Genomic DNA, 254,096 nt, shown 5'->3' on the forward strand with positions numbered 1-254,096 from the left:
CCTGGAATCTCAAAGGATCCATTCGCCTTCGAGAGCAACCATTTTAATAGAGTGTTTGTTTAGTGAATCATTTGGGAATAAAGTCCATTCTGCATGTTTGTGGTTTAACTATTATAGAGCCAGAGCCTGGGACATAATGTTTTTGCCGCAATTCTGCTTTTTGATCTCATCCCCACATGAAAGCAATGGATGCTCTGTCTCAAGGAGGAGGGATACAAAGCTAAAGAACAGAGCACCACATCGGAAGCACACTCTTAGGGGAATTATAGAATCAAAGAGTTGGAAGAGACCTCATGGGCCATCCAGTCCAAACCCCTGCCAAGAAGCAGGAATATTGCATTCAAATCACCCCTGACAGATGGCCATCCAGCCTCTGCTTAAAAGCTTCCAAAGAAGGAGCCTCCACCACTCTCCGGGGCAGAGAGTTCCACTGCTGAACGGCTCTCACAGTCAGGAAGTTCTTCCTCATGTTCAGATGGAATCTCCTCTCTTGTAGTTTGAAGCCATTGTTCCGCCTCCTAGTCTCCAGGGAAGCAGAAAACAAGCTTGCTCCCTCCTCCCTGTGGCTTCCTCTAACATGGCTATCATATCTCCTCTCAGCCTTCTCTTCTTCAGGCTAAACATGCCCAGCTCCTTAAGCCGCTCCTCATAGGGCTTGTTCTCCAGACCCTTGATCATTTTAGTCACTCTCCTCTGGACATGAATACATGCATTTACTCCTTTAAAAGTCTGACAAGGCAGAAATCTTCTCAGGAGTCTTTTGTAGTTTTCCTTCACTATTTCACTTGTTCCAGATCTGCTACTACAAACTCATAAGGAGCTGTGAGTGTTTGTTAAGAAGCACCTGTCATAAAACATATTCATTTACCTTTCTAACAGTTTTGTTGTTTATCTTTTTGCATGTCCAGTTAGATCAGTGTTTCTCAACTTGGGGGTTGGGACCCCTGGGTGGGTTGCAAAGGGGCATCAAAAGGGTCACCAAAGACCATCAGAAAACACAGTATTTTCTGTTGATCATGGGCGTTCTCTGTGGGAAGTTTGGCCAAATTCTATCATTGGTGGCAAACATTCAATGCCAATTTTTGACATACAAACATATACAGACATACACAAAGGCTATTTAACTTTTTTTTCTGGCCGCCAGGGGAGCTGGCGCTTTCATCGTCCATCTGCGACACTAATGAAGCACTTCCGCATTCCCCGCATGCTTCCCCACTGGAATGCTTTGCTGGAGTCTTCTTTATAGCCTCATAAATCAGTTGATTTAGCCTCCCCACACTTTAAGGTGGTACCTAATTTTCCTACTTGACAAATGCAACAATGATAGGTCTGGACTAAACTTGGCACAAATACTCAATATTCAGAATGATCTTTGATTGTAGGTGAACTATAAATCCCAGCAACTTCAATGCCCAAATGTCAAGGTCTATTCTCCCCCAAACTCCAACAGTGTTCACATTTGGGCATATTGAGACGTTCAGACAGGTACACTGGGCCGGAGCCGTATAGGGTTTTATAGGTCAAGACCAGCATTTTGAATTCTGCTCAGAAATGGATTGGCAGCCAGTGGAGCTGACATAGCAGAGGGGTGGTATGCTCCCTGTATGACGCTCCGGTGATGTAACAAGAGTGTTGTGATGGCGCGAGTGGCACCACCTATGTGTAGAACTGTTAGTTGCAAGATTTAAACTGTTGTATCATGCTTAATCCTGCCTTTTTACCCTGCTTATGTATAGTTGGATGGATTGGTTACTTATAGCTGTCAATCGGTATTGTTTGACTCTTCCTGGAGGAGGGGAGTGCTTCCCTTTTCATTCTGCCATCAGAGTGTCTATCGGATGGACGTGAGTAAGAGACTTGGTTCTAAAAGACCCTGCTTAAATTACCTCTCAGCACCAGTTCTGAGGTTTTTTACCCTTGAGACTTATGCTTCATGTTCAGACCAACCTGAACGACGTTGGAAGTCTCAAGCGCCTTCAAACCGGTTTTTTTGGCACCAGAGGAAGATCCTGAGTCTTCAAACATAGGCCATTTGAACTGGGGTTGTGGTTTGCTCCGGCATTCACAGCCATTGAGGAAAGAGGACCAAGAAGAGAAAAGTAGGTATATAGTATATGTAATGGAAAGAGGAAACAAGAAAAGCTTCTCAGCTACAAACTCCTTGGACTTCAGAGACTGTAAAGTATATTTCCTTTATCCCTGCTGAAACATCAAGCTTATGCCTGAGAAAGATAATTCATTGTGAACAATAAATACCATTTCGAGTTATCTGTTGTGTTTTGGTCTTTGGGAATTCCAGTTTCCTATAGGAGGGCAAGAAGCAATCCCCTGGGGAAAGATGCCACGTCCATGCCTCTCTCATTAAGAGTTATAGCCCCCAGTCACGACGGCACAAGTGTGGATCACTATAGTAGCAAAATGACAGTAGCAAAATGACAGTAACGAAGTAGCAATGAAAATAATGTTATGGTTGCGGGCAGGCCCGTAGCCAGGATTTCGTTTCGGGGGGGGGGGCTAAATTATTTTCAGGGGGGTTTCGGGAGGGCTGAGTATCGGGGGGGGGGGGCTGAGTCTGAGTGAAAGAGGGTCTACCCTAGCAAACCTTTTGTATCATTACCCCAATACCCCCATGCATATGGGATATATTGAGTATGGTGATCAGATCATGATATGAATAAACATAACAGTTTAAATAATGCACCAGTAAGGCTTTCGCGAACCACCATGAGAATTTCGGGGGGGGGGGGGGCTGAAGCCCCTCAAGCCCCCCCCCCCCCAGCTACATGCCTGGTTGAGGGTCATCACAACATGAGGAACTGTATTAAGGGGTCGCGGCATTAGGAAAGTTGAGGACCACTGAGTTAGATCTATTATTTATCTTTGAATAAGAGCTGGTACCTTTACTGCCTTATTTTTCTATGATCCTGCAGAGGAATCGGGTTGTATTGAACCTGTGGTATCATGTTAACTCCCATGGCAACAGCCAATGATGTCACAAATGCTGCGTTGTGAGACATGGCCAGCATTACTTTTGAAAAGGTTGAGGTTGAGGATCACTGGAAAGTCCTCAAGGCAGCTGATTTCAGTGTCCCTGGCCCAGTTCCATACACTAATTTCCCTTTTTGAATGCTCCGCATGCCAACCTTATGCTAAAGTTTGCTTCCTGATGACATCAAGCCTGCTTGCTCTCGGCTTAAGATTGTAACTTTTTCTTCTATTGTCTTCATTCTTTCCTGCCTGCCACACACACACCTTTTAAATCAAAACAGCGGGGCTAAACTCTTTGTGTTGAAACTCCAGCATGTCTTGGAATTTTTGGCTTTGACCCCAGGCTTACGGAACTTATAAAATATTGGGCAAAGGATGTGGTCAAGCCCTCAGAAAGTTAAGAAAAGGAGAACAAAGCACCATCATTAAACAAAATGCCAGTGTGCTTAGTTAGGCATCTCATATTATTAAATCTTTCTGGTAGCAACTGGTGTTCTGCATTTAAGCTACCTCCTGTGCCCACAGAGATGTACCAGGAGCTCCAATTTTGTTTGCTTTGCATTGAATGTTTGTTTGCAGTCCTAGGTTTCAGGGACTCTGCAGATAGGTGGCTTCTTTTGGTTGCAGTTATAGGGCAAGCCACCTGTCCATCATCATTAAATTTTGGTCCCGCCCCTTGCTCAGGGCAATTGGGAAGGGAGCCATTTTTTAGTTAGTCTCAACAAGGAAAGCTATGTACAGGACGTGTGTAAAGCTTCCCCTGTACAAAAGCTTCAACCTTTAAGAATTTCCAGGGTTACAGAAATTCCAACAGAAACAGAAGGAAAAGAGTCTCCAAAGATTTTCCAGGGAAACAGCCCTAAAGATCAAATAACTCCAGCTGAAGAGACTACAGGCCTTGCTGGTAGGTCCACTCGGTGCTTTGAGACGCAGTTCAACCCGGTAGTGGTGACCACATCAGTTAGGTTTAAGTTTACAGTCAGCCTGGGAGAAGTTAAAAAGGGGATTTTCCTTTAAAGTAAAGAAGAAGTTATTGAAGATAGTTGCCTGTCCTTCGTGGGCAAGATTAGGAATTCACCAGTTACCTAAAAGCTTTGAATTATTTGCTTAACTTTACTGAAGACAAGAGAAGTTTCTGTTTGATTGTTCATTCATTAATAAAAGACTTTGTTGTACTTCCCAAGCCATCTAAAGATTGTTTGTGGTGGAAACCTCTGAGAACTTCTCTTTGGGCAAAGGTTGCACGTCCTGTTTTAAAGACAACTATTTACAGGCCCAACGCGCGACAGAACAATACTATTAGAATAGCCAGAAAAGAGTCTGGAACTTGACCCACCGTGGCTGCAAGTCCCAGACACATGTCTCTCTGAGCATGTGCCACTGAATTCAGTGGAGTTTACTGCTGATATTTGTATTGTATACGGGAGCATCAAGGTCCAGGACAATCGTTTCCAAAACTAGCAGCCAAGGAAGACTCTACCATACTACTCATACATTAGTATGTTTCCTTCTTTCTGCCAAATTAATTCATTTTTACCTGACGTGTTGTTTGAACACTCCATGTAAATGTGTGGGAGCTCACGCTTTTTGCGAGCTGTCTGGATGTGCCCATAGAAACATTAGGAAAAACTTCCTGACTGTGAGAGCCGTTCACCAGTGGAACTCTCTGCCCTGGAGTGTGGTGGAGGCTCCTTCTTTGGAAGCTTTTAAGCAGAGGCTGGATGGCCATCTGTCAGGGGTGATTTGAATGCAATATTCCTGCTTCTTGGCAGGGGGTTGGACTGGATGGCCCATGAGGTCTCTTCCAACTCTTTGATTCTTTGATTCTATGATTCTATGACTCATATCATCTAGTTCAATGCAGTTCAGTCTGCATTATATGAGTCTACAGTGATAATTATAACTATATAACAACAAACGATATAACAACAACAACAACACTGTGCTGGTACATCTGTACCAGGAGCTCCAACTTTATTTTCTTTCTATCAAGTGTTTACATGCATTCCAAAGTTTCAGGGATTCTGCAAAAGGGTGACTTCCTTTGGTTTGCAATCATAGGGCAAACCACATATCATTGTTAAGTTTGGATCTGCCCCTTCTCCCAGGGAGATGGGAAGGGAAGAGGGGGCCATTTTTAGTTAGTCTTAGTGAGGAAAGCTAAGTTAGAGGACGTGGACAAGCTTCACCTGTACAAAAGCTTCATTTCTTAAGACCATCCAGGGAAACCGAAGTCCAGGAAATTCCAGGGACATTCCAGGGGAAAACAGTCCCAAGGCTCTGGCAGAGAGCTCACAGCCTCTCAGCCTTACAGCATCTGAGGGAAACAGCCCTAAAGTCTCTAAGAAATTCCGGAGGGAAAACAGCTTTACAGATCCAGAGAACTCCAGCTGGAGAATGCCTTTAGACCATGGCCATATAGCCCGAAAAAACCTACAACAACCCAGTGATTCCGGCCATCAAAGCCTTCGACAATACATTCATCTGTGTTCATATTTGGGCATATGGAATATTCGTGCCAAGTTTGGCCCAGATCCATCATTGTTTGAGTCCACAGTGCTCTCTGGATGTAAGTGAAGTACAACTCCCAAACTCAAAGTCAATGGCCACCAAACTCTTCTAGTGTTTTCTGCTAGTCATGGGAGTTCTGTGTGCCACATTTGGTTCAATTCCATCATTGGTGGAGTTCAGAATGCTCTTTGATTGTAGGTGAACTATAAATCCTAGTAACTGCAACTCCCAAATGTCAAGGTCTATTTCCCCCAAACTCCATCTGTGTTCCTATTTGGGCATATGGAATATTCATGCCAAGTTTGGCCCAGATCCATCATTGTTTGAGTCCACAGTGCTCTCTGTATGTAGGTGAACTAAAACTCCCAATCTCAAGGTCAATACCTACCAAACTTTTCTAGTGTTTTCTGCTAGTCATGGGAGTTCTGTGTGCCACGTTTGGTTCAATTCCATCATTGGTGGAGTTCAGAATGCTCTTTGATTGTAGGTGAACTATAAATCCCAGCAACTACAACTCCCAAATGACAAAATCAATTTTTTGAGTGATGGTCACTCCTTTGGTTAGTAGGTATCTTGTGGCCAAATTTGGCAGCAATTCATCCAGTGATTTTTGAGTTATGTTAATCCCAAAAACAACATTATTTTTTTGTGTAATTTTTATTGAGAGTATTGCCTTAGAGATACATCAAGAGGGTGTTAATCGTTGACATATCTGTCATTATTATAAAATAGAGGATGAGGGGGTGATGGTTAGGGGAGGCAAATATATGCCAGGACGGAAATAATAGAAAAAGAAAAGAAAGGGGGGGGGAAACGACTGTAGGGGAGAGAGGGGGTTGTGTGGGAATTGGAAAGTGAGACGGGGAGTGTTAGTACTCTTACAATCTGAGAGAAAACTGGATTAAAATGATGTTCCAGTGGTACATTACACCAAGCAAATTAGCAAAATATTACAAAAATGTATCCGAAGACTGCTGGAAATGCCAGGTAAAGAAAGGCACCTTTTTCCATCTTTGGTGGAACTGCGAGAAAGTTAAAAAAAATTGGACAGAGATTCATGGAATAATAAATAAAATACTAGATTTAAGAAAAGAGATGATGGCCGAGTTTTATTTACTGGGAATATTGGACTTCAAAATTGAAAAGAATAAAGATAAGCTCTTTTTCCATATGGCAACTGCGGCAAGACTAGTATTAGCCAGAAAGTGGAAAAATAAAGAAATACCAACGGTAGAAGATTGGAAATTAAAATTGATGGACCTAATGAAGTCCGTGACATTGTTCAGGAGGTGGCAACAAAGTACGTCCCAAAGAAAAAGAAAACGAAGAAGGCAAAATGGTTGTCTGTGGAGACACTGGAAGTAGCCCAAGAAAGGAGGAAAGCAAAAGGAAACAGTGATAAAGGGAGATATGCCCAGTTAAATGCGCAATTCCAGAGGTTAGCCAGAAGAGACAAGGAACTATTTTTAAATAAGCAATGCAAGGAAGTGAAAGAAGACAGCAGAATAGGAAGGACAAGAGACCTCTTCCAGAAAATTAGAAACATTGGAGGTAAATTTCAGGCAAAAATTGGTATGATAAGAAACAAAGATGGCAGGGACCTAACAGAAGCTGAAGAGATCAAGAGAAGGTGGCGAGACTATACAGAAGATCTGTATAGGAAGGATAATAATATCGAGGATAGTTTTGACGGTGTGTGGTGAATGAATTAGAACCAGACATCCTGAGGAGTGAGGTTGAATGGGCCTTAAAAAGCATTGCTAACAACAAGGCAGCAGGAGACGACGGGATCCCAGCTGAACTGTTTAAAATCTTAAAAGATGATGCTGTCAAGGCGATGCATGCCATATGCCAGCAAATATGGAAAACACAAGAATGGCCATCAGACTGGAAAAAATCAACTTATATCCCCATACCAAAAAAGGGAAATGCGAAAGACTGCTCAAACTTCCGTACAGTGGCCCTTATTTCTCATGCCAGTAAGGTAATGCTCAAGATCCTGCAAGGAAGACTCCAGCAATACATGGAGAGAGAGTTGCCAGATGTTCATGCTAGGTTTAGAAAAGGCAGGGAAACGAGAGACCAGATTGCCAATATCCGCTGGATAATGGAGAAAGTCAGGGAGTTTCAGAAAAACATCTATTTCTGCTTCATTGACTATTCTAAAGCCTTTGACTGTGTGGATCATAATAAATTGTGGCAAGTTCTTGGTGGGATGGGCATCCCAAGCCACCTTGTCTCTCTCCTGAGGAATCTGTACAAGGACCAAGTAGCAACAGTAAGAACTGACCATGGAATAACAGACTGGTTCAAGATTGGGCAAGGCTGCATACTCTCACCCAACCTTTTTAACTTGTATGCAGAACACATCATGCGAGGATGTGCGGGGCTTGATGAATGCAAAGCTGGGGTGAAAATTGCTGGAAGAAACATTAACAACCTCAGATATGCAGATGACACCACTCTGATGGCCAAAAGCAAGGAGGAGCTGAGGAGCCTTCTAATCAAGGTGAAAGAAGAAAGCGCAAAAGCTGGGTTGCAGCTAAACATAAAAAAAACCAAGATTATGGCAACAAGAATGATTGACAACTGGAAAATAGAGGGAGAAAATGTGGAGGCCATGACAGACTTTGTATTTCTAGGTGCAAAGATTACTGCAGATGCAGACAGTGGCCAGGAAATCAGAAGACGCTTACTTCTTGGGAGGAGAGCAATGTCCAGTCTTAATAAAATAGTAAAGAGTAGAGACATCAGACTGGCAACAAAGATCCGCCTAGTCAAAGCCATGGTATTCCCTGGAGTAACCTACGGATGTGAGAGCTGGACCTTAGGGAAGGCTGAGTGAAGGAAGATCGATGCTTTTGAGCTGTGGTGTTGGAGGAAAGTCCTGAGAGTGCCTTGGACTGCGAGAAGATCCAACCAGTCCATCCTCCAGGAAATAAAGCCTGACTGCTCACTGGAGGGAAGGATACTAGAGACAAAGTTGAAGTACTTTGGCCACATCATGAGGAGACAGCAAAGCCTAGAGAAGACAATTATGCTGGGGAAAGTGGAAGGCAAAAGGAAGAGGGGCCGACCAAGGGTGAGATGGATGGATGGCATCCTTGAAGTGACTTGACTGACCTTGAAGGAGCTGGGGGTGGTGACGGCCGACAGGGAGCTCTGGCGTGGGCTGGTCCATGAGGTCACGAAGAGTCGGAGATGACTGAACGAATGAACAACAACAACAATGAATATGGATTCATTGACACAATATATGAGATCGAAGCAGATGACTGGGACAAGCAAGACCGACTGGTCTTCAATCAAGAGATACCTAGAAATTAACCAACCATAGATACAGAAGAGTCGAGACAAGAAGACAGCTTTAGTAGAAGACAAAATCAATACTAACAATGCTATAAAGGGCATAATCAGTATACAAACAACATTATATTTTTATTTATATAGATGATACTTTGTGCCAAGCCTATGAGCTATTCCGCTGCAAAAAGCAAATTCTTATGAAAGCAAATTCTTTCAAAAGGCAGGGCAGTTTTAGAAACTGTCATCAATGCAGTTGAGAGACTGTAGTTTGGTGAAAATCATCCTGAATGAGCACATATTTGGATTGTGCGTCTTTAGATTTTAGCCAAGGTCTCTGCCACAAACACTCTAGTGTTGCACCCGTTTGAACAAATCTCGTCTATAGCGTCTTTAGGCATTAAGCCCATGTACTGTAAAGTTTGACACACATGACTTGGTGCAATGTTGAATAAGACAGAGACTGAGCACCGGTATCATTGAACAAGTACAGCAACAGTTCATGTAACCGGTTATAAACCTATTCCAGCAAGAGTGCAATAAAAGTAGCTGGCAAATACTTAGAAGATAAATCCACTCTTAGGACTAAGGATCCATTTCTGGGGCTTTGTATAGAGAAGAAGAGGCTAAATATAACTACTAATTTATTCACAGATGAATAATTCAGCCAGTTTGGCTAACACCCATGCTGAGATTGCTTACAGCTTCCTCTCTGTTTCTAACACAGTCTGTCAGCTATAATGCATGGATGAATCACTAGGACACCTCTCCCCACCGCTCCCTGGTAAATGCCAAGGGACAGATCCTCAGCAGTCACGGATTGTTACAGATTTCTATATCTCACACTAGACAATAGTGATCTTTCAATTCTCAGATTTATTTGGTAGAGCAGGATTACAATAACACTGCAGGCAAAATCTTTCAAATTCTCCATTGTATATATGACACAAGCCACACAGATTTCATACAAGTGAAAGACTTTTCCATTGTAATTTTTAAATGAACCTCATTTCAATCAAATATAATAAAATTAATTTAGTTTTGGAATGCATAAGTGTGAATAGGGTTTGCAAAGTATAAATGCATCATATTCTCGCTTTGATTTCAAAAATCTCAAGCTCCTATCACAGCATACATCCAGTCAGTATATAAATCAAGCACATTAACTTAAAATGGGTTAACAGCATAATACAGGGTGCAGCAGCATAACTTCCTTTTTTCAAAACTTAATAAAACCCATTGTATGAATCAGATTTTTTATATAATGTAGGCACATACCTAAAGTTTTGTTTTACGTAGTTTTGAAGATCAAATTAGGTAGATAACGTCCCCTGTGCTGGTACAGCTGTTCCAGAAGCTCCCACTTTATTTGCCTTGTACCAAATGTTTGCTTGCAGTCCAAGGCTTGGGATTCTGCAGCAGGGTGGCTTCCTGTTAAAGTTTGCAGTTATAGGGCAGGCCACCTGTCCATCATCATCAGAGGCGGCCCTAGGTAATTTTCAACGGTAAGCAAAAGGTATTTTGGTGCCCCCCCCCCCTCAACCAATCATTGATATATATTTTCTGTTTGTCGTGGGAGTTCTGTGTGCCATATTTGGTTCAATTCCATCATTGGTGGAGTTCAGAATGCTCTTTGATTGTAGGTGAACTATACATCCCAGTAACTACACTTGCCACACTTGCTCCCTTGCCTGGCCCGCTTTGGGTCCGGAGGCGTACCTGAAGTGTGCACCAAAAGTCACCTCTTCTCCTGACTTTCTCCTCAGCCATTGGGACCAAGAGAGAGAGAGAGAGGTGGAGATGCCCATGTTTCCTGAAGGTAGGTGCAAAAACAAAGGAGGGAGCGGAGGTGGGAGATACCTCCAGCCGGAGGGGCTCTCTCTCTCTCTCTCTCTCTCTCTCTCTTGGTCAAGTAAGCGGTCGAGGGGCATTTACAGAGGCGCCTTTGCACCCCTGGCAAAAAAAGTGTTCTGCGACCGCTTACTTTGCGTAATGGATGAGCCACCACTGATAATCATTAGGTTCCTTAGTTCCGCCCCCCTTTGGGTTTTGAGAAGGGAAGGGAGCCATTTTCAGTCAGTCACACACAAGGAAGCTAGTCTATAGGACGCAGACCAGCTCGTCCCGTAGGAAAAGCTTCATTCCTCAAGATCATCCAGGGACCATCAGGTGATCATCTGGGGATCATTCAGGGAAATAGAAACAGAAGGAAAAGATCCCAAAGGCTCTGGCTGAGAGCTCACAGCCTCTCAGCCTCACAGCACCAGAGGGGAAAACAGCCCTGAAGTTCCCACAGGACAGCATTACAGAACCACGGAATTCCAGATGAAATGTCTTCAAGCGTTGACTGGTAGGTTTACTCAATGTCCAGACGCATTTGGGATCAGTAGTAAGACCCAGACCAGCGAGGCCCAGATGATAGACAGCCTGGGAGAGATTATAAAGGGTTCCTCCTCATGCTGAGAAAGTACAGTTAATCCAAGTCAATGCCAGTCTCTTAAAGACTAGAATAAGAAAGCCTTGAAGTGTTGTTTGAAGATTTGTTATTTGTTCCTTAATAAAGACTTTGTTGTACCATTAAAGACTCTAAAGACCATCACTTCAGGAAATCCCTAAGAATCTCTCTTTGAGGCACCCTGGCTTCCCACTGGGTTTAAAGTATATGTGTCAGGTATACCGCTGGGTCTTAGAATGAAACACACACTCACAAGAACAGGTCCTGGAATTGTGGTTTATTCAATCCACACAGTACAACAGCAAAGAGAGAACTGAGGTTTCCCTCCAGGATTCTCCCAATCCCCCCTCCTGGCCTCGCTCCCCCCTTCCCCCTTGGCTTATCACAGTTTAGACTACAATTCCTTTCCCACAGCTTCAAAGTGAAAGCTTGGCCCCAGATGGCCCTACTATAAACTAATCTATCATGGCTACTCCCCCTACTGACAGGACAGTGTCAGGAAGAAGACTTCGTGGAATCTCTTGGAAGCATGAAGGCACATCCTGACATATCTCCCCCCCTCGGAAGATGGCCCCCGTCTGAAAGAAAAAGAGAGAGACATGAGACACAATATCAAGGCTTAGGCTTCAGGGGGAAGGTAGAGTGGAACTTTTTTGCAAGGCGCGGAGCGTTGACATGCTCATGTAACACCCACTCCGGATGGATGGCCTTAGAGGACCACTGAACTAAGTAATATAACTTCCCCCGTGTCCGTTTAGAGTCCAAAATGCCTTTGATCTCAAAATGAGTATGGGCCCCCACCATGATGGGGACCGGCTGGGAATCGGCCTCAGACCATCTAGGAGAGGGGCACGCGGGCTTCAGTAAGCTCAGTGGAAGACCGGGTGGACCCTCCTCCAAGTGTGGGGTAGTTTCAGCCGCACTGTGACCGGGTTGACGACTTCCTGGACGGGGAAGGGCCCTATATATAAAGCGGACAATTTACGGGACGGTTGCGTGGACCTCAAATACTTGGTGGACAAGTAGACTAGGTCTCCCACTTTGAGCTGGGGCTGCAGCGACCTCTTCTTGTCAGCGAACTTTTTATAGTCCATCTTGGCCTTGTCCAAAGTCTCTCTAACTATAGGCCAAGCCGCTGCAATTGACTTCCCCCATTCATCCGGGGAGGCCTCTCCCGGTCCGGGGGGGTGTTAGACCAGGGAAAGGGGGAAAGTCCCTACCCCCCACAACTTTAAAGGGCGAAGATCCTGTGGACGCATGTTCACTATTGTTGTAACTGTACTCAGCGAAGTCTAACAAGGAAGCCCAGTTGTCTTGTTGATAAGTGGAATAGCATCTCAGGAACTGTTGCAGGGTTTTTTGGACTCTCTCAGTGGCCCCATCAGTCTCTGGGTGGAACGCTGTACTTAGCGCCCGCTCAGTCCCCAGCATGGACAGAAAGGACTTCCAAAATTTGGAGGTGAACTGTGTGCCCCTGTCACTTATGATCCGGCGTGGGCAGCCGTGTAGCCGGAACACGTGGTGAAGGAACAGCTTCGCTAGCTCAGGGGCCGAGGGAAGCCGCTTCAGGGCCACAAAGTGGGCCTGTTTGGAAAACAGATCAATCACAGTCCAAATAGTATTGTATCCATGGCTGTCTGGCAGTTCTACTACAAAGTCCATGGCAATCTCTGACCAGGGCTGTGAGGGGTTGGCTACTGACTGTAACAGTCCCGTGGGTTTTCCCACCTTCTGCTTGTTTTTTGCGCAGGTTGGACATTCCTGAGTATAGTCTTTTATGTCCTTGCGCATAGCGGGCCACCAGAACTGGCGGGCCAACAGCTTGAGGGTTTTGGTGAACCCAAAGTGGCCTGCCAGTAGCGAGTCGTGGCCTCCTTTAATTATGTCCCTTCGCAAGGAGGCTGGCACATAATATTTGGTCCCATAAGCCCAGAGCCCCCCCACTTGAGTCAGGTCCCCTTTGTGCTCTCGTAACCACTCATCTTTTTCAGCCACTTCTCTCAACCTCTGTAACATTTCGGCTGGCTGGCTGGGGGGTGGCGGACTGTCTTTGAGATTGGCCCGGGTCTGTACTACCAATCCCATTTGCTGTTTATTAAAGATCGTTCCTGACTCTGTGGGGGATGAGTAGTCTGCCTCTGGCATTCGCGAGAGGGCGTCTGCCACCTGGTTCGTCTTTCCTGGGACAAACTTGAGGCGGAAATTGAACCGCTGGAAGAACTGGACCCATCTGAGATGTTTGGCGTTAAGTCTCTGTGGGGTTTGCAGGGCCTGTAAGTTTTTGTGGTCAGTCCACACCTCAAAAGGGATTTGGGTGCCTTCAAGGAAATGCCGCCAGTGTGCCAGTGCTGCACGCACTGCGAAGGATTCCTTTTCCCAGACATGCCAGCGCTTTTCAGTCTCTGAGAATTTTTTTGATAAATAAGCGCATGGTTGAGTCGGCCCTCATCGTCAGCTTGTAAGAGCACCGCCCTGTAAGCTGCCTCCGAGGCGTCGCATTGCACTACAAAAGGTTTGGCTGGCTGGACATGTGTTAGGATGGGCTGGCTTGTGAATTTTGCTTTCAGGACCTCAAAAGCCTTTTGGCACTCAGGTGTCCATTCCAGTCTAGCCCCCGGGGTTTTTGCCCTTTTTGTTTCTCCCTTCCCTTTCGTTTTTAACAACTCAGTGAGGGGCAGCGCCACCTCGGCGAAGTCTTTAATGAATTGCCGGTAAAAGTTGGCAAATCCCAGGAACCCTTGCAGCTGCTTCCGGGTGCGGGGAGGTTCCCATGCTAGCACATCCTGTATCTTAGCTGGGTCCATGGCCAGCCCCTCTGTGGATATGCGAAAGCCCAGATAAGTGAGTTCGGTTTGGTGAAACTCGCACTTAGAGAGCTTAGCAAAAAGCTGGTTCTCCCTCAGGATTTGGAGCACTTTTTGCGTAGTTTTTATGTGCTGATCCAAGGAGTCCGAGTATATCAATAAATCATCCAGGTAAATCAGCAGCCCATCATATAGCATCTCCCGGAAAATGTCATTAATGAATTGTTGGAACACCTTTGGGGCTCCTTTTAAACCAAAGGGAGTTACAGCCCACTGGAACTGCCCGTAACAACAATTAAAGGCCGTCTTCCAACAGTCTTCATCCCTCACCCTCAGGCGGTAAAACGCCTCTCTGATGTCCAATTTTGTAAAGATTTTGGCTTTGCCCAGTTGTGCCAAAATGTCCGACATGAGGGGGAGGGGGTACTGGTTGGCAGTGCATATGGCATTTAGCCCCCTATAGTCCACACACAGCCTCAGCGATCCGTCTGCCTTGGGCCTAAAAAGCACTGGAGCGGCCACTGGCGAAGTGGATGGCACTATGAATCCCCTTTCCAGGTTTTTATCTAGGAATTCTCTTAAGGCTTTTCTCTCCGGTTCAGACATTGCGTATAGCTTTGGGCTGGGCAGTTTAACATTGGGTTCGAATTCAATGGCACAGTCTGTTTTCCTATGGGGGGGGGTAGCTGATCACATTCCGTCTCGCTAAAAACGTCAGCCCATTCTCGATAAGCCTCTGGGATGTCAATTTCTGGTCCCTCCGGAGCTGCCTCTGCCTGTGCTCCTTGTGCCTGCACGGGGAGGGGTGTCTGGTTGAGCCCCTCAGGCCTGTACTCCCCATCCGTGAAGGAAATCACTCCCTCAGCCCAGTTGATCTGAGGATTTTGCCATCTCAGCCATGGGATCCCCAGTATGACTGGCTGGTGGGCCATGGGGGATATTACAAACTGCAAAGTCTCTCAGTGAGTCCCCATTTCAAGGTGTAAATAGTCTGTTTTTTCCATTACTGGGCCCCCGTGGGCCGCTGTCCCATCCAGCTGGGAGAAAATAACCGGTGTCTTTAATGCCTGGGGCTTAACTCCCAGTTTGGCTGCCAGGGAGGGGGTGATTAGGCACCTGGTGCACCCACAGTCCAGCATGGCTTCAGTTTTTATTCTCAATCCTGATTTGGGGTTGATCAGGACCACAGTCATTTTAAGCACATCACAATTTAACTTTTTTAACTCACCGCCTGACGTCTTCATGATCTTCCTGTTGGCGGTGCTTCTTACAGCCTCAGTTCTCTCTTTATGTCAGGTATACCGCTGGGTCTTAGAATGAAACACACACTCACAAGAACAGGTCCTGGAATTGCGGTTTATTCAATCCACACAGTACAACAGCAAAGAGAGAACTGAGGTTTCCCGCCAGGATTCTCCCAATCCCCCCTCCTGGCCTCGCTCCCCCCTTCCCCCTTGGCTTATCACAGTTTAGACTACAATTCCTTTCCCACAGCTTCAAAGTGAAAGCTTGGCCCCAGATGGCCCTACTATAAACTAATCTATCATGGCTACTCCCCCTACTGACAGGACAGTGTCAGGAAGAAGACTTCGTGGAATCTCTTGGAAGCATGAAGGCACATCCTGACAATATGTCCTATAGAATAAAGACAATTTGTTCAGACCCAGTGCGCGACAGAACATCGCCCATTCTCCATTTTCCATACACTGAGTAAACCGATTTCTGGTGTTTGTCATGATTCTTGCCAGCATAGCAGGCGTTATGTTGGCAATTTCTTCCTGGATGTTGGTCTTCAAATCTTGTAGAATCCTTGGATGGTTCACATAAACACGGGATTTAAAAAAACTCCATAGAAAAAAATCACAAGGGGCCAAATCTGGAGAGTGGGCCGGCCACTCCAAATCCCCCCCCCCCAATAGAGATGAGGCAATCTGGGAAGTGTTCCCTCAAAACAGCCATTGATGCTTTTGAAGTGTGTGCAGTTGCACCATCTTGTTGGAACCAAATGTTCCCTAAGTCCAACCCATCTAGCCGTGGGGAAGAAAAATCCTGTAAAATGTTTACATACTGGTCCGAATTCACTGTTACTGAGACTTCATTTTCCTCAAAGAACCGGCAACCAATAATTTCGAACAGCTTTTCCAGTTGTTTCTCTTCAATCCTGCTGTCTCCTGGGATTGCAACATCGACGATCCATACTTTGTGTTTTAACACAACCGTGAGGTCAGGAGTATTGTGCTGTCTGAATTATTATTATTATTATTATTATTATTATTATTATTATTATTATTATGTTTGAACAGGAAAAATACAAGCACTGGTCTGTTTGAATCCAAGGAGACTATTAGATCATTCTCTCTTCCAAACATTTTATTCAGTCAGTCCAAACATTTTTGTAATTAGCAGTTCGAAGTCGTGACTCAGGGTGAGCTCCTGACTGTCAGCTGTAACTTCTGCCAACCTAGCAGTTTGAAAGCATGCAATGCGAGTAGAACAATAGGTACTGCCTCAACGGGAAGGTAAAAGAATGCCCCATGCTATTGTTTAATCACAATGATGAGCAACAGGGAGGAATGACATATTAGAGGTAATGTTCCAAGATGTACTGTAAAGTTCCAAACTAAAACTCAGAACTCAGAACTCAGAGAGAGAGGGGGGGGGGGGCAGAAGTGTGAGAGAATTTCCTGACTGTGAGAGCCATTCAGCAGTGGAACTTTCTGCCCCGGAGTGTGGTGGAGGCTCCTTCTTTGGAAGCTTTTAAACAGAGGCTGGATGGCCATCTGTCAGGGGTGATTTGAATGCAACATTCCTGCTTCTTGGCAGGGGGTTGGACTGGATGGCCCATGAGGTCTCTTCCAACTCTTTGATTCTATGATTCTATGATTCTATGAATTGACCGTCTGTAGAGACGTTACCCAGGGGACACCTGGATGTTACCATCCTGTGGGAGGTTTGTCTCATGTCCCCGCATAGGAAGCTGGGACTGACAGATAGAAGCTCATCCCATCTCATGAATTCGAACCACCAACCTTCAGGTCAGCAGTTCAGCTGACACAAGGATTTAACCAATTGTACCACATATGCTTCCACAAATTCATTCAGATCTCAGTCCCCACAGCACCCCCCCCCCCAATAAATTCAAGTGTCAAGTCTCGTTCAACACACTTCCATCTCTACAGACCACAAAGAACAAATCAAGTCATTAATAACAAGCACATGACAAAGACTTAGGGCCAATTATATTTTTCCTCAATTAAAACAGATTCTGAATTTCCCATTTTGGTCAATGGAACAAATCTTTGGATTTCTGATTTTAATTTTAATTTGATTTGGATATGAAATCCAGTGACCTCTGAATATGTCTGTGTCCAGTCAGTTTTATTTAAAATCATCAAATTATCATATGCACAAAATATTTTGGTGGGTGCACAAGCATTTGGGTGTGCACATGCATGGCGGTATTTGTCCACTCTCTCTCATTCTTTCAAATATGCTTTCATTCAGGGTTTTCACCCACTCTATCCCTTTCCTGAAAGCTGCACTCCAACTGTTTAAGTTACTTTAGATTTGATCTTCCATTGAACCAGGATGCTAGTTTTGCCATTTGCACTTTGATAGATTTTGCAAATAGAAAAGAATATGTAAAAGCTATCCAACATCTTTCATGAAGGTTTACAAAAGTTTCCTATATGTTTTAGATATTTTTTTCCACTATAGAAACTTTAGCATTTTAATGCAAAAATGCTCTTTGCTCACTTGCTGTGGAATAGAAATATATTTTCAGAGGCATAGAAAAATCATTTTTCCAAGTTTGATTATCAGGAAGTTTCTCTGAAATCAGGTGTAATGGGATGAACAGAAAATAATGATGGGGACTTTAGAGTATAAAATAAAATGAAATATAGGGAAGTGAAAAATTACTCATACGTACTGTAAAATTTGACTACATATATTAGTCATACATTATGCAATTCAAGAACTTCAAGTCTCTTCTTCAAGTGGAATATGTATTTTGAGGCTGGAATAGACAATCAGTGAAATATACTAGTATATTATTAGTTTTGAAAGAAGAACGTATTGATAGGAAACTTTTTGATATCAAAAAGGTGGCAGTACAACTTCTAAAACTATTCCTGTTGGTGGGGGGAGGGGGATGACTCACAGGAGATGCTGATTGACCAATTGTAAATGGATAAGCCCACGAGAATGGCAGTGAGAATGGTGTTATCATCCATATGTGGAGAGGGTCAAACTGATCAGCGAGTGTATGAGAGGAAACAACAAAATATCCAAAGGTCCATAGGTCTCTAACTTTGGGGGGGGGGGGGCAAGCCTCTGGAGCTTATGGTGGCCTCCCAATTCCAGGGGTTTCTGGATGATATGGTATAAAGAGCTGAGTAAAGTAGAGTAAGATTTTTAATTTATGGACAGGGAAATGTATATAAAATAATCCCAATGCTGTTCAGCCAAAATTATAACGCTCATAAAAGGAAGAGGGAGTATGGTTGCTGAACCAACTGTATATTTAAAAGTTAGGAACTGGGAACAACTGGAACTGAGAGACTTAAAATGCTTCTTCAAATGAAATCCTCTGCCACGATTTCAATAATAATCAGGCTGACGTAATATTGAGAGTTTGTTCTGTAACACACACTGTGCCACTGTAGTTTCTTAAAGGTTGTTGTGAAGCTGACTTTATTAATTCTTTGACCACAAAGGTATTCACACTGAGGCTGATATAAGTTGATAAAAATAACAAGAACATTTATTGAATGTCATAGGGAGGAGGGGGCAAACTTGTTTTCTGCCCTGGAGACTAGAACGTGGAACAATGGCTTCAAACTACAAGAAAGAAGATTCCATCTGAACATTAGGAAGAACATTAGGAACTCTGTGCCCTGGAGTGTGGTGGAGGCTCCTTCTTTGGAGACTTTTAAAGAGAGGTTGGATGGCCATCTGTCAGGGGTGCTTTGAATTTGATTTTCCTGCTTTTTGGCAGGGAGCTGGACTGGATGCAGGGGCGGCCCGTCCATTACGCGAAATAAGTGGTCACAGAACACTTTTTTTTTGCTAGGGGCGCTGAGGTGCCTCTGTAAATGCCCCTCGACCGCCACTTGAGGAGCGCCCCCTCAGCTCACAACAGCCCTAGCAGTCCGGGGGGAGCCTCGGCTTTCTTGCCTTGCTGCTGGGCGATCCTCTTCCCAAAGGGGCTGGGCCCTTGAGTCTCACCTAGCCCCTCTCGTTCCTGCTCCACCTGGCCACCGGGTGCACGAGCAGAGCCACCGCTCAATCGTTCTCCGTGTTCGATCCCTTCCCCATGACTGGCTCCCTTTCCCGATCCCCGGCGCTCCCCCTGCCTCCTCTCCTCTCCCCAATCCATGGGTGGGCCAAGGGGCGGAGCCGCCGTGCCTGGCCCGCTTAGGGTCCGGAGGCGTGTCTGAAGACCCCAGCGTGCGCACCATAAGTCGCCTCTTCTCCTGACTTTCTCTTCAGCCATTGGGACCAAGAGAGAGAGCCCCTCCGGCTGGAGGTATCTCCCACCTCCGCTCCCTCCTTTGTTTTTGCGGCTACCTTCAGGAAAGTCAGGAGAAGAGGTGACTTTTGGTGCACACGCTGGGGTCTTCAGACACGCCTCCAGACCCAAAGCAGGCCAGGCAAGGGAGCAAGTGCGGCAAGTGTAGTTACTGGGATGTATAGTTCACCTACAATCAAAGAGCATTCTGAACTCCACCAATGATGAAATTGAACCAAATATGGCACACAGAACTCTCATGACGAACAGAAAATATATATCAATGATTGGTTGGGGGGGGGGCGCCAAAATACTGTTTGCTTACAGTTGAAAATTACCTAGGGCCGCCTCTGACTGGATGGCCCATGAGGTCTCTTCCAACTCTATGATTCCATGATTGGGCTCTCAGGGAAGAAACCAGCAAGTATTTTCAAAATCCATTTAGATTATCTCTAAACTTTACTATTTCTGCAGCTTTGTAATTCATTTAATATGTAGCAGCTGGTACGTCCTTGGCACGGTAGCCTTTCAGAAATGGCTGAATCAAACTGTTCTCAGAACCCATGCCATCATAATAATTGGAAGGTACTCTAAGAGTCATCTAGTACAGCTCCCTGCCAGCATAGGAAGCTAAAGCAAACACAAGAGTAACCATGCCATCAAAGCCCACAACAAAGGAAATGGCAACACTTTCTGATGTAATCTATTCAACTGTCAAACAACTCTTTCGGTGAGAGAAGTCTTTCTAAAATCTCTACTCTTGTAATTTTACTCTTTTGGTTTGTGTCCTATCCTTAGGAATCGAAAACAATCAAACAAACAAACCAAGCTTGTTCCACCTTCACCTGATAGACCTCCAGAAATTGCTACCACATTATATTTTTGTCTTCTCCTCTCCAGGGTATAGACACATCCATCTGTCTCAATCTGTACTAGAACAGGCTTGTGTACATAGAATTTTACAATGGCAGTGACATAATGGGGACTTCCTAAAGAGATAAGCCACTACTAGCAGTCCAGAAGCTCTACAAAATTTTTATATAGACTCACTAAGTTCTGATTAGGAAAACTCTGAGACTGAGCATGAATCAGATGATAATTAAACCCAGCATTGTAAGCAAATAAGAAGTGCAAATATTATATTGGACAAGAGTACAAGCAGTAGTTGCCATACAGGCTGTTGTACCTACATTGTGTGTCTACTTATGGAACATATCTCAGAGCAGAAGAGTTAATTGCACTTTAAGAGCTTGCTGCTGATTTAAAAAGAATACTATGCTATGACTCTATGAAGAACTAAAGCCGAAAGAGAGCAAACAGCATCCATCCATGAAATGAAAGTATCTCCAGTGTCATCCTAGCGCATGTGCACACTGGGGCCCCCACGAACATAGGGGTTCCATGCTAATCTATGCACAGACCAGAATTTAACACTAATTTTCCGATCACCCACCTCAACATCCAAATCTCTTGATAGAAAGAGAAAATTATGACTTGTAGTGAATAGTTGGCATGTCTGAATTTGCAAGAGAAATTTTACCGTTTTATTGATTGCAATGTTATGAAAGCAAAATATTATTTATTTATTTATTTATTTATTTATTGCATTTATATGCCGCCCTTCTCACCCTGAAAGGGACTCAGGGCGGAGCACAACATATAAACAGCAAACATTCAATGCCGAAACATATTATACCATACACATACAAAAGCATTAAAATCACATATCTCGACGTTAAAATCCACTAGTTAAAACTGTCTCAACAACCATATCAATTTTGGTTGGCATACTAAGGCTTCCTATCGCTATCTCATTGCACAGTCCCAAAGGCTCGGTCCCACAGCCATGTTTTTATCATCCTTCTAAAGGGCAAGAGGGAGGGGGCTGACCTGATCTCATTAGGAAGGGAGTTCCATAGCCGAGGGGCAATTACTGAGAAGGCCCTGTCTCTCGTCCCCACCAAACGCATCTGTGATGGTGGTGGGACCGAGAGCAGGGCCTGCCCAGAAGATCTTAATCTCCGTGGTGGTTCATAGGGGGAGATGCGTTCGGACAGGTAAATTGGGCCAGGGCCGTTTAGGGCTTTATAGACCAAAGCCAGCACTTTGAATTGTGCCCGGTAGCAAACTGGCAGCCAGTGGAGCTGCCGTAAGATGGGAGCAATGAGTCCAGGAGGACTCCCAAGCTGCGAACCTGTGCCTTCAAGGGGAGTGTAATCCCATCCAGCACAGGCTGTAACCCTATACCCTGTTCGGCCTTGCAACTGACCAGGAGAACCTCTGTCTTGTCTGGATTCAACTTCAGTTTGCTTGCCCTCATCCAGACCATCACAGCGGTTCAGGACTTGGACAACCTCCTTAGCATCTGGTGGAAATATTGTAACATTTTCAAAGGTAGGCTATTTACAGATGGTGACAATAATTGTTGACAATGTGCATTTTCATTATCAGAAGCAGAGCCTCCGCTGTTTGTGTATTCAGAGCATCCAATGTGTGTGGTGAAGGGTTAGAGTAGAGCTTTCCAAGCTTTGTGCTGTGACACATTAGCATGTTGACTGCAGTTTGCAGTCAACACGCTAAGTTGTGTTGCATGAACGTAACAAGACATCACTGAGTCAAATAAGCAATAAATCTCTCTCTCTCACACACACACACACATATATAGTATCAATGATATGTTTTCATGAGATATGTTGTACTCATTTGGCCTCAATTTTTGAGCCACATTTTATAAGATCTGGTTTTAGAATTAAACCAATTCCAAGAACTGTTGCTATTTCTTGTAGTTTCTTCTTAGACCAGATGGTGGAACTCTTGTCTGTTTTATTTATTTATTTATTTATTTTGGCCTTGCCACATGTGTAGACAACCATTACTATAATTCTCAGTGGATTTTCCCCATAAGATCTGGGGGCGGGGGGGGGGGGTGACAGTTTGGATTGTGATTCAATAAAATATCAAAGATACAATACAGAAAATAAGAGTCAAAATACATGTTTGGCAGCACCACCATCAAATATTTGTTTGAGTTTACTAAAGCCTTGCATTGGATGAGCATAAACAATTTAGGGGTGAGAGAAAGGGAGGAGGTGCAATTAGTATTATGATGGATGGCGAGCAGCCCTCTAGATGATGCTAGATTGCAACTCCCATCACCTTAAGCCAACATGACCTCTGGTGATGTCACAAGAAATTCAGTGTGCAGATTTGATAAATGTGAATTTAAAATGATGTGTGGGAATGAATGGAAGAATGAAAGGATGTATGGAGTTAATAATTTTGGAAACACCAGTAAAAGACCCAGGCCTGCAATGACTAATTACCTGTTTGCTGGACTTGCTAATGAGAAACCCTGATAAGAACTGGGACAGTGATAAAGGAAATGTTTACAACTTTCCTTATGTTAAGAAGGAAGTCAACAAAAGATTGTTGACCAATCAAGAAGATCAACATCTGGCCAGGAAACTGAGATGGAGCCAGGATTCAAGATGTCTATCATTAACTTACAACTTTGGGACTACATCAACAGAATATTCCTATAAAAGACTCAATCTAATAATGCTCAAAGTGTGGCAGTCCTGAGGAGTCTGTCCACCCGCTGTGCTCTGCTCCATGGGAAGGAGAGAGATAGTGTACCTAAGGATAGTGGCAGATTTGCAAGGGAGCAATCTGGTCACTTTGGGGCTTCTTTCTCAAGGGAAGAGGAAGAAGCGTGCTTTTGGAGTCTTCGATTTTGTGCCGGGAGTCAGGTTTTGCTGTATGGAAAACAGAGATCTGGTCCTTGGCATTGTTCTTAGGGAAAGGATGCATTTTGGTGTTTTGAAATTATGAAGTTATGGAAGTTTTGGAACTATACGTTGGCAGGTTGCAGGAAAGCGGGGTCTGGCCTAACAAGTGCTTCTCCAAGGAGCGAGAAAATGATATTGTAATATTTGGATGCAGGTGGATGAATGCGTGTACATGTGTGTGAATGTTGAGTGAAAATGTAATTCCCCTTTGTTTGTTTGTTAACCAATGTAATTTTAAATCCAATGTAGTTGCATAGAATCTGTATGTCTGTATGTCCAAAGTCATTCTTTGTCTAAATGTTTTTCTGTAATCTGATATACCTTCTCACACTGGAAATTGCAATAAAAAGAACCTATGCTTCAAAGTTATTGAAAAGTCATTCATGACAGTGAGGCACACTGAGAAAATAACAATAATAATAATAATAATAATAATAATAATAATAATAATCCTGTATTTATACCCCGCTAACATCTCCCGAAGGGACTCGGTGCGGCTTACAAGAGGCCAGAGGCCCAACACATCAATAAAACAACAACAAATACAACAATAAATAAACTCATAAAAGAAGCAATAAACATTAAAACAATAGCAATAAACATTAGACAATAACACCATGACACATTTAAAACTAAGGCCGGGCCAAATGTAATGATTAAAATTTTAAAATGCTGAACATGACAGGTGAGATGGATAGGTTTTTGGAGATAAGTGCGGTGTGCAGACAATCTTAATCTCTAGTAAAGTGCAATTGGGACATGATGCTAGGAGTTTCCTATTCTGGGAAAGCACACTGGAACAACCACATCTTCAAGCTCTTCCTAAAGACTGCCAATGTTGGGGCTTGTCTGATGTCCTTCGGGAGAACACTGCTGCCTACAACAGCCATGTTTTCTTTGTCTTTGCACAAGACAGTTGAATAATACTTTGCAAATCAGATGTATCCTCCTCCATTGTTTCAGGCTGGTGCCACTGGGTAGATAACACAGGTTCAACACAGGTGTATCCACAACTCTAAAACAACATTCATTAATGCTGTCATGCTTGTGTGCTTTTTACTTTGTTTTTTTTCAGTGTCTGATACATATTTATTTATTTATTCATTTATTTACTGTATTTGTAGACCACCTTTCTCAGCCCGTAGACAAACTAGCATGGGCGAATCTGACATCTGTCATCCCACACCTACATAAGATGTCCATTTCTACGAACATCGGGCGCTCTGAAGACAATTGCTCCCTGACTCCAGAATTACCAGTTTCCAAACATTTTTGAAATAGTTTACATATGGAGTTCCATGGGGCAACTGGCAGAAGTAGCTTTTCATCCTATGGTGGGCTTTGTGGCACTCCGTCTCTAAACTGTTTTAAAATGTGTAGAAATTCTGTTTGATGACATTCCGATCACCCCCCAGTTGACATCATGGCACATGACGAAGAACAGATAGAATCCATTGACCACTGTGACATGAGTCGGGGGAAGAGACTGCCATCCTGTGTCCCAGGCCACTTGAGTCCAGGAAATACTGGATGGTAGTAAGGATAATGACAAGCAGTTCTGTTTGGGAACTGGGTCTATGTTCTTTTGACTCAGCCAAGAAAACCTCCTTATATCAGCCGTAAGGTGTACTGTACTGCTTGATGGCTACAAAACCACCCCCACTTTAATAGGCTATTGACTTCAGCCTGAGTCTACTATAAAACAGAGTTCACCCTCAGATGTCAGAATCAGGTCAGAAAGCATAGTCATGAATTTGTAAGGCCTGGCCAGGACTGCTGCTCCCCTTCTCAACACTGCACCGACAACACTGCACCGCACCCGGCTGGCTTCTGACCTGAAGGTAGGTGCGTTGTCTTCCAAGTAGCCTTTCACCATAGTTAGGAAGAAGTCTAGTTCCTCGGCTTCCCCTCCGAATTCTATTCTCAACTCCTCCCTTCTCTGTTGGAGGATTAGCGGTTGTACCTCTCGGGTGTCTGCATACGTTGGCCTTCCCTGGAGCCCTTGCCACTCCGGGGGCAATCCTCATGGCCCTGTGCCATGCCCAACTCCAGCCAGGGGCACCAGGGGTGTAGTTTGGTGGGCGAGTGCAGCTCCCCGCGGTCTCTCCCCTTCCTCATCGCTTTCCGCCCCTTGCCTCCAGCTCGTTTAGGTTTTGGGACGTGTCCCGGGTCCCTGGTCGCTCCTTCCGCTTGCACTCCACAGCAACTCCACCAGGGGGGCCAAGCTCTCCATCACTCTCGACATGACTGCGAGGGTGGTCTCCATGGCTGCCACTTTCCCTTCCAGATACTCCATTCTCTGGGCGGAGGGGAATTCCAGGTTGCTGCTTCCCCTCACAACATCCACCGGTCCTTTTGCTCGTCTCTGGGTTACCCCATTGGGTCGGGCGTAGGCGGTAGATGATGCCAAAGCCGTCACTCTTCCGAGCTCTGCTTCTGTCTCCTCGAAGGGGGATCCCTGCTCACCCCCTTCCGCTCCGAGGATGGAATTCTCCTCCTCCTGCAAAACCTCGTCTTCATCCACAGTAGCACCTCACCGCGAATGCAAGATAGTGTGATGAATCTCGGCTTAACTGTCAGCTCACAGCAACCGTTCCCAATGAAGACACGGGACTCCAATCCGTTATCAAAGAGAATCTTTACTGCAGGATACATGGACACATGAAAAGCCGAGATTGACCAGCAGCCGCTGGTCACCCCTTATATACACTCCCCCTCGTTTGAAGGTACAATTCCCGCCGAGTGAAAAACCCGCCAAACCGTTGCCTTCCAAGGTGAACAGCTGCAGAGTTTATTATTTATTTATTTATTTATCTATTTACTGTGCTTATAGACCGCTGTTCTCAGCCCAGGGGCGACTCACAGCGGTGTACAACATAGAGAGAATAAGGTGCAATTTACAAAAACATAATCCAACAGCAACCCAGCAATATCAATATCAGTTCTTATCAAAGTTTTACGTCAGGACCCTAGTTTTCAGCGCCAAAACTGAGGGCCTGGAAACTGGCTCCTGACACTGCTGAGTGAGGTTTTTGAAGGTCTCTCATTCATATGATCCCCATGAGTCAAAGCCAAAAACAAATAACAATAAACAGCAATAAATAAGTAAATAAATCCCAAGAAATCTAGCATTCTCATGTCTGAGAATATATAATGAAGAACCTAAATAATTTGAAGGTTTTTCTAAAAGATTGCTGTGGCCACTGTCAAAGAAGTAAGTAGTAAACAAACTATTGTTATAACTACTATGAAGATACTGATCCCCAGAGAAAGTCGCTAATGCTTGTCCACCAAAATCAATTAAGCAAAGTTGTAACAAGTTGATTTTCATAAAATTAAAGCACCGTTAGCTTTCTGTTCATCGTGGGAAAGTCTACTAGTAATGTCTTAAATAAACATTTGTATTGTTTCCATGAGCATGTCACAATTGGGCTTAGCAAAATAAAAATAACTTTGTCTACAAACTATTTCTTAGAATCGTTGTTTTTGTACACATTTGAATTTGAAAGAATTATATCCAATTGGGATGTGCCTTTAGTCTGCAATGGTGCCCAGCGTGTGTGTGCACATCTGATAGCAACAGCATATAATATATAGTCGCATCCATGGAAGCAAGAAAAAGACTAGATCTTTATTTTAATTAAATAGTTAAGAGTCTGGGACACTTGATAATAAATTATATGACATGTAGAATGTATTTGCTGTAAGCTGTTTAAATGTTTACCAATGGGCTAGTGTTCTGTTTGTTTGCAAAGAAATCTGATTAATTATTTTGCTACCAAATGTTCTCCGCAGCACATACTTTGCTCTCAAAATTAGATGTTGTAAAAATACATTAGGAATTCCTAAGTCAATATTGACCTAAGTCTTCTGCCACAGGTTTTAGGCAAATATATGCACAGCCACTCTATGTCTAATCCATGTGCACATAATTAGCCATTTTTATGAATTTTCAGTTTACATATAATAATTACTTTTATTGTACTTTTGACCACCTTTGAAAGTGCAAATAAAAGTACAAAGGTAGATAGAAATGCATTTCTTTTATTTCCAATGAAATGAATGGGGGACCAGAATGTTGTTATTGTGGGGGCCTATTTGATGTGAGAAAATACAAAAAATTTAACTCCCTGTAGAAAAGTGAGTTATAGCCAGATGGGGCAGCCTAATGGTCAGAGACTAGTGTTTGCTGGGCTGCAATAAGTCAGCAAGAATTCTAACTGTGCTGTACTCCAAATACTTATCTTAAATATAGTTCAAATTTTCCATCTTTTCTTTGTACACCATCCCAGCCCATGCAGAGCAAGGCTTGGAAGACTACTCATAACATCTATGGCAATGGTTCTCAACCTTCCTAATGCCGTGACCCCTTAATACAGTCCCTCATGTTGTGGTGACCCCCAACCATAACATTGTTTTTGTTGCTACTTCATAACAGTTATTTTACTACTGTTATAAATCATAATGTAAATATTAGATATGCAATATCGAGGAGAAGATGGGGCAATGCTGACAGGGGATAGGGAAAAGGCAGAACTACTTAATGCCTTCTTTGCCTCGGTCTTCTCACAAAAAGAGAGTCCTCAACCTCAGCAAGATGGAGTGGATGAGGGATTGGAGGACATCCAACCCCAAATTGGGAAGGAAGTCGTCCAGGAATACCTGGCCGCTCTTAATGAGTTCAAGTCCCCAGGGCCAGATCAACTACACCCCAGAGTATTGAAGGAACTAGCGGAAGTCATTTCGGAACCATTGGCAACCATCTTTGAGAGTTCTTGGAGAACGGGAGAAGTTCCAGCAGATTGGAGGAGGGCCAATGTGGTCCCAATCTTCAAGAAGGGAAAAAAGGACGACCCAAACAACTACCGTCCGGTCAGCCTCACATCAATACCGGGCAAGATTCTGGAAAAGATTGTTAAGGAAGCGGTCTGCAAACACTTAGAAACAAATGCAGTCATCGCTAATAGTCAACATGGATTTATCAAAAACAAGTCATGCCAGACTAATCTGATCTCTTTCTTCGATAGAGCTACAAGCTGGGTAGATGCGGGGAATGCCGTGGATGTAGCCTACCTGGATTTCAGTAAGGCCTTCGACAAGGTCCCCCATGACCTTCTGGCAAGGAAACTAGTCCAATGTGGGCTAGGCAAAACTACGGTGAGGTGGATCTGTAATTGGTTAAATGGACGAACACAGAGTGCTCACTAATGCTTCCTCTTCATCCTGGAAAGAAGTGACAAGTGGAATGCCGCAGGGTTCCGTCCTGGGCCCGGTCCTGTTCAACATCTTTATTAATGACTTAGATGAAGGGCTAGAAGGCATGATCATCAAGTTTGCAGGCAACACCAAATTGGGAGGGATAGCCAATAGTCCAGAGGACAGGAGCAGGATTCAAAACGATCTTGACAGATTAGAGAGATGGGCCAAAACTAACAAAATGAAGTTCAACAGGGACAAATGCAAGATACTCCACTTTGGCAGAAAAAATGAAATGCAAAGATACAGAATGGGTGACACCTGGCTCGAGAGCAGTACGTGTGAAAAAGATCTTGGAGTCCTTGTGGACAACAAGTTAAACATGAGCCAACAATGTGATGTGGCGGCAAAAAAAAGCCAATGGGATTTTGGCCTGCATCAATAGGAGCATAGTGTCTAGATCTAAGGAAGTAATGCTACCCCTCTATTCTGCTTTGGTTAACCACATCTGGAATATTGTGTCCAGTTCTGGGCACCACAATTCAAGAGAGATATTGACAAGCTGGAATGTGTCCAGAGGAGGGCGACTAAAATGATCAAGGGTCTGGAGAACAAGCCCTATGAGGAGCGGCTTAGGGAACTGGGCATGTTTATCCTGAAGAAGAGAAGGCTGAGAGGAGATATGATAGCCATGTATAAATATGTGAGAGGAAGCACAGGGAGGAGGGAGCAAGCTTGTTTTCTGCTTCCTTGGAGACTAGGACGTGGAACAATTGCTTCAAACTACAAGAGAGGAGATTCCATCTGAACATTAGGAAGAACTTCCTGACTGTGAGAGCCATTCAGCAGTGGAACTCTCTGCCCCGGAGTGTGGTGGAGGCTCCTCCTTTGGAAGCTTTTAAGCAGAGGCTGGATGGCCATTTGTCAGGGGTGATTTGAATGCAATATTCCTGCTTCTTGGCAGGGGGTTAGACTGGATGGCCCATGAGGTCTCTTTCAACTCTTTGATTCTATGATTCTATGTATTTTCATTCACTGGATCAAACTGGGCACAAATACCCCACAAATAGTGGGGTTGGGGAGGACTGATTTTGTCATTTGGGAGTTGTAGTTGCTCGGATTTATAGTTCACCTATAATCAAAGAGCATTCTGAACTCCACCAACGTTGGATTTGAACCTAATTTGCCACACTGAACTCCCATGATCAACAGAAAACACTGGAAGGGTTTGGTGGGCATTAACCTTGAGTTTGGGAGTTGTAGTTCACCTATATCCAGAGAGCACTGTGGACTCACGCAATGGTGGATCTGGACCAAACTTGGCACAAATACTCAATATGTGCAAATGTGAACACTGGTGGAGTCTGGGGAAAATAGACCTTGACTTTTGGGAGTTGTAGTTGCTGGGATTTATAGTTCACTACAATCAAAGAACATTCTGAACTCCACCAACGATAGAATTGGCTCAAGCTTCCCACATGGAATCCCCTAGACCATCAGAAAATACTGTGTTTTCTGATGGTCTTTGGCGATCCCTCTAACACCCCTTCGCGACCCCCTCAGGGGTCCCGACCCCCAGGTTGAGAAACACTGATCTATGGGTTTTAAAACAAAAATAATAAGCCTTGGATGCAAGAACTGGTAGTTGGTGCATAGATTTAAGAAATGTTAAGCCCAGTATAATAGATATACCATTAATATTGTTATAGCTCATGCCGCGTGTCACCCATTATAACGAAATACTATATATATCCCACAGCTGGACACCACTGTAAAAGATTATATGTACTTACTTACTTACTTAGGCGATCCCTCGTTGGACGAGTAAGATGGTCTTCCATGATGGGTTTCCTTGTGGATTCATAGGTGGCTGTGGAGCCCTATTCTTGACTTGCATCTTCTCCCACAGTGAAGGCATTGGTTTCCAGATGGAAGACGGTCCCGGTCAGGATTGGCTTGACGCGACTTCCTCCTGGCACATTTCTCTCTTTCACCCTCCACTCGTGCCTCCTCGAATTCTGCAGCACTGCTGGTCACAGCTGACCTCCAGCTGGAGCGCTCAAGGGCCAGGGCTTCCCAGTTCTCAGTGTCTATGCCAAAGATTATATGTAATATCACACCACTGGCATGAGGCTGGAGGTTTATTAGTATTATGGCTGGGCAGGATGGATCTTCCCCCAAAGATTTGCCTTTTCCTCAAAAATCCCACCCCTGTGCCTCCAATATGGTAGCGGGATGATGTTAGATATGTGCATTGGTAGAGTGAACACTGTTTGTCTTTAAGCTTCTTTTGAATTAATGCTGCCACCAACCTAAGTAGTTTTAGGATTTAAAAATTAGTATTTGAGGTAAGCTTTTCCCACTCCTGCCAACACTGCTTTTTCCTTGTCTCCCAAATGGACTGTTTGTTAGGAAGCTTTTCTGTAGTAACCAGATGTTAAAAATAGTGGAACTATCACAAAGCTTGTTTATGGAAAGATGTACAATAGAGACCTTTTTGAAAGTTAAATAGAAAATGATTTATTTATGAAAACAGTCAACAAACTACTTCTGAGAGGTACAAAAAGCTTGACTTGTTACAAAAGTACTTCAGCTTGATGGTTGCTTGAATAAGTTTCTTCACTCAGTTACAGTCAGAGCTAATCAAACAGATCTAGCTGCTAGTAACAAAAATCCCTCACTCTACTTCAGAGAAATAGAAATGAGTTCCGACTAACCTATCCTAGGTAGTCCCCTGAGTTATTAGCTAACTCTTCCCTAGAGTTCTTCCTGCTACCTAACTCAGGCTAGAGAGCTAATCTCTTGTGCCAACTCCCACAAGAAATCAGGTTGCTGTCTGAACTTTCTCCAGGGAAGTCATGCTCCCTGCTCTATTCTGCCTTGGTTAGACCACACCTGGAATAATGTGTCCAATTCTAGGCACCACAATTGAAGAGAGATGCTGGAATGTGTCCAGAGGAGGATGACTAAAATGATCAAGGTTCTGGAGAACAAACACTATGAGGAGCGGCTTAAAGAACTAGACATGCTTAGTCTGAAGAAGAGAAGGCTGAGAGGAGACATGATAGCCATATATAAATACGTGAAAGGAAGTCATAAGAAGGAGGTTGCACGCTTGTTTTCTGCTGCTCTGGAGACTAGGACGCGGAACACTGGCCGTTCAGCAGTGGAACTCTCTGCCCCGGAGTGTGGTGGAGGCTCCTTCTTTGGAAGCTTTTAAACAGAGGCTGAATGGTCATCTATTGAGGTGCTTTGAATGCAATTTTTCCTGCTTCTTGGCAGGAGGATGGACTGGATGGCCCATGAGGTCTCTTCCAACTCTATGTTTCTTGGGATGTTACTGTAACACCTGGTTTGCATCATAATGCCGAGTTGTTCAAACTTAACCCTAGTATATATTCCTCTTAAGGGTAACGGAAGTGGGATAAATGTATTGTCGAAGGCTTTCATGGCTGGAATCACTAGGTTCTTGTGGGTTTTTTCGGGCTATAGAGCCATGTTCTAGAGGCATTTCTCCTGACGTTTCGCCTGCATCTATGGTAAGCATCCTCAGAGGTGTGAGGTCTGTTGGAATTAGGACAATGGGTTTATATATCTGGGATAGTCAGATAGTGTTCTAAATGAATATTCCTTCTGTGGGAAGGTAAAAACCTTGTGGCAGAAGACCTACCTATGTGTGCTAGGTCCAGTTGAGTATAGCTATCTCAGGTTCGTTGTATGAGCACTTGTTTTGCCTTAGGCCCTAGATTGTTGAGAAATTTTAAAGGCAGGCCAATTTTAGCCAACTCATTATTTGGAGCCACTATCCATGATGAGGATAAAAGAGTGGGTAACTGTACAAAATAAGAAGGTATTGACAAAAGAGGGTCACGATCTTAGAGCAGGGTGGCACACGTACCTCTGGTATGAAAGAAAAAATATAGAAAAGAATTTTGGGAACCATTTTATACGTTCCGCCTTGCTGAAAACACGGGATAAATATAAACAAATAATACATAAGAAAACTCCCCTTTGGCTCTCCCCACTGGAAGTGTGCCAAAGGAGAGAGCTAGGATGTTCTGTCTTCAGAGATACCCTGAAGATAGAACATAAGGAACTTAAATTGAAAACACAAGAAGAACTAAGTAAGGTATTTTTCAATATGTCCTGGTTTCAATGTTACCAAATCAAAGATTATTATTAAAAAGACTGTGTTTTAGGCTATGAGGAGTCTTCGATGTGGCAAAAGTTTTTTGGGAGCAGGAAAAAGATAATTACAAGTTACTTACTTAGGCAATCCCTCGTTTTCCAAGGAGGATTGTCTTCCAGTGTTCTTGTGGGTCCGTATGTGGCTGTGGAGCCCTATTCTTGCTCTGCATCTTCTTCCGCAGTGAGGGCATTGGTTTCCAGGTGGAAGGCGGTCTCAGTCGGGGTTGGCTTGACGCACCTTCCTCTTGGCACGCTTCTCCCTTTCGCCCTCCATTTGTGCCTCTTCAAATTCTGCAGCACTGCTGGTCACAGCTGACCTCCAGCTGGAGCGGTCAAGGGCCAGGGCTTCCCAGTTCTCAGTGTCTATGCTAGAGTTTTTAAGGTTGGTTTTGAGCCCATCTTTAAATCTCTTTTCCTGTCCACCAACATTCAGTTTTCCGTTCTTGAGTTCGGAGTAGAGGAACTGCTTTGGGAGACGGTGGCCGGACATCCGGACAACGTGGCCGGATCAGCAGAGTTGATGGCGGAGGACCATTGCTTCAATGCTGGTGGTCTTTGCTTCTTCCAGCACGCTGACGTTTGTCCGCCTGACTTCCCAAGACATTTGCAGGATTTTCCAGAGGCAGCGCTGATGGAATCGTTCTAGGAGTTGCATGTGACGTCTGTAGACAGTCCACGTCTCACAGGCATATAGCAGGGTTGGGAGAACAATAGCTCTATAAACAAGCACCTTGATATCCCTATGGATGTCCCGGTCCTCAAACACTCTCTGCTTAATTCGGAAAAATGCTGCGCTCGCAGAGCTCAGGCGGTGTTGTAGTTCGGTGTCGATGTTGACTTTTGTGGAGAGGTGGCTGCCAAGGTAGTGGAAATGATCAACATTTTCTAATGTTACACCATTAAGCTGTATCACTGGCACTGGAGAGGGGTTGGCTGGTGTCTGCTGGAACAGCACCTTGGTTTTTTCAATGTTCAATCACAGGCCGAGCTTCTCGTATGCTTCTGCAAAGGTGTTTAGAGTGGCTTGTAGATCTTCTTCTCAATGCGCACAGATGACATTGTCATCAGCATACTGGAGTTCTATAACAGATGTTTATAACTTGGTTTTGGCTTTCAGTCTGCTGAGGTTGAATAGCTTGCCATGTGTCTGATAGATGATTTCCACTCCAGTGGGGAGCTTCCCATCAACAAGGTGAAGTATCATAGTGATGAAGATGGAGAATAAAGTTGGGGCAATAACACATCCCTGTTTGACACCGGATTCCACCTTAAATGGTTCACTTTGGGAGCCATTGCTGACCAAAATTGTTGCCATCATGTCATCATGGAGGAGCCGCAGGATGTTCACAAATTTGTTAGGGCACAAGAATCTACAAGTAATTACTGGAATGGAGTATGGATTGCAAAAGGATAATAAAACATATGCTTTCCCCCTCCACCATTGGAGTCAAGAGAACATGGAAGTAATAGGTTGAATATGTAGTATGTTGATAGGTTAAATATGTAACATGTTGATAATACCCCCTCTCTATTTATTTAGGAATTTACTTATGAAACTACGATACAGATAAGATCACCACAGATTATTAGGGGAGGTTTAAACCTGTGTCGGTGTGCATATATTTTTTTTACAGTTAATCAAACTGCTTCCAATATTATTTAAAGAGCTAAATCATAGTCAAGTAAAACACCATTTCAGATGTGACTGTGTAGTTCAGTTTTCCCCATGACAACTGATTTTGTAAAGCAACATTGCTTTTTTGAGAAGTGGTCCATATTTCAATTTCTACAACATTAGCTACAACAAACATGAGTAAATTAATATTGATTTTCTGTTTGACATGCACTTTTTGCCAGAGCGTTTTGTGACAGGACTATGTAAATGGCTATTTTAGATGCCTATTTTTTTCTCTTTGAATGTGTTGGTACCCACTTACAACTTAAAAGGCATACATTCGATGAGGCTTCTATTCTGTACACAATTGTTGGAAGAATGCTGCACTGAAACTAATATGTTTAACTATATGGCTTGGGTGCCTATTTTTGATTAGGGATGGAGAATAATTATAATTTTGGGGATCCAGATTCATTAGGAGAAAGGGTTATTATGCCTGTTCTCAAATTTCTCTCTTTGGCATTGGCAATTTAAGCAGGGACAACAGTGAGGGAACATGCGGCACATATTCAGAGATAATGCTTTGTCCAGTTCATCATTATTTTAAAGAGGTCAATATCACCCACACCATCAAAGGTGTATTTTCTTGTTCTTCCTCTAATCTGAAATGTGCTGTTTTATGACAGCAATGCCCTATCTATTTGTTTTACTTATTTACAATATTTATATTCCGCCCTTCTCACCCCGCAGGGGACTCAGGGCAGATTACAATGTACACATACATATTTATTTATTTATTTGCTAGCCATCCCCTGCCACACGTTGCTGTGGCCCACATGGGGGTTCTGTGTGGGAGGTTTGGCCCAATTCTATTGTTGGTGGTGTTCAGAATGCTTTGTGATTGTAGGTGAACTATAAATCCCAGCAACTACAACTCCCAAATGTCAAGATTCTATTTTCCCCAAAGCCCACCAAAGTTCACATTTGGTTATATTGAGTATTCTTGTAGAGTTTGGTCCAGATCCATCATTGTTTGAGTCCACAGTGATCTTTAGATGTAGGTGAACTACAACTCCAAAACCAAAGGACTATAAATCCCAGCAACTACAACTCCGAAATGTCAAGATTCTATTTTCCCCAAACTCTACCAGTGTTCACATTTGGACATATTGAGTATTCGTGTAGATTTTTTCGGGCTATATGGCCATGTTCTAGAGGCATTTCTCCTGACGTTTCGCCTGCATCTATGGCAAGCATCCTCAGAGGTGAGGTCTGTTGGAACAGTTCCAACAGACCTCACCTCTGAGGATGCTTGCCATAGATGCAGGCGAAACATCAGAAGAAATGCCTCTAGAACATGGCCATATAGCTCGAAAAAACCCTCAAGAACTTCGTGGTTCCAGCCATGAAAGCCTTCGACAATACGTTATTCGCGTAGAGTTTGGTCCAGATCCATCATTGTTTGAGTCCACAGTGATCTTTAGATGTAGGTGAACTACAACTCCAAAACCAAAGGACACTGCCCACCAAACCCTTCCAGTATTTTCTGTTGGTTATGGGAGTTCTGTGTGCCAAGTTTGGTTCAATTCCATCGTTGGTGAGGTTGAGAATGATCTTTGATCGTAGGTGAACTATAAATCCCAGCAACTACAACTCCCAAATGACGAAATCATTTTTTTTTTTGAGTGAAGGACATACATTGGGTTGTTAGGTGTCTTGTGTCCAAATTTGGTGTCAATTCAGCCAGTGGTTTCTGAGTTCTGTTAATCCCACAAATGAACATAACATTTTTATTTATTTAAGATTTATTTACTATACTTCTATACCGCCATTCTCAGACCAAGGGCGACTCACGCGGTTTACAAAACGGCACAATTCGATGCCCACAGCAATACAAAGATAATTAAACATTAAAAACATTTAACATAGATAAAAATCATTACAAATAACATTAATAAAATATAATAAATGTAGCAACCATTCAATGCCATACACTTACAAGATGTATAGATAGACCCTCAGAGGCTATTTAACAATCCAGCTTTTTCATGAGGGTATTCTGGCCACCAGGGGAGCTGTTGCTTCACCATCCGTTTGTGACACTGATTAATCATAGAATCATAGAATCAAAGAGTTGGAAGAGACCTCATGGGCCATCCAGTCCAACCCCCTGACAAGAAGCAGGAATATTACATTCAAAGCACCCCCACTGGACAGTAGTTGTTTGGGTCATCCTTTTTTCCCTTCTTGAAGTACTTCCTCATTTTTGCATGCTTGCTGGAGATGTTTATGGCCTCATAAATTAGTTAAATTAGCCTCCCCACATAAGTGGTACCTTAATTTCCTACTTGACAGATGCAACTGTCTTTCGGGCTGCAAAGGTCAACAACAAGCTACACAAATTGGTCGGAAGCTCACTCCGACCCGGGCTGGCTTCGAACTCATGACCTTTTGGTCAGAAGTGATCTTAATGCAGTTGACTCCCAGCCAGCTGTGCCACAATCCCGGTGCTATCTACACTCTACATTGGATCTACATTGGACAGTCTCTATGCAAGAGACACAGATCTAAACATTAGAAATTGCAGTAAAATTGTAATTTAGAATTCACCAGTTGTAAATGGATTTTACTTTAATAGTTTTTGTTATGGTAAATCCTTGCAGGACACAAGTATATGAGTGAAGAAAAACCTTATTGTTTGTAATTATCTTGTTCAGCTGACTAAGGAGGTCAAGCAGCAATCATGTGCCACAACCAAGGGGCTATAATTGTTTGAGGTTTTTGAATACAGTGTGGTGAGTGCTGGTTTTCTGGTGAGCTGCTGCTGGAGTTCTGTTTCACCAGTGTGGAGTACCAGCAGGAGATGCTGATGCGGGAAATGACTATTTACTTCAATTTGTTTTGATTTCCCATTTGCTGCTTAGAAGATGCTTTATTTTATGCATATTACAAAGACTGTGTAAATCTTCTGTAAAAAGTCTTGGTGTCTTATTGGACCCTCTGCTCACAATGGAGGCCCAGGTCTCTGCTGTGAGCAGATCTGTGTTTTCCATCTGTGTCAGGCTAGGCGACTGGCTCCCTACCTATCTAGGAACAACCTGGCTACGGTGATCAAGGCGACGGTCATCTCGAGGCTTGACTACTGTAACGCCCTCTACATTGGCCTTCCTTTGTCAGTGATCCGGAAACTGAAGCTGGTGCAAAATGCGGCGGCTCGTCTTCTCGCCGGGGTGCCGGCGCCGTGTCGTATCACCCCAATTCTACAACAGCTGCACTGGCTACCGATTGAGTACCAGATTACTTTCAAGGTGCTGGTACTAACCTTTAAGGCCTTATATGGTCTGGGGCCGGCGTATCTGAGGGCCCGCTTATCCCCCTACCAACCCCAGAGATTACTTCGATCCGAAGACCAAAATTTGCTTGAAGTCCCCAACATCCGGACTTATCATCTGTCCTTTACTAGGCAGAGAGCCTTCTCGATTGTGGCCCCTTATTTATGGAATGCCTTGCCAGTTGAAACCTGATCTATCCGAGACCTACTTGCTTTTCGGAAAGCCTGTAAAATCTTTCTCTTCCGACAAGCTTTTGAGGGGTGAATAACTTGGGACTATGTCTGTTCTTGTTTTTATTGTATTTTAGAATCATAGAATCAAAGAGTTGGAAGAGACCTCATGGGCCATCCAGTCCAACCTCCTGCCAAGAAGCAGGAATATTGCATTCAAATCACCCCTGACAAATGGCCATCCAGCCTCTGCTTAAAAGCTTCCAAAGAAGGAGCCTCCACCACACTCCGGGGCAGAGAGTTCCACTGCTGAACGGCTCTCACAGTCAGGAAGTTCTTCCTAATGTTCAGATGGAATCTCCTCTCTTGTAGTTTGAAGCCATTGTTCCGCGTCCTAGTCTCCAAGGAAGCAGAAAACAAGCTTGCTCCCTCCTCCCTGTGGCTTCCTCTCACATATTTATACATGGCTATCATATCTCCTCTCAGCCTTCTCTTCTTCAGGCTAAACATGCCCAGCTCCTTAAGCCGCTCCTCATCGGGCTTGTTCTCCAGACCCTTGATCATTTTAGTCGCCCTCCTCTGGACACATTCCAGCTTGTCAATATCTCTCTTGAATTGTGGTGCCCAGAATTGGACACAATATTCCCAAACCAAAGCAGAATAGAGGGGTAGCATCACTTCCTTAGATCTAGACACTATGCTCCTATTGATGCAGGCCAAAATCCCATTGGCTTTTTTTGCCGCCACATCACATTGTTGGCTTATGTTTAACTTGTTGTCCACGAGGACTCCAAGATCTTTTTCACACGTACTGCTCTCGAGCCAGGCGTCACCCATTCTGTATCTTTGCATTTCATTTTTTCTGCCAAAGTGGAGTATCTTGCATTTGTCCCTGTTGAACTTCATTTTGTTAGTTTCGGCCCATCTCTCTAATCTTTCAAGATCGTTTTGAATTCTGCTCCTGTCCTCTGGACTATTGGCTATCCCTCCCAATTTGGTGTCGTCTGCAAACTTGATGATCCTGCCTTCTAGCCCTTCATCTAAGTCATTAATAAAGATGTTGAACAGGACTGGGCCCAGGACGGAACCCTGCGGCACTCCACTTGTCACTTCTTTCTAAGATGAAGAGGAAGCATTAGTGAGCACTCTCTGTGTTCGTCCACTTAACCAATTACAGATCCACCTCACCGTAGTTTTGCCTAGCCCACATTGGACTAGTTTCCTTGCCAGAAGGTCATGGGGGACCTTGTCGAAGGCCTTACTGAAATCCAGGTACGCTACATCCACGGCATTCTCCGCATCTACCCAGCTTGTAGCCCTATCGAAGAATTTTAAATTTAATTGTATTGTTTTTGTCTACTGCTGTAAACCGCTCCGAGCCAAATTGGGAGTAGCGGTATTCAAGTCAAATAAATAAATAAATACATACATAAATAAAATATATTGCACTGCTGATTTTTATGTGCAGCATTGCCAATTTTGTTTCATCTCTGCAAATTAAGAGAGTAAAGATTTTCTGTTTACCTTTGACTATTGGTCTGAGACTATTTTGTGTCTGGGTTTTTTGGGCGTTAGGACAATGGAATAAAACTAGCGTTGCGTAACAGTTTTCAGTTATGGGCAATAATTTTCAGGGCTGTTTTCTCGGGATTTTTTAATTATTATTCATAGGGGAAATATGTTCTAACAATAAATCAAAACAAAGGAGTTTTGGGAAAGCAATTGCAAGAGGATTATTTCCATTGAACTCATGTATCTTCTCTAAATGCAATGCCTTGAATTAGGGGGCCACACTCATACAAAGCATGCCAATCCTTTTCAGACCTCCACCCTTTATGTTCCGTCTCCCAGGAGCCTGATTTGCATTACCTTACAGTTGCTTGAAGTTGCTTCCCCTTGCATTTTTCCCAGGAATGCTGCAGCTTTGCAGAGCCCTAAAAGTTAAACAGGATCAGAGTCTACAAAGCCAGTCTGCAGGCCTCCTTTGCAGCTATTGGTTCAGAAAGGGATCTCTTTGGGTCTAGGGACCGCCTTTTCTCCCAGGGAAGAGATCTCCATTTTGGAATCTCCCCTGCCTTTTTAGTTTAGAGAAGGAGCTTCAGATGTGCTGGTGGTTAGTCAGGGTAGTTCTGGGAAAATCATTGTGAGTACGATTGAGATTGAGATATAGAAAAGCTTATTAAGATATTAACATATTGAATATTGAGATATTAAGACTATTGAGATAGATTGAGATACTATAGATAAATATTGAGTAATATTGAGTGAGATTGAGTCATAGAGAGATAAATTTAGTATTGAGATATTGAGCATTACTTCATCTCCAAAGCTAACCTTGAACTATAGATAGGGGAAAAACCTGCTTTTTTCTGGACCATAGCAGCTCAGGGTTAGGGTGAAAGATTCCAGAATCTTATCTGCCATTTTGGGGAAAGGTTGCCTTGAGAGGAAAGGAAGAAAGATCATCTCTATTGCTTCACCAATTGACTGTTCTGTTTGTAACTTTGATGAACTGTGCCAAGTCTGCAAGGACTTTGAAGAATAAATATTAGGCTTGGGTGGTTTTGTTCGTTAATTTCGTAATTCGTTATTAATTCGTATTTAAATTAGCTTACGATCCAATATTGAGCCATGCAAGAATTGTGTGAGGAGTAATAAAGATTCGAAACAATTTTTTCAATTTATTTCGTAATTATTTCGTAATTATTTCGTAATTATTTCGTAATTATTTCGTAATTATTTCGTAATTATTTTTGCATGTCTGGTGCAAGTTTTATAGTTGTTGTTTGTTTTATCACACCAACAGTCAAGAACAGAGGGAGAGGGAAGCTTCAGAAGTTCCTTCTGTCCTATTTGGAGGTTTTTTTAGCATATTGCACAATCTCGTCCGCCATTAACGAATCAATTCGTAATTTTACGAAATTTTGTAAATTTTGAAATTTTTTAAAGGAAAATTTCGGAATTATTTAAAAAAAAACGAAACGCAAGGGCCCCCTAAAAACAAAACGAGTTTAGAACCAAATTTTTCCGTGGTTATCCAAGCCTAATAAATATCCCTTTTTTGATGTTCAAAACCTTTAATGGCCTCATTTGCTGAATATCTCAAACTGCTAAAGAAAGACACTCGCAGTTCACTCAGACATAGAGAGCAGCACATCTTAGTTTTATTTATTATTTATTATTTATTTATTTACTTTACTTGTATACCGCAGTTTCTCAGCCTAACCGGCGACTCAACGCGGTTTACAACAAAGATAAAATCAATCACGATATACAATTTAAAACCACAAGAGCACAATATACAATATTACACAACAATAACAACGCAATGCATCTCATAACTCATGTCATTTCGTAAGAGCCTAAAGACATGGCTATTTGAGAAGGCATTTAACTGAGTGTACATCAACTGGTAATGACAACTGGAACGGAATATGGATTACGAGTTTGGTTATGATTCTACGATAAGACGGAGCGGATTATTTTAGTGTAATTATATTAGTGTGTATTAGTGATATGTTGATTTTTCGTCGTGCTTTATTGTAAACTGTCTTTTATATGTTGTACACCGCCGTGAGTCGCCCTAGGGCTGAGAACGGTGGTCAACAAATGCAGCAAATAAATAAATAACTAGAGTTGTGATCCAAATTCGTCGTCCATATTTCCATTCCTGTAATCGTCACATTCGTGTGTGTAACGGCACACTTTATAAAGTTGATGTTTTATAAGCTCAGAGGAAAACATGCGAGTTTTGCTTTCTCTAGTCTGAAATTTGTGCAGTGTTGTTGATGCCTCTCTTTGTACAGCTGGACTTGTTTTCTATATGAAAACCCAGCTTGACACATAAACGCTTGTTTGGATTTTCCCCTGGGGTCTAAGTCCATCTTTTCACATAGCAGTGCATTAAATAATATGTTTGAGCAGTCGTGTCTTTAACTTTTAGCAATCCTGCGTGTAATATTGTCCCATTTTATTGCCAAATAGTTAAATTCCTCACTCTATGTAATTTTGTGCTTTCAGTACAGTTTATCAGAAGCTATTAATGAACTACCATTAAGGCTGCATGGCTGCAGAGTGGAGCAGATGAAAGCTGCTGTGGGGGCCCTGATTACAGACATTAAAATGGTGTGTATTGGCTTACTGCCGCTTCCCAGCAGGAAACCTTACTCGTAATTCCTTTGCATCTAGTCCCAGCAGGAGAAGATTGACAGGATTGAAGACCATGTCAACAGTGCTGCTGTGAATGTTGAAGAGGGAACCAAAAACTTGGGGAAGGTAGGGCTCTGCTCCTGCTGGCGAATCAATGGCACTCTGCCTCCCAGCAATCTTCTGTATTAACCCCATTGATCTGCCCATCTTTACTGTGAAGGAACCAGCAATTAAGGAAATAAGGAAGAAATGACACATAGGTAGGAGGGGGAGAGGGGAGGGGGAGAAATCAATCGTTCTCATAATGTTCTGTCACATCCAAACTGCCAGAAAAGAACTTCTCTTGCTAAAGCCTCATTATACAGATGCTCTGTTGCTGCTTTTAATGGAACATCAGCAAAAACCAAGCAAAGGGTTAAATAATTGTCTCTCCGTGAAATGAAAGTGTGACAATGGCACACGTAGAGATCAAAACCCCAATAGTCAATAAGGAGCTGGCTGCAATCCTAACATATTTACATGGAAGAAAGTCCCACTGGAAACAGGAGACGCTACTTCCAAGGAAATGAGATTGAGAGCAGTACGTAAGTATCTCTTTTTGTATCCTCTCCCCTTCTTAGTTCAAACACCAGGAAAATACAATTAGCACATTTGCTGTAGAAAAGCCTCACTAGAGTTGCCATTTCCAACCATTTTACCTTCTGCTCAGGAGCCAGAGAAAGGTTGCAAATATATATATATATATATATATATATATATATATATATATATATAATTTTAAACTAGCCGTCCCCTGCCACGCATTACTGTGGCCCACATGGAGGTTCTGTGTGGGAGGTTTGGCCCAATTCTATCGTTGGTGGGGTTCAGAATGCTCTGTGATTGTAGGTGAACTATAAATCCCAGCAACTACAACTCCCAAATGTCAAGATTCTATTTTCCCCAAACTCCACCAGTGTTCACATTTGGGCATATTGAGTATTCGTGTAGAGTTTGGTCCAGATCCATCATTGTTTGAGTCCACAATGATCTCTGGATGTAGGTGAACTACAACTCCAAAACGAAAGGACATTGCCCACCAAACCCTTCCAGTATTTTCTGTTGGTCATGGGAGAATTGTGTGCCAAGTTTGGTTCAATTCCATCGTTGGTGGGGTTCAGAATGCTCTTTGATTGTAGGTGAACTATAAATCCCAGCCACTACAACTCCCAATTGACAAAATCAATTTTTTGAGTGAAGGACATACATTGGGTTGTTAGGTGTCTTGTGTCCTAATTTGGTGTCAATTCCTCCAGTGGTTTTTGAGTTCTGTTAATCCCACAAACTAACATTACATTTTTATTTATATAGATTTAAATGGGTGGTTACTTAAAATTATGTGATACAATGAGGAATAGGAACATTTGGCAGACATATTAATAATATCAACCCTTGCTTGGTGAATCAAACCTTGACATATCAAACCTTACTTGATGAATGCAAGGCTGGGGTGAAAATTGCTGGAAGAAACATTAACAACCTTAGATATGCAGATGACACCACTTTGATGGCCAAAAGCGAGGAGAAGCTGAGGAGCCTTCTAATCAAGGTGAAAGAAGAAAGCGCAAAATAATAATAATAATAATAATAATAATAATAATAATAATAACACTTTATTTGTACCCCGCTACCATCTCCCCAAGGGACTCAGTGCGGCTTACATGAGGTTGAGCCCAAACACAACAGTACAAGCAATAATAACAACAATACAAGCAATTAAAACACGTAGACAATAAGATAAACAACATTATCAATAAAACAACACATAATTAAAAACAGTGGTAAGGCCAAATGTTAAGTTAAAATTGGAAATAATGCTGAGACATGAACGGAAGGTGATACTGGTGTTTGTGGAAGGGCATACGAGCATACGACTTAAAGAAATGTAAAGTGCTTTGGAAGACAAAGTGCTATGGGGTCATTATTCCAGGAAGGCATACTGGAACAGCCACGTCTTCAAGCTCCTCCTGAAGACTGCCAAAGTTGGAGCCTGCCTGATGTCTTTAGGAGTTCCAGAGTCTGGGAGCCACCACCGAAAAGGCCCTCTCTCTCGTCCCCACCAATCGTGCCTGTGATGCTGGTGGTATCGAGAGCAGGGCCTCCCTGGATGATCGAAGGGATCGTGTGGGTTCATATACAGAGATGCGATCACGCATCTCTGGTGTTGTGACTCAGCTGGTGTTGTGACTCAGCTGGAACCACAGAGTGCCTCTGATCCACAGAGTGCCTCTGATGAGGACAATGGGATTCAGGTTGACAATCTGGTTCAAAATGTCCCTGTTATAGTCAATGAAGAACAGGTTGTGGAAGTTCAGTTTCCCACAGCAAGAAATGATACTGAAACTAGCCAGATGCAGGTGCAAATTGACTCAGAGAAGGAGGACAGTTCTCAGCCTGATAATGAGCAGGAAGGCAAACTGGATAACACTAACGAACAGATTGACCTTGACGAAACGGGAAACTTAGATCGTGCTGACCGTTTGGAATTCAGAGTTCGAAGGAGTGTGAGAATAGCTAAGAAGGAGGAGGCCAGAGGCCAAAGAAACGCCTTCATGTTTTGCAAAGGGTATTAAGCTGTGTGTTTGGGACCAAACCTTTGTCAGAGCAACTTTTTGTTTAAAAAGAAGCTTGCATTTTGCTTGTCTGGATTATCTTACAGTTCTTGTGTTCATGGTCTCAGGACTCAGTCATGTTCTCATGGGTTTTTGCTTTGCTGGTGCCCTTTTGGATCTTGCTTCAGAATGTTTTATATTGATCTTTTAGAACATTACTTTTGCTTTTAAGAACTTTTTATCTTTTACTTTTTACTGTCTGTGTGCAGTTTGGTGTTTTCAGCAAGGTGAACCTATTCTGAGGTGCGACAGCTGGGTTGCAGCTAAACATAAAAAAACCAAGGTTATGGCAACAAGAATGATTGACAACTGGGAAATAGAGGAATAAAACGTGGAGGCCGTGACAGACTTTGTATTTTTAGGTGCAAAGATTACTGCAGACACAGACTGCAGCCAGGAAATCAGGAGACACTTACTTCTTGAGAGTAGAGCAATGTCCAATCTCAATAAAATAATGAAGAGTAGAGACATCACACTGGCAATGAAGATCTGCATAGTTAAAGCAATGGTATTTCCCATATTCACCTACGGATGTGAGAGCTGGACCTTAGGGAAGGCTGAGCGAAGGAAGATAGATGCTTTTGAACTGTGATACTTCTACTCATTTCCCAAGACCGCTGCCACCCTCATCCAATGACCGATCAAGGCCAAACTTGGCACATAGAGCCCCCTTGGCCCACTCTACTTCCTGGTGCTATTTGGAGGAGGATGGACCATGGACAATGGGACTTGCAGTACCTTTACAACTTCCTGACACCACTGTGAGCCACAGAAATAACTAAGAAATAACTGAGCGAAGGAAGATAGATGCTTTTGAACTGTGGTACCTCGACTCATTTCCCAAGACCGCTGCCACCCTCATCCAATGACCAATCAAGACCAAACTTGGCACACAGAATCCCCTTGGCCCACTCTACTTCCTGGTGCTATTTGGAGGAGGATGGACCATGGACGATGGGACTTGCAGTACCTTTACAACTTCCTGACACCACTGTGAGCCACAGAAATAACTGAGAAAGACCAATTGGCACACAATGCCTTTCTCAAATAGCCCAGGTCCCCAAGCTAGAGTGTGGATAGATAGATAGATAGATAGATAGATAGATAGATAGATAGATAGATGATAGATAGATAGATAGACAGATAGATAGTATATGTTATATACTTTCTCTCTCTCTCTCTCTCTCTCTCATATATATATATATATAGTATATGTTAGTATAGTGATTGTTTTAACTAGTGATAATTGCTGATGTTAAATTGTAAATTGTATATTGTACTTTGTGAATTGTTGGGCATCGAATTGTGCCTGTTTTTGTAAGCCGCCCTTAGTCCCCCCTAGGGGGTTGAGAAGGACAGGGTAGAAGCACTCCAAATAAATAATAATAAATAAATATATCACCGGGGAGCACCCGGTGGCGCAGTGGGTTAAAGCAGTGAGCTTCTGAACTTGTTCACTGAAAGATCGCAGGTTCACATCCGGGGAGCAGTGTGAGCACCCACTGTCAGCCCCAGCTTCTGCCAACCTAGCAGTTCGAAAACATGCAAATGTGAGTAGATCAATAGGTACCGCTCCAGCGGGAAGGTAACAGCGCTCCATGCAGTCATGCCAGCCATATGACCTAGGAAGTGTCTACAGACAACTCCGGCTCTTCGGCTTAGAAATGGAGATGAGTACCACACCACAGAGTCAGACACAACTGGAATTAATGTCAGGGGAAAACCTTTACCTTTATCTTACTAGTATATGTTACTGCTTTGACTTGCTTTCTTCCGGTCAAGAGGGGTTCCTAAACTAGAGCTGCAGAACATGTGGCTTTTAAATATGTTGTTCTACTAAAGACCCCATCATTCCAGGTTGGCTGGAACTGATGGGGGATGAAGCTAAACCACATTTGAAGCACAATAATATGCTTCTCTATTGAAGTGTACACAAATGGGATACCCTTAAAAGTATGAGCAACAGTAAAGCGTTATAATAATAACTTAATTTTTTTACCCCGCCTCTATCTCCCCAAAGGGACTCAGGGCGGCTTACATATGACACAAAGTGCTTAAAAACAATGCATAAAGTAAACACACAGTACAATACAAAAGGCAAAACCAATACAGACAAAACACGTGTCAGTTATCAGAAGGTTGGAAGGTGCTGGGCTGGATCCAAAAGTTCCATAAAGACAAAGGCATTTGCTACATAAACAATATCAGGAAATCAACATTTTATTGACGGATTGATTGTATTTAGTTCCCCTCTTCTTTGGTATCTCCCAGAAAAAGTCTCTTCTGGATGAACTGGGGGGGGGGGGCTTGTCAGGAGAAAAAAAGGAGAATCAGATTCACACACACATGCCTATGTTTGTTTGTAGCAGCTTCTGCAAATATACTCAGATGAAACGGAAAGCTTAGAAATGGCAAAAGTAACAAAATCAAATCTCTGTTGATTTGAATTCAGATTTGGTTATGATTAACTTTAAGTCTTATTATTTTCAGTGCCTTAAGCTTGATTAAGGTAGTATTCAACCAGCCCCATTTTTTTCCTTCTCCTTGGCCCAGCCCGTTCCAAATAGTCCAGGCCCCTTATTGAAATCTTGGCCCCTGGCAGCTTAACCAACACAAAGAAAAGAGCGGAACTGGTTTTAAATTGATTTTAATGTATATGTTGTGTTAACAGTTTATTTTTTTACCCTGCCTCTATCTATTTTATATTGTATGTTTTTGTATTATTTTGCATATGTGAAAACCGCTCTGAGTCCCCTAGGGGAGATAGGGCAGTATACAAATAAAGTTTTATTATTATTACAACCGAAGAAACTTTGTAAGTTATAGATACAATTTGTTTAAACTTTGTTTACAATTCTGTTTCAAACTAGTAGGCCTGGGTAACAACGGAAAAATTTGTTTCTAAAATCGATTTGTTTTTTGGGGGTTTTTGCGTTTCGTTATTTAAAATAATTACAAAATTTTCCTTTAAAAAAGTTCGATATTTACGAAATTTCGTAAATGTGAAAAAATTTACAAAACAATAACGAATTGATTTCCGAAACAATAACGAATCGATTCGTTAATGGCGGACGCGACCGCGCAATACGCTAAAAAACCTCCAAATGGGACAGGGGGAACTTCTGAAGCTTAATTAAACCAAAAACAACTATAAAAACCCTTAGAAAAGCAAAAACAACTATAAAACTTGCCCCAGACATGCGGAAATAATAACGAAACGACCTCAAAACGATAACGAAATGAATACAATAACGAAATACAAAACATTTACGAAACGATTTAAAAATTCGTTTTTTTTAAAAATTGCTCCAGACTGGTTCGTTATCGTTTTGTAATTGAAAAATTAACGAATTTTTTAACAAATTACGAATTAACGAAATGAAACCGCCCAGCCCTACAAACTAGCTGTACCCGCCACGCGTTGCTGTGGCCAACCTTGCCTCTCTCTTTATCTCCTTCCTTTCCTCTTTTTCTTTCCCTTTCTATTTATTTTCTTCTTTCTTCCATCTCTACCTGTTTCTTTCCTCCATTTCTTTGCTCTTTGGTTACATCCTTAGTTCCCTGTCTTTTTCCTTTCACTTTTTTATTTCCTTCTCTCCTTCCTTGCTTCTCTACCTTTCTTTCTTTCCTTCCTTCTTTCCCTCCCTTCTTCTCTCCTTCCCCGCCTTCATTCCTTCCCTCTTTCCCTCCTTCTCTCCTTACTTTTGACTGTCCCTTCCAACTCCATTCTGTAAGTCTATTTAATTTGTATTATGTAGTAATATCTAATCGTAACATATTATATAGTAATCTATATAACAATATATAAAATATTGTATTTATATCTTACATAGAAAAAAGGAAAGGAAGAAGGATGGAAGGAAAAAGGAAGGGAGGGAGGGGAGGATGGAACGAAGGGAAGGGAAGGAAGAAGGGAAGGAAGGAAGGAAGGAAGGAAGGAAGGAAGGAAGGAAGGAAGGAAGGAAGGAAAGGTAGGAGGGGGATGAAGAAAGCAGGGAGGGAAGGAAATGAAGAAAGGGAAAGAAGGAGGAAAGGAAAGGAGGGAGGGAGGGAGGAAAGGAAGGAAAGGAAGAAGGGACAGGAAGGAAGGGAAGAAGGGAAAGAAGAAAAGGAAAGGAAGGAAAGAGGGAGGGACAGGAAGGAAAGGGGGGAAGGAAAGGAAGGGGAAGGAAGAAAGAAAACAAAGGGAGGAAAGAAGGGAAGGGAGGGAGAGAAGGAGTGGAGTGTGGCAGAGGCAGCTACCTCCCCGTTTGGATGTTAATAGAAGAGAGAGAGAGAGAGAAATGTGTTGCCGGAGATAGCCAAACAGGTCAAACAGTCTCTCTCCCCTCTTCCCTCCCTCCCTCCTGCCTGCTGCTTCTACCAGGGCATCTTGGAGGAAGAGGAGGCGATGAAAGGGAGGGGGAAAAGCCAAGAGGGAAAAGGCTGCTGCTTCTTCTGGTGAGGAAGGGACCTGAGGAGCCCATCCACCATCCACCATCCTCTTTTTCCTCACTCTCATGGTGCCCACTCTCGCTTGTGTGTATGTGTGCATGTGTGCGGCCGTGCACGCGTGCCTGGCTTCTAAGGCTTTAATGGCACGAGGAGGAGGAGGGGGCGTGGCCATGGGTCTCTTTGCGGACATGCAGTTTAGAAGTCCTTTCTGCTTTATGTTTTCATGTTTTTTTGAGTGGAGAACATACATTGGGTTGTTAGGGACATCGTGTCCAAATTTGGTGTCAATTGCCCCAGTGGTTTCTGAGTTCTGTGAATAGCACAAACGAACATTGCATTTTTATTTATATAGATAAATATTGCCAAGCTTAATGATGGGGAAAATACATCAGTGCAGGCACATGCTCCTAAAAAGAATCCCTCCCAAATACAGGTTGGCAGCTTGCCTGTAGCAGGTGCACTCCTAGGTGTAATGAGAGGCATTGAACTCCTTAAGGTACCAAAGTGGCAGTGCATCTTCCCTTTATGGTTGATTATGCATCTGATGGCTGAATGTGTTATTCTCCAAAGCAGATGGAAAGCAAGAACAATTGCATTGCTTTATTAGTGTAGTGCCATGTAAGGTGTGCTTAGACCAGGGAACCTGTGGCCCTTCAAGCGTTTATGAACATCTCTCAGTTTTAGCTAGGCTGAGAGGTGCTGATTGGTATTGGAGACTGAGCTCAATAATACATGAAAGGTTCGGGTTCCCCCAGCTCTTTTGCAACCTCTGTTTTGTGATTCTTCTATTGAGCAGTCATTCGGCTGATGGATTAGCCATCAATCATGCCAAGCAGTCACTCTAATGTGTAAGTACACCTACAAACTGTGAGCCAGTGGGAGAAAATGATGCATCTTAAATGCATTCACTGGTCCTCTTCAGGCATTCTCTTGAAGGCATGAGGGTTTCCGAACATGATCACAATTGCTGACCTTGCCTCCTGTGTCCCGAGCTTCTTAGATCCTGACTTTGGTTGGGTGGTGAGGTCTGAGCAGTTTTTCTACTCGTGTTTGTTTGAATATGAGTAGAATGCTCTACACCAGTGGTTCTCAACCTTTCTAATGCCGCGACCCCTTAATACAGTTCCTCATGTTGTGGTGACCCCCACCAGAACCCTAACATTATGAATCACCATGTAAATAATGATCTACAGGATGTACTTTCATTCACTGGAGCAAATTTGGTACAAATACGCGGTATGCCCAAATTTGAATACTGGTGGGGTTGGCGGGGGGATTGATTTTGCCATTTGAGAGTTGTAGTTGCTGGGATTTATAGTTAACCTGTAAACAAAGAGCATTCTGAACCCCACCAACAATGGAATTGAACTAAAGTTGGCACAGAGAACTCCCATGATCAACAGAAAATACTGGAAGGGTTTGGTGGGCATTGACCTTGAGTTTGGGAGTTGTAGTTCACCTACAACCAGAGAGCATTGTGGGCTCAAACAATGATGGACCTGGACCAAACTTGGCATGGATACTCAATATGCCCAAATGTGAACACTGATGGGGTTTGGGGAAAATAGACTTTGACATTTGGGAGTTGTAGATACTGGGATTTATAGTTCACCTACAATCAAGGAGTGTTCTGAACCCCACCAATAATAGTATTAGGCCAAACTTCCCACACAGAACCCCCATGACCAACAGAAAATACTGTGTTTTCTGATGGTCTTTGGCGACCCCCCTGACACCCCTTCGCGACCCCCTCAGGGGTCCCGACCCCCAGGTTGAGAAACACTGCTCTACACCCTTCAGGTGTTTAGGACTCCAACTCCCAGAAGGAGATACCTGTGTGTGTATCCAGTGATCTACCTACCTACCTATCTATCTATCTATCTATCTATCTGTCTGTCTGTCTATCTATGTAATCTTCCTTACCGGGATTGTGGCGCAGCTGGCTGAGTGTCAGCTGCATTAAGATCACTCTAACCAAAAAGGTCATGAGTTCGAAGCCAGCCCGGGTTGGAGTGGGTTTCCAACCAATTGTGTGTAGCCTGTTGTCGACCATTGCAACCCGAAAGACAGTTGCATCTGTCAAGTAGGAAAATAAGGTACCACCTTAAAGTGTGGGGAGGCTAAATTAACTGATTTATGAGGCCATAAAGAAGACTCCAGCAAAGCATTCCAGTGGGGAAGCATGCGGGGAATGCGGAAGTGCTTCATCAGCGTCGCAGATGGACGATGAAAGCGACAGCTCCCATGGCGGCGAGAAAAAGTTAAATAGCCTCTGTGTATGTCTGTATATGTTTGTATGTCAAAAATTGGCATTGAATGTTTGCCATATTTGTGTACACTGTAATCCGCCCTGAGTCCCCCAAGCTCCTTCTATTTTTTATCAGTTTTTATACTAATTTATGCAATGCTTTTGATACAAAATAAAATCTGCCATTCCATAGACAAAGGGTTTATGGATCTCAAGGTTTGTGGAATAATTTTAACATCTTAAATATATTAAAATGTTCTATACAAAGTTGACGTTGGATTTTTTTTCTTTTGTAAAAACATAGCATACTTTGGGCAGTTTTATACTTCGGGGTAAACTTGAAAAAAAGATAACTGGATCCAAACAGGATTAGAATGGCTTGTGTAGTGGGCATAGTGTCCCGAAAATGTTATACATTTAAAGGCTAATAGTAATTGTGGTGAATATTTGAAGGTTAAGTAAATGCTACATTAAAGAATAAATATTAAAATGATTCAGAGTAACAAATTCCATGTTAAACTACAATAGAATCATAGAATCATAGAATCAAAGAGTTGGAAGAGACCTCATGGGTCATCCAGTCCAACCCCCTGCCAAGAAGCAGGAATATTGCATTCAAATCACCCCTGACAGATAGCCATCCAGCCTCTGTTTAAAAGCTTCCAAAGAAGGAGCCTCCACCACACTGTCCAGAGAGTTCCACTGCTGAACAGCTCTCACAGTCAGGAAGTTCTTCCTCATGTTCAGATGGAATCTCCTTTCTTGTAGTTTGAAGCCATTGCTCTGCGTCCTAGTCTCCAAAGAAGCAGAAAACAAGCTTGCTCCCTCCTCCCTGTGGCTTCCTCTCACATATTTATACATGGCTATCATATCTCATCCTTCTCTTATTCAGGCTAAACATGCCCAGCTCCTTAAGCCGCTTCTCATAGGGCTTGTTCTCCAGACCCTTGATCATTTTAGTCGCCCTCCTCAATGATATGTAAGATGTTGAAATTGTAATTCTCTTGTAATTTCATGCTTCTCTACCATTGGTATTTTTAACTCTGTTGGGGTTATATAATTTTTGGGGGGAAATACTGCACCCGCACCCCCATTGTAAGCTGTTATGGGTGCATACACTGGGGGAAGGGGCCATCCTGTATCTAGATTGGGAGTTCCCAAACTAATTCGTGTTTTTTTTTTCAAACTCTAGTCCAGACCCCCAACAGTCTGAGGAACCGGGAACCAGCCCTCGAATTCAAATCAAATCAAATAATTTATTTCGGTCATTGACCAGCACAGGAAATAGAGTCACATTTTCATACAAACTTGGTACATTAAAAATATAAATATAACTACTAAAGCACAATATGGGTGAGGGAGCAGAAGGGGAAACAGGATAAAAACATACAATGCCCAGATCCATCACCAAATTGCAGATTCAGGGAAGATTACTGGACACACAGTTGACTTTGGGACTAGTCATTCCCTGACGGATTTTGTATGCTGCTGCATATGATGGCAGGGAGCCCCCGCCAACGATTGTCCTGCACTGCAGTGGAGAGTTCCGCAGTTCCTGGTTGTCACAATTGGAAGAAACTGATGAAATGTGCCCCAGCAGGCAGCTCAATAATAAGACTGCACTTAGCCTTTCTTTGCTTTCCCCTCTCCCTACCTTGTAACAAGCCCTAATAAAGGTACTTGAGATTTGCAACTCTAAAACTTTCCCGCTTGATACTTTGTGTCCTTTCCTTGCCTGAACCTTCTCTTAGCATGAAGTAAACCTTTTTCCAGGCTCCGGAGAGCCGTGAGCCTGGTGGGGGGCACCTACTGCCCCCCTCCCAGACCCCGGATCTGCGTTCGTCAAAATCGCAGATACCGAAACCGCCATTTTGGACCCCAGTAACCACTAAAACAGTAATATGGCGGATTGACGCCATTCTAATTTTGTATTTTTTCTGCTATTAATTCTAAGACTAACTGCCATCTCGCTTTCCTCATTTTGGACTCCTGCGCACGGGGATAATCATTTTGTTTAAAGCATTATTATCTGACAGCGAACAGCTGATTGTCAAAACTCTGCCGGCTCGGCGAAAGCAGCCTGTTTTCCTTTGCTGCCACTCGTTCCTGCTCGGCCCCGCCATCAGGGGCTTGCTGTGGGCACACATAGGAGGTCCCGGAGAACCCCGGCCCCAGCGCGGAAGATCTAGTTTGCCAAGGGCCGGACAATGGATTCTGTTGCTTCCTGACCCAGCGCACATAACTGGGTTCCTGTTTCCTTTTTTGTGACTCTCTGACTTATGCACTGGACTATTTATCATATCCATGACCACGAACTCTCTATTGGTGCCTGACTTGAGATACTGACAGCCTCCGTTTCCGCGGATCCTTTCCAAAGTTTATGAAGCCTCCAGTTTGTGCCATAATAAAGATCAAATATTGTAATAAACTCTATGGGGTGGGATGGGGTTCCCCTTATGAACTATGTATAAGAAAATGTCATATATGTAACCCTTATGGATTCCCCTTGTACCCTTGCCCTCTCGACCCTTGCCCCATAAAAGATGTGACCTGAAGATTACTGTATTGCCTTGGGGAGAGGCTCCTTTGTTCTCCCCAAACCCTCCCTGATTGACTCACCAGCATGGAACAATACTGTTGATTCCCAACCCTAGCCCTCGGAGCATGTCCAGCAAGGGGAGGGGGTCAACAGAAACCTGGAAGAAAGGACTGATTAAATCACACAAAGACAACGTTGATCCACCTTTTGAGGTCCGTTGTCTGGTCAAATATTCTCTTCCTCAAAGCCATAAAAAAAACCCCGGAAAACTTGTTTGCCAGGATCACACCTTGCCGGCCTGAGACAAAGGCTTGCTGGCAACTCCTAATTCCATCATTTCCCCCCTCCATTGTTCACGGCTGTACCGCCTCCTCTCTCCTGATTTGTCCATCTTGCAAGGCGAGCGGAGGGCGCTCATTGGCCCCCTAGAGGCGAAGAAATGCGCTGATTGGTCCTGAGCAGGGGCGGGCTGCCCAGCCTCCTCCCAGCTGTTCCAGCATCAGCCAATCAGCATGAAGCCGGCCGGCAAGGGGCGGGCGGGAATTTTGAAAGTTTCCTTTGTATTTTTACTATAAATATGTCTGTATTCTTTGTACTGGTATGCTTGTGGTGGAATGATCCCTGCAATGCATCTGATTTCAGCTGAATCACAAATAAACTTCGGTTGCTGGAAACTTCTTCCACCTTGATGAGGCATTATTAATTGAAATATTTTGAGATTGGCTTCGCTGGCCTCACCAAGGGATCCGGGGCCCCCTTTTGGCGCGGTCCTCGGGTTCCTCTCTCTTGAGGAGACCCCACTAAAAGCAGCTCGATATCACATAGAACTTTGCAACATTGTAGGTTGTAGCTGAATTAGTATCTGCAAGTAGCAGGGAGGTATAAAATTGTCCTGAATGGCCTGGGTGCTTGTATATCAGGGCCCTCGACTTAAAATATTGGAGGTCCCCTGATCTAGGTGATTAAAACTCACGAGTTGTGATTCAAAGCATTGCATCAGTTGCAGATATTTTAAGCAGACTGCCACAGCCTGTGCTGGACAGGGTTACACTCCCCTTGAAGGCACAGGTTCACAGCTTGGGAGTTCTCCTGGACTCATCGCTAAGCCTGGAGTCCCAGGTTACAGTGGTGGCCAGGGGAGCTTTCGCACGACTAAAACTCGTGCGCCAGTTGCGCCCGTACCTTGAGAAGTCAGATTTGGCCACGGTGGTCCACGCTCTCATTACATCAAGGATAGACTACTGCAATGCGCTCTACATGGGGTTGCCTTTGAAGACTGCTTGGAAGCTTCAAATAGTCCAACGAGAGGCAGCCAGGTTAATAACTGGGGCGGCATACAGGGAGCACAAAACTCCCATGTTACGCCAGCTCCACTGGCTGTCAGTTTCCTACTGGGCACAATTCAAAGTGCTGATTTTGACCTATAAAGCCCTAAACGGCCCCGGCCCAATTTACCTGTCTGAACGCATCTCCCCCTATGAACCATCACAGAAATTTTTATAACTGTATTCTTCCAGATCCAGGACAAACTAGGAGATCCACTGTGGCTTTCCTTTTAATCCCCCCCATAACAGACACATACACACACTGACTATGTGAAAAGTAATTGTAGTCCTATAAATGCCCCTTTGGGATTTTGGAAACATCTGGAGAAGAACTGCTGCATGACAAGATTCCCTTGCTCTAATATTACATGGAGACGATGACTATAAACAGATTGTAGTGGTCTATGCAGGCTGTGGCAATCTTGCTAATTTTGTGCTAATTGTATTATTCAGCACCACAGACCTCAGCTGGATGCAATACCACAATAAGTGGAAAGGAATTCAATTGACCTCTATTATACAGGTAAGGCCTGATCCTTCTTGTGATATCTTCTGTCATGATAATCTATAATCCTCCTACATACTAAGCCAAGTTTTTGTCTATAGAAGGTACTTGCAAGATTTTATGCAGAAGCAGGTACTCGCTTGAGAAAAATACTTCAAAGCCAAAATCATTATTCTTCCTCACATTTTTATAGAAGAATCCCAAATTAGTAAATTTATTTCACTCTTTGCAGTTGGTGTTGTCTGCTAACACCACAGATTGAAGCTGATCTAGTTATTGTTTTCCCCATTTTGTATAAGATGACATGACGTGCTAATTCCTCAATATACATAAAATGCTACACATTTCTATTGCCAAGCAATAAACAGTAACAAAGTACATGGAAGAAAACTGCATACTGTTTTAGTTTTGTATTCCAACACAGCTAGTGCTTATATCATATTCTTAGAATTGCTTAGTTGTAATATATAATGTGGATTTTTTAAAAAATAGATACAATTCCTGAAAGGAAAAAGTAATGGGGCAAACCAGCAGACAGCCTATCCCAGCTGCTTGAGACTGTGTTGGAGTGGTCCTTGAGGTTCCCCAGATGTATCGTGTTGGGGGATTTCAACGTCCACGCTGATGCAGACTCTTGTTCATTAGCAGCTATGGACCTAGTGTCTACCATGGAGACACTAGGACTCTCGCTTTGTAGTACTGGGCCCACGCATTGGGCGGGACACACACTAGATTTCATTTTCAGCGCAGGAATTCAAGTGACCCAAGCCTCCACGATTGAGGTTCCATGGTCAGATCACTGCGCCCTGAGAGTCCGGTTGGAGCATGCTTACCCACCCTGCAAGGGAGCCGAGCCAATTTGGGCTCGCCCAAGGAGACTTATGGAACCCAGTAGGTTCCGGAATGCTCTGAGGGATCTGGAGCCTGCCAGCAACTCGATCGATGTGCAGGTGGACACATGGAACATTAGGCTATCCAATTCACTCGACGAGATCACCCCTAGACGCCCCCTCCAACCCCACCGAAATTGGTCTCTTTGGTTCACTGAGGAACTTCGACTGATGGAAGTGGGAAAAGAGACGGCTAGAGGGCATGTGGCGAGAACTCCGTGACAAAGCATCGAGATCAACTTATGAGGCATTTAGGGAGTCCTATGAGCATGCTATCACCGAGGCAAAGCGAGTATATTATGCTTCTTTGATAGCGTCTGCTAGCTCATGCCTGGCAAAATTGTTCAAAATAATTCGATCTCTAACGACGGTTCCTACCATCCAAAAAAGTGGTGTTCAGGCCCCTTTAGCCGAGGTTTTTCAGAGCTATTTTGCAGACAAGATCTCACTACTTCGCCGGGATCTCCCCGCCACAATTGATACCATGAGAGAACTTGAGACTCCGTGGCCACTTGCTGGGCCCGTCCTCGACCGGTTCATCCCGACAGAGGCTGTCGATAGGCTTATAGCTGCAGCTAGACCGACCACTTGCTCCCTCGATCTGTGTCCCTCTTGGTTGATGAAATCCTGATTGGAGGGATTACGTGACCCTCTTTTGAAGATTATAAACAGCTCCCTTGAGCAAGGAGTTTTTCCAGAGGGTTTAATAGAGGCGGTGGTTTCTCCCCTGCTGAAGAAATCAGACTTAGATTGTTCGGTTCCCTCCAGTTACCGCCCAGTTTCTAATCTCTTGTTCCTGGGCAAGGTGATTGAGAGGGCAGCAGCGGAGCAGTTGCAGCAATTCCTAGATGACACAGCCGGACTTGATCCCTTCCAGTCCAGCTTCCGTGCGGGGCATGGGAGAGACTGTGCTGGTCTCCATCACGGATCACCTTTGATGCCAGCTTGACCAGGGCAGGTCAGCACTGCTTGTGTTATTGGATCTCACAGCAGCATTTGACACATTCAACCACAATCTTTTGACCCAGCGCCTTGCTGCTGTTGGAGTCAGGGAGACAGCTTTAAACTGGTTGTCCTCCTTTCTTCACAACCGTGGACAGCGAGTGGAGAGGGGAGGCCTGGTCTCCGAGAGGTCCCCTCTATCTTGTGGGGTTCCTCAGGGGGCCATTCTCTCCCCTCTGTTGTTTAACATCTATATGCGACCACTTGCTCAGCTGGTTCGAGATTTTGGGCTTGAGTGTTATCAGTATGCCGATGACACTCAGCTGGTGCTGAAGATGGAAGGCCGACCGGACTCTGTACCCGATTGTTTCCATCAGTGCCTGGAGGCCGTTACTGGATGGCTGTGTGCCAGCTGGTTGAGGGTGAATCCAGCAAAGACAGAGATCGTATGGCTGGGTCGACCGGGCAGTGGGGATATCCAGGTGTCTACCCTGGATGGCGAGGCACTACGCCCGTCATCATTGGTAAAGTGTCTGGGAGTCCTTTTGGTGACGATGGAGGCCCAGGTCTCCGCCGTTAGCAGAACCGCCTTTTTTCATCTGGGGTAAACTGTGGCTTGCAGATTTCATGTAGCTGAACAGTGATATTTCTATTCCCCCCAGGTGCCCCAAATATGGGGGGAAATTCGCATAAGCTTTTTTCAAAGCAGACATCAATTCAGAAGTTAGAGGGCACAGGCAATTTTATTCTTAACAGGGGAAAAAGTTGCATGTTTATATGTGTGTGTGGTATAGAATGTGAAGGCCTTCAAATCCATTGCAATGTGATCCCAGATCTATCCCCTGCACTTCTGGATTAATTATCGGCAAAGAGTATTCAGGTAGCATCTTCTATTCTAGTTATTTTCACTGCCTTAAAGTGCCAGAGGAGCTGGAATTGAAAAAATAATTTGCAACTTTCAACATTTTCTAAATATTTGCAGTTTGTTGTAATTGTAAAGTGATGAAATAAGATTTCAAATCTAACATTCAGTTTGTAACACGTTATAGTGAAGAAGCATTTCTACTTGCAGTGTTTCCCATTGTTAAGGAGTAAGAAAATCTGTAGTTATCGCAAGCTTCTTTTAAAACTTCCCTTTGAAAGTTCATCCTAATATCATATTTTAGACTTTCTGATTCAAAGTAGCTATCTTATGGTTGGTTTCTCATGTTCAGTTGGTACTGTCACCACTGCTTCCGTTTTCCTTATGATACACACTATAAAGGATGGCAGCTGAATTCATGAGTGATGCCAGAACATTGATGTGATTTTTTTCTTTTTAAATACAAGGGGTATTTTTTAAGTAAGGCCCGTTTTGTTGTAGACACTAGTAGTTCGCACGCATACCGCATCGAGCGCGTGCTTCGTGTACTCGGGAACAACTGTGCTCAGTTTCCGCTCTGTAGCGAACCTGTACGGTTCTGTTCTGTGCTTTAAAAATGTTTAAGACTATCAACTCACCCTCCGCATGTGAGGTTTGCTCAGTGATACGGTTTTTGTCTGTAAGGAACCTGCCTGCTGCAGAAATTCATCGACAGATTTGTGAAGTGTATGATGATACTGTTATGAGTGAAAGCAAAGTGCGTAAGTGGGTACGACAATTCAAAGATGGCCGTGACAACGTCCATGATGAGGACCGCTCCGATCGCCCTTCTTTGAATACAGACGATTTGGTGGCTTCAGTTGAAGCGAGGATTCGTGAGAACAGGCGCTTCACAATAACAGGTCTCTCAAACAAATTTCCTGACGTGTCGAGATCAGTGCTTTACAACATTGTTTCTAAACACCTAAAGTTTAGGAAACTGTGCTCCCACTGGGTCCCAAAACGCCTAACAGAGGACCACAAAAACCAAAGATTTGAGTGTGCAATGAAGTTCTTGACTCGTTATCACGAAGAAGGTGACAGCTTCTTGAGTCAGATCGTAACTGGAGATGAAACATGGGTTTCGCATATCACGCCCAAATCGAAACAACAAAGCATGGAATGGAGACACACACACTCGCCTGTAAAGGTGAAGGCGAAACAGACTCTGTCCCAGCGCAAAATCATAGCGTCGGTGTTTTGGGATAGGCATGGTGTTTTGCTGGTCAACTTCATGCAACGAAGAACCACTATCAATGCAGAAGCATACTGCCAAACCCTGAGAAAGCTATGCAGAGCGATTCAAAACAAAAGACACGGCATGCTGACAAAGGGAATTGTCCTTCTCAATAACAATGCAAGACCTCACACTGCAGGTCAGACCCGCAATATATTGGACAGTTTTGGCTGAGAAGTTTTAGACCACCCACCCTTCAGTCCTGATCTTGCGCCGAGCGACTACCATCTGTTCCTCCACCTCAAACAATACCTCAGTGGCAACCGTTACAATGACGACGACGTGAAAACGGCAGTGAACTCTTGGTTATCAGAGCAGGCAGCAAGTTTTTATGAAGAGGGTGTTTTAAAATTGGTTCAGAGGTATGATAAATGTTTGAACAAACTTGGCAACTATGTCGAAAAATAGAGTGAAGTATGTACTTTCTGAAAACAAATTTACTTTTTTGAAATAAACTTTCGTTGTGTACTTATGTTCCAACGGACCTTACTTAAAAAATACCCCTCGTACATGGTTGTAACTAAGTAAAGTGCCACCACACAAATTCTGTAAAATTGTAATTTATTTCCTTCCAAGCTATCTTATGGTTGGTTTCTCATGTTCAGTTGGTTCTGTCACCACTGCTTGTTTTCCTTATGATACCACACTATAAAGGATGGCAGCTGAATTCATATGAGTGATGCCAGAACATTGATCTGATTTTTTTAAAAAAAAAAATACATGGTTGTACTAAGTAAAGTGCCACCACACAAATTCTGTAAAATTGTAATTTATTCCCTTCCAAGAATCTAGAATATCCCTTCAATAACAAATTAACAGAATGTTTTTCATGTGGAGGAGAAATATAAGGCAGTCGTACTACCAGATGACACCAGTGGAAACCCAGATGTTCTGTTTAATGCGATAGTGCAAGTTAACAGCAAGTTGCTAGAAATGACAACACCTTCATTTGGATTAGAAAAGTTTTACAGAACAATCTGCAGCAATAAGAACTTTGAAAAGATGCTGTCCAAAATGGCCCACACATATTTACAAACCCCAGAGAGCAAAGAAAAAAAACCACAGAATATGAAAATATAGGTTTCCTATTTCCACCCCACAGGAGTCACTGCTGCTGTTTGAAAGGCTTTGTGAGATGGTTTCAAGTTTTCAGAGTTCATCTTTTTCTCGCAATAAGGTGTACCTATGTTCACTGGGTGCTAGTTTCTGGAATGAACTCTCTGGTGGGCTGCTTACTATATCTTGAAATGGCTGAAAATAAGAAAAGAAATATTAAATGTACAAGATAATAATTGGAATTCCGTTGGTAACATCCACATGCACAACTTGCTGTTACGTGTGCATGGCATCTTTTTTGGAAGAGGCCCAAGAGGTTAATCAGTACACCCTTGCCCACTATGCATTCCCCCTCCACCGGGCATCTATCAACTCCTGCAAATACTTGGATGCAGAGCATCAGAAGAAATGTCAGAAGAAATACAGCTGAGACAAATTGTAGCTTGTACTACATGGCTGCCTCTCTCTTCCCCTCTTCCTCTTTTGCCCATTAAATAGCCATAGCAGTGCCTCGTGAGTCTTGACATATACAAGAAGAGGAAGAGGGAGAGAAGTGAGTGCGTAGCATTAATATTCCACACACATCATGCTGGATTAGCCAATGATTACTACCACATTACACTAAATTTAGGACACATACCCCCCGGCACAAAATTGAGGCTCATAAAAGGGGGTGCGCATTCTAGAATTAAGCCTTCCCAATCTGCTCTCTACAATTTCCTTTCATGTTGCCACCTCTTCCTCTTCCCACTGCTGTCCTGGGCACACTGCCCTCTACCGGGTGTGTTTTGAAGGGAGAAAATCATAAGAAGGTGGGTCTCAGAGAGCGCCAGAGCTGCATGGTCCCTACTTCTCTCTCTATATATATATCTTCTTATCTTACCTGGTGGCATTGATAATGGAGGTCAGCAGCAAGGGAGACCGGGGGGAGAACAATGGAGAGCTGCTGCCGCCATCTCACACTCCTGGCACATAGGGCTTCCTCCCTCCATCTCCCCACTCCCTCACCACTGACCTCCACACACAGACTAAGAGGGGCCATGCAACTCCTTTGCTCTCTGACTTGCTGCTGTCTTGTGATCCCCTTCCTTCAAAACAAACCTAGGCGAGGGCAGCGAATTTGGTGGAAGGAGAAGGAGGGGGCACCTCCCAAGTAGTGCTTGGGAGGTGGAGGTAGCATGAAGGGCAAGTTGGGAAGGCTTTCCAGGGACTGGCTAGGACACTTGGGCAGCCAGATAAGGAAAGTTGGAGTTGGGACTAAACTTTTTTTGGGCCAAATAAAATGGGTGCGTCTTGCAATGGAAAATTCATTTTTTCAAAAATCAGAGCTCAAAAAAGGGCAGCGTCCTAAAATCGATTGTGCCCTATATCCAGTTTAATAGTATTATTAGGGGGAGACTCATCTAGTGGCCAGAGTGGCCAGAGAAGCAGGCATCTGCAATGTATATTGTTAGTTTAAGATTTACACACAATTTACATGAGATTTTAAAAATACCAAAAAGCACTATATAAATGTTAAATATTATCGTGACTACAAATGCGCTATTGGGCACTATCCAAAAGTCTTAATAAAGAGTTCTTCTGAAATTATTCTGAGGGAAATGTATCTACTTATATTTTCAACAAACAGAGAATCCAGAGGGGAAAATATTAATCATGTTTTTAAGGAACGCTTTAAAATATCAGAGGCATGTAAGATCCTGACAGTTTCTGATCAAACAAAATGAGCTGACATTAACTGGATTAATTGGAAAAAAAAGTATTGAAAAGTGCTTGTCTGCAACAGGGCTGAGATGATTATTTTTCTGTTAGTGTTGATTATTAAAATTTAAAAACAGTACTTTATCTTATCTTATTATTACAAGACTAACAAGTTTATTTTTTACTATTATTATTTAGCACACTTTTTGTTCCTGTGTTATAAATATCATTTCCTAATTGGTTCAATCATAAAAACAGGGGGAAATTTTATTAAACTGTAAAACCTTTGTTTTTGCGGGACATCCTGCAGCAAATTTTTTAATGAATATCTCATTGAGTCTCAACCAATTCAACATAGTTTGTAGCAGCCACAAAATCAAAGCTTCTGGAGTATAACAACTACTTTCAAAGTAAGTACCACACAGTTAAACAAAAAATAACACTTTCAAAGCAAGAACAGAAAATGCTTCAAACTTTGTTACATCAAACTAGTCATCAAACTAGTTTTTAAAAAAAGAAATGATTTGGCAACCTTATTACTTGGTAATAGAGTTTCCTGTAACAACCAAGGAGCAGCATTTTACTAGTAATGCAGTTACTTCCAAACTACATTTGGAAGTACTGTATATACTCGAGTATAAGCCTAGTTTTTCAGTCCTTTTTTTAGGCTGAAAAAGTATCCCCCAGCTTATACTTGAGTCAGTGTTATTTATTATTTTACTTTTTGTTGTTGTTATTATTATTACATTTATTATATTATTGTTGTTATTATTACATTTTTTATTTTACTCTATTTATTATTGTTATTGTTACATTTATTATTTTACTGTATTTTTATTATTACATTTATTATTTTACTCGATTATTACTGTTATTACATTCCATTATTTTACTCTATTATTATTATTATTACTGTTATTATTATTTTACTCTATTTATTATTATTGGAGGACATGTAAGCATATCTACACTAAAGAAGGTTAGAATAATGGTTTAATCAGAGTTGGAGAGTCTTATCTTGAATTACAGTTTTATGTAAATATTCAAAAACATTTAACCTACCGATGCCTAAATTAATATAATTTTATTGGTATCTATTTTTATTTTGAAACTGACCAATAGCTGCTGCATTTCCCACCCTCGGCTTATATTCGAGTCAATCCATTTTCCCAGTTTTTTGTGGTAAAATTAGGTGCCTCGGCTTATATTCGGGTCGGCTTATACTCGAGTATATACAGTAACCACAACAACACCAATTCATCTCACCTAATTAAATTTCACTTTGATATGCGAAAACTCAAGATCCCCTTATTTTTACAGCAAAATCTGCATCTGGGCAATATTGTTTTTTAACCACCAGTGCAGACTCACATCCTGAACTAATCATTCTCATCCTGCAAGATCTAACTTAAGTGTGAACTGAAAGCTCAGATTCACTAGAAAACTGCAAGAGTCTAGTTCAGGGGTCCTCAAACTTTTTAAACGGAGGGCCACATCACAGTCCCTCAAACTGTTGGAAGGCCGGATTATAATTTGAAAAAAATATGAATGAATTCCTATGCACACTGTACATATCTTATTTGTAATCCAAAAAACCACTTTAAAACAACACAATAATTAAAATGAAGAACAATTTTAACAAATATAAACTTATTAGTATTTCAATAGGAAGTGTGGCTCTGCTTTTGGCTGATGAGATAGGATTATTGTTGTTGTTGTGTGCTTTCAAGTCATTTCAGACTTAGGTTGACCCTGACCGAGGGCCAGGTAAATGACCCTGGAGGCCCGTATCAGGCCCCCTGGCCTTAGTTTGAGAACCTCTGGTCTAGTCTCATCCAGTTTTATTGTGTTTAGTGTATTGTGCCTGTTGTTTATTTTGCTTTATTCTGTTTTTAATTGTTTGATTTGCTTAGATTGTATTGTTGTGTTGTGTGTTGAGGCCTCGGCCTGTGTAAGCCGCATCAAATCGTTCGGGAGATGCTAGCGGGGTACAAATAAATTTTAATAATAAAATAATAATAATAGAGAAGCACAGAGGTTCATTTCTTCTTACCTGACCAGGTGCTATATCAGTTGGATCTGGACCATGGTGAAATTCCCTGTGCAGTTTCCCCGAATGCAAATCAAGTACAAATTGCTTTAGTTTGCCATGAACCCTGAAACAAGAATGGCACAAATTGAAGTATTGAAACTGATTTGAGTCTGAAGTCAAATACAAAAGAATGGGCATTTTAAACATCCTTAAGCTTTTTCTTTGAACCTTCATATTTTCCTTTCTACGATGAAAGCAACTTACAAACCACTGGAATACAGGTTTAAGAGCCTGCTTAAAAGCTGTCAAAAAGGGGACCAATGAATGCCTCTCTAAAAGCTTCTCACCACTGGAGCCCCCGGTGGCGCAGTGGGTTAAACCCCTGTGCCAGCAGGACTGAAGACTAACAGGTCGCAGGTTTGAATCTGGGGAGAGGCAGATGAGCTCCCTCTATCAGCTCCAGCTCCTCATGCAGGGACATGAGAGAAGCCTCCCAGAAGGATGATAAAAACATCAAATCATCCAGGCGTCCCCTGGGCAATGTCCTTGCAGACGGCCAATTCTCTCACAACAGAAGTGACTTGCAGTTTCTCAAGCCACTCCTGACATGACAAAACAAAAACAAAAAAACAAAACAAAACAGCAGCATCTGCTGGAGAAATTATGAGGATGGCCTTCCAACTAGGTACAAATCATGTGGAATTCAAAGATCTTTTCAAACCATACTGCTATTGTTCTACCTTTAGTCCTTCTATCTAGTTGGTCTCACTCTCCTAGTAATTTTTATCTTTCCAAGTATTTCATACTTATATTTTTTTCTCATTTGCTTTTTCAATTTCCCCCCTCTAATAAGGCACGGGGGGTTTAAGAGTTAATGTGGAATCACAGGAAACCTAGTATTTCTCCATCCTTTAGGACACAAACCAACACACACCCCAAATAAACAGAAAGAGATGGCATTTAACATAGTTGTCCTTGAATACTATTGTATTAAAAACTCATAATTACTCCAATTCGAAACAAAATGTAAGCTCAATATACTTGGCGTGCACTAACCATACTTCACAATTTCCAGATATTTTTAAAAGACAATAATACAGAGTAGGGAGCAGAAGTGAGCCCTGGGGTTGGCTACCCTATCTTTTTTTTCCCCTTCTTATGATCGGCTAAGGGCACAGCAAGCATTTTTTTCTGTTCATTAATTCCCACAGAGCGAGGCTACCCAATAACTTCATTGTCTGTTTCTTCCAAGCCCCCTGCTCACCACAATACAGTAGAGACCAGCAGGTGCCAAGTGCACAGTTCAGAAATACAAATGACTGTCAGGTAGCTGTATTGACAAAAATGCCTTTGAAAGCTTCTCCTGTGCTGGAGTAATTGCACAAACACCAGAGATGAACACCAAAGGGATATCAATTTAAATTTCTTCTGAGGACATTTACTGTTCCTCCACGCCAAACACTGCTGGATTACAGCAGGCAGTGCTGTGTGTCTGGGAACTGCCACAAATCTTAAGGTAAGTGTCTCAACTACTACTGAATGCAAATTAAAACCAAAGGTATCCAAAACACTCTATCTTAGCACGGTGTTACGACAATCTTCTGACAACAAATGAACCCCCGCCAAAAATGCACCCTGCATGTGTTCAGTCTCTATTCTAACAAATGTAAAATAAGCATGTTAAAGGGAGAGGCCATGATAACACGGAAGCAAGTATTACTGACATATTATATGCTGCTCTGTAATATATGTCACAGTAAACTCCAGAACAGCAGTCGTGAACATGCTAAATATTTATGATTTATTGTACCAATATTTTGTACTGGCCGTCCCCTGCCACGCGTTGCTGTGGCCCACATGGGGGTTCTGTGTGGGAGGTTTGGCCCAATTCTATCATTGGTGGAATTCAGAATGCTCTGTGATTGTAGGTGAACTATAAATCCCAGCAACTACAACTCCCAAATGTCAAGATTCTATTTTCCCCAAACTCTACCAGTGTTCACATTTGGACATATTGAGTATTCGTGTAGAGTTTGGTCCAGATCCATCATTGTTTGAGTCCACAGTAATCTCAGGATGTTGGTGAACTACAACTCCAAAACCAAAGGACACTGCCCACCAAACCCTTCCAGTATTTTCTGTTGGTCATGGGAGTTCTGTGTGCCAAGTTTGATTCAATTCCATCACTGGTGGGGTTCAGAATGCTCTTTGATTGTAGGTGAACTATAAATCCTAGCAACTACAACTCCCAAATGACAAAATCAATTTTTTGAGTGAAGGACATATATTGGGTTGTTAGGTGTATTGTGTCCAAATTTGGTGCCAATTTGTCCAGTGGTTTTTGAGTTCTGTTAATCCCACAAACGAACATTGTATTTTTATTTATATAGATTTCTTTTAAGGACCTCCCTTACATAAGGATTGCTCTGTATCTAACCATGTAGTTTCAAACCATTTCCTGGAGTAAAATATAGCTATCTACAATTCATAATAATGATTAATATTTTCAAACAATAATTCACGAGATGTATGATAAATTATTCGCACCACATTGCAACTTCTTTTATTTTGATAAACTCTGAAAGCTATGGGCTAGGCTGATTTTGCCACAATAAATCACATACCTGCATTGCTCCATTTTCTAATTCAATTGTACAATATTATAACTGTAATTATAATAAAACTCTGTTGGGCTTATGCTCAGAATTAGGATAAACACTACCATGATAAAAGGCTAGTCAAGTAATTATGATAATGGCTATGTCCCACATTTTATTTACATGTGATGCTGTGGATTGTTAAGTCCTGGATGTGTACTAGCCCTGGTTATTATGGAGGCTGGGTAATGAAAATTAATCCTGCAGAGTATCTGTACTACTTTGTAGTTCATTTGGATAATTTCTATCAACACGCCTTAAATTTGCAGCCAGGCCTTTTACTATTGTGGGCTTCTAAACATGGGACTTATTAGTTTGTTTCCCTCTTTTCTCCTTTTAAAATCATCTGAAATAAAACCCTTCCATTTAGATAAAAGACAAGAAAGAAGAGTTTTGGTTTTTAGCAAAGTCAGTCTACAGGAGTCCAACCCAAAACTCTTCTTTCTTGTGTTTTATCTAACTAGAAGGGTTTTATTTTATTTTATTATTATTATTTGCAGCATTACTTTTGAAAAGATGTTGAAGGAGGCTTGAAGAAAAATAGACTTTCAGTATTGGGAGCTACTTGCAAACCTGATTGTTGAGCAAGGAATGTTCTATAACCAACATGGAAATTTAGTGAGCTACATCCAGAGGAACAGAGCAATCTCTGCTCTGATAAATTCAAGATTTGAGATTCTGAGAGGGAAAAAAAGCATGCTACTTGCTCTGGCTCAGTGACTGAGATGCAATGAAATATAATACTGCTTTAAACATAGAAGGAAGCTGTGTGGGATTGTTGATGAAACACAACTCCCATCAGCCATCACCACTAGTGACATCTCTGGGTGATGGGAGTCGCAGCCCATCATCCGCTGGGGAAATAGTTTTCTCAAGAAATAGTTTTCTAAGATCTACAGAGACACTCACTTGAACACCTCAGCAAGCGAGAGTCCAAAAGTGGCAGGCTCAAACCCAGAACCTCAACCAATAGCTGATACCAGATGAGAGACTCTCCCCTAGGCACACAGAGGACTGGGCGACTTGGAAGGCGCTGAACAGACTGCGCTCTGGCACCACGAGATGCAGAGCCAACCTTAAGAAATGGGGCTACAAAGTGGAATCCACGACATGCGAGTGTGGAGAAGAGCAAACCACTGACCACCTGCTGCAATGCAACCTGAGTCCTGCTACATGCACAATGGAGGACCTTCTTGCAGCAACACCAGAGGCACTCCAAGTGGCCAGATACTGGTCAAAGGACATTTAATCAACTACCAAACTTGCAAACTTTGTGTTTTTTTATCTGTTTGTTTTGTTCTGTTAGAAATGTAATACAATGGTCTGGTTGCTCTTGACACGATAAATAAATAAATAAAATCCGCTGGGGAGTCACATGCGTCCCCTTCATTATCTCCCTCCATGACTCTATGTCTCTTTAGATTACTATCATGTAGCACTCCAAGGATGAAAAGCAGTCACCAAACCAAATGAAGCGTTCATTGAAAAAATGTCTGCCACTTGTTTTACAACTTACATAAAGCAATAATATAGTTCATTCTCCACATACATACAACTATCCTTTCTCTTATTTTTAAAGGCTAGATGACAAATATATAAAGAAAAGTGTACTCACGCCAAATCACTGACGTCTGAGAAGACATACATGTGTTTAAAACTGTCAATAGCAATAACAGGACAGTCTGCTGGAGTCTTTTGAATGTGGAGGAGTGGATGTCTAAACTTATCACAATCAGCATGTAAAAAGTTGATGGTACCTTGAAATTCAAAAAGAAGTTTTAGGATACAAAGGTAAGTCACAAACACTATAAAAATCTTTGCCAGGAATATCATGGCTATAAACATGTAAGGGCATTGCATTCTAACATCCTAGAAAATATAAAATAAATATTTTTTGTAAGACCACTTTCTTAATTAACTTAATGTTAATCAATAAGTGTAATCAATTTTCTACACTAGCAGAATTTAAATGTAGCAGAAACAACAGTAACAATATAGATAATGCGCATAAAATGTCTACACACAGTTCTACAGTATTATGTTGGCAAACATGGAAATTAACTTGTAATATGTTTGCAGTACAGCGTTCCCTCACTTATTGTGGGGGTTCCATTCCAGGACCACCCACTATAAGTGAAAATCCATTAAGTGAAAATCCAGTATTTTATACATTATAAAATAATGTATAAATTTTAATATTTATACATTATTTTATGTATTTCATATACGAGGGGTATTTTTTAAGTAAGGTCCATTTTGTTGTAGACACTAGTAGTTCGTGCGCATACTGCAACGAGTGTGTGCGTCATGTACCGGCATGCCTCGGGAACAACTGTGCTCAGTTTCCGCTCTGTAGCTAACTTGTACGGTTCTGTTCTGTGCTTTAAAAATGTTTAAGACTATCAACTCACCCGCCGCATGTGAGGTTCGCTCAGTGATACGGTTTTTGTCAGAAAGGAACCTGCCGCTCCGGTCACCCTTCTTTGATTACAGATGATTTAGTGGCTTCAGTTGAAGCGAGGATTCGTGAAGAGCGCATTTTAAAATTGGTTCAGAGGTATGATAAGTGTTTGAACAAACTTGGCAACTATGTCGAAAAATAGAGTGAAGTATGTACTTTCTGAAAATAAATTTACTTTTTTGAAATAAACTTTCGTTGTGTACTTATGTTCAAAAGGACCTTACTTAAAAAATACCCCTCGTATTTTTTCTTACCCGTGCTTCCTTAACTTCCTCCCATCCCATCCCAAGGGCGCCTGCCTGCCTCCCTGGCCTCCGGAGCCACACAGGCAGCAGCAGGCCAGGGAGGCAGGCCTTCCCCGCTACACCGCAGGCCGACACATTTCCGGGGTCCCTGGCCTCCACTGGATGTAAATATTTAATATTTTTATTAATATTTTCAAAAATCCACGAAACAGCGAGTCCGCTAAAAGTGAACCGCAAAGTAGCGAGGGAACACTGTATACACTTTTTCAGCCAAGGGTTCAAGAAAAACCTAACAAACAATAATTGTGCCTACACAAGAAACATGCTTGAACTTATTCTCCATTTGAGTGAGGAGAAAACATGTTCCATCACTAACATTATTATGATCTTTCACTTTATTGACAAACAGCTGTTTGGTCATACATCTGAATTACTTTCCTTACCATCACTGCCCTACCACATCCACTATCTAAGAAGCAAGTCAAATCAAAGAAGTCCAACCCTTCATTCAATGTGTGAACTTCAGCTGGAACAGACCTGCATAACGTATGTCCTGCGGGCTGCTTGTAGACTACCAAGGGGTTTGAAGCAGCCCTCAAAAAATGTAGAGGATGTAAAAGAAAGTACAGAAGAAGCAAGTGCTTTGTCCATGTATAACATGTGCCTGATATTACCCACTGCTAACCTACTTAACCCGCCTTCCACTAGTCCAGTGGTTCCCAACCATTTTTTTTTACCAGGACCCACTTTGACCAAGGTCCACTTGACCAGGGACCACTTTGACCGGGGACCACTTTCCAACATTAGTACCAAAAGGGGTGGGGCTGGTCATCTCTGTGGATAGGAGTGGAAATAAAATAAATAAAATAAAATAAATAGCTAAAGAGGAAGGAGGTTTGCAAACCAGATTTTTTGCAAACCAGTATTTAAAAACTCTAAAATTACAACAGCAAAACAGCAGAGAGGAAACAACCAGGCACATCTTAACACCTCTCAACAAAAGATTTTCCCAGGCTCAGCCAGGCCTTCAAATGCTAATGAAGGTGGTCAGTTGAAACATTCACACCTAGCTCCAGCAGAGAAGAGCTCTTTGCCCCACCCCAGCCATTCCACAGATATATAAACCCATTGTCCTAATTCCAACAGACCTCACTACCTCTGAGGATGCTTGCCATAGATGCAGGTGAAACGTCAGGAGAAATGCCTCTAGAACATGGCCCTATAGCCTGAAAAAACCCACAAGAACCTACAGATTTTTGTTCTTGCAGCCCACTGCTAGGCTGCGGCCCACAGATTGGAAACCACTGCTAGTCACTACCGTGCCCATCATGTAACTTGGCAGGTGGGTTGTCACTGTGCACGCTCTCCTGTTTGGTGACTTGCGACAACCAAATAGCATCAGTGTCTCTCTAGTCTGGAAACAAAAGTCACTGTATCTTTTTGTCGTGGTTCCAGTCATCACTGGCATGGAACAGAGACAAAGTGAATGCAGCCACATGTCAATGCAACTGACATTTGCAGCACAATGAGCTGCAACTATTTGCTAGTTAATAGAGTTTTGTTCTTAGTTTCTGAAGATTGTAATGTACACAAAGTCAATTGACCTTAACATGAAAGGCAACACCAACCTTTTTCACTTATTAACTGCCGTGCAACTTCCTGCTGGAACTTTTCTAAACTCTCAGTGTCATCTTTCATGTGAAAGAGTATAAGAAAAGGAAGGCCTTCTTCTGCCAGTTCCTATGTAAAAAGAGGAGATTTTTTTCAGTTTTCCTAATAGATTTTATTAACAGACAACTTTTGCTATCTTTTCATATAGTTCTAAACTGGAAGTCAAACAATTATTGCATGACTTGTCACCGTTAAAGCTGCTTCTAAACTATAGAATTAGTGTAATTTCACACAACTTTAATTGTCATGACTCAATGCTATGGAATCATGGGAGTTGCCAAACAGTGTTGTTGTTTCCCAAATGACAACTCTCGGGGTTCTGTAGCATTGAGTCATGACTGCTAAATCTGCATTACTTCTACAGTGCAGATGCACCCATAGTTACCACTTATCAGAACCAAGTAACATTTTACTTGCTAAAATAGTTTCCCATGTTTATTCAGAGAAGCAAACCCACCTCTACCTCCCCAAAACAAAACACAATTTGAAGCTCTACCCGAATGTAACACACAAACTGCTTAATACAACCATCTAGCTGATACCTTTGTTTTTAATATCTGAGAAGTAGGAAAATTGAAAACCTTAGGATTTGTAACAAACTGGACAGTATATTATTAAGACAGAAAGTTTCATGCAGTTCAAGTGACAATTTTCATCTGAAACACTAAATCAGGAATAGAAAAGGTTTGGTCTGTGGGCCACGTGTGGTTCCTCAGGAGTGTTTTGTAAACTCTACAGCAAAAATAAAGTAAAATAAAATAATATAATTAAATCTTCTTTGCTTCCAGATGACCTCTGGGAGCATTTTTGTGACCAGAAAGTAATGTCTGGATATCTTCCCTTTTGCTAACAAAATTATTATGGGCTTAAAATGGCCCCAAAGAGAAACGCATCATCATCATCATATTTAATTAGTTATTAATCGCCCTCCATCCGAGAATGCTCTAGGCGATTTACAGCTAAATTGTAAAAGATAAAATACATACATACAGAATTTAAAAATTAACAGAGATCGAATGCTCTAGTATAAAGCCAGGTCATAAGTGCTAGAGTAAAAGGCCCTAAGTCACGCATGGCTCTCATATAGGGCGGCAAGGAATTCCATAAGGCAGGGGCAGAAATAGAAAAAGCCCTGTGTCTGGTACTTTCCAAGTGCACTTCTCTAGGAACTGGTATATAGAGTAAGTTGCATTGGGCTGGTCGTTGCAACCTCCAATGATGGCAGAAGGAAACACATGGTCAAAAAGCTTGCACAGTCTGTAGATGGTATTTGAAGGCAAAAACCTGCTTTTATTTATTTATAGCCCCAGAGGCTTGGGGGGGGGGGGTAGGGGGAGCACCTGTTCTTCTTTACTGTTTCAAGTAGACAAATAAAGTAGTAATTATAATATAAGAGGAAGGACTCTTTCTCTTCTCCCATCCTGCCATACCGCATCTACATTCCTTTTGAGTACTTTATTAGAAAAAATTAGTCAGAAATGAAAAACAATCTCTAGAGTTATCTTTCACTGGTCCAGATTTCCAGCAGGGAGACATACTGGACTTTCTTAGAGTTGTATGGATACAGGAAGAGAGTCTGAAAAAATGTTGCTAAGAAAAATGCCTATTTGGAATGACCTGTTAAGTAAATAAGAGCACAGAATAGTAAGAGCAGTTACAAAACTTTACACACAGTTATAATGATAAGTGGTGGTTTCTAAGGCTTAGAGTCTGACTGTGTTGTGGGAAAAGTACACGGAAAATTAATCATGAAGTCCAAAGGAGGCCAAAGTACCTCGCATCTTTCACATAGCAAAAGGCAAATTCAACACAGTTAACACATGCTGCAATTAATATGCAGTTTAATATTGTTGCAGTAAGTATTCAGTTTTATTTTTCTTATTAGGCAAATGTTGCTCAACAAAAATTGCCATGACAGCATTTCCCAAAGGAGTAAAATGATTTCTATCATTTGCATGTTGTAATGCAGTCATAATTGCATTTATCACTACTAGGAATGAACTTGTCTGTGCTTTTCCTGTACAAACAATTCCGTCTGGACCAGAGAAGTGTTCGGATTGGGAGGCGGGGGAAGGGAGGGAAAGGGGGAGTGCCCCTCCCTTCCCTGAGTGTCCCTTATTTTTACCTTCAATTCTTGGCAACCTTTTCTGTCAGAAGTACATTTCTAGTTATTTCTATGCATGATTTTGAATTGAAAATCAAGCAGCGAATCAATATTGTGTTGGAATGGGAGGGAAAAAATTTGTCCATAGACATGGTGCAGTTACTTCCTCCTCCTCTTATTTAAGAAAATCACTAGACATTTCAGCTAATTTAGTTTTAAATGTGTCGTGGTGTTATTTATTGTTCTAATGTTTATTGTTATTGCTTTAATGTTTATTGTTTTGCTTTATGAGTTTTATTGTTGTATTTGTTATGCTGTTGTTTTATTGAGGGCCTTGGCCTTTTGTAAGCCGCACCGAATCCTTCGGGAGATATTAGCGGGGTATAAATAATAATAATAATAATAATAATAATAATAATAATAATAATAATACGCTGAGATAGACAAACTGACAGTATTGATTAAGGAGAAATCCTTGACAAAATTCAAGAAAGAAAGCCTGGGATATATTTACTACTTTTACACAATAAAGATGGAGACAATTCCTGGTTTTCGGATATAGAAAATTGTTATGAAAAGTGAAAGGCAGAAATAAAGTGATATTTAAAGGGACAAACAAATAAAAAAATTAAAATCAACAGGCAATGAGCAGGAGGTTTATAGATCAATTAAGTATATGTTTGTATAGAATGTGTGTATGTTGTAGATAAAGGTGTGTTCGTTACTGTTGTATGTAATGAAAATTGCTTTTTAATTATAGTTTTAATTTCATTTTCCACCGTTGTATTTTATAAGTATGTTTTTTCTTTGTATGTTTGAATAAAAATCATTTTTTTAAAAAACAACAAAGAAATATCACTAGACATTTAACAACCTGTTTTCAGTGACCCGCATGCATTAGATTTGATAAGAATTAACATTTAAACATGAAAATGAAGAAAAATGGAAGAATCAGGCACCTACTTCTCCATTCTCAAATGTAATTTCACGAACAAGAGGAACACATTTGTCTTGAGTCCATGCATAAGCCAAGTCAAAATTTGTCATTGAACCCAAGTAAACCATATCGGGAGCGTTTTCCTGTTAAAAAGAAATTTTCAAATTATCCATAAACAAACACAAAGGAAGAGTTTGTTGCACTTAAATACAACCAAGAGCCAGGTCAAACATTAGTTCTGTAACAGGATCTCACAGAACCCTGTGTCTAGCAGATTAAATTACAATGACTCCTATATTCTCCTTCAGCAGTCAATGGCACTGAGAAAGGAGCATGAAAACTCAAAACAGGTGGCTGCTGTAATATATGGTGACAAAGCCTAGACATGATAGCAGGAAAAGCTCTCACTGGAGAGTATTATTCTTGTACCTGCAGGATTCGTATCTGCAGTTTCACCTAACCACAGTTGACAAAATATGTCCTTTCTAGAAATTTTCTAGGTCCTCCAGGCGATTCCATTGTATGCTTCTGATGGTAGTTAACAGAGCTGTCATGGAGGACCTAGCATCCAAGATGACTCTATGATAACTTCTGGAAGTAGTTGCTAATTTCAATACTGCTTGGAATTACTCAAGGTTTCCTGTTTCAGCAGTAAATGTAGGAACATTTTCCACTGTAGACATAGGACCATACTATATATCTGCATCTTCTTCTGCAGTGAGGGCATTTGTTTCCAGGTGGAAGGCGGTCTCGGTCGGGGTTGGCTTGACGCGCCTTCCTCTTGCCACGCCTTTCCCTTTCGCCCTCCATTCGTGTCTCTTCAAATTCTGCAGCACTGCTGGTCACAGCTGACCTCCAGCTGGAGCGGTCAAGGGCCAGGGCTTCCCAGTTCTCAGTGTCTATGCCAGAGTTTTTAAGGTTGGCTTTGAGCCCATCTTTAAATCTCTTTTACTGTCCATCAACATTCCGTTTTCCATTCTTGAGTTCGGAGTAGAGCAACTGCTTTGGGAGACGGTGGTCGGACATCTGGACAACGTGGCCGGTCCAGCGGAGTTGGTGGCGGAGGACCATCGCTTCAATGCTGGTGGTCTTTGCTTCTTCCAGCATGCTGACGTTTGTCCGCCTGTCTTCCCAAGAGATTTGCAGGATTTTCCGGAGGCAGTGCTGATGGAATCGTTCCAGGAGTTGCATATGACGTCTGTAGACAGTCCACGTCTCAAAGGCATATAGCAGGGTTGGGAGGACAATAACTCTATAGACAAGCACCTTGGTATCCCTACAGATGTCCCGGTCCTCAAACACTCTCTGCTTCATTTGGAAAAATGCTGCGCTTGCAGAGCTCAGGCGGTGTTGTATTTCGGTGTCGATGTTGACTTTTGTGGAGAGGTGGCTGCCAAGGTAGCGGAAATGATCAACATTTTTTAATGTTGCACCATTAAGCTGTATCACTGGAATTGGAGAAGGGTTGGCTGGTGTCTGCTGGAACAGCACCTTGGTTTTTTCAATGTTCAATGACAGGCCGAGCTTCTCGTATGCTTCTGCAAAGGTACAGAGCAAGAAGAGGGCTCCACAGCCACATATGGACCCACAAGAATATTGGAAGACAATCCTCCTTGGAAAACGAGGGATCGCCTAAGTAAGTAAAAGTACTATATATGTGTTCTGTTATATCATTTGATGTCACCACAGGTTTAGTCCAAAGGTAATATTAATGCAGCTGTGCCAAAATACAATATCAAAGTTTTGAATCCAAAATATGGCAAGTCTTAGCAGGCATTTAGTAAAGCTTATTAGTTCTGCAACACAACCATTTTGAATGTTTTAAAACAATTAAATAAAAGGAATGTCCTAAGGATCTTTGAGATAAAATATGAGTGGTACAATGGTGTTTTATAGTAGCACAAAATTTCACAATACATAACACACCAAAGTTCACCACTTATTCAAGCCACCTCTCTTTCTTGATTAGAGATTCTATAATTCATGCATAATCTATTATGCTGGGGAGTGCTTTTTTTTTTTTTTTGCAATTTGACTGCTAAATCCATATAGCACCAAGGGTGGTATCCAATTAGCCCTTCTGCCAATGGAATGGCTTTTGACAGTAGAAGAGGGCCAGAACCAGTTTCTCCCTTCAACTCTCCGCATGCTGTTTCCGACTGCCCCAGAGGGTTGGGAAGCTCTTCTTTGTCAGGTGGACAAAGAAACTGCAAGGAGGAAAGAGGGGAAATAATACCATAGCACAGGAATAAGTCCATTCATGCAACCCTGAATTTAACCTCAAGATTCTACACTGACTGTTTAATGTGCACATTGCTGAGATGTAAACATCCTTAGTGATGGAAAACATGATTTTTATGTAGAAAGTCCCAGTTTCAATCCCCAATATCTCCATTCTATCTGGGAACAGACAGTCATCCTTTTGGTATTGCCAATCGCTAGGATTATTAATAAAAACAAGCATTGTGTACTGCCTTGAGATCAGTGCTAGAGATTTTAAATTTTCACTCAGCCATGGAACCCACTGATGACTTTGCATAAGTCATATTCTCTGAGCATCAGGTGAAGGTAATAGCAAGCTTCCTCTTAACAAATCTTATCAGGAATACCCGTGATAGAGCTGCCATTAGCCAGAATCAACACGGAGGGACATAACAAAAGATTATGAAGCCATAAGTACCCTCAAGGATTTGAGGCAGCAACTGCTGTAAGCCGTCCTAGGTCCCCCTCCAGGGGTGAGAAGGACGGGGCACAAATGCCCTAAATAAATAAATAAAATGTCAAATAAGGAAAAAAGATATTTCAACTTACCCCAGGTGGCTTGTAGATTATGTTGTCTCCACTAAATCGCTCTGCTTTAGATACAGACCTAAGGCAGATATGTGGCATTTAAGATTATGTAGCTCACTTAGAAAAAACATAGTAAAACAGTCTCCTCTGCAAATGATGCTGTTATTTTCCCGTTACTATATGAGTGAGTGTGATGATGATATAACTGAAGGTTTATTTATTTATTTATTTATTTATTTATTTAGGGCTTTTATATCCCGTCCTATCTCAACCTCCGCAGAGGGACTCAGGACGGCTAACAAATTGTCACCCCATGGCGCCCACATCAAAAACATCGATACACAATTTAACGGCAATATAATAACAATATAAAACAGTATAAACAGTATAAAAACAGTATAAAAACAATCAATCAGCGGCCACCGGTTTAAATCCTCATCCAAGGGGCAGTCCATCAGTTCTATATAAGTCAACCCAACAGCTATTCAGCCTAATCTACAAAGGCCTGATCCCATAGCCAGGATTTTACTTGTTTCCAGAAGGTCAATAGGGATGCAGCGGATCTAATTTCACTCGGGAGGGAATTCCATAGCAAGGGGGGCCAACTCAGAAAAGGCCCTGTGTCTTGTCCCCACCAGACACAATTGCAACAATGGGGAAACAATGAGCAGGGTCTCCCCAGATGATTTTAGGGCCCTAGGTGGATCGTAGCAGGAGATACGTTCGGACAAGTAAAATGGGCCAGAACCATTCAGGGCTTTATAGGTCAAAGCCAGCACTTAGAATTGTGCTCGGAAGCTGATAGGCAGCCAGTGGAGCTGGCGTAACGAGGGCGTTGTGCGCTCCCTGCACTCCCTGTAAATATGAGGGAAATGTCTCTAGGCACAGGCTTTATAGGCAAGTAGTCCTGCATAATATTTTACAGCCCAGATAATAAGATTTCTCAGGAAAAGGTATCTGAAACAAGACATTATGTAAATCATATATTCATAAATGTCAAATCCATTGATCAAAAGTTGATATCTGGTAGTTAATACATCAACTTATAACATACCTCACAGGATTTTTGTAATGTTAAGGGGGGAAAAATCTTACCCAAAGGCAGCAAGGAAGACACAGTCGTCATGCAAAATATTTGCTACTCTTTCAAATATCCTGTAGTTATCAGAGTCCTTTTGTTCAAAATATCCAATAATGTTTCTTTTGCTGCGCTGTAACACAAAACAAAATAAAGCACTGAGCTGTTGAAAAAAAATAACAAGCCATTTCAATTTATACTACAGCCCTTGAGATATTGAAAAGCACAAGGCATATCTCAGCTAACTACCGTATATACTCGAGTATAAGCCGACCCGAATATAAGCTGAGGCACCTAATTTTACCACAAAAAACTGGGAAACCTTACTAACTTGAGTATAAGCCGAGGGTGAGAAATGCAGCCGCTACTCGTCAATCTGACAGATGGCCACCCAGTCTTTTTGTCATTCCCTCCCCCCCCCCCCCTGTGGAGCATGAGTTTTCCTCAGCAGTGGCAGAGGAGGGGGGAGCCCCTGCGGCAGGCTTTTCCGCAGGCTTGCTCTCCTTCTTCCTTGTCCCATGCGCGGCCGCGGTAGCGGGAGCAGCGGCGGGAGGAAGCAGAAAAGCCACGCATGGGGCGAAGGGAAAGTGCGCACCGCTCCCCTTCCTCTCTTGTCGCGCGTGCACCTTCTTCAGCGGCGGAGGCAGGAAAGACGCGTGAGGGAGAAGGTAAAGGTGCGCGCCTTTCTCTCCTCCTATGCCCTGTGCGCGCCTTTACCACCGCTGCTGAGGAAGGCTCACACGGGGCATGGGAGGAGAGAAAGGCATGCACCTTTCCCTTCTCCCTCGCGAGTCTTTCCTGCCTCTGCCGCCGAAGAAGGTGCACTTCTAGTCTGTCCAACTGTAATTCTATGACAGTAAAGCTCTTTTTACAAAATCTTTTTGTACTGTTCTTTCTGCCTTATCCTCTGTCAAGCAGAACTTTTCAGCAGCATTGTTATTGGGAGGATGGTGAAGGATGGTTGAAAAAAATAGATATTTGGTAACAGTATTTCTGTAGTAAACAATGCAATAAAGCTTGAGCTGGAAAAGAATGGGATTCTACTCCAGGTGATTCTACTGCAACTGGATGCATGTGCCTATAGAAGGCAATGTAAACAATAGCTGCCTCCAGAATCTCTGATATCAATAGCGAGAAAAAGGAAGAGCAGATAGGTCTGCCTGCAGCATGTTTTAAAAAGCATAGATTACCAAAATGGTAATCATAAGAAAAGTGGACGCTGGTGAAAGAAAAAAAATATCTCTGGAGATATTTGGAATAAACTTTTAAGTGGTCTTTAAAAGTGTGTTTGTTCACTTTTGCAAGGCTTACATATACATTTCGTATATGCATATCGTTCAGCTCTCCTTTTTTGTGATATAGTATTCTTCCCCTACTATTTCCATATTACTCCTACTCCAGTACCATTTTTGGTTGATGCAACAGTACCCTAGAACACATTTACTTCAATACCTGGGGTATTCAATTTTTAAAAAATGAAGTATCTGAAGATACAGAGGAATAGGCATTATATTTACACACTCAATTTTACAGTGCTACAATTTTTGTGAACGTTTTCTTTTTGTTGCAATATCAGATGCAAATATGAAGGATCACTTACACTAATAAGAAATGTCATAAGTGGACAATATACATTTCAATAATATGCATAGCCATTTCAACATACCACAAATACATGCACACAGAGGGAGACTCACATCAAGAGAGTTAATTTCTTCCAAGTTTAGCACTTCTTGAATGGGATTACTTTTCTGTTGTCGGATGTAATCTGCTATTGCTGTCACTGATCTCTGGCCCCGATATTCCCTCTTCATCATCATTCCATTTCGGAACAATTTTAGGGTTGGATATTTGCTTATTCTGTACCTTTGAGCAATATCAGCTGAAAAGCAATTTGAAAGCATTTGAAAGATAGGAAAACTGAAGTGTCTATCATTAGCAATCATTCCACATAAACATATATGTGCCATTTAAGATTATGTAGCTCACTTAGAAAATACATAGTAAAACAGTCTCCTCTGCAAATTATGCTATTATTTTCCCATTACTATATGGGGCGAGGGAGGAGGGGAAAGTGCACGCCGCTCCCCTTAGTGAGATGTTTGGTATCATTCTCCTTAGTCCATATATTAAACAATATCTCCATGGAAGTAAATGAAGTTGTTCTTGTAATCCCATGTGTTTATTGAATATGGGTCTAGCAGAATCCTAAATAATGTATCTATACATTTTTTTTTCATTTTAAACCCCATATATCATTCTGCATAACTATACTGGTGTATTATAAATAGATCTTAGTACAATGTTGTGTTTTTGATGTGTAACCATTATCAAATACATTATTGGGTCTAGCCACAATGTTAATATTAGAAACTAGGTTCTTGTGGGTTTTTTCGGGCTATAGAGCCATGTTCTAGAGGCATTTCTCCTGACGTTTCGCCTGCATCTATGGCAAGCATCCTCAGAGGTGTGAGGTCATAGATGCTTGCCATAGATGCAGGCGAAACGTCAGGAGAATGCCTCTAGAACATGGCTCTATAGCCCGAAAAAACCCACAAGAACCTAGTGATTCCAGCCATGAAAGCCTTCGACAATACATTAATATTAGAAACATTTTTTCTAAGTGTACCAAAATGACAGTTACCAAATACAGCATTATGTGCTCCAAAAGTTAGGTGTCAAACCCCTGATCAGAAGTACAGGCAGAGAATCTCACTGCTTCTGGCTATTTCACAAATGAGAACATTCTAAATAGTCACACTTTTAATAACATACTTGTCTTCACTTCAAGAACCTTGTGCTACTACTGTAATTGGTTTTTGACTGGAGTAATTTACCACTTTAGTTTATTGGAAAAATTAGCTTCATTAGTGGGTAATCATCAACATTTTTAAATTGCTGACATTCCTAAATTGCTGACATTCCTAATTTCATCTGTCTCACATTTTCTTTAAAGCTTCTCTTAGGCAGCAATAACTATTTTAAGGTCTCTCAAGTCAGTAACTATGCTTCAAAGAGATGTATCAAACAGGTTAAACTAAACATAATGAAAAGAACAAAATTATATCTAAGACATAAGATATCATTTTCCTCTGCTGGAATGTGTCCAGAGGAGGGTGAATAAAATGACCAAAGGTCAGGAGAACAAGCCCTAAGAAAAGCGACTTCAAAAGCTGGGCTTAGCCTTCAGAAGAGAAGGCTGAGAGGAGACATGATGGCCATATATAAATATGTGAGAGGAAGTCACAGGGAGGACGCAGGCCCATAGCCAGGATTTCGATTGGGGGGGGGGAGGCTGAGTTTGTTTCGGGTGGGGGGGCTGAGTCCCCAATACCCCCATGCATATGGGATATATTGAGTATGGTGATCAGATCATGATATGAATAAACATAACAGTTTAAATAATGAGCCAGTAAGGCCTTTTAGCAAACCACCATGAGAATTTCGGGGGAGGGGGGCTGAAGCCCCTCAAGCCCCCCCCCCCCCCCGGCTACATGCCTGGGGAGGAGGGAGCAAGCTTGTTGTCTGCTGCCCTAGAGAATAGGATGCAAAACAATAGCTTCAAGCTGCAGGAAAGGAGATTCCACCTGAACATTAGGAAGAACTCCCTCATTGTGAGAGCTGTTCAGCAGTGGAACTCTCTGCCCTGGAGTGTGGTGGAGTCTCCTTCTTTGGAGGCTTTTAAACAGACACTGAATGGCCATCTGTTTGAGGTGTGATTTTCCTGCTCCTTGGCAGGGGGTTGGATTGGATGGCCCACCATGTCTCTTCCAACTCTATGATTCTATGACAGTTAAAGAACAGCTTATATCATTTTCCTGTGCTAGGTATATGACACAAGACAAGAGACAGCTAGGGTAAAGGTAAAGAGAGAGAGAGATGAAACAAAAACAACTTAATATGTTGTATAGATGAGAAAAAAAAGAAACAAACACAGCTTGTCTTGAAAGATCTCACTGTATATACTGATAAAGCCTTTTTGAAGACAATAATTTTATCTGACCAGTGTGATCATTTGTGTTTTAATATTTGATTTTATGCTGCTGTGTTGCTTATTGATATTGGTTTTGCATTTTATGTAATTTACTTCCTGATTTTCTGTTGTGTTTTCGTGTTTATATTGTGTTTATTGTATTGATGGGTGTGGCCTTATGTAAGCCGCCCCGAGTCCCCTTGGGGGAGATGGAGGCGGGATATAAATAGAGTTTATTATTGGTATTATTATTATTATTAATAATAATAATAATAATAATAATAATACTTCCAAGAGTCTGGAGCCTTGATTTCAGTATTCATTTTAAGTCAATAGAGAGTTTACGGTACAGTACAGTATGGGGTACAGTATTAGTGAGACCAATTTTTAGCAGTAACTTTCAAGCAACCAGAAACTAGATTTATCTAGCATCTACCAATCTCCATGGGTGCTGGTTAACTGATAGTATACTGTACTTGGGTAAAATGTTATAATAGCTTTTAATCTATAATAGGAATGTTTACTGGATTAGAAGAGTTTTGCAAGGAAGTGCCAGATCAATGTCGAGGCACTAAACATAACCACAAATGACCACAGATCTGTATAACTGCCGGATTTTGTCTCCTTATGGAAAATCTTGATTGCTGGTATTACCAAACAATAGGATAACCTGGGGCATGTGAGGGTAAACCAAGCATAATTTTGTCAAGGAAATCCACATAGGAAAATTTGCTCAAAACTCCTAATGTTATATCCAGGTACAAGCTGCAACATTCCCCATGATAAAATGTGCAGAAATTTAGCTGTATTCTAGTAGGCAGTTCAACATTACATTTTCCCACAAAATATATCACATTCACAAACTATATGGAAACACCAAAAATGAGGTCCAATATTGGTAAAGAATAGTCAGTAGTCGGTAGGAGTACATAAACACTGTGTACTTCTCTTTCACAAAATATAAAAAATGCAAGGACATGAAATGCTGTTTGAATTCATTCACAAATCAAATAGAGAACATTTTAAATAGTTTCATTAAACCCTGACACTTGATACAACTAGAGCTAACACAATCAGAACTACTTTAATATACTTTTAAAATTGAAAATATAGAAAAGCAAACAGAGCAAAGTTATGGCTGTTTTATTCATCAATATATGTTATAGTTCATGCTTAAAATATTCTTAGACATTCCCATTCATATCAAAATTGCTGCTCTTTGAAACAGATAGAGCTGCCACATTGAAGAATGACAATTGGATTTACAGAGAAAGAAGCAAAATCAGGGAGTAAAGAGGTGAGGGTACGTTTTGAGCTATACTGTATATTCAGTCTGAAATCCAGTAAACCCCTCTATATATGTGCATGAGCTTCCATATGCCTAGAGCATTTTGTTTATTTTAATGTTAATATTTAATGTTGTATTTTATTAATATCCTTCCTTTCTAACAAAGTGGCACTCAAGGCACTCAGCAATAATCCAACATAAATTATTTTTTTTACGAGAATCATTATTAAGATTTTATTTTTAACAAGACATTTTATGAAACCACACAAAAGATACAATTACCAATTAAAAACAACAATTAACGATACAGACAACTGTCAGAACCCCTTTAGGCCATCTTACCTACCTGAATAAAATATATATTTGCCTGCCAGTGGAAGGACAGTAGAAAGTATAATAAGTAGCAGAACCTGAAAGAGGCCACCAAGAAATTTTTCTCATGTCGCTTAAGAAGTGCCTCAATGTTGATGAGAGCAATAAAACCCTCTATTGAAGATACTAAAATCTACACAGGCTTATATAGAAGAAAGTAGTTTCCCAAATAACTTGCTTTCAAGAAATACAGAGCTTTATATGTCACAAATATTTGAGTAACTGTTTTTCTTTCATTCTAAGACTCACATTTTCCCCATAGAAATGGGGTACATCTTAGAATTAAGAGTATATATAAAGTATTTTTTCCTGTTGGTAATATTGTGTGCAGGAGCCCCTGGTGGCACAGCAGGTTAAATCGCTGAGCCCCTGAACTTGGGGACCAAATGGTCAGCGGTTCAAATCTGGGGAGCAGGGTGAGCTCCCGCTGTTAGCCCCAGCTTCTGCTAACCTAGCAGTTCAAAAACATGCAAATGTGAGTTATTATTATTGCTATTATTAATAATAATAACAAAAATACAGACGTCAATATTTTTCAGGGAGACTAATTGTCCCCACTGATTTTCATCATTGTCATGATCCCTCTGTCAACAATCTTACAAAAAAACAAACCTCGGCTATCAAATCTCACAAAATTTCACATCTGCTGTACATGGATGACCTGCAGTTGTATGGGAAAACCAAAACTGAAATCCAGTCTCCGACTAACACTGTCCGAATCTTTAGCACTGATATCAACATGGAGTTTTGTTTGAACAAATGTTCGACAGTGGCACTGAACATGGCTTCCCTTTATTCTAATTCTTTATCCTACGTTCCTTTGGGAAATCTTTTTCCATTATTATTGGTATTGTGACCAAATTCTTATTAATTAGTTGAGCTTTATGCTTTCTCCATATTTCCATTATATTTCAAATAACAATTGGCCTCCTCTATAACATATTCTTATCAACAGTGGCCGGAGAATAATTCCCTCCATAATCATCCACACCTGTATAATTGGTGCGTGCGTCCTGTGCAATTGGTGACAGCGGGTGGGATCTTTAAAGTTAAAATCCCTATACCCTGCCTTTTGTTGGGTTTGCACCTGTACAATTGGCTAGCGTCCTCTACAATTGGCTCCACACGTCTACAGGGCTAACAGTGGGACCTCACCCCACTCCCCGGACTTGAACTGCCGACCTTCAAGTTCAACAAGTTCAGAGTCAGACATAACTAGACTTAATGTCAAGGGGAAATCTTTACTTTACTAATATAATGTGCGTCTTAGAATCAAAGACGGATGGCTTGCCTAGAAAAAGACGGGTAGCTAAGCTTCTCTAAAAAGGGATCCACATGATCCCTGTAACAAGACTATGGCTGCAGCATTCTGAACAGTTTCCCAAAGCATCCCCAAACAGAACTTACATTATTCCAAATAAAATTTAACTATAGCATGTATCATCATGGTCAAATCTAACAGTAATTCCAAGTGTGGCACACGAGTTTTCCCTTTGAAAATTCCCTCTTGATCACAGTCATTGCCTGGGTATCAGAGCCTGGAGTTCACTTGAACTACAACCTCGGAACTATAAAGATAATGTAAGAATAAATCCCATCCCAATACCAGAAAAAAAGAGCAAAACAATTTAGAAACAAAGGAGAGAGATAATTTGATGTTCTCAACATGCCAACACTTCACTCTCAGCCCGCAAACATGGCAAAACCAGTGCTAATTCCATTTAACTGTCAAGATCAAGACATCAAAGTAGGAACTTTCAGGAGGTAACCTCTGCATGGTGGGGACTGATTTGTATGGTCCACTACAAAATACAGTTTAATCCAGGCTGTTTTCTGATACTTCTGATGGCATTTCCAGTAGTTTTAACAGACTGCTTGTAAAATGAAAGTATTCTATGGTATAGATTCAACTGCTCTTAAATATCCCCAAACCATGCTATAAAACTAGGTACAGGCAGTCCCCAAGTTATGAACAAGATAGGTTCCGTAGGTTTGTTCTTAAACTGAATGTGTATGTAAGTCAGAACAGGTACATTTTAAAAATATATATGGTGTATTTTAGCTTTGGATAGCATAGGGAAGTTAACACCCCTGCGGAGTTTGTTTTGCTGTCTGTGACCCTACTCAGAAGATTTCGCCTTACTTTCCCTCCCTGTGATAATTGGATTTTGAAAAAAAAATGGTTTGTTGTGGAAACAAGGATTGGTGACACCTTTCCCTGTGCTAATTCTTTCAGGGGTGAATTTCCCTTCCTAGCGATAGATTTCTCACACTTCCTGTTGGCTCATTCCTGTTCTTAACTATGAGTCATTTGTAAGTTGGCTGTAAGAAGTGTATTTGATATGGGTTGTTGTAGGTTTTTTCGGCTATATGGCCATGTTCTAGAGGCATTCGCTCCTGATGTTTCGCCGGCATCTATGGCAAGCATCCTCAGAGGTAGTGAAGTCTGTTGGAACTGGAAAAAAGGGTTTATATATCTGTGGAATGACCGGGGTGGGACCAAGGACTCTTGTCTGCTGGAGCTAGGTGTGAATGTTTCAACTGACCATCTTGATTAGCATTTGATGGCCTGACCGTGCCTGGTGCACTTTTTCATTGAGAGGTGATTAGATGTCTCAGATTGTTTCTTCTCTATTGTTTTGCTGTTGTAATTTTAGAGTTTTTTTTAATACTGGTAGTCTGATTTTGTTCATTTTCATGGTTTCCTCCTTTCTGTTGAAATTGTCCACATGCTTGTGGATTTCAATGGCTTCTCTGTGTAGTCTGACATGGCCTTCGACAATACATATTTGATATCATGGAAAAGTACAACTGATTCGTTACCTAATGTATCAAAAAAAAGATTTTTCTTGCAGACTTCAGTTTCAATTTTGGGGAAAAATCAGAAGGAATTATCTACCTCACAACTAGGTTTTAAAATACCTTCCTTCAATAGGAAACAATGTACATATTAAAACCTTCCTCTTTTTTTAAAGAAAAGTATAACCACTTTATCAGTATTACTTCCCTTGGTCAAATATCATTGCTCTAAAGACACTTTGATACTTTAATTTGTTCAGCTATATTTAAAACAGTAACATAAAATAAAGTATTCATAAAATGAATTACTCACAGTGCTGATCACAATCTACTCTGGCAAATACAACTTGATTCTTATTTGGAAAGTCTTCATTAATAACATTAGAAGCTTCCTCAAAAATAGGATGCAGCATTTGACTGAATCGACACCTGTTGAAAGGGAAAACATCAAGTAAGCAGAATTTACTAAAAAAAGAACTAGTTGAAAACAAAAACTCACTCTATGCAGGTGATGTATTAGGTACAATAAAATTCTACAACATGTGAGAAAACAGATTTCTCTGTGGAAGAAAGTAAAGAATGAGCTAGGTTGGGCATATGTGAATGCAAGGTAAAAATAATTATTAAGTTTCCCCCTTCAGTGAGGAGCAGGAGAGGAGCCCCAAGAAGTATACAGATCTTTGGAGTCTTTAATCTTGTAGAATGAGATATCATTTGGCAATATGAACAAAGTATAGTGAATGGTTTTATACCAGAATTTGAGAAAATGCATCTGAAATATAATTTTCAATATATTATATCTTGTGTTGTTGTTTTTTCTACAATTTTAAAGGGTTAAAAACAACAAGTTACACTAAAAAAAAGTTACACGAGAGTAAGAGTCTTCTCCATGGCTGGCCCACACCTCTGGAACTCCCTTGTTAAGGAGTTAAAGATAGCTCCCTTCCTCCCCGTCTTCAAGAAACAGCTGAAGATGTACCTTTGCTCACTGGCTTATAAGGAGGAGGAGGAGGAGGATTACTGGTTGGTTATACTACCATTATACCACTGAATAATAACTACCATCCATATCCATGCCCTGTTCGCCCCACCAGCTCAATAGATATCTTGAGCAATTAAAAATCTATTTGCTCCCAAAGAACTGGGAAATTGATGCCTTTGCTCAATGTTTGATGTTTTGTCTTAAGTCTAATATAACAAGTTGCAGTTTTTTAAATTTTACTTTTAGTTGTTAAGTCATAAATTGTTTTTATATGTTGGGTTGCTAAATTTCGTTACTATGGGTGTATTGTTGTTGTGTTTGGGCAATAAATGTTGGCCTTTTCTGTTTGAAATCCACCTTAAGTCCCTCCTGGGAGATAGGACAGAATATAAACAAAGTTTTATTATTTATTTATGACGTTTATATGCCGCCCTTCTCACGCCAAAGGGGACTCAGAGCGGCTTACAAGTAAAATGAAAATACAATATATTATATTATTACCATTATTAAGTACAATATTAATATTATATATTATTATATTGTACTATAACATTATACTGTAATATTATTAGTAATATTACATGTAATAAAATATATAATTATAATATCATAATATTATTAGTATTTATTTATTTACCTTACTTATATACCGCTGTTCTCAGCCCGAAGGCGACTCACAGCGGTTCACAACAAATACAAACAGCAAAAATTCAGTGCTACAGTGTAGAAACAGTAACAACCTAATAATTAATAAACAGTTACTACAATACCCATTCACTGTCGTCTCGTCATCAAAAACATGTTCCAGATTCGTCATCCATTGTTCCATTCCAGTGTTCATTAACCAATCATTGCACTAATTATTCGAACGCCTGCTCAAACAGCCAGGTCTTCACTTTTTTGCGGAATACCATTAGAGATAGTGCTAGTCTAATGTCGGTAGGAAGGGTGTTCCACAGCCGAGGAGCCACCACCGAGAAGGCCCTATCTCTCGTCCCCGCCAGCCGAGTCTGAGAAGCAGGCGGGATCGAGAGCAGGGTCTCCCCGGAAGATCTCAAAGTCCTGGTAAGCATAGTGCAGGAGACAAGATGGAACTGCCTTCCTGGCCCCTCTCTTCACTCTGATTTCAGAGCAGCAATTGGTGCTGGGGGGGGGGGGGGCTCCCAACTGATGACACTCGAGGCAAGATGGAACTGTCTTCATGGCCCCTCTCTTCACTTTATTATTATTATTATTATTATTATTATTATTATTATTATTACTACTACTACTACTACAATGGATTAGTTTGAAAAAGTATAAGCACTTACCAATCAGCATAAAAATTCACTAAAGCAACATCTGCATTGTCTGAAGGGGGGAAAAAGAAAAAAAATTGTTTTGACAGCACAAAGCCAAGCAAGGAATATATAGGCAACAAAATCAGTGCAGGTAAAAAAAAAAGAAGAGGGAGCAACTATCTTGACAGTACAGCTTTAAAAAAGGCAAGAGAGAAGATTTGGGCCTGTCACAATTCATAAAGATTTACCCAAACTGGTTTACTAAGTTAGCTTTTCTCTCTATTTATCTTCATTCTAAAAAGGCTTTCCGTGTTATCATAATTAAGATGTCACTCAGTCAGTTTTTTCTGCAGCACATTGATCTGTGCAGATAAGGCACTCAGCAGTGTTTTTCACTGGTCGGTGCAAATACCATTCATTGAAGGGTGAATGCTCTTGAAATGCAGAAGTCTGATCAATGATCAGTGAAAGTCTTTAAATAACAGCATGCCTAATGCAATGGGTCCACTTGGCCCAAATGTTCTTCTATTGTTATTGAGCTAATCCACTTATTTGTGGACACTATGCTACTTTCCCAGTATTCTCCTTTTCAGCATGTCGCTGCAATTTCTTCAGCTGCTACAAAGACTAAGAGACTTAATTACTTAGATATTTTTTAAACTTTATTCCTTTTCATTTTGTAAAGACATCTTGGACCCCAGTTTTACAAAAGGATAGGACAAACAATAAAAAATAAAATGAAATACAGCTGAACCAGGACTCCTTAGTACAAATCCCATCTCAGCCACAGACTTAATCAAGTGGTTTGGCTAATATAGAAGAAAAACTGGGGCCCTTCATGTCATATTAAACCTCAATCCACATCATCTTCAGTCAGCATGGATATTAGCTAGAGGTGAAGGGAACTGTAACACAAGATCAAAGGGCCCATCTCCCTGCTAGACTGATAACAGTTTAAAAGAACTACCCAGCGATACTGGACCCCTTGATTTAATAGTAACTTTATAGTTATTAGGCCTGAGATCACGGACACAAAACACTTCAAGTGCTCTAGAAGCAATCTTATTGCCACACCCTTTGTAACACAGATATTTTTACTTTCATCTTCTTTTGCAAGCACCAAGACAGTACTAAGATCTTTGCGCATTGCACTATCACCACTTCACTTTGAGATATTAGATGCAAATATATGCATAATAAAATTAAGTTTTGAATTAATATGCTTTCTCTCTTCTCCCTCCAAACTAACAATGGGTTTAATACAGATTAATTTGCACTTTAGACTCATAATCAATTATACAAGTTTGTCATAATAATCAATGTATTCATCCTTCAGTTTACTGATGCTAAAACAAAACTTAATAAAATGCTTTTAGTTTGGAATCTACGTTATGAAAGGTTCCCTCATCTTCTCCAAGAATGACTTGAGTTCCAAATATAGCTGAGCTCAATTTTAAGTATGGCATGGGTACCTTCGAATTATTCAAAAGAATGTATTCTAAAATAAATTCTTTATTTTAAGACTACTTTTGATTCTCAAAGTCAAGTTAAAACCAACCTCAGAATGCATGTAATAAACTACTTGAAGAGATCATGTCCTTGAGTACTTACTTAATATATCATCTATGTTTCCACTGTCAAGGCTTGTTATTTCACTTCTTGCTGGATTAAAGAACCAAGACACCTGTAAAAGGGCAAACATCAGAGTATGTGTGGGGGAAAAACTTCTTACAAACTGGTCTGGAAGATACCATGTATAAGGGAGATGTAATCTTTGAGTGCTCACTGTTCAGGCGTTTGCAACCCCCTGGACCAGGGGTCCTCAAACTATGGCCCAGGGGCCGGATAAGGCCCTCCAAGGTCATTTACTCGACCCTCATTCAGGGTCAATCTAAGTCTGAAACAATTTGAAAGCACACAACAACAATTCTATCTCATCAGCCAAAAGCAAGCCCACAGTTCCCATTGAAATACTAATAAGTTTATATTTGTTAAAATTGTTCTTCATTTTAATTATTATATTGTTTTTAAGTGTTTTTGCACTACAAATAAGATATGTGCAGTGTGCATAGGAATTCATTCATGCTTTTTTTCAAATTATAATCCGGCCCTCCAACAGTTTGAGGGGCTGTGACCTGGCCCTCTGTTTAAAATGTTTGAGGACCCCTGCCCTGGACTCATCCACTGAATGCCTTTTAACTAGGCAAAGATCATTCTTGCCCAAAACGGGCAAGAGTCAAACCAACATGGGGTGAGATGAACTTAATCACCAACTACTGCTCTGGCCAGAGCAAAGAGATGGGAGCAGGGGACACTTCCACCTTGTTTCCTGCCTATATCATCAGTTGGGAGGCCCTTCCCCCCTGTGGCACCAATGGCTGCTCTGGCCAGAGTGAAGACAGAGGGGAGCAGAAGACATTTCCATCTTGTCTTTACTAATAATATAATATAGTATAATGTATATACATATAATATTTATAATATTATAATGTAATACAATATAATACTAGTAATAATATTATAATATTATAATTACAATTATATATTTACATTACATGTAATATTACTAACAATATTACAATATAATGATATAGTGCAATATATAATATATAATATATTGTACTATGCTAATAATATAATATATTGTATGAAAATATATATTGTGAGCTGCTCTGAGTCCGCTTCGGGGTGAGAAGGGTGACATATAAATGCTGCAAATAAATAAATAAATCCACATTTTCAGCCACAACAGAAAATACTGTTTTCTGGTGGTCTTTGGTGACCCCTCTGACCCCCCTCGTGACTCCCCCTGGGATCCCGACCCCCAGGTTGAGAAATGTTAATACATTCTAAGTATCTTCAAGGAATTGACCATACAGTAGAACTATCTTTCTCAACGTAAGGGTGTAACTCAGAATTTTTGGTATATGGCTGGCTCTTTTAGCATGCCAACATAAAACTTATTCCGAATGGAACTACAGGCAGTCCACAAGTTACAGACATTCGACTTACAAATAACTCATAGTTAAGAACAGGGGTTATAATGTGCATCAATGGAATAGAGTCATAACAATGATAATTTTGTATAAGAAACCCTCCCTGTTCTAACAACCCACACTTTTTGCGTTCTTTCTTTGCAACATATCAGATAACTGCAAAGGTGCAACTAATGAATAAAAACTTCTTATGACAAGGACAGGGTAAGACAACAGGAAGTGAGAGAAATCTACTCCTAGTAAAGGGAATTCACTCCTGAAAGTGTTATCATGGGGAAAGGTGTCTCAACTGTATCTTTATCACCGATCCTTGTTTCCACAAGTCAATTTTTTCAAAATCCAATTATCAGAGGAAAAAACTGTGGTGTTAACACTTCCCTATGCTATCCAAAACTAAAATATACAGTATATATTTTTGGCTGGAGTTACACTTAAAAATGTACCTGTTCTGACTTACATACTCAACTTAAGAACAAACCTACAGAACCTATCTTGTTTGTAACTTGGTGACTGCCTGCACATCAGATGATTTCACTGGAGAGTTTCCTTTTAGTTCTTTATTTGGGAGATAAATGAATTAAAATTTAGACAGTGCTTGAACTTCAACTTCATTGCTTAATTATTAACAAAAAAGCTTTTAATACATGAAAATTTGGAATACTATCAGTTATGTTGATAATCTATTTTACCATTTTAGCTCTCAGAATGAAGCAAATCTTGAATGTAAACAAACAATGATTTTATGTATAAATGTAGGTACAGGTTTAAAACAATGCTATCAATACAGAAGCATGAACCTTTTGTGCAGAAAATAATTCCACCAGACAGTAATTATACGGTTTTAAAACTACATCAGCTTTAAATGTCAGCCAGAGGTAATCCCTGAGGTGCCCACATACTTGCTGAGCTATCTTCACTAATTAAAGGATCATTAGTAAGAAAGAACCCTATGCTGCTTCCCTCTGTACCACATACTGTCATAAATACCTTGGGGTAAAACAAAACATCCTTCTTTTACTCATTTAGCATGAGATCTCAAATAAATTAACTGAAAACCTTTAAGAAAAAAACACTAAAAATAGAAGCTTCTTATGATTTTTCAGGATTTAATGTTAGCTCACAATAAACAACAAAACAACTGAAAATAAATGAAGTATAGAACGTGTTGGGAGCATACTATAAAACGGTTTGTTACTGATAATAATCATGTATTTAAAATTCAAGAACTGAAAGCAAAGTGGCCACCTTCTCGTATGGTGTATCCCAGGTATGGGTAAACCCAGGCCAGGGGGCCGGATGCGGCCCCTTGGGCTCTTTTCTCAAGCCTCCTCCTTTCTTTTACCATCCTGATGTATCCTTTGGTAATTGTCACACAGCAGCCAAATGAATTATTCTTAATTACTTACTGAAAATATTTAAATTTTTCAAATATAAACTTCTCTTTCCACCAATACTTTCACCTCTTCTCAAACTTCTTTTGATCTCAGGCCATCAATGCATAGTCAAGATTCTTTTTCTAGTACTACAATATTCACAATAATTTTTAAAAAAAGGATTAGACATTTAAGATAAGTGTTTAAATAATATTCTTCCATTTCAATTAATAGCTATGTATGGGATTAAAACTATACTATGGAGGCATCTGTTTTGACATATTTTTTGTGTATTTACGTTGACTCTCATAATTTAAAACAAATAAGATCTCAGAAAGTCCATGACAAAAATCAGCGATGTAAAGGCATTCTGCTCCTGCAATAATCTCAGCTATTTAAAATTACCCTTTTCAATAATATTTTTTCCCATGAAAATGGTGGAAATATTAGGACTGAGTGATATACTTTTTAAAATAAGTTTTATGAACTCAAAATGCCAACATAAATATGCATTATTATGTAAGAACATCTATATAATTGATAACAATCCCTTTACATGCCATTTTTAAAAATCAAGTTGGGAGTACTATGATTTTTAGCTTCAAATATATTTTATTGATTTTTAACTGTGAATTTTTAATATCACTGATGTTTAATTCTCTTTGAATGTTTGTCTATTTGTATATTGTAAATTGTATTCAAATGCTTTTAATGTAAGCTGCTTTGAGTATTTTTGTAGAGAGAAAAAGTGAGGTGTAAATAAACCTTAATAATAATAATAATAATAATAATTCACCAAAAAAATTCCACTTACTGTACATGGATGATCTAAAGCTTTACGGAAAATCAGAAACTGAAATAGAGTCACTGACCTCCGTTCTGAGGAGCAAGATCTATTGGAAATTCCCAGTGTCAAGACCTTGCATCTAACAGCAACCAGACACAGAGCCTTTACAGCAGTGGCACTATCACTCTGGAATACTCTGGCACCTGAAGTCCGTGCCTTGCGGGACTTATCAGCTTTCCGCAGGGCATGTAAGACATACCTGTTTCGACAGGCATTTGATTTTTGATATTGCTGTTTTTTAAATTGTTTTAAATTGTTTTTAAATTGCGTTAGATTTTAGCCATTCTTGTAAGCCGCTCCGAGCCCCATGGGAGTGGCGGCATATAAGTTCGAATAATAAATAAATAAATAAATAAATGAACAGTCAGAATCTTCAAACCGTTTGGAGTTTGGCCTAGACAAATGTGCCACAGTGGCATTAAAGGGAACATTATACACAGTGAGGGCATAAAGATGCCAAACGGACAAATCATATCAATACCAAGCATGGGCAAGTGAAAAATGTGACCACATTTTTCACTTGCCCATGCTTGATATTGATATGATAGCAAAGAATATATCAAAAGAGTCAGAAAGGTTTTGAAGAACAAATTACAGTATATTTTGGCGTATAAGACTACTTTTTAACCCAAGAAAATCTCCTCAAAAGTCAGGGGTCGTCTTATACACAGGTGTACTCTTATGCATGGGAGTCATCTTAACTCTATATTTTAACTGGAAAAGTTGGGGGTCGTCTTATACGCCCAGTCGCCTTATATGCCGGAATATACGGTAAATGGTGGAAATACGATCAAGGCTCTCAACACCTGGGCCATCCATGTCATTAGATACACTGCTGGGATTGTGAACTGGACACAAGCGGAGCTGTATGATCTGGACAGAAAAACAAGAAAACTGATGACAATCCACTACTCATTACACCTGCGTAGTGATGTCGACAGACTTTACCTGCCCAGAAAATCAGGAGGCAGAGGGCTTCTGCAAGTGAAACAAACAGTAGAAGAAGAGAAACACGCACTGGCAGATTATGTGAAAGGCAGTCAAGAACCAACATTGAGGGAAGTCAATAGTAGTAAACTGCTTAAAGTGCAAAAGACAAAGAGGGAATACTGTAAAAACACAATCCAGAGCAGAAGAGAAAACTGGCAAAAGAAGGCACTCCATGGACAGTTTCTGGCAAAAATTGAGAACCAAATTGACAAAGAAAAACATGGCTGTGGCTCACAAATGGAACTGTGAAAAAGGAGACGATGGGCCTGATTCTGGCAGCCCAAGAACAAGCCATTCAAACTAATGCCATCAAAGCCAGAATTGAAAAGTCGACAACAGATCCCAAATGTAGACTCTGCAAGGAAGCAGATGAAACAATAGATCACATCCTCAGCTGCTGCAAGAAGATCGCGCAGACAGACTCCAAGCAGAGGCATAACACCGTTGCTCAGATGATTCATTGGAACTTGTGCCACAAATACCATCTGCCTGCAACAAAGAACTAGTGGGATCACAAGCCGGAAAGAGTTACAGAGAATGAACACGCCAAACTCCTCTGGGACTTCCGGATTCAGACAGACAGAGTTTTAGAGCATAATACTCCTGACCTCACAATCGTGTTAAAAAACAAAGTATGGATCGTCGATGTCGCAATCCTAGGTGACAGCAGGATTGCAGAGAAACAAATGGAAAAGCTGACACGATATGAGGATTTAAAGATCGAACTGCAAAGACTCTGGCACAAGCCAGTAAAGGTGGTCCCAGTGGTGACTGGCACACTGGGTGCAGTGCCTAAAGACCTTGGCCTGCACTTAAACACAATCAGCGCTGACAAAATTACCATCTGCTAGCTGCAGAAGGCCACCTTACTGGGATCTGCACACATTACTCGCCGATACATCGCACAATCCTAGACACTTGGGAAGTGTCCGACGTGTGATCCAATACAACAGCCAGCAGAGTATCTGCTGTAGACACATCTTGTTGTGCTTCAAATAATAGGGGCAGTAGATATAGGTCTCACAACTACAGCTTACAAGACAGCTACAAACTACGCATCTGTACCATCAAGACTATTGTCAAGTTGAGAAATGCACTGAATCCAGTATCCAGTGCATTTACTTCATTATTGCCAGCACTTCTAGAAGAAATTTTAATCCAATTAACATGGGTATAAAGAAATGGTCTGAGGAATGTGAAAAGTTCAATCCCTGTCTACTGAAAATCACAGTGTTTGCAAACCCTGCTTTTAAGAAGAATTCGGGTTAATGACATGCTGAAGCCACACACAGCAGAACAGTAGTGGGATTCAGGAATTCAATCACTCCTCATTTAAAGATGGCTCAAATGTGTCATTATCTTCAGTCTTTTTAAAGGCAACCTTCCACAATTACTATTCAAAGCAACCAACATAACAGATACTATTATTTTGGATAAGCATTGTTTTACTGCACACATTATATATAGCCAGCTAAGAGGAGGAAAGGGACTGAGGAAGAGACTTTAAAAACACCTGTCTCCTGGCTGTTGCTTACTACATCTGTCTGCCACCTCAGAAGGAGAAAATCCTTAAAATCATTAAAATCATTGCCATCTCCTAACTCGAGATGGGATGCAAATCTAAAATCAATATTCATTTACAATATGTTTCTTTAAAAAATCTTGTACACATAGCCTGAAGGTAACTGCTTACATAATGTGCAACAATACTCCCCGAAGGGACGTGGGGCGGCTTACATGGGGCCAAGCCCAATCAACGAAGTTAAACATAGCATATTTAAAACACATAACATCAGTATAAAACATCAAACAACATTATAACACTGTATAAAACAAACATCTGAAACAACAACCAACAGTATAATTCAAGTCTCGTTGTGGACGGGATGGTGTACAACAATTTAGGATATAGGGGTAGTGAATAAAGTGCATAGATCTAATAGTAGCAAAAAAGGATAAGAGCAATTTAGAAGGAATCATTTAGCAGTGATGCCAGTATCTCACCCATGTGGACAATTTTGGATGTTGGGGGAGTCTGGATTTTTGAATTCCAGATAAGCAATGCTCAGCCTAAGGTTGGCATTAAAATCATTTTTCTCCTTCGCAAGTGTGACTTTTTATGTTGCAAATATACAGGGTTAGTCAAAATGCATAGGCCAAACATACATACAATTGTATGTATGTTTGGCCTATGCATTTTGACTAACCCTGTATAACGTTAAGACTGGATTGTTTCATAGAATGCCAGAAACATATTCTTCCCCTTTGGGATAGATAAAACAGGGTATAAATAAATATAATAATTCTTTCTACTCAATTTCACAGATGCTAAACGAGATGTGGAAAGTTAAATACACATGTATACTTTTATAATTACATGTTAGAAGTAAATTACAGTTAACTCCTAGGATTTCACTGTATTATAGCTAAAACAAGAAAGAGAACCCAGAATATAATGTTACTAGTCATCCAGTCTATTCTCTACTTAATTTTGATAAAAATGGATGGTGAGGGAGCTCATGCAGTCACCTGCAGGAAGTGTAAGTCAGTGTCCTTTCAGAAGAGAAGGTCCAGTGTCTCGAGTCCCAGGTATCCAAACTACAATATATCAGAGAAGAAGAGGTTGCCTTGGACCCAGCAGGGCAGACTCTCTTGCAGGAAAATCACACAGAGAATATCTCTGAGGATGAGGTCACTCCCCAAACTCAGGAGGTAAACACTTAGAGGAAAGTTACACACAGATATAGAAATACCACTAAACATTATATAACTGTGTAGTAACAGAATCAATGTAAAGCTTTCTCTAGCATCAGTGATGATGCAGAACAGAAAGAAATGCAACGCTGTATTTCCTAAGGGAATGTGCAAGAGTCAGCACATGGAATGATCCCTGCTAAACCTCCAAGAAGATGTTTGGGTGGTAATAGGGGACCTGTACATGCCTTGCAGACAATTTCATGGTCCAGAAGATGGAAGCGGCAACAAGGGGGTGAGCTATTTTAGATTTGCTCCTAACCAACAGTAATGGCCTGGTTGGTGGGGTGAAAGCGGCAAGTTCCTTAGACAAAAGAGCAGAAAGAGGACATCAAGCTTAGTCAAACACACATTGTAGAAATCTGATTTCAGTAAACTTAGGGTAAAATTGATTGTGATCCCATGGTCAAAAATACTAAGAAAAAAAGTTCATAATGGATGGGAGTTTCTGAAAGATGAGATATTGAAGGCATAATTTAAGGACAGTTCTAATGAGGAAGAAAAATAGGTGTCTAAAGAAACCAGAATGGATTGTCTAAGGAACTTTGAGTTCAGTTAAGATTTAAAAGGGGCATATACAAGAAATAGAAAAAGGGACAAATTGCCAAGGAGGAATTCACATGAATAGCCAGCATGTATAACGTCATAAAAGACAAATCACAGAATGAGCTCAGGCTTGCTAGAGAGATTAACATAAAAGAGAAAAAGAAAATGGTAGGGGTATTAAGTATAGATGATAGCAAAATAATTAGAGGAGACAGAGAAAGGGCAGAAAGCTCAACACCTTTTGCCTCAGTTTTCTCCCAAAAAGTGAGCCATGTTTGACTTGGGGATAATGGAGAAGATGATGCAGTAGGGGAAATACAGTACAGAATAGGTAAAGTACAGGAATATCTGGCTAATCTAAATTGAATTCAAATCTCCAGGGTCAGATGAATTACAATCAAGTGTATTCAAATAACGGCCAGAAGTAATTTCAGAACAGCTGTGAGAAGACTCTTGATTTAGAAGAAGGAAAAGAGATTTCATCCAATCATTAGGGAAACTTTATGATGCTAAGAACCATTTGACAATACGATGCAGTCTCGCAATGTGGTGGAGTCTACTTCTTTAAAGGATCTTAAATAGAGGTTGGATGGCCCTCTTTTGGGAGCGCATTGATTGTGTATTCCTGCATGGCAGGCGGTTGAATAGGAAGGTCTTTCTGATTTCTTCCAATTCTATAATTCTATGAATAGTCTGTCCTTCATAGGTGCAATAGATTGCATAGGTGCAATCGTCTTTGATTGCACCTATGCACATCAGCCAGTGTGCTGGGGGTCAAAGGATGATTCCAGTGCCATGTTCCTCAAAAGCAGCAACATGGGGACCAATCTTGGTTCCTGAACCATTCATTACCATATTTTGGTGAGTTTCCAAAAAAGGAACAATTGTAATTAGTAGCAGAAGTACAGTGCTAGTCCTCACACCATCAGCTTGTGAAGCAAAGTTCCACTGAAATGTTCCTATTTAACTTATTGTGGCCAATATTTTCTCCATTTTTAGAATATACAACAAAGCACAAACATTTAAAAGACACATTAAGTTCTGATATTAAAGTCCATAAAGATATCCAAGCAAGGATAAGGAACTAGTTTTAATTACTATAATTTATTAGAACAATTACTCAAAATGCTTGCATATATAAAAAAATCAGTTTATTAACTGAAGTGGATAACAGAAACAAATTGTTGATTTAGGAACAGAATAGACATATTAGTATAAGCATGTACTGTGCAACGTGTGCCCATTTGAGTATGTACATGGTGCTCTAAACACTATGTCCTCAACTGAAGTTTAAAGGAAGTCCTTCTGGAACTAACTAGATTATTCTTCCTTTTAATATGGTACTAGCAAATATCAGAATTGACATATAATTGGTTTTTATAAGTAATGTGATTATATCAAAGCTATAAAAGCCACTGGTAATAACTGCTGGTAATATTTGTACAGCTTTTGAATACTGAGAATATGAATTTTTAAGCAAATATGCTGATATAATATTTTTGCTTTGTCTTTAACGCCACCTTTTTTTCTTTACTCTCCCTCTGTAGCTCAATAAATGTTAGCTTCATAAGCATCTTTTGAAGTTTTGCCTCAGACTGTTCATCTACAGCTAGTCAGGCTGTCACAGCCAATCAAAAATGTTTTATAAAACTTTGGATTGTCTTCTTTTAGGATAAAAGAGACGAAGAGCAGTATTTCCTAGCCTGCTGTCATTTTTGCAGACAACTAAAATGCATATACTAGTAAATAATGGAGAACACCTATACTGCCTTCCCTTGGTTTCTACCACAAAGATTCTGAAGCACATTTGAAATACCATTACCATACGGTAAAGTATTAATGGTTGAAAAATCCACTATTAAAAAACTGGCAAGTGAAAATTATTAACAATGTTTTGTTTTAACTATCTTAGTAACAAAACTGACACTTCCGCATTTAATTCCAAATGTATCTTCCATATTCAAGGCAGGAAGAGTATTGTATACTTTTGAGTATAAGAAGAGGTTTAGATACTGTAATCACCAATATATTACTGCGAGTTCTTTTTCACAAATAAAGTTTTATTTCTTCTATAAATGATGCAGCTGTGAAAACAAGAACTTTGAGTAGTACATTAAACGCCTGCCTTAGACAGAATTGTACACATGACACAAAATTGAAAGCGGTGATACTAATGCTTGGCTGGTCTTTCATCCAAGTACTAAATAGGGCTAACCATGACTAGTTTCCATAATCAGACTGAACCTGCTGCCCTTTAGCTTTTGTATTCCCTCACACATTTGAGCATAACATTTTTAGGAGTAAATGTAAGCAAATTAATCAAGGCAAATTAATCAAGAGTCTTCTGTTATAAGCAACCACATTTTTAATAGCTGCTACTTAGGGGGCACTGATCCTTTTCTCCAATTATTGTTGAACACCCCTTAATCAAAATCCTTGCGACCAGAAACATTTGGGATTTTAGATTTGAAATACCTGTATTTGTATATACACGTACATAATTTTATTTATTTATATCCCGCTTTTCTCCCATGGGTGGGATTCAAAGCAGCGTAAAATGGAGATTATCTTGTGGATAATCCGGGTGAAACCAAGTTTCTGTAAAATTTGTCTCTGCCTGTTTTTAAGCCTGTTTCTTTGGAATGAAGCAACCTAAATTCTATACTGCTTTCAGTGAACCAGTTTAAGAGTTTCCTCCTTCCTTATTTTCATTTTTCATTTTTTTTAAAAACGACAACAGGTACTTCCGTTTCAAATGCCCACATGGAACTGGAGCCCATCAAAAAGCAAACGTGTCACTACCTCAGCTGGCCATGTGGACAATCCTGGAGTGTTTTGGATCTAAGAATTCAGAATAAGGGATGCTCAACCTATACTGTAGGTTGGTGAGCCATCTACCACATTGAAGAAGCTACTTGTTTTCCAGTTCTACATGAGTATTTAAAAAGAAATTAATTATTTCCTTTAAAAAGGAAAAAAAAGGACTTACAAAGGAAGAAAGCTTCCAAATTGTTCACAGAAGGCAGTAAGTTCAACTCAAAGAAAAATATTTTTTAAAAAAGAAAACAGGCAGAAGTTAGCTGTCAAGATTAAAGACTATAAAGTGTAGAGATAGGTTGAAAAGCTGGACACTCTTGTTTGCTGTGGGGGGGGGGCATTACTTGTGTTCCCCACAACATCCTGATCTGTGCGCCTTTGGCTGGGTCTACACTGCCATATAATTCAGTTCAAAGCAGATAATCTGGATTCATAAACTGGATCATATGGCAGTGTAGATGGGGCCTTTCAGGGCGGGTAGGGAAGAAACACTATAACAATATTAGTCCACTAATTCCTGCTCACACCCATTCTGAGTAATGAATATTATTCTGCTACAATCTTGTGTGGACTTTAGACATACATACTTAGGGCCTCATCACACTTGAGCATTTTCCCACTACAATCCACTTTAAATGTGACTGCCTCCTACAGAATTCTGGAGTTTGTAGTTTAGGGAGGGGCCTTTAAACTCCTAATCCAGAGATGCCCTGGGCCTCCCTAAACTATACACCCCAGAATTCTGCAGGAGCCAGTCACAGCATTTAAAATGGATTGAAGTGGGAAAATGCTCAAGTGTGATGAGACCCTATCTCGTTTCTCACTATGCTAAAACAGTGGATATGGCTCTTAATGAGACATGCCACATTATCACAGAATCGCTGGAGAAATTATACTATTTAGCCGATATTGCACCACCTGATATCTGTCGGGAAGTAGCAGCCAGTCATGAAAGGGCCAAGGCATTGACATCTCCGGCCCATCCTCTGTTCTGATATCAGCCAGCATGCCAACGTCTTAAATCAAATAGTTTCCTAAGATCTACAGAGATACTAGCAGTAACACCTCAGCAAGCATGAGTCCAAAAGTGACAGGATAAAACCCAGAACCTTAATCAGTGGCTGATACCAGATGAGAAACAAAGAAGACTGGGCGACTTGAAAGGCGTTGAACAGACTGTACTCTGGTACGATGAGATGCAGAGTCAATCTTAAGAAATAAGGTTACAAAGTGCAGTCCACGACATGCTAATGTGGATAACAGCAAACACAGACCACTTACTACAATGCCATATGCACAATGGAGGACTTTCTTACAGTGACACCAGAGGCACTCAAAGTGGCCAGCTTCTGGTCAAAGGAAATTTAATATAATGCCATGTTTCAAAACTTTGTGGGTTTTTTTAAAAATACATTATAACTGTTTTCTTTATTTACTTATTTACTTTGTTTTATATCCTGCTCTCTCCCCTTTGTTGAAGGACTCAGAGCAGTTAACATATGGCAGCTATTAGATAATAATAATACATTTTATTTTTAACCCACCCTGTCTCCCCAAAGGGACTTACCATACCATTCAACGTACACCACATTGTAGTCAAAATACAAATCAATAAATGTATATAAAATGTATCCAGCTAATCTAAAAAACAATAATACAGGATAGAAAAAAATCAATTATTTAAATTCCTTTGATTAAAATTAAAACTGCCACTTTCCTGTTGCCATATTCCATGCCCATTGCACTTAACCCAACTTATTTCTTATCTTCCCCAATGGCTTCACCTATATTCAGACAGCACTGTGGACTCAAACAATGATGGATCTGGACCAATCTTGGCATGTATACTCAATATGCCCAAATGTGAACACTGGTAGAGTTTGGGGGAAATAGACCTTGACATTTGGGAGTTGTAGTTGCTGGGATTTATAGTTCACCTACAACCAATACCAATACCAACAGGCAATACGGTGTTTTCCGAAGGTCTTTGGTGACCCCTCTGACAGCTCCTCATGACCCCCCCAGGGGTCCCGACCCCCAGGTTGAGAAACGCTGTTCTATATTATCTGTCTCAGGCCTGGCCTGGCGGGCCTTGCGCAAAGAGCGCTTCCAAACGAGTGATGTAGCATCTCCGTAACACTCAGAGCTTCCGGACCCAGCTATCATACTATTACCCCAAACCCAAGAGTGTCCATATGCCTTATTAGTATTTCAACGCCAAAGGGATGGAAGATGAAAGGGAAGGATGCCATTCCAAATACCTTTGGAAGTGTGCCTTCATGCTGCCTATCTACCTACCATGTAGCGGGGGGGGGGGGGGAGGGGGGGCTTGAGGGGCTTCAGCCCCCCCCCCCCCAAATTCTCAGGGTGGTCCACGAGAAGGCCTTACTGGTAAAAGGTAAAGGTTGTCCCCTGACATTAAGTCCAGTCATGTTGACTCTGGGGTGTGGTGCTCATCTCCATTTCTAAGCTGAAGAGCCGGCGTTGTCCATAGACACCTCCAAGGATATTGTGGCCGGCATGACTGCATGGTACATTCTTTAAACCAGTGTTTCTCAACCTTCCTAGTGCCGCGACCCCTTAATACAATTCTTCATGTAGTAGTGACCCCCAACCATAACATTATTTTCATTGCTACTTCATAATTGTAATTTTGCTACTGATATGAATCATCATGTAAATATGCAGGATGTATTTTCATTCACTGGACCAAATATGGCACAAATATCCAATACACCCAAATTTGAATACTAGTGGTTTTTTTGGGGAGGGATTGATTTTGTCATTTGGAAGTTGTAGTTGCTGGGATTTATAGTTCACCTACAATCAAAGAGCATTCCGAGCTCCACCAACGATTGAATTGAACCAGAATTGGTACACAGAACTCCCATGACCAACAGAAAATACTGGGAGAGTTTGATGGGCATTCATCTTGAATTCTGGTGTTGTAGTTCACCTACATCCAGAGAGCACTGTGGACTCACAACAATAATGGATCTGAACCAACCTTGGCATGAATTCTCAATATGCCCAGATGTGAACACTGGTGGAGTTTGGGAAAAACAGATGTTGACATTTGGAAGTTGTAATTGCTGGGATTTATAGTTCACCTACAATCAGATAGTATTCTGAACCCCACCAATGAGATAATTGGGCCAAACTTCCCACACAGAACCCCCATGACCACAGAAAATACTGTGTTTTCTAATGGTCTTTGGCGACCCTCCTAGGGGTCCCGACCCCCAGGTTGAGAAACACTGCTTTAAATTGTTATGTTTATTCATCTGATCACCACGCTGCCTATCTACCTATCATGTAGCGAGGGGGGGGGGGGGGGGCTTGAGGGGCTTTAGTCCCCCCCCCCCGAAATTCTCAGGGTGGTCCACGAGAAGGCCTTACTGGTAAAAGGTAAAGGTTATCCCCTGACATTAAGTCCAGTCATGTTGACTCTGGGGTGTGGTGCTCATCTCCATTTCTAAGCTGAAGAGCCGGTGTTGTCCATAGACACCCCCAAGGTCATGTGGCCGGCATGATTGCATGGTACATTCTTTAAACCAGGGGTCTTCAAACTAAGGCCCGCGGGCTGGATACGGCCCCCCAAGGTCATTTACCTGGCCCTCACTCAGGGTCAACCTAAGTCTGATTTTTTTTTTGTCGTGTCAGGAGTGACTTGAGAAACTGCAAGTCGCTTCTGGTGTGAGAAAATTGGCCGTCTGCAAGGACGTTGCCCGGGGGACGCCCGGATGATATTGATGTTTTTATCATCCTTGTGGGAGGCTTCTCTCATGTCCCCGCAATTGGGAGCTGGAGCTGATAGAGGGAGCTCATCCGCCTCTTCCCGGATTCGAACCTGCGACCTGTCGGTCTTCAGTCCTGCTGGCACAGGGGTTTAACCCACTGCGCCACCGGGGGCTCCGTAAGTCTGAAATGACTTGAAAGCACACAACAACAACAACAACAATCCTATCTCATCAGCCAAAGCAGGCCCACACTTCCCATTGAAATACTAATAAGTTTATATTTGTTAATATTGTTCTTCATTTTAATTATTGTATTTTTGCACTAAAAATAAGATATGTGCAGTGTGCATAGGAATTCATTCATGCTTTTTCAGATTATAATCCGGCCCTCCAACAGTTTGAAGGAAGGGTGACCTGGCCCTCTGTTTAAGAAATTTGAGGACCCCTGCTTTAAATTGTTATGTTTATTCATATCATGATCTGATCACCATGCTCAATATATCCCAAATGCATGGGGGTTTTGGGATAACGATACAAAAGGTTTGCTACGGTAGATCCTAAGCCTCCCCCCCCCCCCCCATCAAAATCCTGGCTAGGGGCCTGTACCCATGGCAACTTCATGAACGTCGTTGGCTTTAGGTCAGGAAAGGGCACAGGTGGATGAACTGCTACAAGAAAGCAGTTGTTGAGAGAAGCAAGCGCGCTTCCCGGGGGACATCCACGCACACCCGAAAGGGGAAAGAAAGAGAAGGGGAGGCTGTGGGAGAAGGGCCACAGAAGCCCCACCCTGGCGACCAATTCCGGGTCCGAGGCGTTGGCAGCCTATCAGAGGGAGCCACACCAGCTTTCCGAAAAGGAGGCAGGCAGGCAGGCAGGCGAGGGCGCGAACCTGAGGGAAGGCCCCTCCCGCCCCCTCGGGCCCAGCTGAGGCCCTCCACTCACCAGAACCAGGAGGAGGCGGCCGGCGGGCTGCGGGAAGATGGCGGCGGGGGCTCTCATGGTGGGGGCCGAGAGAGAAGGAAGGAAGGAAGGAAAGAAAGGCGAAGGGCTACCAATCTCCTCTCTCCCCCGGCCTCCGAAGGAACTGCACGCCGGTCGCGAGCTCCACAGACAGCCGCAGGAGGAGGAGGAGGAGACCGGCCTCGCTCACTTGGCTCGCTCGCGCCACCCGCCCCCTCACGCAAACGAGGCACACTTCCGGGTTCTAAGTTCGCCCCGCAGCCTGCCGGGAAATGTAGTCTCAATGTATTGTCGAAGGCTTTCATGGCTGGAATCACTAGGTTCTTGTAGGTTTTTTCGGGCTATAGGGCCATGTTCTAGAGGCATTTCTCCTGACGTTTTGCCTGCATCTATGGCAAGCATCCTCAGAGGTAGTGAGGTCTGTTGGAAATAGGAAAGTGGGTTTATATATCTGTGGAATGACCAGGGTGGGACAAAGGACTCTTGTCTGTTGGAGCTAGGTGTGAATGTTTCAGCTGACCACCTTCATTAGCATTTGAAGGCTTGGCTGAGCCTGGGAAAATGTTCTGTTGAGAGGTGTTAAGATGTGCCTGGTTGTTTCCTCTCTGCTGTTAACTATGACATGTATCATCATGGTCAGATCTAACAGTAATTCCAACTCTTGGCACACGAGTTTTCCCTTTGAAAATTCCCTCTTGATCACAGTCATTGCCTAGGTATCAGAGCCTGGAGTTCACTTGAACTACAACCTCGGAACTATAAAGATAATGTAAGAATAAATCCCATCCCAATACCAGAAAAAAGAGCAAAACAATTTAGAAACTGTCAAGATCAAGACATCAAAGTAGGAACTTTCAGGAGGTAACCTCTGCATGGTGGGGACTGATTTGTATGGTCCACTACAAAATACAGTGTAATCCAGACTGTTTTCTGATACTTCTGATGGCATTTCCAGTAGTTTTATCAGACCCTGCCACTGCTTATAAAATGAAAGTATTCTATGGTATAGATTCAATTGCTCTTAAATATCCCCAAACCATGCTATAAAACTAGGTACAGGCAGTCCCCAAGTTATGAACAAGATAGGTTCTGTAGGTTTGTTCTTAAGCTGAATGTGTATGTAAGTCAGAACAGGTACATTTTTAAAATATATATGGTGTATTTTAGCTTTGGATAGCATAGGGAAGTTAATACCCCGGCGGAATTTGTTTTGCTGCCTGTGCCCCTATTCAGAAAATTTTACCTTATTTTCCCTCCCTGTGATAATTGGATTTTTTTAAAATGGCTTGTTGTGGAAACAAGGATTGGTGACAACCTTTCCCTGCGCTAATTCTTTCAGGGGTGAATTTCCCTTCCTAGCGATAGATTTCTCAAACTTCCTGTTGTCTCATTCCTGTTCTTAACTATGAGTCATTTGTAAGTTGGCTGTAAGAAGCATATTTGATATGGGTTGTTGTAGGTTTTTTCGGGCTATACGGCCATGTTCTAGAGGCATTCTCTCCTGACATTTCGCCAGCATTTATGGCAAGCATTTATGGCAAGATGTCAGGAGAAAATGCCTCTAGAACATGGCCATATAGCCCGGAAAAACCTACAACAACCCAATTAAGACTTTTTCAAAATCACATTCCTTTGCTAACCAGCAGAAGTTTTAATAACATTTCCATCCTTGATCCATGAGGAGAACCATCTTCATCCTCTTCCAAAGCAAGCAGAAATTATTTCCTTTTGGTCTCAAATTTGATTTCAACTTCTGGATAACTGCATATCCCCCTCTTGGTTGAACTGGGATCTCTCAGCTCAAGCAGACAAGAGTCCTTTGTCCCACCCTGGTCATTCCACAGATATATAAACCCATTTTCCTACTTCCAACAGACCTCACTACCTCTGAGGATGCTTGCCATAGGTGCAGGCGAAATGTCAGGAGAGAATGCCTCTAGAACAGTGTTTCTCAATCTGGGGGTCGGGACCCCTGAGGGGGTTGTGAGGGGGTGTCAAAGGGGTCACCAAAGACCATCAGAAAACACAGTATTTTCTGTTGGTCATTGGGATTCTGGGATTCTGGGTTTGACCCAATTCTATTGTTGGTCGAGTTCAGAAGGCTCTTTGATTGTGGGTGAACTGGTCCAGCATTTCTGCATATTATTTGAGAACACAGAAATGCTGGAACACTCCAACAACCACCATGTCAGACTACACAGAGAAGCCACTGCAATCCACAAGAAGCATGTGGACAATTTCAACAGAAAGGAAGAAACCATGAAAATGAACAAAATTTGGCTACCAGTATTAAAAAAACCTCTAAAATTACAACAGCAAAACAGCAGAGAGGAAACAACCAGGCACATCTTAACACCTCTCAACAGAACATTTTCCCAGGCTCAGCCAGGCCTTCAAATGCTAATGAAGGTGGTCAGCAGAGAGCTCTTTGCCCCACCCCAGTCATTCCACAGATATATAAACCCATTTTCCTATTTCCAACAGACCTCACTACCTCTGAGGATGCTTGCCATAGATGCAGGCGAAACGTCAGGAGAAATGCCTCTAGAACATGGCCCTATAGCCCGAAAAAACCTACAAGAACCTAAATGTAGTCTCCTTCGAACGAGGGCGCATATATTGAGACCAGCGCCCTCTCTGGTCAGGGAAGGGAACTGCTCCAAAGTGGGAAGGGGGGAAACTTCAGCCGCTCTTTCCTGTGAGGCAAAGTTCTGAGAGTCCCAGAATGCACTACGGAGAAGGGATGAAGAAGGCAGGGCGGAGGGGACCCTTGGGGACTGTCTTTCGTGTTGGGCGGGAAGGAGGCGCTGGGGTGAGGTAAGTGGCAAAGGGGACGCTGCTGGGACTGAAGGGGCGCCTCCTGCGCGGAGAGGGCGGCCCGTGCTCACTCCCTGGAAGTTCACGGCAGCCTCTGTGGACTCGGGTGAGGGGTGTTTATTTATGTATACACCGCTTTTCTCCCATGGGTGGGATTCATAGCGGCGAGAACAACAGAAAGTTACATGACACAAAAAAGCACAACAACAAGAGTTCTCTGTCTCACCCTGGTCATTCCACAGATATATAAACCCCTTTTCCTAGTTCCAGCAGACCTCACTACCTCTGAGGATGCTTGCAGGCGAAACGTCAGGAGAAAATGCCTCTAGAACATGGCCATACAGCCCGAAAAAACCTACAACAGCCCACAACAACATCGCCTCAAATGGAACAAATAAATAGCACCTTGCATAAACCAGGTGTTGTTGTTCATTCGTTCAGTCGTCTCCGACTCTTCGTGACCTCATGGACCAGCCCACGCCAGAGCTCCCTGTCGGCCGTCACCACCCCCAGCTCCTTCAAGGTCAGTCCACTCACTTCTAGGATGCCATCCATCCATCTCGCCCTTGGTCGGCCCCTCTTCCTTTTGCCTTCCACTTTCCCCAGCATAATTGTCTTCTCTAGGCTTTCCTGTCTTCTCATGATGTGGCCAAAGTACTTCAACTTTGTCTCTAGTATCCTTCCCTCCAGTGAGCAGCCGGGCTTTATTTCCTGGAGGATGGACTGGTTGGATCTTCTCGCAGTCCAAGGCACTCTCAGAACTTTCCTCCAACACCACAGCTCAAAAGCATCGATCTTCCTTCGCTCAGCCTTCTCTAAGGTCCAGCTCTCACATCCGTAGGTTACTGCAGGGAATACCATGACTTTGACTAGGCGGATCTTTGTTGCCAGTCTGATGTCTCTACTCTTTACTATTTTATCGAGACTGGACATTGCTCTCCTCCCAAGAAGTAAGCGTCTCCTGATTTCCTGGCCACAGTCTGCATCTGCAGTAATCTTTGCACCTAGAAATACAAAATCTGTCACGGCCTCCACATTTTCTCCCTCTATTTTCCAGTTGTCAATCATTCTTGTTGCCATAATCTTGGTTTTTTTGATGTTTAGCTGCAACCCGGCTTTTGCGCTTTCTTCTTTCACCTTGATTAGAAGGCTCCTCAGCTCCTCCTCGCTTTCGGCCTTCAGAGTGGTGTCATCTGCATATCTGAGATTGTTAATGTTTCTTCCAGCAATTTTCACCCCAGCTTTGCATTCATCAAGCCCCGCACATCGCATGATGTGTTCTGCATACAAGTTAAAAAGGTTGGGTGAGAGGATGCAGCCTTGCCGTACGCCTTTCCCAATCTTGAACCAGTCTGTTGTTCCGTGGTCAGTCCTGACTGTTGCTACTTGGTCCTTGTACAGTTCCTCAGGAGAGAGACAAGGTGGCTTGGTATGCCCATCCCACCAAGAACTTGCCACAGTTTATTATGATCCACACAGTCAAAGGCTTTAGAATAGTCAATGAAGCAGAAGTAGATGTTTTTCTGAAACTCCCTGCCTTTCTCCATTATCCAGCGGATATTGGCAGTCTGGTCTCTCGTTCCTCTGCCTTTTCTAAACCAAGCTTGAACATCTGGCAACTCTCGCTCCATGTATTGTTGGAGTCTTCCTTGCAGGATCTTGAGCATTACCTTACTGGCATGAGAAATAAGGGCCACTGTATGGAAGTTTGAGCAGTCTTTCGCATTTCCCTTTTTTGGTATGGGGATATAAGTTGATTTTTTCATAAAGTTACATGACACAAAACACAACAACATCGCCCCAAATGGAACAAACAAATAGCACCTTATTATTATTATTATTATTATTATTAACCTTATTTGTATTTACAAAGGCCAAGGCCTCAATAAACAACAACATAACAAATACACATAACCAATAAAACAAATCAAAAACATTAAAGCAATAACAGTAGACAGTAAAACAATACACCATAACACAATAAAACTAGGGCCGGGCCGAATGTAATGGGTACAGATTAAAAGTGCTGGGTGTGGATTTTAGGGTAAGTGCGATGTGCAGACAATCTTAAAACTCTAATAAAGTGCTTCTGGGACCTATTGCTGGGGTTTCCTATTCAGGAAAGGCACAACGGAACAGCCAGGTCTTCAGGCTCTTCCTAAAGACTGCCAACGTAGGGGCTTGTCTGATGTCCTTGGGGAGAGAGTTCCAGAGTCAGAGGGCCACCACAGAGAAGGCCCTGTCCCTCATCCCCACCAAACGCACTTGCAACGCAGGTGGGATTGTGAGCAGGGCCTCTCCAGATGATGGAAGGGAACATGTGGGTTCATAAACGGAGATGCGGTCATACAGGTAGGCATACAGGTAGGCAGGTCCCAAACCGTTTAAGGCTTTGTAGGTGAGCACCTGCACCTTAAATTGGGACCGGAAAATGAATGGCAGCCAATGGAGCTCCTTAAACAGGAGGGTTGACTTTTCTCTGTAAGGAGCGCCAGTTAAAAACCTGGCCGCTGCCCGCTGGACCAGTTGGAATTTCCGAGCCATTCTCAAGGGCAGCCCCACGTAGAGCACATTACAGTAATCCAATCTAGAGGTGACCAAGGCATGGACCAACCCAGCCAGATCAACCTTTACGAGATACGGTCGCAGTTGGCGCACGAGTCTCAATTGTGCCAAAGCCCCTCCCAGCCACCAGCAATTTTCACCCCAGCCTTGCATTCCTCAAGCCCCGCACATCACATGATGTGTTCTGCATACAAGTTGAATTGTTTGAGGGAGAGTATACAACCCTGCCATGCGCCTTTCCCAATCTTGAAACAGTCTGTTGTTCTATGGTCAGTTCTTACTGTTGCTACTTGGTCCTTATACAGATTCCTCAGGAGAGAAACAAGGTGGCTTGGTATGCCCATACCACCAAGAAATTGCCACAATTTATTATGATCCACACAGTCAATGGCTTTAGAATAGTCAATAAAACAGAAATAGATGTTTTTCTGAAACTCCCTGCCTTTCTCCATTATTCAGCGGATATTGGCAATTTGGTCTCTTGTTCCTCTGCCTTTTCTAAACCCAGCTTGTACATCTGGCAACTCTCTCTCTATTTATTGCTGGAGTCTTACATGGGTCTACACTGACCTTATAACACATTTCCAAATTGCATTATATGACAGTATAGATTAAGCCTTAGAACAAAGAGGAGGGTGAGAAAGTGGCCCTCGTCTCCTCAGCAACCCTGCCCTCCTCAGCAACCCTCAGCAAATGTTCTTACACATTTCAGACTTAAGGCCCATGCCTTCTGCCTAAGATCTTAGCTAGGCTGAGTTCAAAAAGGGCATGTCAGTCAAGACATCCAAGCTCAGGCAGCAGGCTTTGAGTACCAGATTATAGCTTTCCTAATTTATTAGGAAACAATGTGAAGGTACATGATTTGTAATATAGGTTGCCTTTCTCTTGTTATTAAGTAAGATCAGTAAGATCCATGAAGATTGGTTGACATGTCTAGTGGAAGACAATATTGCTATATGACTAGAGATCGATTAAGAGAGTAAGAGTGCTGGTTAGAGTGATGTGGTATGAATGGGCTTGAGAGAATCGGACATGAACCTTTTTTGGAAGACAGTTGGAGAGATAGGTATCTGAAGTTTGAGGAGAATATATAGAGACTATGAGATAAGAAAGACTCTAATCTGTTGGATTAACATCTCGTTACTATTTCATAATAATATTACTTTTAATATTACTAAAATAATATTACTATGGTATACCACATCAAATTTGGGGAGCGGGGTGAGCTCCTGTGCTTCAGCTCCAGCTTCCCATGCAGAGACATAAGAGAAGCCTATGGAATGTTACTATTCAGTCTCTTTAATATTACTATGGTGTAATAATTATATGTCAGTGCTTTGAATGATGGTAAAGAGTTGAATATAATAAGCCGTAGATGTATTACCGATTATAATTTGTAATTAATATCCTTAATATTGCTTTGGATAGATTGCATCAGCTCTAGTTTCTTAGAAATGATTATCATGGTTTTCTATGGGTGAGCAGATGATGATTGGTAGATGGCATATGTTCTGTGTCTCAAAATCGATAAGGGAATACCAGTGCCATTTTTGGTATCAGCGGGTCAAATATACCCAGAAACAGGTCTAAAATCTGAGGCACCAAAATGTGTATTGGCCAGTATAATGCATGTATAGGCTGTCCCCGAGTTACAAACATTTGACTTACTTTTTTGATATTTTGATCCACATGACAACATAATTTGACTGACAAACCCCAGCCATGTGTTCAGTTAGCCATGGGGCTTCTCTGTGCCAAGTTTGGTCCCAGTCCATTGTTGGTAGGGGTCACAGTTTCTCTGAAGGCAGGTGAAGTACATGTTTGGTCCAGATCTGTCATTGGTGGGATTCAGAATGCTCTGGGTACAGGGTGAACTACAACTACTACATGGGTGGGTCGGTCCTGCACAAACACCTCTAGTATGTTCTGTTGGTCATCAGGGTTCTGAGTTCAAAGTATGGTTCCAATTTGTCATTGATGGGATTCGGAGTGCTCTGGATGCAGGGTGAACTATAATTCCCACGTGTCTAAAGAGACAATAACCAGCTGGGGAGTGTGTTTCATCATTGGGCCCAGTCCGCTGATCTCCAGGTACAGGATTCCATCAGCCCCAAATGCCACTTGATGTGTTTTCATATCCTGGATGAGCCCCCATTATGTTACTGTAGGTTCTTAGAAAACACTCCAGGCCTTCCTCTGAAGTGGAAAAATGCAGGTTTATTCAGCTGGGACCTCGGGTGGATCACTCCAACACAAATTCTTGAAGACCCTGTATGATATTTAAACAAAGCATTTATACCATTGGCATACATTCAAAGCATTCCAAGGCACTACATAGATTTCACTGGTACAGAAACATCTGCTGAGGTCACACACGCAAGATGAAGTATACAAAGGACCCCCCCCCCCCCCTTTGCATGTACTGTTCATTCCTTGATTACATGGCACTCTTAGTGCTTCAAACAACATTGTGCAGGTGAAAATATCTGTATGATCTTACTGGCATCTATTCATGTGAAAACTTTTTTTGTTTGGGTAGGCCTTGGAAGTCTGATTGCTCAAATGGAGGGTCTTGCAAAATGTTTTTTTCTGTTTGCTCTTTTTGTTGTAATAGGTTATTGTTTTAACCAGCTTTAAATATTTAATAGTTCAAATACAATTTAATGTTTTTTATTTTGTGAAACGTTAGCTACCAGTATGTTTTCTTTACCTATCTTGAGTCCCAAACTGTGAAAAGAGCAGATAATAATTTTTAAAAATTTTAAAAACACGTTGAAAGCAGTGCTACATTGGTACAATATTGAACTTCTCATTTATAAAGTATTCTTTTTGTTTTGTGACCAAATTACTTGTGGGTAATAGTTGTTATTATTTTTAATGTGTTCATACAGAGTTGCCCTTTGAACCTTTATAGAAGATTATGAATGTTTCTGAGACCTGGCTTTTCAATGGTTCCTCACTAGTATCTCAGGTTCATGCTGCTGCTGTTAATGGACACAAGAGTGCTCTTCTAAAGCAAATAGCAGGTAAAAATGTTATCTTCGGTATAAATAATGTACTCTACTTATTTTGTTCTTTCCGTCTAGCAGCACTTCTTCAACTTCAGTTCCATTGAATATTTGAACAGAAAAGGAATAATGATAAGTACAATAGTATAGTTTGTTTTTAAAAAAAGGCAATTGCAAGTCATGTGCCATTTTTCTCATCTCTGTATCTGTTGATATAGTACTATGTTTTGAGGCAGAAGCTCAGATGTCATAGTTATGCCAACAATGAGAATCTCATAGTCCTTTAGGGTGCAAGCCTGTTGGAGGTCAGATGAGAGGAAACAGAGAGAAAATGACAGTGAGAACAAGATTATAATATATACCCTTGGTGTTATCTATATTAAAACTACTTTTGGTTAAAAACGTCACAATAAAAATGACATAAAAATAAAAACGGCCAGCGCAAAATAACTAGTTATCTGGAATTAAGCTCAACTGAAGTTAGTGACACTTGTTTCTGATTGCATAGATTCAGTTTGAAAGTTCGTTCAACTGACATGCAAACTTTAACCTGTAGTTAGAAATACAAACAAGATTGAAAGTCAGTACGACTATTTGAACTGCTAGCATGGTATAGAAACCTGATAAAAGCAGTGAAGAATTCAACATTTTCTTTATTATTTTCCTCATTTTGGTCATTTGTACTAATTCAGTGTTTTCCAATTTTTACTATTCAAGATATTTTGGACTTCAGAAGCCCCAGACAATTTGCTGTGAGGAGTTTGTAACAGTTTAAAGTTGAAAACATAAAGTTGAAAACATCCGCAAATAATTTGTTTCTCTTTTATCTCACCCGAGTTTTTAACTAGTTTTAATTTGTTCCTCTTTTAACCATTACATGTAGCCTGCCCATTGTCACTATGTTTGTGTTTACTGAAATTTTATATTGTTATGTTTCCACATGTTTTATGTAATTATGATGTTGTTGCTTATTGTTCGCGGTTTTGGTTTGCGTTTTCGGTTTCTCTTTATTGTAATTGTTGTTTGGGCTTGGTCTCATGTAGGCCGCTCCGAGTCCCCATCGGGGAGATGGTGGCGGGGTATAAATAAAGATTATTACTATTATTATTATTATTTGATGGGTCAGAACCACTACTGATTGGTCACAAATAACAAGGGGGCAATTTGTCTCCTTATTCACTTGCCAGAGCATGACAGCTCTATTAGTACTGTTGCTATGAAGCCATCACTTCTCACAAAAATAGTTCCAGTTCTTTCTTCCTCCAGGTTGCACTTTTATCCGCTGACTTCTTTACATAGTCGTCATGTTAAATAAAAGCTGGCCTTTTGATTTCCAGCATGTATTTCATTAAAATACATGCTGCCTTTGGAAAGGTGGTGATATTATGGAAAGTTTACTCCTATATGCATTTTATTATTATGCTAATATTTTATTTATTTTTTTGTTTTACAATATTTATATTCTGCCCTTCCCACCCTTCAGGGGACTCAAGGTGGATTACAATGTACACATATATGGCAAACATTTAATGCCAAAGACACACAACAGAAATAGACAAACAGTCAGAGGCTATTTAACTTTTTCTGGCCACCAGGGGAGCTGCCGCTTTCATCGTCCATCTGCGACGCTGATGAAATACTTCTGCATTCCCTGCATGCTTTTGCTGGAGTGCTTTGCTGGAGTCTTTTTTATGGTCTCGTAAATTTTGTTAAATTAGCCTCCCCACACATAGGTGGTATCTAATTTTCCTACTTGACAGTCTTTCGGGTTGCAAAGGTCGACAACAAGCTACACAGTTGGTCGGAAACTCACTCCGACCCGGGCTGGCTTCGAACTCATGACCTTGTGGTCAGAAGTGATCTTAATGCAGCTGACACTCAGACAGCTGCGCCACAGTCCCAGTACATGTACTTTAAAAATATGCAACCGAAAATTCATATTATATGGATTTTGATGGGGTTTTTTTCCAGTTGTATGGTATTCCCGTGACTTTCAAGAAAGTTTTATAAAGTACCTATGGTTTGCACCAAAATAGGAGATATTAAAAAAAAATGCCAAAGTTTCTGTTTTGTGAGACTTAAGAGCAGACTTGCACAACGTACAGCCCACGGGCTGCTTGCGACCCACCAAAGGACTTCAAGTGGCCCACAAAAAATGTTGTTGTTGTTCATTCGTTCAGTCATCTCCGACTCTTCGTGACCTCATGGACCAGCCCATGCCAGAGCTCCCTGTCGGCCGTCACCACCCCCAGCTCCTTCAAGGTCAGTCCAGTCACTTCAAGGATGCCATCCATCCATCTTGCAAAAAATGTAGAGGATGTAAAATAAACTGGAGTGGAAAGTACATAAAGGGAGCATGAGGTTTGCAGTCAAACAAAAGAAGCTTTTCGTTCACACCCCTTCTGTGGGGGAATATGCACCTCTCAGGAACTCATGGTCATGCGTGATGATGATACTGATGGATGCAGAGGCAGATGGACGCAGAAAAAAAAAGAACTCGCCTTTCCTGTCTTCCTTGTGACTTTGACCTGACATCATTCAAACATGGCAACTCTCCCGATTTAAAAGCAAGGTTGAGGAGGTCTCCTCCTACTCCCAAAGGCTCATGAAGAGCACCAAAAATGGGCCTCTGGAGGGAAAGAGAATAAGTACAGAATGTTTACATGGCAGTTCACATGGAATCATAACACTATAAGAGTTCGGCCCCCAATCACACTATTGTTATAGCACTATCATTCCACTTGAACTGCCATAGAAACATTCTGTGGAATCATTCAATTTGGAGTTACAGCAGAGGCAAGAGCTGAAATTTCACTTCCAAGCAAAGAAACCAGGAGGAGAGTTCTTTGCAGAAAAATAATGATACTGTACTAAAAATCCTTGATCAACACTTGGGACATCCCCCTTCCCACATTAATGGGTGACAAGAATTGTGAGTGTGCATGCAGAGAAAGAACCAACCCATTTGCAAAGCTCTCCAACCATATGTTCTCCAGAGCTCTTTGTTTTCACATCATCTTCTGCCTTCACCTGTGTGTGCCCAACCAGGCCTGGGATTTATTGACGTTTTATATGGCAAAGTGGCAGTTCTGTTTACTTACAAGCAACAAACATGGAAAGAGTTGTTGTTGTTGTTGTTGTTGTTGTGTGAAAATGAGACATCCCAGTTCAACCAAGAGAGGGATATGAAGTTATCCAGAAGTTGAAATCAAATTTGAGACCAAAAGGAAATAATTTCTGCTTGCTTTGGAAGAGGATGAAGATGGTTCTCCTCATGGATCAAGGAGGGAAAAGTTATTCAAACTTCTGCCGGTTAGTAAAGTAATGTGATTTCATGATTTTGAAAAAGTCTTAATTGGGTTGTTGTAGGTTTTTCCGGGCTATATGGCCATGTTCTAGAGGCAGTTTCTCCTGACATTTCGCCTGCATCTATGGCAAGCATCCTCAGAGGTAGTGACGTCTGTTGGAAGTAGGAAAATGGGTTTATATATCTGTGGAATGACCAGGGTGGGACAAAGGACTTTTGTCTGCTTGAGCTAGGTGTGAATGTTTCAACTGACCACCTTGATTAGCATTTAATGGCTTGGAAGTGCCTGGGGGGAATCTTTTGTTGAGAGTGATTTGATGTTCCTGATTGTTTACTCTCTGTTGTTTTGCTGTTGTAATTTTTGAGATTTTTAATACTGGTAGCCAGATTTTGTTCATTTTCATGGTTTCTTCCTTTCTATTGAAATTGTCGACATGCTTGTGGATTTCAATGGCTTCTCTGTGTAGTCTGACATGGTGGTTGTGAGAGTGGTCCAGCATTTCTGTGTTCTCAAATAATATGCTGTATCCAGGTTGGTTCCTCAGGTGCTCTGCTATGGCTGACTTCTCTGGTTGGAGTAGTCTGCAGTGCCTTTCATGTTCCTTGATTCGTGTTTGGGCAATGCTGCATTTGGTGGTCCCTATGTAGACTTGTCCACAGCTGCATGGTACACGGTAGACTCCTGCAGAAGCGAGAGGATCCCTCTTGTCCTTTGCTGAACGTAGCATTGGTTGGATTTTCTTGGTGGGTCTGTAGATAGTTTGTATGTTGTGTTTCCTCATCAGCTTCCCTATGCGGTCAGTGGTTCCCTTGATGTATGGCAAGAACACTTTTCCTCTGGGTGGATCTTCATATTTACTCCCGTGGCTTGTTCTTGGTCTTGCAGCTCTTCTGATGTCTGAGGTGGAGTATCCATTGGCCTGTAGAGCCCAGTTTAGGTGGTTCAGTTCATCTTGGAGGAGGTGGGATTCGCAGATTCTTTTTGCAAGGTTTGCCAAGGCTTTAATGGTGCTTCTTTTTTGACTTGGGTGATGGTTGGAGTTTTTCTGTAGATATCTATCTGTGTGTGTGGGTTTTCTGTAAACGGTGTGACCCAATTGTTGATCTGGTTTGCGGATGACTAGGACATCTAGAAAAGGCAGTCTTCCTTCATTTTCTTTTTCCATGGTGAATTGGATGTTTGGGTGGATGCTGTTAAGATGTTGAGTTCTTCTTCTCCATGGCTCCAAATAGTGTCCAATTACAATTAATGTGTAATTAATTGAAATTTCAATTTTTTCAATATGGTTTATTTTCAAAATAGATTAATCACAATTATACCTCTTCTTGAAAAATGATGCGCTAAAAACCCTTCTGTGGCCCTAAGAAGTTTAGTCTATTTTAAATTTGGTCCCAACTACTGCCAAGTTTTGCAAGTCAGCTTAAGAATTTTCTGAATTCCATTTAGAAAACAAGTTACCAAATAATTCTAAGCATCAGAATCTAACAAATGCTGTTAGTTAGTTGGGTGAGATTGAAGGGAGAATAGGGACCAAACTATGATAGAAATTTACAGCCATTTTTGAACCTCTACCACCATATCACGGTATTTTTTCAGCTTTCACAGGAAAAAGCTTTGCCACTTGAACCTCTGTCATATAGTTAGTGCTAGAACCTCTGTCACAACAAAAAGACAACCCTAGGATTGTTAGAAGATAGGTTGTTGTTTGTAGCACATAGATCATTGACCTGCTCTGTTCCAGGCACTCTAACTATCAAGCAGTTACATCTTTACAGAGTTTAGGAAGTAACCTTACCAGATAATAATCTTGGGAAGCAAATACTTCAGAAGATATTATATTTAGCAAATAAGACAGGCATGGCAGTTGGTAGAACACAGTGTGCACACTGTTGCAGTGACTGAGATGCTGTAGTAACCCTAGATGAGCAAAATTAAGAACATAAAGTACTGGTAGTGGAGTAGATGAAAAAGGAAGTATTCAGGTGCAACTAGGCTATGAGGGCTGAAGCTTCATGATTTGGGGAATAAGACTAAATGACGAAGCTAGAAAAATAACAATCAATACAGAATAATTACTGCATTGAATTATTGCAACCTTTTGGGATTTATATAGATTAATATAATCAATGAGCAAGGAATTAAGGACATATGCTCTTTTTAAGAGTCTTTATGATTGGATGTATTACTGGACTGAAGAATAGAAAAAAATATAATACGGATGCCAAACCAGATTCCTGTGCGGTTTGTTCTAACGTTTGTTGAAAACGTGCCTGTTTTGAATATCATAATTTATTTAAATATGCTTACTTTTTCATGCCTTTAAATTTTCTCCAGCGCATTAACATGATGGTGAATCCCTCTTCTCAAAACAACAGTGGTCATATTCCAAATTATTGAAATATCTATCAACAAGGGAAAACTTAACAGTACTACCAGCTTAATTTAAAAAAAAATGAATTACTCCCTGTATCAGATCCAGACTTTGTCACATCTTTATATATAAAAATGATCTGTGCATAATGAGTACCTTAAAAACAAAAGAACCAATGAATGAAATCACACCAAATTTGACAACGAAATGTCTCACTACACAAGGAGTGACCATCACTCAAAAATTATGATTTTGTCATTTGGGAGTTGTAGTTGTGGTATTTATAGTTCACCTATAATCAAAGAGCATTCTGAACACCAAGAGTGGAATGGAACCAAACTTGGCACACAGGACTCCCTTTTTTTTTTTTGGTCATGTCAGGAGTGATTTGAGAAACTGCAAATTGCTTCTGGTGTTAGAGAATTGGCCATCTGGAAGGACGTTGCCCAGAGGACGCCTAGATGATTTGATATTTTATCATCCTTGTGGGAGGTTTCTCTCATGTCCCCGCATGAGGAGCTGGAGCTGATAGAGGGATCTCATCCGCCTCTCCCCGGATTCGAACCTGCGACCTGTCGGTCCAGTCCTGCTGGCACAGGGGTTTAACCCCTCTGCGCCACCGGAGGACTCCCATGACCAACAGAAAATACTGAAAGGGTTTGGTGGACATTGACCTTGAATTTTGGAATTGTAGCTCACCTCCATCCAGAGAACACTATGGACACAAACAATGATGGATCTGAACCAAATTTGACAGGAATACTCAATATGCCCAAATGTGAACACAGATGGAGTTTGGGGGAAATAGACCTTGACATTTGGGAGTTGCAGTTACTAGGATGTATAGTTCTCCTACAGTCAAAGAGCATTCCGAACCCCACCAATGATGGAATTGGGCCAAACATCCCACACAGAACCCCCATGACAAACAGAAAATTCTGTGTTTTCTGGTTGTCTTTGGTGACCTTTCTGACACCCCCCCCCCCCGGTGACCTCCCCCCCAGGGTCTTAATTTTCATGGTTGAGAAATGCTGCCGTAAGGCCATCCAGTCCAACTCCCTTCACCAGGGCAAGAAAACATAATCAAAGCCCTCTTGACAAAGGGCCATCCAGCCATTCACACACACATATTTATATGACAGATGCAGTATCAAAGATTTGAAAGGGACCCCTAGAGAAGGACAATGATATGTTGCATGTTCCAGAGTAGGCAAACCAGACAATCTCCACATCATCACTGGCAAAGAAACAGCAAGAAATACTATTTACTCACAAGCATAAAGACATTACATATATTAGAAACCAACACTTTCTCATTATTTTCCAGATCACCAGACTGGGCCACAGCAACACATGGCAGGAGACAGCTAGTTTATAGTAGAAATCAATGGGACATTAATGGTAAACTTAAATCTTATTGCTTTTAATAGCTTTACTGTGGAAAGCTAGTATAAAATTATATAGAAGGAAGTTTGTGTCTGTATCTATGGAATTTTGACTAATAAAGGAAATAGTTATGAATCAGAGAAGCAGGCAGCATATGGTTTGATAGGAGCTACGCAAACATGGTAAAAACTTTTCAAAAAGTCAGATTTGACAGTCCAGATCTCTTGGAATATGTTCCTGTGGAACATTAGGCTCTTAAAGATAACATCTAAGCACTTCATATTCTCTCCAAAATGAGAAGACTTTGTGCACCAATTAGATAGTCGTTTGCACTTATACTCCAGCACATACTGATTCTCTGATGACAAAGATTGTTGCCTAAGTGACAAAAGACTGGTATTCTGTTCCCAAGCATAGTCACATACCTAACCTTAGAAACCTGTTTTGATGATGAAGATTGAGAAGGTGGTCTTGTTTCTTTACTAGGGGCAGAAATGCTCAGGTATGGAGAAAGGTATTTAAGCTATTTTTTGGCCATCATGTAGGTGGGTTTTTTGAAGTATAAATAATTATTTTGATGCTGATATGACACTGCCCTAGTGAATAAATTACTAATACAAATAGTTTAAACAGTTGTATCATTATTATGTAGTCATATTGGCTTTGTTTTCTTTTTGTTATAGTCACGTGTGTGTGTGTGTCTTTATACATTTCAGTAGGAAAAGTAGAGTTTGTTTGCATACTATTTTATTTATGACATTTTGTACCACTTTTAATTTTAAAAATCTTTCCAGTGATTTTTATTGTAAATTGCATAAACTTAGATTATGGTAGAGACATTTGCATTTTAACATTTTTTTTAACATTTAAAAATATTGGACTTGAAACTGATTAACTGTTCTAATCCTATTAAGCACATATACTAATGTTTTTATTCTATGCTAATATGATTAATCAGTTTCATTATGCCTCTCCCTAAGTATTAAAAGCAAGTCATATAATCTCACAGAAACTTTTGACACACAGCGTTATCGTGTTTCCCCCCCAGAATTTTTGTCCCCAAATTATTTAGTCTCTATAAATGGCAAACGTTTTGCAAAACAGTGCTGGTTCAGATTGTAGATCATGCTTATATTCCTAGTAGTCACAATATTGGTTTCCTACACTTGAGACTAAAATATCAGGGGAAGCATTTATCATAACCTTCTTGCTTTAAAGCCATTTGTTTATACTGAGATCACTGTTGTTTTTTTCTCCTTGAAGGAATAGTCAGATGATGAAAAAACATCTTCATTTTGAAGATTTCCTTCATCGTCTAAACATTTATTTATTTATTTATTTATTTATTTACAGTATTTATATTTCGCCCTTCTCACCCCCGGGGGCTCAGGGCGGATTACAATGTGCATATACATGGCAAACCTTTAATGCCATAGACACACAACATATATAGACAGACACAGAGGCAATTTAACATTCCAGCTTTTTCTTGATGGTATTTTGGCCTTCAGGGGAGCTGTTCCTTCATCAACTGTTTGTGACATTAATGAAGTACTTCCTCATTCTTTGCATGATTGCTGGAGATTTTTATGGCCTCGTAAATTAGTTACATTTGCCTCCCTGCATAAGCGGTACCTAAATTTCCTACTTGACACATGCAACTGTCTTTCGGACTGCAAAGGACAACAGCAAGCTACACAAATTGGTCAGACGCTCACTTCGACCTGGGCTGGCTTTGAACTCATGACCTTTTGGTCAGTAGTAATCTAAATGCAGCTGACTCCCAGCCAGTCCCGGTGAAAACATCTTCACTTTGGAGCAAATTCAGAAAAACTTCACATTTTATTATAGCTAAATGGTTAAATTATGCCTAACTGGTACCAGCTATTCTTGCCAACTTTAGTTATCAACTTGTGTTTCATACCTTTCATAGCAGCTTGATAGCAGACATAAGCAGATTACTATTTTTACGTTCATAATCTGAAAGGTTTTACCAACTGACTTCAATTGTTAAAAGCACCATATCAATCAAGGTTGGGTTTTCTTTTTCTTTTTTCTAGTCTTTTGGCATGTCTAGCATTGAAAGATACATAAATGCTTATTTTCGTCTGAAAAGACCTTGCATGCTGCTTCTCATATATCTAGGGGGAAAAAATCTTATTGTAAATTAATCTTCTGTAAAGTATTAATTGGAGCCCCTGGTGGCGCAGTGGGTTAAAGCACAGAGCTGCTGAGCTTGTTGACCAAAAGGTCGCAGGTTCGATTCTGGGGAGTGGCGTGAGCTTCCGCTGTCAGCCCTAACTTCTGCCAACCTAGCAGTTCAAAAAAACATGCAAATGTGAGTAGATCAGTAGGTACCCGGGAGCCCACGGTGGCGCAGTGGGTTAAACCTTTGTGCTGGCAGGACTGAAGACCGACAGGCTGCAGGTTCGAATCCGGGGAGAGGTGGATGAGCTCTCTCTATCAGCTCCAGCTCCTCATGCGGGGACATGAGAGAAGCCTCCCACAAGGATGATAAAAACATCAAAATCATCTGGGCATCCCCTGGGCAACGTCCTTGCAGACGGCCAATTCTCTCACACCAGAAGCGACTTGCAGTTTCTCAAGTCACTCCTGACACAACAAAAAAAAAATAGGTACCGCTCCGGCGGGAAGGTAACAGCGCTCCATGCAGTCATGCTGGCCACATGACCTTGGAGGTGTCTATGGACAACGCCGGCTCTTCGGCTTAGAAATGGAGATGAGCACCACACCCCAGAGTCAGACATGACTGGACTTAATGTCAGGGGACAACCTTTACCTTTACATTTAAAGCAGGGGTCCTCAAACTTTTTAAACAGAGGGCCAGGTCACAGTCCCTCAAACTGTTGGAGGGCCGGATTATAATTTGAAAAAAAAAGAAAGAATTAATTCCTATGCACACTGCACATATCTTATTTATAGTGCAAAAACACATAAACAATACAATAATTAAAATGAAGAACAACTTTAACAAATATAAACTTATTAGTATTTCAATGGGAAGTGTGGGCCTGCTTTTGGCTGATGAGATTGTTGTTGTTGTTGTTGTATGCTTTCAAGTCATTTCAGACTTAGGTTGACCCTGAGCAAGGGCCGGGTAAATGACTTGGAGGGCTGCATCCGGCCCCCCGGCCTTAGTTTGAGGACCCCTGCTTTAAAGTATTAATTAATCTTCTTCCTATTCGCTTTCCTGTTGTTATAGGTGACCCTGATCTGAAAGACAAAGAAGACCAGTTTGGGCGAACTCCACTTATGTACTGTGTCTTGGCAGACAGGCTAGAATGTGCTGAAGCTTTGTTGAAGGCGGGGGTTGACCTTAATAAAGCTGACCATACCAAGAGGACAGCTCTCCATCTTGCTGCCCAAAAGGTAACTAATTGAAAGTACTAAAAAGGTGGTTAAATAATGATCATACACACATCTAGTTCTTTGTACCAGAAACAATGTTATTAGCATTCTCATACAATAGTCCTGCTCACACTCCGACCTCCTTCGCAGGCGCGATTGGTGGGAACGAGGGAGAGGGCCTTCTCGGTGGTGCCCCCCTGACTCTGGAACTCACTTCCCAGGGACATCAGACATGCCCCAACTTTTGCAGTCTTTAGGAGGAGTCTGAAAACGTGGTTGTTCCAGTGTGCCTTCCCAGAATAAGGAAAACTCTCAGCAATATGCCCTCAAAATGCACTTTCCATTGATTTAGGATAGACTGCGTTCCCTCACTTCTCTCTGAAAATATCCACATACCGTCAGCATTATTTTTATTTTAATCTATTACATTTGGCCCGGCCATTGGTTTTTAAATGCTTGTATGTCACTGTTGATCGTTTATTGCTTATTTTTGTTTTTGTGATTTATATGAATTGTATTGTATTGATTGTTTTATTTTATGTTTTGTTTATTGATGTACTGTGGGCTTGGCCTCATATAAGCCGCACCGAGTCCCTTGGGGAGATGGTAGCGGGGTACAAATAAAGATTATTATTATTATTAGCATCCCTTATGTCCTTGGGAAATATGTGTGTTTCTTTTGGGAAATGGAGTAATGGGCAGGATTGTAACTTTTTTTCTTTCCTGATTATATTTTTAGTATTCAAATGTTATTATATCTGGAAGAACATGCTCGTTTTATAGAATAAGATAAACAATTGTTCCATTAAGCACACAGCAAAAGTAAATGCAAAGTTCTACAGCTTGATTTTGTGCATTGCTGGTAATTTGGACAGAATCTGTATCATATCTTGTTGGATATAATTTGAGTTTTCCTGTGCTTCAGTCATTATCTTTACAGTTTCAGTTCCCTGAGGTCTCCTGTATAACATGAAACCCAACTAGTAAAGGATCAGAGAGGACATTTGGGAGCAGTTCTGTTAATAGCCCTAGTCAGTCTTCATTCCAAATATTAAACTGGGCTTTGACAGGATTGTCAGTGATACCGGTCATAAAACTCTCTAAGGCCTCTAATGACAAGGTGGTCCCAGACATACACTGCACATAGCATTGCAGTGAAGGACTAGCTTTGTTGGCTTCCAGTGGTCATAATTCACTGTCTGTAATCTGATGCAAAGGACTTGGGTGGCAAATGATTTCTTATGTCTCCCTCTCTAAATCTGAGAACCTAGAGACTGAGGCAGCTGAGAAGTTCTTTCTTCAGTAAGACTTAATGGATGTTGAAACGATAGCCACATCCTTTGAAGTTCAGCAGATAAGGAACAATATCATAGGAGTCAATGTTTGTTGAGCAGGAAACAAAGATTAATTAAGCATCTGACATCCAATGTCAACCATTATAAATCTTGCAGCATTTGCTGGAAATCTTCATTGCTTGCAACTTTTTAATTTCTCTGATAGCAAGTGCTGCTAGTACTCATATTCTTTTTGGGATTCTTGACTTCTGGGTTATCTATGTGTAATGTCTCTTGTTTTACCCCCTTTTCTTGGGTTATCTGAGCTACTGACTTCATGTTACAACTTCTGGAGTTACTGAGACTGCATATGCACCTTTTTTCATTTTCTCAGAACTTCCTGGAGTATGTGTGCATGATCTGGTTTGGCTTGATTTACCTGTAGGTGTCTCCTTTGCAAGAGAACCATAGAATCATAGTATTGGAAAGGACTATAAGAGGTATCTAGTCAAACTTCCTGCCATGAAGTTATATATAATGAAAGCATTTCTGAAAGATACCAATACAACCTCTTGTTAAACACCTCCAAAATGGTAGTGTCCACCATCCTCTGAGGCTGTATATTCCCAAGTCAGGCAGTTATTACAGCCATCTATTTCTTTCAAATGTTTAAGTGGAATCTCTTTACTTGTAATTTGAATTGATAAGTTCATATTTTAGTCTCTGGAGCATCTTCCACATGAAATCCATTGAAATATTTAAACATTGATATTATGTAATTTCTTAGTCTTCTCAAAGCTAAACATACCACTTCCTTAAGACATTTTTCATAGAATTTTGTTTCCAGACCTTTCATCATCTTGGTTGTCCAGAAGTGGTCACAATATTCCAAATGAATATTAATGAAAACAAAATAAATAGGCATGGTTTCCCTATCCCTATCACTTAAACTGAGAAATTATGGGACCTTGACACTTGTGAGCTAGTTCTAGATCCATTAACAACTTCTGGTCACCTTATTGCCCAAAATTTGGCAAATTGACGCCAAGTTTGGACACAAGACGACACCTATCATGCCAACAAGTGACCATCACTCATAAAAACACTGAAAAACACAGCAGAAAGGACTTAAAAAGCCAAAAAGTAAGAAATACATTACAACGCATGTGCAAAACCGTATATATACATACACATATATATATACACACACACAGAACACATATACACAGACTGGGACACTCCACTGCATGGCAAGGGACAGCTAGTTTTGGAATGAAATGACAGGGCGGGGGGGGGGGAGTGATGGAGCATGGGGTTGCATGTGTGTGTGTGCGGCGGCAGGGGGGGAGTGATGGAGCATGGGGTTGTGTGTGTGTGTTTGCGGCAGGGGGTGTGTGTGTGCGGGAAGCGGCGTGGCGGGGCTTGGAGTGGGCATGGCTTCCGCAGAGGGAACGTTGGCCGGAAGGCCATGTGCGCACGCCAGGGAACTTGCGGCTGGGCGCCAATGCGCATGCTCAGTTGTTTTGCCGTTTTGTGAGTGTGTTGTTGTGTTGTTTTTCATTTTGAGTAGATATGCTTGTACCTTGTGGGTTGTGTTATGGGCATGGGAATTTTGGTTAAGTTTCGTTGGGGGGGGTTTGAGTTTTGCTGTTCCATTGGACTCACCTAACAAATTTATATATATAGAATGCAAGAGATTAATAGCCTTCACTGTTGGCTGAAATCAAACAGCCCCAAACAGTTTGGAAACTGAGGGGATATTGTGAATCAGTTTGTGATAGGGCATTAGGATCTGGTGTTCAAAAACTGGTGGAAACAAAGGGTGGAGAAATACCCCTATAATTGCTTTGTGTTGCTAAAGTCTTGTTTGTTTGTTTGTTTGTTTTAATTTCAGGCATTATAAACATTAAATTTTTGGAGGAAGAAACAGTTCAAAACATTTGAAATAATCAAATTAGTAGTCAAAATATTTTTAAAGCACTAGGAACATTATCTTAAAAACGGCAATATCTATGCATTGAGTATTATAAATTGTACATATTTTGCTGAGAATATATCAGTCCCTTTGATGTTAAGGGAAGAGGTTTTACAATTTTTACTCTGTAGTTATATTTTATTGAATATACTTTTGCTATGTGTCCTGTATTTCCTTAATGAAAATGACATTTTATTTTTTTTAAATGTTGCTCTTTACAGAAAATTGCTAGTCTGGGAAGCTAATTTGATGAGTGCCTGTTTGAGATGCTTATGAAGGGCATCAGTGCAACCTAGTGGAGAACTGAGACACTGGCATTTGCATGTCTGGAATGTTTGTATTGACAAATGAGAAGTGTGTTATTGACATCCGTGTCCCTTGGTGATACTTCTATCCCATCTTACCCTTGCTGGTCAAATGCCTTAATTGTTCTGGCCTTTAATTCAGTCAAAGTTGGAGCACAATTGGAAGAGAGAAGAGAAGGAGCAGGTCTAGCAGAGAGTCAAGCTTGAGCTACAAAACTGGTGGCAACGATCAACCTGTCATAATGTTATGATTTGTTCATTTTTATACCATTTATTAGCCTTTACTTGTTGTGCCATTTGGCCTCCAGGGCAGATAAAGTGCTGTCTAATTTGGGAGGTTTGCTTCTGTCAGAGTGGCCTCCACAGAGAAGGTGTTAGCTGCAGTGACAAATAATCAATAGCTGTCCTTGTCACGAGGAACGTGAGTAGTTGGGCCTTTCATCTGGAGGATTAGAGGTCTAATTGGATTGAGAATAGGGAGGGTGGGCTGTTGTATAACCCTGTCAGCTATGTGAAGTTGTCAAATGTCAATGTTATTCATACTGAAAAGGAGGCGGATGGTTGGCTTTCACAGCTTGAGAATGAAGTCATGCAGGAGCTTTTGAAAATATAATACTAGTTGGGAAAATGAAATAGGCTAATATATACTATGACCTATTTTTGTTGTGATTTTGCATTCATGTAATTAATGAACCTTTTACAACTTGATGCTTTACTCTCTTTTTTTTGTATTTAACTTTCCTGACAGCATGTTACCTGTTCTGACTGGTGATTTAAGTCTTGAATAAAAGCAATATAATTATTCAGGCGAGGGTTATTAATTTGAAAAATTCCAACTTAGACAATCATAAGAAACTATAAAGAAGGAAAGTGTTGTGAACCAGAAGCCTTAACAAAGCCAAACACAAGTAAAAGATGCAAACAAAGTTTATTAGCAAACAAAAATAGCATAGAAACAGTTGAATTCAGTGAGTCTAGCAGCAAAACAAAGTCTGTAGCAATTACTAGACAAAAAACGCAACTTAAAGAATAATCCAGATTATACAGAGATATAATGCGCTATAACAAAAACCTTCAGCAAACTGCTTGAAAATAACAATTCACAAAGCACAATAAAGCAAGGTGGTAGCAAGCAAAAACGAAGTCAGAAAACAGTCCAGGGTCAAAACATGTCCAAAAGTTGTAGTAGAAATCCAAAACGCGATGTTGTCGTCAAGAAGCAATCCGAAATCAGCAGGAGTAGAAGTCGGCACTTGCGGGATTCCAGACGGATGAAACAGGAAGCACAACGATCTGTAGTCCCAGGACCCAAGGTGATAGTAAAGGCAGCAACAAAGTCCAAAGCCCAAACAACTCTTTGCCTACTGCAAAGTTTCAATAGTTTGATACCTCATTTTTATCCTATAATTCCTCATCAGAGGTGGAGCTGGACGTCATCGCTCTCAGGTGCTTTCGCTTCTACAGCTGCTTGCCACCGCCCGTCCTTCCAGCTCTTCCAGCGTCTATCAAGACTTAGATCACCCCATGTATTTCCAGGTTTCCAGACTCCTGAAAACCCCTCAAACTCCTCACTTGAGGTGGGTTGAGTACATATGTCCCTGATCTCTTGTACATGGGTCCAATCTAGTCCATCCTCCTCCCTGTCATCACTCCCTGTCCCATCACTCCCTGTAAACCCCATAAAGTCTTCCTTCTCAGTTGGAGCACTAAGTATTTCACGGATCAGCTTCCTTTCCCTCTCTTCTTCTGACTCATCAGAGTCTTGATCCCGAGTAAACCGCTTCAAACCTCTACCTTCCTCTCCCTCTTCCTCCATTTCAGCATCTGTAAACCCTTTGAATAACTCAGTATCTGTGAGTGTCATGAATATTTCTCTAATTCGCTTCCTCTGCTGCTCCTGATCCAACACCTGAGCAGCTCTCTTTGCCCTTCTACTACTCGTAGCTTGCTCAGCACACTCTACTACAACAGAAACTGTAGGAAGAACAATAAATAAAGGACTTCTTGGCCAATAAAATAATTGTTTTTAGATAGCTAGCAGTAGTAAGAGCATAAATGGAAATTCCCCCAGTGAGATTCATAATAATAATAATAATAATCTTTATTTGTACCCCTCTATCATCTCCCCAAGGGACTCGGTCCGGCTTACATGAGGCCAAACCCAAAGTACATCAAACAAAACATCAATAAACACAACATCAATAAACAATCAATAAAATACAAATCATATAAATCACTTAAACAAAAAAGGAGAAGTTAGAACAAAATTGAGTGCTTCTTGCAGAACATGGCTATTTCCTGAAAACCATGAGACCGTGGTTCCTCAGCATGGGAAGCCAGGAAGGAGTGACACTGAGCCCACTTTGCTATAATACTATATTTCAGTAGCTGAATGAATCCTGATCAGAACACCAATATCTCTTGATGAGTGACTTATTGGTCCCCTCACCTTTCAGACATGAATGAAGCTAGCTGTGGGAAGTGAGAGGAACAACAGACTTGCGTCTATGACTAAATAACCTGCTGCCAGTACTTTTATCAGGTCATATTATTCTGTTTATAGAAATGTTGAGGGGAGACAGAATTAAAACATCTGCTCCTTATTGTCAAGAATGAGTTTAGATGTGTTAATATGACACACATACAGAGAACATAATTCCATTATTTGGTAGTCACCATGGTTTGCCATTTTATATTCCTTGAAGAAAAATTGTTGTTTTCATGTAGTCCAATTAGTGCTGCAATCATAATAAAGAAATATTCTGCTAAGAAAAAAGCTTGAATATGACGGGAATGTTTAATTTAATAGATCACAGGATTATATTTTTAATGAGCTTTAACATTTTCAATTTAAAAGGCATTAAAGTGTTTTGCACCTCAATATCCATTATTCATTTAATTTGCCAATCTCAATCCGTTTCAATTGTAAATTATCAGCTGATAGGGTTGCACGTTGTACCTTCTGATGATATTCTTCCCAGATCTTGGTCTCATTAGTAACAGAAGGTGGAATACTCTTATTGTGCTCTTCCTAGGAATGAAGCGCATCAGATCGCAAGTGAATAATTGCCCTCTGAATGCTTCCTACCACCATGCTTTCCCATCTATTGCAGAATGAAACAAAATAGTGTTTCACTGCATTCAGTTTGCATGGCTATGCATCGATTTTGCTATACAGTACTTTTTATTACGATTTAGGAATGTAAACATCTGTCATTGCAAAAAACATGAGAACAACGGGGTTGAAAGCCATCTATCTCAGTGCAATCTCCTTTCTTGTTTGCTGTAAGAATATACAATTCTAGAGTTCTATTGAGCTTTTATTCTAGTGGTCATTTCAATATCCGTTTTGATCTAGCTCTTCAAGTTCATCTACCTGACAGTACAGTGGGAGATATATTACTGTTTTGTTGGGTTTTTTAATGGTTTTGAAGAGTGTAACATATTCTAAGTATGATAAAGAAGGTTTAAAGGTAAGGCAGGTTCTGCTGGAATGCTCACAAATTTAACAGAAACAATACAGAAAGGAAATAGAATGATTACAGACTTTTAAGCAAGATTTTGTGGCAGATGCATTCTTAATCTAATGTTCAAATCACGCATTTGAATCCATATTAAGACATATTAAGATCCATATAATCTTTAGCCTAGAGTGCTATGGGTAGAAGGCATTTGAAAAATTGAGAGAGGAGATCAGAGAAATCACATGTGAGGCAAACAAATCTATAATTATCAAGTGAATTTTGTAGATTGCAAGAGATCCACAAAATGCAACTTTCCCTATAATTATGCTGAATCAAGTTGAGTCTACAAAATTGTTGCCGTTGTAAACTTAGTCTTTAAGGTGCTAGATTCTAGAAGTATACATAGCTACTCCTCTGAAAGTTCTTACTGGAAAAATCTTTCCCTAGTGTGGATCTGTTTTCTCTAGAAGAACATACTTGTGAGATTGTTAATTGGGTTGTGCATTTTGGCGAACCCCTAATTTGTTTTCAGTGTCCCTAATTTCAGTGCAGCCCCGATCCATTTTCAGAAGCTTCTGGAATTTGGCAGGGAGAGAATCTGTTTTTGCTTACAGCGACCGAAAGATCAATTTTCGATCCGGCCTATTGGCAGCAATGGGGAATTACGAGACTCCCCTTTCCATCATTTTTAGTTCAAGGGCTTAAGAAACCCTGCTTCCTGCTATCCTTCCCCTTCTTTCTTTCAAGGAGACCTGTGATCCTTTCCCTTCTGTCTTTAGAGAAGACTTGAATTTCAGGCAAAAGGCTTAAGAAACCATTAAGCATGTGGGAAAAAAAACATTTTTAAGTCATATGTTTTGTTAAAGTTTTTTCTACTCTAGAAGGCATTTTAAGGGGGCTTCCCAGGGGAAGGAAGAGGGATCAACCCTGGGCTACCTTTAAAAAACCCTCCCTTCTCTCTTGATTTGGAGGTGCCAGAAAGGAGAATTGGCGCCTTGCTTTGAATGCTTCCCCTCCCCCATGCGCATTGATTCCACTTCCAAATCAAGAGAGAGGGGAGAGCTTAAGAAACACTGCTTCCTGCAATTCTTTCCCTTCTAGTGGCTGTCTCCCTCCCCACACTCCACGTGTCGCCGAAAGAAACCACTGTTGCAACCAGAAAAAAGGGTGGCAGAGCCTATGCCATTACGGGCATCTGAATTTGCTGAACCAGTTGAAGGCCGTTTTTGAAAACAAATCCATGAACAAGCCTAATCTATATAAATAAAAATGTAACATTTGTTTGTGGGATTAACATAACTCAAAAACCACTGGACGAATTGACACGAAATTTGGACACCATACACGTATCGGGCCGAGTCACCATCACTCATAAAGACATGGAAAAATACAGTAAAAGAGACTTTAAAAGCCAGAAAATAAAAAATACATTACAACGCATGCACAAAAACACATATATATCCACAAACACACATACATACACATATACACAAATATATACACACATATATATACACATACTGTATACACACATAAAACACATATACACAGACTGGGCCATAGCAACGCATGGCAGGGGATAGCTAGTTGTTAATATATTAGAGCCAGATGGGCTTCTTTTAGGAGCATATTCCAGTATTGTGTTGCTACCACCACAATTCATGAAAACCTAGCAAACAATTAAGTGAAGTTCAAGCCTTTAAAAAAATAGCATTATTTCATTAGCTGCTATAATGCTATGGTTGAAGATACCATACATAAATCTCTTTCTACATAAATACATTCCTTTAAAAAATGCAATGCCTTGTACTAACATTAAATATTTTATATGTGACACATTATTATTTTTTACTTTTGAAACATTGCTCTAGGGCAGTGGTTCTCAACCTTCCTAATGCCTGACCCCTGAATACAGTTCCTCATGTGGTCACCCCCAACCATAAAATTATTTTTGTTGCTACTTCGTAACTGTAATTTTTCTACTGTTATGAATCATAATGTAAATATCTGATATGCAGGATTTGTTTTCATTCACTGGACCAAATTTGGCACAAATACTCAAAACGCCCAAATTTGAATACTGGTGGAGTTGGGGGGATTGATTTTGTCATTTGGGAGATGTAGTTGCTGTGATTTATAGTTAACCTACAATCAAAGAGCATTCTGAACTCCCCCAACGATGGATTTGAACCAAACTTGGCACACAGAACTCCATGACCAACAGCAAATACTGTTGGAAGGGTTTGGTAGGCAATGATCTTGAGATTTGGAATAGTAGTTCACCATCCATAGAGCACTGTGGACTCAAACAATAAATCTGGACCAAACTTGGCACAAATACACAATATGCACAAATGTAAACACTGGTGGAGTTTGGGGGAAATGGACCTTGACATTTTGGAGTTGTAATTGCTCGGATTTCTAGTTCACCAACAATCAAAGAATTCCTTAAACCTCACTAACAATAGAATTGGACCAAACTTCCCACACAGAACCCCCATGACCAACACAAAATACTAGAGAGATTTGGGAGAAATTGACAATTTGATTTGAGGGAGAGCATGCCTGCTCTCCCCTCCCTGCTTAGAGTCTCAGAAACAGCCCCCCCCCCCCCACCTTGGCTGAGAGGCCAGCCAATCACAGCAGGAGAGGGGCTTTTGGCCTTTTAAAATAATACTCCAGGAAAAACCTATAAGTATGCGGTTTTTATTTCCATAGTAAGTCATCTTCAGTCTGTAGAAATGGCAACAAAATGACCTTGGTAGACTAGAAGAACAGTCTCCATCCCTCTCCTTGGTAACAAATTTCATACATGTGCTAAATGCCTGAAGAAGATTGATTAATATCTGGAATTTCATAAAAGGAGCTCAATGGCTGAATCTCATTTCCTGACATGTCGTAAAAACTCAGATTGTCCACTCTGACCTTCAGAGAAATGTACAATACTTATTATGACGGTACATTTTTTGTTTCATTTTGTTATTAGTTTTGTATAGTCACTGAATTTTCGACCTTGTCCTATTGTCATTATCATCACCATTTGTTCCCTGCCTCTCCTCAAGGTGAGGTACAACATAAAAATATGAGACAAATGGGAACACATAGACATAAGATTAAACACATTAAAATCATTCATATAAATAAAATGTAAGTTTACATTCATAGGTTAAAATTGACTGGGTAGGACTGCTGGAACAGATAGGTCTTTAATTCTGCTTTAAATTCCGACAGCCCATTTACAATGGATATGAATCTCTTCCAGCAGGTAATTCCATGGCCTAGTGCATGGGTCCACAAGCTAAGGTCCGGGGGCCGCATACGGCCCTCCAAAGTCATTTACCCAGCCCTCTCTCAGGGTCAACCTAAGTCTGAAACAACTTGAAAGCACACAACAACAATCCTATCTCATCAGCCAAAAGCAGGCCCACACTTCCCATTGAAATACTAATAAATTTATATTTGTTAAAGTTGTTCTTCATTTTAATTATTGTATTGTTATTGTTTTTTGCACTACAAATAAGATATGTGCAGTGTGCATAGGAATTCATTCATACTTTTTTTTCAAATTATAATATGGCCCTCCAACAGTTTGAGGGACTGTGACCTGGCCCTCTGTTTAAAAAGTTTGGGGACCCCTGGCCTAATGGAATGTGGCACATTAGAGTCTCACTTATCAACCTTCGCTCATCCAACGTTCTGTATTATTCAATGCAGTCTGTCTTCTACCCAGATCCACAGCTGTTTCAATACATTGCAATGTTTTGGTGCTAAATTTGTAAATGCAGTAATTAACTTCATAACATTACCGTGTATTGAACTGCTTTTTTGTTGATTTGTTGTAAAACATGATGTTTTGGTGCTTAATTTGTAAAATCATCATTTGATGTTTAATAGGGTTTTCCTTAATCCCTCCTTATTTTCACTTATCCAACGTTCTGTCAGCCCATTTATGTTAGACTAGCTGTCCCCTGCCACGCGTTGCTGTGGCCCAGTCTGTTGATCTGGAAAATAAAGTAATGGTTTCTAATCTATGTAATTTCTTTATGCTTCTGGATAAACAGTATTTCTTGTTGTCTCTTTGTCAGTGTTAATGTGGAGATTGTTTGGTTTGCCTACTCTGGAATATGCAATATATCATTGTCCTTCTTTAGGGGTCCCTTTCAAATCTATGATATTATATCTCTGTGTGTGTAAATCATATATATCTATCTATATCTATGGCTGGATGGCTCTTTGTCAGGATATTTTCTTGCCCTGGTGAAGAGAGTTGGACTGGATGGGCTTAAGTATTTTCTATTAGTGATGGGGTTCAGTGTGGGAAATTTGCCCCAATTCTGTAGTAAGTCCCCGTGTTGGGACTCAGTATCTTACAACAAATTAAAAATCACAGAGGTAACACATTTTTAATATACTATAGCCGTCCCCTGCCACGCATTGCTGTGGCCCACATGGGGGTTCTGTGTGGAAGGTTTGACCCAATTCTATCGTTGGTGGGGTTCAGAATGCTCTTTGATTGTAGGTGAACTTTAAATCCCAGTAACTACAACTCCCAGATGTCAAGGTCTATTTTCCCAAACTCCATCTGTGTTGATATTTGAGCATATGGAATATTTGTGCCAAGTTTGGTCCAGATCCATCATTGTTTGAATCCACAGTACTCTCTGGATGTAGGTGAACTATAGCTCCCAAACTCAAGGTCAATGCCCACCAAACCCTTCTAGTCTTTTCTGTTGGTCATGGGAGTCCTGTGTGTCACCTTTGGTTCAATTCCATCATTGGTGGAGTTCAGAATGCTCTTCGATTGTAGGTGAACTATAAATCCCAAGAACTACAACTCCCAAATGACAAAATAAAAAAAAATTGAGTGAAGGACATACATTGGGTTGTTAGGTGTATGCTGTCCAAATTTGGTGCCAATTCGCCCACTGGTTTTTGAGTTCTGTTAATCCCACAAACGAACATTACATTTTTATTTATATAGATAAGCGAGACTCTACTGTATTAGCAAAATAAATGCTAGGACTACGAGATGAGAGGCAAAAAGAACCCCTTAACTTAGGTTTGGCCATCATTATTTCCAGGGTCTCTACTAACATTATAGTAACAGAATCATCTAAATATTTTCTGCATTTTGAAACCAGAAGTCTCATATTAATGTTCTAAAAACATCAGAGCCAAGATCAGTGAATACAAACAATCATCAGTGATTCTGTTTTAAAAGAAAAATTACACTGAGAAATAGCCTCTTTTCCTTCACTTTTACAATGTTGGTACTTGTATCCTTTCACTATGCATCAATTGATAGCTTTGCTTATTCCTATGGAAACAGACAGAATAATGCCAAGGTTGCAGTGGGCATTTGGGAAAGAAATGTTGTGACAACAGTCAGCATTTGGAAAGGAAATGTGGTGGAACTGCTAAAGATGCGTCCTTTCTTTCAATGAAACCAGTTGATCACAGGAATGGCTTTCAAGTCATAGCAATGTTCTTGGCTGGTGTGCTCCCTCAGATACCTTGCCAGATTGATGAGCACTTTAGGCTTGGAAACTGGCAAATAAAATTGCTATTCAGCTGAGTTCTCTTTTGTGTGTTCGAGAGTTTTGTCTTTGGAGTCTTGGATGGTGAATGTGATGGTGCCAAAAGGGTACTTTTGTTAAGATTTAGACACACTGTTAAGATTAGTGTTGCTGCTTTCATCATTGACTTGAAAAGGATTCATGTGAAGAAGAAATTTATATTGAATATAATTAAATTTAGATAACTAGTGGAATAGCACTAGTTACCTAAATTTAATTATATTCTCTCTTACGTATAGCTACTTAGTTTAGAAATGTCTGCCTTCTATCATTCTTTCAAGTAACATGATTCTATGTATCTACAAAGGATCAGCTTTGTCTGGCAATGAACCATAGTGTCAAAAAACGTTCACAATATGAAAAAAAATGTTTGTCTTCCTCCTGTTATCTTACTCACTTTTTGTCTGGAAATAAGGGTAGATTTCAACATGAACCCACTATGATTGGCATTATATGTGAATCTCTTTAAGAATATGGATAGCTTATTGTATACCGTATATACTCGAGTATAAGCCGACCCGAATATAAGCCGAAATACCTAATTTTACCACAAAAAACTGAGAAAATTGATTGACTCAAATATAAGCCGAGGGTGGGAAATGCAGCAGCTACTGGTAAATTTCAAAATAAAAATAGATACTAATAAAATTATATTAATTTAGGCATCAGTAGGTTAAATGTTTTTGAATATTTACATAAAACTGTAATTCAAGATAAGACTGTCCAACTCTGATTAAACCATTATTCTAACCTTCTTCAATGTAAATATGCTCCTCCAATAATAATAGAATAAAATAATAATAATAATAATAATAATAATAGAGTAAAATAATGGAATGTACTAACAGTAATAATAGAGTAAAATAATAAATGTAATAATAACAATACAGTAAAATAATAAATGTAATAATAACAATACAGTAAAATAATAAATGTAACAATAACAATAATAGAGTAAATAATAAATGCAATAATAACAACAATAATAAAATAATAAATGTTATAATAATAATAACAACAACAAAGTTGTTGGAGACTTTTTCAGCCTAAAAAAAGGACTGAAAAACTAGACTTATACTCGAGTATATACAGTAACTCTTTTCAAAAATGGAGAAAGAACAGACTGTGGGAGCTGTCAAGGATTCTAATCTCCACCAGAAAAATCCTCTCAAGAGTCCTCACAAATTGCCTTCTACCTATTTTAGAAGACATACTCCTTGAATCTCAGAATAGCTTCTGCTTCTCCAGAGGAACAGTAGATATGATCTTCACCACACAACAGCTCCAAGAACAAGTCAGGGAACAAAGTCAACCATTCTACATGGCAGTCATCGACGTTGCAAAGGCCTTTGACCCTGTGAATCATAATGCTCTCTGGACCATCCTCTTGAAAATCAGATGCCCTAACAATTTTGTGATGATTCTGCAACTCCTCCTCCATAAAAATAATAACAATGGTTTTATTTCTTGCCCGTCTCTCCTCAAGACTCGAGGCAGGTTGCAGCATTACTAAAACTTAAACAAACTTAAAACTTAAACAAACACACCATCATTTTAAAACACTCTGTAAAATATATATAGTAAAACATATTTCCACGAAATACATATTAAAATGCACAAAACAAAAATTAGGCATACAATGGAAGTTTAAAAATCATCATTAAAATTGTCTGGGTAGGCTTGCCAGAAGAGATAGGTCTTCACTTGTATCTTAAATGCCAACAGCTGATTGAGTTGTTAGAGCTCTACCAGCAGGTCATTCCACGATTGTGAAGCGGCCAATGAAAAAGTCCTCTGGGTGATGGTTGCCAATCGTGTTCTGGCTGGTTGGAGTAGCCGCCTCCCAGAGGACCTCAGCGTGTGGGGTGATCCAGTAGGTAACCTGAAGACCAGATCTCTCAAGCTTCACTTTCTCAAATGAAAGTGAAGTATCTTGCTCAGTTGTCCAGTATCTTGTTCAGTTCTTTCTCCACTTTCTCCACTTCTGGTTCCTGTTTTTTATGTTCTGTAATCTCAATCCACATCTATTTTTGCCAGTTGGTATTTTAAGGAGGCACGAATAGAGGGTAAAATGGAAAAATGTACCGAGAGGAAAGTGCATCAAGCAAATCCTTGTCATGACCACCTTCCACCTGGAAGGTGGAAGACCATGTGGACTCAGATTAGGTCTCTACAGTCACTTACAGACCCACATACAAGAATCTACCCTTGGAAGACAATCATACTTTTATTTTTTTATTTTTTTTTAAGTTTTGGTTAGTATGGTGTAGGATTAGATCCACTGTGAGATTTTTACAACTTTTTTTATCTCACTACAAATAATTATTTTAACTTCCTGTCCCTGAGACTACCAGAAATGTGAGAAAATCTACCCCTATGAAGGAATTTTCACTACTGTAAGAGTTATTATGGAGGGAAAGTGTCTCCACTGAAGCTTTTTCACCAATTCCTGTTTCCATAACAACCCAAAAGTTTTAAATCAGACTTTCACAGGGACAGAGAATGATGTGAAATCATTTAAGCAAGGGCACAGAGAGCAAAATAAACCTTACAGGGGTGTTAACCCTTCTCTGTGGTAAAAAATGTGTACCTGTTTCGACTTACATACAGATTCAATTTAAAAATAAACATATAGAACCTATGTTGTTTGTAACTCCATCATGTCTCATCCAGCAACTATTGAGAGCTCCTCCCACCACTTTCGACTGCCCACCTATTTAGTGGCAATTCCACTGGCCATTGAATGGGAGGGACGTAGCCACATCCAGCAAAACATAGCTACATAGAATGATCCAAAGAAGTCCTCAATGGCAGAACAGCCAGATAATGTGGTGTATGTTACAATAATTGTGAAGGCAGGTGAAGGCTGCAAAAGACAAGAGGCCACCAATTGTCGTGGTATCCATGGCATTGGATTATAACCTCTTTCTGTGAAGATTGTGTGTTGGTTGCAGTGTACTTAAGCTGCCATTGCTTTCAAAAATGACTGTTATCACTAGTTAATAATCATTAATCAGTTGAAATTAACCTCCCTTCATTAAATTACCTAGGGAAACTATCGCTTTATGAAACTTTTACTGGCTCGTAGAGCAAACTGGATGAAGAAGGATTTGGAAGGAATTACCCCTTTACATTTAACTACCCGCCATAAGAGTCCAAAATGCTTAGCTTTGTTGCTAAAATACATGGCACCAGGAGAAGTAGACACACAGGACAAGAACAAGGTAAACAATACTGCATTGTTTTCATTATCTTTGTATCTCCATTTTTTCTTAGTAGTCTCTGTACAGGGTCAGCTGAACAGAACAAACCCTGGAACTTTCTATGCCAGTCAACTGACACACATTTCAAAAAAGAATTTGTTCCTTGATAAATTGATCTTTCCAGATACTCCACATTATCTGCTTTGAACTGGATTATATGAGTTTACACTTCCATATAATCAAGTTCAAAGCAGATAGCCTGGATTTTATATAGCAATGTAGAAGAGGCTTGAGTCTTGTGTAGAATAAGTGAAAGACATCGTAGATATGTGTATACGAGGGGTATTTTTTAAGTAAGGTCCGTTGGAACACAAGTACACAACGAAAGTTTATTTCAAAAAAGTAAATTTATTTTCAGAAAGTACATACTTCACTCTATTTTTCGACGTAGTTGCCAAGTTTGTTCAAACACTTATCATACCTCTGAACCAATTTTAAAATACCCTCTTCATAAAAACTTGCCGCCTGCTCCGATAACCAAGAGTTCACTGCCGTCTGTAATCAAAGAAGGGCGTCCGGAGCGGTCCTCATCATGGACGTTGTCACAGCCATCTTTGAATTGTCGTACCCACTTACGCACTTTGCTTTCACTCATAACAGTATCACCATACACTTCACAAATCTGCCGGTGAATTTCTGCAGCAGGCAGGTTCCTTGCTGACAAAAACTGTATCATTGAGCGAACCTCACATTGGTGGGTGAGTTGATAGTCTTAAACATTTTTAAAGCACAGAACAGAACCGTACAGGTTAGCTACAGAGCGGAAACTGAGCACAGTTGTTCCCGAGGCATGCCGGTACACGACGCACGCGCTCGTTGCGGTATGCACGCAACTACTAGTGTCTACAACAAAACGGACCTTACTTAAAAAATACCCCTCGTATTATCAGTGGAAACTATTCCAAATTTTGTTTCCTATTTTGGATATATTCTAACCTGATGTAATGTAAAAGACTGTTGGGTAGTAAGTAGTACCTGCCTTGTGTCCTACTTTCTCAGGTTTCTGTTTTATCTTTTACAAATTACATTTCCTCATTCATGGAAGGTAATGTGCAGATTTTTTTTTTTTTGGTCGTGTCAGGAGTGACTCCTGGTGTGAGAGAATTGGCCGTCTGCAAGGACGTTGCCCAGGGAACGCCTGGATGATTTGATGTTTTTATCATCCTTGTGGGAGGCTTCTCTCATGTCCCCGCATGAGGAGCTGGAGCTGATAGAGGGAGCTCATCCGCCTCTCCCCGGATTCGAACCTGCAACCTGTCGGTCTTCAGTCCTGCCGGCACAGGGGTTTAAATGTGCAGATCAGACAATATTTACCATTCTCCGTGTCCTGTAGTTTCCCATTATTTTCCCCTTATCAGAGAAAACCTCACACTTGTGTGTGTGATGGCACAAATGACCAATAAAAAAAAAGCAGGCAAGCTGTTCTAATCCTATTCTAATCGTAGTGCTTTAAAAATATGTTTTCAACATTTTGTGGTTTTTTTCGTGTTATTCCCAGCAAACAGCTCTTCATTGGAGTGCTTATTACAATAATCCAGAGCATGTGAAACTTCTAATTAAACATGATTCTAATATTGGAATCCCAGATGTTGAAGGGAAAATTCCACTTCATTGGGCAGCTAACCACAAGGATTCCAGCGCAGTTCATACTGTCAAATGTATTTTGGTAAGGTTTTCTGTTCCAATCAATATTCTACATATAGAGTATAGAAAATAATAATTCCAGTGAATTCTACACAAATAAGACTGATATAGAGCAGAACTTGTTAAACTTTTCCACTCATGACTTGCTTTTCGCTGAGGCTAGGCCTATCCATAGTCATTCAATAGGTTTCTATGAGTGACTGATTCAGATTGTCTCTCAGTGTCTTAGTCCAACACTCAAACCACTACACCATGCTGGCTTTCCCAGTGACTAATAAGACTGTTAAAATTCTGTGGTTTTACTGTAAGGGAATTATAATTTAAAATATTGTTAACAGGTGCAGTTGTATTAAAAAATTTAATTATAAAACATGTATTTTTCTGATTATGCTACTAAATCTGGACTCATTGCCAATGCATTATAGGTAGTTTTTACCATCATTTATTGCTTACTGTGCATCTAACTGATACTTTTATCAATTAGGATGCTGCTCCAACTGAATCTCTGCTAAACTGGCAAGATTATGAAGGACGAACTCCCCTTCACTTTGCAGTTGCTGATGGGAATGTGGCTGTTGTTGATCTGTTGACCTCCTATCAAGGCTGTAATGTTACCTCTTACGACAATTTATTTAGAACGCCTCTTCACTGGGCAGCTTTGCTAGGTAAAGACTGAATGACATGATTTCTAAATTCTTTTGGACCTAGGGATTTTTCTACTTGTTTTGTGAATACTATTTTTATCATTGGCACCAGCTCCCTCAGGAAGGACCAGAAAAAGCTTAGATGGGGTGAAGGGATTGCTAGGAAAAGAGGCTACGGGAAATGGTATTCCCCGTAGTAACCTATGGATGTGAGAGCTGGACCATAACGAAGGCTGAGCAAAGGAAGATAGATGCTTTTGAACTATGGTGCTGGAGGAAAATTCTGAGAGTGCCTTGGAGCGCAAGAAGATCAAACCAGTCCATACTCCAGGAAATAAAGCCCAACTGCTCACTGGAGGGAAGGATAGTAGAGGCAAAGATGAAGTACTTTGGCTACATAATGAGAAGTTGAAATGTTTACGACATTTCCCTGCAAAATGTGCTGGGTTTTGTTTTGGTGATGGGCCTTTCCTGGTCCATCCAGAAGCTCTTCTGAAGTTACATTAAGGGAAGTTCCTAGTCCTTGTCCTGCAGTGGAGCAGGACAAGGACTAGGAACCTGAGCTCTGCATCTGTGTATTCAAACAGCCACAACTTGAAAATATTTTTTAATTCACTAAAGCAAACCTTGATTTTGCTGTGCGCTAAACACTATGCTCATATGTAGGCATACCCTGCCATAGTTTTCCATAATTTCATAGATAGGCTTTCGACAACACTCATTTGTTCATCATTTTATATGAGGGATGACATTTTATATAATGAGACTTGAATATTCATGAATTTCGGCAGCACACCCAGAATTTCTGAAACCACACCCAGTAGAAACTAGGGGCCAGTATTTTTAGATTTACAAAATATATTCAGGGACATGATTTTTTTAAAATTTCCAAATGTATGTAAGAGTGTTGCTAACATCTCATGGGGGAAGTAATCTTAACTACATGTATCAAAGTAGACAATATGGTGTTGATAACCTACTATATGTCATTACTTTCTTTTTAGGTCATGCGCTGATAGTTGACCTTCTTTTAGAAAGAAATAAGATTGGGACCATCCCATCTGACAGTCAAGGGGCAACACCTTTACACTATGCAGCCCAGAGCAATTTTGCTGTAAGTGAAATGAGCATGTTATTTTAAAATACCACTCTGAAGAATACCACTCTTTGTTCTTGGTCTTTCAGGTAATATGCCTGTCTGTTTACCCTAGTACTGATGACAGTACTTTCTCATATTAAACAGCCATCAGTTGTAGACAGATAATAGTTTATTAAGTAGTTTATTAACTTTATGGGTTTTCTTAAAACATGATCTACACATGTCTTTTTGTCCTATTGTCATTTTTCTTCAAATAGTTGTTGCAGGATTTTTGAAAAATACCTTTTTACCCCCCCAAAAAGTGAGTAAATCCTGCAACGTAAGTAACTAATCCTCTTCAAGACCTTTTCAACTTTTCTGAGTTTTTAAATGGTTGTCATTCTCTACCTATTTAATGTGTTTTGACTCTTTAACGGCCCAGTGAAGTGGAAAGTTCAGCCTGTGACTGTGATAACCCAACAAAAAAGGGGCAGGATCTCAAGCATCAGTCCAAGACACACAAAAGAGCGTTGCATTAACAAAAGAAATACATAACAAATACCAGCAATCAATAAATGTGATATTTATAGCAAATGTAAAAACAGAAAAATGAATATAAATATATATATAGCAAATATATTTTAAATACTCTGTAGTTCTACCCATCATTGCCTGGGTATGCATTTTCTAATGCTTTTATTAGAAATATTAATGATTCTGTGAAAGGTTCCATCATAAAACGTTTAATGCTTTTAATAACATACATTGTTTAAATGTTTTTAAATTTTATATTCATATTTTAATGTATATAAGGAGAAAGGGGCGTTAAAAATAAAGTAAATACATATAAAACTATTGTCTTGATATTTATATATCAAGGTAGGAACAGGGTAACCTTTCAGATTTTTCAGCTTCCAGCATTAGTATAGTAAGGGATCTCAGAATTACAGTGAACATTTTGCTTCTAGCTTTGTGGATACAGGCACTTATCTGAGCCTATCTGTTCTCTGTAAAGCACAAAATGATCATGTAGAATGGCACTAAAATACTATGTACCTGCACTAATTACATTATACTCTTATGCAAGTGAAGTAATGACTGAGACATTGTCTTTGTGTGTAAAGAATGTATTTTTGACAATGTAATGCAATTTGTAGGAAATACACATTGATGCCTCTGTTTCATTTCCTCAAAAGTAAACATACAGCAATTTTTGGTTGTCACACTTGACTATATTTTGGTATGGCCATGGAGGTGATGGCTTCAGAGGTCAGTTATAGTCTGCTCATTTCCTCAAAAGTAAACATACAGCCATTTTTGGTTGTCACACTTGACTATATTTTGGTATGGCCATGGAGGTGATAACTTCAGAGGCCAGTTATATTCTGTTAGCTTTCAGTGGACCAGCACTGACTTTTCTGACTAGCAACAGATCTTATTTTGATGTTCAGGTTACAGATTTACCGTATATTCCGGGGTACTAGACGACTTTTTAGGTATCTAAAACCTTATAAAATTTTGGGGTCGTCTAGTACCCCGGGTATAAAATTAAAATAAAAAAAAATTACTGTACTTGGCTGCCTTGGCCTCGGGCTCCCCTCCCCCTCCGCTCATGGCGGCCTCGCTCCTTAGGCCACTCTCCTTTTTTGGCGGCTGGGCCCCTGGGCAGCTTCCCGTGCAGCTTAAGCAGTGCTCCTTCCTAGCCAGGCCTCGTGGTCTCGCAGGAGAAGACGCGATTCTCGCAAGGCCTCGCTAGGAAGGACCGCTGCTTAGGCCGCTCTCCCTCCTAGCGAGGCCTTGCGAGAATCGCGTCTTTTCCCGCGATGGTCTCACGGGAGAAGACGCGATTCTCGCAAGGAAGGAGAGTGGCCTAAGCAGAAGGGCTTCCCACTAAGCAAAAGGGCTTCCCGAGAGCGGCCTAAGCAGAAGGCCTGATTTGAGGACTTGTCTTAAATGGTGAGTATATCCCCAAGTCTCTATTTTGCCTTCTAAAATTGGGGGGTCGTCTTATAGTCCCAGTAGTTTTATACCCCGAAATATATGGTATCTTAACTACAAAACTTCAGTGTGCAAGCCAATTCTTTAGCCACTTACCAAGTAAAGAATCATGTGACTATATCCAGACTTGAAAAACAAGAAAGAGTCCATGTAGTTGCAACCATATTTGCCAACTTAGAGAACTTTGATGATTATACTATTTTAAAAAGTGAAGTTATGGGTGTATTAAAATATTTAAGGCTTCTAGGTGATAGGAACTTTTTAAAAGTATTTTTAAATGACTGAAATCCACCTCTCACTTATTCTTGGTTTGACTTGAAATACTAACTGGCTTTTTTCCGTGCTTGAAACTAATAGTCTTAAACTGTGTCCATACAGGATGGAGACTTTACTGTATTAATGGTGGCATTGCCAGACTTTTATGAGGCTTGACTACATTTCCAAAAAAGAATTATGCTTTTTTTCGGCAAAGCCAAAATTCTTTAGTATGATGTAGCAGTAGCATGTTCTCAGATACATAAAGCCATAATTTCGATGCCATTCTTATCTAGTAAATATTTGTGCTCTAGGAAACAGTTGAAGCATTTTTTAAACATCCTTCTGTGAAAGATGACTCAGACCTTGAGGGAAGAACATCTTTCATGTGGGCTGCTGGGAAAGGCAGTGACGATGTCATCCAAAGAATGCTGGATTTGAAATTGGACATTGATATTAATATGACAGACAAATATGGTGGCACAGGTAAAGTAATGTACAAAACAAGATGGTTCTTACAACTTTTCTGGAGACTTTGATCTTATAAACACACAGTATGCTGGGGTTCACTCTGAGGTTGCAGTGTGGATGCACAAATGTTCCCTAATGAGCAAAACAGGATGAACAAATAAATTGAGATTAATTTAGAAAGAATGAGAACAGTTTCTTCTTCTCCCAGTACTTAGTGAATGGGGGGAAAGATTTATTTAAAAAAATCACATTGGGTGCTTGCAAGCTTTGGTACCGTAGTTTGGTCGCCAAGGTAGTTTTTCAGATCCTAGCATAAAAAATCTAATTTATGAATAAATGGAAATAAATTATCGTAACTTCAATGCTAATTGGTTCACAGACAAAGGCATTAGATATTCAACTTGTACACGGTCTTAATAATTTTAACAGAATAAGTGTAATTTATTCATGATTCATATTTTGAAGGAAAGGCTACGTGTGATTCTGCTGTATTCACATAAAAATGTCTGTATATATGTGTTTGTGTGATGTTCTCATAGCAAAAACAATAACTGTGGGAAGAGCCTACCTATCTACAGCTTATTTTTCTTTAGCTACATTCACAGTTAAGAGTGAAGAGTAGAGACATCACACTGGCAACGAAGATCCACATAGTTAAAGCAATGGTATTCCCCATAGTCACCTACGGATGTGAGAGTGTGTTGGAGGAAAATTCTGAGAATGCCTTGGACCGCCAGAAGATCCAACCAGACCATACTACAGGAAATAAAGCCCGACAGCTCATTGGAGGGAAGGATAGTAGAGGCCAAGATGAAGCACTTTGGCTACATCATGAGAAGAACGAAAAGCTTAGAGAAGACAGTGATGCTGGGGAAAATGGAAGGAAAAAGGAAGAGGGGGCGACCAAGGGCAAGATGGATGGATGGCATCCTTGAAGTGACTGGATTGACCTTGAAAGAACTGGGGGTGGTGACGGCCGACAGGGAGCTCTGGCGTGGGCTGGTCCATGAGGTCACGAAGAGTCGGAAACAACTGAACGAATGAACAAACATTCACAGTAAGGTCTCCTTGGTCAAGCAGCTCTTACGCTGGAACACACCTCAGCTTTTTAAAAGTGTCTCTGTTATGAGCAGCCGTAGATGACAAGCAGGGAGACTAATCCATTCTATCCTTGCTTGAAACACTTTTTCTAGGGACAAGCATCTTGTGCCACTCCAGATGTTGTTGGACTGCATTTCCCATGAGTCATGGGTTGAATAGCCAGTGATACAGAATTATGGGACTTGAAGATCAACAACATCTGAAGTGCTCTAGTTCCCACCCCTGTTCTGTGATGTTCTATTCTTAATAGACGGAATGGTTTGTCGCCATGCCTAATTTGGTCATTCCCACTTTGGAAAAATGTGAGTTAAATGATATACTCTACAATTACACATTTTTCCTGAAAAATCTGGGATACAGTTGCTATGACAATTGTTGGGTCAGACTTGGATCTGCCATTGCATTAGCATAGTTTCTTGCATTTGCTGATAGGGCGCACTCTCCATTCAACTCAAGTTTTAATAAAACCACAAGGCATGTGTATTGTGTAGCAAAATGATACCAAGGAAAAAGAATTTTGCTCTGCTTAGAGATCACTGTTGTAGGAACAGTACAGATGCAGCTTTACAGCTTTGCCGTCACTGACTGTGTACAATGGAGAGGCATCTAAGTGTTGACGGAACAAGGCTCCATTGTAACCAGCTGGCTGAAGAATCTCTTCAGTCATTGTGACTCTCTTCAAGGAAATTTGGCTTACAAGAAAATACTGAACAGAGACTTGGAAACAAAATGCCTGCGTCAGAATGAATGATGAAGGGGGAAAGAACTCGACCATGCCGACACAGGAGCCCTTTTATTTAAGTGCATTGTTACATACACTACACATCTTGTCTGGTTGAGTAGTTTACTGCCTTCTGTGTCAAGAATGTAATATGGAAAAATAGGATCTAGAATATACTGTAGGGTTAACTCATGAAGCCAAATTCTATCAATTGGATGGTGGCATTCTTGTCAAGAGTTCATTTCTATACAACACCTGAACCCATACACTTGTTTTTGCCACTTTCACTTCACTTCACTTCAATCAAGCTGAGTTATCAATTCATTGTATATCTTTTAGGTTGGCATTAGCAAGTCGTGATCTGCATGCCTTGTTTAGATAAGATTAAAATGTAAATACAAGGAAATTGTAGGGTTTCCTGTTAACGATGGGAGAGACAAAAACAAAGGATACAAGTAAGAATAGCTCAATGTATTGAAATATTTTCTCTCTACAAAGTGCTGCTTTAGGATTGCCCAGCGAGGCTTGCCCTTTATAAGAAGTTACTCTCAATTTGGGGCTGGTTATGATGAATTATGGAGGAGCTAATCAACTCATCAAGAATAAATGTTCTGTAGTAGAAAGTGAAGAACAGATTTAAAGGACTAGATTTAGTAAATAGTAAATAGAGTCCCAGAAGAACTATGGACAGAGGTCTGCGACATTGTTCAGGAGGCGGCAACGAAGTACGTCCCAAAGAAAAAGAAAACCAAGAAGGCAAAATGGTTGTCTACTGAGACACTGGAAGTAGCCCAAGAAAGGAGGAAAGCAAAAGGAAACAGTGATAAGGGGAGATATGCCCAATTAAATGCGCAATTCCAGAGGTTAGCTAGAAGAGATAAAGAACTATTTTTAAACAAGCAATGCATGGAAGTGGAAGAAGACAACAGAATAGGAAGGACAAGAGACCTCTTCCAGAAAATTCGAAACATTGGAGGTAAATTTCAGGCAAAAATTGCATGATAAGAAACAAAGATGGCAGGGACCTAACAGAAGCTGAAGATGTCAAGAGAAGGTGGCGAAACTATACAGAATATCAGTATAGGAAGGATAATAATATCGAGGATAGTTTTGACGGTGTGGTGAATGAATTAGAACCAGACATCCTGAGGAGTGAGGTTGAATGGGCCTTAAGAAGCATTGCTAATAACAAGGAAGCAGGAGACGACAGGATCCCAGCTGAACTGTTCAAAATACTGAAAGATTATGCTGTCAAGGTGATGCATGCCGTATGCCAGAAAATATGGAAAACACAAGAATGGCCATCAGACTGGAAAAAATCAACTTATATCCCCATACCAAAAAAGGGATATGCTAAGGACTCCTGAAACCTCTGTACAGTGGCCCTTATTTCTCATGCCGGTAAGGTAATGCTCAAAATCCTGCAAGTAAGACTCCAGCAATATATGGAGAGAGAGAGTTGCCAGATGTACAAGCTGGGTTTAGAAAAGGCAGAGGAACAAGAGACCAAATTGCCTATATCTGCTGGATAATGGAGAAAGGCAGGGAGTTTCAGAAAAACATTATTTTTGTTTTATTGACTATTCTAAAGCCTTTGACTGTGTGGATCATAATAAATTGCGGCAAGTTCTTGGTGGTATGAGCATACCAAATCACCTTGTCTCTCTCCTGAGGAATTTGTATAAGGACCAAGTAGCAAAAGTAAGAACTGACCATGGGACAACAGACTGGTTCAAGATTGGGAAAGATATACGACAGGGTTGCATACTCTCCCCCAACCTATTCAACTTGTATGCAGAACACATCATGCGATGTGCGGGGCTTGACGAATGCAAGGCTGGGGTGAAAAGTGCTGGAAGAAATATTAACAACCTTAGATATGCAGATGACACCACTTTGGTGGCCGAAAGCGAGGAGGAACTGAGGAGCCTTTTAACCAAGGTGAAAGAAGAAAGTGCAATAGCTGGGTTGCAGTTAGAAATCAAAAAACCAAGATTATGGCAACAAGAATGATTGACAATTGGGAAATAGAGGGAGAAAATGTGAAGGTAGTGACAGACTTTGTATTTCTAGGTCAAAGATTACTGCAGACACAGACTGCAGCCAGGAAATCAGGAGACGCTTACTTCTTGGGAGGAGAGCAATGTCCATTCTCGATAAAATAGTGAAGAGTAGAGACATCACACTGGCAACGAAGATCCGCATTGTCAAAGCAATGGTATTCCCCATAGTCACCTACGGATGTGAGAGCCGGACCATAGGGAAGGCTGAAGATAGATGCTTTTGAACTGTGGTGTTGGAGGAATGTTCTGAGAGTGCCTTGGACTGTGAGAAGATCCAACCAGTCCATACTTGAGGAAATAAAGCCCGACTGCTCATTGGAGGGAAGAATAGTAGAGGCCAAGATGAAGTACTTTGGCCACATCAAGAGAAAAAAGGAAAGCTTAGAGAAGACAATGATTCTGGGGGAAATGGAAGGAAAAAGGAAGAGGAGCCGACCAAGAGCAAGATGGATGGCATCCTTGAAGTGACTGGATTGACCTTGAAGGAGCTGGGGATGGTGACGGTCGACAGGGAGCTCTGGCTGGGCTGGTCCATGTGGTCACAAAGAGTCGGAAACGAATGAACAATAAGTAGGAATATAATAAAAAATCGGCACCTAAAACTCAGCCTTTATTTATTAAGAATTTATATTGGTTTTGTCTCTTGAGCTTTGGTAGTTTTAGAATGTACAATAAAAAGGGCGAAAAAATAAAATAGTGAGAGTAAATGTAGGTTCCTAAATACTGTTCTCTAGGCATCACAAAACAAAATGAAATTCAACTAAATCTAATTATCAATTACCAGCTTGCGGTGTGGCTTATGTGTTATGTCCACAATTCTTATTGCTGTCCTTTAATTTCTACATTCCTTTCTTGTCATCTTTCAGCATTACATGCTGCTGCCCTTTCTGGCCATGTCAGCACTGTGCAATTGCTGCTAAAACATGCAGCCCAGATAGATGCTACTGACGTAATGAAACACACTCCACTTTTCCGTGCCTGTGAGATGGGGCATAAAGAAGTGATACAGGCTCTCATTAAAGGTCAGCTGTGCAAAGCTATAAATGCCTTTATAGAAATACTGATGTCTTCAGCTTTCAAAATGAATTAACTGTAATGACAAGACAGAATTGTTTTATCGTATTTTTTTATTATTACGTATTTGTCATGTACTTTATTATATCATAGAATCATAGAATCAAAGAGTTGGAAGAGACATCATGGGCCATCCAGTCCAACCCCCTGCCAAGAAGCAGGAATATTGCATTTAAATCACCCATGACAGATGGCCATCCAGCCCCTGTTTAAAAGCTTCCAAAGAAGGAAGTGTTTTATATTATATGTGGATAATTTGTTTTACAATCATATTGCATAGTTTTATATTTGCATTACTCCTTTTTTTCCACGTGTGTGTATTTCTATTTAGATTGTACATGTGTGTCAGGGCTGGCCATTTTCTTATTATTGTTTTATTTGTAAAGGGCCATTTACCTAACATAGGAAAAGGTGCATCTTAGATTCAGTGAAACACGGTAATTGTCAAATATCTACAGTAAATGATAGTTTTGTAAAATTAGATTTCCCACCAGACTCTCACTAAAGCTACATTTGAGGCACTAGTAGAACAATAAAGAAAGTTGAAAAAAGATTTTAGATGCTTGTAATCACCATCATATTTTTGTAGAACTATCTCACACAGTGGACACATTTATTTATTTATTTCGGTCATTTCTACACCGCCTTTCTCACCCCCTAGGGGGGACTCATTTGCCTGATATTGCAAGTACACTCACAATAGGAACATATTCCCAGAGATGTGAAATAGTTTTACATTTTTGTATGATTTAAGGAATTAAAGTATTTGATACCACCCTTTAGACCAGGGGTCCTCAAACTAAGGCCCAAGGGTTGGATGCGGCCCTCCAAGGTCATTTACCCGGCCCTCGCTTAGGGTCAACCTAAGTCTGAAACAACTTGAAAGCACACAACAACAAAAACAACAACAACAAACCTATCTCATCAGCCAAAAGCAGGCCCACACTTCCCATTGAAATACTAATAAGCTTATATTTGTTAAAATTGTTCTTCATTTTAATTATTGTATTACTTTTAAATGTATTTTGCACTACAAATAAGATGTGTGCAGTGTTCATAGGAATTCATTCTTTTTTTTCCAAATTATAATCTGGTCCTCCGACAGTTTGAGGGACTGTGACCTGGCCCTCTGGTTAAAAAGTTTGAGGACCCCTGCTTTAGACTAAAGTTTATTTATTTGCTAACACAGATATTAAAGCTTGAGCAATAGTTGTTTGGTATAAAACAGATAAACTCAGTGATAACAACCCCAAAACAAAAAAATATCTTGGTGTCATGGTTTTTCGTCCTGTTCCTCAGCTTATTTGGGGCACTGATTCAGAAAATTGCATTGAATAGACCGCATCAACCCTGGATTCTTAAATATAGTTATCATTGTTTTTTATGGACAAGCAAATGGTGACTAGTAGATGGCATGTTTTATATGTATCTCAAAAAACTAGAACTGATAGGGGAAAGCCGGTGCCATTTTTGGAATCAACAGGTCAGATATACCCTGAGTCAGGACTAACATTTGAGGCACCAAAATGTGTGTTGGACAATGTCCTTCTATTTAATTTGGTCATTAAAATAAATCTTCCAATTGCGTCTTGAAGGTTTTTCCTTCTCAGTCCTGGAATATTTTCCAATATATGCTATCTGTTCTCAATGATGTTAATATGTCAGCTTTTAAACTGGGTCCTAATGATCCAAGCAGTGAAGTACAGTATGTCCTGTGTTCCTTCTTATGAACCTTCCTTACAAAGAGCCCAGTGTTATCCAGATACATTAGTTGTCTACTGCAAAGCATCCCAACAGAAAAGCAACATTTCAGTTGAATTTCTTCCATTAATCTTGAATTGTAACTGGAAATATTGATCCGCCTTGGTTCCCTCAAGAGAAAAGTAAAGGGGAAAAACTCTCCAAGTAAAATATTTATGGCTTGTTGTACGTTTTTTCGAACTATATGGCCATGTTCTAGAGGCATTATCTCCTGACGTTTCGCCTGCATCTATGGCAAGCATCCTCAGAGGTAGTGAGGTAGTGAAGATGTGACTACCTCATGTCCCTTTTTAATGACAATGACCAATATTGCTATTTCTGTCCCTGTCCCTGGGTGTGGTGAGATCACTTGAATTCCTACTGATTTTAACTCAAAAATCAGTTGAAACTAGCATAAACAGAATGCAAAACTGAAATTTTTGAGGAACAAAATGAACATTTTCCTCAATCACATATGAAATGATTCATATTTTACTCCAGCTTGCATGTGTTCTTACATGGGACTTACAGTGAACCTTTGTCCCACCCAAAGTAAAAATGTATACCTGAATAGCTTCAAGAATATTTATTATTTATTTATTTATTTGCTTTATTTCTATACCGCGTTTCTCAACCTATAATAGGTGACTCAATGCGGTTTACACAATATTAATTACCACAACAATAACAATTAAAACACAGCATACCCAATAACAAACACACAACCATTCATACAGTGCCTCGATCGCAACCAAGATCCAGTCTCATATCCTTATACCGTTCCTATGTTCAGTTTACCGTCATTCTGTGTACAATTAGCCAAACGCTTGCTCAAAAAGCCAGGTTTTGAGCTTCTTCCTAAATGCCAGCAACGAAGGGGCCTGTCTGATGTCGCTTGGTAGGGCATTCCATAACCGAGGGGCCACCACCGAGAAGGCCCTGTCTCTCGTTCCCGCCAACCGTGCCTGTGACGCAGGCGGAACCGAGAGCAGGGCCTCCCCGGACGATCTTAATGTCCGTGTCGGTTCATAGGAGGAGATGCGTTCGGAGAGGTAGGTGGGGCCGGAACCGTTTAGGGCTTTGTAGGCTAATGCCAGCACCTTGAATTGTGCCCGGTAGGGAATTGGCAGCCAGTGGAGCTGGCTCAACAGAGGAGTGGTATGCTCCCTGAGAGCTGCTCCTGTTAGCAACCTGGCTGCCGAGCGCTGGACCATCTGGAGCTTCCGGGCAGTCTTCAAGGGCAGCCCCACGTAGAGCGCGTTGCAGTAATCTATGCGGGATGTGACCAGAGCGTGGACTACCGTGGCCAAGTCCGACTTCCCGAGGTACGGGCGCAGCTGGCGCACGAGCCGAAGCTGTGCAAATGCTCCCCTGGCCACCGCTGAGACCTGAGGCTCCAGGCTCAGCGATGAATCCAGGGTCACACCCAAGCTGCGAACCTGCGTCTTCAGGGGGAGTGTAACCCCGTCCAACACAGGCTGTAACCCTATGCCCCGTTCGGCCTTTCGACTGACCAGGAGTGCCTCTGTCTTGTCTGGATTCAACTTCAATTTGTTCACCCTCATCCAGTCCGACACAGCAGCCAAGCACCGGTTCAGGACCTGAACAGCCTCCTTAGAAGTAGGTGGAAAGGAGTGACAGAGTTGGACATCATCTGCGTACAGATAACACCGCACCCCGAAACTCCGGATGATCTCTCCCAACGGCTTCATGTAGATGTTAAACAACATGGGGGACAGTATTGAACCCTGCGGGACCCCACAAGACAAAGGTTGTGAGGACGAGCAGCTGTCCCCCATCAACACCTTCTGGGTACGACCCTCTAGGAAGGACCCGAGCCACTGTAAAACAGTGCCACCAAGGCCCATTCCCGCGAGGCGTCCCAGAAGGATACCGTGGTCGACGGTATCGAAGGCCGCTGAGAGATCCAGCAGGACCAACAGGGACACACTCCCCCTGTCGAGCTCTCTGCGGAGATCATCCACTAAGGCGACCAGGGCTGTCTCGGTACCATGTCCCGGCCTAAAGCCAGACTGTGCCGGATCCAGATAATCAGTGTCTACCAAGAATACCTGGAGTTGTGAGGCCACCACACGTTCCAGGACTTTGCTCAAAAAGGGAAGATTGGAAACAGGCCGATAGTTGACGAATTGAGTGGGGTCTAGTGATGGTTTTTTCAACAGCGGTTTTATTACAGCTTGTTTTAAGCTGGCTGGAATATTGCCTTCCCGAAGGGAGGCATTAACCACCACCTCCACCCACTCGGCCAATCCCCCTCTGGCCTCCTTTAGAAGCCAGGATGGGCAGGGGTCTAGGATGCATGTGGTAGCTCTCATTCCTCCAAGTATCTTGTCCACATCCTCGGGTTTCACCAATTGAAATGAATCCATCAAAATCGGACAAGCAGATGCTCGTGTTACATCCTCAGAGACTGCCGTTAACGTGGTATCCAGGCCAGAGCGGATCAAAGCGACTTTGTCCGCAAAGAACCGAGCAAATGCTTCACAGCGGGCCGTCGAGTTGTCAGGGTTCCCATCCGGAGTGGTGGGGTTCAATAGCCCTCTGACAACTCGAAACAACTCCGCCGGACGGTTCTTTGCGGACGCAATATTGGCCGCAAAGAAAGCTTTCTTTGCCGCCTTTATTGCCACGGCATATGCCCTTAATAGGGCAACAAACCGTGTTCGATTTAACTCGCTCGGGTCCGAACGCCACACGCGCTCTAGTCTCCTCTTCCTTCGCTTCATCGCTGCCAGCTCCTCGTTGAACCAAGGTGCTGGTTTAGCTCGGCTACTTGAGAGGGGACGTTCCGGAGCAATCGTGTTTATGGCCCTAGTCATCTCCCCATTCCAGAGAGACACCAGGGCTTCAACAGAATCACCAACCGAGGTGGCAGGAAAATCCCCAAGAGCCGTCAGGAATCCGTTTGGATCCATAAGCCTCCTGGGGCGGACCATCTTAATGGGTCCCCCACCTCTGCAGAGGTTGGAAGGTGTGGTGAGTCTAAATCTGACCAGATAGTGGTCGGTCCATGGCAACGGAGAGGTGGATAACTCCTCAACACCGCCACCTTGCTCCCATCCCTGACAGAAAACCAAATCTAATGTGTGTCCCGCACAGTGGGTGGGGCCAGATACTTGTTGGGACAGCCCCATGGTTGCCATGGATGACATGAAGTCCTGAGCCGCTCCTCCTAGGGAAGTCTCGGCATGTACATTGAAGTCCCCCAGCACAAGAAGCCGTTGAGACTCCAATGCCAGGCTCGAGACCACCCCCGCTAGCTCAGGTAGGGAGACCGTAGTGCAGCGAGGTGGGCGGTACGCTAACAGAATCCCTATTCTGTCCCGGTCGCCCACCCTCAGGTGGACACACTCGAAATTGGTTGACTGTGGAATGGGGCCTCTGGTCAGAGGGATAGAATTTTTATAGACCACCGCAACTCTGCCTCCCCGCCCTCCAGGTCTCGACTGGTGCTGTACAGAGAATCCTGGCGGACAAAGCTGGGTCAAATTAACTCCTCCAGCTTCATCCAGCCAGGTCTCTGTAATGCACGCCAGATCTGCCCGTTCCTCCAAGATTAGATCTTGGATGAAAGATGTTTTGCCATTGACAGATCTGGCGTTCAGCAGCACCATCTTCAACCCAGAGGGACTGCCAACCTGGGTACACCCACTTACCAAGTCAGGAGACCGATTACAAGTAATTAAGTTTTTTTTCCTTCTTTCCCTAGGCCGAATTTGGGCTGTAAAATTTTTACTATTTCTAGGCCGAATTAGCCGAATTGGTGGTCTCCCTTTCCCGTATCTCCCCCTCCCCGTCACGGGCTCTATGGGGGCCCCCCGGCCAGTGGAATACCCTTCTTCTACCATATTGCACTTAGAATTCGTAGTTTCAACCCATGACTTGTACCAGATTATATACTTTTGCCACTCAGTCTCAGTCCAATTCTTTCCTATTCCTGGTGTGTTAATTCCAGGATCCCCCCACCCGTTCCACCCTCTATTGTCCTCCCAGTCCACCAGTAACACAATAAGCAGACCCCAAGGGAGGAATGCTGACATTGGGGAACAGAGTTGATACAGGGTTGAGGTAGGATATTAGGTTCAAGTAGTAGTAGATTTTAAATTGCTAGGTCTTAAAGTGCTAAAGATTTAGTCTAAGCTGTTAAAGTGCATAGAAAGCTGTTAAGTGCATACAATAACGCGTTATCAGAGACTGACTGCTATGGTGGTCACTTAATAACCTTACTTATACAGGGTTAAAGTGCAAGTTGTTGGATGAAGTGCTGACCGTTGTATACCTTAGCAGCAATTGGCCCCTCTAAGTGCTAACAGTTGTAAAATTTGGCAGCAATAGATCAAATAAAGTGCTGGTAATTGGAAGACTTAATAGCGTTGGCTCATATAAAGTGCTGGCAGTTGGCAGGTATCAGCGTTGGCTCAGACAACAATTTACTAGCGCAATGAATGTGCAAGTTGATCGAATAGTCCTCAGTCCTATTGGTAGATGTAAAGTCCAGTTGGTCTCCCTCCTCCCCCTCCCACCATCAGTGTCAGGGTCGGGTGACTGGGGCCTTGCAGCAGAGTGACAGATCGCTAAGATGGCCACCGGAACTGCTGATGAGCTGGATAATTCCGGAAATGGAGGCAGTAACGCGGTGGGTGGCGTTACAGTAATGGCGGTTGATCACAAAGCATGTAACAGCAGCTATGTAGCAATATATATAGTTCCAACCACCCAGGAGACAGCCTAGCAGTCGTGAGGTTAGTGTTGCTGGTTAAGAGCGTTGCAGGCTAGAGATCACGATCGCCGCAAGAGAGCTTAAAAAACGCTGAGTCACCGCGCGGCGTTGGTCAGGCTCTCCCAGGGAGGCGCCGAGTCACCGCCGGCTCACCCTGTCGAGCTTGCCCCAGCGGTATCGGGGCATGGGAGAAGCAGCCGGGACGCCTCCAGGCCTCGGAGAAAGTTGGAGTACGAGGCCTGTCTCAGTTGGAGTCGCGGAGGAATCACACCTCCGAGTGCAGAGGAGTTCAAGCTTGGCGCGGAAGGATCGGCACAGAATCCGGGGAGCGGGGAGCGGAGCCACGCTGGGGACACAGGCCGAGGGCTCAGATGAAAGTCAGGGCCAGATCGAGCCGTGGGTGGAGATGGACAATGCAGAACGGCAATTCGCTGGCACCGCAGCTCTCGGAGCGACAGCCAGCTGTCCCAGCAACTCTCTCCGGCTCGGCAGTCCCTCGGCAGCCCCACAATCCACTCCAACCAGCCCAGGCCTCCGCTCCGGTCCGCAGTTTAATCCAAGCCGCGGATGAGTCCGAGCACAGCAACACAGGCAACACGGCGCACACTGCCGAGCTCCAAGGGCGGCCGCTCCGACCTCCCTCCGGTAGTCAACACAGCGGGTGGTAATTGGCAGCTGGCGGGTTAGATGTTCCAGGCCAGGTTAGACCGAGCAAACGGGCTGGGAGGGAGCGTGCTAGGCCGTATCGATAGTAGCGGCCTTCGCTCTACCTCCTTCCTCTCCCTTCTTCTTCCCTCCTTGGTTTTTCCTCCTCTGCTCCCCTCAAGCCCCCCTCCGGGGTCCTGAGGAGATGCCGGTTCAGGAGCCGATGACAGGAGTTCAGAATAGGGGCGGATGGATCAGATTAAGCTCGGATTAAGAGCAATCGCCTTACCCGGACGGGAGGTTAGCTGTTAGCAGTCGCCATCTTAACCGGAATATTGGTAGCACATCTTGAAAATGACCCGTGTCTCTCAGAAAAATGAGTATATTTTGTAACATCTCTTTATTTGTATTTTCATGAACCAACCCATTCCAAATTGTCAATTAAGTCAGATTTTCTTTTGTAATTTGCCTTGGAAAATCTTAGTACTTTTCTCAGAAGTTCTATATTTTGGGGCAAAATCACCCCATTCCTTAAAATACCAATTATCATAGGGTTGATCTAACTTATAAAATATAAAATGTTAACCATATACTGATATGGAGCACATCCCTCAACAACTATGCATTTCAAGGTATTTAAACTCTTAATAAAATTACATTTCAAAAAGAGGAATATTGGCAACATTGGTTGTTTCCTGATCTTCTATTGAGCCTACATTTTCATATATTGCTTCAGAACCCATAAGAGCTAGAAACCTAGTTGTTTTTAATGTAAGTCAAGATTTTCAGCAAATTTAAATCTGTAATCAGTATTGTGTTCTCTGCTCTGTATAGTTGTGGTATATGCTCTTCATACTCTTATCATCATCTGTTTTGTGTGCCATTTTGATAAGTTATTTATATGATCAGGTAGCAGGCTTTGCTCATTAACTGAATGATTTGTTCTTCTCACAGGAGGAGCAAGAGTGGATTTGGTTGACCAAGATGGCCATTCTCCATTACACTGGGCAGCTCTGGGAGGAAATCCTGATGTATGCCAAATTTTGATAGAAAATAAAATCAATCCCAATGTGCAGGATTACGCTGGTAGAACTCCACTGCAGTGTGCTGCTTATGGAGGCTACATTAATTGCATGATGGTGCTACTGGAGAATAATGCGGATCCAAATATTCAAGATAAACAGGTGTGTCTGTAATTACTGCATGTACTTGTAGGATTATCAGATCAAATACCACATCATTTCTGCTTTGGAAACTCAGAAGAAATGTAAAAATATGAATGTGTAAACTAGTGTTGCATAGCAGATTGTTTTGAATATATACACACAGACATACTGTATTATGTACTCCTGGACAGTCGCAAGGCTGAACAGGGCATAGGGTTACAGCCTGTGTTGGATGGGGTCGCACTCCCCCTGAAGACGCAGGTTCGCAGCTTGGGTGTGACCCTGGATTCATCGCTGAGCCTGGAACCCCAGGTCTCGGCGGTGACCGGGGAGCATTTGCACAGTTAAAACTTGTGCGCCAGCTGCGCCCGTACCTTGGGAAGTCTAACTTGGCCATGGTGGTCCACGCTCTGGTTACATCCCGCTTAGATTACTGCAACGCTCTCTACGTGGGGTTGCCTTTGAAGACAGTTAGGAAGCTTCAACTAATCCAACGCTCAGCAGCCATGATTCTAACAGGAGCGGAGCGCAGGGAGCGTACAACCCCCCTGTTGCGCCAACTCCATTGGCTACCGATTTGCTACCGGGCTCAATTCAAAGTGCTGGTGTTGACCTTTAAAGCCCTAAACGGTTCCGGCCCAAGCTACCTATCCAACCGCATCTCGGCCTATGAACCAACCAGGACTTTGAGATCTTCCGGGGAGGCCCTGCTCTCGGTCCCACCAGCATCACAAGCACGGCTGGTGGGGACGAGAGATAGGGCCTTCTCAGTGGTGGCTCCCCGGCTGTGGAACGCCCTTCCCACAGACATTAGATTAGCACCATCTCTAATGGCATTCCGCAAAAAAGTAAAGACCTGGTTGTTTGTGCAGGCATTCGAATAATTAGTGCAATGACTGGCAATGACATAGGAATGGAACAATGGATGACGAATCTGGATCATGTTTTTTAGTGAAGATACACTATTGAATGGTTATTATAGTAATTGTATACTAACTGTGGATTAGATTGTTTATTAACTGTTTTATATTGGTGTATTAAACTTGGCTGTGTCTTGTGTCCTGTAAAGCACTGTGAGTCGCCCCCGGCCTGAGAACAGCGGTATAGAAGTAAAGTAAATAATAATAAATAATAATAGAATATTTACTTTTATTTTTATTTATTTACTTTCTTTCTCACCTTTCTCCTGAAATAAAGACTTAAGGTGGCTTATTGAGACTCAAGACATAAAAGGGATGATATAAAACTTTTTTAGCTTGGGGAAGATCTTTTAATAAATTACCTTAGAGTCCTAATGGCAACTGAAAATTCTTTTCCCACAATTAATTGTATCTTCACCATTTTAGTTAAAGTTATTAACTTTGTTTGCTGTTTTTTAAAAATATACATTATAACTGTATTCTCAATTTGCTTCTGACATGATAAATAAATAAATAGTCACAATTACAATAATCCTTGCTGGTCTTTAATTTTCCAAAATATAAATTATTATCTTCCAAATTTAATAGGGAAGGACAGCACTGCATTGGTTATGTAACAATGGCTATCTTGATGCGGTCAAGTTGCTCCTGGGGTTTGGCGCCTTTCCTAATCATATGGAGAACAATGAAGAAAGGTATAGTTTACTTTGTTTTCTAAATAGGCCTTCCTTTAGTTAGATTATTAGATTTAAGATTATCTAGAATCTTAAAAAAGGCAACATTTAAAAAAAATACTTTCAGTGTTAAAAATGTAGTAGCAGTAATAATGCTAATGCTGTTAGTGTCTGCTGGTGTAATTCTTCTGCATTGCCTCACTAAACTCATCTTCTTGCCCATATCTACCCTATCTAGTTTATGTGTGCTTTTTAGTTCTTTATTTATGTACTAGCTGTACCCGCCATGCGTTGCTGTGGCCAACCTTCTCTCCCTCCTTCCTTCACTCCCTCTTTTCTTCCTTCCCTCCCCTTTCTTCTTTCCTTCTCTCCTTCCTTCCTTCCCCCTTTTCCATCCTCTTTTTCTCCTTCCTTCCTCAGGAACATGAAATAACACAGGTTTGGATTTGTTCTTAAATAAGAAGCAGTGCCTTTGTAGGATCCTATTTAACCTGAGTTCTTACAGTTTGAATTTATTACTGTTCTTTTTAATTAGTTTACAAGCTGTCTCCTGCCACGTATTGCTGTGGCCCTCATGGGAGTTCTATGTGGGAGCTTTGGCCCAATTCTATCGTTGGTGGGGTTAAGAATGCTCTGTGATTCTAAGTGAACTATAAATCCCAGCAACTACAACTCCCAAATGTCAAGATTCTATTTCCCCCAAACTCCACCAATGTTCACATTTGGGCGTTCGTGTAGAGTTTGGTCCAGATCCATCATTGTTTGTGTCCACAGTGTTCTCTGGATGTAGGTGAACTACAACTCCCAAACTCAACATTAATGCGCACCAAATCCTTCTAGTGTTTTCTGTTGGTCATGGGAGTCCTGTGTGCCAAGTTTGATTCAATTCCATTATTGGTTAAGTTCAGAATATTCTTTGATTGTAGGTGAACTATAAATCCCAGCAACTACAACTCCCAAATGACAAAATCAATTTTTGGAGTGAAGGACATACATTGGGTTGTTAGGTGTCTTGTGTCCAAATTTGGTATCGATTCGCCCAGTGGTTTTTGAGTTATGTCAATCCCACAAATGAATATTAAATTTTTATTTATATAGATGTCTTGTTTTTGTGCCCATAAGTTTAAGGCGACACACATTACTCTCCTTCTCACCATTTTATCCTCACATTTACACTGTGAGATAGGTCAGGCTGGCGGAAGAGGATTCACCCAAGGTCACCCAGTGAATTTCAAGGCTTAGTGAGGATCTCCCAGATTCCAGTCAAACCACAACACTAGGCTGCCACTCAGTGGTTGTGCAAGGAAACGATTTCTGGCATTTTCTGTAACAGAAGGAGCTGTACCTACTGAAATTGTTCATTTTATATAATGAACAATTGTTTTATACAATGAGCAATTAAATAAGATTGCCAGACTGTCTTGCAATCAGTCTGGCAACCTTATATCTAGATTCTGGGAAGACTTGAGAGTTGAAATAAATTATTCGACAATAAATTATTTCAATTATTGTTTTCTTTTAAAAGTTTATTTTGCTAGAATGAAAAATGTAGATTCTTGGAAGTTTAAATGTATATGTGAATCTGCAGATAATTATAAAGGAGTAAAGACAAAATCGGCACTGAAGCTTGTCAATAGAATGATTAGCAGCCAAGTCCTTGGATATCAATGTTATGTCCTGCATACTGAGATCTCTTGACTGATCTTTTCATGCAAAGATTTCAGCTAGAATCAATATGATCTACAGCAGAAATAGGATTAAACAGCCTGTACCTTGACATACATTATTAATTGGCTGCATATTTGATAAGGACCTTAATAAACTGTTAGTTGTATTCATCAACAAACATATAAAAGCACAGATGAAAATGTGAGACTGTTTCAAGTTACTTATATAAGATTATGGCATTCAAATCTATTTTAAGTCCCATCTTTGTCTTGTATTTCTATTGACATTTTAGTTTCAGACACTCTGATCGTCTTTTTAGACAATCACCATATGGCAAGTTCAATTTCACTGGTTCCATCTCTTTTCTTTTGTCTCTTCCTGCATGGCATCCTTCCTGGTTACCATCAAGAGGAACTTCAATTTGACCACTTTGTGTCAAATTGATGTTTCCAATTGATGTTTCACATACAGATCTGTAGCAGGTGGCTAACCTATAGACAGTGTTTGCCTGGCACCATTGTCCTGCTCGGCATATATTTGAATAGATTAACTAGATACTACTTATAATCAGGATAATTGGACTTATCTGAATATTGACAAAATTGTTTCAGCCGATGTAGGAAATGGTCTTTATTATGAAACATATGTATTTCTGTGTTTGTGTGTAATTTTATTTATTTATTTATTAAGAAGTTATATATACCGGTCTTCTCACCTCCGAACAGGGACTCAGGCCGGTTCACAACATGTGTTCATATACAGTAATATACAAAACAGCACAATGCATCATCATTATACATTAAAATATAAGTACAATAAAAACATCATCATCACATTACACAAGCCAAGTCGTCAATACAGTCACAATTCATTGCCATCCTTCCATGTGGACAAGGGTTATTGACACAATCCTCAAATGCCATATTCCAAAGCCAGGTTTTCATTAGTTTTCTAAAGGTCAGGAGGGAGGGAGCAGATCTAATCTCTGGTGGGAGGGAATTCCAAAGCCGAGGAGCCACCACCGAGAAGGCCCTGTCCCTCGTTCCCACCAAACGCAATTGCGAAGGTGGTGGGACCGAGAGCAGGGCCCTCCGGAAGATCTTAGTAACCTTGATGGTTTATAGGGGAGAATCCGTTCGGACAGGTAAACTGGGCCGGAGTAATTAATAAATACATATTCTGAAGATAACTGGAGTATATACGGTAAGTCTTACAATTCTGCAGTGATCATCCTCTAATTTAGTTGTTTTAGAATGGTATGGCGTTCTTTATCCATTCAAGAAAATTTTAGAACATTCAGTCTTGCAAGCAGGTTGTAAAAGTTTGAGTTGTGACCGCCACTCTTGGTTCCTGAATGATGACATTAACTCTACCTTTTAGTTTTGCATCATGGTTGTATGTATGTATTCATAACCTGTGACAGATTCAAAGTTGTGCTGACTTTGGTCGTGGAAATGTACAATATAATTCAGTTCAGTGTTTTGGACATCTGGGGAGGCCCTGCTCTCGACCCCACCGCTATCACAAGTGAGGCTGATGGGGATGACGAGCAGGGCCTTCTCAGTGGTGGCCCCCCACCTGTGGAACTCACTCCCGGGGGAAATCAGGGCATCTACATCCCTCCTTGCCTTCAGGAGGAAGGTAAAGACATGGCTATGGGACCAGGCCTTTGGGCATCCTGACAATTAGATATGGAAACCAGATGGATAGGACCAATAATGTGTGGTAGTAGAACCTGAACTATGAGTCTGTTAAACGCTGACCAGCAATGAGGTTTGTATTGTTTTTATTGTTTTATTTCTTTTACGGGTTTTATGGTTGTTTTATCAATAATAATTATTGCTTATGTTAATTGTCATCACTGTTATAATTGCTGTCGTTAACTGATGTTGTGTTTTTGTTGTCATGTAATGCGGGCATTGAACTGTGCCTTGCTTGTGTAAGCCGCCCTGAGTCCCCCCCCCCCCCCCCCGGGGTGAGAAGGGCGGGGTATAAGCGACCGTAATAATAAATAATAAATAAATACCCGCTTAATGAGAGCCACATGAACTAAAGCTCCCATTTTTGTATGTAGTGTCTTCTAAATCCAGCTTCTGTTGCAGATAATAATCATAATCATAATCATAATCATAATCCTTTATTTATACCCCGCTACCATCTCCCGCAGGACTTGGTGCATCTTACAAAAGGCCGAGCCCAATTACATCATAAAAACATAACAATACAACATTAAATAACTCATAACAAAGCAAAAACAATACAGTAATGACACGACGCTTTTAAAAACCTGTGGCAGGGCCAAGTGCAAGGGTTAAAATTAAAAATGCTGGGCATGTCCAAGGAAAATAGGATGGATATTTTAGGATAGGTAAGCGTGCAGACAATTCTAAGTCTCTTATAAAGTGCATTTGGGACATATTGCTTAGGGTTCCTTATTCTGGGAAGGCACACTGGAACATCCACGTTTTCAAGCTCCTTCTAAAGACTGCCAATGTTGGGGCTTTCCTTGGGGAGGGAATTCCAGAGTCGCGGGGCCACCACCAAAAAGACCTTGTCCCTCGTCCCCACCAATCGCGCTTGCAATGCAGGTGGGATAATGAGCAGGGCCTCTCCAGATGAACGAAGAGATCGTGTGAGTTCGTATACAGAAATGCAGTCACACAGGTAGATGGGTCCCAAACCGTTTAGGGCTTTGTAGGTAAGCACCTGCACCTTGAATTGGGCCCGGTAAATGAACGGAAGTCAATGGAGCGCCTTAAACAGATAATGAATGACTCTATCAGTGACTAGTTTCTCCTGCTCTTCATACACAAGTGCAAGCTGTACCCTTTTCAACATAACTAAATATTTGATAAAATATTATTGCATTTTTATTGATCATACAGGTATATCATTTTGAAAACTAGTATTAGAAATTCTCTCTCAGCTTTTTTTTTTTAAATGTATTTTTTTTTTTGCTATTTTTAGATACACTCCACTTGATTACGCCCTGCTTGGAGGTCATCATGAAGTAATCCAGTTCATGTTGGAACATAATGCATTGTCCATAGCTGCCATTCAGGACATTGCAGCTGTCAAAATACAAGCAGTCTATAAAGGATACAAAGTTAGAAAAACATTTCAAAATCGCAAAAATCTTCTCATGAAGCATGAACAGCTGAGGAAAGATGCTGCTGCCAAGTAAGTCTGACATGTGCATGCAAAAGACAATGGTTGTTTTCCCTTAAGCAAAAAAAAAGTTGAATAGTATAGAAGGATACATACATTCAAATAATGTTTGCATTGGAATGGAAGACAGTGGGAAGTTGATCTCCCCGTTAGGCAGCACTGTATGTTCATATGCCTATGTTGACCTTAGTATATAGAGCAGGGGTAAGGAAACTAAGGCCCGCGGGCCGGATACAGCCCTCTAAGGTCATTTACCTGCCCCCCCCCCCCCACCCTAAACCTTAGACTTACAGTCACCTTAAGTCTGAAACGACTTGAAGGCACACCGGGCACAATTCAAAGTGTTGGCTTTGGCCTATAAACGCCTAAATGGCCCTGGCCCAAATTACCTGTCCAAACGCATCTCCCTCTATGTACCATCGCAGAGATTAAGATCCTCTGGGGAGGCCCTGCTTTCCGTTCCGCCATTGTCACAGGCGCGATTGGTGGGGACAAGAGACAGGGCCTTCTCGTGATTGTTTCCCGGCTATGGAACTCCCTTCCTTGTGAGATCAGGTCGGCCCCCTCCCTCTTGTCCTTTAGAAGGATGGTAAAAACTTGCCTGTGGGACCAAGCTTTTGGGACAAGGCGACAATGGGAAAGATGACAGGGCCAATTGGATTTGATGCGGATGGCTAGGACAGTTTTAAATTGTGTTATTTTTAATGGTATATTTTAATATTTAGATAAATGTTTTTTAATGTTTATGTATTGTACCCAGGCACTGAATGTTTGCCATGAATATGTTGTGCTCCGCTCTGAGTCCCCTTCGGGGTGAGAAGGGCGGAATATCAGTGTTTTAAATAAATAAATAATAAATAAGAACAACAATCCTAATTAACTTGGCTATTTCATCAGCCAAAAGCAGGCCCACACTTCCCATTGAAGTACTGGTAGGTTTATGTTGGCTAAAATTGTTCTTCATTCTAAATATTGTATTGTTCTTTTGTGGTTTTTTTTTTTTGCATTATGAATAATATATGTATAATGCACATAGGATTTTGTTCATGTTTTTTTCAACTATAGTCCAGTTCCCAACAATCTGAGGGTCCAAGAACTGGCCCTCTGCTTAAAAGGTTTGAGGACCCCTGATATTTATTTTTTATTTATTTACGATATTTATATACCGCCTTTCTCAGCCCGCGGGCGACTCAGGGCGGTTCACAATTGGCAACAATTCAATGCCACAACAATTATAACAGTTAAAAACAACAATAAAATCGCATTAAAACATTTAACATACAATATAAGAGTATTACAATACTAAAAATATTTTTAAAACGTACAAGCCTTAAAAACATTATTGTGAGCATCTCTATGTCAAGTCATTATTCAGTTTCATCATCAGTCGAGCCCCCGGTGGCGCAGTGGGTAAAACCCCTGTCCCAGCAGGACTGAAGACCAACAGGTCGCAGGTTCAAATCCGGGGAGAGGCGGATGAGCTCCCTCTATCAGCTCCAGCTCCTCATGCGGGGACATGAGAGAAGCCTCCCACAAGGATGATAAAACATCAAAATCATCCGGGCATCCCCTGGGCAATGTTCTTGCAGACAGCCAATTCTCTCACACCAGGAGTCACTCCTGACATGACAAAAAAAAAATCAACAGTCATTCTGTGAGTTCGTATAGCTATGCTATACATGGAAAAGCTTGCTCAAAAAGCCAGGTTGTCACCTTCCTTTGAAAAGTCAGGAGGGAGGGGGGCGATCTTATATCCCTAGGCAGGGCGTTCCACAATCGAGGGGCCACCGCTGAGAAGGCCCTGTCTCTCGTTCCCACCAAGCACATCTGCGAGGAAGGCGGGAGCAAGAGCAGGGCCTCCTCAGAAGATCTTAATTTTATTTTATTTTTTTAAAAAATGTATATTCCTCTTTGGCTCTTCAAAAATGTATTGCTCACTTACAAAACAAAACCATATACAAGAAACAATGACCTCAGCATATTTACAATGTAAATGAGAGAGAGAGTTCTGATAGAATACTGAATACTGCTTGAGATTTCAGATCCAGAGTTGCTGCTTCTAATCAATTTACAAGTGTGGGTTTCATGTACATAGTTCAATTAGATTTAAACTATACAGGGTGGTAGCTGCTTTTGTGATAAACCTTGTGTTGTGAAAGAATGTGCTTTGCCTTTCCAGCAAATTTCAAATGTCACCTTTTTCACCATAATTTGTAGGTATTTTGCTACTTCAAAAATCATTGTGATGGTTACTACAGGCCCAGCAATTACCTCCTGATGGTTTCACGATAACAAAAGCAAATGAGAGATAAAATTTTAAAGTGAAATTAAAACAAGCAAATGGTCTATAAAGCTATTGCTTGCAACACATTGAATTTATGATTTTGTCATAAACTAGAGGGGACATTGCTGTCACTGCTTTATATATCCATCTGTGCCTTCTACAGTTAAACCTGGCCTGTGCTACTCCCACTTACAGCCAACTAACATCTCTTTCGACTTCATAAATCTCGCTGTGGAAATACATATATTTGCTCATGAGAGTTATGAATACACTGTGATCATTCTTTCAAATAAGATGTATCTTTTAGTTCAAATTATCATCTGGAAAATGTTAGAAAGGGCCAAGAGGTATCTCTGTGTCTTGTTGACCAGCAAGCATTGCATAACTTTAAATACATTATTGTATATAGATTTAGTGGAACTAAACGTTAGAAATGCGAAGTAAAAGAAAAACGTATGAGCACAAATGTCAGAATAACTAGGCATGTATGCCATAGTTAATTCTGTAAATGCTCATGCTATTGATTTTTATTCATTACACAACCCAACAAAAATATTCTTGGTGTTTTGGTTTCTAGACCTGTTCCTGGGTTTTTTGGGGGGTGCTGGTGCAGAAAATTGCATTAGAAAGGCTGCATCCACTCTAGTTTCTTAGATATGGTTATCATTATTTTTATGGGCGAGGAGATGAAGTCTGGTATAGGGCATATGTTCTGTATCTCAAAATCTAGAGCTGATAGGAGGAAACTGGTGCCATTTTTGGAGTCAGCACCCAGCAACAAATCTAACATTTGAGGCACCAAAATGTGTGCTGGCCAGTATTATTTGCTCTCTCATGCGAGAATACGCTATTGATCAACATATTGGATGACAGACATCAGGATGCATTTTGCCACAGCTTGTTGGAGATTCATGTAAAGTCCACTATTTGGCAGAGACTTATCATCTCACCAAATGTTGGGCAAACTTGAGAGGGTTTATTTTTACGACCCATCAGTGAAATAATGAGAACACACCAGAATATTGGGTAAACTGGGCCATCTTTATTGAGCTAGTTGCTATCACTGTGAACCAGAGATATACATAAGCAAAAAGGGGGAGAGAGTGTACTGATAAGGAAAAGATGGGGGCAGCTGAAATCCTCTTAACCTCTCTACTACCATCTAACCCTACCAGTGCTCCAAGGTAAACCAAAGCCTGGATTGTTCCCCAGCATTAGGCGATCCATGTTGTCCGAGTAGGATAATCCTCCAGGGTGGGTCCGTAGGTGACTATGGAGCCCTATTCTTGATCTGCATCGTCTCCCGCAGTGAGAGCATTGGTTTCCAGGTGGAAGGTGGTCCCGGTCGGGGTTGGCTTGATGCACCTTCCTCTTGGCACGTTTCTCTCTTTCGCCCTCCATTCGTGCCTCTTCAAATTCTGCAGCACTGCTGGTCACAGCTGGCCTCCAGCTGGAGCGCTCAAGGGCTGCCCAGTTCTCAGTGTCTATGCCAAAGATTTTAAGGTTGGCTTTGAGCCCATCTTTAAATCTCTTTTCCTGCCCACCAACATTCCGTTTTCCATTCTTGAGTTGGGAGTAGAGCAACTGCTTTGGGAGACAGTGGTCGGTATCCAGACAACGTGGCCAGTCCAGCAGAGTTGATGGCGGAGGACCATCGCTTCAGTGCTAGTGGTCTTTGCTTCTTCCAGCACGCTGACATTTGTCCACCTCTCTTCCCAAGAGATTTGCAGGATTTTCCGGAGGCTGTGCTGATGGAATCATTCTAGGAGTTGCATGTGACGTCTGTAGACAGTCCACGTTTCGCAGGCATATAGCAGGGTTGGGAGGACAATAGCTTTATAAACAAGCACCTTGGTATCCCTATAGATATCAAACACTCCTCAAACACTCTCTGCTTCAATCGGAAAAATGCTGCACTCGCAGAGCTCAGGCGGTGTTGTATTTCGGTGTAGATGTTGACTTTTGTGGAGAGGTAGCTGCCAAGGTAGCAGAAATGGTCAACATTCTCTAATGTATTGTCGACGGCTTTCATGGCCGGAATCACTGGGTTGTTGTACGTTTTTTCGGGCTGTGTGGCCATGGTCTAGAGGCATTCGCTCCTGACGTTTCGCCTGCATCTATGGCAAGCATCCTCAGAGGTAGTGAGGTCTGTTGGAACTAGGAAAAAGGGTTTATATATGTGTGGAATGACCAGGGTGAGACAAAGGACTCTTGTCTGCTGGAGCTAGGTGTGAATGTTTCAACTGACCACCTTGATTAGCATACAATGGGCTGACTGTGCCTGGAGCAAACTTTTGTGAGAGGTAATAAGATGTCCCTGCCTGCTTCCTCTCTGTTGTTGTGCTGTTGCAATTTTAGAGTTTTTTAATAGTGGTAGCAATTCTCTAATGTTACACCATTCAGCTGTATCTCTGGCATTGGAAAGGGATTGGCTGGTCACTGCTGGAACAGCACTTTGGTTTTCTCGATGTTCAATGACAGGCCGAGCTTCTTGTATGCTTCTGCGAAGGCTTTTAATTGTGGGCAGTCTGTGTTCCCCAGACTGCCCACACTTAGAAGGCTTCCCCAAAGTCTCCCCCTTCCAAGTTCGGGGGAATAAGGCTCAGGGTACCCCAAAGAAGAGTCTATCCTCACCTCCCCCAGTCACAAGACCTAAAGAGGCAATTCCAGGCTATTCCCCTTCTACCCTAAAGGAGCATCATGTGTGTTCACCAATATCCATATCCACAAAACGTGCAAATGGTAAAAACCTAATTACAGACCATACCCAAAACTAATTCCCCAGTATCCAGCTCACAGTGTGGGGTAGGCAAAAAAAAAAACCAAAAAATCTTTAACAAGTGGAAAAATCCTACCCAGTCCCTAGGCGTCCAGTCAGACACACACTGCTGCAAAGGTGGGTGTCTCAACACCAAGACTGGAGAGACAGGGAAAGATAGCTTCTTTCCTTAAATCGGTCTGCTAAGCCCCACCTCTCCCTGTTAGGTGCCTACATGCAGCTCCCATGGGTGACCTCATTTCCCTGTAGACCAGTGGTTCTCAACCTGTGGGTCCCCAGGTGTTTTGGCCTACAACTTCCAGAAATCCCAGCCAGTTTACCAGCTGTTAGGATTTCTGGGAGTTGAAGGCCAAAACACCTGGGGACCCACAGGTTGAGAACCACTGCTGTAGACCATCAAATAGGGTTCCTGCTCAGTATGTTTGTGCCTGTGGAGCTGGAACCTGCTTTTGGGTCCGTCCTTCCCCCCCCCCCCCCCCAAGTCTATGAATGGTAAGATCACTTGAGCAAAGTTTGGAATTAATTGCAAACTCCAAAAAACATTCTAACTGTGGAGCTTCCTACCCCCAAACTACCTGAACATTGCTAGGGGCCATTCATATGCCATGTGTGGAAATCTGCCTGGTGTAGGCTTAGTAAAAGTTACTCGTCAGGACTAAGAGGTCTGTTATGTTCATTTGCTAACATTTCTACCATTACATGTGCCCGCCAGTATATTCATAGGTTTATTCATATTCATGCCTTGAGTCGCCAACAAAACTGCCTTGAGTCGCTGACAGGCTGAGAAAAGCAGTATACAAATACAGTAAATAAATAATCTATATAAATAAAAATGTAATGTTCGTTTGTGGGATTATCAGAACTCAAAAACCACTGGACGAATTGACACCAAATTTGGACACAGGACACCTAACAACCCAATGTATGTTCTTCACTCAAAAAAATTGATTTTGTCATTTGGGAGTTGTAGTTGCTGGGATTTATAGTTCACCTACAATCAGAGCATTCTCAACCCCACCAACGATGGAATTGAACCAAACTTGGCACACAGTTCTCCCATGACCAACAGAAAATACTGGAAGGGTTTGGTGGGCAGTGTCCTTTGGTTTTGGAGTTGTAGTTCACCTACATCCAGAGAGCACTGTGGACCCAAAGAATGATGGATCTGGACCAAACTCTACACGAATAAATATATTGTCGAAGGCTTTCATGGCTGGAATCACTAGGTTCTTGTGGGTTTTTTTCGGGCTAAAGAGCCATGTTCTAGAGGCATTTCTCCTGACGTTTCGCCTGCATCTATGGCAAGCATCCTCAGAGGTGTGAATATTCAATATGCCCAAATGTGAACACTGGTGAAGTTTGGGGGAAATAAAATCTTGACATTTGGGAGTTATAGTTGCTGGGATTTATAGTTCACCTACAATCACAGAGCATTCTGAACCCCACCAACGATAGAATTGGGTCAAACCTCCCACACAGAACCCCCATGACCACCAGAGTGGGCCACAGCAACGCGTGGCAGGGGACGGCTAGTAATAAATAAATAGGTTCTTTAATCAAAACATTACTTTATGGGATTCACACCGCCTTCCCTTGGAAAATCACCTTGGTATCATTTCTCCTCAACTCCTCCTTCCCAAACTCTGAACTGCTTATCAGCCCAGGTACATAGCAAGCTTCTTTGGCTGTTCCCACAATCTAATAGCAATTTAACTCCCATTTTACTTTTGGTTTACACATTTTTATATTTGGCAATATGTATGCATATAATGTTGTTATATTAACACTCTGTGTTCACGATGCAGCAGATACATTCCTTAGATTGTGATGTTATTGTTTCTGACAGGACCACAATGGAGTCCCAGCAGGAGGAAATAAAGTTTGTGTAAATTTTGTTGAGGCAGCTTGGTAAATTATACTAGCAGGAAGTATGTGGCTTTCTGCCATTGGTTTAACAGCCTACTCATTTGATTATATCATGCTGTGCCCATAAGATACACATGACAAAGTACTATTTGTGCCTAGTTAGTACCTCTCCATGTTGAATCACTGTCTGCTATATCCCCAACACAGAATATCTTATAGTTGCTTTATTATCCAAAGAACTCCAAACTTTTTACTAGCAGTAATTTGTGTACAACTTTTCCTTTTACTCCCTTTGTGACATTGGCTCTGAATGATCAACTGTCTCTAAGAGGTAAAGACTTAGGAAAACCATATTTTGCTCCATTTTCCTAATTGTAGTTGCTCTTCCTAGCGCCGTAGAATTCAACAGAGACATGGAATTGACCATGCCAAGTTACAAGGAGTTCCTGATCTAGTCAATTTCACCCTTGTATTGTGTTTGAAAAGCTTCCATTACGCAGCAAAAGTTCTTTTGTTCTATCAGGAACCTTTTTGTTTTGTTCTGTCCTAACCTAAAATTATACTAGAATACAGGATGTTTTTGTTATTTTTCCTGAGTCAGGTTCTTTGTCTACATTTTAATATGGACATCATACGCGTCTCTGAAATATTTGTAAAGCATAAAATGTGTTTGTCTTTTCTGTTTATACAATTCAGTATTATGTTCTGGTTAGTCCTATTAGAGATTCAAAAATTATTGTCCTTTAATGGAAAAAAAATCTTCAATGAGGAAGAGATCCCTTCCATCAGAGAAGATGACTCTTTCTATTTAGTTTATTAATTTATTATTTATTTTGAGTATTTCTACCCCTCCCTTCTCAACCCCCGAAGGGGGACTCAGGGCGGCTTACAAAAGGCACAATTCGATGCCAGCAATACACATAGTAAGATAAATACATAGCAGCAACAATTATAAAACAATTAAAACAATCCAGTTATACAGTACAACTAATAAAAACCAATCTAGTGATTAACGTTCACCAAGCTCAAAATCCGTAAGTTCATTCCACATTGTCATAATCCTATCCAGTTCTAGTCGTCATTGTCCTTTGTCTGTCTGCCAGGTTACCCAAAGGCCTCGTCCCATATCCATGTTTTTAGTTTCCTTCTAAAAGAGAGGAGGGATGTCGATGACTTAATTTCCCTGGGAAGCGAATTCCACAGGCAAGGGGCCACCACCCAGAAGGCCCTGCTCCTCGTCCCCACCAACCTCACTTGTGATAGAGGTGGGGCCGAGAGCAGGGCCTCCCCAGAAGATCTTAAACTCCAAGGTAAAAGGAGATACATTCGGACAGGTACGCTGGACCGGAGCCGTATAGGGTTTTGTAGGTCAAAACCAGCACTTTGAATTGTGCTCGGAACTGGATCGGCAGCCAGTGGAGCTGACATAACGGGGGGTGGTATGTTCCCTGTATGATGCTCCGGTGAGAAATCTGGCTGCCGCCCGTTGGACCAATTGAAGTTTCCGAACAGTCTTCAAAGGCAACCCCACGTAGAGTGCGTTGCAGTAATCTATTTGGGATGTAACAAGAGCGTGGACCACTGTGGCCAGATCCAACTTCCCAAGGTACGGGCGCAACTGGTGCACAAGTTTTAATTGTGCAAAAGCTCTCCCAGCCACCGCTGAGACCTGGGGTTCCAGGCTCACCGATGAGTCCAGGATCACTCCCAAGCTGCGAACCTGCGTCTTCAGGGGGAGTGTAACCCCATCTAACACAGGCTGTAACCCTATGCCCTGCTTGGCCTTCCGACTGACAAGTAGGACCTCTGTCATGTCTGGATTCAATTTCAATTTGTTAGCTCTCATCAGCTCAAGTAAAAGGTGTGAGAATAGGGATTTTATTAAAGACATTGTTAATCATTGATAAATAATAGTAAAATGTATTTTTATTTTTACATACTGCAACTCAGCAACATTATTAAATAGAAAATGGGCACCAGTGAAAAGGGATGCCACTTGTACCAGACTCTTTGTATGAGGAGCCCTTGAATGTGGAAGCCACAAATGATGCATGAGCTCCTGAAGATTGCACATGGGGAGGACTTGGGCCATAAAGCTTAAGATGGTATAAGCTTTGCATCAATTCTACTGGCATCTCTTGAATGGAAATCTAACAGAACCAGGTGGAAAAATTAACAGGAAGCACCAAGCATATACCAATATCTGCATCCCATCATACCTTGACATACTGCTGCTAAATACACACAACACTGCCCTGTTTCACACTTTCTGAAAGTATTTGTAGTCTATAGCAGAGAAGAGTGGTAAGTTGCCATAGTATGTACAGTGATACCTTGAGTTAAGAGTTTAATTCGTTCCATGATGGAGCTCTTAACTCAAATTGCTCTTATCTCAAGACAGATTTTCACATTGAAATACTATTAATCTGTTACAAACCCCTACCCCACCCCCATTTTTGTTGTGTGTTTTAAAATAAGAAAATCTATTTTATAAATAACGAATAATCTATATATGGCAAATGCACACTCACATGGAATCATAAAAAAGAGAGATCAACTTAAAATGGGTAGAAGCACAATGTTGTGGCAAGGAAGCACAAAATATGTGTTGGCCAGTGTAATAGCAAGGCAAAACCTGCACATTCACATATCACAATAAAAAAGAAAGATCAGCTTTAAAAGAATACCAGCACAAAGTTGTGGCAAGAGAGGACAAAGTGAACAAGCCAGCACAACATACAGCCCACGGGCTGTATGCGACCCACAAAGGCATTACCTGCAGTCTTTGGGTTGTACCATTTCCCTGGGAATGTTGTAAGGGTGAGAAGTGGTGTGTCTTTCCCTTTGACAGGGAAGGGAGGAGGTTTGTAGAAAAATCTTGGCCCTTTACAAGGACCAAATTGTGTAGGCCTGATATACAAGAGGTATTTTTTAAGTAAGGTCCGTTGGAACATAAGTACACAACGAAAGTTTATTTCAAAAAAGTAAATTTATTTTCAGAAAGTACATACTTCACTCTATTTTTTGACATAGTTGCCAAGTTTGTCCAAACACTTATCATACCTCTGAACCAATTTTAAAATACCCTCTTCATAAAAACTTGCCGCCTGCTCCGATAACCAAATCGTCTGTAATCAAAGAAGGGTGACCGGAGCGGTCCTCATCATGGACATTGTCATGGCCAGCTTTGAATTGTCGTACCCACTTACGCACTTTGCTTTCACTCATAACAGTATCACCGTACACTTCACAAATCTATCGATGAATTTCTGCAGCAGGCAGGTTCCTTGTTGACAAAAACCGTATCACTGAGCAAACCTCACATGCAGAGGGCGCGTTGATAGTCTTAAACATTTTTAAAGCACAGAACAGAACCGTACAGATTAGCTACAGAGCGGAAACTGAGCACAGTTGTTCCCGAGGCATGCCGGTACACGACGCACGCGCTCGTTGCGGTATGCGCGCGAACTACTAGTGTCTACAACAAAACGGACCTTACTTAAAAAATACACCTCATATAACAGCTTAAAGGAATCCAGTATCCACAACAACCTGATGTCTTCAGCCTTTCTTCACCTTTAAATTAGTAACCAGATACTTTTAAAAATTATTGTCTCAAAAAGTTTTCAAGCAGACTAAAATTAATTGGCTCAATTGTGGAATATATTTTTCTTTCTCTTTCTTGCCCTTTTATACTCAAATCTATTTTTCACATTTTTGATTTTATTATTCTCTTACCTTGTTCACGGTCAAAATACAGTCTTTAACTCACCAATTTTAGAATGTATGTCAAATTACTGCTTGCAGCAGCAGTAAACAGTATTTCCATTCAGTAGTTTTTAATAAGTACTTTTAGAAATGCTTATGACATGTCAATTTACATGGAAAATCAGGGCGCACATTAGATCTGGTTTTGTGTCAGGGATGGGAAGGAGGTAGCGGGGTAGAGGAGCTTACCATTGCCATGAACTGACCACCACCTGATCAGGTTTAGACTTGCTGTGCCTCCTAGCCTCTGCAGGGGTGCTGGACCCATTAAAACGGTCCGCCTGCAAGAGACTTATGGATCCCAGTGGATTCCTGACGACTCTTGGGGACTTTCCCGCCTCCTCGGTAGGTGACCCTGTCAATACTCTAGTTTCTCTCTGGGATAGGGAGATGACCAGGGCAATAGACATGATTGCTCCGGAACGCCCCCTCTCAAGTAACCAAGTTAAACCAACCCCTTGGTTCAATGAGGAGCTGGCAGCAATTAAGCAAAAAAAGAGGAGGTTAGAGTGCGTATGATGCCGAAAATGTAGCAAATCCACCCGAGCATGCCTGGGTGCCTTTTTAAGGACCTATAACATGGCAATAAAGGCTGCACAGAAATCATTTCTTGCGGCCAATATTGTGTCCGCAAAGAACCATCTGACTGAGCTGTTCCAAGTTATCAGAGGGCTGTTAAATCCAACTCAGAATGAGATCCCTGACAATTCAACTGTAAATGGATTCCCTAAAGTACAAAGACACAAGACCACTACAAACAGTAGTACATCAACTGCAGTAGTAATAGTTTTTTTACAACTTACATGCTATAATAATGGACATATACAGTGAACATAAAACTGTTGTACACACAATCTTACAACAATGATTCCCTTCTGGAGAGCAGTGTAAGATCATTCAATAAGAGTCCCAAGTTAGTAACCCTATATACTTTGCAAGAAGACTCATCCTTGAGGGCATATCCTCCTTGAGAATCCTTACTCTCTTGTAAGTAGAAGTTTGTAAATCCAAAAATCTATAAACAGATAATTCTCTAATGAAACTGTTATATAGAGCTTCCGCTTCCTATTAGAGGATTTCCACGTAGAGGATTTCCAATTCCCAGACTGGTTTCGACTATATTGTCTTCCTCAAGTGGAAAAATATGAAATTCACAGAATCAATGGACATCAAGTTCTTCAAAATTAAATATTCCTCAGGTGGAAAAGTATGGAATTACAACAATGAAGTGGACCTACAGGGAATATACACAAGTGGGTAAAACATTCCAAAGGATACATATTTCCATGTATAGAAAGCATATGAGGCATAAGATAATTTTAGAGGTAGTGACACCCCCCTCAAACTTGGATATATGCACCAAACTACAACAACGTGAATCCTTTTGGATTTTCACTCTTCAAACTGTTTACCCGAAGGGTCTAAATGTCTCAATTTCATTCCAATGCTTCTTGTAAGCCCTGATGCATGATGCTTTAGATATTTTAAATTCCAAATTCCACACCAGCTTTCGTAGTCTATGTGGGATTGCAGGAGTCAGTGTTGGAACTGAGGGGGGCGGGTCTTCCTCTGGTGTGGGAAGAGTTCACAAGCTATATCTCTGAGGAGAACTGGAGCAATATTGGAAGACAAGGAGAAGACTGCAGAATTGGACAGTAAATACACATCTTATTATCCATCTTAATTTCTCAACCAATGCTTTTGCAGTGTGAGTGTGTGTGTGTGTGTGTGTGTGTGTGTGTGTATGTAATGTTCATTTGTGGGATTCTGAACCCCACCAACGATGGAATTGAACCAAACTTGGCAAACAGAACTCCCATGGCCAACAGAAAATACTGGAAGGTTTTGGTGGGCAGTGTCCTTTGGTTTTGAAGTTGTAGTTCACCCACATCTAGAGATCACTGTGGACTCAAACAATGATTGATCTGGACCAAACTCTACACAAATACTCAATATGTCCAAATGTGAACACTGGTAGAGTTTGGGAAAAATAGAATCTTGATATTCGGAAGTTGTAGTTGCTGGGATTTATAGTTCACCTACAATCACAGAGCATTCTGAATCCCACCAATGATAGAATTGGGTCAAACCTCCCACACAGAACCACCATGTGGGCTACAGCAACGCGTGGCAGGGGACGGCTAGTAGTATATTAAAAATGTGTTACCTCTGTGATTTTTAATTTGTTGTAAGATACTGAGTCCCAACATGGGGAAAAGACAATAAGGTTCAGTTTAGATCAGAAGCATCTGTCTCTGATGCAAACATTTGCTTTTTGAATCCCCTAAGCCACAGGGTCACACAATGCATGCTCATCAGGGATATGTGCTGTTGTATTTTTTAGTCTTCAGATTCCTACATGACTCCTTATAGAATGGAATTGCTGTGCTAACCATAGAGGAAGATCAAACATGAGGTGACAAGGCTAAGGCTTCTGCTGTGTCTAGAAGTGCCTTGCTTGTCTTGTTTCTTTTATAGCGTGATGGAGGAGACCCTGTCTCTGTGCTTCCTTGAAAGAAAAGAGAAGTAATTGTGCTGTGAATAGCAACGCCTAATTTGTAAGTTCAGAAAGGCAGAGAGGTCTATAACATGCCCAAAACAGACATCAGCATGTCTGCTTGTGCAGTGTGGAAATACTATTATATGAGCTGAGCCGCTTCTCTCAGTGCCAAAGGCTGGATGTGTGAGTGCTTGAACCTGCCCAAAGTGCAGTTTGTTCCTTAGTTAGCAGCTTGTCATGCATCAAGTTTCAATCTGTTGCTGTACACAGACTACATGATAAGATAGAAATGACAGATGAAGTTGGGTCTTTCCCCCGTCACCTTGCACTGAAGTGATACCTTTTGTTCTTGCTTTTGAATTATAAGAACCAAACAAGAGATACCAGCTTGTCATGTATCAACAGTCTACAAATCATATTATACCCAGAAAGTTAAAGTATCACAAAGCTCTGCAGTCTGATGTCGAATACCAGCCCTTCTTCCATAAAATGTTTATTTGCTACCCCATATGTGCATGCATGGCTCTGTGTGTGCTTAGTACAGTGCCTGCATTTAATTTTTTCAATTGCAAGAAATTAATGTTTTTTCATTGCCTATGGCATGACCAACATTTTCTGACTTCTTCCCACATTAAAACATGGAATCATAGAATAATAGAGTTGGAGGTGACTGCATGGGCCATCTAGTCCAACTCCTTGTCATGCAGGAAAAGAACAATGAAAGAACCCCCGACAGATGGCCAGCCAGGATGTATGAAAGCTTCCAATAATAATATATGAGGGGTATTTTTTAAGTAAGGTCCGTTTGAACGTAAGTACACAACGAAAGTTTATTTCGAAAAAGTAAATTTATTTTCAGAAAATCCATATTTCACTCTATTTTTTGACATAGTTGCCAAGTTTGTTCAAACACTTATCATACCTCTGAACCAATTTTAAAATACCCTCTTCATAAAAACTTGCCGCCTGCTGAAGCCAACAAATCGTCTGTAATTAAAGAAGGGCAACCGGAACGCTCCTCATTATGGATGTTGTCAAGGCCATCTTTGAATTGTCGTACCCACTTACGCACTTTGCTTTCACTCATAACAGTATCACCCTACACTTCACAAATCTGTCGATGAATTTCTGCAGCAGGCAGGTTCCTTGCTGACAAAAACTGTATCACTGAGCGAACCTCACATGCGGAGGGTGAGTTGATAGTCTTAAACATTTTTAAAGCACAGAACAGAACCGTACAGGTTAGCTACAGAGCGGAAACTGAGCACAGTTGTTCCCGAGGCATGCCGGTACACGACGCACACGCTCGTTGTGGTATGCGCACGAACTAGTAGTGTCTATAACAAAACGGACCTTACTTAAAAAATACCCCTTGTAATAATAATAAACTTTATTTATATCCCGCCTCCATCTCCCCGATGAGGACTCGGCGCAGCTTACATGAGGCCAAGCCCAGCAACACAATACAATAACTAAAATCAAAACACACACAATAACTTGATAAATTACATAAAACCTAAAGATACAGCAAACAATATAAAATTAAAACCAATCATGACACAGTGATTGTGAGGCAAAGAGTCCCACTGTTGAAACTTTAGGAAGTTTGACCTAATGTTCAGGTGGAGCCCAAGAAGCCCAATACAGCCCCCACTCCCTCCCAAACCCCCTTTAAAGGCCTTTTAAAAAGGAAAATAATATATTTATTATTTATTTTACTATATTTATATACCGTCCCTCTCAGCCCACAGGCGACTTGGGACAGTTTACAGTTGGTACCAAGATCATAAAATACAAATTCAATACAATAAAACAATCGAATAATAAAAACATCACAAAATCAGTAAAAACATGAACATTAAAAACATTGTCCGATCACATCGTCCAACCATTCCAGTTTCCTATGACTGTTACACCGTATTTGGAAATGCCCACTCAAAGAGCCAAGTCTTGACGCTCTTTCGAAATGTTAAAAGGAAGGGGGCCGAACTGATATCCTTAGGGAGGGCGTTCCATAGCCGAGGGGCCACCACTGAGAAGGCCCTGTCTCTCATTCCCGCCAGCTGTACTTGTGACGAAGGCAGGACCGAGAGCAGGCCCTCCCCCAGACGATCTTAAAGTCCTGGAGGGTTCATAAGGAGAAATGGGGAGATAACTCATCAGGCCACCATTTCCCCTTCTCCTGAGCTCTCCTGGCTCATAGCAATGACACACTGAGAGAAGGGAGGAGGAAAATCACACATTGTCTGTTTTAAACTGGATTACATGAGTCTGCACTGCTATACTATCCAGTTCAAAGCAGATAATCTGGATTTTATATGACAGTGTACAAGGGGCCTTAGTCTCACAAACCTAATTATGTGATGGGGGAAACTGTTGAGATTAATTTCACAATTTTGCAGTAGATCAGTTGCACAACTTCAGCGCTTTCCAGTAGCTTCTTCCTGCACAGTATTTTCAGTCAACTGCTCCCACAGCCTGCAGTCACTCTGGAACCTTTTACATACACTTGAGCACATGCCCAGCCATTGTCAGTTTTATCATTGTCTTTCCCCTTAGTCTAGATGACATTACAAACTTACCACAGCATACAGTTATATCTTGTCTTAGCAGACAGGTTCTTTTAATCAATTACATAGAGTCTTCAACGAACAACATCACAGCACAAGGAGAGAAATATACACTGTACATGACTTCCTTATATACAATTCTATACAATTACACATAGCAATCTCTGATTGGTTCCCAACTCATTAACTTAACTCAGACCCAGGATTACATCATTCATAATCACCTGGACTAGGCCAGAACACATTCCCCAAATGATTCCCTATATACAGTTAATGCATGACTCAGCATCTCCAATAGAAGCCCATTAGCAGTGCATTATTCAGCTATATTACATTACAATACATTGTAAAACCTAACAGAAACAGCTTCTGGCAAGGGATGGGGAGACAACAAGAAACAGGTGGGCATTAAAGCAGAGAGAGAGGAATCAGGTGATATTCCACCTGGTCAGAACCTTGCAGCCATTCTACTGCAGGAGCTTGGCCAGTGCATTAAAAAGATTGCACCTCACCTGCCATACATATAACTATGTTGGACATCTCATTATTTTCCAGCCATCTCAGCCCCGAATTGCAGAATCACTCCCTTAAATTACCAGCTGGAAAGAACTGTTCCACATTCCCTCCTGTTTTGTGACTTTTTTAATTAATTTTTAATTTTTAATGTTTATTTTTATTTCATGTTTTTGGCCCTAATGACATGACGGTTGCAGCAACAACGGCAGTCCTCTTCCTCCACTGTGCCTGAGGCCTTGCTTGCCAATAGTCATCACATTCTCTCCAAGATGAGAATGACAGCAAGCTGAACCAATCAAATACTACCTTTCAAAGGGTACTTGGCCAAGAAATGCACTAGAGTGGCAAGTAGCCTGCTCAGTGTCTGTCATAGCTGCACTGGTACCAAAATAGCATTTGCTTGGTAGAACTCACACTTTGATAAAATATATTGAATCCAAGTTGTTTGGTTAGGACTTCAGTATTTGCTGGTTGGTGTAGTATATAATTCCCATTTTCTTTGGTTTGCTGCTCCTAATGCTGTTAGGCCAACACTTTGCAGGGGATGCCTGGAGATCATTTCAGCTTCTCCCCAGACCTGCTCCAGATGGTCTGTGGAAGACTAAGTTGAAAGCATTCAAAGAATATTAGTATTGTTTTAGTGTGTTTGATGTGTTTATATTGATAGTGTATGGAGTGCTTATTCGTAGATTTGTTTAGCTACTAAAAATGATTTCACATATGGTCTGGACCTAGCAGAACCCTTTTGAAAAGCCGTTTATAACGATAACCACCACTAACCACCAAAATATATAACAACGCAACGAGGAGAAGTAGAGAAGATTTTTAATTGAATTATTTGATGGGGAAATATATAGAGAATAATCCCAAACGCTGCTCTGCCAAAATTATAAAGCTCACGAAAGGTAGAGGGAGTATGTTTGCTGAACCAACTGTATATTTAAAAGCTAGGAACTGGGAACCACTGGAACTGAGATACTTAAATTGATTCTTCAAAAGATTTCCGCTGCCAAACAGGCTGAGGTAATACTGAAGAGATTTTCCTGTGACCCACACTGTGTCACTATAGTTTCTTAGAGGCTGCTATGAAGCTGGCTTTAATAATACTTTGACCACAAAGGTATTCACACTGAGGCTGGTATAAGTTGATTAAAATAACAAGTACGTTTATTGAACAGGCTTAATGGTTTCAGTAAAATGGTTTCAGTAAAATACTGCTTAATGGTTTCAGTAAAATACTGGCATAAAAAGCTTGTGGTTGCGTTAGAGTAAAGATCTTAAAACTTCTGGGTTACAAGTCTTCAAAGTTCCACCACAGATAATTACTTCAGGAAATGAATCTCTGAAAGTAACTCCCAAAAATGCCCCTTAGGAAACTAGCAAAAAACCCTGAACTAGACTTTTTTAGGAATTGAACAGACCACTAACGGGGTACTGCTCCACACAGTCTTCTAGCTATATTCCCAATAGCTACTCTGAATACTACACAAAAGACTAACCCAATCTTTTTCTCAAACCCAAACTCGTTTCTCACTAACACCCACACTTCTTCTCTCTAACAGTTCTAAAGTCCAACTAAACTAAAACTGGGACCACAAGCCTCAGTTTAAAAGCCACTTTTTTCCTTTATATCACTTAGGCTCCGCCCCATCTTCTTATTTTCCCTCTAAGACTTGAACATGCCCCCTCAAGGCAAACCTAACCTAAGGTGGCTTCACCCTATCTCCCTTTTCTAAAATGGATGCCGTGGCTTCGCCAGGCCGACTCCCCTAGGTTATAGGCACCCAGCTAAGGTAAGGGATTCATTACATCGTTCATACAAATCCTGAACTCTGAATAGTATGCTATTAATATTGCCATTGGAATCTGTCAGGTTTCTAAGGATACACAGTGTTGGCTGAATTAGTCTTTTAGGTTTTTCCCCTAGATGTCAGTAATGGAGTTATAACGTAACTTTCAGCCCAATCTACCATAAATGGTCGATGTGAGGATACTGTATTTAAATCATTAGAGAAATTGGAAAGTTTAAGAAACATCTGATTCTCCCCACCCGCCAAAGTTGTCTCATTTTAAGGACATAGTACTGTACTCTCTCTGATTTCCCTAATATTGTAAACATGGTTTTAGGAAACGGGAGGAAGAAAATAGAAGGAAAGCCTCTGAGCTGCAGAAAGAAACACAGAATTCTGTGACTGGCAAGGACCAAGTACACCAGGAGGATCTTTCACAGACTCAGAAGGGTTACAATCCACAGAACCCTATTCAGCATGGCAACATATTGCAAAACCAACCAGGAAAAAGTGGAAGAAGCTCAGCCAAAAATAAAGTAACCATTAAGAATAAATGTCACTCCGCCGAGCTGCTTGGTGAAGACCACAAAAGACAAATGGGTTTGTAAACTTTCTGTTTCCTTTTGCCAGGAATAATAATAATAATAATAATAATAATAATAACAACAACAACAACAAAAACAACAACACTACTTTACTTATATTCCGCCCTTCTCACCCCGAAGGGGACTCAGGGCAGATCACAAGTACACATACACAGCAAACATTCAATGCCGTTTGTATGAACAGTACACATAACAGAAGGAGGTGTTGTTTTGATGCCAGGGACGGTTGGGCTCGAGTCCACAGGGGGTGCTGTCACTCCATCCTCTGTGACAAAGAGCCATCACGACTTCCTCATTCCAGCATTTTCTGATCTTTTCCTTCATGGCGTTGTAAAACACCTCCCCCGCTTCAGTGGTACCTAATTTCTCTAATTACAGCTAAAGCTGTTTTCTAACTGCTTAGGTAAACAGTGAGCAGGGCTGATGATCAGCCGCTCACGTCGACCGGGGCATTGAACTTGCAACCTTTCGGTTGATAGATCTTATAGTTGCTGATGATTTACCAGCTGTGCTAAATCTCTGGAAGGCACTTCTTTAAGCAGAAAATCCTAGAGCAATTCTCTTGGTATCTGGGCTTTGAGGGGTCATATAACTGAATCAGGGGTCACGACCAGCACTTCCCCCTCCCTTCAATACTAAGACCCAGAAGGAAATGAGCTAAGCAGTGGGGAGCCAAGCAGCCAGCTCTCCAGCAACTAGGGCTTCTCTTCCAACCTGCTGTCCTCTCCCTCTCTTTCTCCCCTTCCCCTTTTTCTTATCAGCGATTCTGTTGGAGGTAGGTATGAATGTTTCAATTGGCCACCTTGATTACCATTTCATAGCCTGACAGTTTTTAGGGAGAATCCTTTGTTGAGAGGTGATTAGCTGGCCCTGATTGTTTCTTGTCTGGAGTTCCCCTGTGTTTGAGTGTTGTTCTTTGTTTACAGTTATAATTTTAGAGTTTTTTTTAATACTTGTAGCCAGATTTTGTTCAGACTAGAAATAGGAAGATTTCCCATTCTCTGCTCCTGGAATTACTGCCTAAAGAGGGCTAGAAAGAACCCTCTCCAAGGGCCCTTCCACACAGCAAAATAAGATATGTGCAATGTGCATAGGAATTTTTATATTGATTTTTTTTAAAAAAAAAACCTATAGTCCAGCCCTCCAACGGTCTGAGGGACAGTGAACTGGCCCCCGGTTTTAAAAGTTTGAGGACCCCTGGTTTAAGGATTGCAAATCCTTTCTTCTCCTCCTAAAGGGGTACATCATAACCATGTTTACATATTTGAAAGGATGTCCCATTGAGAAGGAGGCAAGCTTGTTTTCTGCTGCTCCATAGACTAAGAAATGGAACACTAGATCCAAATTGTAGGTAAAGATATTCCACCTCAACATTAGGAAGAACTTCCTGATGGTAAGAGCTGTTCAACAGTGGAATAACTGTTGAAGTGAAGGAGGATATGGCCTCAGTAGTCTTTGAATTGAGTAGAATTTGCCATCAAGACAATCACTGATTTTCAGTGATTGTCTTGATGGCGCAGTGGGTTAAACCCCTGTGCTGGCAGGACTGAAGACCGACAGGTCGCAGGTTTGAATCCAGGGAGAGGCGGATGGGCTCCTTCTATCAGCTCCAGCTCCTCATACGGGGACATGAGAGAAGCCATTGGGACCAAACGAGAGAGAGAGAGAGAGAGAGAGCCCCTCCGCTCCCTCCTTTGTTTTTGTGCCTACCTTCAGGAAAGGTGGGCATCTCCACCTCTCTCTCTCTCTCTCTCTCTCTCTCTCTCTCTTGGTCCCAATGGCTGAGGAGAAAGTCAGGAGAAGAGGTGACTTTTGGTGCACACGCCGGGGTCTTCAGGCATGCCTCCGGACCCAAAGCGGGCCAGGCAAGGGAGCAAATGCGGCAAGGTGAACTATTACTGGGATGTATAGTTCACCTACAATCAAAGAGCATTCTGAACTCCACCAATGATGAAATTGAACCAAATATGGCACACAGAACTCCCACAACAAACAGAAAATATATATCAATGATTGGTTGCGGGGAGGGGGGGGGCAAAATACTGTTTGCTTACCATTGAAAATTACCTAGGGCCACCTCTGCAGACAGGCATGCATTAAAATAATTTTTAACAGAAAGTTCTAAGTAAAAGTTTTGGTCTCCTGCATGTTTCATTCTCTATCCTCAATTGCCTGCTATAGTTATTTTAGTTATTTATTTATTAGAAGTTTGAACTACCTTCAAGCTGCTGATATCTTAATCTGAAAGGCTGTCATTAGAAAATAAGAATGCTGCTTCTGTTGTTGTGGTGGTTACTACTACTGCTACTACTACTACTACTACTACTACATTATTATCTTTTTCTTCCCAGAGGTATCCAAAACAAGCAGCAAATACAAGTCTGCCTGTGTTTCTTCACATTCCAGTAAGGAAAATGATGTGTCTACGTCTCAGTCACAAACAAAACACCAAACTAAATCTGCTTCATTAGATGGTGATAATAAAAAACCCAAGGTGCATCCAAATGTAAATGTTACTCATGCCCAGAAAAGGCACAGCTTCCTGAGAAAAGCCACCAACTCAGAGGAGAAATCAGAAAATCAAAGTCAGTCAAGAACCAGTTATATGAATCATTGTGAAGAAACAACTTATATACAGAACAATAACTGCACTAATGCAAGCACAAGGAATTCAAGACTGTGTAAAGTGGTTCCTAATGGAAACACACAACATCTCAACCTAAAAAGCAGGGCGTTCAATGATGAGAGGTGTTCTCCTGCTGGTTCCAGCAGGCCTTGCAGTGCCAGAAGGAAAAGCGGGAACCTCAGAAGGGACGATCCCAGTGCTGCTGTTACACACAACGTGACAAATAAGAAAGTTGATCCTTTGGTGGTCAGTAATGCAAGGACTTCCAGGCCTCTTTGTAGCAGAATGGCTGTGGATAGTGGCCATGAAGGCAGTGCAAAACGAGACAGCAATGCTGCAGTGACACCCAGGACTTCGGAGGTGTGTTTTTTTCCTCACAAGGGTTCAAATACTGAAAGTATCCCATTTGAAACCTATAAGCAGGCAATACAGAAAGAGAGGGTGCGAAAAGAGCTCTATCGGGAGAAGAACTGTGCTGCAAACATAATCCAAAAGGCTTGGAGAAGGTAGGGATGCTGTATTACTTTCCAGCTTATTTCACTGCCTTATTTTATGTTGTTACTTAGAATTTCATAAGAAGACTTAGTTTGCCTTTTACAGCTGTGGTTATAATTGAAGTTTTGGTGTACTTTGTGTTTGTAGTCATGGCGTCAAATGAAGTTAGGAAAGGCTTGTCACTAAAGGTGTAGAGAAAACTGTCTGCCATGTTGAATATGTTCTCATCCTCTAGCTCAGTGTTTCTCAACCTTCCTAATGCCGCGACCCCTAACATCTCCCGCTAACATCTCCCGAAGGACTTGGTGCGGCTTACAAGAGCCCGAGGCCCAACACATCAGTAAAACAACAGCATAACAAATACAACAATAAATAAACTCATAAAACAAAACAATAAGCATTAAAACAATAGCAGTACACATTAGACAATAACACCACAACGCATTTAAAACTAAGGCCGGGCCAAATGTAATGATTAAAAAAAATTAAAATGTTGGGCATGACCAGGTGAAATGAATAAGTTTTTGGAGATATGTGTGGTATGTAGACAATCTTAAATCTCTAGTAAAGTGCGTTTGGGACATGTTGCTGGGGTTTCCTATTCTGGGAATGCATACTGGAACAGCCACGTCTTCAAGCTCTTCCTGAAGACTGCCAACATTGGGGCTGGTCTGATGTCCTTGGGGAGAGAGTTCCAGAGTCGGGGGGCCACCACAGAGAAGGCCCTGTCCTTCGTCCCCACCAATCACGCTTGCGATGCAGGTGAGATCGTGATCAGGGCCTCTCCAGATGATCGAAAAGATCGTGTGGGTTCGTATACGGAGAGGCGGTAGTTTAAATAAACTACCAATGGTTTCCTGCTATAAAGAAAGTATTTAAGATCATGAAGACGAGTTAAACAATGGAATATACAGAATACTAGCATACATCCTATCTAGATGGAAGAATCTTAGACCTAATTTTAAAAAATGTTTAAAATGTCATCAGTTACATTTTCTATGGAGTTGGGAAGGTCTGGATGATCTTTAACAGAATAATTTCTTCTGATTCCTTTATTGGGGCCTCAAATGGTGATCCACAATGAAAGGAGAAATGTAATATAATTACACTTGTTTTTGTTTATTTAAAATTATTATAAAATAATAGCAGAGATGGAGTGGAAAAGACACAGCCCAGTATTCTGTATCAGCTATTTAATTAACTATACAGTACTTACTTAACTGAGTAACTTCTCCTGGCATAACCTCTGAAACCTAATGGAAATATTCTCATAAATGGCTCAATATGTGCCTCCTTCTCCCTGCACAGATGATGCACAGTAACAGGCAGAGGATACAATTATGGCAATCATGTTGAATAGCAGTCATAAATACAGAACAGTTACATAGAATTGCTCATCTTAATTAAATAGCTGATACAGAATACTGTGGTGTTGAATTGTGGTGTTGGAGGAAAGTTCTGAGAGTGCCTTGGATCGCGAGAAGATCCAACCAGTCCATACTTCAGGAAATAAAGTCCGACTGCTCACTGGAGGGAAGGATATTTAAGGCCAAGATGAAGTACTTTGGCCACATAATGAGAAGACAGGAAAGCTTAAAGGCAATTATGCTGGGGAAAATGGAAGGAAAAAGGAAGAGGGGCAAGATGGATGGATGGCATACCTGTCCAAACGTATCTCCTTCTATGTCCCACCTCGGAGTTTAAGATCTTCTGGGGAGGCCCTGCTCTCGGCCCCGCCTTTATCACAAGTGAGGCTGGTGGGGACGAGGGACAGAGCCTTCTCAGTGGTGGCCCCTCACCTGTGGAATTCACCCCCCAGGGAAATTAGGTCATCAACATCCCTCCTCTCCTTCAGAAGGAAGCTGAAAACATGGATATGGGACCAAGCTTTTGGGTAATCGGGCAGACTGATAAGGTAATGACAACCAGAATTTGGAAAGGACTATGGTAACGCTGAATGGACTTACGGATTTCAGAACTCGGTGAACGTTGGCCATTAGATTGGCTTTTTAGTTGTTATTGTATTAACTGATTGTTTCTAACTATTGTGGCTATTGCTGTTATGTACGAGGGGTATTTTTAAAGTAAGGTCCGTTTGAACATAAGTACACAAAGAAAGTTTATTTCAAAAAAGTAAATTTATTTTCAGAAAGTACATACTTCACTCTATTTTTCGACATAGTTGCCAAGTTTGTTCAAACACTTATCATACCTCTGAACCAATTTTAAAATATCCTCTTCGTAAAAAACTTGCCGCCTGCTCCAATAACCAAGAGTTCACTGTAATCAAAGAAGGGCAACCAGAGCGGTCCTCATCATGGATGTTGTCACGGCCATCTTTGAATTGTCGTACTCACTTACGCACTTTGCATTCACTCATAACAGTATCACCGTACACTTCACAAATCTGTAGATGAATTTCTGCAGCAGGCAGGTACCTTGCTGACAAAAACTGAGTGAACCTCACATGCGGAGTTGATAGTCTTAAACATTTTTAAAGCACAGAACAGAACCGTACAGGTTAGCTACAGAGCGGAAACTGAGCACAGTTGTTCCCGAGCCATGCCAGTACACAACGCATGCACTCGTTGTGGTATGTGCGCGAACTACTAGTGTCTACAACAAAACGGACCTTACTTAAAAAATACCCCTCGTATTTTATCTTGTTGAATTGTTGGCATTGAATTGTGCTGGTTGTAAGCCGCCCTGAGTCCTCCCCTTGGGGGTTGAGAAGGGCGGGGTAGAAGTCCCTGAAATAAATAAATAAATAAATGGATGGCATCCTTGACCTTGAAGGAGCTGGGGGTGGTGACGGCCGACAGGGAGCTCTGGTGTAGCCTGCTTCATGAGGTCACAAAGGGTCGGAAGCGACTGAACGAATGAACAACAAACAGAATACTGACCAGAGGATGTAAGATTCAAAGGAAGAAAGAGCACAGACTTTTAAACAATTTCACTAAAATTACCTCTAGCCAATAAATGTTCAAAGAGGCAACTGTCCTCTAGTTTAAAAAAGTGTTTCTTTCTAGTCACTGAGTCACTATTTTTATTTCATCTTGTAGAGCTTGCAGCTGTTTATGCACAAGGCGTAAACAGGTGTATTACAAATGGATCCCACGTCTCAACAAGTCAAAAGCAATCTATTTCAGGGGCCATGAAGATGTATTTAACAGCAAATTAATTCATTCTGATGCAGTATATTAATGCTGAAGTTCAAGTATTGATATTCAAAATTAATGGCAGAACCTAGAATTCCCCACAAGTGCTCCTTTGTCTACTGTCTTATACGGGAGAGCAAGTCTGTTGTGGGGAAATTTGTTTTCTTCAGTATACATTGTGTGACTTGATTGATGAACATCTCTGGGGCCAAAAAGGGGTGACGTGAAATGGCCATCCCGCCCCCTTACATACATTTTCTTTTCTCCATCCAGATACCAGTTAAGAAAACAGTTTTTTCAGTTTTTTAGTCTTAAAAGACAGTGCAAGACAGATGAAAACAAATGGCGTCAAGAAACAGCAGCCTTTTGCATTGAAGTCGTGTGGAACAAGTCGTTGAGGCCGACCCACTTGGAAAGTGCTCCTTCGGGCAGAAATCTGAAGTCTGTTAAGAAGAGCAGTTCAGATGTAAACACCAAAGAAAAGCCATCTGCCCTGAAGCAGATATATGGTAATGGTTCGTGTTGTTATGTGTTTATGTTAGAGAGGAAATGATTTATTTATTAATAATATTTTCAGTGAAAATATCATGATAAATATTTTACATTAATATTTATTGAAAAACCGCAAAACAGCGAGTCCGCGAAAAGCGAACTGCCCGCTGTAGACAGTTTCTTTCTATGGTGGTGCAGCACTCATAACTTTTTACTCTTGAATTACTGTTGAGATTAACTTCACAATTCAGCAGCAGATCAGTTGCACAACTTCAGCGCTTTCCAGTAGCTTCTTCCTGCACAGTATTTTCAGTCAACTGCTCCCACAGCCTGCAGTCACTCTGGAACCCTTTTACAGACACTTGAGCACATGCCCGGCCATTGACAGTTTTACTATTGTCTTTCCCCCAGTCTAGATGATACAGTTATATCTTGTCTTAGCAGACAGGTTCTTTTAATTACATATAGCCTTTGACGAACAACATCACAGCACGAGGAGAAATATACACTGTACATGACTTCCTTATATACAATTCTAAACAATAACACATAGCAATCTCTGATTGGTTCCCTACTCATTGACTTAACTCAAACCCAGGATTACATCATTCACAATCACCTGGACTAGGCCGGAACACATTCCCCAAATGATTCCCTATATACAGTTAATTCATGACTCAGCATTTCCAATAGAAGCCCATTAGCAGTGCATGACTCAGCTATATTACATTACAATACATTGTAAAACCTGACAATTACATTCGCATAAAGTGCTCCACACCCCATACTGGCCTTATAGAGTAGGCATTATAGATGAAATCTGATGTACTTGACTGCATATGGAAAAAAATAGAAGTATTTGTGTATTATGTAAAGCTTTGGGCATTAGTACATTGAGACTAAGGTTTTCAGTGCAATTAAGATTAAGAGCATGAAGACATTAAGGCAGGGGTCCTCAAACTTTTTAAACAGAGGGCCAGGTCAAAGTACCTCAAAATGTTGGACGGCCGGATTATAATTTGAAAAAAGCATGAATTATTTCCTATGCACACTGCACATATCTTATTTGCAATACCAAAAAAACCACTTAAAAACAATACAGTAATTAAAATGAAGAACAATTTCCAACAAATATAAACTTAGTAGTATTTCAATGGGAAGTGTGGGCCTGCTTTTGGCTGATGAGATAGGATTGTTGTTGTTGTGGTGTGGTTTCAAGTCGTTTCAAACTTAGGTTGGCCCTGAGTGAGGGCCGGGTCAACGACTTTGGCTCTTTGGGCCTTAGTTTGAGGATCCCTGCATTAAGCGTTTAACATTAACAAAAGAAATATAGGGAGAGCAGAGATATAATATCATATAAAAATTGTAGAAAACTCAAGAAAGGGGATAAAAAGGAAAATGTTTTAGACAAAGGGAAAAGTAACTCTCTCTTTGAAGTAGTTAAATAAATGTGATGGCAAAAGAGAAAAGTAAATTGTGTACATACTGGTCTGAGTGCAAAGGTGACAAAGATTAGGTTGTCTTTTTTATTTTGCATTTTTATTAGAATATAGTGCAAGAAAAGAGAGTGAAAAATACTAGCGTGTCTGTTCATACAAATATTTGGAAAACTCTTTTTTAAAGGGTGCTCTCAAGAGGGAAGATTACATTATCCGGTACGACCTCCTTCTTCAAAATACAAAGTTTGTGAACTGCAGATGTTATCAGGTACAGTTCAGGCCATATTATGTTACAGTACATTATAGGATTAGTGGTATATTGTATTAGACCAGGTATTTAAATATTAAAATGATGACAACAGCAGAAATCAAGTCCCTTTCAGTGAATTTTCAGGTATGGAGTTAGAAAAACTGTTCAAAAGGGTTGTTGTAGGTTTTTTCGGGTTATAGGGCCATGGTCTAGAGGCATTCTCTCCTGACGGTTCGCCTGCATCTATGGCAAGCATCCTCAGAGGTAGTGAGATCTGTTGGATCTCTAAAATTGCAACAGCACAACAACAGAGAGGAAAGAAACAAGGACATATCATCACCTCTTAACAAAAGTTGGCTCCAGGCACTGTCAGGCCATTATATGTTAATCAAGGTGGTCAGTTGAAACATTCACACCTAGCTCCAGCAGACAAGAGTCCTTTGTCCCACCCTGGTCATTCCACAGGTATATAAACCCTTTTTCCTAGTTCCAACAGACCTCACTACCTCTGAGGATGCTTGCCATAGATGCAGGCGAAACGTCAGGAGAGAATGCCTCTAGACCATGGCCATATAGCCCAAAAAAATCTACAACAACCCAGTGATTCCGGCCATGAAAGCCTTCAACAATACATAAAACTGTTCAAAATGAGGTCAGTGTAGATTCAGAAAGCAATTCTCTCCGAACCCCTTGCCTTTGGAATGTGGTTTGATGTGGTTTAAGCTACAAGTTCATGTCGTTACACAGGAACAAAAAGGCTTTAGTTCCATCTCTCCTTGGGTGAACAGGTCAGATAAACTTATCGAAAGGTAACAATTACATAAGATAATTCACCCTGGTCCGAAATATTATAGTTGGCCTCAAATCCAAAACAGGAAAATATCTTGTGTACCCACAATGTATACACACACACACATATATATGAAAGAATAGAATGAGCTCCCAAAATTGGATCCTAGTTGCATTTTGCATTTTTCATGCACAACATGGTACGAAAGGTCAAGAGGGATGCAGCAGATCTAATTTCACTTGGGAGTTCCATAGCCGAGGGGCCACTACAGAAAAGGCCCTGTCCCTTGTCCCCACCAGACGCGATTGCGATTTGCTGTATTTTAATTCTGTTTTTACCACACTGCTAATATTTGTTTTTTAACTTTTGTATTGCTTTTTAAACTGTTTAGTGTGGATAGATCTTAGCTGCCGTGAGTCCCCCCATGGGGAGAAAGGCAGGATATAATTTTTTTTTTGTCGTGTCAGGAGCGACCTGAGAAACTGCAAGTCACTCCTGTTGTGAGAGAATTGGCCGTCTGCAAGGATTTGGCCCAGGAGACGCCCAGATGATTTGATGTTTTATCATCCTTGTGGGAGGCTTCTCTCATGTCCCCGCATGAGGAGCTGGAGCTGATAGAGGGAGCTCATCCGCCTCTCCCCGGATTCGAACCTGTGACCTGTCGGTCTTCAGTCCTGTTGGCACAGGGCTTTAACCCACTGCGCTATCAGAGACTCCAAGATATAAATAATGATAATAATAATAATAATAATAATACTCAAGTCAGCACTGATAAGACAATGCAGGGTAGAATTTAAGTGACTTCAATACCCACTGTGCTTATTAAGGAGAGAAAGCTACGATATTTCATTCTTCGCTGGCCAAATGCAGTAACGAATTCATTTTTGTTTTTTCTAGGAAGCAGATTGCAGTACCTTTGTCTACTGGAGAACACAGGGAAATTTAAACAGTTTTCATACAACATGAAGCCAACTAAAGCAATACAAACAAAGCACACAAAATGCAGGAATGAAAGCAAGACTGGGCTATAGCAGAATAACATATTCGTTATGTAGCAAGATATTAAAGTTATCTTTAATATTTTATCAGTATCCCCATATAGGTGATCTTAAATAGCTCTCATGTGCTATAAATATAGGTTACTTACCTGTAAACATAGTTTCCCGAGCGGTAGCCTGTGAATGCACACATGTGGTAATCCCTGCATGCGTGCGCAGGCAGCAATGGACATTCTCGAGCTCACTCCAACTGACCGTTAGAGTAGCCCCGCCCTTTTCTCCTCACTCCTATAAATAGCCCTGCCGCGGGGCTACTGGCCAGTTCTTCCGCCGCAAAATACAGTCAGAAGTGCTGGGGCATGATCATAAGAGTGGGGAGGACGGGCGGGGATGTGTGAATTCACAGGCTACCACTTGGGAAACTATGTTTACTATACTATATTTTCCCCGCGTGGCTAGCCTGTGAATCACACATGTGGTAGACTAGCGAGCTGCTAACCTCGGTGGAGAGCGTCATGCCACAGCTGAAAAAAGGACCGCTCGGCCGAAGGCTGCATCCCTCTTTGATGCCACATCCAGTTTGTAGTGTGTCCTAAAAGTTGAAGGAGTCGACCAGGTTGCTGCTCTACACACCACGTCCAACGGAACTCCCCTCAGGAAAGCCGACGATGTCGCCACCGCTCTTGTGGAATGAGCTTTAACCTGCAAAGGTAAGTCTCTACTTGCCATATTGTAAGCCTTATGAATCGTTAGGACTATCCAAGATGACAGGCATTGGGATGATACTGGAAGACCAATTGAGTCTCTGCGGTATTTCAAAAATAACCTCGGAGATTTCCTATTAGCCGACGTTCTATCTATGTAAAAGGCAAGTGCTCTCCTAACATCTAGGCAATGTAAAACTTTTTCCAAAGTTTTGAAATAGGGCTGGCAGTACTGGCAGTACTGCCAGCAGTACTGCCAGATAGTACTGGCAGGGCTGGCAGTACTATCTCCTGAGAAAGATGGAATTTCGTAGCTATTTTGGGAGGAACGCTATATCCGTCCTCAGAACAACTCTGTCCTTATGCATCCTAAAATACGGCTCATCACACCTCAAAGCACAGAGCTCACTCGCCCTACGTGCTGAAGTTATTGCTACTAGGAAAGCTGCTTTCCAGGACAAAAAAGACAAATCTGCTGTTGCCATCGGCTCAAACGGCGGCTTAGACAATGCTGCAAGCACTATTTCAAGGCTCCAGGCCGAAATAACTGGTGTAATTGGGGGCCTAATATTCTTAAAACCTTTCATAAATTGTGACACCAGAGGGTCTGCAAAACAAGAAAGTAAACCAGCTCTCCTGCAATACCAGGATAAAGCTGCTAAGTAGCACTTCAAGGATGACAGAGCCAAACCTTGGTTGGCAAGATGCATTAAAAATTCTAATACTATTGTCATAGAGGCCGTACAAGGGTCCGCGGCTTTCTCTTGGGCAAATTTAGTAAACCTTGCCCATTTGTAGTGATACGATCTTTTTGTGGATGTCCTTTGTGCAGCTTCTAAAACATCCCTCACGTCTTTTGATAAATCTGGGTCTAATCCTACTGGAACGGGAGAATTCTCCAGGCAGTTAGCCTCAGGTCCTGTACATCTGGATAAAGGACACAATTGTCCTGTGTTGTTAACAGATCCGTTCTGCACGGGAGATGTCTGAACCTCCTCCTGGATAGCTGCAGAACCAGCACAAACCACGGCTGACGAGGCCACCAAGGAATGATCAAAATCCATTTGGCCCTCTCGCGGCACAGTTTCAACTCCACCCTCAGAATCAGGGGAAACGGTGGAAACGCATACACTTCCTGCGCCCCCCAATGTATTGAAAAAGGGTCCCCCATGCAGTTCGGCGCTAAATTTTTCTCCCGTCTTGCGCAAAACAGGCAACACTTCCTGTTCTGCATTGATGCAAAGAGATCTATTGTGGGAGTCGTCCACTCCTTGAAAAGTTGAGATGCTACTTCCTCGTTCAGAGACCACTCGTGATGACCTAGTGGACTTCTGCTCAGAAAATCTGCTAGGGTGTTTTGTTTTCCTGGTAGGTGGACTGCGATGAGATGAATGTTTCGTTCCACACACCATTGCCATATTCTCAGTGTTAATGTCAATAATGTGGGGGAGTGTGTGCCTCCCTGTTTGTTGATATAATACATTACAGTCGTATTGTCTGTAAGGATCTGGATGACCCTGCCGGATAGTACTAGCTCAAATGCCTTCAATGCCTTTCCTACTGCTAGTAGTTCTAACTGGTTTATGTGTAGAGTGGATTCTAGTGATGTCCACTGCCCCTGTGCCGTGAGGTCGTCCATATGTGCTCCCCACCCCATGAATGAAGAGTCTGTTGTCATGGTCTTTGAAGCAGTGACTTCTTGGAATGGCAGGCCCACACAGACATTGCTGCGCTCCAACCACCAATGTAGGGATGTGCGAACCTCCCCAGGCAATGATGGGAGTACATAGGGCCTGTGTGTTAGTGGGACGTACAAAGAAAGGAACCACGATTGCAGTATTCTCATGTTCAGCCGTGCATGAGGGGTCACCGCTGTGGTAGATGCCATGTGTCCCAGAATGACCTCGATATTTCTGGCTTTCACTCTTTTTCCCTGAAAGACTTAAAGAATCAGTTTTTTTAGATTTTCAAAACGGTCGTCGGGTAGGAACGCCCTCTCTAACTCCGAATCCAGTACTGCGCCAATAAACTGAATTCTTCTTGTTGGCGTGAGCTGGGATTTTTCCCAATTCACGATGAGACCTAGGGACTGGAGAAAATTATAAGTTGCTTACCTGTAACTGTAGTTTCCTGAGTAGTCACCTGTGAATTCGCACATATGGTATCTCTGCGCCTGCGCAGACCAGTTTCGGAACCTTCTGGAAGATTAAAATAGACATTTTACCCCCGCCTCGCCCCGCCCACCCCGAGTATATATAGCCCATGAGCGGGGCTAGGCCTCCAATTCTCTTCTGCCGCAAAGCAGCCAGAAGGCGGGGCATGACACTCGAGGGGAGGATGGGCGGGGATGTGCGAATTCACAGGTGACTACTCAGGAAACTACAGTTACAGGTAAGCAACTTATAATTTCCTGTCGTAGTCAACTGTGAATCGCACATATAGTAGATTAGCGAGCTAGCAACTCTGGTTGGTGGGCGTCATGCCACCGCAGAGAAGAGGACTGCCCTTCCAAATGAAGCATCCCTCTTGGAGGAGACATCCAAATTGTAGTGAGGCACAAAGCTAAGCGGCGTGGACCCTGTGGCAGCATGGCAAACTGCATCCAGCTGCAAGCTCCTCATGAAGGCCATAGAAGTGGCAATGACCTTGTGGAATGACCTTTCACAGAAAGGAAAAGATGGCTCTGCCAAACGCTACACCTTTACAACAATGAGCATCAACCTCAATGTGCAAGATGAAGGCATATGGAATAGGTGAAGCATCTGTTCAACAGAGGTCTTCAAAAGAAAACCCCTCAGAAGGGCAATGGAAGTTCCCACAGATCCAGTAGGGTCATCCTGAACCTACCCAGGTGAACTGCAACCATTCAACTGGTAAGCCAGATAAACCACAACATGATCCAAAGACCATTCTGCGGGAGCACCAGGAGGCCACTGGTATCCTCCTGGTACCATAGAAACAGCCTAGGAGATTTCATGAGTCCTGTTGTTCTATATAAAAAAGCACAGTGTAGTGACCGAACTAAGAGGAACGATCTTGGAGAAAACTAGAAATGGAAGGCTATCTTGAGCAGAAAATCACATCAATACGGCATGATCTTGTCATAGTAAGTCATAATAGGGCTCATATTATGTGCCAAGATAGCATGAAAAGCTCCTTCATATGACACCGCAAACAATGTACCAATAAGCCATTTATATGAGATAGGACATATCCGTAAGGTCAGGAACCCCAAGTTGAAACTCAGTTAACCAGAAAGCACTATCTCCATGTTCAAAGACGGGCCAAAAGGGCAACAGAACATTCCTATTTCTCAGCTCTCGATGAAACAGACTAAAAGAGGTCCAAGAACATGACAGGAGAATCCAGTTTCCTCCTAAAATAGGATATGGCCACAAGGTATTCTGACGACCTGGCCTTTGTAACTGTATGATCTGTATTTTAATGTATTTTGTATTAATGTATTATGATGCTATTATGTTTACTATATTTGTGTTGAATTTTCTGCTGTTAGCCAGCCCAAGTCTCTCTTCAGAGGTCGAGAAGACCGGGTTATAAAAACTCTAAATGAATCAATAATAAATAAGGTAGCACTGCAAAGAGGAAGTGAAAAAACCCCGCACCCATGATAGAAACAACAAATTTGTTGTTTATTTGTTCAATCGCCTCCGACTCCTTGTGAAACAGAATCAGAAATCAAGGTTGAAACTGGATCAAAATCAATAGGGAGGCAAAGAGGCCGAAACCAGGTCCAATTTAAACGACAGAGTTTAACAGGCTCTTTGGGCTGTCTCTAAGATAGTCCTCAGTGGCTGTGCCAGGGATAGATGGGTTCAGCCTTACTGAACCATATCCTTGAAATTGTCATTCTAGACGATGTACTTTGGAATGGGGGCCTCAACCCTACTGGAGCATGAGATCTGAGTAATTGGAGAGGTGCATCAGCTCATCCTGGAGCATCTCAGGGAGGAAAGAAGCATGGCTAGCACAATGAGGGCTCAGCCTACATTATCAACTTGCAGTTTGGACACCACCCAATTGTGAGGAGAACCAATAGAGACACATAGAGGAATAGAGGGAGGAGAATGATGCCCTGCCTAGGTGGCCGGCTAACATATTCATGTCTTCAGGAAGATATACTAGTACAAGGTGGATCCTTCTGTTGATGCACCAGTTCCATAGATAAAAGTTAAATGCCAGAAGCGGAGGCTATTTCTCACGTCATTTGCTTTTCAGAAAGTGGTGGTGATGTTACCTGTGAAGGCTTGGACTATGTGCCCCAACAGCGATGGTTCGAGTAAGTTTATGTCCTGTTCAACTAGTAGCTTTCCAAAAAAAAAACCTGAATTGTATGGCGGCCTTCATCAAGGTCCTTCAAATGTGTATCCCCACTCCGAAGGAAGGAACCCACAATTAGAAATCTAGGGATATTCCTTGGTCCGAAGGACAAGCTACACAGATGCTGCTTGATGAATGTGAGGATCATAACCGAGGTAATAACAAAGAGAAACATGCGTGCATGGACCAGAATAGGGCCATGCGTGAAGTATTGCAGTTGTAGTTAAAGTCATATGAGGAAAACCCACGTAAACCAGGTATGAGAAGCAAGTAGAAGCTTTGATAGTTGCCAGTAGTCAGTTATAGATGCAAAGATAGCTGTAATGTCACTGAGGTGAAAATGGGCTACCATGGCAGCCCGTTTCCCCTACACTTGGGGAAAGCACGAAAAACAGTCATGAGACCAAATTGCCGTGCATCAAACAAAGGACTGGTCCCCAATGACGAAGGAAGGGACCTACTGACAAATGAACATCTCTCAAATCAGTTTGGCAAACGAAGCATCAATAAGAAAGGGAAGAATAGTAGAAAGTGATATCATCCAAGGCTTGGGAGAACGGATGTATCAGCTAATGTTTCTTAGGTTCAGGATAGCGCATTAGCCACCATCCCTATCAGGCAGTCAGAAGTAACCGAAGAAAATGCAAGAGAAAAGCATTAATGGATAACGGTGTTAAACCAGCCTTTCAGTAACAAGGTCTGGGCCTCTCTTCAACTGGTAATGAAGACATGTGGTATGAACTGATAGACCTTAGGACCAGGTCTCTGGGGCTAACCTCTGCCAGACTGAGGCAAAGGTTGGCAGCCTAAATCCAACAACATGGTCTCAACAGGAGGTTGTCAAATGAGTGCTTAAGGGCGCAACATGAGAAAGAATACACTAACCTAAGTAAAGCACAAGCAGCTAAACAATTAAGAGCAAAAATGGGTTTGAACAATTCTTCTGTGCACGAGGCCATGGCATGGTAGGCAATGCTATAAAAATTCGAAGTGCGAAAGAATGCTGTATGGCACTACTTTGGCAAACAGTGAGGCTAATGCGCCATATATTTACTGAATACATCACGTGAGACAGTAAAATCGTAAATAAAAGAAGCCAAGGATTGAGAGCTGAAGATAGAATTACAGAATCATAGAGTTGGAAGAGACCTCATGGGCCATCCAATCCAACCCCCTGCCAAGAAGCAGGAATATTGCATTCAAAGCATCCCTGACAGATGGCCATTCAGCCTGTTTAAAAACTTCCAAAGAAGGGGCCTCCACCACAGTCAGGGCAGAGAATTGCACTGCTGAACAGCTCTCATGATTAGGAAGTTCTTCCTCATGTTTAGATGGAATCATCTTCCTTGTAGTTTGAAGATAAGCAAATCATGTAGTAGTAATGGTTGGAGATGAGTAAACATATCATCAATCTAAAATACCTGTGTACTTTCCAGGGTAATGGAAGCAGGAGCAGTTGCATATAATTTTATGTGACAGAATTATCCAATAAAGATTGAGATGTCATGGGTAAAATCAATGGCCTGGGAACAATATCATGTGATATCACATGGAGGGTATTGTTAAAAGCATTAAGCAGAATATACTCAGCAGTAATTGCATTTGAACATAACATGCCTCTTAAGATTAGGCAGAAGAAAAGAAGAGATATATAGTCACATGCACACATTTGCAGGTAGTCTTACCATCCTAAAAATAGGAGTGGAGAAGGGTGGTCATTCTTCAAGGACCATAGTATCTGCAAACCTTCTCTAAGTCGAAAGGAAAGACAATTGGGCTAAGTCTAACTGCTAGCCTTAACCAGAGGCAGCCCATTTTATATGATGTGTATTAGCACAATGGCAATAAATAACATTATTTGTACCCTGCCACCATCTCCTCGAAGGGGCTCAGGGTGGCTCAAAGAAACACTCCAACAATTTTTCAAGTGGCCATCCATGTGTATGGGCTCTGACACCATGCAGAGTTGGCCTTCCACATCTATGAGCCCTGCCAGTATCCAAAAGTTGTACATATGCGGTGCTGCTGCTTACCCCTGGCCCTGAATCCTTATTAGATTCGTCATCTGGTGGGGAAAAATGGGCTGGGACAATACCGTGAGTGTCCACTAGATGGCCTCATAGGCGCACGGTATCGAAGGATTCTCCCTAGAAATGCCTCACTGTTGGAGGGAGAGTTGTCGAAATGGAGCACGGGCCGATACCAGGGCTGATACCGAGCCCTGGCGGCAGGATGCTCCTTTCTTCAACAGCTTCAGCACCAGTATCTGGCAAAAGAGGGCTCAGAAGCCGGTACAGAGAGCTCAGCTGGCAAACAGAAAGGCCAAGATTGGCACACACCCCTCTCCAGGCGGCGCAATGGATGGAGCGAGCGCCAGAAAATTGCAGGAGCTCAAGCCCTCCCCTCAGGGAGAGGCAGAAGAGCCGAAGGGGGATGTGGCTGGGCCTGCATTCCTCCCTTCTGCGCCACAGTTTGTGCAGAGAAGCTGAGGGAGGTGTGGCCTGCATTTCTCTCTCAAGCCGAAGGCGGATGCCTTCCCAGATGGAGGCAAAGGAGCCGAGGGAGGATGGGGCTGGGCCTGCGTTCCTTCCTTACACACGAGAGCTCATGCTCCCCCGAGAGGGAGGCAAAGGAGCCAGGAAACTGCCTGTGCCGTAAATTACATCTCCAGTTGAGGGCTCCAGCCCAGGAGTGTGAGGCTCCATACTTCGAGAGGCAGGCTCTGGCCCCGCAGAATCGGCGTCGCTCTGTGCGCATGCCCAAGGGCTGGTGCTAGAGAGCTCCCAGTTCTCTGCCTCGCTTGACTTGGCAGAAATTGCACTTTTGCATGCTGGGGCGCTCCCTGCCCTGAGAGGCAGGCTCGGGCCCGATGGGCGGCATCAGGGCGCTCCCTGACTCAGGAGGCCGTCATTGACCACCTCCGCCGAGAGCTCCTGCACTGAGCTCGGAGGGGCTCTATACAAGGGGCCAGCGACAGATATGGCCTGAAGGCGGAGGCGGGCCCGAGAGAGGTGCATCCAGCACAGACCTGCCCCTGCCGGCCTCGGGAGGTGCTGATATGCAGGATGCCGGTATGGAGGAGGTTCCCTTCTCCTCACAAGACAGAATAGGGATCGCCACGGCCAAACCTTGCGCATGCACACTTTGTGCTTTAGGCGCCTCCGTCAGCTCTGTGAGCTGCACCTCAACGGCCAGCAGAGGGGCCTCAAACTCTCCCTGCAGGTCAGGAGAGGGTCGCAAAAATGGCTGGCAGAGCCGAAGAAGAAGTTTTTCCCGCCCTTTTCACAGGGCTCAGCCACTGCTGCAAAGACTGGGCGCCATCTTGGCGGCCTTTCTAGGTGGCCCAAGCAGTTTTGCAAACAGAGAAGGTAAGTTTAGGGCCCCGACGAGCCCGTCACACTAGAAAGGTACTGAGGGGGTGCAGATAGTAGCAGTGCCCGCTCATATAAGGCCACTTTAAACCTCAATTCTTCATTTTGTTCTCGTTTGTGGCGTGAAGGCCCTGCTGATGGCACACGCCTGGCAAAAATATCCCTCTCCCAAAGGAGGCAGTTAGCACAGCACTTAAACGCAGCGGTAGACTAAGCAAAGGAAAAGGGGAAAATACTTACTCTGGACTCTCTAATCCTGACCTGGACTACGTCAGAGTTTGAGATAAGTCAGCTAGTCAAAGTCAGGGAAGGAGAAGGCTCAGGAAAAGGGCAGTCCGACGAAGTAAAATTAAGAACTAGTCAGAGGAAGGTTCTTCAACTGCTGCTAAAAGCGCGGAAAAAAGAGAATTGGAGGCCTAGCCCCGCTCATGGGCTATATATACTCGGGGTGGGCGGGGCGAGATGGGGGTAAAATGTCTATTTTAATCTTCCAGAAGGTTCCGAAACTGGTCTGCGCAGGCGCAGAGATACCATATGTGCGATTCACAGTTGACTACGACAGGAAACAGGGTTTTTTGACCCTGTTCAAGTGTTTCTTTAGATCTAGCCACAATTAACCAGTCATCTATGTACGGGTAAACCATAACACCAGAGGTGTGTAGGTAAGCTGCTACTGCCGCCATACACTTAGTAAATACTCGTGGCGCAGTTGCAAGCCCGAAAGCCAAGACATTGAAGTTATAAGCACGGTCTCCCACCATAAAAGCTAGGTATTTCCTATGCTCCCTATTTATTGAAATTTGGAAATAAGCGTCTTTAAGATCCACCGTTGTGAACCAATCACCTTTATTCAATAATGGTAACAGTATCTTCAGCGATAACATCCGAAATTTCTTAGGTTCTATGTAGGAATTTACGTCCCTCAGATCTAAGATTGGTCGTTGACCACCTCCCTTTTTAGACACCAAAAAGTATCTTGAATAAAAACATAACTTTTGAACTGGAGGCAATGGAGAAATGGCCCCTTTTGATAGGAGCTTATCAGTCTCTTCCTGCAGGAAAGGAGATTGAGTTGTAACTTTAAGTCGCCCAACAGGTGGCAACTGCTTAAATTCAATGTAGTAACCGTGCTTAATAATTTTCAAAACCCACTTGTCTGTTGTTATTCTAGCCGAAACATCATAAAAAGGGGCTAGGCGATCGCCAAACATGGCAGATTCCTTACAAACTTCCCCATTCCTGTCATAACTAAAGCATTCAACATGTGTAACATAAACAACTTGTGGTACAGATCCAACTGTGGATGTTCCCTCTGCTGAATCTTTATCAAAAACACTGCTTTGGACCCCCAGTGCGGTTTGGTTTACTTTGAAATGGTTGGAAACGGTTCTTCGTCCCGAAACCTTGCTTCTTAGGCACAAACGGTCTGCTGTATTGCATGGGATATTGACGTTGTTGTGTATTCATGTAGTTACCGTAGCCTCTTCTATAGTAAGGTGAAGCGTTCTGCCATCTCGGTCGTTGTTGGTATGAGTTTTGTTTTGGAAAACCATATATTTGTATAGTTTTCTTCATTTCTTGGTTGTGCTTCAATTTGTCATCTGTTGTCGTGTTAAACAACCCATCATGGAGCATAGGTAGTTCCTCTGCTAAAAATCTACCCTCTTCTGATAAGTCAGATGCTCTCAGCCAAGCATGACATCTAGTTAATGTTGCAATTGCAAACATTTTCCCAGCTGATTCCGCTAAATGTTTTGCAAAGTCTTTCTGATATTTAGATAGGAGCAAGGCCTCCGTTGCAAATGCTCTAGGCAGACGTTGCTCTTCCTCTGGTAGTATATTGACATGGCAGTACCTTGTTCCATAAGAAGGTCTGATATGCGCTCATATAGGTTGCATAATGAGCCATTCTCGTAATTAGGCCTGCTGCCATATGCATTTTCTTCCCCATGTTGTCTAGTTTTTTCCCTTCTTTACCTGCTGGTGTCGTTGCAGTTTTCCTAGATTTCTTGCCTTGCCCTACTTCAGCTATTACAGTGTTAGGTTTAAAGGGGTGAACCAACCAGTCTGCATTTGTTAAGTCAATTCTATAAAGATTGTCCACTTTTCTGGGTATGGCTGGTGCTGCTGCTGGTGACCCTTCTGGAATTTTGGTAAGTTTTAAAAGGTAAGGTAAAGATGGTAGTGCCGTAGTATTAGGAACATCTTGTTCGTCAGTAGGGAACATTGGATCTTCCACTGTTTCCTGCGGCTTAGGTGTTGGTAAGTCCAATGTTCTTATCATTCTGGACAATATAGCATTGAATTTCTTAAATTCTTCTATGTTAGATTTATCTTGATCCCTCTCTACTTCTTCAAGAAATAAAGGGTTATCGTCAGACGACTCAGATAAGTCTATTAATGACTCTTGGTTCTCATCTATGCTCTGTCTAGTACATGGTGTAGAAGGGCCTTCTAAGGGGTCCTCATAATTATCTTCTATTTGGTTTAAATGTCTTACATTATGTTTGCCCTTAGTATCTCTCCCTCTTGTATTATCTGGCTGCCAGGCATATGGATTGGGGCCTTCACAGAACACCATGTGCCCCTGAGGAGTCATTTGCCAGTAGCCATCCTTCGGGGGCATGGGGGGCCACCAGTCCTGGTTGCCTTTGCCCATTGAGGAAGCTTTAGGGCGGCTTCCCTGGCTTTTAGCCTTGTGCTTTCTTCCCCTTGGGAGAGGGGAGGAGCTTGATGATGAGTCAGAGGAGGAGGAGCTTGTTGAGCTGGATGGGGACCGCCCTCGACGTCGACGTCCTTCCTTCCCTTTTGTTGGGCTACGCGAAGGAGGGCACGCTCTCGCACGTTTGGGGGAGGCTTCCCCAAGCAGCCTGCTCGGCGGCATCGATACCGAAACCATCGGTATCGATGCGTCTTTTGGATCATGGCCCCCATTCAGGGCTCGTACTAAGGTAGGTGGAGATTCAGTTGAGCTTGTTTCGGCCATCTGGCCCTTGCCTTGATCAGTGGGCGGTTTAAGGGTTCCCCTTCTGCCCCAGTTTGTATCTCTCTTGGCAAAGAGGCCTCTTTTGCCCCTTTTTCCATGTCGATAGCAAGTTGCGGCGCCATCTTCCCCTCTCGTGAGGGAAGAGGCAGCTTGGCTTTTCTCTTCTTTAAGGCGGATTGTGCATCTTTGGGGCATGTAGCCGCCTGGATTTTCTTAATAGTTTTTAAGTTCGGTGTCCCTTCCCCTTCCTTCTGAGGCATCGGGAGAAGGGCTTGTTCATACAAGGCTGCTTTCAGTCGCAGCTCCCTATTTTTTTTAGTTCGGGGCAGAAAAGCCCTGCATATTTAACACGCCTGGGAGAGATGTGTTTCTCCCAGGCAGGCTACACATTGAAGGTGTGAGTCATTGTCCGGTATTTTATTTGGACAAGACACACATTTCTTGAAAGAAGTTGTCATCTTAAATGTATTAAATAAATACATAAAGTTAATGTATCCGATGCTGCCTTTTTGCGGCGGATTTAATGAACTGGCCAGTAGCCCCGCGGCAGGGCTATTCATACGAGTGAGGAGAAAAGGGCGGGGCTACTCTAACTGTCAGTTGGAGTGAGCTCGAGAATGTCCGTTGCTGCCTGCGCGCGCACGCAGGGGTTACCACATGTGTGAATTCACAGGCTAGCCACGCGGGGAAACTCTCTTAAGCACTTGAAACAGTAATGAAAATTAAACTGTTCAATATTGGGAAAGCTGGTTTACCATAAAATATTAGAATGCTGTTGTCTTTAATATAAATGAGAAGCCACAAATCATATTTTTGACATTTGTGTATAATTCGTTTGTGTATGTTTGAAAACTTCAATAAATTTCTGTACAGATGGAAACCCCGATTTAGGCATGTGCAATTGGGTTGGGGAAAGCAAACGTCTCTACAGATTCATGGGCACATTGGCAAGGAGGCCATTGGTGTCTCTGAGGACATGGGCAAATTGGCAAGGATGTGTCTTCAGGGATGGAGAATCATGTGACTTTGAGGTTGCCTTAAAACAGGTACCTGTGAGCTTCGTGGGGTCAAACAGGCTAAGGCTTATGGCTTCTAAGGTGATCTTCAGCACCAGCATTTCCTGGGACAAGATTTGGAAAGGGGTACAGAACACCCTTTTTTGTACAAAACAGGTATATGTCCATGGAAGCCACACTTAACTAACAAGTTTCTGGCCAGTCCTCTGAGCCCACATCTCTTACCCATCTTTTCAAACCAAACTCCAAGTGATCTTTCAAATAACCAAAATGTAAACAGCCAGGGGGCTCTGACACCTCTTCTTCACTCAACAAGATAAGCTATCCTCTATTCTTCCATATTCCCATCTTTGTTTTGTCCTGCAAAGTAATATCACCCAACTCATTGGTTTTAATCATCACTTGCCTGAACATTGGCTAGTTGTGAACACATTTCACTGTTATGTAAAATGAGAAAATCCACAAAATATTCCTCAAAAAGTATTCTGAGTTTTGCCACTTTCTCTCATTGTTTTGATTTTACTTTTGTGCTTTTGAACTCTCACCAACCCTTTCCCTACCTTTTGGATGTTTCAACTAACGCCCTCTGCAATCACATAATTTGCATGTGTGAACACAGTTCATTACTCAGAACACTACAATTAAATGTAACAATGGCATCACCACTGAGATCATGCATATTTGTAGCTATGATTATGAATGATCTTATTCAGTTACCACTGAGAACCCACCTTAAACTCCAGAAAGTCACACCTTGGGAAGACAGGGGGTAGGGGATAAAGGGGTCACAGCATCATCCTGAGCAGTCCCCTCGGGTTTAAAGCTGATTGGAAGTGTTATGATCATGGCAGGTACCATCATAGGCAATCATTCGTGGCGGAGTATGATTGCCTTCCAAGAGTAGAGTCTTTGGGTCCATAAGTGACTGAGACCTATTCTGAATCTACATAGCGGGCATAGATTTCCAGATGAAAGGCAGTCACAAGTGTTTGGTTGATGTGCCTTCCCCTTGGCATGTTTCTCCCTTTCACCCTCTATTCGTGCCTCTTCAAATCCATAGTACTGTTGGCAACAGCTGACCTCCAGTTAAAGCGCTCGAATGCTAAGTCTTCCTAGTTCTTTGTGTTTGTACCACAATGTTTAGGTTAGCTTTAAAGACATCTTTAAGTCTCTTTTGCTGTCCACTGACATTCTGTTTTCCATTCTTGAGCTGGGAATAACATAACTGCTTTGAGAAATGGTGATTGGACATTCAGATAATGTGGCCAGTCCAGCCAAATTGATGGTGGAGAATCGTTTTGATGCTAGTGGGCTTTGCTTCTTCAAAATTGCTATTTGTCCGCCTGTCTTCCTAAGACTTACACAGCAGTCCTCATCTGCGTGCTAGAAACAATATCATACAAAAGCTGACTGGCACAACCTGGGAATCACAACCAGATACAGTGAAGATATCTGCCCTTGCGCTGTGCTACTCTGCTGCTGAGTACACATGCCCAGTGTGGAACACATCTCACCACACTAAAACAGTGGATGTGGCTCTTAATGAGACATGCAGCATTATCACGGGGTGTCTGCGCCCTACACCACTGGAGAAATTACACTGCTTAGCCGGTATTGCATCACCTGACATCCGCTGGGAAGTAGTGAAAGGACCAAGGCAGAGACATCCCCAGCTCATCCCCTGTTTGGCTATCAGCCAGCACGTCAATGACTTAAATCTAGAAATAGTTTTCTAAGATCTATAGAGACACTCGCTGGAACACCTCAGCAAGCGAGAGTCCAAAAGTGGCAGACTCAAACCCAGCACCTCAACCAATGGCTGATACCAAATGAGAGACTCCCCCCTGGGCACACAGAAAACTGGGCAACTTGGAAGGTGCTGAACAGACTGCGCTCTGGCACCACAAGATGCAGAGCCAACCTTAAGAAATGGGGCTACAAAGTAGAATCCTCGACATGCAAGTGTGGAGAGGAGCAAACCACTGACCACCTGCTGCAATGCAACCTGAGCCCTGCCACATGCACAATGGAGGACCATTTTGCAGCAACACCAGAAGCACTCCAAGTGGCCAGATACTGGTCAAAGGACATTTAATCAACTACCAAACTCACAAATTTTATATTTTGTCTGTTTGTTTGCTTTGTTTTGTTAGAAATGTAATGTAATCGACTGGTTGCTCCTGACACGACAAATAAATAAATACTCTGCGTGCTTATAGAAAACCATGATCACCGTATCTACGAAATAAAAGCTGATACGGTCTCTCCAATGGAATTTTCTGAAATAATGCCCCAACGAATCCCAGGAACAGGCCTAGAAACAAAGACACCAAGACAAAAAATATTGTTGGTTGAGCTGTGTAGGTTGTTAATCTTTAACTGAAATGCAGGATGCCATCCTTAGAAGATCCAGAGTTCCACATAAACTGATATTTGCCCTCACTGTTGTCCCATTAAAATCTATTAATTGGCTAGATTCAACTACGCTTGTAATGGCTACTTTTATATTTTTCTACAATAAAAGTAGTTATAAATATAAAACACAGACAGGTTTTACAAAATGTATTTTAATTTCCACATAAAATTATGATTTTGCATTCATACCAAAATGAACACAAAAGATTTCAACTAAATGCAGCTGTTCTCCTTAATATACTGAGTTAGCTGCCCCACATCCCAAGGGATGAGTGGCTAAGTATATGTTGAAATAGTAATGGAGATCTGTTAGCCACTGCTCTTGAGTTTCACCACTCTTCAGCGCCTAAAAATGGAGGAGGAAAAGGAGGTATAATTAACTGTAAATACCACCCTAAATTTCATTTAGGTGGACTACTGCTGAAAAAAAAAAGAGACATAAACGGAAAACTAGACAAGGGAATAAACTACTTATTTGCATTTCCACTCAGGAGACATTTTATAATCTAGATAAGACAACAAATGTAAAATCAATACTATACATAGATTTAATATATTTTCAAAGGATCAACATAGATTCGAAAAATAAATTGTTGGAAAGAGTAGAATTAAATTGATACAAACATAACTTTATAAAAGACAAAACACTATTTAAATTTAAAGAAAATAAAATTGAATTCAAAACCAATGTTTGCACAGATGATGTTCACTTAATTGGAACATGTTTAAATTGCTACTGAAAATGAAATTAGAGGAAAAACAAATCAAAGAACATATGATTCAATGGGAACAAAATCCTAAAGAAGAATGAGTTGGAGAGATGGGAGGAAATGTGGTCAAAAGAACCAAAAGGTATTCTAAGTTTTGGCCTAAAGGAAACAAAATGATGTATAGATGGTATCTGACTCCAGTCAAACTTGCAAGAATTTACAAGGGCATTAAACATTAATGTTAAAAATACAAAACACATCAAGGTACTTTTTATCACATGTGGTGGGCCTGCAGCAAAGCAAAGAATATTCGAGATTGATACAAAACGTGTTAAAAGAGATCATAGAATCCTAGAATCAAAGAGTTGGAAGAAACCTCATGGGCCATCCAGTCCAACCCCCTGCCAAGAAGCAGGAATATTGCATTCAAATCACCCCTGACAGATGGCCATCCAGCCTCTGTTTAAACGCTTCCAAAGAAGGAGCCTCCACCACACTCCGGGGCAGAGAGTTCCACTGCTGAACGGCTCTTACAGTCAGGACGTTCTTCCTCATGTTCAGATGGAATCTCCTCTCTTGAAGTTTGAAGCCATTGTTCCGCGTCCTAGTCTCCAGGGAAGCAGAAAACAAGCTTGCTCCCTCCTCCCTGTGGCTTCCTCTCACATATTTATACATGGCTATCATATCTCCTCTCAGCCTTCTCTTCTTCAGGCTAAACATGCCCAGCTCCTTAAGCCGCTCCTCATAGGGCTTGTTCTCCAGACCCTTGATCATTTTAGTCGCCCTCCTCTGGACACATTCCAGCTTGTCAATTCCAGATATTTAAAATTGAGATACAGCTAGAATTAACTTTTTCTACAGGGACATCCAAATAAACAAAGAAGAATCCTAAATTTTAAGTTATTACTTTATTTGATTGTTACAGCAAAACTACCATGTTTCCCTGAAAATAAGACACTGTCTTGTATTTATTTTTCCTCAAGAAGACACACCACGGCTTATTTTCAGGGGATGTCTTCTTTTTATTAAGTATGGTAAATCAATCATTTATGGGATGATCTCTCTGGGCTCAGTAGCAGACTGCTTGTGAAGCTTTTCCCCTATCCCCTAGTGTTTTCCCTATCCCCTTGTGAAGGCCCTCTCTGGGCCTTACTGGGCCTATCCCCTTGTGAAGCTTTTTGTGAAGCTTTTCCTCTATCCCCTGGTGTTTGTGGGGGTGAGAGAGACCCATAGACTGTAGCTGGTTGGTGCTGGAGGAGAGAGATCCATAGCTTTGAGTAAAACAGCAGCTACAGCTTTACTTCTTCCCCCAGAAGACACACAATACCTAAAGCAGAGTGTCCTACTTTATTTTCACTTTCTATGTCTCCCTCTTTGCCTCAGCTTGCAGTACACACAGAACGATTGGGACCTGGCAGGGGAAGCCTACCATGTATGTTGCATAGCCGTGCATATCATTATGTCTTATTTTCAGGGTATGGCTTATATTGTGCAAATGCTTAGAAATCCTGCTATGGCTTATTTTATGGGTATGTCTTACTTTAGGGGAAATAGGGCACAAAAATAGGAAACCAAAGAACTACACCTAAAATAGAATTGGTTGATAAATATTCTAGATCTGGAAGAAATAGATAAGTTTTGTTTGATAAAGGATAAGTCAGTTGATATCACTGTTCTGGGACAGCCGAACCAGGAGCTCCAGCTTATCTTGCTATTTGTTGATTGCTGCATGTATTTTAAAGTTCTATGCCTTTGCAGTTAGATGGCTTTCCTTACTTTGCAGTTATTGGGTCAATTGCCTGTCAATTATTATTAGGTTCCCTAGTACCGCCCCCTTTTTGGGCTTTGGAGGGAAGTGAGCCATTTTGTTAGTTAGTCTCAGCCAGGTTAGCCAATGTATAGGACGCGTGTAACTTCCCCTGTACAAAGGCTTCAACCTTTAAGAACCTCCAGGGAAAGAACGCCAGGGAAGCATTCCCACAGCTTTAAGCAATCCAGGGGAGAACAGCTTTAAGAGACTCCTAAGGAACTCCAGGGAAGCATTCCTTCAGCTTTTGGAATTTCCAGGAAACAGCCCTAAAGACTAAAGAACTCCAGCTGGAGAACATCCACTGTCTTGCTGGTAGGTCCACTCGGCATCCGAGAAGCAGTTTGGCCCGGTAGCGGAGCACGCATCAGCGAGGGTTGGATTTTAGTCAGCCTGGGAGAAGTTAAAAAGGGGAATTTTCCTTTAAAGAAAACGTTATTGAAGATAGTGCCTGTCCCCTGTGGACAAGACTGAGAGAACCAATACTTTATCAAGAAAGCCTTGTAGTTCCTGTTGAATTCATTAATAAAAGACTTTATTGTATTTCTCAAGCCATCTGAAGATTCTCTTGTAGAGGAAGCCCCTCAGAACTTTTCCTTGGGCTTCCCGCTGGCCAAAGGTTACACATCCTATTTTAAAGCCAACCAGATACAGGCCCAGCGGCGACAGTACAATCACAAATAAAGAAAAATGTAAAAGTGCTTGTGATTTTTGAAGATTCAGTAAACCATTTAAATGGCAAAGTAGAATGAATAAATTGTCCAAGATAAGAGATGAGTAGTCTTTTCATTGTGTATCTTTGAGGTGGGAAGTCCATTTTATTATTTTTAGTGGGGAGGGTGGGGGAAACTAGTTTTAATTACTGCATGTAGTAATATGAATCGTATATGGAAAAAATACGGTCTTTACAATTGTATAACAAAACGTAAATTGCTGAAAAAATATAGATATTTTTAAAAAAGGAAATTGTCTCTTACCATCATATCTCTGACAATCTGCTTCACCAGAGGTTCATTGGCCACCATATGACTCCGAAGCTGCCCATGTTGCATTAGTAAACGCAGGAGCTGAGCCACAACAGGCAATTCTTCTCGACAGATTCTGTTCACGTGAAGGCTCAGAAGCATCAGCCTCAAAATCCGAGGCAAGGTAGTAAGCAATGAAATGCAGGCCCCCCACAGCACATCTCTGTAATAGAACAGAACATAATAATAATAATAATAATAGTAATAGTAATAATAGTAATAATAATAAACCTTATTTATTTGGGGACTCGGAGCGGCTTACATGAGGCCAAGCCCAAATGACAATTACAATAAAGAAAAACCAAAAACACAAACCAAAAACGCAAACAATAAACAGTAGCATCATAGTTACATAAAACAAATCTATATAAATAAAAATGTAATGTTCGTTTGTGGGATTAACGGAACTCAAAAACCACTGGACGAACTGACACCAAATTTGGACACAAGACACCTAACAACCCAATGTATGTCCTTTACTAAAAAATAAATGATTTTGTCATTTGAAAGTTGTAGTTTCTGGGATTTATAGTTCACCTACAATCAAAGAGCATTATAAACCCCACCAATGATGGAATTGAACCAAACTTGGCACACAGTTCTCCCATGACCAACAGAAAATACTGGAAGGGTTTGGTTGGCAGTGTCCTGTGGTTTTGGAGTTGTAGTTCACCTACATCCAGAGATTACTGTGGACTCAAACAATGATGGATCTGGACCAAACTCTACACAAATACTCAATATGCCCAAATGTGAACACTGGTGGAATTTGGGGAAAATAGAATATTGACATTTGGGAGTTGTAGTTGCTGGGATTTATAGTTCACCTACAATCACAGAGCATTCTGAATCCCATCAATGATAGAATTGAACCAAACCTCCCACACAGAACCCTCATGTGGGCCACAGCAATGCGTGGCAGGGAACAGCTAGTGAATACATAACAATATACAAATTATAATATGCACAGGCACAGTAATAATGGGCAGGATACATAGTCTGTCAGTCTAAAGAGAGAACATGAAATATGTGGTATGGGTGCTGAAATTACTCAGCTCACCTATTTGCTGAACAAATCAAATTTAAAAAAACAGCACACAAAACTGATTTGTGGCCTCACACAACTGTGCTCTCCTTAACCTGCCCTGCCTCCTCTCTTTCAGGTTCCTGTATACTGCATGGCAAATCTCAAAACATGAGGGGCAGTAGTTTCACTGGCTGGGATATGCTTGGGCAGAAAAAAAATAATTAACATATATTAACTTCAGAAGTAAACATTCTTGTCTGGTTAACTCTAATCAACTACAACCTGAAACCAATTCCATAAATGGCATATCTTTTTGAACATGGAATTCAGAGAGAAAAATAGACTAATTGACAGCACAGCTTCTAAAATTGTATTGTTTACGATTTATATCTCAAATTTAGGAAAAGGGAATATTAATGAAACCACAAAAAATTCCAAAGATTAAAGTGACTATAAGGATACAACTACCATATTCCTCACTAAAATAAGCAAGTTAAAAGCTATACTCACACATTTATTCATTTGGATACATATTCTCCTAATGAATCATTTGCACATGCAAGAACTTTTAAGAGTTAAATAAACAAAATTAAAACATTTACCTCTTCTGTAAATGTTCTGAATCTTCTCGCTCTATTGTTAAGAGGAGAAAAAGGAGACTGTAACACAAAGAAGTTAGGAACTTGAAGAGGTTTTCGTTCAGGAGGCACCCTTGATCCATGAGCTTACTAATGGCACACAAAACAGATCCAGCAGTGCTGTCAGGTATTACAGTTAATCCTGCCTAGGAGACAAAACGAAACAAATTCATTACACAGAGCCTCTCATTTCTATCATAGTTCTTTCTTAGTGTCTGTGTTCTTAAGAGAATACTAGCAACAATTTCAGTAGCCCTTCAGTCTGTTAGATTTTACAACCTGCTCTTCCTTTCTTTTGGTTTTGGTTCTGTATTAACAAACATGTTCCAGGGGAAGTCACCAGTTTATAAAAAGTAAATACTGTATTTCACTGATTCTAAGATGAACATTTCCCCTAAAATAGAAGGCAAAAAAAGAGGGATGTCTTAGAATCGATGGCATCCTAGACTCTTTAGGTTTTGTTTTTTTCTTAAACAGGTGATCACGAGCTGTGGTCCCCTGCTCAATGTTGAGGTCACAAAAAATTGGCAATAGCAAAATGTTGTTGAGTTTTTTGTTTTTTGTTGTGTCTGGAGTGACCTGAGAAACTGCAAGTCGCTTCTGGTGTGAGAGAATTGGCCGTCTGCAAGGACGTTGCCCAGAGGACACCCGGATGATTTGATGTTTTATCATCCTTGTGGGAGGCTTCTTTCATGTCCCCGCATGAGGAGCTGGAGCTGATAGAGGGAGCTCATCCGCCTCTCCCTGGATTCGAACCTGCGACCTGTTGGTCTTCAGTCCTGCCAGCACAAGGGTTTAACCCACTGCACCACCGGGGGCTCCGGTGGTGGTGTTGTTGTTGTTGAGTGCCACCCATTTATAATAATAATAAAAAAAAACTTTATTTATATACCACTCTATCTCCCCGAGGGGACTCAGAGCGGTTTCCAGGTAACATCACAAAACAACATAACCATAAGATTAACAAAATAAAATATGCATAAAAATTGTCGCCATAAAACACATATATTAAAAGTAATCCTGCCTGTTCAAGGCAATTTAAAAAAGAATTAAAAGGCCGGGCCAAGATTTGTGCAAGCCCAAAAATTCTAGGGGCCCGGGAATTAAATGCAATGCTATGATAGGCAACAATAACATTAGGTACGGGTCTGTGGCTGTTCATTCCAGGGCCGACTAGAGGAAATTGTCTGGGTAATTGCTAGGAAGAATAAGGCTGTATTCGACAACGTGTAGGGCTGAGTTAGAACTGGCCATTTTCAAAGGCATGTTGAAACCACCAGGTCTTCACACTCTTACAAAAGGAGGAGAGGGATGGGGCCTGTCTTATTTCCCTTGGAAGGGCATTCCAGAGGCGGGAGGCCACCACTGAGAAGGCCCTCTCTCTCGTCCGCACCAACCGCGCTTGAGACAGTAGTGGGACCGAGAGGAGGGCCTCCCCGGAAGATCTTGGAGTTTACTGAGAGGAAGGGACAGCCTCTGGAAAGCCTCTCCATCCTCATATCTGATTTATTTGTTTATTTATTTAGGGCGCTTCTACCCCGCCCTTCTCAACCCCCTATGGGGGACTCAGGGCAGCTTACAACCGGCACAATTCGATGCCAACAATTAAACATATAAAATACATAACAACAATAACCACAATAGTTAAAACATTCAATTAATACAATAACAACTAAAAAGCCAATCTAGTGGCCAACGTTCACCGAGTTCTCAAATCCGTAAGTCCATTCAGCATTACCATAGTGCTTTCCAAATTCTGGTCATCTTTACCTTGTCAGTCTGCCAGATTACCCAAAGGCCTGGTCCCATATCCATGTTTTCAGCTCCCTTCTGAAGGAGAGGAGTGATGTCGATGACCTAATTTCTCCGGGGAGTGAGTTCCACGGGCGAGGAGCCACCACTGAGAAGGCCCTGTCCCTCATCCCCACCAGCCTCACTTGTGATGGAGGCGGGGCCGAGAGCAGGGCCTCCCCAGAAGATCTTAAACTCTGAGACATAGAAGGAGATACGTTTGGACAGGTACGCTGGGCCGAAGCCATATAGGGTTTTATAGGTCAAAACCAGCACTTTGAATTGTGCTTGGAACTGGATCGGCAGCCAGTGGAGCTGACACAACAGAGGGGTGGTATGTTCCCTGTATGACGCTCCGGTGATTAATCTAGCTGCCATCTGTTGGACTAACTGAAGTTTCTGAACCGTTTTCAAAGGCAACCCCACGTAGAGCGCATTGCAGTAATCTATTCGGGATGTAACAAGAGCGTGGACCACTGTGGCCAAATCAGACTTCCCAAGGTACGGGCGCAACTGGCACACAAGTTTTAATTGTGCAAAAGCTCTCCCATTAGCGTTTGTAACTCGGAAAGATGAAAGTTGACTGCTAACCTGTCCTCTTTCGTGCCACTATCACATCCCACAATGGCTGCTTCAGCACAGCCAATTCGTGTGGCTTCTCCTCTCTGGGCAGCTGCTCTTTGGTGCTGCCATCACATTAGTATCACCCTTTTAGGGGTTTTAAAAAACATTATATTCTAAGACTCTATTGGGATTTCAACTAACAAGGCATTTACAAAACAGATAGACCATAAACATACTATTTGGAAAACACAGACTCAAAACACAACAGGAATTACTGGATAAAGGAACTGACCTTAATTGGCACACATATAAACAACTTCTAGAAAGATATAAAATGGATATAAAATCCTTGAATATGAAAAATATAAGAGAGTTTGAGATAAATCTATGTACAAACAAGGTTAATGTTGTTGAAGGCTTTCATGGCCGGAATCACTGGGTTGTTGTAGATTTTTTCGGGCTATATGGCCATGTTCTAGAGGCGTTCTCTCCTGACGTTTTGCCTGCACCTATGGCAAGCATCCTGATGGAGGTCAGCTGTTGCCAACAATGCTGTGAAATTTGAAGAGGCACGAATGGAGGGCGAAAGGGAGAAATGCATCAAGAAGGAAGGCGCGTCAAGCCAACCCTGACCAGGACCACCTTCCATCTGGAAACCGATGTCCTTACTGTGGAAGAACATGAGGATCAAGAATAGGTCTCCACAGTCCCCTAATCTTGGAAGGCTATTCTACTCGGACACAAGTGATCACCAATGAGAGGTTATTTGTTAGTCCCCATAGGAACCCTTGTAGACTGGGAGTGAAATATCATTAAAATTCATAAATGAATAAAGCTTCCATTGCTCATAGTATATTATCTGAATCTTGTTACCGTACACATACATCTTTTCACATTACTTTTTTAAAAAATGGGTAGAATTCAATTACCACTGACAACTGGATACAAACAGTTACAAACAATAAGAGAGTAATTACTGGGCATAAATAAAATCACCAGGTAAGGCAGTGGTTCTCAATTTGGGGTCCCCAGATGTTTTTGGCCTACAACTCCCAGATATCCCAGCCAGTTTATCAGCTGTTAGGATTTCTGGGAGTTGTAGACCAAAAACATCTGGGGACCCCAGGTTGAGAACCTCTGAGGTAAGGGATGTAAATAAAATCACTTACCAGGTATTTACAAATGCCACTTTGTACAATATCTATGCATTGACTTCGTGAAGATATTGTGGAGAGGCACTGACTCACTACCTGTTGCAATAGAAAAAAATAGAATTATCAACATTCATTGTGGGTCTATCCAAATTTATAGCACTAGAATCCTGCCAAAAAGTACAACATTCCAAAATCTTACCATCATTTCACCACTGTGAAACAATGGAATTACTTGCTATGCATGTCTTCTTTCTATCTCATGGAAAATCACCATAAAGTCACCCACTAATTCAAACATCATCATCATCTAATAACTTATTAATCGCCCTCCATCCAAGATGCTTCTAGGCGATTTACAAGCTAAATTGTAAAGGATAAAAATACATACATACAAATATTGATAAAATTAACATAGATAAAAAGCTCTAGTAAAAAGCCAGGTCTTAAGTTCTAGGGTAAAAGGCCCCATCTCACGCATGGCTCTCATATAGGGTAGCAAGGAATTCCACAAGGCAGGGGTAGAAATAGAAAAAGTTCTGCGTCTGGTCCTTTCCAAGTGCACTTCTCTAGGACCCGGTATATAAAGTAAGTCATGCTGGGATGGTCGTTGCGACCTCCAATGATGGGAGAAGGAGAGACGGTCCCTAAGATACGATGGGCCCTGGCCGTAAAGAATCTTAAAGGTCAGAACTAGCATCTTATATAGACCACAGTAATCAGTTGGAAGCCGATGCAAATGCCGCAACACTGGTGTTATATGGCATTTCATGGGTGTTCTTGTGAGTTGCCTGGCTGCCGCATTCTAAACAATACAGAGCTTTTGGGTCATAGACATCGGCAGGCCAACATACAGGTCGTTGCAATAGTCCAGCCTAGACGTGACCGTGGCATGGATGACTGTTGCCAGAGCCTCATCAGATAGGTAGGGTGCCAATTGCCTCGCTTGTCGTAGATGGAAAAAGGCCTGTTTGCTGGCAGCAGCGACCTGAGCTTCCATTGTCAGCTGCGAATCCAAAACGACACCCAAGCTCTTAACGGTAGGCGAAGGAGATAGGGCAGCACCATCGAAGGTGGGTAGCAAATGGGTCAAACCAATCAAGCAGCCATGCCAGAGAATCTCAGTCCTTGCCAGGTTCACCTTCAGTCTACTAGCTCGTAGCCAGTTCGACAGAGCCTCCAGACATAAGGTGAAATTGTCTGGTATTGACGTTGCGTTGTCTTCAGTCCATGCGGACGACACCCAACGCAGGAGTTGGGTGTCGTCCGCATATTGATAGCAATCTAGGCCGAAACTCCGAGCCAAACTAGCAAGGGGTCTAACATAGATGTTGAAGAGAAGAGGGGAGAGAATTGCACCTTGGGGTACCCCACATAGGAGGGGAGATCTTTCAGAGACTTGATCCATATACTTCACGCATTGGCTCCGGTTTCGGAGAAATGAGTCGAACCAATTGAGGGCCTGACCGTGAACTCCGGACATGGCAAGATGGTGAATCATTAGATCGTAGTCGACGGTGTCAAACGCTGCAGTAAGGTTGAGAAGTTTCATTCAACTCATTCCTAGTACCTTCAAATTAGTACCTTCAAATTGCACCTTCAAATAGCTTTCAACTTCTGGCAATTGGAAAGCAAACCTATCACAGGCGTTTCAAGCAAAGAAGTAGCAACAAAGTTGAGTGTTACTCCAAACCAATTGAGGGAATGACCCCTGAGGAAGGATAGGTTCCTAATTAAAATAAAAGCTCAGACAGCTATGTAGTTTAAAAACAACATCAGCCATGCCAACTTTTTGAGCAGAACTACTATCCATCTGAGCTGACATGTGTCCCATATAGCCCCACTTCCATTTAGGCAGTGACTACCAAAATCAGGATTTATGTTAACACAAAGGGGTGCTTCCTGTCTCCAAGCTGCCTCTCTCCTTCTTAAAACAAGTTACCTATAACTGAATTGTTCTATTCAAATTTGCTCTTACCAGCATTATCTATTTCATTAGCAAAATATGGTATATGAAAAGCAACTGCTTATCAACAGCTATCTTTATATGACAAAGGTAGGTGGCCTTTCTCTCTTCTCAGATAATTTTATACTTCTGGTAGCCTAGCCAGCTGACATATCTTGCTAAGGTACATTTCCTGGTCCTCTAAAAGTGACATAACATTAGGTATTTAGATCTTGGCTGCTTTTCATCAGATTACATCACTCATCCGATCGCACCAGCTGGTACTCTTAACAAGGCACCTGTTTTAAGGTCCCTGTTCAGTCACGCCACTGTTTGATATGCTTGTATAATGTTGATAGTTATGTTGGCATTCTGCCTGGAATTCAGCTATGTCTATGATCTTGGTGACGCACATACGTCCTCCAATACGCAGGGCTTTCTGCTTTATATTTTAGGCCATATGAACATCTTTATATTTCCAGGTCTCAAAGTTCACAACCAAATCAGCAAAGAGCCTATAACAAAATATTCTCCACCTGACATCAGAAATACTGAAAAAGTGAACATTTCATAGTTCATAGTTCTTCCTTGCTCAAGAACTAAAGTTTGATCGCCAATACTAATATTCTATTTTGATTTTGGTAGCATACACAACCATATTTACTTGAGTCTAATGTGCACATTTTTGTTAAATTACATTGCTAAAATTGAGGTGCACAATATTTATTTATTTTTGACATTTATGTGCCGCCTTTCTCACCCTGAAGGGGACTCAGAGCGGCTTACAAGATATATATACATGCAATATATTATATTATTAGCATAGTACAATATCAGTAACATATATTACTATATTATACTATACTATTATATTGTTATATTATTAGTAATATTACATGCAATATAAAATATATAATTATGATATATTATTATTATTGCATTACATTATAATATTATAATATTATAATATATTCATATACAGTAAATTATATTATGTTATATTATATATTATATTATTAGTATAGCACAGGAGACAAGGTGGAACTGTCCCCTGCCCCCCCCCCCCCTTCACTCTGGCCCAGAGCATCAGTTGCTGCTATGGGTAGGGGGCCCCAACTGATGGCATACGCCAGAGACAAGATGGAACTGTCCCCTGCCCCCTCCTTCACTCTATCCCAGAGCGGCACTTGGTGCTGGGGGAGGGGTCCACAGCTGATGACATATGCCAGAGACAAGGTGGAACTGTCCCCTGCCCCCCCCCCCCCTTCACTCTGGCCCAGAGCATCAGTTGCTGCTATGGGTAGGGGCCCCCAAATGATGACATATGCCAGAGACAAGATGGAACTGTCCCCTGCCCTCCCCCCCTTCACTCTATCCCAGAGCGGCACTTGGTGCCAGGGGAGGGGTCCACAGCTGATGACATATGCCGGAGACAAGGTGAAACTGTTCCCTGCCCCCCCCCCCTTCACTCAGGCTCAGTGCGGCAGTTGGTGCTTTGGGTAGGGGTCCCCAACTTATCTTCTGTCCTTTCATAAATATATTTTCAAAACTCACTTTCTTTGCCTAAACATTCTCCATATTTCCCTTGTTTAAGTTTGTTATATGGGCTTAATACAATTTTTATTTATAGATTAAATGACGCACCTAAACCTGCCTGTGCTATTGGGCAGGAGATTCCAGCTGGGGACAAAGGAGGAAGAGGCAGTGGTGGCTGTGGAAAGGTTAGTGGGAAACATGCTGGCTGCAAAAAGTCTGGTGGATAGGCATGATAACTGGGCACAGCTCCCTACCAGGACATTGTAGTGGAGCAGAAGACAGCGGTGGTTGTGTAAACGCTAATGGGAAAGCCAGACGGAGAGGCAGAGCTTTCCACAGCCTCACCGTGGCCACTACCAGATTCCTACCAGACCTGATGGAGGGACGTGGCTTCCTACTAGCATTTTCATGGCCGCCACCACCACCTCACATTCAACGACAATGCTTCTTTTTTGTAACGCACATCTTCAAAATTGAGGTGTGCAATACATCTGATATCACATTATACTCAAGTAAATATGGTACTTTCACCACTCTAGAAAAGATGGAGGGACGTGGCTTCCTACTAGCATTTTCATGGCCGCCACCACCACCTCACATTCAACGACAATGCTTCTTTTTTGTAACGCACATCTTCAAAATTGAGGTGTGCAATACATCTGATATCACATTATACTCAAGTAAATATGGTACTTTCACCACTCTAGAAAAGATGCAAAAACATGAATAGTTGGGCTACTTTGTCATCAGCCAACTTGGTGTATTGATTACTTAATTTACTCAAATTCTACTGTCTTTTCAAGGGAAAGGAAACACTTTTAACTATGCTAAACAGAACTTAAATGGAAAAAATGAAGGTCCTTTCCAAATAAGTTTCATACACACACACACACACACAATTTTTTTTAAAAATCTATTATGCTAAAAGACCTAATAAAGTAGTAAGGCATTCAAATCAGTATATAATGGGAGCATTACAAATGCTTTCTATGGCTGCCTACCCTGAAATTTGCTATCTATCAGCTGTAGCCAGCATTAACATCATATTACTCCCAAGAGCCAGGCAGGGAACACTTTTAAAAAACTTTCCAGGAGAATATATTTCACCAAGGCCTTAAAATACTTTATTTTCATATATGTATGACAGTCATACTTTGCATTCTCTGTGCATATGGCATTACCTCAGTCACCTCCCAGTGAAAGGAGAACTGTTCCAGATCAGTCAGGTAAAGGTGGACAGGGGAGAGCTGTGTTTGGCTTATGTGTGGTTTCCCCCTAATACTCTGAAGGTTCGTTAACTCTTCTCTGGAAAAGCCTGAAAAACATTAACAGAGAAGTCAGTGAGGCAGAAACTTCAGAGTGACTTATTTATATTTCACTTATTTTTGTTTGGATTTGCTACAAAGTTTTCAGAAGGTGCTATCTCCACATCATAATCATGAAGCACATTGAGAAGTGTACAACAGCTAATCAAAATCAGAATGTTTTAAAATGTAACTAAAACAAGGATTCAAACACATAAAACAAGGATTCAAACAATGTACAAATGAGTGTGCTACATTTATGGAAATAAAAGGCTTTTAAAAAACTTCCAAAAACAAAGGCTAGATAGCTGTGCTTCTTAATTACCTATCCTGTAAAGAATTTCAATGTAAATGACATATAATGACTGGTGATTATAAAAACCCATTTCTGATAGGCTTTATTATCTCCTTCTATGAACTGGCACGAGCTCTAAGATCTTCCGGGGAGGCCCTCCTCTCAGTTCCACTACCATCTCAAGCGCGATTGGTGGGGACGAGAGAGAGGGCCTTCTCGGTGGTGGCTCCCCGCCTCTGGAACACCCTTCCAAGGGAAATAAGACAGGCCCCATCCCTCCCCTCCTTTCATAAGAACTTGAAGACCTGGTGGTTTCAACAAGCCTTTGAAAATGATCAGTTCTAACTCAGTCTTACACATTGTTGAATACAGCCTTATTCTTCCTACCAATTACACAGATTCTTTCCTCTAATCGGCCCCGGAATGAACAGCCACAGACCCGTACCTAATATTACTGTTGCCTGCCATAGCATTGCACTTAATTCCTGGGCCCCCTAGAATTTTTGGGCTTACACAAATCTTGGCCCGGCCTTTTAATTTTTTTAATTGCCTTGAACAGGCAGGATTACTTTTAATACATGTGTGTTATGGCAAACAATTTTTATGCTTATATTTTGTTTTGTTAATCTTATGGTTATGTTGTTTTGTGATGTTACCTGGTAACCGCTCTGAGTCCCCTCGGGGAGATGGAGCAGTATATAAATAAATTATTATTATTATTATTATTATTATTATTATTATTATTATTATTATGTTAAACCACTGCATCTTAAATTCTAATGTCCATATAATTGTCTAATGATACTTTGTACAGTAATATGAGTACACTAATATAGAGTATTACTTCTACACTTTACCTGGAAGAAAATAGATGTATTAATTTACCTGTAAGAGTTGAAAACAAGAAGCTGAAATAATCCATGTCAGCCAATGAACTGCCTTGTACTGGATATTTCCAACCCACAAATGAAGATCTGTTTTTTATAAAGAAAAAGCAAAAAAGAAAAGCAGAGATTATTAGGTTATAATATAATTTTGGCTCGAACTGGGCATTTTAGTAGCAAACCATGAATAAAGACGATAAAAAACACCTATGACTCCAGAAGAAAAAAAATGTAAAGCTAAACTCAGGTGCAACCGAAGTGAGTTAAGTGGCCACATTCTCTTATTCCTCTTGGATGTAAAAGCATTGCTAATGTTTGAGGTCCTCTAACATACAACAGAACCTATCAATGTGAGCAACTATAGTGAAATAGAGTTTGACAAAGCACGTTGTCTTTCAAATAACAATATTACGAATGTTGCGTATTTTCTCTCTTTCTAAAACCAGTAAGTGAGAGATAGACACAGGCATACTGTATTTCTCCAATAGTTCTGAAGTCAACTAACTTGGTAACATCTAGAAAACACTATTTTCATCTCAAGTTAAGAAACCTGTTGGGTTTGAGGGGTGGAGGAAAATGCCCACCTTGTCCCTAATGAAGCAACCTACCTCTGCTATAAAGCTCATCGGTTTCTATAAAGTGCAGCTGAGTAGCAAATATAATATAGCATCATGTCCCAAATGCACTTTACTAGAGATTTAAGATTGTCTGCACACCGCACCTATCTCCAAAAACTTATCTATTTCACCTGTCATGTCCAGCAATTTTTAAAATTTTAATCATTACATTTGGCCCGTTGTGGTGTTATTGTCTAATGTTTATTGCTATTGTTTTAATGTTTATTGCTTGTTTTTTGAGTTTTATTTATTGTATTCGTTATGCTGTTGTTTTATTGATGTGTTGGGTCTCAGCCTCTTGTAAGCCGCACCGAGCCCTTCAGGAGATGTTAGCGGGGTTATAAAGGATTATTATTATTATTATTATTATTATTATTATATAGACACTAAAGAATTCATCTGCACTCACTCCTGGTTGTAAATATATTTAAACATATGTAAACATTTAGATAAAGTTCTCTTCAGCACTGCAAAAAAAATCTCCTGACCCTTGACTGATGATAATATTCAGGCAAAAGCTTTACAACATTATAAAAAGGACTAAGTAACAAAATGGTAACTTTTAAAAAACCTCAAAAACTTCCACTTCTAAATTTACACTACAGATTATATTCATGAGATAAATATCTGCTAGTCTAGAATCTTATACATTTATGTTAATTAACATATTAATTGAGATACAGATTATCTGGAATAAGGAAAACTGGATATCCAAACCTCAGAATTAGTAATAACAGACCTGAGTAATAATGTGCTAAACTAATTTTCTCCAGCTTGGACACTTATTTTCTTTTAAAAATATGTATCCCCCCTCACCCATTTCCAAATAAAACATATCTAAACAAAAGAGTCACACTGCCATCTAATGGCAACTTTAGTAAAAAGGTACGTCCGCTTAAAAGCCAGGAAAGATGTGATCATTGGGCTATGACTCTGAGACAACGGTTCATGTCCCTGTTCAGACATGAAAATGAACTCAATGATCATAGGTAAGAAGACATCTTTCAGGCTCAGGGTCAAAACCACTGCTAGATGAAGGCAAATGCAACCCCCCCCCCCCAAACAAATCCTGCCACGAAAAAAGCTGCAATAAGTGCATTATAAGATAGCCATAAGTTGCAAACACCTTAAAGCAGGGGTCCTCAAACTTTTTAAATGGAGGGCCAGGTCACAGTCCCTCAAATTGTTGGAGGGCTGGATTATAATTTGAAAGAAGCATGAATTCCTATACATATTGCACATATCTTATTTGTAGTGTAATAAACACTTAAAAACAATACAATAATTAAAATTAAGAACAATTTTAACAAATATAAACTTATTAGTATTTCAATGGAAAATGTGGGACTGCTTTTGGCTGATGAGATAGGATTGTTGTTATTGTTGTGTGCTTTCAAGTCAGTTCAGACTTAGGTTAACCCTGAGCAAGAGCCGGGTAAATGACCTTGGAGGGTCGTATCTGGCCCTCGGGCCTTAGTTTGAGGACCCCTGACTTAAAGGAACACAACAACTATCCCAACATTTTCTATGAGGTTTTTCTTCAGGAATGATAAAATGAAGTTCTCCAGTCTAAAACATATAATAGGTTTGCCACACAATAATACTAGAAGTCATCACTTCATTTTTGTTGTGTAAAGACCAACTCTGGGATTTCATGGCCACTGAAGTCTCAGAAATTAACTAAAAGAAACTGAGCCCGATTAAAATTACCCGGTTTTGTAATCCCCAATTCTTTAACACTGGTTCAATCTGTGTTTACGTACTTTTTAAAGTTATTATTGCTTGCCCTTTGTAATCCCCAATAGGACATGCAAGATTTTTTTATATACAACTAAACACATCTTATCCATCAGATGTACCCAGTAACAAGTTTAGCTAAATAATACTGCTCCAACAGAAAAAATGCACATGGTAGCATGGAAAGGGGGGGGGGGAGATAAAAGCAAATACAACTTTATTCTCTTATATACAATGTCATTTCTTATTTTTTTATTTATTTGCAGTATTTGTATTTTCACCTTGCTCTTTGACAGCTGGAATTTTTATGGTGTCGTAAAATACCTTCCCACTTTAAGCAGTTCCTAATTTCTCTATTTTGAGCCCACAGTGCTCTCTGTGGGCTGTTTTCTAACTGCTCAGGTGGATTGTAAGCTAGGCTTAACAGTCAGGTGTTCAATTCAACTTGGGCTTCGAACCTGTCACCTTCCAGTTGGAGCTGGGGGTGGTGACAACCAACAAGTAGCTCTGGCGTGGGCTGGTCCATAAAATCTCAAAGAGTCAGAAATGACTGAACGAATGAACAACGTAATGTATATATAACAAAATTTAAAAACAGTTTTCCAGTAAATCTACAAGAAAACAACAAACACACATATTTCTTGCAGTTTTACTGGAAATATATCTTTACATTTCTTATAATATGTGCCTTTATTGCTAAAGATGTATATGGATTGTATAGTCTCATATCATATTACAGTATATGCAATATTATACACACACAAATACGCATTATAAGATAGACAGACAGACAGGATATGATTCTGTTTACTGGAGAAAAATTAATGACAACTGATGTAAACAGTTTCTATATTAGAAAAAGAAAAAAACACAAACCACTGAGATTTTCTGCTACTTTGTTCCTTCCTCTACCTAATTGTTTTTCAATTATGTGTGTATAAGATGCCCATTTTTCTAGATTTTATCAGCAGCTGTGTATGCCCCCATTGAACTTCCTTTCCCTTTTTGCTAATTTCTGTTCCCCTTTTTGTCTATCTTCATAGGATTTTACCACCACTTTCCCATTCCTATATTTTCCCCACCTCCTTAGATTCTAAACCTTCCCTTACTAATAATTAATCACATGCCCTTCAAGTTGCTCTCCCAGATGATTTTTTTTAAAAGACACAATGTGATAAACCCTGTCTTCTTAAATATATAATCATAATAAAGTGCATACAGCCACTAGGAGAAATTAGTTAGGAAACACAAAGACAAGACAAGCTGCTTACCTCATATGCAATATCCAAATGAGAGTTGTAGATAATTTTATGGACAGCTTTCCCATAATGCAGCAGCGACAGAGAGAAGAAAGCAAATTGCCTGGTAAGTGAGGCAAAAAGTGAACCAGCTGGACTAAACGCTTCTGTGATTCTTCTGGCAAAAGAGCCACAGCACCATCTAGTGGATCTAGAAAAGGTCAAGAAAGCTGAAGTCAACTGAAAGTATCAGAATAAGAAAATTAGAATTCTAGAAAGCAAGAATCCTTTCATCTGGCACAATTATGTACATTCTCCTTTAAAAAACTGCAAAAGTCAAAAAAGTTTTTTGTAAATAATATTTATTTTAAAATTTTAATCTATTGCATCTGGCCTGGCCAAAGGTTTTCATTTTTTGTGTGTGTTATTGCCTATATGTGAGTTATATTAACTGTATTGTTTTATTTGCTTACTGCTTTGTTGTTTTATTGATGTGTTGTTGGGCTTGGCCTCATGTAAGCCGCCCCAAGTCCCCTTGGGGAGATGGTGGCGGGCTATAAATAACGTTTTTTAAAAATATATTATTATTATTATTATTATTATTATTATTATTATTATTATTGCAATTCTGTGCATCTACAAAGCACAAAGAAAATGAAAGTTGTAATTTATGTGAATAAGAAATATGCGGCAAAAAACAAGATAACAGACAATATGAAGGGGTTGAGATACAGCTTCAGGGGGTAAAAACTCCAATGGATGGTATCTATGCCTCTAATTGAGCAAAATAAGAATTCTATCAAAAACTGTTAAAACAAATTACTGCTAATGAGTTTTCCTTTGAAAATAGGAGACTGATGGGGACTGGGATGCAACAATATCACCTAAACTGGACAGACTATTTGAGAAAAGGATTAAGAGGCCAAGGCAAACTTCCAAAATATTTTTCTGAATCCATGGAGGTGGCTAAACCTACATATATATTTTTTAAAATAAGCTGGGAGGAGGTACCGTATATACTTTATTTATTTATTTATTTCAATTACTTCTACCCCGCCCTTCTCACCCCCGAGGGGGGACTCAGGGCAGCTTACAAGCGAAGGCACAATTCGATGCCTATATCACATTATACAAAACATACAAAAACAGTTTAAGCAAATTAACAGATTAAAACATCAATACAAAGCTTATACTTGAGTATAAGCTGACCCACATATAAGTCGAGGCACCTAATTTTACCACAAAAAACTGAGATGTCGTGAACCAGATGCCTTAAAGGAGCCAGACACAAAGAAAAGGTCCAAACAAAGTTTATTAACACAACAAAAATAGCTTAGAAACACTTAACTCAGTGTTAAGTGTTTCTAAGCAATATGGTATAGTGCAATATATAGAAGAAGATGGTTAAGTCCAAAATGCGATGTCGTATAGTGCAATATAGTAATATATAATACTGATATTGTGCTAGGCTAATAATATAATATATTTTATGAAAATATATATTGTAAGCTGCTCTGAGTCCCCTTCAAGGTGAGAAGGGCAGCATATAAACGCCGTAAATAAATAATAAATAATAATAATGTATCAGCATTCCAGGCAAAACAAAAGGGAAACAAAGAATATTCAATTCCTGTTTTTAATAATTTCCACAAAAGAAATTTACCATAAATCCGAGGAGCTGCAGCTTGTAAACTCTGGAGGATTTCGTTGTTTGCTCGAGAAGCAGCAGAATAAATAGTAACAATCAGCTGGTCCGAAAGCTCAGGATTTCTCAAGCCAAGCAGAACAAGCTGTTGAGGTAGACCAGCCAGCCAACGAGTTAAAACTTTGCTCCTGCTTCTAAAATAGAAAGCAAAGAGGAAAAATATAGAGTAAGGCAAATTCTTTCTCCCTCTGTATGAATGTTATTTGAAATAATGGACATTTTTGTTCAAACGTTAAGAAGTTACTTCCACCCACCAGCCAAAAAATGCACCACATTCTTCCATGTGGCCAATTTTGCAGTGATTCCCATTATTGGGGGTGCTGAAATGTTTTAAGGGGATATATGCTTTGCTTTGCTTTCCATTTCCTTTATCTATGGCAACAAATCTTTCAGGTAGCTGTCCTTCATCGCTGTAATAGCCCTGGCAACAGTGTTATATAGTTATTTTGGAAGAGCTAAGTGTAGTGCAGCAGTCAGTCACCACAAAATAAGGCGAATCTAGCATGCTAATAGAATCGCCAATAAAACATTTTTCCAGAAATGTGTTATTCTGCCCTATTCAAGTCATTTAAAAATTTGGGACAAATTTCATTTGTCCCTAATTAAATATGTAAGGTAAGGTAAAGGTAAAGGTAGTCCCCTGACATTAAGTCCAGTCATGTCTGACTCTGGGGTGTGGTGCTCATCTCCATTTCTAAGCCGAAGAGCCAGCGTTGTCCGTAGACACCTCCAAGGTCATGTGGCCGGCATGACTGCATGGAGCGCCGTTACCTTCCCGCCGGAGCGGTACCTATTGATCTACTCACATTTGCATGTTTTCGAACTGCTAGGTTGGCAGAAGCTAGGGCTGACAGCGGAAGCTCACGCCGCTCCCCGGAATCGAACCTGTGACCTTTCGATCAACAAGCTCAGCAGCTCAGTGCTTTAACTCACTGAGCCACCGGGGGCTCCAATTAAATATGTAGCATCCCAAAATAGCATATAAATAAAATAGAATTTTATTGAAAAGAAGGAGCCATATGAAATTCAGGGAAGAGTAAGTCTACTTCTTAAAGGAGGAATAGAAACGTTTGGTGCAAAAAAAGAAAGGAATGTTTACTTTCCCTCACTTTCCACTTGCTTCTTGAAATGCAGTACAATATTAGTGTCAATGGGTCTACTCCTTTTGCTCAGGCATTCCTTCAAGTATTCCAATATACGGTATTTATTTTCTATACTATTCATCACCCCACATTTTATACCCACTTCAAAAAAAAGTTGCAGTAATTGTATTCAAAACTCAGATTTTAGAGCAAAAGCAAGCTACATATGTGACAAACATACACCTAATATGCATAAACAGCTGCCAGAAATAATTTTTTGAAATCTTAAACATTGTTAAAATTCAACCTTGTAAAGTTCAATTACACTTAAGACACTTTGTTACCTGTTTGTATAAAGATTCAACTCTTCGTTTTGATAAGCTCTGTTAAAAAATTTCAAAAGCAATGCACGTACAGGAAGCAGAAGGTTTCGTTGCTGGTAAAGTGTATATACTGCTTTCATTAAAGTTTCTGATGACACTAAAGGGAAGAAAAATTAAAATCTCATTTGAAGTTATACAAAGCAACAAGACTATGCTTCACGTATGTAGCATTGCACATGCATGTTTATCGTCTCTGACCATGAGAAAGAATGTGAGAGAGATGAAGTTGTATTTTCACTTTGAGATGTTTTGATATAGCAATGCATACCTAATGCTTAGCCTCAACGTTCTGTCATTGGAGTATAAGCCCCCCCCCCTTTGTACGAACGCTTGATTCCACAACCCCCGCTATAATGAGCCTTCCTCCGCAAATAATCTGTCTCTCTTTTATCTCGCCCGAGTTTTTAATTAGCTTTAATTAGTTTTTCTTTTAATCATTACATGTAGCCCGCCCATTGCCATTGTGAGTGTGCTTATTGTAATTTTATATTGTTATGTATTCACATGTTTTATGTAATTATGATGTTGTTTATTGTTCGCGTTTTGGTTTGCGTTTTCAGTTTTACTCTATTGTAATTTGTTGTCTGGTCTTGGCCTCATGTAAGCCGCTCCGAGTCCCCATCGGGGAGATGGTGGCGGGGTATAAATAAAGATTATTATTATTATTATTATTATTATTATTAAATGGAAGCATGCCTAAATGTGCTCTGAATATATCACAAAGCAATGCCATTGCCTACTTATGAGGCAAAGCTATTTCTGTACCTAACCATAATTAATATACTAAGCTGCTTAAGATGTCCGTAGGGATACCAAGGTGCTTGTTTATAGAGCTATTGTCCTCCCAACCCTGCTATATGCCTGTGAGATGTGGACTGTCTACAGAGGTCACATGCAACTCCTGGAACAATTCCATCAGCGCTGCCTCCGGAAAATCCTGCAAATCTCTGGGGAAGACAGGCGGACAAACGTCAGCGTGCTGAAAGAAGCAAAGACCACCAGCATTGAAGCGATGGTCCTCCGCCATCAACTCCGCTGGACCGGCCACGTTGTCTGGATGCCCGACCATCATCTCCCAAAGCAGTTGCTCTATTCCAAACTCAAGAACGGAAAACGGAATGTTGGTGGACAGGAAAAGAGATTTAAAGATGGGCTCAAAGCCAACCTTAAAAACTCTGGCATAGACACTGAGAACTGGGGAGCCCTGGCCCTTGACCGCTCCAGCTGGAGGTCAGCTGTGACCAGCAGTGCTGCAGAGTTTGAAGAGGCACAAATGGAGGGCGAAAGGGAGAAGCGTGCCAAGAGGAAGGCGCATCAAGCCAACCCCGACCGAGACCGCCTTCCACCTGGAAACCAATGCCCTCACTGCAGAAGAAGATGCAGAGCAAGAATAGGGCTCCACAGCCACATACGGATCCACAAGAATACTGGAAGACAATCCTCGGAAAACGAGGGATCACCTAAGGCCTGCTTCAGATGTAAATTCTCTATATTCAAAAGCACAAAAAACAGTCTAGCAAAAGGCAACAAGTAAAATACATTATCTCCATATTTTCAATAGATCTTACCTTTGTTTATGTGTATCTGTAAAAGTCTCCAAGCCACACTAAGTAATTTGACCAACTGCTTACTGCTTAACTTAGAGCCATCCTGAAGGGTCTCTATCACAAACTTCTTAATCATATTAACCCAACTAGAATCCATTTGTAGTGTTGAAGCAGTTGCCAGTGAAACCATGATTTCACATAACGTTAAATTCAACAAAAGATGGTCAATATTGTTTGAAGGTGCAATATGGCTCTTGGGGCTAAAAACAAAGCAAACGTATTGTAAGAAAACACAAGTACAAACCCTTCAGCATTACTAAATACCTTCCTCCATACAATTAGTTCTGCCCCCTTATCTCACCCGGAGTTTTTAAATCATTTTATGTACATGCGTCCCGCCCTTTGTCTTTCTGTCATTATGCTTAGTTCCTAGGTTTTGTGTATATTGTTTTATATGCTTTGATATTTTATATTTTAATGTTGTTTATTTTATTGCAATTTGTAATGTTATATTGTAATTCTTGTTCGGGCTTGGCATGTAACCACATACACACACTCAGGTGTTTTTACTCCTCTTGATCCCTCAATAATTTGCCTTTCAAATAAACTGGAACCACCACATATTCCACTGAAAATGGATGAATGTCTGATTTTGCCTTCCCCAAAATAGGGGGTGCTAATATGTAATGTGGTTATTATACAGTGAAATACAGTAGATTTAAGTATCTGGAACACAGTGCACTATTATTTGCAAAGAAAGCAACTGTACTCTCCTGGCCTTTCTATCGATCACACACATACCTTTTCAAAGTCTCTCTCTTTTTGTGTTTGATTGTTTCTTGGAAAGAATAAGGAAAGTGAGACATGAAATGAAGTTGAAAATCAGTCAGGTAATTTGCTCGAAGCCATGCTTCCTATTGGAAGAACACCACAAGGTAAAGAGTCAAATACATCAAGGTAACTTTTTCTGTAGACAATCAATTCCAATAATTTTTAGAATGACAGAAGTTTTCATTAATTATTCCAGGGCCTTCTTCATAAATTGTTCCAAGTACAGGCAGTCCCCAAGTTACAAATATCTGATGTGCAAACGACTCATAGTTATAAACAGGGGAGAGACAACAGGAAGTGAAAGAAATCTACCCCTAGGAGAGGAAATTCACTCCTAAAAGAGTTATCATGGGGAAAAGGTGTATCTGATGAAACTTTATCACCAATCTTTGTTTCCATAACAAGCCATATTTCTCAAAATCCAATTATCACAGGGAAAGAAAATGAGGTGAAAACTTCTGAACAGGAGCAAAGACAGCAAAGCAAAACACCACAATGGTGTTAACCCTTCCCTTTGCTATCCAGAATGTGCATGTGTGTGTGTGTGTGTGTATTATTATTATTATTATTAATAATAATAATTTGACTTGTATACCGCTACTCCCAATTTGGCTCGGAGCGGTTTACAGCAGATTAAAACAATACAATTAACTTTAAAATACAATAAAACAAGGACAGACATAGTCCCAAGTTATTCACCCATCGATGCTACACTTTAAGAATGTTCTCTAACTACACAGATATCTATAATTACAATGTCAATACATAAATGTCCTATTGCTATAAACTTCAGCAAAAATACCAATTGGAATAATGAGGAGAATACAAAACAAACTCATATAATACACAAGCATGGGAAGCAAACACATAAGGACTGTTTACAATTTTTCAAACCAATTAGTTGGATCTTCCAAAGTCATGAGAGGAATGAGATCAGATTCACAGGTAGCCATGTTCAAAATAAAGTGTCGCTGCTGAATGTTACTGAGTCCAGAATAATAGGCAAAATATACTGTTCGACTAACCCAGTGGCATCAGATGCCTACAAACTACAAGGATAATGATGCTCACAAGTACTTTTTGCTACAAGATCAGATCAAAGCAACTGTGGATCTAGTAAATGAACTAGTATTTGGTGCTATAAACCAAAATCTTATTGATACAGGTTGAATTCGAGACTCAAGTGAGTTTACTAGATACACAGGTGCTTTGAATCCTCTCTAGCCACTTGGTGGGGTGAGCAGGCTATTTTCTAAGAAACTGAATTAATTTCCAAATATCTTGGATAGAACTAGTGTGGTTATGTATATATATACAAGGGAAATTTCAGTTTGCAGACTTTAAGCTTCAAGGAAATGCTGCAGTTGGAAAAAGGCATGCAAGTGTTTCAATAACAAAAAACTTATTCTATAACATCAGTAAAGAAAGCTTGTTCAAGTTTTGCTACAGTCATTAGAACAAAAATCTATTTTAAAGATACTATCAAATAAATACTTGTGATTGAACATCTTCCTTTTGAAAAAAAAAGATATTTAAATATAAATGTCCTTCCCAAGGACATCAGACATGCCCCAACTCTGGCAATCTTTAGGAGAAGCCTGAAAATGTGGTTGGTTCCAGTGTGCCTTCCCAGAATAAGGAAAACTCTCAGCAATATGCACTCAAAATGCACTTTACCACTGATTTAGGACTGACTGCATTCCCTCATCTCTCTCTGAATCCTATACCAGTTATATCCTACCATGTTGATGCCCAGCATTATTTTTAAATTTTAAACTATTACATTTGGCCCGGCCATAGGTTTTTAAATGCTTGTCTGTTACTGTTATTTATATTAATTGTATTGTATTGTTTTTGTTATTGCTTTTGTTATTGATGTACTGTGGGCTTGGCCTCATGTAAGCCGCACCGAGTCCCTTAGGGAGATGGTAGCGGGGTATAAATAAAGTATTATTATTATTATTATTATTATTATTATATATGGGATACATTTTATTAATATGCTTTTTAATGATTTTCAAAGGTAGAAAAATCAGTTTTCTCCAAACTTTGCAATTCCATATATTAAAAAGTACTGGACACACATCTTCTAAATACATCTGCACAGTAAGACAAAACAATCTGAGTATCTACTGAAGTCTTTAGCTATTCCTTTATTTCCATCTTATTTAAATACAAGAAAAAGTAATCATTTGAATCATGCCCATAATGCTTTCATCTCCTTACCATTTCATTTGCATCTTCAATTTGCTTTGCAAGTTTCCACAACAAGTATATGATATGTACAACTTGTTCCATAAGCTGCTGAGATCCTGGTTCCCGAAGATTTCCAAGAATGGGAGGCGTAAGTTGTGGAGGAGACGCTTCAATCCAACAATCAAGAAGCAAAGGAATTATTACCTGAATAAATCTTTTTAAGTTGTCAGTGGATGACAGGCCATTTTCAATATTGCCTGTCATAGTTATCAAAGAGCTGAAAGGAGAGATCGAGGATTTGTTTGTTGTATTTTGTTAACCAAGAATAGTACAGCACAATGTCAAATGTATTTAAGGAAATTTACAATCTTATATGTATTGGCCATTATAGCACTTATTCCATTTTAGTTGCCATGGTTCCATCTTATGGAATCCTAGAACTGACAGTTTAGAGCACAGCTTTTAGACTGCCCAGCCTGACGTACTTTGCCAAACTACAAACCCCATGGCAGTTAAAGTGGGGCAATAGTACAGTGAAGACATCTTTCCTTGTGCTTTGCTACTCGGCTGCTGAACACGCATGCCCAGTGTGAACACATCTCACCACATTAAAACAGTGGCTCTTAAGGAGACATGTCGCATTATCATAGGATGTCTACGCTCCACACCGCTGGAGAAATTATACTGTTTTGCTGGTATTGCACCACCTGACATCCACCAGGAAGTAGCAGCCAATAATGAAAGGACCAAGGCAGTGACATTTTCAGCCAATCCCTCTTGGATATCAGCCAGCACGCCGACGCCTTAAATCAAGAAATAGCTTTCTAAGATCTACAGAGATACTCGCAGGAACACCTCAGCAAGCGAGAGCCCATAAGTGGCAAGCTAAAACCTGGAACTTCAATCCATTGCTGATAACAAATGAGAGACTCCCTCCTGGGCACACAGAAGGCTGAGTGACTTGGAAGACACTGAACAGACTGCACTCTGGCACCACAAGATGCAGAGCCAATCTTAAGAAAGGGGCTACAAAGTGGAGTCCATGACATGCAAGTGTAGAGAAGAGTAAGCCAAAGACCACCTATTATAATGAAGCCTAAGCCTTGCTACATGCACAATGGAGGACCTTCGTATAGCAATACCAGAAGCACTCCAAGTGGCCAGTTTCTGGTCAAATAACATTTGGTATAATGTCAAGTTTTTAACTTTATTTTTAAATACATTACAACTGTACCCTCAATTAGCTTCTGACACGAGAGAGAGAGAGAGAGAGAGAGAGAGAGAGAGAGAGATAACACCACAATTGTGTAATGTGTTATCAGTTGAACTACATCTGCATTATCCTGCCATATTCAGGTGCAGTTTTATTAAGGCATTGGTAAGCAATTCTCAGTTATTGATAGGCTCTGATGTGTAGGGCTGATGGGAGTTGCAGTCCCACCTGCCTACACTTAACCCAAAGGAAAGATTGGTTGAGGAACTCTGCCATAAAGGTAATGTGGCAAGAACACAGCTATTTTCAAAGAGGAGTTAGGTACCAACATAAAATTACAACAATAACTACCTATAACTATTTGAAAACTAGCTCCATCTCTGAACTATGTTTTTGTGTCAAGTTTGAAAGTTCTTGCTTTACAGCAGGACTCTTCAACCTGCAGCTTCTCAGAAGCCCTAACCAGATAGTTCAATGGTCAGGAATTCTGGGAACTGAAGTCCAAAACACCTGGAGGGTTGCAGGTTGAAGAAGCCTGCTTTAGAATGTAATGCTAAAGATGCCAAGATCCCAAGTTCAATCATAGGACTAAGAGCCTTGATGTGCCTCCTCTCCCTCACCACATTGCAATCTCCTTCTCTTATCTCTTCCAAATACACATCATTGTTGTGAGTGCCTGCAAGTCTTTTCTGACCTATGGTGACCCTATGGTCCTATCAAGGCTTCATTTTTTCGCAAGTTTTGGAGAGTGGTTTTGCATCCTTCTGAGGATAAGAGTATGGCTTGTTCAAGGTCAACATAGATTCCATGGCCAAATAGTTTGGAACCCTGGTGTTCCAGAGTCATAGCAGAATGCTCAAACCACTACACCATGCTGGCTCTCAAACACACATCAGCTGAACCTGTTTTTTTATTTTTAAAAGGTACTAGCCGTCCCCTGCCATGCGTTGCTGTGGCCCAGTCAGTGTATATGTGTTTTATGTGTGTGTATATATTTGTGTATATGTGTGTTTGCGTATATATGTGTGTGTGGTTTTGCGCATGCATTGTAATGTAATTTTGTTTTTTGGCTTTTTAAGTCTCTTCCGCTGTGTTTTTCAGTGTTTTTATAACTGATGGTCACCTGTTGGCCTGATATGTGTGTTGTGTCCAAATGTGGTGTCAATTCATCCAGTGGTTTTTGAGTTATGTTAATCTCACAAACAAATATTACATTTTTATTTATATAGATGGTACTAGCCATCCCCTGCCACGTGTTGCTGTGGCCCAGTCTGTGTATATGTGTTTTGTGTGTGTATATATTTGTGTATATGTGTGTTTGTGTATGTGGTTTTGCGCATTCATTATAATGTAATTTTTGTTTTTTGGCTTTTTAAGTCTTTTCTGCTGTGTTTTTCAGTGTTTTTATGAGTGATGGTCACTGGTTGGGAGGTTTCCCCCAATTCTTTCGTTGGTGGGTTCAGAATGCTCTTTGATTATAGGTGAATTATAAATCCCAGTAACTACAACTCCCAAATGTCAAGATCTATTTTTCACAAACACAATCTTTGGACATACTGAGTATTCATGCCAAGTTTGGTCCAGATCCATCATTGTTTGAGTCCACAGTGCTCTCTGGATGTAGGTGAACTACAACTCCCAAACTCAAGGTCAATGCCCCCCCCCCCCCGCAAAACCCTTCAAGTGTTTTATGTTGGTCATGGGAGTCCTGTGTGCCATGTTGGGTTCAATTCCATCATTGATGGAGTTTAGAATTCTCTCTGATTGTAGGTTAATTATAAATCCCAGCAACTACAACTCCCAAATGACAAATTTAATTTTTTGTGTGTGATGGTCACTCCTTGGGTTAGTAGGTGTCTTGTGGCCAAATTTGGCAGCAATTCATCAAGTGGTTTTTTAGTTATGTTAATCCCACAAACGAACATTACATTATTTATATAGATTTGTATAAATGAGAGGAGCCTTCATGCTTATGGAGGATACGACCACAGGAGTGATCTATATATATTAACAAACAATGATTTGTGGAACCTCAAGTCCCAGAGTTTTGATTTTAAAACATTTGGTAATATATTTGATGTATCTTAACAAATTAGGTCAGCTGAATGATTTGAGGGAAAGTAAGAAGCACAAACCAGCACTGATTCCAATAAGAACAGAAGAACTAAGGGATTAATAAAAGCACATTTATGAGGACCAACCGTAAGAGATAGGCAGCACTGCCTATATATTGCAGAAGAGGGAGTTATAATAAAAGGAAAGCAGGCAGAGGAGTGTTTCAAGAATAGCTGCAAAACTTCATGAAACTTCATAAACTTACAAAACAACTACCTTCCCAATAAATGCCATGGACATGGAAAAAGGAAATGAAGTAAACTGCCTTTTCTAGATGTCCTAGTCACCCACAAATCAGATCAGCAATTGAGTCACACAGTTTACAGAAAACGTACGCATACGGATAGAAAAACTCCAACCATCACCCAAGTCAAAAAAGAAGCAGACCGTCCCAAAAAAATATACGAACTCCACCTCCTCCAGGATGAACTGAACCACCTAAACTGAGCTTTACAAGCCAATGGATACTCCACCTCAGACATCAGAAGAGCTACAAAACCAAGAAAAAGCCACAAGAGTAAATTCAAAGATCCACCCTGAGAAAAAGTGTTCTTGCCATACATCAAGGAAACCACTGACCGCATAGGGAAGCTGATGAGGAAACACAACATACAAACGATCTACAGACCCACTAAGAAAATCCAACAAATGCTTCGTTCAGCAAAGGACAAGAGGGATCCTCTCACCTCTGCAGGAGTCTACCGTATACCATGCAGCTGTGGACAAGTCTACATAGGGACCACCAAACGCAGCATTGCCCAAACACGAATCAAGGAACATGAAAGCACTGCAGACTTCAACCAGAGAAGTCAGCCATAGAAGAGCACCTGATGAACCAACCTGGATACAGCATATTATTTGAGAACACAGAAATGATGGACCACTCTAAGAACTACCATGTCAAGCTACACAGAGAAGCCACTGAAATCCACAAGTATGCGGACAATTTCAACAGAAATGAAGAAACCATGAAAATAAACAAAATCTGGCTACCAGTATTTTAAAAACTCTAAAATTATAACAAACCAACAAACCTCACAAGCTCTGAGGATACTCGTCATAGATGCAGGTAAAAGGTCAGGAGAGAATGATTCTAGAACATGGCCATACAGCCCAAAAAACCTACAACCACCCAGTGATTCCAGCCATAAAAGCCTTCAACAATACATTGCCATTTTCAGTTAGGTACGTGTACTTTGAAAAAAAGGAATGTTGCAAACAACTAAAATGAAGTACACTGTACTACTGCTTTGTTTCACATTAATGGCAAAAGAAAAATTATTCTCAAAGTCACAAAGCCCAGAGTGTCTTACCTCAGCCTGAATGAAGAATTAGTTTTGCAATGCAAACCACCATTTTCATACATCTGGATGTCCTCTTGACCACTAGCATGTTCCTGCCAATTCACGTACAAGGCATTCTTCTGTACTTGGGGACTGCCATCTTGCTCAGGTAGCCCATCAATGTCAGTTTCCAACTCACGAGGCCCGTCTGCCAGCACTTGGAGGTACTTCCGGAGCCTAACCAAGACATTCAATCTCCACTGTTGGGAAGTTGTTCTGCGATTAGGATTAACAGATAGCATCCAACACATTTTCTCTTTATTTTTTAATTGTTTTGATAGTTGCTGATGAGAAATAAGCTCCACAAAGTTATTGAGTAACACACTACTGCGATCCACCAGCAAAGTAGGATACTCCATCAATAAAATGTCTAGTACCTTCAACGAATCCTCTTGAATTCCTTCATTGATGTGAGTCATGGCACTGGAGAGGTGGGCACTCAGTAAAGGGAAAAATGGCAAAATGTGCTCAGCTCTTATTTTTGGAGCCAAAAATTGGAGGAGGGAGATGGCTGCTGCTCGAACAGCAGAATCTTTGTCTGTAAACACAGCTGCTATTTCACTCAGGAGGTTTGAAAGGTGTGCATCAATTACGAATGGATACCGAGACAGCAGATCTTTGAGCCCAGAAAGTGCACTCTGCTTGACTCCAGCATTGTAGTGGTTCATTTGTGAAAGCAGATCCTACCAAAAAAAAAAATACAAATTGCATCTATTGTTTTTCATATCACGAAGATCGCAACTTTCTTAAAAGCAATCTCATTCTTAAGATGTTTTATGTTCCTTACTTACAGGAATAGAAGAGATCAGTGAAAAACTATCAATCCTTTCTGATCATCATATTTGTAATCAAGAGAAAAGAAAAATCCAACAGTAAAAGCACAGGAAAAAAACTATGCCAAGGAACACCTACCTCCTATGGAAAATTGGGGAATATTCCCACAGGGTTTTTTTTTATCACTAATTAGGCTAGAGCTGCTAGGAATTTTAGGCTAGCAAGATCTGGAGTCACACAATTCACACCCATGCTCTATGTGATGACCCTGACACCGTGACCTTTAGAAAACCTGAGGTGATCAGAAAATCATTCACAATTTTAATTCTAATATTAATGCAGTGTGCCTTCCCAGAATAAGGAAAATTCTCAGCAATATGTCCTCAGAATGCACTTCATTACTGGTTTAGGATTGACTGCGCTCCCTCGTCTCTTTTAAAACCCTATACCAGATATATCCTACCTCGTTCATGCCCAGTGTTTATCTTTTTGATTTTTAAACTATTACATTTGGCCCAGCCACAGGCTTTTAAATCCTTGTGTGTTACTGTTTATTGGTTATTGTTTATATGTGATTTATATTAATTGTATTGTATTTATTGTTTTTTGTTTATTGCTTTTTGTTTTTATTGATGTGTTGTTGGGCTTCTTCTCATGTAAGACACTCTGAGTCGCTTGGGGAGATGGTGGCGGGGTATAAATAAAGTTTATTAATTATTATTATTATTATTATTATTAATGCTAATGATAAAGAAATGGGAGTGTTTTTATTATCTAAGCTACCTAGTTTTTTAACATATTTACAAAAAAAAAATCTAAATGCTGTCCAGCATACCTGCTATTAAACTACAAGTTTTAAAAAGATTCAAACTCTATTAAGACTGATTTCAGAGATGTTAACAGGAGTTCATTGTTACGTGCCTTCTAGTCATTTCTGATTTATCGCAACCCTAAAGTGAACCTATCACATAGGTTTCTTTGGAAAATTTGTTCTGAGACGGTTTGACATTACTCTCCTCTGAGCTGAGAGTGTGACATTACCCAAGGCCACCCCGTGGATGTCATGGCTGAAAAGAAAACAGAACCCTTGTTTACAAAGTTTTGATCCAATCCTCAAATTACTACACCATTACCAATTAATGTTGCATTCTTCTATACCTTTATGTTAAGCTTTCTGTTGTTTGTTGGAAGTATTCCATCCTCTCTAAGCTGCTCGGGAAGGTGTATAGACTTTGTTTTGAAGTTTGTGTCAGTTGCATTTTCCAGTCTAGGCTTCTTTTTTCCAACTTTTAGCTTCACTTTATGAAAATCTTCTTGATATTTCCTTTTCTTTGTCATTTTAACACTGCAAAGAAAATTGGAACACAAATATTTAACAAAACACGTGTATAACTAGACTGAAAAAATAAGAGTATCCCATAGAATCATAGTGTTGGAAGAGATCACAAAGGTTTGCCATGCAGGAATTCATAACTAAAGCACTCCCAACAGATGGCCATTCAGCTTCTGCTTAAAAGAAGGAGACTCCACCACACCCCAAGGCACCATATCCCACTGCCAAACAGCTGTTACCATCAGGAAGTTCTTCCTACTGTTTAGATAGAATCTCTTTTCCTGCAATTTGAATCCATTGCTCTATGTCCTAGTCCAGTGATGGGCAACCTTTTGAGCATGGTGTGTCAAAATTCGCCAAAAAACTGGGCATAATTCAGGTGGTGTGTCACTTCAAGAAAAAAAACCATAATTTCACAATATTTAGTTTAACAAAAAATATATAATTGTAATTCCCACTTTTTCTCTTATCATGTTGTTCTACCTCTCTTTATGTAAATAATATCCTTTCTGGAGTGTTTAATAAAAATATAATTTTAAAAACCCAACAAAATATTATTTATTTTGAATATAATTTAAATGTATTTCTAATAATAATACTAATGCAATAACAATAAAGTAACATTACAAAATAATATTTTGATATTTAATTTACCATTTCATTTAAGGTATATATATATATATATATATATTAAGGCATATATTAAAAATATTTAAAATGCATTAAATTAAATGTCAAATTAAAATTCAATTTACCATTTCATTTAAGGCATTCTGAAAAATTTGAATAATATAGCAAAGCATTATTTATCATTTAATTTAACTTAAATATGTATCTCCTTAATATTTAGGAAACAATGCAAAATAATATTCGTTTACTTAATAATTAAATAAACCAATATTATTTTGCAATGTTACCTAGATATTAATAATTAAATATTTTTAAATTTGACATTTAATTTAATGCATTTTAATATTTGAATAATATAGCAAAGTAATAGCATTTATCATTCAGTTTAAATATGAAACTCCTTAATATTTAGGTAACATTGCAAAATAATAATTTCTTTCCTATTTATTTTTTAAAATGGTATAAAATAAATAAACAAATAATATCCGGCGGGCGCGTGTCAGTAGAAATGGCTATGCGTGTCAGTACTGACACGCGTGTCATAGGTTCGCCATCACGGTCCTAGTCTCTAGAGCAACAGAAAACAAGCTTGCCCCCTCCTCAATGTGACATCCTTGAAAATGCTTAAACATGGCTACTATGTCCCCTCTCCACTTACTTTTCTTCAAGCTAAATATACTCAGCTCAATCAGCCATTCCTCATAGGGCTTGATTTCCAATCTTTGATCATTTTGATCACTCTTCTCTGGGCACCTTTTAGATAATCAATATCCTTCTTGAGTTGCTAAGAACTGGACACAATATTCCAGATGAAGTCTGACTAAAGCAGAATAGAGTGGGACTACGACTGGTAAAAAAGTCAGACTATTTCAGCTGGTGCTTATGGAAACTGTAGTCTACCAACTACAGTTGGTAAAAAAGCCAACATGTTTACCCCCCTAACTCCATTCAGTCCACTTGCTCTCTGATTTCAAACAGTTAAAATCCAACTTACTAACACCTTGAAATATCTCTCCAGCTACTCCAAAGATAACCACCTGAAGCCTAACCCTGCCAAGACAGAAGTTTCCATCCTAAATATCTCGATGTAACCTTAGATCGAACATTAGCATATAGGAAACACTGCTTGAAAACCAAGCACAAAGTAGCTGTATGCAATAACATCATGCGGAAACTTACTGGCAGCACATGGGGTGCAGACCCAAAATTAATAAGAACATCAGCCCTAGCTTTGTCTTACTCAACTGCTGAGTATGGCTTCCCTGTTTGGCCCATGTAAAGCAGGTGAACATAGCACTGAATGAAACATGCAGAATAATCACAGGGTGTCTTAAACATACACCTGTTGAGAAACTCTACAAGCTAGCTGGCATTGCCCCCTCCCCCCCCCCCCCCCGATGTGAAGTTGATGCTAAATGCGAGAGATGGCTACCAGCCTCCTCCCAATAGACTTAAATCAAGGAAAATCTTTATGAGAACTACCACTCTTCTTGGCGTGCCCGCAGCAACAGCAAGGGTATCCCTCTGGGCAGCTAAACCAGTAGACCGGGATTGTGGCGCAGCTGGCTGAGTGTCAGCTGCATTAAGATCACTCTGACCAAAAGGTCATGAGTTCGAAGCCAGCCCGGGTTGGAGTAGGTTTCCAACCAATTGTGTAGCCTGTTGTCGACCTTTGCAACCCGAAAGAGTTGCATCTGTCAAGTGAATAAAACCAACCCATTTACTGGAGCAGCACTACAAAATAACTTTCATTTGCCATAAAGATAAAAAGTCACAACATTTCACTATGAAAACTGTAAGAATCAAAGCCTTCCAAAGCAACCACCCTTTTAGCACCGGGACTGTGGCGCAGCTGGCTGAGTGTCAGCTTCATTAAGATCACTTCTGACCAAAAGGTCATGAGTTCGAAGCCAGTCTGGATCGGAGTGAGCTTCCGACCAATTGTGTAGCTTGTTGTCAACCTTTGCAAGCCGAAAGACAGTTGCATCTGTCAAGTAGGAAAATTAGGTACCACCTATGTGTGGGGAGGCTAATTTAACTAATTTATGAGGCCATAAATAAGATTCCAGCAAAGCAGACCAGCAAAAGCATGTGGGGAATTCGGAAGTACATCATCAGTATTGCAGATAGACGATGAAAGCGACAGCTCCCTGGCAGCCAGAAAAGTTAAATAGCCTCTGACTGTCTGTCTATATCTGTTATATAGACTGTTATATAAACTGTCTTTGGCATTGAATGTTTGCCATATATGTGTACATTGTAATCCGCCCTGAGTCCCCTGTGGGGTAAGAAGGGCGGAATATAAATACTGTAAATAAATAAATAAATAATAATAAATTTTCTGCATCTGGATTAATGAAAATGTTTTTCTTACATTCTTAAGGACAAATAAAGTCAAAAGCTTGGGGGAAAATAGCATGCAAAAACATGCAATGCCTTTTTGAAATAACCCGGTCATCCCCGAGTACCCAAGCTAGTCTAACATGCTAAAAATGCAACTTCCTTGGGCGTCAGGCCTGCTTTAGGAAGGCTGGTTTATGATCACCACATATCATAGAATCATAGAATCAAAGAGTTGGAAGAGACCTCATGGGCCATCCAGTCCAACCCACTGCCAAGAAGCAGGAATATTGCATTCAAATCACCCCTGACAGATGGCCATTCAGCCTGTTTAAAAGCTTCCAAAGGAGCCTCCACCACACTCCGGGGCAGAGAGTTCTACTGCTGAACGGCTCTCACAGTCAGGAAGTTCTTCCTCATGTTCAGATGGAATCTCCTCTCTTGTAGTTTGAAGCCATTGTTCTGCGTCCTAGTCTCCAGGTAAGCAGAAAACAAGCTTGCTCCCTCCTCCCTGTGGCTTCCTCTCACATATTTATACATGGGTATCATATCCCCTCTCAGCCTTCTCTTCTTCAGGCTAAACATGCCCAGCTCCTTAAGCCGCTCCTCATAGGGCTTGATCTCCAGACCCTTGATCATTTTAGTCGCCCTCCTCTGGACACATTCCAGCTGGTCAATATCTCTCTTCAATTGTGGTGCCCAGAATTGGACACAATATTCCAGGTGTGGTCTAACCAAAGCCGAATAGAGGGGTAGCATTACTTCCTTAGATCTAGACACTAGGCTCCTCTTGATGCAGGCCAAAGTCCCATTGGCTTTTTTTGCCGCCACATCACATTGTTGGCTCATGTTTAACTTGTTGTCCACGGGGACTCCAAGATCTTTTTCACACGTACTGCTCTCGAGCCAGGCATTGTCCCCCATTCTGTATCTTTGCATTTCGTTTTTTTCTGCCTAAGTGGAGTATCTTGCATTTGTCCCCATTGAACTTCATTTTGTTAGTTTTGGCCCATCTCTCTAATCTGTCAAGATCGTTTTGAATCCTGTCCTCTGGAGTATTGGCTATCCCTCCCAATTTGGTGTCGTCTGCAAACTTGATGATCCTGCCTTCTAACCCTTCATCCAAGTCATTAATAAAGATGTAGAACAGGAACGGGCCCAGGACAGAACCCTGCGGCACTCCACTCGTCACTTCTTTCCAAGATGAAGAGGAAGCATTGGTGAGCACCCTCTGGGTTCGTCCATTTAACCAATTACAGATCCACCTCACTGTAGTTTTGCCTAGCCCACATTGGACTAGTAAATACTGTAAATAAACCTAGCAGTTCGAAAACATGCAAATGTGAGTAGATCAATAGGTACCGCTCTGGCGGGAAGGTAACGGCGCTCCATGCAGTCATGCCGGTCACATGACCTTGGAGGTGTCTACGGACAACGCCGGCTCTTCGGGTTAGAAATGGAGATGAGCACTACACCCCAGAGTCAGACATGACTGGACTTAATGTCAGGGGACAACCTTTACCTTTACCTAACCTAAATAAATAATAATAAATTTTCTGCATCTGGATTAATGAAAATGTTTTTCTTATGTTCTTAAGGACAAATAAAGTCAAAAGCTTGGGGGGGGGGGGGGGGAAATAGCATGCAAAAACCTGCAATGCCTTTTTGAAATAACCCACTCATCCCCGAGTACCCAAGCTAGTCTAACATGCTAAAAAGGCAGCTTCCTGCTTTAGAAAGGCTGGTTTATGATCACTACATATGTGGGTTTGATTGATCTATATACCTGCTGTCATGTAAAAAGGTCTTGGGGAAAGTGGCAGAAGCCCTGACTGAGGAGTCCCCGCACCTGGCTGCCCTTCCCGACCAACCAGGGGGAAAGGGAAAAGAGAGCAAGAAGCGAGGCGAAGCAGTGGCCCTGCCTCTGAGGAAGAGCAAGGGAAGAGAGGGAAAAGCGCCATGGTTGGAGAGTCAGCGGTTGGGAAAGAGGAGGCACTGAGGAAGGAAGGAAGAGCGGAGGGGGGAGCAGCCAGGGGTCCCGCTCCCCGCCTGTCCATTGCCGGAGAGGGAAGAGCACGGCCCCGCTCCCTCACAGGCCGCACGGGAGGCCGCAACCCCGCGCCGGCTATTCAAAAAAGGCGCGCGACGCTCAGGAGAGGCCTCCTCATCCCCAGGGCGTTGGGTTCACCACAACCACCAGGCCCCTCGCTCGCATACCACGCGCCACTGGCAACTCCTCTCCGGCCAGGCCGCCGCGCGACAGGCTCGCCCAATCAACTCCTCATCTCGCGACGGCCGTCCTCTACCAAAGAGGATCTCGCGGGAGCTTAGAGATCTCGCATGGAGCTCTCGCGAGAACTGGATTTTCGTTTGCCATTACTCCTCAGTCTCAGAGGGGGTTCTGAGAAGCTGTTGTGTTCGATGTATTGTCGAAGGCTTTCATGGCTGGAATCACTAGGTTCTTGTAGGTTTTTTCGGGCTATAGGGCCATGGTCTAGAGGCATTCTCTCCTGACGTTTCGCCTGCATCTATGGCAAGCTTCATCAGAGGTAGGGAGGTCTGTTGGAAATAGGAAAATGGGCTTATATATCTGTGGAATGACCAGGCTCTGCCAGGCTCTGCCAGGGACAAAGGACTCTTGTCTGCTGCAGCTAGGTGTGAATGTTTCAGCTGACCACCTTCATTAGCATTTGAAGGCCTGGCAGAGCCTGGGAAAATGTTCTGTTGAGAGGTGTTAAGAAGTCAGCCATAGCAGACCACCTGATGAACCAGCCTGGACACAGCATATTATTTGAGAACACAGAAATGCTGGACCACTCCAACAACCACCATGTCAGACTACACAGAGAAGCCATTGAAATCCACAAGCATGTGGACAATTTCAACAGAAAGGAGGAGACCATGAAAATGAACAAAATCTGGCTACCAGTATTAAAAAACTCTAAAATCACAACAACAAAACAGCAGAGAGGAAACAACCAGGCACATCTTAACACCTCTCAACAGAACATTTTCCCAGGCTCAGCCAAGCCTTCAAATGCTAATGGTGGTCAGTTGAAACATTCACACCTAGCTTCAGCAGAGAGCTCTTTGCCCCACCCCAATCATTCCACAGATATATAAACCCACTTTCCTATTTCCAACAGACCTCACTACCTCTGAGGATGCTTGCCATAGATGCAGGCGAAACGTCAGGAGAAATGCCTCTAGAACATGGCCCTATAGCCCAAAAAAACCTACAAGAACCTAGCTGTTGTGTTCTTGGAGGAGGTGGGCAGGTTGCCTCCTAGTAGCCTGGTTAAGCTTTCTGGCAGGCCCATCCCACCACTTTGAAGCAAAAATTTTAAACTCATGCCCTGTGTATTTTGTGCTGTGTATTTTAATATGTACTAGCTGTCCCCTGCCACGCGTTGCTGTGGCCCAGTCATGATGTGGAAAAGTAACGAGAAAGTATTGGGATCACTGGGTTGCTGTAGTTTTTTCCGGGCTATATGGCCATGTTCTAAGCCGCTCTTGAGAAGATGGTGGCGGGGTGTAAATAAAGTTTTATTATTATTAAATGAAATTAATTTAATTTACTAAGGAGGCTGTTCAGGTCCTGAACCGGTGCTTGGCCGCTGTAACGGTCTGGATGAGGGCGAACAAATTGAAACTGAATCCAGACAAGATAGGTACTCCTGGTCAGTCGTAAGGGCGAACAGGGCATAGGGTTACAGCCTGTGTTGGACGGAGTTACACTCCCCCTGAAGACGCAGGTTCGGAGCTTGGGAGTGATCTTAGACTCGTCGCTGAGCCTGGAACCCCAGGTTTCAGCGGTGACCAGGGGAGCATTCGCACAGTTAAAACTTGTGCGCCAGCTGCGCCCATACCTTGGGAAGTCTGACTTGGCCACGGTAGTCTACGCTCTGATTACATCCCGTATAGACTACTGCAATGCTCTCTACTTGGGGTTGCCTTTGAAGACTGCTCGGAAGCTTCAAATGGTCCAGTGTTCAGCAGCCAGGTTGCTAAGAGGAGCGGCACTCAGGGAGCATACAACTCCACTGTTGCGCCAGCTCCACTGGCTGCTAGTTTGCTACCGGGCACAATTCAAAGTGCTGGCATTAGCCTATAAAGCCCTAAATGGTTCTGGCCCTACTTATCTCTCCGAACGCATCTCCTCCTATGAACCGACTAGGACACTAAGATCATCTGGGGAGGGCCTGCTCTCTGTCCCGCCTGCATCACAGGCGCGCTTGGCGGAAACGAGAGACGGCCTTCTCAGTGGTGGCCCCTCGGCTGTGGAACGCCCTGCCTGCAGATATCAGATCGGCCCCCTCCCTGCTGACGTTCCGGAGGAAAGTGAAGACCTGGCTGTTCGAACAAGCAATGTAATTGAACATAGGAATACGGAATAATGGATGATGAGACTGGATTCTGATTTTACTGTTGAGACGCGAATGATTGTTATACTGATGTTTAATGATTTATGTTACAGTTGTTTTTAATTGCCCTATACTTGCCTCGTGATGTTTTGTATCGATGTTGTTCACCGCTTTGAGTCGCCTGAGGGCTGAGAAAAGCAGTATATAAATAAAGTAAATAAATAAATAAATAAATTTTCTCCTGCATCTATGGCAAGCATCCTCAGAGGTAGTGAGGTCTGTTGGAACTAGGAAAATGGGTTTATATATCTGTGGAATGACCAGGGTGGGACAAAGGACTCTTGTCTGCTGCAGCTAGGTGTGAATGTTTCAACTGACCACCTTGATTAGCATTCAATGGCTTGGAAGTGCCTGGGGGGAATCTTTTATTGAGAGTGATTTGATGTGCCTGATTGTTTACTCTCTGTTGTTTTGCTGTTGTAATTTTTGAGTTTTTTAATACTGGTAGCCAGATTTTGTTCATTTTCATGGTTTCTTCCTTTCTGTTGAAATTGTCCACATGCTTGTGGATTTCAGTGGTTTCTCTGTGTAGTCTGACATGGTGGTTGTGAGAGTGGTCCAGCATTTCTGTGTTCTCAAATAATATGCTGTGTCCAGGTTAGTTCATCAGATGCTCTGCTATGGCTGACTTCTCTGGTTGAAGTAGTCTGCAGTGCCTTTCATGTTCCTTGATTCGTGTTTGGGCAATGCTGAGTTTGGTGGTCCCTATATAGACTTGTTCAGCAAAGGACAAGAGGTATCCTCTCACCTCTGCAGGAGTCTACCATAGTCCATGCAGCTGTGGACAAGTCTACACAGGGACCACCAAACGCAGCAATGCCCAAACACGAATCAAGGAACATGAAAGGCACTGCAGACTAATTCAACCAGAGAAGTCAGCCATAGCAGAGCACCTGATGAACCAACATTTTATTTGAGAACACAGAAATGCTGGACCACTCTCGCAACCACCATGTCAGACTACACAGAGAAGCCACAGAATAAAACTCCTTGCAGGGTATATTGCTCAACAAAGAATAGCTGTGAGTATTATATTATTTTTGTTTCATAGATATTATTTCTCTATGGTTTATAATTCATGTCACAATGTACCTTTAGCCACTATCTATGTCCCTTTAGGATCCACCCCTCCAGAAGACTGTTGGTGAATTTCTCACCTCAAAAGTTGAGCTTTTTTGATAATTTGAGTAAGTAGAGTTTCTGTATATATTCTTACAAACTTGTTATAACAAATTGTTCAACTGTATATGTGTATTCATGATATGTGTTGTTTGTAGACCCTGACGAAGGCTCTTGTGAGTCGAAACCGGTTGCAGGTTGGAGTCAATTCATGTGACTACTGGAGTCTACTCATGCAATAAAGAGCAGGACATTTTCTCAAACGAAGACTTTGTTTTATACTTCAAGAGAAGAACCAGTTGTTTCTGCTTAATGTGAATGTGGCATTTTTTAAATATGTGTATTTGTAATATATACATTGAGTTAATTTAGTTATTTTCATATTACCACAATCAGTGGATTTTGGTCTCCACAGTTTCAGGGGAACCCATTTTTCTTTTTCTTTTTGATAAATCCATGTTGATTATTAGCGATGACCGCATTTGTTTCTAAGTGTTTGCAGACCACTTCCTTAACAATTTTTTCCAGAATCTTGCCTGGTATTGACGTGAGGCTGACCGGACGGTAATTGTTTGGGTCATCCTTTTTTCCCTTCTTGAAGATTGGGACCATATTGGCCCTCTTCCAATCTGCTGGGAAGTCACCAAACAAGGACAGTAGTTTTACATTATAAAAAGAGTGCAGCCATTTTCCTGGCCATAGTTGCTAACAACCAACATGTAAATAGCTGAGAAGAGGGAGTTGTCTTTCCCTTTATCTTTTCTCTGCTCCACCCATATCTTCAATCCTGAAATGAAACATGTTCATCTCATTCTTGCTTATTTTGGTGAGTATATGCTGATGACCTTGGCCTAACAACACAAGCAAAAGACTTTGAAACAGTTGAAATCCAACTTACTAATGCGTTGAAAGATCTCTCCAGCTACTTCAAAGATAACCACCTGAGGCCTAACCCTGCCAAAACACAAATATGTGCTTTCCATCTAAGACACAGTGAAGACATCTGCCCTTGCGCTATGCTACTCTGCTACTGAGTACGCATGCCCAGTGTGGAACACATCTCACCACACTAAAACAGTAGATGTGGCTCTTAATGAGACATGCCACATTATCACGGAGTGTCTGCGCCCTACACCACTGGAGAAATTACACTGCTTAGCCGGTACTGCACCACCTGACATCCACCGGGAAGTGGCAGCCAATAGTGAAAAGACCAAGGCAGAGACATCTCCAGCTCATCCCCTGTTTGGGTATCAGCCAGTACGTCAACGACTTAAATCTAGAAATAGTTTTCTAAGATCTACAGAGACACTCGCTGGAACACCTCAGAAAGCCAGAGTCCAAAAGTGGCAGGCTCAAACCCAGCACCTCAACCAATGGCTGATACCAGAGACTCCCCCTGGGCACATAGAAGACTGGACGACTTTGAAGGCGCTGAACAGACTGCGCTCTGGCACCACGAGATGCAAAGCCAACCTCAAGAAATGGGGCCACAAAGTGGAATCCACGACATGTGAGTGTGGAGAAGAGCAAACCACTGACCACCTGCTGCAATGCACCCTGAGCCCTGCCACATGCACAATGGAGGACCTTCTTGCAGCAACACCAGAAGCACTCCAAGTGGCCAGATACTGGTCAGAGGGCATTTAATCAACTACCAAACTTGCAAATTTTGTGTTTTGTCTGTTTGTTTGTTTTGTTCTATTAGAAATGTAATACAATTGACTGATTGCCCTGATACGCCAAATAAATCTAAGAAACCATGAAGCCAACAGGAAATTGAAAGTCACCTGGGAAGGTCAAGAAATTGGAACACTGTTTCCATCCTAAATATCTCGGTGTCACCTTAGATCGAACATTAGCATATAGGAAACACTGCTTGAAAACAAAGCACAAAGTAGCCGCACGCAATAACATCCTGGCATCCCCCCCCCCCCGCCCCCAGATGTGCAACGGGAAGTTACTGCTAAATGTGAGAGAAATAAGGTTGAACACTGTGAAAGCCATCCAGTGCATGGCTACCAGCCTCCTCCCAGTAGACACAAATCAAGGAAAAGCTTTATGAGAACTACCACTCCTCTTGGCGTCCCCCAGCAACAGCAAGGGTATCCATCTGGGCAGCTAAACCAGGAAATCCCAACTGGATGCCCCCCCCCCTAACAAAGTTCTTCGTCCAGGGGCAAACCAAGAATGGGCAGTCTGGAACTCCCTGAATAGACTCAGAAGTGGAGTGAGCAGATCAAAAGACAACCTGGCAAAATGGCACTACCTAAAAGAATCCCATACCTTGTGTGACTGTGAAGCAGAACAGACAACTCTGCATCTGTATGCTTGTCCATTGTGCCCTGCCTCATGTACAGAGGAGGAATTGTTGGAGGCTACAGACAATGCCATTGCTGTTGCCCGTTTTTGGTCAAAAGATATTTAGCCACCTGCATACCTTCCATTTTAT

General features: G+C 41.4%; 3 protein-coding genes across 6 annotated transcripts; 1 reads left to right on the forward strand and 2 right to left on the reverse strand.

Moving 5' to 3' along the window:
* Positions 1-60,436: 60,436 nt before the first annotated feature.
* ERP44 (endoplasmic reticulum protein 44) lies at positions 60,437-106,368 on the reverse strand. The gene is made up of 12 exons (XM_060781490.2): positions 106,115-106,368; positions 90,721-90,793; positions 89,140-89,179; positions 87,161-87,276; positions 80,113-80,297; positions 78,433-78,548; positions 77,359-77,416; positions 74,574-74,690; positions 71,464-71,575; positions 68,745-68,886; positions 64,494-64,596; positions 60,437-60,934 (listed from the first exon to the last, which is right to left on the reverse strand). Exons 1-12 carry the CDS (start codon positions 106,169-106,171, stop codon positions 60,833-60,835), a joined length of 1,221 nt encoding a protein of 406 aa, XP_060637473.1. The 5' UTR covers positions 106,172-106,368; the 3' UTR covers positions 60,437-60,832.
* Positions 106,369-108,774: 2,406 nt separating this feature from the next.
* Positions 108,775-200,054, forward strand: INVS (inversin). Of its 2 annotated transcripts, none has more exons than XM_060781491.2 (17): positions 108,775-108,949; positions 114,406-114,540; positions 124,811-124,977; positions 140,601-140,774; positions 142,312-142,479; positions 142,942-143,122; positions 144,106-144,215; positions 146,747-146,918; positions 151,655-151,810; positions 159,943-160,172; positions 161,663-161,769; positions 166,384-166,596; positions 184,995-185,257; positions 187,614-188,394; positions 191,815-192,056; positions 193,657-193,740; positions 195,410-200,054. In XM_060781491.2, exons 2-17 carry the CDS (start codon positions 114,435-114,437, stop codon positions 195,541-195,543), a joined length of 3,288 nt encoding a protein of 1,095 aa, XP_060637474.2. In that variant the 5' UTR covers positions 108,775-108,949; positions 114,406-114,434; the 3' UTR covers positions 195,544-200,054. The 2 variants fall into 2 exon arrangements, with proteins under 2 accessions (XP_060637474.2, XP_060637475.2); XM_060781492.2 differs by having other exon boundaries at positions 191,815-192,050.
* Positions 200,055-210,476: 10,422 nt separating this feature from the next.
* TEX10 (testis expressed 10) lies at positions 210,477-248,424 on the reverse strand. 3 transcript variants are annotated; one of them, XM_060781493.2, is made up of 15 exons: positions 248,319-248,424; positions 242,957-243,143; positions 240,995-241,707; positions 236,384-236,630; positions 234,128-234,240; positions 233,348-233,586; positions 231,741-231,876; positions 230,273-230,448; positions 228,643-228,820; positions 225,019-225,107; positions 223,716-223,849; positions 219,072-219,152; positions 215,512-215,693; positions 213,835-214,045; positions 210,477-210,686 (listed from the first exon to the last, which is right to left on the reverse strand). In XM_060781493.2, exons 2-15 carry the CDS (start codon positions 243,134-243,136, stop codon positions 210,573-210,575), a joined length of 2,793 nt encoding a protein of 930 aa, XP_060637476.2. In that variant the 5' UTR covers positions 243,137-243,143; positions 248,319-248,424; the 3' UTR covers positions 210,477-210,572. The 3 variants fall into 3 exon arrangements, with proteins under 3 accessions (XP_060637476.2, XP_060637479.2, XP_060637477.2); XM_060781496.2 differs by having other exon boundaries at positions 248,371-248,403; XM_060781494.2 differs by lacking the exon at positions 248,319-248,424 and adding an exon at positions 247,888-247,937.
* Between the last annotated feature and the right edge of the window lie 5,672 nt (positions 248,425-254,096).

Source organism: Anolis sagrei, chromosome 6, assembly GCF_037176765.1.
Source record: "Anolis sagrei isolate rAnoSag1 chromosome 6, rAnoSag1.mat, whole genome shotgun sequence".
NCBI lineage: Eukaryota > Metazoa > Chordata > Lepidosauria > Squamata > Dactyloidae > Anolis > Anolis sagrei.

Excerpts from the sequence above, each read along its gene's own strand:
- TEX10 (XM_060781493.2), bottom strand. The coding sequence starts at position 243,136 with ATGACAAAGAAAAGGAAATATCAAGAAGATTTTCATAAAGTGAAGCTA. Across the intron at positions 231,877-233,347 it reads ACAGATACACATAAACAAAG|TGTCATCAGAAACTTTAATG; the intron begins GTAAGATCTATT and ends TCTTCCCTTTAG. Across the intron at positions 215,694-219,071 it reads GTGGCATTTGTAAATACCTG|GCAGGATTAACTGTAATACC; the intron begins GTAAGTGATTTT and ends TTTGTCTCCTAG.
- ERP44 (XM_060781490.2), bottom strand. The coding sequence starts at position 106,171 with ATGAGAGCCCCCGCCGCCATCTTCCCGCAGCCCGCCGGCCGCCTCCTC. Across the intron at positions 77,417-78,432 it reads GTCTTCCTTGCTGCCTTTGG|GTCTGTATCTAAAGCAGAGC; the intron begins GTAAGATTTTTC and ends TATCTGCCTTAG. Across the intron at positions 64,597-68,744 it reads TCAGACGTCAGTGATTTGGC|GGTTCATGGCAAACTAAAGC; the intron begins GTGAGTACACTT and ends TTCTTGTTTCAG.
- INVS (XM_060781491.2), top strand. The coding sequence starts at position 114,435 with ATGAATGTTTCTGAGACCTGGCTTTTCAATGGTTCCTCACTAGTATCT. Across the intron at positions 151,811-159,942 it reads GATACAGGCTCTCATTAAAG|GAGGAGCAAGAGTGGATTTG; the intron begins GTCAGCTGTGCA and ends TTCTTCTCACAG. Across the intron at positions 185,258-187,613 it reads AGACCACAAAAGACAAATGG|AGGTATCCAAAACAAGCAGC; the intron begins GTTTGTAAACTT and ends TTTTCTTCCCAG.